At 38.7% G+C, this 288,358-nt stretch overlaps 18 protein-coding genes across 31 annotated transcripts in view; 13 read left to right on the forward strand and 5 right to left on the reverse strand.

Annotated features, from left to right (window-relative positions):
• The first annotated feature begins 455 nt into the window (after positions 1-455).
• Positions 456-24,136, forward strand: atp8b4 (ATPase phospholipid transporting 8B4). Its single transcript, XM_053641950.1, has 29 exons — positions 456-930; positions 2,209-2,290; positions 4,895-4,990; positions 5,551-5,609; positions 8,951-9,064; positions 10,571-10,669; positions 11,560-11,621; positions 11,756-11,828; positions 12,105-12,175; positions 12,316-12,398; positions 12,928-13,086; positions 13,311-13,399; positions 13,541-13,737; positions 15,604-15,812; positions 15,899-15,942; positions 16,048-16,213; positions 16,330-16,518; positions 17,828-17,943; positions 18,440-18,604; positions 19,258-19,369; positions 19,472-19,577; positions 19,936-20,083; positions 20,675-20,858; positions 21,227-21,450; positions 21,535-21,618; positions 21,710-21,955; positions 23,171-23,309; positions 23,446-23,576; positions 23,656-24,136. Exons 3-29 carry the CDS (start codon positions 4,915-4,917, stop codon positions 24,004-24,006), a joined length of 3,696 nt encoding a protein of 1,231 aa, XP_053497925.1. The 5' UTR covers positions 456-930; positions 2,209-2,290; positions 4,895-4,914; the 3' UTR covers positions 24,007-24,136.
• Positions 24,137-27,904: 3,768 nt separating this feature from the next.
• On the reverse strand, positions 27,905-36,489 carry galk2 (galactokinase 2). Of its 2 annotated transcripts, XM_053641676.1 has the most exons (11): positions 33,882-34,127; positions 33,541-33,773; positions 33,226-33,314; positions 33,015-33,138; positions 32,825-32,915; positions 32,581-32,727; positions 30,336-30,434; positions 29,971-30,123; positions 29,590-29,800; positions 29,278-29,479; positions 27,905-28,297 (listed from the first exon to the last, which is right to left on the reverse strand). In XM_053641676.1, the coding sequence occupies exons 2-11, from the start codon at positions 33,603-33,605 to the stop codon at positions 28,090-28,092; spliced, it is 1,389 nt and encodes a 462-aa protein (XP_053497651.1). In that variant the 5' UTR covers positions 33,606-33,773; positions 33,882-34,127; the 3' UTR covers positions 27,905-28,089. The 2 variants fall into 2 exon arrangements, with proteins under 2 accessions (XP_053497651.1, XP_053497652.1); XM_053641677.1 differs by lacking the exons at positions 33,541-33,773; positions 33,882-34,127 and adding an exon at positions 36,354-36,489.
• On the forward strand, positions 36,226-45,171 carry cops2 (COP9 signalosome subunit 2). 3 transcript variants are annotated; one of them, XR_008387687.1, is made up of 13 exons: positions 36,226-36,413; positions 38,736-38,849; positions 39,831-39,908; positions 40,018-40,143; positions 41,385-41,474; positions 41,646-41,723; positions 41,803-41,977; positions 42,477-42,655; positions 42,734-42,786; positions 43,510-43,607; positions 43,707-43,728; positions 43,871-43,929; positions 44,616-44,681. XR_008387687.1 is itself a non-coding variant. In XM_053641674.1 (13 exons), the coding sequence occupies exons 1-13, from the start codon at positions 36,303-36,305 to the stop codon at positions 44,758-44,760; spliced, it is 1,389 nt and encodes a 462-aa protein (XP_053497649.1). In that variant the 5' UTR covers positions 36,237-36,302; the 3' UTR covers positions 44,761-45,171. The 3 variants fall into 3 exon arrangements, 2 of the variants coding, with proteins under 2 accessions (XP_053497649.1, XP_053497650.1); XM_053641674.1 differs by having other exon boundaries at positions 36,237-36,413; positions 43,707-43,789; positions 44,616-45,171; XM_053641675.1 differs by lacking the exon at positions 36,226-36,413 and adding an exon at positions 36,650-36,789 and having other exon boundaries at positions 43,707-43,789; positions 44,616-45,171.
• A 1,258-nt stretch (positions 45,172-46,429) lies between these two features.
• cep152 (centrosomal protein 152) lies at positions 46,430-61,311 on the forward strand. 2 transcript variants are annotated; one of them, XM_053642248.1, is made up of 28 exons: positions 46,430-47,060; positions 50,260-50,366; positions 50,462-50,519; positions 50,761-51,066; positions 51,156-51,318; positions 51,452-51,592; positions 51,694-51,833; positions 51,931-52,131; positions 52,716-52,863; positions 53,298-53,389; positions 53,469-53,632; positions 53,786-53,990; positions 54,068-54,175; positions 54,705-54,835; positions 54,917-55,045; positions 55,203-55,314; positions 55,426-55,611; positions 55,729-56,001; positions 56,999-57,130; positions 57,483-57,880; positions 58,009-58,204; positions 58,874-58,949; positions 59,044-59,211; positions 59,374-59,461; positions 59,576-59,658; positions 59,777-59,933; positions 60,025-60,131; positions 60,276-61,311. In XM_053642248.1, the coding sequence occupies exons 1-28, from the start codon at positions 46,971-46,973 to the stop codon at positions 61,127-61,129; spliced, it is 5,013 nt and encodes a 1,670-aa protein (XP_053498223.1). In that variant the 5' UTR covers positions 46,430-46,970; the 3' UTR covers positions 61,130-61,311. The 2 variants fall into 2 exon arrangements, with proteins under 2 accessions (XP_053498223.1, XP_053498224.1); XM_053642249.1 differs by lacking the exon at positions 46,430-47,060 and adding an exon at positions 49,116-49,947.
• Positions 61,312-63,222: 1,911 nt separating this feature from the next.
• On the forward strand, positions 63,223-69,246 carry LOC128617690 (long-chain fatty acid transport protein 2). The gene is made up of 10 exons (XM_053640833.1): positions 63,223-63,759; positions 64,560-64,769; positions 65,212-65,370; positions 65,598-65,722; positions 67,469-67,663; positions 67,750-67,840; positions 67,930-68,128; positions 68,277-68,374; positions 68,576-68,706; positions 68,799-69,246. Exons 1-10 carry the CDS (start codon positions 63,276-63,278, stop codon positions 68,973-68,975), a joined length of 1,869 nt encoding a protein of 622 aa, XP_053496808.1. The 5' UTR covers positions 63,223-63,275; the 3' UTR covers positions 68,976-69,246.
• Positions 69,247-70,416: 1,170 nt separating this feature from the next.
• On the reverse strand, positions 70,417-142,251 carry tjp1b (tight junction protein 1b). 3 transcript variants are annotated; one of them, XM_053640830.1, is made up of 30 exons: positions 140,897-142,251; positions 133,665-133,706; positions 133,391-133,550; positions 92,525-92,581; positions 91,556-91,680; positions 89,269-89,371; positions 88,712-89,036; positions 88,404-88,510; positions 87,018-87,186; positions 86,746-86,890; positions 84,365-84,492; positions 83,888-83,993; positions 83,646-83,796; positions 82,981-83,089; positions 82,604-82,823; positions 82,216-82,400; positions 81,931-82,026; positions 81,672-81,754; positions 81,344-81,554; positions 81,058-81,158; positions 78,770-79,126; positions 77,700-77,930; positions 75,676-76,599; positions 75,415-75,506; positions 75,007-75,222; positions 74,549-74,688; positions 73,733-74,150; positions 73,410-73,627; positions 73,076-73,219; positions 70,417-71,333 (listed from the first exon to the last, which is right to left on the reverse strand). In XM_053640830.1, exons 1-30 carry the CDS (start codon positions 140,992-140,994, stop codon positions 71,239-71,241), a joined length of 5,556 nt encoding a protein of 1,851 aa, XP_053496805.1. In that variant the 5' UTR covers positions 140,995-142,251; the 3' UTR covers positions 70,417-71,238. The 3 variants fall into 3 exon arrangements, with proteins under 3 accessions (XP_053496805.1, XP_053496806.1, XP_053496807.1); XM_053640831.1 differs by lacking the exons at positions 133,391-133,550; positions 133,665-133,706; positions 140,897-142,251 and adding an exon at positions 116,253-116,712; XM_053640832.1 differs by lacking the exons at positions 133,391-133,550; positions 133,665-133,706; positions 140,897-142,251 and adding an exon at positions 104,745-106,135.
• Positions 142,252-162,483: 20,232 nt separating this feature from the next.
• On the reverse strand, positions 162,484-175,874 carry duox (dual oxidase). The gene is made up of 30 exons (XM_053641855.1): positions 173,969-175,874; positions 173,497-173,698; positions 172,655-172,821; positions 172,287-172,347; positions 171,742-171,838; positions 171,489-171,579; positions 171,271-171,373; positions 170,997-171,169; positions 170,695-170,870; positions 169,529-169,647; positions 169,297-169,437; positions 169,069-169,182; positions 168,784-168,986; positions 168,460-168,645; positions 167,964-168,189; positions 167,739-167,832; positions 167,393-167,568; positions 166,896-166,965; positions 166,630-166,707; positions 166,027-166,205; positions 165,588-165,818; positions 165,161-165,260; positions 165,005-165,054; positions 164,763-164,890; positions 164,502-164,655; positions 164,134-164,366; positions 163,833-163,991; positions 163,542-163,697; positions 163,236-163,364; positions 162,484-162,902 (listed from the first exon to the last, which is right to left on the reverse strand). Exons 1-30 carry the CDS (start codon positions 174,095-174,097, stop codon positions 162,780-162,782), a joined length of 4,248 nt encoding a protein of 1,415 aa, XP_053497830.1. The 5' UTR covers positions 174,098-175,874; the 3' UTR covers positions 162,484-162,779.
• Positions 175,875-176,041: 167 nt separating this feature from the next.
• On the forward strand, positions 176,042-180,129 carry duox2 (dual oxidase 2). Its single transcript, XM_053641856.1, has 8 exons — positions 176,042-176,171; positions 177,048-177,774; positions 178,144-178,316; positions 178,493-178,550; positions 178,776-178,910; positions 179,085-179,292; positions 179,403-179,617; positions 179,798-180,129. Exons 2-8 carry the CDS (start codon positions 177,642-177,644, stop codon positions 180,064-180,066), a joined length of 1,191 nt encoding a protein of 396 aa, XP_053497831.1. The 5' UTR covers positions 176,042-176,171; positions 177,048-177,641; the 3' UTR covers positions 180,067-180,129.
• A 1,918-nt stretch (positions 180,130-182,047) lies between these two features.
• Positions 182,048-194,101, reverse strand: apba2a (amyloid beta (A4) precursor protein-binding, family A, member 2a). The gene is made up of 12 exons (XM_053640899.1): positions 193,923-194,101; positions 188,320-189,888; positions 188,080-188,163; positions 187,923-187,962; positions 185,917-186,062; positions 185,627-185,713; positions 184,575-184,760; positions 183,971-184,150; positions 183,634-183,846; positions 182,593-182,712; positions 182,320-182,460; positions 182,048-182,226 (listed from the first exon to the last, which is right to left on the reverse strand). Exons 2-12 carry the CDS (start codon positions 189,844-189,846, stop codon positions 182,155-182,157), a joined length of 2,796 nt encoding a protein of 931 aa, XP_053496874.1. The 5' UTR covers positions 189,847-189,888; positions 193,923-194,101; the 3' UTR covers positions 182,048-182,154.
• Positions 194,102-196,625: 2,524 nt separating this feature from the next.
• On the forward strand, positions 196,626-204,922 carry eif3ja (eukaryotic translation initiation factor 3, subunit Ja). Its single transcript, XM_053642267.1, has 8 exons — positions 196,626-196,693; positions 196,815-196,903; positions 199,742-199,796; positions 199,871-199,968; positions 201,436-201,550; positions 201,685-201,849; positions 202,739-202,812; positions 203,193-204,922. The coding sequence occupies exons 1-8, from the start codon at positions 196,672-196,674 to the stop codon at positions 203,322-203,324; spliced, it is 750 nt and encodes a 249-aa protein (XP_053498242.1). The 5' UTR covers positions 196,626-196,671; the 3' UTR covers positions 203,325-204,922.
• Positions 204,923-205,568: 646 nt separating this feature from the next.
• On the forward strand, positions 205,569-208,227 carry si:ch73-330k17.3 (IGFBP domain-containing protein). Its single transcript, XM_053640900.1, has 4 exons — positions 205,569-205,857; positions 206,571-206,658; positions 207,094-207,289; positions 207,396-208,227. Exons 1-4 carry the CDS (start codon positions 205,569-205,571, stop codon positions 207,453-207,455), a joined length of 633 nt encoding a protein of 210 aa, XP_053496875.1. The 3' UTR covers positions 207,456-208,227.
• Positions 208,228-209,487: 1,260 nt separating this feature from the next.
• Positions 209,488-215,534, reverse strand: parp16 (poly (ADP-ribose) polymerase family, member 16). Of its 2 annotated transcripts, none has more exons than XM_053642290.1 (7): positions 215,042-215,534; positions 213,263-213,459; positions 212,903-213,040; positions 212,543-212,749; positions 210,877-211,048; positions 210,491-210,674; positions 209,488-209,944 (listed from the first exon to the last, which is right to left on the reverse strand). In XM_053642290.1, the coding sequence occupies exons 2-7, from the start codon at positions 213,449-213,451 to the stop codon at positions 209,809-209,811; spliced, it is 1,026 nt and encodes a 341-aa protein (XP_053498265.1). In that variant the 5' UTR covers positions 213,452-213,459; positions 215,042-215,534; the 3' UTR covers positions 209,488-209,808. The 2 variants fall into 2 exon arrangements, with proteins under 2 accessions (XP_053498265.1, XP_053498266.1); XM_053642291.1 differs by having other exon boundaries at positions 210,491-210,635; positions 215,042-215,522.
• A 3,994-nt stretch (positions 215,535-219,528) lies between these two features.
• On the forward strand, positions 219,529-224,879 carry scamp5a (secretory carrier membrane protein 5a). 3 transcript variants are annotated; one of them, XM_053642305.1, is made up of 7 exons: positions 219,529-220,170; positions 220,825-220,880; positions 221,045-221,164; positions 223,116-223,272; positions 223,988-224,089; positions 224,224-224,341; positions 224,691-224,879. In XM_053642305.1, exons 2-7 carry the CDS (start codon positions 220,874-220,876, stop codon positions 224,877-224,879), a joined length of 693 nt encoding a protein of 230 aa, XP_053498280.1. In that variant the 5' UTR covers positions 219,529-220,170; positions 220,825-220,873. The 3 variants fall into 3 exon arrangements, with proteins under 3 accessions (XP_053498280.1, XP_053498278.1, XP_053498279.1); XM_053642303.1 differs by having other exon boundaries at positions 219,529-219,861; XM_053642304.1 differs by lacking the exon at positions 219,529-220,170 and having other exon boundaries at positions 220,523-220,880.
• Positions 224,880-229,685: 4,806 nt separating this feature from the next.
• Positions 229,686-237,407, forward strand: LOC128618671 (inhibitory synaptic factor 1). Of its 2 annotated transcripts, XM_053642412.1 has the most exons (3): positions 229,686-230,523; positions 230,758-231,065; positions 233,557-237,407. In XM_053642412.1, the coding sequence occupies exons 2-3, from the start codon at positions 230,919-230,921 to the stop codon at positions 234,157-234,159; spliced, it is 750 nt and encodes a 249-aa protein (XP_053498387.1). In that variant the 5' UTR covers positions 229,686-230,523; positions 230,758-230,918; the 3' UTR covers positions 234,160-237,407. The 2 variants fall into 2 exon arrangements, with proteins under 2 accessions (XP_053498387.1, XP_053498386.1); XM_053642411.1 differs by having other exon boundaries at positions 229,686-231,065.
• An 8,453-nt stretch (positions 237,408-245,860) lies between these two features.
• On the forward strand, positions 245,861-251,577 carry ubl7a (ubiquitin-like 7a (bone marrow stromal cell-derived)). 2 transcript variants are annotated; one of them, XM_053642093.1, is made up of 10 exons: positions 245,861-246,044; positions 246,170-246,289; positions 246,975-247,020; positions 247,378-247,634; positions 247,865-247,922; positions 248,113-248,246; positions 248,830-248,879; positions 248,984-249,160; positions 249,847-249,957; positions 250,191-251,577. In XM_053642093.1, exons 1-10 carry the CDS (start codon positions 245,861-245,863, stop codon positions 250,326-250,328), a joined length of 1,275 nt encoding a protein of 424 aa, XP_053498068.1. In that variant the 3' UTR covers positions 250,329-251,577. The 2 variants fall into 2 exon arrangements, with proteins under 2 accessions (XP_053498068.1, XP_053498069.1); XM_053642094.1 differs by lacking the exon at positions 246,975-247,020 and having other exon boundaries at positions 247,378-247,460; positions 247,550-247,634.
• Positions 251,578-255,018: 3,441 nt separating this feature from the next.
• On the forward strand, positions 255,019-260,951 carry acot19 (acyl-CoA thioesterase 19). Its single transcript, XM_053642203.1, has 11 exons — positions 255,019-255,268; positions 255,343-255,541; positions 255,653-255,752; positions 255,862-256,052; positions 256,229-256,398; positions 256,565-256,684; positions 256,797-256,879; positions 258,641-258,734; positions 258,867-258,947; positions 259,343-259,484; positions 259,822-260,951. The coding sequence occupies exons 2-11, from the start codon at positions 255,346-255,348 to the stop codon at positions 259,932-259,934; spliced, it is 1,290 nt and encodes a 429-aa protein (XP_053498178.1). The 5' UTR covers positions 255,019-255,268; positions 255,343-255,345; the 3' UTR covers positions 259,935-260,951.
• A 1,466-nt stretch (positions 260,952-262,417) lies between these two features.
• lamb4 (laminin, beta 4) lies at positions 262,418-283,262 on the forward strand. Of its 3 annotated transcripts, none has more exons than XM_053641910.1 (35): positions 262,418-262,515; positions 263,805-263,868; positions 264,290-264,447; positions 265,582-265,717; positions 265,947-266,020; positions 266,109-266,297; positions 266,380-266,443; positions 266,738-266,952; positions 267,334-267,454; positions 267,834-268,022; positions 268,136-268,291; positions 268,886-268,995; positions 269,131-269,210; positions 269,309-269,465; positions 269,649-269,981; positions 270,071-270,256; positions 270,412-270,521; positions 270,862-270,973; positions 271,089-271,266; positions 271,584-271,727; positions 271,884-272,115; positions 272,242-272,399; positions 272,621-272,845; positions 276,001-276,218; positions 276,304-276,400; positions 276,516-276,885; positions 277,984-278,144; positions 278,228-278,427; positions 279,051-279,236; positions 279,433-279,577; positions 279,783-279,990; positions 280,113-280,248; positions 280,370-280,540; positions 282,371-282,518; positions 282,656-283,262. In XM_053641910.1, exons 2-35 carry the CDS (start codon positions 263,808-263,810, stop codon positions 282,793-282,795), a joined length of 5,568 nt encoding a protein of 1,855 aa, XP_053497885.1. In that variant the 5' UTR covers positions 262,418-262,515; positions 263,805-263,807; the 3' UTR covers positions 282,796-283,262. The 3 variants fall into 3 exon arrangements, with proteins under 3 accessions (XP_053497885.1, XP_053497888.1, XP_053497887.1); XM_053641912.1 differs by lacking the exon at positions 262,418-262,515 and adding an exon at positions 262,565-263,647; XM_053641913.1 differs by lacking the exons at positions 282,371-282,518; positions 282,656-283,262 and having other exon boundaries at positions 280,375-280,534.
• Positions 283,263-285,038: 1,776 nt separating this feature from the next.
• lamb1a (laminin, beta 1a) overlaps positions 285,039-288,358 on the forward strand; it is a 23,354-nt gene continuing 20,034 nt past the window's right edge. Inside the window, exons 1-4 of the mRNA XM_053641887.1 lie at positions 285,039-285,487; positions 285,798-285,970; positions 287,018-287,153; positions 288,229-288,302. Of these exons, the coding sequence (XP_053497862.1) occupies positions 285,460-285,487; positions 285,798-285,970; positions 287,018-287,153; positions 288,229-288,302 (411 nt within the window). The 5' untranslated portion in view covers positions 285,039-285,459. The remainder of the gene's footprint in view (positions 285,488-285,797; positions 285,971-287,017; positions 287,154-288,228; positions 288,303-288,358) is intronic.

Genomic DNA, 288,358 nt, shown 5'->3' on the forward strand with positions numbered 1-288,358 from the left:
ACAGGAAAATAATGAGTGAGAAAAAAAGGTTTTGCTCTTTTATTTTGAGGAGCTAATAGCAAAATATTATGATTGATTTTGTTACATTTTTTTCTTCTACTGAACTCCATTCTAACAGCACTAGCAATGTCCACGTGACATCAAAGCAGCAAACAACCCCTAAATTCTCACAATTCTCTCAATTCGTTTATATATAAATATAAATATGTTCAGTGTGTTTCAGGGTGGAGTTTTCCTTTAAAGTCATGGCATAGAAGACCAAAGAGTGAGAGTGAGTTATTTGTTATTGTAACTCATTTGTTATTAGTCATGGTCTATAGGGAAATTGTGCTGCTTCCTTTGACAGCAACAACATGGGCCATTGCAGGTAAGTGGTGTGTGTGTGTGTGTGTGCGTGTGTGTGTGAGAGGTTTTTTTTTTTTTTGGGGGGGGGGGGGGGGGGGGGGGGTGTAAAGCTTTTAATGGTAGCTGATGGTTTGTGATGGTATTTGTATTGGAAACCATTAGTATTTCTGTGATGGTTTCTATTGTTGTTGTTTTTTCCAGGTCCTTACAAGGACAGTAAGACAAACGTGTGTGTGTGTGTGTGTGTGTGTGAGAGAGAGAGAGAGAGAGAGAGAGAATATCTGGCTTGTATCCCACTTGTATGTGTGGATAAAGACTCAGGAGCAGCAGCTCTCTCTCTCTCTCTCACACACACACCAACAGCGTGTCTGCGCTTGAATGGAGCATGTTTTCGGTAAAAACTCCTTGCTTTCTCTTTCTGTTATTCTGTGTGGTGTAAATCTGTGTGTAAATTCATGGTTCCACAGTGGAAATGGGACTCGTAGGCGATATGCTCGGGTGATAAATTCAGAGTAGAGGAGGCTGTGCTGAGGAACTGCGTTATTCTCCTTATGTGTCTGATGCTGAAGAGGCTGAGTACAGCAGGTACATCTATATACATGTACATATACACACTCCTCCAAGCTAGTAAACGAAATAACTGAAAAGATTAAGAGCGGTTAAAGCTGCACAACTGCCTGCTATGGGTACCTCCACAAATTATGTACAGAGCTTCACCTGAATGGAGATGAATGTCATTTAAATTAACACCACGGCTTTGTTTATGTTCATGTGTTGTCGTTGAGGTGCCATGAAGAAAACGACAGATAGCTGATCATGACGCTGTTAGACTACCTAGCATGGTTACTAGATTAGCTTATATTGTCATCTTCTGAAATGGATGTGTCAATAAGAATGGCAAATGCAGTCTTGTAAAATAAGACATCATAACGTACAATTGCTTTGACATGTTTTTGAATAGCCATAGTCTATTATACCACTAGAGGGAATGATGAGAGATGCCCAATAAGCCTGGTTAGTTAACTCTGTGCTATTGTGATTCATATTACGCTCTGATTTATTAAAAAAAAAAGAAAAAAGAAGAAAAAAGGAATCCCTCTTTATACTGTATAATAAATTGTATGTGTGTATACAGTACCGCACAGTACAGCACACGCGCACACACACACACACACACACACACACACACACACACACACACCTATGTATTTATCAATTGCTCATCTATATGTCTACCTTTGCATCAAATCCCCAAACTTAGTAATGCAAAGTCACTGCATCACATGAAATGGCCGCCTTTAAATCCTTCCTGGACGTATGTGTTTACATCCCTGTTTACTCCCAGGTCTGCAGGGTTCCCTGTGGGACCGCTGCTCTTGGAGAGTCACTGGGTTTCCAGTGGCTGCAGTTCCACTGGGTTCTCATTAGGACGAGCTCTTCAGTGTAGTGTACATCTCTAAAGAACCATTATTCGGCATAATAATAATCAGCGTTTGATGTTAAATATCACACCCACTGTGGGTGCCCTCCAAATGGAGGGTATTTCCGAATGTCGAGAAATTGTGTGCAACCGTTGGCCTGGTTTTGTTAGATATGTTTCAGTCACTTAACCTCTTAAACTCCCAAACTCAGTGTGCCCAGACATACATTCTTCACTCTAGTAACTCATTACCTTTCTGTTAGTTTCACTGTGTGAATATTTCATGCTAATTACAGATTAATTAATAACTAAATTACAAGCAGAGACTTTCGATTGTTAATTATGTTCTCTAATGATTAAAATCCAGGTTTAGCACTTATTTTGATGACATGTTTTATGTTCATTTATATTTTTCTCCTGAGTTTTATCATCCAATGACAAAGATGTTATTTTATAGAGAAATCCTTGGGAACGGTTGGAGGTAGTCTGATGTTATGGCAATTTGGAAGAAGAACATTTGCATTGGTAAGAGCTACTATTAATAACTATGTTGATTTCACTGTAATGCATGCTTGTATTAGTGTAAATTGTTGTGGTTGAATAAGGTATAGTTAGTATGATTTTTCTCTTGGGCAGTTAATTCTCCTCAGACTTAAATGTTTAGAATGTATAACAAGGCCTGAGTGGAGATGACCTCAACTAAAACAGAGCGTTTAATACACACCGGACTACAACCCTGACAGCATATATATACATATACATACATATACATACCTATATGTATGTGTGTGTGTGTGTATGTATATATGTGTGTATATATGTATATATATATATATATATATATATATATATATATACATATATACATATATATATATATATATATATATATATATATATATATATATATGCATGTATGTGTGTGTGTGTGTGTGTGTGTATATATATATATATATACATATATACATACATACACGTATCCTCTCAGGTGGTGTTGAAACCTTGGTGCCATCCACTTTCTGAGGATGTTGCTCCTGGCTCTCTGATACACATTCAAATGCAAAATCTCATGATATACAGCCACATCCTTAATCAATCCTTATCAAACAGGGCACATGTAGAACGCATCTATGAATACTACTGACCAGCTATTCATTGCACGCTGTGCTGCTCTGCAGAGATAAGCTGGAGAGTCTTCTTGTGGGATATTTTTGTATGATCATAAGTGTTGTAAAAGAGTAAAGGCTGTGTGTGCTGTGTGGTGTGTGTGTGTGTGTGTCTGCATCTGTACATGCCCCGTGCATGCCCGCGCATTTCTTAATGGTGGGAGGGAATTAGTAGCAGGGACTCTCTAATGATGCAATGCTTTGTCTTTGTGACCTTGTGTTAACCAGAGATCATTAAGTTATTCGCTCTTCTTCACACTCTGGAACAAGTATGTATACGTGTGTTCGCTTTTACACGCATTACCTTGAGGCTACTTGGAAGTCTTTGTTGTGGATGTCTTGTGCCTTAGGACAGAAATGGACATAAAGGTCAAACCTGCAGGTAATAGTCTGGTTCTCTGCGTTTTGTTTTTGTTGGCTCGCTCACTGTGGGCTTGTACTTGGTGTGAACTGATACGACTTTGTTTCATGTTTGTTTATGGAATGCAAGGGGGGGGGATGTCAGTCAGCCTTTTGAAAATTATTATTGCTTGTTTTGCTTTTAAAGCTTAAATTAAGAGAGTTTTTTTTTGCTGTTATTAGACATTTACTTGTGGGGAAAATGTGTTGCTTACTGATATGTTCATCATATACAGTAGACATGTTCCATTTCCCTGTTTATTTATTATATAGAAATTGGTACAACATAGAAGCTTTATGTTATATTAGTCAAATGATACTAATTTAGGTGGGTTTTTTGGAAAGAAATGTGCAAAATTGATGCCACAATCCAGTCTGGATGTTGGTAATATGCATCAGATGCTGGCTATAAATTTATATTTCATGATCAGACTCTTATATTATAAATGGTTACCAGGACCTTGCAGTTGATTATGTCTGTACTATGGATTCAGTAACCAGTACTAACCAAAGGTGTAAACAGATCAGACAAGTCCAACTAAACCCTCTTTAATAATTAACACTTGCTGGCACCTGCTCTGAAAGAGTAATTCCATTTCCTATTGTACTGTGTTTGCTTGGGGTGAGCTGTAATTCAGAAATTATTCACCCACCTTTATAAACCTATATTTATATTTTAGACTATCAATAGGAACTGTAGAGTAGATATATGAACTTAAAATGATATTGTTCCCATTCTCCAGGGATAAATGTTGAGGAACCGGAGCATAGTGCCACAGTTTTGAGGTTGCAGTGTAATATGAGACTGTTTATATTTTAAGAACTCTCCAGCAGGATTCCTGTTAAGGGATTTTAGAGGGTAGGTCTTGGCATTGTGTGATAGTCAGCAGAAAATGTAAGTCAGATTTGCTAAATTCAAATCAATACAGAGTCATTGCTGTATCTCAATTGTATTCTTAAAAGTATTAAGTTATTTTACTTCACTTAAAATTCTACTGTGGCCTGCATGAGGATTTTTTATACCTATAGTTTTCTTTTTGTCACTTGGACATATTTTACATTAAGGCTTTATTTAAAAGTTTTACTTGGTTAAGCGTGGACAGTTTTTGTGTTTGACAGTATGTCTTGCATGTGCTTGTAGGATTAAAATTATTGAGTTAACATTGGATGTTTTCTTTATCTCTTTAATTGTAAAATGGTGCACTTATAATGCTAAACAGCCCAGCACCCTGCTGTTCACAGCTTCTCAATGATTAGACATAGTTTTATGGTAATTACTTTACGCCCCCTGGCTTCTGGTATAACACGTCTCTGTCTATTAGACATTCAGGCAAGTGCAGGCAATGTCCGTTACATTCCAATGTGAACACTGAAGCAATTTTAGTATTAGTGTAATTATCTGCCCAAGAGAAATGCTGATGCCACAAATGTGCGCAGATGATTGGTATGATTAGTGTGTAGTGATGCACCTAGATGGTATACAGTGGAAACTGGAGTGTTCTGATTAGGACAGCTTGAAATGGGTTTATTGGCTGATTGATGAACCTTGTTTGTGCTGTATAAGCATGACAGTGCAGGCAGACAATGGCGGAGAGATGGCTGTGGACGTTAGTGCCATGGAGAGGAGGCTGGAACCCGCGCTCCAAAGCGCCTGGACAAGGTAGTGCTGCATGGGTTCATGGGAGTGTAGAGGAGTATAAAGAGTACAAAGTGTACAAAGAGTATTAAAAGAGGACTGGTAAAAGATGAAACATTGTTTATTCCTATTTGTTTGTTTATGGGTTCTATAATAAAAGTACTACTTATAGGCATGCAAGCCCTTGGGAGTTTGTGACTGGGAGAAAACCTGAAGAAAAAAGCAAAGCCAAAACAAGTTTACAGCATGTTGTAATGGATGTTGGTTGTGTAGTGAACAGGTTTCATAGCAACTCCATCCCTTTTTATATAACCACTGCAGAGGACATTGACCAAGAATGTAAATTTCTTGGACATCTCCTTTGTAATCAGTTGACTGATGTAAAGTGCAGATTGTAACTGAGACTTACGGTAGGTTAGTACAACACAGAAACATACAAACCTATGAAACCTGTGAGAGATGGTTAAATGTGAGACAGTGGAAACAATGACAGAAGTTTTGCCCTAAATTGTATGTATGTTTGGTAGAAAATACCATCCTAATAATATAGTTTTTTTTTCTCTCAAACATTTTCTTTGTTTAAGAGGAGGAACGCCGTGTTAGAGCCAATGACCGTGACTACAATGAGAAGTTCAGTTACTCTGTAAGTTATTTTCCATCTGATGTTTAAGATCTGTCTTAAAAATGCAGTATGGCTAGTGAAAGCTCTAAAAAATGCATAATGGTATGTGGATAGATGTTCCTACAATCATTTCCATATCTCCATACTGTATGATTGTATAAAAGATATAGTACAACTCACAGACAAAAGTGAGTACACCGTGTGATGCAATTTCCTGTTAAAGGCTAAATGTGAAATATATAAGCCTTTGATGTGCTGTGTTTAATCTATTATGCCTCCACATGGCAAAAAATTGTCTGACAAATTAAGAAACCAGATAGTAAAGCTTCACAAAGATGGAAAACAGTACAATAATATTGGTAAACTACTAAATATAAGCACAGTTATTGTGGCTGTTACGACACAGGACGATATGCAGGAAGTAAGTGCAGGAGCAAGGTCTTTATTCACACACAAGCAGACAAAACACCGGGAGCGCGGTCTATACTGATCAAGGTTAACTAGTTTAAACATTAAACTAAAGTCTAGGCATTTTACGAGCACAGGGCATGGAAATAAGACCCCTTCTCGAATGTAACGTATTCGCTAGGAAAACACTCATTCAGCTACTGACGTGACCATATACGAATACTCGTTAAACATTACTAACGTAAACCAATAATACTGCGCGAAGTGCACAGCAACACAAGGCGTTTAAATAACAAACATGATTAAACTAAATCACAGACACCTGGAGTAAATCAACCAATGCCTGCACACATGGAGAATCAAAACAAACAAACAACAGTCTTTTATGCTTTGACGCCGCAGCGCCACCTGCCGGCGGGAGCGTAACAGAACCCCCCTCCAAGGGGGTGGCCTTCGCCAGGCAGCAGACAGGCGGAGCACCACCCCCAGCGTGACTGGAACGCTGGACGACGCCCCCAGCAGCCATGGAACGCTGGATGACGCCCCCAGCAGCAGTGGAACGCTGGACGATGTCCCCAGCAGCACTGGAGCGTGGAGGGACGTCCTCAGCGAGGCTGGAGCTCGGAGGGCCATCCTCAGTGGGGCTGGAGCTCGGAGCAGCGTCCTCAGCGTGTGGGAGTTCCGCAGCTGAGACCTCCCCATAGGTCTCAGACTGGAGCTCTGAGGTCACCATGTTGACCTCAGACGGGGGCCCAGAGGTTGCCATGTTAACCTTGGGCTGGAGCTCCACAGCTGAGACCTCCCCGTAGGTCTCACGCTGGAGCTCTGATGTTGCCGTTGCCCCCCCCCCCCCAAAAAAGTTCTAGGCCAGCCTTCGGTTCCGGACTGGGCAGCATGACTGGGTTTTCAGCAGAGCAGAAAGGTGGAGCGTTGTTCCGCGCTACGGGACGGGGCGAAGCGCTTCCTCCACGTTGCGGAGTAACTGATCTACTTTATCCTCCCACTGTTTCCACTGCAACTCCTCCTGCTGCCTCCTTAGCGCAGCCTGGTACTCCTCCTGCTGCTTCCCCTGCCACGCGTAGTACTCCTCCCGTGTCAGGAAGTCCAAGTAATACTGAAATTTCCCGACACGGTGGTCTCCTGCTACTTCCATAATTTTGGGCGCAGTATTATTGGTTTACGTCAGTAATGTTTAACGAGTATTCGTATATGGTCACGTCAGTAGCTGAATGAGTGTTTACCTGGCGAATACGTTATGTTTGCGAAGCGGTCTTATTTCCATGCCCTGTGCTCGTGCAATGCCTAGACTTTAGTTTAATGTTTAATCTAGTTAACCTTGATCAGTATAGACCGCGCTCCCGGTGTTTTGTCTGCTTGTGTGTCAATAACGACATTGCTCCTGCACTTACTTCCTGCGTATCGTCCTGTGTCGTAAAAGTGGCAGTTATTAAGAAGTATTAAAAGAGCCACAGCAAAGCCGCAACAACAGTGTGCATTCCACATTTACTCAATCTTACACTGAAAAACAGACCAAACAGAACCAGTATGTGCAGTTTAGCACAAGGTTTATCTTCAGAAATTGTCCTCAGAGTGAGTGCTCAGACAACGTACTGAACATTACATTACACGAGAAGAAAACCATTTCTAACAAATCAGCACTTCAAGACTAAGGTTTGCCAGACAACATGAGATGAATGATCGATTAATGACCGACGCTTTGTAGTGCCTACTCAGCGTGGCTCAAGGTCCCTTTCCAGAACCTTCACACTAACTGTTCCTCGGTGCTGGAATGAACTTCCAACCTCAATCCGGACCACAGAATCTGTCACTATCTTCAGAAAACAGCCAAAGACCCAACTCTTTCGTGAACACCTAACCAACCCCTAAAACAATAACCCAACATTATCCTTAAAAAAAAAACTTACTCTGGCACTTATACCTCTACTCTGCACACTTTGCTTTTCTAGAACTCAGTAAAAGATCTTGTATAGTAACACTACTTGTATAATTCTCTGCTTCATATATCACTTTGCTTGTATTTTTTCATTTGTAAGTCGCTTTGGATAAAAGCGTCTGCTAAATGAATAAATGTAATGTAAATGTAAAGAAGTATGAGTAATATTGGCAGCATATTGTCTGTTCTGATGAAACAAAGATAAACTTGTTTGGAGTGGCCCAGGCCAAAACTATCGCCATCGCTGTGTAGTGCCAACTCTGAAACATAGTGTTTTAATATGGGGCTGATACTGAATGTAAAGACTCAGCAGGAAATAAATGTTCTGACATGAAAACCATCACACTGCAAAAGCACACAAGAGGCTTTAAAGAAGTAAAAATAAAAATAAAAACATCACCTGGTCAGCTGAGCTGAATCCTATAAAGCACCTTTGAGAATCTTAAAGCCGAAAGTAGAGGAGTATAACCCCTCCAGCAAAGAAAAGCTGAAAAGAATCATCAGTGAAGAATGACAGAATATCTCTCCACAAATTTGTGCTACAATGGATTCGTGCACAATGCGGCAGTTTTAAGCAACAAAGGTGGACATACAAAATATTAGAAAAGTGAACAATTAAATCTAGTAACTGATGTACTGACTTTTGTTCCACTTGCTTTTAATGTTTGGACACTTTATTGCGATTGAAAAAGCCGCATATTTGTGTTTTCCCTTTTTTAGTTTAATTTGCTTTAACCATTCTTGTCTTTGATGAAATACAAATAAAGTGGAATTAACCTGAAATGCTTTGCAATTTTCTTACATTTTAATGATATTGAACAGGGATGTGTTCATTTTTGTTGTATACTGTATATGATTGATAAAGATTCAGATAGATATACTCCGGCATTCATATAATTAAGTACTTGATAAACAGCAATAAAAATGACTTTTATTATATTATGAAGTATCATATCAACAGTGACATTTTACGCTGTTATGATATTTTGTTCTTCTCCAGGACAATCACATCAAGACAGCGAAGTACACCTTCTATACCTTTCTACCTATTAACTTGTTTGAGCAGTTTCAGCGGTTTGCCAACGCATACTTCTTAGTTCTGCTTATTCTACAGGTAGATTTCCTTTGTTTTGTCCATTTTTACAACTTAAATAATTTTTATTGTACAACCCCAAAAAGTCATTTGAAAATTCAACTCACCCTGTACTATATTGAAAACACATTATTAACACATTATTTGATGTTTTACTTTGTGAATTTAATTTATTTTTGAAAATATATACTCACTTCAAATCTGATGACTGCAACACCCTCCAAAAAAGTTGGGACAGTTGACTGTTTACCACTGTGTAATGTCACCTTTTCTTTTAATAACACTTATTAAGCGTTTGGAAACTGAAGACACCAGTTGGTTAAGTTTAGCAAGCGGAATTTTCCCCCATTCATCCATTATGCATTTCTTCAGCTGTGCAACTGTACAGGGCCTTCGTTGCATTATTTTGCGCTTCATAATGCGCCACACATTCTCAATCAGAGACAGGTCAGGACTGCAGCAGGCCATGCTAGCACCCGCACTCTCTGCTTACGCAACCATGCACTTATAATCCGGGCAGAATATGGTTTGGCGTTGTCCTGCTCTGGATGGCAGCATATGTTGCTCCAAAATGTGTATATATCTTTCTGCATTAATGGTGCCATCACAGATGTGCAAGTTACCCATGCCATGGGCACTGACACACCCCCATACCATGACAGACGCTAGCTTTTGGACCTGACGCTGATAACAGCTTGGATGTTCCTTTTCCTCTTTGACCGGAGAACACAACGGCTGTTTTGTCCAAAAACTATTTGATTTGTTGATCCACAAAACACGATTCCACTGTGTTATTGTCCATCTCAGATGAGACCGAGCCCAGAGAAGTCAGTGGCACTTCTGGACGGTGTTGACATATGGCTTCTGCTTTGCATTGTAAAGCCTTAACTTGCATCTGTGGATGCAGTGGCGAATGGTGTCACCTGACAAAGGTTTACCAAAGTATTCCCGAACCCATGTCAGGATCTCCGTTACAGACCCATGATATTTTTAAATACAGTGACGTCTGAGGGATTGGAGATCACGCGCATTCAGAAGTGGTTTATTATATACTAATATACTAATATACTAAGTGGTTTAATATACTATGATTAGACGATTACCTCACCTGTTTCACATCACCTTCTTATTTCAACTTGTCACATCGTTATTACTCCTAAATTGCCCCTGTCCCATCTTTTTTGGAACGTGTTGCATGTATCAATTTCAAAATAAATTTTTTCAAAATTTGTTTACCTTCAAAAAACTATGCAGTTGATTAGGTAAAACATTAAATACTTTGTCTTTATACGTTTTTAGTTTAAATACAAGTCAAAGTACATTTATAAATCACTCCTCTTTGTTCATATTAGCATTTTCCTTACTGTCCCAACTTTTTTGGAATTGGGGTCGTAATTAAAACACGGAATCTCAACCCCTGGTCCTGAGAGAACCAGTTTAATCTGTTTTAAATTTTTGTATTTAATTAATTCGATAATTATTAAACTATTGCTGAACTAATGTGTCTGTTTGGTTCTGTGTTAAAAGCTAATCCCGGAGATCTCCTCTCTGTCCTGGTTCACCACTATTGTGCCTTTGGTGTTGGTACTGACTATCACCGCTGTAAAAGATGCTACTGATGACTATGTGAGCATCTGTTCTGTGTGCTGACATGCTGAGTTTTGTCATTTTGTGCTTTTCATTGATTGCTTATATATCAACACGTGTTGTTTACTCTGTATGAAAAGTGGTTGGATAGAGTGAAAAAAAAATCAAGAAAATGTGAACGATTAGATTATGCACTAGAATCCCATTTCACATTAGTCATAGGCAGCACTGTGACACAGAAGGTAGCATCGCCGCTCCACAGCCCCAGGGTCCTCAGTTCAATTCTGAGCTCGGGTTAATCTCTGTGTTAATCTTGCATGTTCTCCCTGTGTCCATATGGGTTTCCTCCAACCACCAAAAACAAGCTGCACTGGTGAATTGACTAAGTTAAATTGCCCCAAGGTATGAACATGTGGGTGTATTGTGTGTATGTGCATGGTGCCGTGTGATGGACTGGCTTCCCATCTGGGTGTGTTCCAGCCTTATGCCCAGTGTTTCTGTGATAGGCTCCGGATCCACCGCTAACGGTTACTGAAGATGAATGACTGAACGTTAGTCATACTTTGCTGGGCATATGATAAACAGTGTTTTCCACAGCATCCTATTATATTATATTGTAGTATATAACATATTGATTTTATCATTTTATTTCCCTGAGCACTGTAGAAAGGATCCCCCGGCATTTACAGACCACATTTTTATCTTAATACTTATCATTTAAACTTCCATTTAACCTACAAGTTACTGTAGATAAAACAAAGCCGTTGTTAACCAATTTCTCTACCGAACATTTTATAATACACTTCTATTGCACTGCTGTGTGCCTGGGAGAACTTAGCTTCATTATATTTTCATAACACTTCAGTCATCCACTTTAGTTCAGCTCCTTTATCTGCCTTGTGTGGTAATTGCTGCCTGTTGTGTTCCAGTTCCGCCATAAAAGTGATCAACAAGTCAACACACGCCAGTCTCAGGTACTCATCAAGGGAATGTAAGTCATCTTTTTTAATGCTCTTCATCCTGTTATCAACTAAGATACGTAATATACAAAAAGTGTGATGAGTCCTAAAGGAAATGTCCTAGTGTTGTGTCTTTTTTATTTATTTATTTATTTTTATTCTGCAGGCTACAAAATGAGAAATGGATGAATGTTAGAGTTGGAGACATTATAAAACTTGAGAACAACCAGTTTGTTGCTGTAAGTGTCTCTGTCTTTCGGAAATGTGCTCAAAAAAAAGAAAAGAAAATTCAGTGGATTTGAAATACCTTTCATTATGTTATTGAGCATTCCCGTCAAATATAAATGGAATCAGCTCCCGCCTGAGATATTACTATAGCATTGCAAATGGGCCACAAACGTTTATCATATGGGCTTATATGATAAGTGTCATCAGGAGTGCCACTGTGGAGGCCTTACTGGAGTGCTTGATTAATTTATCCACTCTTCTCTGTATTTTGTGTGTGGGATCAATAGGCGGATCTGCTCCTGCTCTCCAGCAGTGAGCCCTATGGGCTGTGCTATATTGAGACAGCAGAGTTAGACGGGTAAGAGTATGCTAGCGAGACACATTAATCATTGTTGAAGGATTTAGTGTCTAATGTCTTACAGCTTCTGTTTTATAGTTATTATACTCCCATCGTCTATGTAAAAAAAAAAGCTTCTCTATGGATTTTGGTTCTAACAGAGAGACAAACCTGAAGGTGCGCCAAGCTTTGACTGTAACCTCAGACCTCGGAGCAGACGTTGCCAAGCTTGCAGAGTTCGATGGTATTTCAGAACATGAGTAGCGCACTATCATTACAGATGTACTCTCAAGATGAGCTCACACGAAACATTGATTAGATTTAGTGTGTGCCTAGTACTTGCAATTGTATGCTTGAACTGCTGTGAAGGTGAATTACTTTAGTGCACTTTTGAATTTGATAAAGTTCTGCATGCCACTGTAAAGTACTGTAGACCCCTGAAACTTTTTAAGTCATGTGTCGTATATGTTGTATATGTCATATGTATGTAAATTAGCACCCATACACCTTAGTAAAAAGGTAATACATGAAGGAAAATCTCATATATGAAGGTATAATTAGCTTTCAGGGTATAAAAGCTTGTCAATTGGGTGGAACCCTGAAGGGATCTTTTGTATATAGAAAAGTGAATGTAATGTATGTTTATAGCTTAATTCAGGTGCATAATCAGGCTTTAAAGATCACAGTTATGTACATTTATATTGTTTGTATACAATACCTGACAGTTTACTGATTTAAAATTGTGTTTTTACCATTTTATTTCTGTTTGTCAGGAGAAGTTCTATGTGAGCCTCCTAATAATAAACTGGATAGATTCACTGGGACTCTGTACTGGAAAGACAATAAGTATTCACTGGACAATGAGAAAATGTTGCTGAGAGGGTGTATGCTCAGAAACACTGAGTGGTGCTTTGGCCTGGTCATCTTTGCTGGTATTTTCCTTTTTGTGATCATTTAAGTACTTCTGAATGGCTTTATCTCTACTCTCCTACACAACAACACTGTATTTGCAACTTTGGATTTATTTATTAATGTTTAATAAGTAATAATGGTTGGTGGTGTGTACCTAAAATGGAGTAACCATGTTCCTTTTAATTCCTCATGGTTAATTGTATTGCACAATTGTGGGTGTGTGTTTTTGTTGTTTTATCATAAGGGCTCCAAACCAAGCTAATGCAGAACTGTGGAAGGACGAAATTCAAAAGGACCAGCATTGACAAGTTGATGAACACTTTAGTACTGTGGGTGAGTACTTTACATCCTGGGTTTTGTCTGCATGTTGTATCTGAATTACTCATAGTTCTAGACATGAGCTCATTTTATGTCTACTGAGTCTTTTTAGTTTGTTAGTAAAGAAAGAGTTGATACAGTTTCTGTGGTTTATAGATCTTTGGATTCCTCATCTGCATGGGCATCATTCTGGCTATCGGGAACACCATCTGGGAGCAAAAAGTTGGGAAAAACTTCTGGGCATACCTGCTTTGGGATGAACTGCTAAGCAGTGCTGTCTTATCCGGATTCCTCACTTTCTGGTCTTACATCATCATCCTCAACACTGTTGTTCCCATCTCTCTTTATGTTAGGTAAGTGGTAGTGTGGCAGTTGTGTTTCATGGATTAAAGGCTCTGGGCTACTGATGTGAAGGTAGTGGGTTCAAATTCTGGTATCACACCCAGACAAGGGCATTAGCTTTCATCTGTTCAGCTCAGTAAGCTGCTTTGGAAAAAAGGCATCTGTAAAAATGTACTTAAGGAATGCTTACAGTAAAGTGGCTTTGTTGTGTTTTAGAGCAGCAGTTAGTGCAGCCTCCATGTGGCCTGTAGTGGTACAGTAAAAAGGTGGTCAGTATCCTCCCAGACTTTTGGATTATAAATAAATTACACTAGAACCTACCAAACAGAATAATGACTTCCCATGCAGCAAGGCAAGATGGGTTTCAATTCTTTTAAATCTGGGAGGTCTGTCCAGGGCTGAAAAGCCTCAGATATTCAATCTTGCTCCATCCAATTTCTTTCTGGACCCTTTAAAGTATATACTGCTGCACTCTTAATTTTCTCATGCTCTTTGGTAGTGTAAGACATTTTCAGCAATGGCAGAGCTAGAACTTTTGGTCAAACATCAGCTGTCTCTGTCACTGTGCCCTAAAGATAAATCAGTAACTACACTCCATACAACTCCACTCCACAATCTCCATCTCTTCTCCATCAGGCTAGCACTTTGTTTCCTGTTTAATTAATTCACCCTTATCTAGCTGTCTATGCACATACAAAATCATTGACAGGTAGAGAGAGACACTGCCTTACAGAGAAGTTTTATGATTGGTTACAGTTAGACTGGAATGTTGGAATACTTAGTTGCTGATTACAAACCCCAGGCCAGTCAGAGACATTTTTTTTTCAAAGTATCTATTTTAATAGCTCTTAGTATGGAAATGTTTTGTAGCCTTAAGCTAATTTGTCAACAACCCAGAATGTTCATTGACGTTTTCATCAAGATTTACTGTGGGAAAGGATCTGCCCTGCCCAGGTTACCAGATCTCTCACCTATCAAAGTCCTATGAGATTAACTTGACCACTTAGCACAGCCCACTATTCACTTATAATGGCTGGAATAACACTATAATACCTTCTGAAAGCATTACAGTCAAAGAAGCATGCCACAAATACACTCAGTGTCACTGACCACACCTGTACACCTGCACATTCATTCAACTATCCAATCAGCCAATCATGTGGCAGCAGCGCAATGCATAAAACCGTGCAGATACAGGTCAAGAGCTACAGTTAATGTTCATCAGATTCAGGAAAAATGTGATCTCAGTGTCTTTGATCGTGGCATGGATGTTAGTGGTTGGTTTGAGTATTTAGGAAATTGCTGATTTACAGGAATTTTAATGCACAACAGTCTATAGTGTTTACACAGAATGGATGAGAAAAAGAAAGAAAAAAAAAACAGGGGAGAAAAAAAGTAAGTGGCAGCTCTGTGGGGAGAATGCCTTGAACAGAGAGTTCAGAGGAGAATGGCCAGACTGATCTGAGCTGACAGGAAGGCTACAGTAAATCAAATAACCACTCTTTACAAATGTAGTGAGCAGAAAGGCATTCAGAATGCACATCACATAAATCCTTGAGGTAGATGGGCTACAACAGCGGAAGACAACATCAGGTTCCACTCCTGTCAGTCAAGAACAGAAATCTGAGGCTACAGTGGGCACAGGATCACCAAAACTGAACAGCTGAAAACGACCAGATGACATTTTTCCAATTTTCAACCATGCAGTTTTGGTGATGTATGATTATCTGCATGATTTTATGCATTGTGCCACTGTCATATGATTTGCAGATTGGATAATAGCATACATGAGCAGGGGTAGCTGTGTTACTATTAAAGTGGCCAGTGAGTGTAAATTCCTAGTTTTAATCGCAACTGTGTGCTTTTACTCTCTGCAGTGTTGAGGTGCTGCGTCTAGGCCACAGTTTTTTCATAAACTGGGACCGGAAGATGTACTACAGTTCTAAGGACACTCCGGCTGAGGCAAGAACCACCACCCTGAACGAGGAGCTGGGCCAAGTGGAGTTCATCTTCTCAGATAAAACAGGGACCCTCACTCAGAACATTATGGTCTTCAATAAATGCTCCATCAATGGCAAGACTTATGGTGAGTACGCGCTACACTCTCACACAAATAATACTACCTTAAACAGTCATGCTTTACTTTACTGACTGGTATTTATCCCTGTGTAGGTGATGTATATGATGAGTTTGGACACAAAGTGGATATCACAGAGGTACAATTTACAATGTAATATAATGTCTGATCAAAATCTATGACACAATTTAAAGCCACTGAAGGGATACTGAGTCACCCCCACTTTGTTACCCTCACTGTTTAGAAAACTCCATGTGTGGATTTCTCCTTCAACCTGCTAATGGACAGGAAGTTTCGTTTCTATGACAGCAGCCTGGTGGAAGCCATTAAACTGGAGGAGCCGTTGGTGCAGGAATTTTTCAGGTTGCTAGCTCTGTGCCATACAGTCATGCCTGAAGAGAGGAGCGAAGGTAAACTATAAGAAAAGGCTAGTATAAGTGTTCTTGTAGTCAATATTTTGAAACTTGTTGAAGGAGAGCTTAGCAGTCCTAAAGCCTTTTTCTATCTTTTCCTCTGAAATCTGTAGGGGAGCTGGTGTATCAGGCTCAGTCACCAGATGAAGGAGCCTTGGTTACTGCAGCTCGCAATTTTGGCTTTGTATTTCGAGCTAGAACACCAGAGACCATTACCCTGTATGAGATGGGTCAACCTGTCACCTACCAGCTTCTGGCTATACTGGATTTCAACAATGTCCGGAAGAGAATGAGTGTTATTGGTGAGCCCTGTTTCGTTTACCCATGTACACAGTAGCATTATTATTAATTAAAGATATTCAGGTATTTTGTTGCTGGACCACTGCTGAATCAATTTTGCTTGATATACAGTGCCCTCTAATAATTTTGGCACCCTTGGTAAATATGAGCAAAGAAGGCTGTGAAAAATTGTCTTTATTGTTTAACCTTTTGATCGTTTGTTAAAAAATAATCACAAAAATACTCTGCTCTCATGGATATCAAACAATTGCAAACAAAACACAGGTTTATCAAAAAAACCAAAACGTTATTAAATATAGGTACGCAACAATTATTGGCACTCTTAGTCAATACTTTGTGCTACCTCCCTTTACCAAGATAACAGCTCTGAGTCTTCTCCTATAATGCCTGATGAGGTTGGAGAATACATGGCAAGGGATCTGAGACCATTCCTCCATACAGAATCTCTCCAGATCCTTCAAATTTCGAGGTCCATGCTGGTGGACTCTCCTCTTCAGTTCACTCTACAGGTTTTCTTTGGGTTTCAAGTCAGGGGACTGGGATGGCCATGGCAGGACCTTGATTTTGTGGTCAGTAAACTATTTTTGTCTTGATTTTGATGTATGTTTTGGATCATTGTCCTGCTGGAAGATCCAACCACGGTCCATTTTAGGCTTTCTGGCAGAGGCAGTCAGGTTTTCATTTAATATCTGTTGATATTTGATAGAGTCCATGATGCCATGTAACAAACTGTCCAGGTCCTCTGGCAGAAAAACAGCCCCAAAACATTAAAGAGCCACCACCATATTTAACCATGGGCATGAGGTACTTTTCCATACTTCTCTATGTGCACCAAAACCACCTCTGGTGTTTATTACCAAAAAGCTCTATTTTGGTTTCATTTGAAAATAGAACCCAATCTCATTTGAAGTTCCAGTAGTTTCTGGCAAACTGAAGACTCTTCAGTTTGTTTTTGGATAAGAGTAGAGTACTTTTTTCTTGAAACCCTTCTAAACAACTTGTGGTGATGTAGGTGACTTCAGTTTGTAGTTTTGGAGACTTTCTGACCCCAAGATGCAACTAACTTCTGCAATTCTCCAGCTGTGATCCTTGGAGATTTTTTGGCCACTCGAACCTTCCTCTTCACAGTGAATTTTTTTCACAAAAGATCAAAAGGTTAAACAATAAAGATAAGTTTTCACAGCCTTCTTTGCTCCCACCTTTGCTTCCAAGGGTGCCAATATTAGTGGAGGGCACTGTATTGAGTTACTTTGTAGTATTGAATGTGACTATGTGAACACAATAACATGCTCAGCCCTTTCTTTTACACAGTGAGAAACCCAAAGGGGCAACTGAAGCTTTACTCTAAAGGAGCTGACACAATAATTTTTGACAGGTTAGACCCATCCAATGAGGACCTTAAGAGCACTACCTCAGAACACCTTAATGTGAGTTCACTCTAGTGACTCTTTCTTCTTTATCTACTCAAAACTATCCAACTAAACCTTATGAAATGTTCACAGCTAATTTATAATGTTTTGTTTTTATCTCAAAACAGCACCTTACTCTAAGCTCTCACAGTTTTCTTAAAAGTGCTTAGGTGAAGAAAAGATTTCAGACTTCTTTTTTTCTTTAACTGTGGTGTCTTTTACCACTGATTGTCACCCTGTCATCTGTCTGCGGTTTCTCAAAGAGCAATTAGCCTCCATTCACTTCAGAGTCGAATCTATATTTAATGCTGCACAAGCAGAAATGGATCACAATTATGCTCTAAAGTGCCATAAAACCAGGAAATAAAATATGTAAATGTTGTACATTGATGTATTGCTAGATACGTAGCACAGTAAAACCATGTCATTTTTTTCAAGCTATTTTTTGGATTGATTGTAAGATTTCTGTCATTTTACACAATTGATCTGGACATTAAATTTGTCTTGGGTGAAGGAGTTTGCTGGTGAGGGTTTGAGGACGTTAGCTCTGGCCTATAAGGATTTAGATGAGGACATGTTTGATGAGTGGATGAAGAAGCTGCTGTTTGCCAGCACATCACTTGACAACAGAGAAGAGAGACTCGGGGATCTCTACGAGGAGATAGAACAGGGTCTGATGGTAAGAGCAGATGCATGGACAGCTTGTGTGTGTGTGTGTGTGTGTGTGTGTGTGTGTTCGTGTTCTATAGGTGGTTGATTGTGTCTGTGTGACACGTATTTCTGATGTAGACCAATGTACAGTATAAAGTATACAGACAGATGATAAATTTCAGTAAACACCAACATGGTGTTGCAGTAACGTGGAGGTATATTCCCTCAGATGGTGTTTTGATGATGGTGGTGGAGAGCACTGTCTAACACATCAGTCTAAAATCTCCCATAGGTGTTTAACTGGGCTGAGATCTGTTGACTGTGGAGGTCATAGCATATGATTTACATCACGCTTATACTCATTAAACAATTCAGTGTGTCCTTGTGCCCTGCGGATTGGGACGCTGTCATCCTGGGAGAGACCACTCCCATCGGGATAGAAATGTTTCATCATAGGAAGGATATAAAGAAGAACGTTGCATTGATTTGCAGTGACTCTTCACTCTAAGAGAGAAAGTGGATTCAAAACATGATAGAAAAATGCCCCCATAGCATAACAGTGCCACTTTTTTCTCTAATTTCTTACCTATCTGCATATGTATTATGCGAATAAGATGAAAATATGTCTACTGAAATCTGTCTATTGAAACAATACATGCTGTGCCTCTTTTTCGCCATAAGCTTCTGGGAGCTACAGCCATAGAAGATAAATTGCAGGAAGGAGTGCCAGAAACTATTAGCTGTTTGAGCCTGGCCAATATTAAGATCTGGGTTCTTACTGGGGACAAACTAGGTGAGCAGCATCAGTGGATACATTGCTATAGATCCTTATGTAGCAGTGTTCTTGTCATACCCAATGTAGCATAACTGTTTCAACTTGTTTCTTTTGTTTTAGAGACAGCGATGAATATTGGCTACTCCTGTAACATGTTGAGAGATGACATGAATGAGGTGTTCGTAATCTCAGGTCACAGCACACTTGAGGTTCAGCAGGAGCTGAGGTAAGTTGCACTAGTTGTTTTTTCTTTTCTTTTTTTACCTTTTCGTATGTTACAAACTTGTTTTTACATACAGCATACCAGGGCAGTTTAGCTAATGGTTGTCTGATTGCTACATCCCTAAAAACGTAATACTACATCCTTAAATTTGTAGTTGTCTTCTCAGTGTCATTTTTCAACACTATGTTCAAACACATATTTCAGTTTCTCACCGCTGTATTGAAACACTTTACGCATTTAACACCATAGCATATGCACCTTGAGTAGAACATTTTAATCACTAATTTGCCTTGGGTAGTCAACATTTTATGAAATGCATTTCAATTCTTTATTCTGACTCTTCTTATTGTTCCATGCTCAGAAATGCCAAAGAGAGAATTATGGGTCCTAACAAAGAGAGGTTCACCAGTGGCCAAGATGTGACAAAGACTGATATGTATGCCAGTGACTCTGTATTTGAGGAAACCATTATTGCAGAATATGCACTTATCATTAATGGACATAGCTTGGTAAGGAATCTTATGTAGTGTTCTTGTGCTATAAATGCTTAACGATTTAAGAAATTGATCTGCATGACTCCCTGAGTTTGGACTGTTTTATTGGAAAATAGAAAGCATGCTTCTTCAGTCTTTGTTTTCTACTGTCTATGAGTATTTGTCTACAACATGTAAATGTCTACGACATTTCTACTGCCTATGAGTATTATAGATTAGCCTTCAGGTCCTTTACCTTTCTGTTTAACAACCAGCCATGTTGATTAATATAGTATAATTTATGTGGTGGTCTGAGAAAACCTCAGATGTCGCTCTGGCTGAATTCTGTGATATGTGCAAATAAGACACCAATTTCCATTCAGGAAAGCCTGTGGTTTTCAGAACTATCTATAGCAGAAAATGTTGAAATTTGACCATGTGAAGGGTTTTCCCAGGCGGCCACACATTTATAATCACAGACAAATATATACATGAGTGAAATCCCTGAAGCAACTTAATAGCTTTGTGGGTTAGCTAGCCATTACTGATACCATGCTGGGCATATTGAAGTTCATAATGGTGTTGAAACATGCTTGAATCCCAAGTCTTACAGCATTTGGTCTACAGGCGCATGCACTGGAGGCAGACCTGGAGCAGATCCTGTTGGAAGTGGCCTGCTTATGTAAGACTGTGATCTGCTGTAGAGTAACTCCTCTGCAGAAAGCTCAGGTGGTGGAGCTGGTCAAGAGGCATAAAAGAGCTGTTACCCTGGCCATTGGGGATGGAGCCAATGATGTCAGCATGATCAAGAGTAAGACTGCTAATGCAATCAGTTATGATACAAGAATTTAACACTAGCTGCATGGAAAATGTAGGATCTGATCATGCAGATATCTAAAATCAGACGATTATGACATTAACAGAAATGAAAGACGCATGAATGCTGCAATATTTGTCTTGTATTGTAACCTTTATTTATTTTTATTTTGTATCACTACATATCTCTGTGTTATAGTCTCTGTGTAGTATATCATAATACACTGATTGAATATAAACTCTGTAGTGTTAATAAGAGTATGATGGTTGCCACTGCATGTACACGTGTCAGTGTATTCAGATGTGTCATATTTGAAGCAGTGGTTACCTAGGTAATCTGTGGTGAACTTCTGTTCTCTCCAGCGGCCCACATTGGTGTGGGCATCAGTGGGCAGGAGGGCATGCAGGCTGTTCTGGCCTCAGATTACTCCTTTGCCCAGTTCCGCTATCTGCAGCGCCTCCTGCTGGTCCACGGCCGTTGGTCCTACCACCGCATGTGCAACTTCCTCTGCTACTTCTTCTACAAGAACTTTGCTTTCACGCTGGTGCATTTCTGGTTCGGGTTTCTGTGTGGCTTCTCTGCACAAGTAAGCCCATCATCTTCCCAGAAAATGCTAACTGCAGACATATCACAAAAATATGTATGACTGATTCTTTGCTTTATATCGTAGACTGTGTATGACCAGTGGTTCATCACCCTGTTCAATATAGTCTACACCTCTTTGCCTGTTCTTGCTATGGGCTTGTTTGACCAGGTCAGAAATCTACAGTCACCTTCGCAAATATTCCCTGAACTCCAGAATGGTGAGAACATTTTTTAAAACTGCTTTCTTTGCTTTCTGACAGGACGTGAATGAGCAGTACAGTCTGCGCTACCCTAACTTGTACCAACCTGGGCAGCTTAATCTCTTGTTCAACAAGCGGAAGTTCTTCATGTGCACCATCCAGGGTGTGTACGCTTCATTTGTCCTCTTCTTCATCCCCTATGGGGCTTTCCTGTGTGCTGTGCGAGATGACGGCACCTACATATCTGATCAGCAATCCTTCGCCGTTACTATAGCAACCTCCCTGGTCATCGTGGTTAGCGTCCAGGTGACAATATTTTTCTATTGATTGCATTAGAAGTATTATACACACAGTACTGGGCAAAAGTTTTAGGCACCCCTTTTTTTTAGTATAAACTTTGTTATAGATTTTTATTTTATGACTTCGACATTAAGTCAGTACAAAAAGCATTTTAGATTCCCAAATGTTAGTTTTCTACCACAAAATTAAATATTACAGAAAATGTTTGTATGTCATTAAAGAAAGCAGCATATTACATAAGACACTTTTCAGACAAAAAACACAATGAAGGCTGCTGGGTTTTGCTGCAAAAATAAGAAGCAATTATGAAAGTCAAAGTCTCCAGAAGAACTGTGGCTGATTCTGCAAGATGCTCAATAAAACTTACAGCTCATTTCCTTATAAAACTGCACACATTGTACCAGAGACTTTTATTTTATTTTTTTTTGTCACACCAAATATTGACTTTGTTTCATTTACTACTGTTTACTGCTCTTTATGGTTTTTTTTAAAATGTAGAAACATTTAATTTCATTATTTTTGATTGCATCTTTGCTCTACAGCATTTCTTTGCATGTGCCTAAAACCTCTGCACAGTACTGTATATATATGTATTCTGTTTATAGTAAGTGCTATAGTTTATGAACATCTTTTGTTTTGTGAAAAAAAAAACCAAGGGTCACAGATAGCTCATCTGTTCCTCCTTTTCTGATGAATCAGAATTGGTGATAGTTAATATCAGATCTGATCAAGTTAGTTTTGGGAAGCTGCCCCCCTACCTCACTGTCTCTTCTGCACTTCACACTTAATCCTACTTGCTGTTTTGCAGTCCTGGTTAGATGCTAAGTGCATTTTATTGGCTTTGTACTTGTTCTCTGCTCAATGACAATAAAGTTGAATCTAATCTAATGTCCAGACACTATATATGTCCCTGTATGCTTTGAAGGACACAGGGTGCTCTGATACCTCCAGACTAACTTCTCTCCCATGCTTGTCTGTGACAGTCTAACGTTGCAAGCAAAATGTAAACCAATTATGGCAATGATCCATTTTCCATTTCCAAACTGTCATATATATAGGGGACTGCATTACTGGTATAAAGCACATTCTAAGAAATCCACAAGTCCCCCATAGCTGTTACAGGTATTACAGGCTTTAGAAGGTAACTCTCAGATGGTTGCTGTGTTATGCTTTTTGTGTGCTGAGTTTCTCTTGTCTCTGAGTATGGAGTCTCTCTTTCAGATTGGTCTTGACACAAACTACTGGACTGCTGTGAACCACTTCTTTATAGTGGGTAGTCTGGCCATGTACTTCGCAATACTGTTTGCAATGAACAGTGATGGCATCTTCAGAATCTTTCCAAACCAGTTCCCATTTGTAGGTGAGTGTAACACAACACCACTCTTATTGCCTACCAGAGTAACTTAGTCTGTTGTTATGATTTCCATGTTTAGGTCTCTTGCGTGCCAGCTGAAGAACTCTGGCATCTGTCACATGATGTCTTTGTTTTATTCTAGGCACAGCACGTAACTCTTTAAATCAAAAAATTGTCTGGCTCGTCATTCTCCTTGTGACGGTGGTTTGTATAATGCCGGTTGTGGCCGTACGCTTTCTTAAGACAGACCTCCATCCTACACAAACTGACAAAGCAAGTATATGAAATTTCAAACCAAGTGGCGTGTTTTAGTTTGAACATGTAAAAGTAACTGCAGTCCTCTCCTCTACAGGTGCGCTTGCTTCAGCAGGCCAGCAGGAGGCAGGGGCCTCAGGAGCAGAATCTGAGACGAGTGCGCAGGACCAGTTCCCGCCGCTCCGCCTACGCCTTCGCCCACCAGCAGGGATACGGAGAGCTCATTACTTCTGGCAAGAACATGAAGGTCCCCACGTCCTCCAACTCAGCCTTCCCTGGCTCATCTCCACAGAGACTCAAAAGCAGTACCAGTTGGTTGGAGAACATAGCAAAAAAGGAAACAGACATGAACCATACAACAGCTGCTGAAGAGACAGTGTATTCTGGAGTTACAGAGAATCCCAGACATGGAAGCAAGCACAGCCTAGAGTCACAATACACAATCTGATCAACCGGCAGACAATACAAGATGTAGGACAAGCTGAAAAATCCCAGTTCAGTGAAGGTAAGGGGATTTCTCCGTAGTCATGCCCAACGGCAGGGAGCAGCACCAGGTGAACTTGTAGGGACTCTATGAAAAGGTTGTGCTAGATACATGACTATAATTTATGTGTATGTATATATATATATATATATATATATATATATATATATATATATATATATATATATATATATACACACACACACACACACACACACACAGTATCTCACAAAAGTGAGTACACCCCTCACATCTTTGTAAATATTTGATTATATCTTTTAATGTGACAACACTGAAGAAATGACACTTTGCTACAATGTAAAGTAGTGAGTGTACAGCTTGTATAACAGTGTAAATTTGCTGTCCCCTCAAAATAACTCAACACAAAGCCATTAATGTCTAAACCACTGAAGTGAGTACACCCCTAAGTGAAAATGTCCAAATTGGGCCCAACGTGTCAATATTTTGTGTGGCCACCATTATTTTCCAGCACTGCTTTAACCCTCTTGGGCATGGAGTTCACCAGAGCTTCACAGGTTGCCACTGGAGTCCTATTCCACTCCTCCATGACGACATCATGGAGCTGGTGGATGTTAGAGACCTTGTGCTCCTCCATCTTCCGTTTGAGGATGCCCCACAGATGCTCAATAGGATCTAGGTCTGGAGACATGCGTGGCCAATCCATCACCTTTACCCTCAGCTTCTTTAGCAAGGCAGTGGTTGTCTTGGAGTTGTGTTTGGGGTCGTTATCATGCTGGAATACTGCCCTGTGGCCCAGTCTCCGAAGGGAGGGGATCATGCTCTGCTTCAGTATGTCACAGTACATGTTGGCATTCATGGTTCCCTCAATGAACTGTAGCTCCCCAGTGCCGTCAGCACTCATGCAGCCCCAGACCATGACACTCCCACCACCATGCTTGACTGTAGGCAAGACACACTTGTCTTTGTACTTCTCACCTGGTTGCCGCCACACACGCTTGACACCATCTGAACCAAATAAGTTTATCTTGGTCTCATCAGACCACAGGACATGGTTCCAGAAATCCATGTCCTTAGTCTGCTTGTCTTCAGAAAACTGTTTGCGGGCTTTCTTGTGCATCATCTTTAGAAGAGGCTTCCTTCTGGGACGACAGCCATGCAGACCAATTTGATGCAGTGTGTAGCGTATGGTCTGAGCACTGACAGGCTGACCTCCCACCCCTTCAACCTCTGCAGCAATGCTGGCAGCACTCATACGTCTATTTCCCAAAGACAACCTCTGGATATGACACTGAGCACGTGCACCCAACTTCTTTGGTCGACCATGGTGAGGCCTGTTCTGAGTGGAACCTGTCCTGTTAAACCGCTGTATGGTCTTGGCCACCGCGCTGCAGCTTAGTGTCAGGGTCTTGGCAATCTTCTTATAGCCTAGGCCATCTTTATGTAGAGCAACAATTCTTTTTTTCAGATCCTCAGAGAGTTCTTTGCCATGAGGTGCCATGTTGAACTTCCAGTGACCAGTATGAGGGAGTGTGAGCGCGATGACACCAAATTTAACACACCTGCTCCCCATTCACACCTGAGACCTTGTAACACTAACAAGTCACATGACACCGGGGAGGGAAAATGGCTAATTGGGCCCAATTTGGACATTTTCACTTAGGGATGTACTCACTTTTGTTGCCAGCGGTTTAGACATTAATGGCTGTGTGTTGAGTTATTTTGAGGGGACAGCAAATTTACACTGTTACACAAGCTGTACACTCACTACTTTACATTGTAGCAAAGTGTCATTTCTTCAGTGTTGTCCATGAAAAGATATAATCAAATATTTACAAAAATGTGAGGGGTGTACTCACTTTTGTGAGCTACTGTATATATATATATATATATATATATATATATATATATATATATATATATATATATATATATATATATATATAAAATCTGAATTTTTCATATCATCCCAATGTGATATAAAGCACAGAACTCTCCAGGCCAGCTCAGTGCTGTACAGCTATATGCAGAGCAGTTCTGGGTGGTCAAACAGCAGAAGACATGCAAATGGGGTGGCCTAAAAGAAAAGCAGCATTGCACAGGAGAGACTCCAAAGAGCAAGCGTAATGAAGCACAGATACGACTCCATATCTTACTCAACTAATTTCCTTGTTCATGCAAATGCACTCTGTTCTCTTGGTGCAATTTCATGTAATTGTGAGCCACTGACTCGGAGAATGCACGAGAAAGTTTCCACTCTGTTTAGTTTTCATTTCATTTCCCCACCTGACTGAGGCAAGCATGCAAAATGCAGAAATGTTGCTTCAGACATTCACTTTTTGGGAGAATTCTACATAGCCCTTCATATACGTCCAGTATATCGCAGAGCGATCGACTCAACTGTGTACATCATTTCAATGCAATTATCCGAGGTACTGGTAAACTACAACAGTCCTCTCAGGATTGATATTTATAGTTATTTATAGTTAGTTTTAAAACTATGACCAACTTGTCTGTTTTACTAGACACTTACAGTCTCACAATTAGAAAGAACGCATTTGAAAGTAATATTATTTTATACAGGGTTGAAGGAGTTTACACTTATTGATACACTAATACCTCTACTTGAATAATTGTAATGCTTAATTGACAACTTGTTCAATTTTGATTCTTTTCTAACTTTGCTGAATTATTTAAATACACATCGTATATAGTAAAGGTTTGCACATGTAACTTATTTTGCTTAAAAGATCTTCAGAGCGGATCATCGAACATTAGTAAACAGAAATAACCTTACTGCCCTATGACCATACTAATGTTACATAATGTCGGTGATTTATAATAAACTGCACAATGTCAGTTTTAGACTAGCAATCTAGATTGCTTGTAAATTATTATTAGCATTGTTAGAGCACAGCATGGGCTGATGGTCTTGGTTCTGACATTAAGGAAATCAGCTTAGCCGCACCACCATTTTTTTTTTTTACATCCTAAACAATACTACATGTGCATACACTGTTTCTTTCTTATTATACCTCTCTAGTGTGCATATACCACGTTGCAGTCGGCGTCAGGTTTGCATGCAGACCACAGGATGATGAAAAGAGCAAAAGTGCAGAAGATTAAAGTTATAGTTCAGAGGCTACACAGCTGTGCCTTTCATCCCCTTCCACCGACAGCTAAAGCTTTTACTGTGTACAGTAACTACACTGTCTACAGAAAGGATAACAAATCGGGCATTCGTTTCACTGTCCTTATACAAAAGGAAATATTTGTGCCTTTTTGATTTGACTCTCAGTGAAAGAAGTATATTTTTGAGTTTTGTCCGGTATTTCAGTATCTCTCTGCCATCAAGGCCTTGTTTGTGTCCCCCCCCATGTTACAAACTCTGCAAATACCTGATGTACAGAAAAATGTTTAAATCAACATTTTATGTTACACGGATGTGTATGTTTTTTATTTATTTAAAACTGAAAATAATAGGGAGTTTTGTTTATATGGATGGACAATTTGCCTCATTTAACGTTCCATTATGTTAAGAATGTATGAGAATTTCCTGCTGTGAATTTTATCAATGAAGAACATGCAATTTGTTCATTGTTTTTATTTATATGCATGGATTTTATACAGTTCATTTGACTTTTTATATGACACATAAAATGTCCATTTTAAAATGGTTCCATCTCTGTGATCTGTTTACTTAGTGTTTAACTTTAGTGTGAGCATACAATGCATACACTGAATGCATTAATGTTGAGAGTGATATTTTGAGAGAGTGAGTTAGTTAGATACCATGGCAACCATCCAACAGCTTATGTTCCTCATTCTCGCAGATGACGTACTGCATAAATTATGCAGAAACTACACATCAGGAAACACGGCAATCTTCCACAATCTTTTTAATCAGTGCATAATTCAGGCAAATTATATAAAATTATTTTCAATCAGACCTACAATCTGAAGAAATATTTACTGCATTCCCTGTAAATGGTTGATTGGAAGCAATAAAAGTAATAGTTTGGTCATGATGGAAAAAACCCCTCAATATATATAAATCTCCCTCAGTTTTTATTCTTCTGTAAAAATAGCTGCTCCTCCCCCTGGCTTGGTTACAAAAAGGCTCTGCTTTACCAGAGCTGCTCGTCGAGCATGAGGCATGTAGTAACGCTCCTTCACTGTCCGGAGAAAAGAATCCGTCCTTTCAGTGGGTACCATGGAAACAGCACAGCCTCCCCATCCAGCTCCTGTTAACCTGGAACCCACTGCACCAGCCTCTCTGTGGAGAATACCATGTTACAGAGTGTATGCAGTCACCTACAGTACATTAAACTTATGTCAATATTACAGTTTTTTGTTTTCAACAAAAATTTGAAAAATACCAGGAATGTTTTTCATTTCAATTCTGAACATAGGTCCTGAGACAGAAAAGCGTTCAGCCTATTACTGGAGATTGCAGGTTCGCATCATGATGATACCAGATGTCTATGGCTGCGAGTCAAGGGAGCAAAATTGTCTGTGCGGGCGCTCTGGGTGAGAGGAGTGGCACACTCTCTCTCCCCTGTCAACGCTAGCTAATCACGGGCGTCTGTGAGCTCGTGTGTGGAAGATGACGGATACCGTGTTCCTCCAAGTGTGTTACACTGCCCTGTGATGCAGCATGAGAAGCAGTTTGAAGTGGTTGGCTGGCTTCATGTATCATGGAGGAAGCATGTGTTAACCTTCACCCTCAGTAGTTGTGTGTGTGTGTGTGTGTGTGTTGGTTGGGTAAACAAGGCAAAATGTTTTACAAATATATCCAAAAATGACTTGTCTTTGAAGACATGAATTGAAGGAGGGTCTATTTGTCCCAGTTACATTCCCACTGTCCTGCCATCAGGACCATATCCAAGAATGTAATGCGGATTTGACAAAGTATTATAAAATGTGCTATACAATTATAAAAGATGGTCTATTTCATCGGGACATGCATTGTTAAATGACGTGAACTAAATGGGAAATTGAAAAATACACAGTATTATTGGTTTCACATTGGATATCTGTTTCCTTACAGAGAACTGAATAATAACTGGATTTAGGTTCTAATATTTCCTATTATTTATGAACGTATGTTCCTGTTTCCTATTCCTTTTTGTATCAGTCATCAGTACATCATAAATGCAAAGTTGCATCACTCTTTGACCCCCACTTATTTGACATTGCCTAGTTAAACTCTTAACAGTCTTAAGACTTACTGTAAGAAGTTTTGATCTCACTCACCGACAAATGTCCACCAACTGGTCCAGCTCTGTGCAGCTACACTCATACAAGTCTCTGCAGCTAGCATGGCTTTGGTTCATTAGCTCACCAAGCTGCAGAACAGCATCAGCAGGTGCCGAATCACACACAGCCTTGAACTGAAGCACACGTGCCGCTTCGCTGTACACATGCCTGGCCCGCTGGTACAGACTGAAGTGGGTCACTGAAGTAACAAGAGAAACAGGAACTACTGTATTTAATCTAATTACATGTAAATGAAATGCTCAGATGGTCCAGATTCTTATATTCACTATAAGTCCTATATGCCCTTACCATGCTGTGTGTTAGCACTGAGGATATTATCACACAACTGCTGAGCAGTGATTCCCAGCATCTTGCAAATTTCTTCTCTGGTGTAGGGCTCAGGGTGAAGGACTTCCTCCACCAAATCCAGCATCTTGTCCAGACTCGAGCCTAGCTGTGTCTGTAGTTCTCCCAGCTTCTGCAGGCTATTCCACTCCAGGCCTCTGACCGTAGCCAGTATCTGTGAACAGAGCGAACAAGTTTGTCTCTTAATTAGACTTTTTAAGAATTTCTTCAAAAGTATGTACAGGTCATTTAGCTGATTCACTTTTAAAGGTACAGTAAGCTAATCGAAGCTTAATGAACAATAAAATGCAAATAAAATGCAGTGCAATATGATGAACTCCTCACCTTCGTAGCAATACGGCATTCCACCACTCTAATGTTGAAGTGTGACGTGGCTGCCTTGTTCATCTCCACACAACTGTTAGCAATTACAAAGACAGCACCATCTGGGAGCTTCACATCTGTGCTCCTCAGGGGATTGAAATCGATCAGCTTTGCCTTGAGTGATAACCATGTTGAGAAAACAGACAATTCGAAAAACAGACAATTAGAAAACCAACCTAGAAGAAGCAATCTAGAAAATAAAAAACAAACAGGTTTCAGATGCAGTACGATATCATCATATATAAATCATGGCTTTGAAGCTATAAGAGTTGTTAAGATGTAATTACACAAATTGTGTGTACAAGGATGAAAAATAAATACATTACAGTTCCCTCTTCAGCAAGGAAAGATATGGATTGATCCATCCCTCCTCCTTCAGTTCCAATATAGTGTTCACACTTGGCACATGTCTCAGCCAACAATACCTGTCAGGGGAAAAAAGGTAGGATTTTACTTGTGTGTGAACTTTATGCATTTAGCATGTGGTGGAAATAAAAAAAGATAACACTGTATATGGCTATAACAATTTATAGTACAGTGTAGACCACCTACAGCCAACAAACCATCTAAAGACTGTTAACAACCTGCCGAGTGACTCTACCAGTCTATCAACTAATCCGAAAATAAATATCCCAGTCTACTAAAATGTTGACATTTAATAGATCAACCAGTGATCCACTGAGAGCTATAACATGGCTTCCACTAATACACACTATACACCTGGGCTGAAAAAGAGTAAGTAATAGTGACAGAAAACTGCTACAATAAAAACCATATCATCTCCGATTAATGGAAAGACACAAATCTATCCACACACTATAGACTATCAGCTTTCTTCAATTTAGACCAGAGCTATTTTGAATGCGCCACTCTATTTGGTCAGAAGGTGTTAATTAATTAATTAATACACTCATTGTAAAACTGTAGCATTTCTGTAGACATGGAAACTTGCACATCTGATTTGTGGACATTCTACAACCTTAAATTACAGCATGTGATTCTTTAAAGAATAAAAAAAAATCATTATTGGCAAACTGCTGTGGTATAAGACAAATAAAACACTTCAGGGCATGCTGTTACTGGAAGATAATCAGCTTTGGGGCTACATTACACTACCCCATCGTTGAATTTTCTGTCATGTTTTATTCTTTATTTGGAGGACTCAATTTATGGTTGGTATAGTTTATCAAAAATCTACAGATTTGCAGCTTATTTTGGATAGTACCCTTTTGCTTTATTTGGATAGCTTTATTTCATAGCACTTGATGTTTAGTAGATCATTACAGACCATTAACTCTTTTGGTCGGTCTTTTCTAACTTTTATGGATCTTCAAAAAGTGACTCATGCTTTTATCTCTTCTTGTCAGGATTACAGCAACTCTCTCTACACTGGTATTACTCGGACATCTATGGCCTGATTACAATTAGTCCAGAATGCTTGTGCCAGACTCCTGACGTGATGGGTACACAGAAGTGCGAACACATTACCCCTACTCTTGCATCACTACACTGGCCACTGGTGCGCTACAGAACTGATTTCAAAACACTACTAGTTTAAAATTCTCTTAACAATCTAGCTCTGTTATACCTTATGGAGCTCCTATCCATAATAACCCATCTAAAACTGTCAGGTCATGTGATCAAGCGCTACGAACGGTTCCCAGATCTAGCTTGAAGCTTAGGGGTGTGTCACGGAATCCATGTAATGAAGGTTAGGATGGATGCAAGTGCAGATAAGAGCTTTTAATAAAGAGAGGAAGGCAGACAAATCCAAATCATGAGACAATAGCGTGGTCAAGAAACAGCCAATGGGCCAGGCGATCTGTAAATAGGTGTGAACTAGGCAAGGCAAGAATTGAGAACGAGGAACAAGAAGCAAGATCAAAGAACATGAAACAAAACGAGGAACAGGGTACAAACGCTTTGTACGGTGATAACACTCAATACTTCGCAAAGAGTGAATTATTCAAAAGTACTTTTAAACTGTGGTGTGATTTTGTGTGAGATTGGATGCAGGTGTGCATAGAATGAATGAGTGTTCTGGGAATTGCAGTTCGTGGCGGCCATGTTTGTAGGCCGCAGTGCAGGATGGGTCATTGGTTTGCTGTGATATGACAAGGTGATTGTGCTTTTGCTGTGGCTGGCTCTAAGCTTTGGAATAGCCTGCCTATACACATTAGAACTGCTCCTATTTGAACTATTTTTAAGTCAAAGTTAAAAACTTATTTATTTTTCTTGCCACTTGACCAGTCATAGAGATTGTTATGGAAAGACTGTTACAATATTAGGATTCCTTTTGATATTTCTATTTTAGCTTTTGTAACTATTGTTGTACAGCACTTTGGTCAACCTATGTTGTTTTTAAATGGTGCTATATACACATGAACTTGACATTGACATCAACTTATCCCTAATCCCATGTTTTGACATTTTGAGAAGCCCTTGTTAAACTGGTTAATGATTCAGTCTATAGATGGTTTTTATAGAAGCCACAGCAGACAGTGTTACCTAATAATGTAATAAACATAGGAAATTCAAGACTAAAAGAGTTGATAAGAGGTTCTGTTTTACTTTGGAGACAGACTTTTGGTTGGCTTCCATTGTGACCAGGCCAGCACAGCACACCAGAGCGCTGGAACTAGACAGGCCTGAACTAGCTGGAATCGTTCCATCTACAACACACCGAATCCCAGCCAGAGAAGACAAGTTCAGCTGTTCCTGAAATGTTGAAAATCGTGAAACACAAATCAATGGTTTTAAATGTTAGACTTGTAAATGCACTCTAATGATGAGCTATTTTATCTGCTTCTCTCACCTGAATACCTTTGACTCCACAAAGGAAGTAATAATGCCATTGAGGATTCTCTTGGTCTATGGTGATTTCACAGGCAGACACTGTGAAGTCCCTGTACAAAAAAATAAACCCATCAAAATTATTGAACAAAATTATTTAACAGTGCCTTAGTCAAATGAGCATGACTCTCCCCGGAACCAGGTACACTTACTTGTATTTGGGGTCAGTGTTGGACAGTTGGATTGTCTGAGAGTTGTTCACAGACACAGCTGCAAGGATATTCTGCTCGATAGCCATAGGGAGGACGGCATAACCGCAGTAGTCTATGTGTTCGCCTGTAATGGATTTAATCTAATATAATCAGTGCTATCCGTTACATTATGTATTGCTAGCATGTATATGAGAGACAAATTATAACCAACCTATTAAATTCACTCTGCCAGGAGCACATGCATAAAACAGAGGACTTTCTTCATATTTTCCAGTAAATGCAGTTTTGAGTTTCTGTAGTCTGTAATGGAGAAATATACAAATAAACTAAGTTTTTAAGTTAATCTTTTTTTTTAATTATAATTGCAGATGCATATATTTGCACAAGGTGACATGTTGAGTAAAATGCACATTTTGCAGTGGCAATAAATAAATAAAAAAAATAAAAATAAAGAAAACTCATTGAAGGTTTGTGTGACATCTTTTGGGGCCTGCGGCAGATACAAAATGGCAAGGAGCCAGTTTACTCTTTTCGCTTTCTTGCATCCTTGAGGTGTTCAAGAAGTGATGTGAAGCAGCAGAGTCCAAGCATGCAGCACTCATCATGATGCCCCTTCACCTTGCATCTGTGGCCCTACTGTACTTTTGCATAAGGGCCAAAGTGTTTAGCCATATACATATAACCCTACTAACATAACTGAGTATTAGGTCAAATCCCAGCATTGCCACCAAGCTACCACTGTTGGATGGTCAAATATACCTGTCTCAACAGACACATGAGCAAGTTAACACATCACAAGAACACATATTTTGGTTACATTTGTTTCTATAATGTCTGGAGGGAAACACGTACGAAGCTTCTACTTACTTTTCTTTTTTGTTGCTGGTTTACTAGTGTAGTGCACATTAGTAGTCTTACTGCCATCTACTGCTGATAATTGGTAGATACAAGGGCTGACAAAAGATTTCAAACAAATTTGTCCTGGGGTCTCTTTGTACTGTACATTTGTTATACTAAGCCGCTTTTCCACAGCAGGAACTTTCCCCAGGAACTAGGGACTTGGGAGGTACTCTGTGTGTTTCCACCGCAGGGACCAGGGTCTAAATTAAGTTCCGGGTAAAATATTTAGCCCTTGTAAAGTCCCTACTTGGGAGGTGGTACTTTTTCAAAAGCCAGGAACTTTGGGGGGGGTGGGACTTGGGGGGTGGGACTTGGGTGCTGAACATGCTGATTGGTTGAGTGCATGCAGCATTTTATTTCAACCACCATTTTTAAAAGTCTGTTGCAGTGCGAAGAGTAACAGTTGTTTATTGCGATTCGAAGCAACACAGATACTTTAGCCACTGGCTAAAGAATAAGCCATTCTTTTATCAAAAGGAATGGACAAAATCAAGAAAAAACAAACTGGTATTTTTGAGTATCCCTTGTCTTTTTTGTTGTATTGTAAGACAGTTGTATGCTGGTTAACAATGGACACTCGATTCTGTTGAGTTGTATTAACAGATTAATAAGGAGATTGTAAAACTAAAACCTGCATAATAGACTACCAGCAAATTGAGACTTTTTCTTTGCTTTGGGCTTTTCAGCGTATGACAGAGAAGAAAAACATTTAAAGTAGCACGGTGGTTCATGGTTCACTAGTCAACACCTGGCTGATTCCACAACTGTGGTGCTGATGGCATTGGATATTAAGGATTCTAATGATATACGTTTTTTTTTAAATATTGATTAATACATTTATTTTCAGTCTTTAATTTGGGCAACATATGTATACTTTCAAATTGGCTACATCATTCAATAGCACACCATCACTGAATATAAAAGAAAATGAATAAAAAAAACACAATTTCATGTTCTTCTTTCCATGATCTTCAGAAAATTCTGACTTGTGGAATATTCCAAATATTACATAGGGGTGAATTTTTCAAAACCTGTAATAATCATGGAAAAGGGTGTTTCAAGCATGGGATGTATTTTAATGATTATAAATTAAGATAAAGTGTCGTTTTAGTGGGCTGGTTTATGCAAAAGTGCTGCAGATAGATTTTTATTAACGTTTTAATATATTTTTCTGAAACATGCACTTAGGTGATTGTTAAAACACTGTATCTATATGTTTAAAACGCCTTTTACCTTTACATGCTTATTTGTAAACGTGATATCAGTGGGACACGAATACTATTTCGTATTTACTTTAACACACCTAAACGAGCAAATGGGGAAAAAAAGTGCAGAGCAGAAATACCTCAGGAAACTCTTACTGATATTATTACAAATAAAGATCAGAAACACTTTTTTCGTTTGATTTGAGCAAATTAACTTTTTTTTTGGGGGGGGGGGGGGGGGGGGGGTGAAACGGAAACGGTTTAACTGCTAGGGAAAATACTGCTAGTGCGTACATTTTAATGTCATGTGACAGGAATATCATCACGTGTATTGTACAGCAAAACACACCAGGGGGAAAACCTGAACTCGACAGTATATAGATTATACTGTATATAGACTGTTGTTTCTTAGTAGTTTGATGAAATGAATTGTTTGATTTATGCACCGTCGTCTTTGTGTATTGTGAGGATTAACTAACACCAATGACATGATTTATAGCTAGGAATCTGGATAATATGAGCCATGTCGTCTGTATATTCTCTCTCCACTTATATGAAAGACTAATATTTTAAAAAGGAAAAATGTATGCGAGAGTAGGTTTTGACGTAATTGTAATTGCGTATGTCTAAGTTGACAGAAACTTTAACACACAATTTCATTGCATTACTTACGGGAATAAAGTAGGCTTGACGTTGGACGTTCGATATTCGCGGATATGCGGAAATTAAGGGACCGTCTCTAAAGTTACATACGACATTGTTATACACGTTTCTAACTTCAATAGCATTTGAAGGGAATGATGTACAGTCACACAGCCAACTGGAAAGTGTTCAACTAGGTGTCAGGTATGACGCAAACCTTTTAGATTTTTGATATTTATCAAAATAAGCTATTAACTCATATGTAAATTAGACATGAATTTCACTGCAGAATGGGCCCATACACAAAATATACCATAATTTAAAGCTCAATTGCATTTGAAGGGAATGATGTACAGTCACAAAACCAACTGTATAGTTGGTTATATGACTGTAAGTCATTCCCTTCAAATGCTATTGAAGTTAGAAACGAGTTTAACAATGTCGTATGTAACTTTAGAGACGGTCCCTTAATTTCCGCATATCCGCGAATATCGAACGTCCAACGTCAAACCAACTTTATTCCAGTGCATTACTTTTGCATATGCACATTAAGTCAGTGGAGAGGAGTCGCTACTTGGGGAAGTTAACTTACCTGTCGTTGTCTCTGAGCAGGACCTTGATTTTTGGTGGATTTACTTCCATTAGGACACAGGTGATATATCGCAGATACTCTACAATCCGTCTTCTTAAAACTGGAGCAGTTTTATCAGGTGACGATCATATCCGGAACATACTTCCAGCTATACGGAAGAAGAGGACTTCATTCAAAAAGCGTTGGGTCGCTAGCAGAAGTTACACAGATCTGGGAGCAGTTTCATTCTCTCAAGTAGCGCACTGATTATGATAAGAGATAGCACACATCTGACCAGGGATCAGAGCAAATAGCAGGGCTTCTGCGCATGCGCCTTATACGGTGATTTATTTTTGAAGCGCGGAGGATTGTGGGAGTGTTTCGGCCCTATTCACCGGTCAAAATGTCTGACATGGAAGATGATTTCATGTGCGACGATGAAGAGGATTATGACCTGGTAAATGAGCTAACCTACATAGTTTTACACGCATGCTGCGTACTGTCGCTAATATTTTCTCTTTCTTACAGTTAGCGCGAGACAATAATGCTAACATGTTAGCGTGCTAGCAGGTATCCAGGTTATCTCTCTGACTGGACAGCCAGCTACCGCATACTGAGTCGCTAGCCTAGCTAGCTTAGTGTTGATCATGTTTTAGCTTGGATTGTGTTCAGTTAGCTGCTCAACCTGTTTATTTAGCAAAATTTGACTAAAAGAACTGTGGTTATATAGTCATGAAGTTTGTAATCTGTCTCGTTGAGCCGCTACATTGTGCAGTGTTACAGCAAGCTAAACGCTTGCTAGCTAGTTAGTTAGTTAGCCCCGTGCAGCCAGAGAGCTGTCACTGCCTCAATCCGCCATGTCTAAAGTGAAATAATAATCTAGTAAATAATTATTTTATATAGTATCGTGGCTACACTGATACTGGGAGTTAAACTGATGATGTACGGACATAATGCGATACATGGACAGTAAGACCATCCACTCCAGTGACGTTAACTATACGCTTTTATTATTATTATTATTATTATTATTATTATTATTATTATTATTATACACTTTATTTCTGCCCCACCATGCATATATTTAAAATGCACTTTTAAGTGCTTTTTGTTGTGATGTACAAAACAGGAATAAACAAGTGGCATTTTTAACCAGATATGAGTAGTAGTAGTAGTAGTAATAATAATAATAAAAATCATAATCTTCAGTAACCACTTTATCCTGGTCTGGGTTGCAGTGGATCCAAAACTTATTCCAGGAACACTGGGCCTGAGGTGCAAATACACCCTGGATGGGATGCCAGTCCATCTCGGGACACTGTACACACTCACACACTCACACACACACACACTCTTACACACAGGGCCAGTTTGGTGTAGCCAGTCTACCTACCGACATATTTTAGTGAGAAGGGAGGAAATCAGAGAACCTGGAGGAAACCAGAGGAAGCCCACACAGGCACGTGTAGAATATGTGAATCACCACACAGATGGTAGCGTGAGCTCAGGGTTCAGCCGGGAGCTGTGAGGTGGCTACGTTACCTGCTGTCTTGTTGCCATTAGTCAAAAATAAAAATGGTAAAATAGGCAAATAATAATAATGAAATTAATAATAATATTGAAAGAAAGAAGAAACTTTAAAAATATATACTAGGAAGTCTGCAGAAATAGAATAAAAGTGCAACAGTTAAAGTAATATAAAGTAATGTGCAAGAAAAAAGTAATGCGAGTGAATAAGTGTTCTTAGCAGCTCTTAACTGTGATCATTTTGAAGTCTGACGTTTAATGGTAATGTGTCGTGTCATTTTGTGAGTGGAAGTGAATTAGATTTACATTTTCCACATCTGAGCCGTAGGAATAAGTCTATACAATGCTATGAATGTGTGTTTATTTGCTAAAAATAAACACCACCTAAACCTAGTTTTAGTTATTATAGTTATAATCCTATTTTACTGTTCGCTTACATTAACTAGCTTTAATTCAAATATCTATTGTATTGAAATGTTTAGTAGCTGGATAATGTTTCTGAAATGTGCTGTATGCGTAAATGTTTTGTTTGCACTAAATTTAAGAAGCGTACTGTTTCCAGTAGTCTCGCGGATCACTGTGATGTTTGTTTTGCTATAAATCTTCATTGGGAATTGAGTGGAGTGAGGATGTTTGACTAGTGGCACCAAAATCCTGCCTCCTCTTTACAGATGCTCTACATTTTGACAAGACAGATTTGACTCGAATTGAATATTTTAGTTTGAATTGTTTGCAGGTTTTGCGTGCAGTGGATGTATCTGACATGCAGTGTGCTGGGACTTTACAAGCGAGCTGCTTCACACGGCAATGGGATGCTAAAACATGCTCGATGATAATCTTCATAGCTGATGTGTTTGTACTCTGTTTTAATTTCAGGAGTACTCCGAGGACAGCAACTCTGAGCCAAATGTTGATCTGGAGAATCAGTACTATAATTCTAAAGCCCTAAAGGAAGATGATCCCAAAGCTGCTTTGAGCAGCTTTCAGAAGGTAAAGCAGCACTCAGTTATTTATATGGCTTATTTATGCTTGAAAGATTCATAATATATACCCTAGGTTATCTTTATATGTAAGGGATAATCCATGGCTAGGTGTGCATTACATGATGTTTACGCGAGACGTGGAGGCAAAGAAACACCCGACGTGAAGCGGAGTGCATTAAAATGGTGTAAAGCACACACAGCCGTGGATTATCCTGCTTATACCATGGTCACTTGCCAGCATTGACATGTTAAAGCTGTTTGACGTGCAAAATTTGATTGAACGGATAAAAATGACGGTTCATTTTCGTTAGTTATTTTATTACAATTCTGCCCGCTCTAAATCATACATGGAGATAAACATGCATAGTGCGATAAGATGACATTTGTTTGATTTGAATTATGATAAATAGTTACTAGCGAGAGAGACGTAATGTGCGTATGTGAATTACCTGCGTCTGTGCTGCATCTCTCTACTAATAACGAAGTGCTGAATTGTTTATAGGCGGTGCATTAATTTAGAAAGGTGATTAAACTGACTGGAACTACCTGTGTGTTATACAGTTTGAATAGACACCTTCCAATCAGAGTGAAGTATAAATCTGTATATACATTGTGTATTATTCATGGATAATCTGGGTTCTTGTGTGTGTAATACAGTGTACATATCTCTTGCGTATATATTTATGACTAATACTTGCATATACTATTTATTATTTTTTTTTATAACTTATTATAGTTTGTGTATAATCTAGTGTAATTACCATTCATATTATTATTTGCTCAATAGCTACTGCACACATATACAGTAAATAAATAAACAAGGCTATGAGCAGTGAATGTGTATATAATATTCAACCTGAACATTGTTCGGTTGCATAATGCACTTCTGGTAGATGCTGAACTGCATTTCATTGCTGAGTACCTGTACTGTGCAATCACAATAAAGATGTCTCAATCGATAAAGTTTGCATTCTTATCTGAACTCTAGGTGCTGGAGCTGGAGGGTGAAAAAGGAGAATGGGGTTTCAAAGCATTAAAACAGATGATTAAAATAAATTTTAAGCTGGTAAGAAGGAAGGATAACAGACTTTACTTTGGAATTTTTTGAAAATGTTTTAATAATGGCTGATTTAAATATTTGATCCTTTTCCCTCCCAATTTTTATTTCCATTCAGACAAACTTCCCGGAAATGATGAACCGATACAAACAGCTCTTGACGTATATACGAAGTGCTGTCACAAGGAACTACTCTGAGAAATCCATCAACTCTATTCTTGATTACATTTCAACCTCCAAACAGGTATTGTCTCCATGGTAACGCTTTTGAATATCTTAAGCGTCAACATTAATACACCTTAAATAGCTTTAACAGTGTAACTAACACTTGCGTTGATCTTGATTACCAGCATAAATACATGTTCATGCCATGAATTATTTCATTTAAATCTAGCTCTTCCACGATCATTTAGTGTAGAAGCATGTTGTAATATTAGGTTGAGGTGTAAACATCTGATTAATCTCGTATGTGTATAGGATTCGTTTGGGTGAGTTAATTAACCCGCTAGTAAAGGGCTTCAGTTTAACGGTGTTCATTCACTGCTCAGCTTCAGCTCACACAGCTTAACCAGCTCAATACCTGACATTATTTACTACGACTGGATTATATGAAACACTAGAACTATTCTTTCTAGATTTTTCTTCTTGAAAAACTTTTAGTGCATTAATATCTTGAGTATAATTTTTTTTCAACAGTGTGTTTTAATTAAAACACACATCTTAAATTCGAGTGCACACGGTTGTTGCATTCTAATGTACATGTTTATCTGAAATTCGATGTCTATTCAAGGTTTAAATTTTAAGTTCACAGCCCTAGAGCTGACGGGAACAGAAGCAGTGTGAAGGGCTAAAATGTTGGTGACAGTCATTCTTCCAACAAATATGCATGAAAACACAATGGGAATATTGAAGGCAGCAACAATGATAGAGGTCATGTCCGTATATTGCAAATTATCGTGACAGGCCTATTTAAATCAATAATGACCAATATGAACCAGCACATTCAATAACATGTTTGAGGGTATTAACTGGCAAAATTCAGAAGTAAGGCTGAAAAATAAGTTCCAGTATTTCCACCCGCAGATCAGAGTTAATAAATTATCAGCATTACGATGCAAGCGGTTAATTAAATTTTCTTCCAGTAACTTATACTAACTAGTCGTGGATTGAATAAACGATTTAATGTATTTAATTAACATTTATACAAAAGTGCTTTTTAAAATTTTTTTATACAAATAACATTTTATACAACAATGAATAATTTAACGTTCTTTATCATTACGTACGTTTTTGTAAAGAAAAGTCCAACAATTTTTTATTTTTTATTTGAATGAATGCAGTAAATAATTAGTTAGTTGGTAACCTTGATGTGTAAAGTGTTACAGTTTCCTTAATTAATGTGTTTAAAATGAAATGCTGTGAATTCAGAGAAACTTGGTGGAAAAGAAACATGTTTGTGAATTTCTTGTTGCTTCCCCTTTACAGATGGACTTGCTTCAAGAATTTTACGAGACGACTCTAGAAGCATTAAAGGATGCCAAAAACGACAGGCTGTGGTTTAAAACTAATACAAAGGTATTTATGATGATTTCTTAAACACTTATCATGACCAGTAAAACCTAGACCACACAATTTAAAAGAACTACTTTTTACTTATCCATAAACATGAACGAATTGAATAATTCTGTTGCATTTCCAATGTATAAATTATAAAATGCTAAAAGCGTGTTCTTCTGCTCAATCCAGTTAGGCAAGTTGTACTTGGAGAGAGAAGAGTTTGGAAAACTTCAGAAAATTCTCAGGCAGCTGCACCAGTCATGTCAGGTAAAAGAGCACAGATGTGGAAACTGTAAGTTTAGATGAGGTGTCATTTGATTGTAATTGTTCCATTGTCTTTGTGAAGACTGATGATGGTGAAGATGATCTGAAGAAAGGCACACAGTTGCTGGAGATTTACGCTTTGGAAATTCAGATGTACACAGCTCAAAAAAACAACAAGAAGCTGAAAGCTCTGTATGAGCAGTCTTTACACATCAAGTCAGCAATCCCACATCCACTCATCATGGGAGTCATCCGAGGTAATTTCTCCTCTAATGTCTACAGGCTGTCCCAAAAGTCTCCATATATAGGGGGAAAATGTAACTTTATTTAAAAATATCCACTACATGGCTGCCATTTCTTTGTAAACACACACACAGAGTCGTCTCTCCTACTCATGATGAACTCATGTTAACGTGTCTGGTGTTATGCATGTAATTGCATGTCTGTTGCAACCTTTGTGACCGCTTCCTGAACCAGCCATGGGAATGATTTCAATACATTCTTTGTCAAAGGCATTTTCAAAGGCTATTTGAGGGAGGAAAAAAAAATCATATATTATAAGTATGAAACATTTTGCTAAAAAGTGTTAATTTTCCTTATGTATGGAGACTTTTGGGACACCATGTAACTCTTCTGTACTAAATCGATTACTCAAATACAGTTATAACAACAAAGAAATTATGTTCCCTCACTGTGACTACCTAAATTACAGTCTCCCATTTTCTGCTGTGTGTGTGTGCTCACACTCTGATCTAGAATGTGGTGGAAAAATGCACTTAAGGGAGGGAGAGTTCGAGAAGGCGCACACAGACTTTTTTGAAGCGTTCAAAAATTACGACGAATCCGGAAGCCCCAGACGAACTACGTGTTTAAAGTACTTGGTCTTGGCCAACATGCTGATGAAGTCAGGAATAAACCCATTTGATTCTCAAGAGGTAATGAACAATATAATATAGGGTCTTTGTGTAGCTAGTTTGTGGTGTGATTTTTCTAAAATGTTGTTTTGTGGCTAGGCAAAACCTTACAAGAACGATCCAGAAATTCTAGCAATGACGAACTTGGTAAGGTAAGGCAGCTTAAAGATAAAGAATTAATTACATAACACAAATTACATAAGCTTCCCAGACAAAAAAAAAATTCGTAACACTTGCTGTAATATCAGCACTAGGGTTACTCGTCAGAAGGTCGGGAGTTCAACCCTCAGCACAACCAAGCTGCCACTGTTGGGCCCTTGAGCAAGGCCCTTAATCCTATCTGCTCCAGGGGCGACGTATCATGGCTGACCCTGTGCACTGACCCCTGCTTCCTAACTGCTGTTCCACAACCTAATCCCATTTTTGCACAGAAGCATTCATTGTACAGGCTGTTGTGGCACGCCAGCAAATACGGTGACTTCTTTTGACTGGACGGATGTCTTCTCATTACACCAAATACTAGAATACCCTTTAGCCATTGTGTGATGTACTTCCCCCAATACTATCTCAGTATTCATGCGTTATATACGCCTCAGTGTTTGGACATCAACTGGAGATTCGGCTTTTATACCAAGTTACATTTGTCCAGATGCACAATATATTAACGTTGTACTATAAGGTGCTGTTGTAGGTGGATGTGACTTTTTTTTTTTTTTTTGTCCAGGGAGCTTATTACAGTTTGTGTTGCATATAATTTAATATCATGAAATAATTATATCAAAATGTCTTCATTCATTCTGAAAGCCAGTTGTCATTTCTGATGTATATCATAGTAGTGTTTTGTTAATTTTTTTTGTTTGTTTGTTTCATTACAGTGCCTACCAGAACAATGACATCACAGAGTTTGAGAAAATCTTGAAGACGAATCACAGTAACATAATGGATGACCCCTTCATCAGAGAACATATTGAAGGTGAGTCTGACTTGTAACTCTAAAGGAAATAAATACTTTGATCCCCCACTTAGTGAATGTGAATGAACATCCATCTTCTGTTTTTATTTTTCTCTCTAGAGCTGTTACGGAACATAAGAACGCAAGTGCTCATCAAATTAATTAAGCCTTACACTAGGATACACATACCTTTCATTTCAAAGGTAATGTGTTTTCTGTAGAATTTAATTCTGTTGTTGAAAGTTCAATTATTGTGTCTTGACCTGGTGGCTATTTTTCTGCAGGAACTAAACATTGATGTTGTGGATGTGGAAAGCTTGCTTGTGCAGTGTATATTAGACAAGTAAGTTGTCATGACATTTATATTTTATATACACTGCCAGTCAAAAGTTTGGAGACACTTGACTGAAATGTTTCTCATGATGTTAAAAAGCTTTTGATCTGAAGGTGTATGATTAAATGTTTGAAATCGGTCTTGTAGACAAAAATATAATTGTGCCAACATATTCATTTCTTTCATTAGAAAACTAACATTTTATTTACAAAAAATATATTTTTTAATGGATGACTTGGAGTGAAAAAAATATTCAGAAAAACAGCCAATAAGCATCCAGCATAGGTGGGAACTCCTTTTAGTACTGTTTAAAAAGCATCTCAGGGGAATTCCTCAAGAATTCGGTTGAGAAAATGCCAAGAATACATTTCTGGAAATTCTAGGCAAAAAGGGTGTCTACTTTGAAGATGCTAAAATACTAAATTATTTTTATTTATTTTGGATTTTTTATCATAACATAATTCGCATAGTTCCATTTGTGTTATTCCAGAGTTTTAATGACTTTATTATTATTATTATTATTATAAAATGTGGGGAAAAATGAAAGTTTCTAAACTTTTGACCGGAAGTGTATAAAAACAAAACAAATATTCCTATACATCGGAAAGGATATATTTGTGTAGAAATTGTGTGAAACATAAGATTGGTATATGCTTATTATTTACTGGTATGTTACGATTGATGTAATGTTTCAGCACAATCAATGGCCGCATTGACCAGGTCAACCAGCTGTTGGAGCTTGATCACCAGAAGAGAGGTGGTGCTCGATATACAGCCCTAGACAAATGGACCAATCAGCTGAATTCACTCAACCAGGCCATTGTCAGTAAACTGGCTTGAGTGACTACTCGAGACCCTGAAAAACAGTCTATTCACCAGACATCCAGATGGCTCAAAGGGCTGTCAGAGACACCAACTCCTTTCAGGTCTTAAATCCTCTGATCACTGAATGACATGAAGTGTGCGCTTAATCTGGCTAGTTTGTGTTTTGCAGCAGCTGATACTTAAAACCTAACAGCTTTTAAGCCCCAAACAACACCGAAATGCCCAAAGAAAATCTGCTGTTCTGAATCCTTCAAGTCTGTTCTTTAGACTGTATTGGAGTTATCTTGGAAGGTGTTATTTTAATCACATGTTTTGACATTTGGTTATAGCAAACATTTGAAAGGTATTCCTTTTTACCTTTTTACTTTTTTTAATGGAGGTATGGTCATGCTCTGTAATAAAAAGGAAGAATGTTTTTCTGTTGAACACTGTCAAAGCATGATTTGTTTTTGCTTAAAGATCCACTTTCCAAGGTTTAGGAAGATGAACTATGGCACCACTGAATAAAGTAATTGCTCAAGTTTCTGGTTTTAACAAATAAATAAGATTCGGGTGAGTTTAGAAAAAAGACTGAACCTCTAAGATGGTCGAGTCATAGCATGAGAATACATATTAATGAATCGCAGTTAAATTACTGCTACATTGAAGTTGAAACCTCACCCCTGGTCATAACTTGTGTTCTGTTGTTTCATATTTGAACAATAAATAAAGGGATGCATTTGTTGCTTCGGAAAATACCTGAAATGTATGTTGTATATGGGAGAAGGAGTGAAAATTTACATTTGTGAACTGTATGTTTTATGAAAATTTATGTTTGAAAATGTAAGAATGCATTGTTTTAATAGATTTATGGCACTGGTTCCAAAAGTGAGGCCTATGATTGATCGATATCCAAGAAGCATTTTGCCTGGTCACTGAATGGGCTGATAAATAATGTAGACTTGCCTCTAATGTGGACTGTTGCAGGAATAATATGACGTATGGTTCCATTAAGTAGGCAGAATATTATTTTACATATTTAAATAATGACCCTGGTAATCTTTACTGGGGGGCTGAGGAATTAATTTCACAGTAAAAGGTGGTCTTTGGCTATAAAGAAAGTTATAGAGATCCCCTGATTTATGGGCTATGATACTGTATTTATTTATTTATTTATTTTGCCAAGGGTTCATTCATAGCCAAACATAGTACAGTGCCAAAGCAAAATACCTGAGGAAAACAGAAATGAATGAAAACTGGTATACAAATCACTTACAACACCCCTCCTCTCAAAACAAATTAAAGAACAAAAACAAATATACAAAAACACCAGAATGTGAGCATACATTCTTACATCACGCATTTTAGTAGCTTTTTGTTAGCGGAAGCGGACAAATTTTAATATATATATATATATCCCAATATCTTTTTGAAAAAGGGGGAGATTCATTTTTTTAAATCACCTTACATTTATGGATAAAATACTTGTCAATTCAAGTAATTACGTTGCATAGAAAAATATTAATTTTCCTATTGCTTTTCGAAAGTGACAAACCCAAAATAAAGCTGCAAGTGCTTATAAATGAAATCCACAAACCATACGCACTCGAGACTGCGGTATACGTCATCATCCAACCAGCCAATGAGCTGCCAGGATTTTTTGCCGCTGTTCAGGGCGCCATGTTTGAAGAATGACGTCTTCGGTGTATTTTAGCATAGACACAGCAGTGTGGCTAGTTTCTAACCCAATAATGAGTATATTACCGACTTCTGTAACGTTGACGAGATAAAGTCGAGCACTCGAAGAGAAACTAGTATTTTTAGTTATTGAGGCGGTACAAGTTTAAAAGCTTAGCTAGCTGTCGTTGGTTTAGTTACTTGCTAAATGCATTGATTTGACTGCGACGTTAAAAGCTACCGTTCTGTAGATGAACTGCATCAGCGAGAGAGATGAACTTACAGGAAATTTAATTCTGGATATTTTACTCCTGTATTAGAGGTAAGCGATAGCTGTGTCTGCTATTTAACCGCCTGTAAAGCTAGCTGGAGAGTCGGGGGTGATGTTAATGCTAACCGGGGGATATGGTTAAATAGGAAAGCTCGGATTACTAACTGTGTAGGACTCTGATATGGCTATAAGAGCACGAATCTGCGTATAATAACTAGAACTTGATACAAGTTGAAGTTGTTAATGTTCTTCCAGGTTGTTATTCAGACTGCTTGTCTGTTTCAGACGCTAGTTAGCAATGTCCATCGATTTTGATAGCGCTGCCTTACAAACTCAGCATGAAGAGGAAGAGGAATATGATCAAGAGGACTTCGCAAGGGAGCAGGAGGTAAGTTAATATTCTCCCACCACAACATGTTGCCTGGCACCTTGCTAGACACAATTCTCATCCTGGCCGTTAATACACACACACACACACACGCCCCTTCAAAGAAGCCCAAACACACTCCTGTGCTGACACACACACACACACACACACACACACACACACACACACACTACAGCCTGTTGTTGTAACATGAAGCCTACAGCATGTTCATCCATTTTCTATACCTCTTATCTTTACTGGGTCATTGGGAACCTGGAGCCTATACCAGGGAGCATGGGGCACAAGTGGGGGACGCCCTGGATTGGGTGCTAATCCATCCCAGGGCATAATTACACACACATTCACACACTTTTGGACATGCTAGTCAGCCTCCAGCGCATGTCTTTGGACTGAGGGAGGAAACCAGAGTACCCGGAGGAAACCCCTGATGCACGGGGAGAAATGTGACGCATCTAGTGACTTTTTGGACAAACACATTCAGTGTGAGAAACAAAAGACCTTCTGTCACTTCAAACTTTCTCATTTACATTTTACATGTAAATATAACTGAAATCACAGCACATCCATTGTCTTTAACTTGTGTGTGTGTGTGTGTGTGTGTGTGTGTGGTGATTTTGTCAGATGACGTTATGGTTATAAATCAGGATTTTGTCAGTGCAGAGCAGCAGCTTTTAAAGTGACTGCTGGTTAACGTGTAGTCTTAATGGGCCACGTTTCACTTGCTCCGTTTCCTGACAACAGAAAAATGTGTAAATGAGAACAGCTTCATTGGGAATTCGAATGTATTAATTAATTAATGCAATGCAGTGCATTATTAATGTATTATAGTATGTGCGCATAGAGAGTAGGAGAGAAGCAAACAGAAACAAGTGACACCAGACAGAATGCAAATTTGATGTGATGTCATGTGCTAATTAGCATATTTGTATGTCATCCTCTAGCAAAAGTTTGCGGCTTTACATTAAAAGTTTTTGGCAACAGTGCTCCTGTGACTCACCTGGAGTATATTGAGGTTATGCTTGAAGACAAAGAAATGCCTGGGAAATGCAAATTTATTCCAGCATGGCTGAAAAAGGCACCATATAAAAGTAGTTGCAGCAGTATTAGCAGCAGTGGTATTATTTATTATTATTAATAGTAGTAGTAGCAGCAGTTTTTTTAAATTATTATTATTAGTAGTAGTATCAGCAGCAGTTTTATTATTATTATTATTATTAGTAATAATAATAATAATAATAATAATAATAATAATAGTAGTAATATGTATGTATGTATGTATGTATTTTTTATTTAAAAAAGAAGAAATAATGTTTGAAAGGCATCTCTTGTATAGTCCTTGAAAACAAAACAAAAATAGTCCTTGAACGTCCTGGAATTACGAAGCATCTGTATGAACCCTGCATAACACACATTGTATTGTTGTCCGTTCAGATAAAATGGCAGAGCTTTGGTAACAATCACATCGTGTAATCGGGAAACACCGATTTGAACGCATGAGCTCGATTAAACGGTAAATGCTTTCTAATGCTTGTTCCATGCTGTGTTTTAAACTTGAATGGACGACCTAATTTAAAAATGTAGTTACAGGTTAATCCGAGTTAATCTCTAAGCAGTGATTCTGTATAAACAGCTCTGCTTTCTTAAAAAGCACCTCCGGCTGACCAAATTTTTGATCTTTTGTAATGTCTGAGAAACCGAGATAAACGTCATTTTAATCTTCTATATGTTCTGTTCCTCAAGCCCCAACACCCCCCACTTAACAGTGCAAACAGCTTGATATTGCAGTCGTCAACCCACCTCAGATAGCCTACATTGCAGTCATTTTAATTAATTACGCAATAAAATAATTATTTAATGTTTTAACTATTTAATTATGCATGTAATTTGCATAGATAAATAATCACTATCTGAAAGCTAGAGGTCTGAATTGTACTGAATAAGTACTTGGAGATTTTGATATTTTGTCCAACACTATCTTGTATATGTTGTGGTGATAGTGATCTCTCTAATCTAAGCTTGTGGGCGATTGCATAGGGTGTTGTATGGAGTGTAATAGATATTTCAGGTTCATATTGATTACAAAAAAAATCTATGCACTGTATATAGAGTATAAAAATGAGCGGAAACCCTAATAATAATAATAACCGTGTCTGCTTTATGCACTTGATTATTTTCAGTTAGTAGAACCCCTGAGGTGTGTTTGTGTTTAAAGACCAAATTCTTCCAATCAGATGCATGTAGGCTCTGACTCATGCTTAATAAATTTGCTGAACGATGGACCTGAACCGTTATTGGCTGAAGTGAAGAGCTGTCAGGCGTGTCTGGTATGACTCTATTAGCATGTGCTTCCTTTCCCTGACTGACTTTTGTTCTAAAAGGAGAGCTGGAAGAAACAGAGCTGGAAGAAACAAAGCAATCATCTCAGCGTACAGGATTTGTTCTTTGTGCAGTGGACTGTACTGCTTAGGTCTGATGTTTTGACTGATCTAGGAACGGTTTTCCTAAGGGCTGATACAATGTCGAACTCTAGGTTCTTTGCATAGCAGGTTTTGTAAAATGTTTCTTTCTCCTCTGCAGGGGAGGAATGTTTCTGCACCAGTTAACCAGACTGTATGGCCAGAGCCTGACAATAGGCAAGCCTCAGGCCAAGACAGTGCACAAAATGTTCAGGGGTTTTTATTTATTTTTTTTATTTCCTCAAGTCAACTTAATCATATGACTGTGCAGCTAAACAACGGGAACTTGGAAGCACATGGTTTAGTCACAGCTAGTCACACTTCTGTTACTGCAGGGTCTCTGTTAAGCCTAAATGCGTGAGCATGAAAGTGTTTGTGTGTGTGAGGCGACTGTGGAAGACGTCAGGTTGATTCAGCACTCTTTATGGAGAGTAAGTCTGTCTGGTTTATCCTCTTTTCCTCCCTTTCTTTCAGAAATCCCAGTTGTATCATGTGTGTGAATGACTGATTACATCCTGTATGTTACCTTATGTTAACATATTATTTTCCTCATGTCAGTTTAATTCTCTAGTATGGTACATAATCTTCAGTAGTACCTCCATGTAGCTTAATGACAGGTTTGTGTGGAGAAACTGGGTTGGTGTTTTTGTGAACAGTTGCTATGGTTTCCTATGTGTTTAAGAGTTGCCATGTAATTTTGTGATTCATTGTCTCTTAAATTCTGAATAACTTGTGTCCTCTAGCTGCATAAGCTCTTGACTGACCTCCCAGATGATATGCTGGAGGATAGTCACGACTCTTCACCAGAGCTGGACTACTCAACTTGCAGTCCTCAAAAAGATCATAACCGGTACAAGAATGGGTTTACTCTCAATCAGCTAAACAACACTTTTTAACAGTATTTTTGTCGTTCAGAAATGTATAAATAGTTTTTATGTATTTTAGACCACAGCGTGCTTGGAATGGACAGTCTGATCAACCACAACCTCCTTCTGCTGAAACAGTGAGTTTATTACTTTTAATTCTGGTGTTAGTATGACTGTAGTGCGCATGTAGACACTCATGATAGATAAAGAACACGTTCAAATGAAATATTTGCTCATTTTTGTTTCTAGAAAATGTTCTACTCATGTCACCAAATAACGCTTGAGATTTATTGAAAATGAATACCTTTTTATGTTCATTTGGCTTAGGGTGCTTTCTATGGTAAGGAAAACCCTGCTAACTATTTGATCTTTTTAAAGAATCCTGGAGATACCTATGACCAGTCTGATCATCCGGGTTATCTGTATGGCCATGGTCATGTTCATCATGTTCATGGTAGGACAGAACATTTAACCCAGGACTGGGATACACATCAGGGCCAGAACCATCAGTATGAGTCTGGAGACTACGTCTACTCCTCTACTGGAACAGCAGAATCTAATGGTACCAACAACTTCTCTGTTGAAGAGGACTATGAACAGCAAGATTACCCACACACAGGTCATCACTCTGGAGCAGATGGCCAAGACTATGGAGAATATGATGATGTCAGAAACCACTTTCAGGTACATACATATTTGATACCTTTGCTGTTATATACCTACATATACATTATCTAATAATATTAAATGAAACTTTTCTGTAATATTTCCAGAAATTTGATAATGGAATAACTGACAGCCGAGATGTCGACTGTTACAAAGCCAGCTACCAGCCACATAAGCCAGCAAGACAACCAAATATGTTTAACATTCAGTCGTCTAATCAAAATGGCCACTTTGACCAGCTGCAAAGAGACTTTCTTGATTCATCTCCAAGTAAGTCATGGGGGTGACGTGACTACAGACCCAAATTTCTCTATAATTGCTTTCAAATATATTGTGATCACTGATAATTAAAACTGGAATGTGTAAGTGAGGAATTTTACACATCAAATGTTTCGTGTTTTAGCTACTGTTGATGCCCAGGAATATGCTCAGTTGAAGATTTTAAACAAGGCTCAATTGAGGCAGATTGAGGATCTGGAGCAGAAACTGGAAGATAGCAGGCGTAAGATGAGATATCTTGAGCATCAGTTTGCAATTGTAAAAGGTAAGCTAATGTCTGAAGGAAACCAATAAGAAATTTTCAGGGTTGTCAGGTTCTTGGGTCATTTTTAAAATGAATTGTATTTTTACTTTGCTTTTGCCCAGATGAAAAGGATGGGCTGACATTATCACTGAAGGAGTCCAGTCATCTCATAGAGGAGGCAAAAGAAAGGGAGTCTCGACTACAAGCGAAAGTCATGTCTTTGGAGCGACAGATTCAGACCCTTACAGAGAGAGAACAGGAGGTAAAAATACAGTTTTGTGAATCATGTCTTGCCTACAGCGTACACACACTGTGCACCTGTAGCTGAGCAAGAGCCTTGTTTTGATTTGTTTGTGTAGAACATGAAGAAGCAGTATGCTGCAGAGGCAGCAGTAGACAGTCTGCAGCAGCAGATGACTGAGCTGTGTCGCTCTGATATGCTTACACGATCACGGGAACAGCACGACAGAGACATGGCTGCCATAAAGGAACAGCATGAAGCTAGAGTGTTTGCCCTACAACAAAAATTAGACACACATGGTCAAAATCTGGAGGAGCAGGTTAGTTCATTTCTGAATCTTATTGAATGTTATTAGTAATTTTATCAGGTAAACTTACCAAATGGGTGCAGCGCCTGATCCATCTGCTGCTATGCACAATTTTCCACCCAGCACATAGGGGTGTTATGAGAGAGGTCCACCAACCAACTTGAATCTAATTGGCAGCAGTCTATAATCAGTAACCGTAAACCTATATGATGGCTCTACCTAATAAAGTAGCCAGTAGGTTTAGTTACACAGTAGGGATACCTAATAAAGTGACCATTATTTTGTATGCATTGTTTGCATGCTGAACAGCAACAAAACCCCTGGATTAAAGTTCTCCTCTTACTGTTCACTTTGTTTGCAATCTATTGTGGTTGTCTTAGAGAGCAGTAATCCCTTGTGTGATGTTTAACAATATATATGCTTATCTGATTTGTGTGATATTATGATAAAGTACTTTTGATTAATCACAAAAACAAATCACAAAACTAAAACTACTGAATGCTCTCACTTTTCAGTAGAGGGCACTACAAACCCTTGTGGACCTCAGGTTATAAGTTGCACATAAGAAAATGTGAGTGCGTGCCTGTACATAACAGGTGCAGGTGGCCCAGAGGCTGCGGGAGCAGGTGAGGCAGCTGGAGAGGCAGAGAGAGGAAGAGCAGGTGGACAGAGCTGCAGTCATCAATGCCCTCTCACAGCGTTTGGAGGAGAGCCAGCAGCAGTGTGCTAAGCTGCTTCAAACTGGTGTGTGTCTGTCTGTTAATGTAATTTTTCTGTGCAATGTTAATTCAGATGAAAACCAATCAGTTAATTCAGACCAAAATTTAAGTATCATGGATGCGTGTTTCTTTATATTACCCTTAAAAGGAGTGTAACTCGAAGGGTATTTTGTGTGCCATATGTGGTGGACTTATTTATTTATTTATTTATTTATTTTAAATAAATGAAGTCCCCTATGGAGTAGGGCTGCACAGTTAAGTGCGGTCACCGTTAGCCTTTGTAGAAGCTTGCAATATTTAAATGAGCACTCTAACAAACCAGTGTGTTTTGTGACCAACAGAGGTTTTGTGTAAGATTTCTGTAGGCATTTAGATAAACATCACTGGCATGGCTGAGAATTTCCACTGATACTGCTCTTTTTTTTCTTCTTCTTCTTTTTTTTTTTAATAAATAAAAAGGGTGTGTTCAAGAAATGAGCCAGATGCAGATAAAACTACAGCAGGCCCAGTGTAGTCGTAACATAAGTGAGAACATGAACAAAGCGCTGCAAGTAAGTGAACCAATCCTCCTTCGTCCAAAACTCAGTGACATTGACTACAGTTTTGCAGTTACTCCTCATTTCTCCATAGGAAGAGATGAATGAGTTGAAAGAACAGATCACCCTGTATGAGTCTGCTGTGAAGCTTGGAGCAGTTTGTTTCGATTCTAACCCAAACTGGGAAAACCCGCTCTCCGAGTCCTATGTAGATCTTGGCATTAAGAAAGTGAGCTGGAAAGATGGCAGAAATCACAGGTAAATTGTGTTGCATGATGTCTCAGAAAATCATATCATTTAATAACATGGATGAATTCAAAGGTTTCAAATGTGATTAGATGAACTTTTTTTTTTTTTTTAATTTTTTTTTTTTTTTTTAGCAAGGGTATGTTATTTCTCATTATTTTTCAGCACTCCTGTCCTGTCAGACTCAAGCCTGCCTAAGGAGGACTTGGTGAAAGAGCTGAAGACTGAGCTGCAGCGGTGTCTAGCGCAACTGAAAACAAAAAGGGAGAAGATCTCCCGCATACAGAAGGATCTCCAGACCTCACAGAATCATGTGGAACAGCTACAGACCCAGCTACAAGGAGCTGAGAGAACTGCTAAAGATGCTGTGGTGAGGACTGACTCTTATATGTATGTGCACAGTATTTGTTGTACATAAAAATATTATGTTATGTTATTATGTTGCAGGTGAGGGAAAGCAGCCTAGAAAAGCTTTTGGAGCAATCGAACATGACCCCTCACAAAGAGGTAGCAAGACTGGAAGAGGAACGACAGCAACTCCAGAAGCGAGTAGAGGTCCGTTGTTGTACTCTTTGGGAATATGTGGTTTCCTCAATAAAACATTCCTAACAAATCAGGCTTTAATCTTTAATGCTACAAATTTGGTCTTGCATTAAAAGGGACCTTCAAAAAAGATGTACAAGAGTCATGGCTCTGTACAGAGAGCTCATTTTCCAGGATTTATTTATTTTCTTCTTTCAGCAATAATAATGAGCGGTTTATTAGTCATCAAGACCTATTCCTTTGATGTATTTTAACAACAACCAAAAAGCCTAATTATGTAACCAGCCATTAATATTAATTGTGTATCATAATATATTTGAATGCCCTGACTCCATCTAGAGAATTCTCATTCTCATGCACAGGATTTTAAGAGAATATCTGAAAAGACCTGAGCAAAAGGTTTTCATGTTTATGGATGTTTTTAGAAATCATTCACAGTAATTTTTTTGGAAATGATTGTATGTGCAGGCTTTGGATTGTTCTACATGGATTTAAACAGAGATTTTGTGTTTAAATGAGGCCTGTGGTATTTCAATGGCAGGCACTCGAGTTGAGAAATAAGGAGCTGAAGCAGAGCGAGGAAAAGGTGAAAGCGGCTAATTTTGAGCTCTGTACCAAGATGAGGGAGATGATTCAGGAGCTGGACCAGGAGAAACAGGAGGCTGCTGAGAGGTAAGATGCTAGTGGCTCCTTTTTAAAAAAGGAAATGTGATGGATGATTTATTAGATTTACCGTTGGTGGTGTGTATTCAGGTATGAGAGAACCCAGCAGCAGTACAGAGATGATGTGGTTCAGCATGTTCGTGCAGAACTCACTCAGGAACACATGGCTCACATTGAGCAGCTTACTGCCCAGCATCAACAGCACATCCAGCAGCTGGAGTAAGTGAATTGTGCCTAAAAACATCTACCAAATAATCTTCATTTCATTCTTAATTAGTCTGCAGGTTTTCTATTGATCAGTGTTAAGTACTATATTAATTCTGCTTCTAATGGTTCAAGTTGTGTAAATGGACTTTCTTGTGCATCCTCTATACAGATCTAAATTATCTGACCTAAGTCAAGAAGTATTAGCTGTGCAGGAATGTTACATCTCTGTTTGCAAGGAAAAAGATAAACTTGAGGAAAACCTTCAGAGCAGAATTGATGAGGTGAGGTGATCTGTTTCATATGGTGCTGTGCCGTATAGCCGAGTTACACGTTTATTAATTTATATATCCCGAAATGGATAATAAACATTTCATTTATTTTCTGCTCCTCAGGTAAAGAGACGACAGGAGATCGAGGAGGCTCAGGAGAAGCAGAAGGCAGATTTTGCCTCCCAACACCAGGAGGCTGTTGCCCAGCTCAAGGCTCAGTGGACCAAAGACAAAGAGACGGAGATACAGTTGCAGGTCACTAAGCAGCTAGCCTCCGCCAAAAAGAGCTGGCAGGAAGTACAGCAAGAAGTAGGTGGCATATTTACTAAACCGAATGGATTTGGAAAAATGACAAACAATTTAGTAAGCACAGTGTTGGTTTGTGTGCTTGTGCTTCAGTATGTGTCCTTAATCTCACTCACTCAGTTGGAAAGGAAGTGGGAGCGAAAACTGGAAGAGGCCATGAAAGAAAAACAAAAAGCCAAATGTACAGAAACACAGGATGATTGCACTCAGACAGACACTGTGGATTCTGTGAGCCCGCTGCTCTCCCTGGAGCAGCTGGAGGAGAGACTAGGTGCCCAGAGGATGGCGCTGCAGCGAGAGTCAGACAGCAGGCTCACCAAAGCAGTGGAGGAGGCAGTGAGGGGCAAAGAGAGAGAACTGCAGCAGAAACATGTGCAGGATATAACATTGCAGGTCAGTTACACACAGAATTTCGATCGGTATTTAGGGCTGGTGTTGATCAGGCAAAAGAGTAAGTTGCTAGTGTAACACCGGATTATGTACCTCTTTCAACTCTTCCAACTATTTACAAAATATAGCTGATAAAATTGGTATATGTTCTAAATATGATGTAAATGACTCTGTTGTGCCTTCTGATTAAGTCAGACAGTTGATGCACATGGAACTTCTTCATATGATTAGTAGAAGCAACAGATCTTTAACAGAACTGATACCACCTTGACTGATTAGATGGTTAGAACATGTTTAATTTTCTATAACAGCACATTCTGGCTATATTTCATACCACTGGTTTATATTAATGTGCTTGTTACATACATTCTAGATACTGCACGTTGTTGTATCTATAGTAAATATTTTACAGGGATTTAAAGGGTTTGAAAGGAGTTCATTTGATTGGGCATCACATAACACCTCGTACTGCAGCCAAATTATCGCCTAGTGCAGTGGTTCTGAAACTTTTTCAGCTTGATGTCCCCGTAGAGTTGTCAAATTTTCACAATTTTTTGTTTTTTCACGCTAGGCTCTTCTGTATTAACGTTCTCCACTAAGAGACTACGTCCTTTATCTAAAACTTATCCGTTTTAAATAGTCTTAGGTTTTATCAGCATGTATATCAACGGATGTCTCTGTTGGTGTGTCTTAGTGTATAATTGATTTAATTTCTTAATATTTCTCATTTTTATGTACATCATAGTTCAAAGGTTGACAATCCCAACTTGCATACTTACAGGGAAAATAATTTTTTTAAAATATAATAATGTTATAGAATTTCTGTGCACCCCCTCTCCAGTTTGAGAACCACTGGCCTACACCAATGGTCATGAAATACAGAGTGCCTTGTTTTTGCACTTTTACCATGACGACAAAAACACATGTTATTGTGTAACATAATGTTTGTGTAAAATCTTGGAATATCACCGTGCTCGTTCCTCCTCTGTCCCCTTTGCAGGTTGAAAGGGCTGTGTCTAGAGCTCATAATCGCTGGCTCCAAGAGATGTCCTCCCTCCCAGAGTACAAAGCCAGTTTGGAGTCAGAGCGAGAACGGTGGGAAACGCTACAACAGCAACACATTCAAGAACAGGTAGGTTGCCGTTAATAAACTATATAAAAAAGCTGAAATTACATTCCAACAACAAAACGGCTAGAACTAAATTAAAAGAACGTGTCAGGATGTTGTTTAATTAAAGCTACAGGCTCCTATTATATTAACTATATTTTGTTGAATGTAGAATCTAATGAAAAGCAAATTAAGACCCACTAGGTGGTTGTACATGATTGGTGCAGTCTGTATTGTATGTTAAACGTGTTATCACCTTGAAGGAAAACCCCTTTAACGTTATAAATTAAGAGGTAGTATTAGTTAAAAATAAACTACTAAGCAGAAGACCTATTTATTAGGTGATATAAAGGCCCTTTATATCTGCATCATCCAGGTGTCTTCAGCAGTAAAAGCAGCTGAAGACAAATGGCAGGAGACAATGAGTAGAAAATGCAAGGAGCTAGAGGACTATGTGCACAGAAACCAGGAGCTTCAGGAGCAGGTGAACTGTCTGAACACGCAGCTGGAGCGTTCTGGTGAGGAGCAGAAGGCGCTTCTCAAAGGTGAGCTCTCTGCTGCCAGAGCTTTGTGGAACACCGAGAAGCAGGAAGAGATTTCATGCCTCAAGATGCAACTTCAGAGGGACCAAGAGAGCCTAAAAGAAACTCATCAGGCACAGCTGGAGAGAAGAATAAAAGAGACCTGGGAGGAGGCTCTCAGAAAGGGGCAAGCACATCTACAGGAAGCCATCCGGAGCAAGGAGCAGGAGTGGAGGAGTCAGCAACAGCTCAAGTAATGATCAAAGACCACTATGACTGATGAACATTGAACTAAGCATAGTGTTGCTATAATGTACAGATATACACACTGTTTGTTTGCTAAACTGCACCAGTACTCACAGAACAAACCTGTTTTTTGAGGTTGCGGGAAGAACGGCAGCAATCGATGGAGGAGGTGCTGGCTGAGTTAAAGGAGGTGCTGAAGGAGGTCCAGGAGCAGAGAGAAGTTGCTGAGGAGGCAGATGGCAAGGAAGGAGGTGTAAGAGGCAGACTGAGGAACCTGTGCAGGGAGGCACTGGCCAAAGCTGAAGCCAACACCAAGCAGAAGTCGCTGAAGGTTTGTCATGTCTGGTTCAGTGTTTTGTATCATAAAGATAAGCAATGAACAGATAACAGCAATGCTTTCTTCAGCCCAGCTTCTTTGAAAACATTAACCTAATCTAGATCTGCCACATCAGTAGCACATGAGTTACAATAAACAATCATTTCATCACGTTTCCCTGTACTGAAAAACGTGTTGTTTTGTAGAACGCTTTAATTAATTATTCAGTCAGACATCTTTGCATATTAAGCTTTATATTAGTATAATTTCATCCTTTCAGACATAGAACTACTTTTTCAGTAGGAACAAATTAGGTTATACTGTACATTACCAATGTAGTTGTGTGGGTCTGATTTATATATGGATACACCCAAACTTTAGGGGAAAGCCTAAGTAGCATTGAATTCACGTTATATATTCAAAACCTAATTCAGCAGTTTGCAAGGCAAGTTTCAGGTAAATGGATTTTCTGTATAGTAACGTATCGGGAGTTACAGTTCTTGTCTATTGTAATTGCATACGCACAGATGCATACGTAAATACTTTGAATAAAGGTAGGGTTTTAAAATGCAAATGTATTAACCTGTTCTGAGAATATTTTCTTCATGTGACATGTGTTGTATTATAGAATATATTATATGTGCAATATAGAAACTATACATGTCTATGTATATTATGCTACAGAGCAGTGAGGAGAAGTTGAGGCATGTGCTGAAGGAAACCCAAGAGCAACATGAAAAGGAACTCAATCATATACATAGTATGTGGCACTCATGCTACTAGATTTGCTCATATTCTATGAGATCATGAATTTGTTTTTAGATGAATGAACACTTGCATGTTGTACTTTGCAGGCTCATTGGCCCAAAGGAAAGAAAGTGTCTGTAGCAACAAGAGTTGTAATGATACCGTAGGCAGGCTCCAGAAAAAGAATCTGGAGTTTCAGAGGCATCTGGAGAAGGCCTGTCGTCAGCTCCAGCACACGGTCCGAGAGCACAAGAGCAATCTACACAAACTCAAAGGTCCTTAGTGCTCCGCTTTAGCTTTCACATGTCCAAAATATACACATAAATATCAAAATTCTCTCTTTGGCACATTCTCTTGTTTACGAATGTGGACATGTTGGTCAGTAATCTGCTATGATTTCATTTGTAATTCTTTCTTTAAAATTTTAACCATTTTAGAAGAGCATGAAGAAATCTTGCGAAAAGAGAAGGAAGCTCATGCGAAAGTGGTTGAGCAGGCCAAATTGTCTGCATGCGAGGAATCGGGGTTTGTGCTGTTTAAAAATGTTTTTGCCTGATTAAAATATAAAAAAAACAAACATTTGTCTGCATTTGGCCTTCCATAAAAGGTTGATTTTTTTAGGTTCATGATCTGTTACAGTTCTGCAGTCACTCAACAAAATCTTCATGCTGGCCTTGAAGAAATGAACGAACAATATATGAAAGCTGTGCAAAAAATAAGAGGTCTGTGTATTTCAGTCTTTTTAGTTTACTCTGCTATTCATGGAGTGCTGTTTTAAAGTTTTCTGTGACATTGTTGGCATTGTGTCTGTAGTTAACACTGATGTGCTGTGTTGTGCAGGTGACATGCTGCGCTACCTGCAGGAGAGCAAAGAGCGAGCAGCTGAGCTGATTAGAGCCGAGGTCCTGAGAGAGAGACAGGACACGGCTCGCAGGATGCGCAGGTACTACCTCACCTGCCTGCAGGAGCTCCTGGAGGAGGGGGGCCAGACCAACGGGTAAGAGTGGCAAGAGTTTCCTTTAGCCTCTGTGCTGCTTGGATGTTTTTTGCCTCATCAAATTTTGGTTATCTGCCTCTTTAAAACCCAGCGCTGAGAAGAAAATAATCAATGCTGCCAGTAAACTGGCTGCCATGGCCAAAGTGCTAGAAACACCTGTAGCCAAAAAGAAATTTCAAAGAAATCTGGATTCACAAGGTACAGATTGTTTACTATTATTATTATTATTATTATTATTATTATTATTATTATTATTATTATTATTTATATTTTTATCTGTAGGAGTAGTCATGATGTATTTAAAAAGAAACCTGATGTTTATTTTTGTAATATTTATCACAGAACCATCATCAAACTCTACAGAAAACTCTAAAGTTGACCATAAAGTGTTTTGTGCTGCATCAAGCCAAAGCCATTCTGCCATAACGGAGTCCCATAAGGTTTGCAGGAATGAGCAACGGCAGCAGATGAAGGTCCTCGCTGAGACCAGCTCTGTAGGCCAAACAGTCAAAATGAGAACTGCAGGCAAGGCCTCTCGGCCTGACTTCAAATCTGTGAAGACGAATGCCGCTAAAGGTACTGAAATAACTGAGCCCACCACCCCACGGTCACTCCACCATCATCCTCCCAAATCCTTCTGTGATTTTGCTTCATCTCATGTTCATTTTAATACTGTTGACTCTGTTAATGTGACCCTGAGGAAGCATAGCAGGGAGGAGTACCTGATGCGGACAGAAGCAGGAAAAGCCAGTGAAAGTTTTACTCCTCGGGTGGCTGTTGAGCCTTTCCTTATTGAAGAGGCGCCTGTGAGAGATGATGGCCAGAGTGACTGGAGTTTATCCAGTAACGGATCCACTTTTTCCAACAACATTCATCTAACCTCCTCCTACCCCAGCAAAACCCCACAGCCAGTCAGCTCATTCTCATTGACTGGCCCTGCTGTAGATGAGCTGGACTTTGGAAGCACCATAGGTGATAACTCTGATGTAACTGTTTACAAAGAGATTGCCAAAAAGCCATTCGGGGTGAAACCCAAGAAGTATGCATACAGTAAAATGACTAAGAGTAGGGATCCAATTCCAGGCTCGGAGGATGAGATGAGCCGTAAAACCTGTCCTAAGAGTTTACTCTCACAATTCAAAATGTCTCAACAGGACAGTGGGTTTGACAGTCCAGTGTCTCTGATTCAGAAATAAAATGATGTCTGTCTGAATAGAGGTGTGTGTGTGTGTGTGTGTGTGTGTGTGTGTGTGTGTGTGTGTGTGTGTGTGTGTGTTGTACTGTGATTTGACTGAATATTGATGTTATGTGATTGTCAGGATTTCTTAATTAACCTGTTTTTGTACTGCCTTTTGTGAATTAAAGTTTAAAACCCTCCATAAAATGTCTCGATTTTCCTAAAAACCTTAATGCTGGTCATATTACTTGAAAGCATGTGAGTTGCATTTAACATGCTATTTTAAATATATTTAAATATTATATAATTTAGACACGTTGTTAGTGTATATTTGATTTTATTTTTTACTCACATGATGCTAATTTGTGGTTTGACTGGATTTAAGGAGCTGTAATACTTTCATATCAGTATCAGCTGTGTAGCAACAGTTCGTTGAGACCATAGTACAGATATGTACATTCCATTACAAACTCCGCCCACTCCTAAGTCTAAGCTGAAGAATGTGGTTGCCATATTGCAGGAAAATCTGCTGACTGTCAAATCTGTGTAAATAACTGTTTTCTGAATGCTGTTTATGTAAAGACATTTCAGCGGATCATGTAGTTTTCTCTGTGCACAGCAAAGTGAGAGTTTATCCATGTGCAACAACTATAAAAAAAAAAATTAAAAAAAAATAGATGAAGAGCTGTAGAGTATTAATTCCTTCTATGCTGCATATCTCTGTGACCTCTGGTCTAGGCTGAAATAGAGTGAAACTAAGTAGACAAGACAAGAGAGCTTGAACAGCTAAATGTTGTCATTTAAAAGTGTTTTAATAATTATGACGTGCAAACATTGAGCAACAAGCTGGTGTGTGTCAGTGCTGCATGTTTCCTGTTGCTGGACCTGTGACTGTGCTGCACTTTAATTATACTGTATTTTATTTATCAGTAACATTAAATGATTAGGGTTTGTTTTTGTTTTTTTAAGAGGTAAAAACAATATTCTGTTTCTTCACTTTAGGAGATGTGGAGCTTTGCTGCTCTTCATGACTAATTCCTGGGTGATGTGCTGCAGTAACACATTAGTTACCTTAATGGTATTTAGAAATAATTAGATATAAATAGATAAGACTAGTTAAAAATGAATTGTGGTTATGATGATGTTTTGTCTCCTTAAATCAGTCCATGATGTAAAGAGAAGTATTTTTAAGCATACTAGAATTTTAGTGCAAGACATGACGTCGTTTCTGTCCTGTGTACTTGGAGTGTGCATGTTCTCCCCGTGCTTCGGGGGTTTTCTCCAGGTACTCCTGTTTCCTCCCCCAGCCCAAATACATGCGTTGTACGTTGACTGGAATTTCTGAATTGTCCGTGGTGTGTGAACGTGTGTGTGATCGTGTCCTGAGATGGGTTGGCACGCTGTCCAGTGTGTCCCCCACCCTAGCGCCCCAAGTTCCCTGGGATAGTCTTCAGGCTCGTTGTGACCCTGTGTAGTATAAGCGATATGGAAAATGATTGGATGGACAGACACATGTGAAGGTGGTTTTCTCTTACAGTATTTGAATGTGTAATATATTACCTAAGAATGCTATTAATTCCTTACATTAACTGATACAATTCTCAGCTATAGTCTTATTATTGCACCTTAGAACGTCTTGGTATTTTCTAGCATTGTTTTCTTAAAACAATTCTAAAAATGTGAAGGTTTTGTACCATTTTTATTTATTTATTTATTTATTAAATCTCTTGTACGTTTTAATTCTTCCTTTTTAGTATCACAACATTTTAGTTTAATTTCTTAACGTTTCAAGTTTTCTTAACATACATGATTTATGAATTTTATGAAATATTGAGATAATACAGCCAGTCACAGTTTTGTGGAAGTCAGCAGAAAAGCAGTAAACCCTTTCAGATACAGCAGATCTGCCAGGGGGAAAAGTGATTACACTTCAGTATAACTGATCCTCACTTGATCTGGATTCTCACTGCAGAGGAACTTTACACTTGTCCTACATTTGTGTAAAACACACATGCAAACTAAAACCCCTTTCAAGTGGATTTGACGTGTAATATGGCAACCCATTGAGCGAAATCTGGCTCATATCTGAGCGCTTGTACTTTCTGTACTTCAGTGCTGCACATTTGTTGTCTTGCGAGCTTTCTTTGTGCAGCAGCTCTGCTTGCATGGACATGTACGTGTGGTTGACTTTACTTGTGGCTGGGCTGTGTGTGCTGCCCTCCGTGCTCAGGACACTGTGTCCATACTTGATCCAGGACTGCGCATACATCTTGCATGCTGCGCGCTTTGGACTGCGCCTGGAGCTCTACAAGAGGAGAGCTCGCTTTTACAGCATTCTCGACGGCTTTCTGGATGGAGTGAGGAAACATCCACACAAACCCTTCATCCACTTCATGGGAGAGACGCATTCGTATGCGGACGTGGACAAGGAGAGTAATAAAGTGGCTCGTGCTTTGCAGAAGGTGGCTGGACTGAAGGAGGGTGACATTGTGGCCTTGTTCTTAGGCAATGAGCCTTGTTTTATCTGGGTCTGGCTCGGTCTGGTTAAACTCGGCTGTGCTACTGCTTTACTCAACTTTAACATCAGATCCAAATCCCTTCTGCACTGCTTCTCCTGCTGTGGTGCAAACGTGCTTATAGTAGACCAAGGTAAAAGTTTCATCCAGTGCAATCAATACTCAATGTGTCAATGCACAGTGTTTACAGCAGTGGTTCTCCAACTGGTTTCTGTTTGTGTGGGAAATCACAAGCAACATCATATTTCGTGTGAATTTCATGTCATCCCATTGTGACTGATAACATAATGAATTCTGATAACCGTCTTTGAATTCTAGGCTAAAATTTTAGATTCCTTTATCACAAAGTTCAGGCTTGGCCGTAGATAAGCTTTCAACAACAGTGAGCCAGACATACATCCAGATCATCACAAATATGATTCCAAGGACTAAAACAAATGATTTAGTCTGATATGAAAACCTTTTAAAAACCTGTGAGGTGAACTGAAGAGACAAGTCCATGCGCACCAATCAGAGAATATAAACAACCTGGTTCTGCATCCTCTACAAGTGTTTCCGACCTTGTTAGACATTGCAGGTGCTGTTATACATTTTAATTGTGTGGGGTGCTGATACTTTTGGAATCAGGGTTTTGCAGAAAATGTTTCACTCCTTAAGAAAGATATTTTTGTTGGAAAAAAAACAAAACAAAATAAAAACTATACAGTGCCCTTATGTTCAAGTTCAAAATAAGTGATTGCATGGGTTATTTGGGTTACATGCTCATTTTCATGAAAGGTGCCAATAATTCTGGAGTTGACCGTATAAACCTGTAACAGCGTTTCTGTAGTTAAACTGGCTCTGTTCTAGGGCTAGAGTCTATCTGATTATTCACCCTGGAGATTGACCTGTTTGAGGTAGAGTTGAACTGACCAGTTGTATGTTTTCCTGCAGAGCTCTGTGGTGCCGTTGGAGAAATTTTGCCTGCTTTGAAAGAGAAACGCATCAGCGTGTATGTGCTCTCTGATGCATGCAGCACAGATGGCATTAAGGGCATCTCTCAGGCCATCACACAGGCACCTGATGAAGCGCTGTCTCCATCACTTAGGGCTAATGTTAAATTCAACAGCACAGCGCTGTACATCTACACATCTGGAACCACCGGTAACAACACACACAGATGTTCCAGGCTTTCAGACAACACTAGATTTACTCTGAACACAAACAAACCTAATGGAACACTGAAGAAGCATTTTCTTATATTGTTAGCTCTTCTTTATATACTGTACAGACAGATGACAAAGGAAAGGAAAGTAAAGCTGGTGGCTATAAATCAATAGACTTACTTATACACTAACTTATACACTGACTTACTTATTGACGTTACTCCTTTATCTTTTGCTGAAACATTTTTATTATGACGTTAGTGGTCTCTTCCAGAAGGACAATTCCCCCACCACAGGGCACGAGGACTCACTGGATGGTTTCATGTGTATGAAAATCATGTGCTATGGCGTTCAGTCACCAGATCTCAATCTCAGAAAATGAAGCTAGAATGTTCATCTGTATTTATTCAACTGTTGAATTTGCCTTGCTTTGGGTTTAGGTCTGCCGAAAGCAGCCACAGTGACTCACGAGAGAGTTTGGGCTGCTTCATTCATCCAGGGTGTTTCTGGAGTCACCTCTGAAGACGTGTTTTACCTCAACCTGCCTCTGTACCACAGCGCTGGCTTCCTCATAGGATTCACAGGCTGTATTGAGAGAGGTACATTTTCTAAGTGCATGCTGACTCATGTTTTTTTTTGGGAGGGGGGGGAGGTTGTGGGTGGCACGGTGGCTTAGTGATTAGCATGCTTGCCTCACATCTCTGGAGTTAGGGGTTCAGATAAGGGTTCTAACCCTAATAGCATACCCATCATGTTTTCTTGCTAACTTAATGAAAGTATGAGCCTATATCTTGTGCGTTGTTTGCATTTCCTGTCCTGGTTTTAGGGAATTCTTTAGTTCTGCGGAGGAAATTTTCTGCCTCTCAGTTCTGGGACGACTGCAGGAAGTATAATGTTACAGTGATGCAGTACATTGGAGAAACAATGCGTTACCTCTGCAATACACCAAAGGTCAGCATTTTGTACCTATGTAATTGAATACACTATTTATGTACTGATATACGAGAGGAGTTTTCTCAGTTGAGCTGCTGCATGTATTCATGTTGAGGTTTCTTTTCAGCTAAACTATTGTGCTAGACTTGTATTATATTATATTACACACACACACACACACACACACCATTAAAACCACTGACATGTGAAGTGAATAGCATTGATTATCTTGTCACAGTGGCACTTGTGAAGGGGTGGGATATATTAGGCAGGAAGTGAACAGTCAGTTCTCCAGGTTGATGGTTTAGAAGCAGGAAAAATGGGCAAGCGTAAGGATCTGAGTGACTTTTACAAGGGCCAAATTGTGAAGACTAGACAACTGGGTCAGAGCATCTCCAAAATGACAGGTCTTGTGGGGTGTTCCCAGTATGCAGTGGTTAGGCCCAGAGGCGTTAGTTGAACTGTTAATCATCCAGGACCGAGCCCAGATTCTTCTCCATCAGAAAAACTTTTTAAAAACATATTTCTAAATAGACTGTTTCCGTGCATCTTTTCCTTGGCTAATTGCTTAAAAATGTGAAAATTGGACAAAAAGTTGGATTTATCATAAAACCTGCCTCGGGTGTTATCACTATTTGCAGGACTACCAGAACGATAAAATATAAAACTCTTTGGTTATCTAAAACGAGACTAGACTAGTTTGGTGTCACTAATCAAGGGGAGGCACAACTAAGCTATCAGTGTATGGGTTTAGCTGCTACAGTGCCATGCAGAGTACAGTATCTGTCCTTATACGTGAATATGATTTGAGCAGAGCATAAGTCATTTACACACCTTGTTTTCCTGCTCAGCATGAGAGGATGTTAGTGTTTCAGTTTCAACCCATTTACTAGTTACAAATTTTTTTTCTGAATATATCCATTTTACCTCACACTGACTGTGAGAATTGAGAGCTGTCAAGCAAGAAGACGAGTATTTCCTTGTGTTTTCCTGTAAACCCTGTCTGATTGGCATCTGTTCACTGAAGATATAACATTACAGGCTTTTAAAGAAGTTCAGTTACATAGTGACGAACCGCTCCAAGTGGAGAATTATTCGTGGCTAAAGAAAAAATCTTTGCCGCTGCAGCCCCCAATTCCCAGGCCAGGTTACACTCCAAGTTAGTACCAAAAGTGGTCTAAAGAAGGACGACCAGTGAACTGGCGACAGGGTCATGGGCACCCAAAGCTCACTGATACGCATGAGAAGTGAAGACCAACCCATCTGGTCTGATCTTACAGAAGAGCTACTGTAGAACAAATTGCTGAAAAAGTTCATACTGGCTATGATAGAAAGGTGTCAGAACACATAGTGCACACTGTGTGTGTGGTTCTGCGTGGCAGCAGACCGGTCAGAGTGCCCATGCTCACACATGTCCACTGCCATAAGCACCTATAATGAGCATCAGAACTGGACCATGGAGCAACGGAAGAAGGTGGCTTGATCTGATGAATCACATTAACTTTTACATCATGTGGACAGCTGGGTGCGTGGCACCAGATACCACAGGACACCTTCAGAGGGTTTTGTGGAGTCCATGTCTCGATGGGTCAGAGCTGTTTTGGCAGCACATGGGGTTCTTGCAGGATATTAGGCAGGTGGTTTTAATGTTATGGCTGATCAGTGTATAGTGCGCCACATACACTGAGGTAAGATTACAAACTCTAAAAGCTATCGAATATTTGATGTTTTGAAAATAATGTCTATTTGTGCTATTTCCCACAGAGAGACAATGACCGAGACCACAAAGTGAAGATTGCTATAGGTAACGGTGTACGAGCAGACGTATGGAACGAATTTTTGAATCGCTTCGGGAATATTTACGTCAGGGAACTCTATGCTGCCACAGAAGGAAACATCGGGTTTATTAACTACACCACAAAGGTTGGAGTGGTAGGCCGTGTTAACTTCCTCCACAAGGTAAGAGTATTTAACTCTGAGACCATTTAAAAGCAGCACAGTGAAGAACGTTGTGAATAAAGCTCATTTCAAATGGTGTCTGCTAGAAATTCTTCCCCTACGCCCTGATCAAGTTCGACATTGAGAAAGAGGAACCTGTGAGGAACGCAGACGGATTCTGTGTACCAGCAGCTCCGGGTCAGTCAATCCTGCTTGACTCATTAGCAAAGATTTCATACCCTGTACATATGAATCCATTCATATGAATGATATAAATGATCTTGCAGGGGAACCTGGACTGCTGATTGGGAAGATCACCGTTAAGTCTCCATTTGTTGGTTACGCTGGAAACAAGCAGCAGACGGAAAAGAAAAGACTCCGAGATGTATTTGTTAAAGGCGATCTCTATTTCAACAGCGGCGACTTGCTGAAAATCGACCATGAAAAATTTGTCTACTTTCAGGATCGGGTTGGAGACACGTTCAGGTAAAATAGCACCAGTTTGGATTATAAAGGAAAAACTACATTAGATCTTATAAATTGTCAGTGGCGTGCACTCTAAAAGACATCACTGCCAAAACGTGTAATAATCATATTAATCTGTCGAGTTGATTACGTTTGGTGTGATTCACAGATGGAAAGGTGAAAACGTAGCCACAACTGAAGTATCGGATATTCTCATTATGGTGGACTGCATTGAGGAAGCAAACGTCTATGGTGTCACAGTCCAAGGTAAAAGCTATAGTTGTGTAAACATGACTTATGCAAAATCGGGTGTCGTTTGCAGCGTTTCAGGTTCTGCAGTTGGAGTGGAAGGCTGGGAGCCAGACTTGTTGAAAGCCTGGAAACTTCAGCTGTTCAGCTCTAAGTGCATTTCACATTGTCATCAAAGTCAATTTGGATAAATGAATTATTGTTAAATTCTTTCTTAAGGGCATGAGGGGAGGATTGGAATGGCGGCTGTTGTGTTAAAAGAAGGGAAGGAGTTTGATGGCACCGACACATGTAGAGTCGTAGCCAACTACCTACCCGTTTATGCCAGACCCCGTTTCATTCGCATTCAGGTAGGTCATGTTTAGAACCCAGTACTGCTGAATGCATAGCTTTCAGTCTTTCTTTGCATCAAGCTTTTAATCGAAGCACATTTCTCTTTCAGAGTTCTTTGGAACTCACAGGAACTTTCAAGATGAAAAAGGTGAAGCTGGTGGAGGAGGGCTTTGATCCAGCGCTCATTCGTGACCCACTCTACTTCCTTGATCTAGTTGAAAAGAAATACATTGCCCTCACTCAGGAAATTTATAATTCAGTGATTTCAGGAGACACTAAACTATAAGTCTGGAAATGTAAAAAAAAATAGGAGTATACTTTTCAAATGAACGGTGGTTTTGTGTGGCCTTGCGAAAAACAATAGCTAATGCTAAACTAGTTGCAGACTAATCTCAGGGAGGTTCCTGGTTTCATCTGTCAAGTTTTTAATATTGAACTAATTTAGTAAACAAACTTTTATGCTATGACAATGATTAATACAATCTAGCATGTTTAATATGATTGTTTAAATAATGTATGTTGTGTTTCATAAGTAATACATGTACTGATCACTCAAACATGGTTTCAATTTCATTGTTTCATGAGTGTACGGCCTGAGAAGAAAAGTCCACAGCCTAAAGATTTTCCCCCCCAAGCTCACAACTGTACTAATGACGGAGCCAGTGTAAGTAGGGCAAAGGCCAACTTGGGGAATGAAGCCTCCAGCCTTTCTAATGCAGCTCTTATCAGCTTTACTGGAGCTTGTGCTCTTTTTATCCACTGCTGAGGGTCATTACCCCATGAGATAGCGTCAAGCCAAACTTTGTACCTTTTTCACAATGGCTATACACTAATTGTTCTACAGTTGATTACAGTGCTGACACTAGAAGCATGCAACATTACTTTAAAAATGAATTTATTTAATACAGTGGTATATTTAGAAATGTGCAGCAAAAAGAATATTCAAAAAAAAAGTCAGCCTCATAAAGAAAAGAAACTCAGATTGGGTAGAAGCTGTTTTATATCAAAAGAAAAGGAGTACTGATGTGCCTTATTAAATTGTTTACTAGTACAAAAATACATTTCAGGGCACACAATACAGCATCCAGTATCACAAAGTACAGGACCACTCACCACGACGGCCCCTGCTTAAGTACAGAGTCATTAAATTATTGAAACCGAGCACTTTCCTATTCTGTAAATAAGAATAAAAATGTTGTGTTCTTATTGTTAAAAATGCCATTGAGAAGAAATTTATGTATATGATGGTAGAAAAGTGGGTTTTTTTTTTTTTTTTTTAAATATTTTAAATTTTTCATTACTTCTAAGTTTAGTTCCAAGGCTCAGGGGTATTAGTGTAATACAAACATAACCAATGTAGTGTTTTTGTTTTTTTAAATAATCCCCCCCACCTTACTTTTTTATACAAAATAACAAAAATGTACAAAAGTTCATTTACAGCGAACCAAGGCCATGTGCTAGCAGTATATACAGCTATAATTTAAACATATCCTAGTGTTATGTATATCTTTTGACAGATGCATAGCAGTAAAATAAAGCATACCTGTTCATTAGCCTTGAGTACTGGTGTGCTAAATCCGATCCACGAACATAACGGGTTTGAATTTACGGTGAGAATTTAAATATCCTTCATCATGTCACTCAACAACTTAAACGTAACATTTGCATGTGGTTTTGTTAAATTAAATGTTAATATGCAGGTAAGGCATCACTGCTCGCAGTGTAAAGATGGGGGGGAGGTTGGTGTTCGGAACGTAGTAGCAGGCGTCTGGACCTGAGTCGTAGCACATGCATAGATCTCTAGACAGCAGGAGTCTTGCCAGTGTGTTCGTCTATGGTAAAACATCACTAGAAAAGGTCTGTTCAAAATGTAGAGCCCGTTTGAAGCCCGTGAAGGAAGTTGATCAGCAATGAGCGAAAAAGTTCTAATCCTTCAGAAACACATCTTCATAACATTTTAGTGTCCTTCATTCAAGTCCCCCAGAAAATAGGCTCAGAATGATGCAGATCCAAAGCAGTCCTCATGTACACCCACACCAGCAAAACACGCATGACCACAGACTTCACAAACAAAAAAGAGGGATGTGCATTAAACCTCTTTTTGTTTGTTTGTGAGCATAGATGCAGAACTGCAATATTTAAAACAAATTATTTATTTTATTCCTTCATTTAAATGGTGTCTTAAAAAAAAATTGAACAATTTAGACAGATGTCAAATGGGATTTTCAGTCTGTCTGTGGTACTAGTCATGCATTCTTTTCAGTTAATATGCTCTTATTCCATCCGTTTCATATTTGGCAAGCCTTCAAGCACCAAAATAAGAACAATAAGAATGAGTTTTGTGGGGATTCAGCACCGGGAGGAGGTGCTCTCCTTGTCCTCCAAGCAAATAAACTCTGTCTGGCAACGGTCCACAAAGCAAGAGAAAAGAATGACTCCATTGCAGAGAGGAGAGAAAGAGAGGAGGAGAGGAGGAAAGGGGGTGGGGGGCTTCATAAAGTTCTCCGATGACACTTTGCCTTTCAGTAACAGACCAGCTGTCGCCCTCTTCAGAAGTGGTCAATGAGTACAGACACACAGTTAGCGCCCACCAGGTAATTGGGGTCCCCTGGGAGAGATTTATTCTGCCAGCATTTGGGGTCACCTGCAGAGAAATCAGAAGGTAAACAAACAGAATACAAATGTGTAGAATCACTTTGTGTTTAATGTTTAAATCAGTGGTTCTCAAAGTCAGGTCTGGGGACCTTGTTTAAATGTCATTATGAAGTGAATGGGTTTAATCCAAATCTCAGTAACTCAGGGGAGGGGAGGGGGTAAGAAAAGAAAAAAAAAAGCTGGCCAATAAATGTCAACTTTTCCAGAACTTTCCAACCACAGAACACATTATATCAAAATACCTTACAGTTCTAATAAAATAATAATATAATATCTGAATAGCTGGAATCTGTGGAATTTATTTGAACAGATAAAGGGGTCCCTGACGACTAAATGTTTGAGGACTAATGGTTTAAATGACTGGAGTGTCTTCCAATATTCATATGTTCTAAATGGATAAGTGTGTGTTTTTGTTTTGTTTTATTTATTTATTGCTGGAAATTAATTTCAATGCCATCAGTGTTAGAATCTATTTGCAACAACAGTGTTTTTATGATGATACAGCTGAAACTTTTCTTTTGAGCTCTACAAGCATCATATAGAAGAGCAGCAGAGTTAAACTGGAATGGAAACAGAAATGGAATGATAGCCAAGTTGACAACCAAGCTGAATCAGTACCATATCCACCAGGGATGTATCAACCCTAATTGAGACACAATACTGATAAAAATGCACTGCGCATCAACTGATATAGTCTGCTATCTGAAAGTTTTTGTTACTATGCTGTGCAGAACACAAGCATGATGGCAGGCGGCGTGTTTGAATGTGCAGAAGCAGCGTTGAGTCAGTGATTCATCATCATTGAGTCAGTCAGCGTCACATGATTCACAACACTGAACAGGAGCGGTGACGGTAGTGGTCCTCCGAGCTGGTACGATATACATACTGTTCCATTCACGAATGTGGTTAACTACGCTGCTTATACAAACTCACAACTGACTTGTATACCGGATTCAAATCAATTCAATATTTTCATTTTAAAATAAACACTATAGTTAGTGTGTTAATATATAAGTTCGCTCGAATAGCAACAAGATGTCTTTGATTGGAGTACACCAGCGAAGCATGAATAAATATTAAGAGAAAGATGAGCTGCTTGACCATATGCAGCCGGAATTAAAACGTGTACCGGTGCACTTTGTGTACAGGTGAATATCCCAAAAACAACCAAGTTCTTATTTTAGTTTTTAATTTTCTATTCAACATGCAAGTCTCCTTATATTCACTCACTAAGCAAGTCTAATGTCTGTTCTCCATGTTGGTTTTTCCTCTCTTGCCTGCCAACGTGAGACCTGATTGGGAGGTAAAAAAGCATTTTACATCACTCTCTGCTTTTCTCTAAAGTTACAATTTTTTCAACTTTTTAAGTACCGCACTGTGCTGTGCTTATGGCAACAGCACCTTTCAGCCTCCTCGCAGTCACTTCCAATAGGAATACACGTGAAATGTAGTTTAAAGAAAGACGAGCGTGACTTTCTCTGTAGCGGCTGTCGCATCAAAAGGCTGTCATGGCTATAGTTAAACATTACCTACATAACCTAGATAGCAAGCTAGCTCAATACCGCAAACCAAAGAACTTCCATCAACAGACCAGACACCGTGTCTGACTGAATCTCGATCCCGCACTTTAGGTCAGCATCAGTTGGATATTGATACACGATTAGATTGATACATCCCTAATAAAATCACCAATAACAAGACCCAAAGAAACCCAGAGAAAGGACAGCGTACCCGACGAGGAGTCGGAGGATTTTAGAGCAAAAGACCAACCATCAGGGGTCATAGACGCACAGTGTGGCAGGCGCAGCTCCACCGGCTTCAGGAACTTCAGACCATGAGGCCCACACATGACCAGGGGGCTGAGCAGAGTTTCACCTGCATCAAGACAAGTGAGCAAGGCATGAAAATTTGATGTTTTCCAGATGCATTATAGCAGCAAAGTGCACCAGGATCGATTTGTTCTTCCATTTTAAACACATCAACATGAATTATTTAAGGATATTAACAATGACTAAAGTAGAATGAGATACAGTTTGTCATGTCTTCATTACACAAGGATACTAACCTTTCTCCTTGTCCAGTGGAGGCAGGATGCTGTTGTCTCTGCACACTTTAAAGTAGATCTCCTGCTCCACGTTTTCAGGAATGGCTCCCTGGGGGATGATAATACTTACACCTGTCTCAATTGAACTCAATACTCCGCCGTTACAATTAAAGATGCCCCGTGCTGTGGCAACCACAGTGTGTCCTTCATCATCGTCATCATCCTCCAGTGCATTGGGGCTGAAAGAGAAAGGCATCATTTACTCAATGCTGAAAGGGATAAAGAGGCAGACGCAGGGACGTAAGGCACAGTGGTCATGAGGAGCATATGGTGAGGCATTTTACCTGACAGGGATAGCTTTGGGGATAGCGTTGACATTGTTGTGCTGATATTTGGGCCTGTTGTCCATAGTGCGAGTGAATGTGTCCACTCCACTATCTGTGTCCAGAGGTTGGGGTGAGAGGTGAGGTTTCGGGTTGTTGTTTACCACGATTTGCTTGGCCTGGGTGTCATTGGGCAAAAGGTTGTGGTTGAATTTAGGACTCTCAAACTTGCGCTCAAAGGGCCGCGCAGTGCTTGTGTAAGGCTTTGGAACGTAGCGGTTGTAACTGGTGGGAGCAGGGACACTCAGAGTCTTGGGCGGGATGTCGGTGCCATTAACTGGAGACTTTTGAGGAAGATAGTTGCCTTGGACTGGTTCATCTCGGGTAGGAGGGCGGAGAGTAGACAAATCGGGTTTTCCTTTAGGGGAACTGTGGTGATCTGGGAGAGAGTTCATTGTGAATTACCAAAGAGAAAGAGGGAGAGAAACAACTGAATACAAACATGTAATCAAAACTTAACAGACAATATGTTCTAAACAGACACAAATATAGACACAAACAGAAGGTGCACATTTTAAAGTTGTTTTTTTTCTTGGTAACCATCTGATTGTAACCACAGGTGCACATTGAGATTGGGATTTAATTAGGCTACTTTTTATTTATATTTTGAGAAATAGAAGCAATTAATTATGTTAGAAAATACAATTGCAGATATTTGGCACACGAAACCGATAAAGATAGAGATAAAGTAAAAGATGCATAGGGATTGTGTAACACTTCTAGTGTGAACTCTGCACTGCTTAATAAAGATGTTCAGTGTGTGATTTAAACTCTTACCCTCTGCATTGCTGAGTTTGGGCAGAGACGTGGGCGGGACAGCAGGGCCTGTCTGGCCATACGGAGCTGGTGTAGGGTTAACCTGGGGGACCGGCTCATATCTCTTATCCACAGGGCTCACTTTCTCCACTGACTCCGTCCTGGGTAGCACGGTTGTTCAAACATATAATTAATACAGATGCATATTCAATTAATCGGATACTTCCCAATGAATTAATGAATGAATTTTACAGACTGTACAAAAAAAACAAACAAACAAACAAACAAAAAGTTTATGGTTCGTGTACGCCACCATAAGACTGTCATAAACTTGACAATATAAGAAATTAATCTGGAAATAGTTTTGCCTGAAAACCACAAGTCATCCTGTCACATAAGAACTGTATACTATTTCCTTATCCTGCTATACCATCATACCCCTACACTCAAATGTAATACACCTTTATTATGGTCTGTACCTGTTATAAGGGTATCCTAGCTGAGGCTGTGCAGGTTTAGCCAAATCATGGAAGCGATTGACTACAGGCTGAGTCACGGCCTTGTTGTCAAAGCTGCGGCGATCAAAGTAGGACAGCTGTTTCCTGAAGTACTCCTCATCCTCATCAGGGTCGTAGTGGTTGGCACGAACCACCTCATCTCCTAATCGAGACTGGGGTTTCTGTGGCTCTGGAGCCCTATGTAGAGAGGCAAGATGAGGGAGAATTAAAATGGACCAATAAAGAATTTTCTGGTGCCCTGCATCTCACATATTAACTAAAAGCTGAAACACATAAGCAGAGTGCATTGCATAAACCCCATGAAAAACACCTTTAAGAGGATAATCAGCATGACATATGTTTGTATACAAAGCAGCTTGCTTTGGTTACCTATATGCAGGTTTCTCCTGTTCTAGGTTGTTGAGAGAGTTGGCCTTGGACACTGGGCCAGGGGTAGTCACGGGTTTGGGGAAATCTGTGGGCTACATCAGAAAATGACACAGCTTTAACAAACACCCCATGAATAAATACACCAAAATTGGGAGACTTTTATATACAGTAGATCTAAATAGTAATACAACAATTTACAGTTTATAATAACTAAAACCCATTTTGTTTTATAAGTGATGGGGGGGATGGGGAAAGACATACCCTGATCCCTGGCACATCTCCAACCTCCTTGGCTCTGTCTACACTCACAGAGCGCTTGTTCTCAAACATCTTGACCCTGTTGAGAACAGACTGGGGTTTCATGGCAGGATCTTCCTCCTCTGGATCTTCTATGGGTGGAGGAGGCAATGGTTTAGGAGCTGCATTGTGTACTGGCTCTAGTGGGGACAGCACAACTTCAGGTTTAGGAGGAGGAACTGGAGGGTCTGAATTCAGAGGATCATGTTGCCCTGGTTTGTATCCACGGTTTGGTTGCCCCGGGTTATATGTGGGTCTCAGAGAAGTGTCTCCGTAATACTGCTTAGAAGGGTCGGGGGAGCGTGGGTTATTGATGGGGAAACCATGGGGCTCTGGTTCATAAGGAGAGCGGGCATCATAGATGGCCGGAGGAGGTGGAGGAGGAGGTTCCTCATAGCGAACAGGCCCTGGTTTTCCATGCCGTGGTGGCGGTCGGTTATCATAAGCAACAGGTGGCTCATCATAGCGAGGCTGAGGAGGGCTATATTCCCGCGTGGGTCCATCCTCATAGGGGGAGCGGGGCTCATAGCTCAGAGTGGGAGGCTGGTGGCCCTGAGGATAGCCTGACCCAGCTGGAGGTGGAGGAGGAGGAGGCTGGGCCGAGGACTGCTGGTCATACTGGGGCCACTGTTCGTCATAATGAGGCACACGGTTGTCATAGTGCAGGTGCGCGTTGTAGTTGTGAGGCTTTGGTTGTGCGTAGCCGCCACCATCATAGCCGTAAGGCGGGTGGTCGTACTCGCGATATGGCTGTTTGTCCTGGTACACAGGCTGGTGGCTGAAGGACAGAGAGGATGGGGGCGCTATAGATTGTGGCTGCTGGGGCTTCATCATGTGATTTACTCGCACAGGCTCATCCACACTGTACAGATCCTTCTTATACATCTGCTGAGAACAGAACAGCAAACACAGACAAAATGAGTACCCAAGAGATCTAATGCCTTTAAACTGATCTAGAACTAGAGCCAATATACAAGAAGAGAAAAAATCGTAAAACAAAACACCACAAGCTGTTCAAAATCAACAAAATGCTCTGTCAAAACAGATCAAATAATCAAACTCACACACATTCTTTTGCAGAACCCCCCCCCCCAGTTTATACACTTTGTGGTTATTATGCAATTAACAGGTAGATTATCTCAGTTTAACATATCTAGATCTACATGTCTATATAATTTGATAAGAAGCCTTTCAGTAATGACAGCCAAAAGAATATTATGTATCCAACTACAAGACTTCAACAGTTTGAATAACATTAGGGGAACATTAATTGCTTTATTCATGCCTGAAAAGCTACTTTCCAACTTTCTGTAGCCTGAAGACAGTAAAATTGTTTAAAAAAAAATGCTATAAATTATGCATTTAGAGTGAAACAGTATATGCATTTGCTACTTAATCTCTTTATTGACATTAAAAACATTTAAGATGTTATTATCTATAATAGAGGACATTATTTCCTTTTATACTGTCTGCAGGTTAGATTGACATGCAGCTACAGACAACCATTCTTGCAAATCAGATTATGGTCCATTTGCAATTCCTTGTTCTACTACAACATCTACAGTGTTTGGTGGTGCAGCTTCTACTTCTATGACAAAATGTGTACTACTTCTCTTAAATACTACTTCTACAGACAGATCAAGCTAAAAGAAATCTCAACAGTAGGAGCCATGCAAGAGGTAGGAGAGGTGAGAGTGAAGAGACTAATAGTGAGAGGCCTCTTTCCTAGGATCACACAGATGTGCCAGGCCCTCTTCCTTTTCCCCTCACACATCACGTGCATGTGTACCAGTCACCCATACTCTTGAGGTGGCAGAGGCACACACAGCACAGACATGGGTGGGCACAGTACACATGCAAACAGCAGAGTGGAAGGAAATAGCATTGTGCAAGAAACAGGCAGCTTGAAAAGAGTGAGCGAGCGGGGCGGAACCAGGCTGAAGCGGGCCGTGCCCGGGTCCAGCTTGTGGTGATGCTACTGGTGGTACCTTTGGATGTGGGCTGGGCGCGAGCGACTGGTGGGGGTCGTGTGTTGGGGCCTGAGCGAGCTCAGGATCGGGCTGGGACTCGGGTTCTGGGGCGGGAAGGTTAAGTGAGTCGGCCTGAGCAGTTGGCTCCTTGGATTTCGTACCCGCTAGTGGTGCGGCGGGATCAGCAGCAGGGGGCGCTGATGCCACTGCAGGGGGGAAGGTGGGCAGGGCCACAGCAGCCTCAGCCTGCTGTGGAGTACGGGGCACATAGGTTATAGACACACGCTACCAAAAGCACATTCCTATATGCACACAAACTGCTCTGTGGGTTTTTTTTTTTCATTTTTTACACTAGGTCTTTAATTAATGTGTGACACCTCCAGGCTGCTAAATCAACCATAATCAGTACTGCCCAGGAATCAGTATGATGGTTAGCATTATTGCACACAAGGTGGTCATAAACAATAGGAAATAAAGTCTTTAACCTTATGGAAAACGTTTAAGAAACAGGTTGATAAAAAAATAATTAAAAATAAAAACCAAAAACAGACATATCTATTCGGATGGTATTCGTTTGTAAGGGTATCTGCAACAAAATATTTTCTTTTTCCCTTTCATGATAAAACTGTTGCACTCTGAGGGCATTACTGTGCATTTAGAGACCCATAGCAACGGATCTATCAAAGTATCACTTGGTGATTGCCATAAGTGTTTAATAAAGCTCCAAATACAATCTAAAAGAGTCTAACTAAATGACTCATATTGGATAACAAACAAACAAATAAATAAATAAAAACTGAAATTGTTAAAAATAAAGTCAATTGTAAAGGGTGGCTTTACCAAAGTGTCCCTTGGAAAATTAATACCATCTGAATAGGGTCTGTAATATGTTACATAAAAATGTACACCACATCAACCTGCTGATTTCACATTCCGAGTGCATGTATTAGTTCAGAACTGAACTGAAGGTCTACCAATGAATGCTGAAAACTCATCGCAGGCAACAAAACAGCTTCATGTCTTAGAATTACACCTTCATAAACTGGAGCTTCACCATGGAGCGCACTGGCATGTCTTGTGTACTGTACCTGCTGGGGAGCAGGAATCTTAAATCCAGCAGGTTCGATGCGGTTCATGGGCTCAGGTTGGGGAGCTGTATGTTGTGGGTAACTGGGGTAAGCCGGCACGTCTTGGATGACCGGTGGATCCTCTCGCACAGGCTCTGAAGAGCGGGTGATTGCAGGCTCGCTGGGTAAGCCCACCTCATCGTTCAGGGTCTCATCCAGCTCCTGGTCTGTATAGGCACCTCCCTCAGTGTCCGTGTCCTCGTAGTCAGACGTGTGACGGCTGTCGGTGCTGTACATGCTGTACTCGCTGCCTGGAGCTGAGAGGTAAGACAAGCGGTCGTCATGGATGTCTAGATCATCCTCTGGAGCTCCGTCAGCCTGAAAATGATCATGTGGAGCAGAGCACATAACTATGACGCAGGTAGAAAATGAATAGAATAAGTCAGTAAAATTCAATTTCTGTGAAAATCACAGCTTTGATTTCTTTAAAAGAAAAGCATTATTTAAGCACCAGCTCAGGGTCTTAATACAATTGAACAGCCAGACTAATCTGTGCTCAGTTATTGAGGTAATTTCTGCTCCTGACTAACAACAGAGTGAGTGTTTTTCAACCCCAATTCCGAAAAAGTTGTGACAGTATGGAAAATGCAAAAAAAAAAAAAAAAAAAAAAAGTGTCATCTGAAAATTCAACTCACCCTGTTCTATATTGAAAATACATTATTAACACAATATCTGATGTTTTACTTTGTGAATTTAATTTATTTTTGAAAATATACACTCATTTCAAATCTGATCACTGCAACACTCCAAAAAATTTGGGACAGTTGACTGTTTACCACTGTGTAACATGAACTTTTCTTTTAATAACACTTATTAAGTGTTTGGGAACTGAAGACTCCAGCTGGTTAAGTTTAGCAGGCGGAATTTTCCCCCATTCATCCATTATGCATTTCTTCAGCTGTGCAACTGTACGGGGCCTTCATTGCCTTATTTTGCACTTCATAATGCACCACACATTCTCAATCAGAGACAGGTCAGGACTGCAGCAGGCCATGCTAGCACCTGCACTCTCTGCTTACGCAACCACGCACTTGTAATATGGCAGAATGTGGTTTGTTGTTGTCCTGCTCTGGATGGCAGCATATGTTGCTCCAAAATGTGTATATATCTTTCTGCATTAATGTTGCCCTCTCATATGTGCAAGTTACCCATGCCATGGGCACTGACACACCCCCATACCATGACAGACGCTGGCTTTTGGACCTGACACTGATAACAGCTTGGATGTTCCTTTTCCTCTTTGACCGGAGAACACAACGGCTGTTTTGTCCAAAAACTATTTGAAATGTTGACTCGTCGGACCACAAAACACGATTCCACTGTGCTATTGTCCATCTCAGATGAGACCGAGCCCAGAGAAGTCGGTGGTGCATATGGACAGTGTTGATGTATGGCTTCTGCTTTCCATAGTAAAGCCTTAACTTGCATCTGTGGATGCAGCGGCGAATGGTGTTGAATGACAAAGCTTTACAAAAGTATTCCCAAACCCACGTTAGGATATCCATTACAGACTCATGATATTTTTTAATACAGTGACGTCTGAGGGATCGGAGATCACGCGCATTCAGAAGTGGTTTTCAGCCTTGCCCTTTACGCACCGAGATTTGACCGGATTCCTTGAATCTTTTATTTATATTGTGCACTGTAGAAGGTGAAATGCCCAAAATCCTACTGATCTGTCTTTGGGGAATGTTGTTCTCAAAGTGTTATTGACACATCTGTTGGCAGATTGGTGACCTTCGACCCATCCTTGCTCTTGAAGGACTAGGCCTTTTTTGGAGGCTCATTATATACTACGATTAGACGATTGCCTCACCTGTTTCACATCAGCTTCTTATTTCAACTTGTCATCACTATTACTCATAAATTGCCCCTGTCCCAACTTTTTTGGAACATGCTGCACGCATCAATTTCAAAATAAACTTTATCTTCAAAAAACTATGCAGTTGATTAGGTAAAACATCAAATACCTTGTCTTCATACGTTTTTTGTTTAAATACAAGTCAAAGTTCATTTACAAATCACTCTGTCCCAACTTTTTCGGAATTGGGGTTGTACAAAAAAAACAAATGTTTAATGGAATTATTTAAAAAGTGTCTTCACTGAAAGAGTAAATAATAAATGTTCTCAAAGTATGCACCCCTTTTAATCAAGCCACTAAAATGAGGCTTCATTTTGACACTTCAGGGGGAAAAAATATATATATATTACAGCTATATTATAGCACTGAAGTAAAACATCTATTTACCTTGCCCTCAGAAACCCAGACCAGCTGGTTCTGCTGTTGCTGGATGGTCTCTTTCAGAGCTCCATACCACCCATCATTCATGTTGTTCAAATTAATGGTGGCTAATTAGAGAGAGGGCGAGAGACAAAGAGAAATCAACTGTGCCATCAATCTTAATTGGATCACTGCTAAAATAAATAATCATGTAGTAAAGCCAGCATCTAACACTTGCTGGAATCTTCTTTCAGAAGCTAAGGAGAAATGGAGTGGTTATTTAAGTGATAAATTCTGCAGTCTCAGCACATACTGGTGAAGAGATGGTGGTTGTTCTTTCTCAGTTTGAGGGCACGCTCGTACAGTTTCCTTGCACTCTTTCTGGACTCAGGACACAGCCTGGTCCTCATGTTCTTCACACCCTGTTTGCTGTCTGGGTTCAGAAATACCACGATGGGGTACCACTGGGCATAGTTCAGACGGTCCACAGCATTCGGGGTGATGTCCAACACTGCATGCTTATCCTGCCAGAGGATACATAGCCCAAGGGTGAAATTTAGTATAGGATCAGCAAAGAACCAGACTGCAGAGTTAATCTACAGCTAAGTGTTATATGCTGTGGTAAGCACTCAGATACTAACTCTATCAATAATCTGTTTAATGGTATGGAGACGGATGATTCCAGAACTTCGCTGGTCTGTGCCTGCATCTCTAGGCTCACTCTCTGAAGACAAGACACAGTGTTAGGCCATAAACGGTACGATTAATGAGATGTTTAAATCAACTGCGCTTACACTGTATATTTGATATACACTATATATGCATATCACTGACTGTTGTTCCAAGGGAATTATAATAACAACAACAACAACAACAACATAAAATGTAAACCATGCTCACTGGCAAGCTCAAAGACGTCTGGTTCCTCCCTTGAAAGTTTCTCTCGGGCAACATCAGCAATGGGACCAAACACTACTACAGGTCTCAGGAAACCAGCTAATCATGCAGGAATAAGAACAAAGAAGGTCAGTGCAAAAAAAAACCCAAAAAACATCACAATACAAATACAGACAAAATAAACAAAGACAGATACACTGCAAGATAAATCAATACTCTTGGAAAAAAAAAAAGAAAAAAAAAGTAAGCAATAAAGAGGCCAGACATAGCCGTAGAACAAGTCCTCACCTTCTCTGAGTACTACTCTCTCATAAGCGGGGAATTTTGTCTGGACAGGCTGAGCGGAGAGATCCTCTCTACTTTTCCTCAGGTTCCTCTTGGAGCTCCTCAGGCCACGGAACCTCCAGAAGTCTGCCCTGTCCCCTCCTGCTGTCTTAGGAAGCGTGTACTGCACACTGGAGAGCTGCTCCGCTCTGCAGGACAGAAAACAACACGAGGATCCATATTTGATTCGACTCAAACGTATGAAATAAAAAAACGTCCATCTAACACGCTACAAATCATCTCTGTGTGTTATTGTACATGTGATCTCTTCTACCTGAAACTACTGTCTGAATTTATAATATTACAAAGTCACAAAAATTACTACATGCTTTTACTCTAGATTACTCAGTACCTGTTCTTGTTGGGGATAATGCCCCTTTCCACCTCCTGGTGATTCTTGCCAATTCGAATGGCAAGCCAGGAACCCAGCTTGCCGTTGTAAAGGGTATCTACTACTCGGAACACCTCACCCTTATTAAAGCTCAGGCCGTACGGAGACTCTTTTTCATACTCAAAATGAGTCCGGATATAAAATGAGTCACCCACGTCTGACTCCACAATTCGTCTGTACACTAGAGAGCAAAGAGTATGTGTAAGTACAGAAGAGGAGAAAACGACGCTTTGTTATGTCCGTTTTTAATCTAGATAATGAAAAGATGAATAAGTACGTGATTTCTCATTTGATCACAGGAAATTGAATAAAACAGTGAATGATCTCAACATCCTCACCATCTTTCTTTTTCTGGGCCAGAATGGTGACATCATCCCCTTTGGGCAGATCCAGAAGAAACAGCACAGCCTCCTCTCGGATGATGTTTGCAAAGTCTACGTTATTGACCTAAGGAGAGAACGTCAGAAGGATTGTCCCTCGATCACTGATCTATCAACAAGAGTCTGAAAATACAGCAGCCACAGAAAACTCACAAAAACATGGAAAACACAAAGTGAGTGTGCCTTATAGAGAAAGTCACTGTTCATTGTTCTCTAAAAGGATTCAGAGTGTGGGAGACGTACACAGGAAGGCAATTTTGGCAGCCGGACAAGAGAACAGCCCATATCACTGGGGAAACCACCAAGAAAGTAAAAGCATTTTGGTACAGGCTAGGTTTAAGAGCATTTACACAGCAAGTAAGGCAGAGCTCGGGAACCGAGCCCCCATAAAACTAAGGCTGCCATCACACAACCCATAAAAGTAGGTATAAAACTTGAATACTAAAAAGAACTACTCATCATTCAACAGAGCTAAACTATCATTAAGATGTGTTAGGATACAGAAGAATAATTCTAGTGTACTGTAAAATGAAGCATATAATGAATGCTAATGTCTCTACAAATTCACAAAATGTTTCAGTTAAATGATTTGTATTGGGCACGAGACAGTCAGGAGGCCTCACCCTGAGTATCTGGTCTCCCTCCTCGAGGCCTTCTTTAGCAGCAGGACTGTCCTCCAGCACGCCAGCCACAAAAATGCCCACATCATTGCCTCCAGCCAGCCGCAGCCCCACGCTCTCACCCTTCTTAAACTTTACCAGCTTCATACTAGGTCTGGAGAAATAAAGTCCGGACATAAAAAATCCCTGCAAGTGACAAGTTGTTCCTCAAATCTCTGCATGATTATGAAGAGGAAAAAGGGTACCGTAGAATGCTGTCATCATGGGCTACACTGGGCACAGGGGCATCCGCTGGACTGACAGGCAAATCCACATCAGGCTGCCCAGGCTGAGCATACACAGGCTTTGGTTCTATGAAGACCAGTAAACATGTTAACACACACACACACACACACACACACACACACACACACACACACACATATATATAGACAAACCCACACAAAGTGGCTTCCCTGCTAAAAGAGGTCAAGCCACCACCCAGCAGGATGCTACAGGCAGGGAGTGTCAAAACTGATAAAAATCATACTGCACACATCACTACTGTGCACGCACACTCTTCAGTCTCATTTCTAAGCTAGAAACTTTTCAATGCTTCTCAGCAAATTCACCTGGTAAAACCATTTTTTAAATTTGCTTTTACATAAACAATTACATAAAAGTACTAATTGCAACAAGCATGCTGGTGACGGGTGGGTCAGGGTGTTAATCTGAACTCTGACCTGGCAGAGGGGGGAGCTGTTTCTCCTCTCTGGTCCCAGTCTGTTCCAGTGCTTTATGCGTCTCCTCCACCATTTTAGCAGGCAAGGGGAGTGGCTTTGAGATGCGATCCTCATCACGGCTCCTGTGACTGCAAGCACAAGGACGAGGTTTTGAGTTAAGACGCAGAGTGTTGCTTAGTTTTAGTAAATCAAAAATACCAAGCTACCATAAAAAGTACCATCCACAATACCGTGCTCCATAAAGACTTAAAAAGCATATACACTTAATGTACATCTGTACTAATAAGCTGTGTTGAATGAGCGGCAAAGAAATAGCAAGTATGACTTTTCCACTAAGCATATTTAAGGATGCCTTTTGGCCTGAAAGACAGACAACATAAAAAATAAAAACCACATGCCATTCCTTCACTATCAACGCAATGCACACACTTAATAAAACACAAACGAGAGAGATAGAGAGAGAGAGAGAGAGAAGGACAATGCATCTCTACAGCAGTTAGGTAGTCTTGAAGGTCACAGCTGTGCTTTGCTGCTCCTTTGCTGGGCTATATTTAGACCAGCCCATCTGATCTGGAGTGATAGAGGATGATAGGAGAGAGAGAGAGAGAGAGAGAGAGAGAGAGACATACACACACACACACACACACACACACACACACACACACACCCACCCACCCACCACTCCAGGTGCAGTGTGTGCACTGGTCCTGAGTGCTAAATGAGAAAATGGCCCTTGAAAAATCAGCACATGACCACAGAGAACCAGAGTGTGACCATTCAGTAACCTTTAATGTCATAGCGGGCACAGGGAGAGCGGTGTTTATAGACTGCAAAAATAAACCCCATCTCTCCTTTACTCCCCTTTCCTGTCTTATTGCAGGCAGACTCCACATGTGGCCTTGTTTAATTCATGATGCTGATGAATATTCGTCCCAGCAATTAGTATGGTTCAGTAAAAAAGGGCTGACATTGAGTGTAATGCTGTGTTCACATGGCAACTGTTTTAAACAAACAAACAAACAAATGCTGTCCTTTCTGTTGTTATGCTACACTACTGTTGCGTTTAGTGGAGTGATGACCACCATGGTCAGATCAAAATGATAAATGCGGTGTTATTTGCTATAATGGTTGAGTGGCCGAGAGCTTTTATTTGGAATACTACCAAATTGTGGAAGAGAAAACAAAAGTTCACTCACCATGTCTGAGTAATCGAAATCAATTGTGAATTTGTGCTTAATTTTGTTTCTTCCCCTTCCTGTACTAGGCTGTACTACAGCCTGTTCATAGAATTTGTGACTTTTGGTGGAAGTTTATTTGGAGACAGTTTTCCACTGCTGTTTCACTGAAGAACTGAATGTACAATTTCTGCCAACATTAACGATGCCCAAACATATATTTAAGTACATATAACGTTACAATTTTGTGGGGCTGTGTGTGGACCAATACCATTGGGAAATTTGTCTTGTTGTTGTTAATAATAATGATAATAATAATAATAATAATAATAATAATAATATCGTCAATCAATCAATCTATTATATTAAAGTTTTATTCCTCTCCATGTGTCTAAAATTGAAACTGTAGCTCAAGTAAGATTTCTAAAGGGCACCCACATAACCAGTGAGTTAAGCTGGGAAAATATCCTTCCTTGAGTGAAAGGGGAGAGAGCAAAAAGGAGAGGGACGGAGAGAGGGGAAGGAAGGAGGACAGAGACCGTCACAACACTTTAAAAACACACACTTCCGCCTCTGCTAACAAGCTTGTAAAATAGAACCAGGCTAAAAAGCAACCATGAATGAGCATGTGAGGAGAGAAATTCTTAATTAAAAACTTCCCAGGGCTACCCCACATGGCAACCTCACATTTAGGACCATATATGGATAAACCAAACTCAGAGATTAACCTCTTTACTTTGAAATTTACAACAAACAGAAATGGCCCATCAGTTAGGAGTTAGGGTAGTTTGATCAGTACAGTACTACACAATAGCCTCAGTGCTCAAAACAATGATGAAAAGGAAGTTCGATTAGTTGGTAGTGTTCAAGTCAAATCATCTATCCATTATCGTCTGTTGGGATGCTTTCAAACCACATTCGATTCACTTACACTGGCTGAACTCTGTGCCCCAAGAATCGTGTGGATCTGATTTGAAATATTAATAAATTAAAATGCACATGAAAACTTTTTTCAAAGATAAGCTTGAACAATTGCATTAAAACATTCAACCTCCTGCAATATGAAACAGCAGCAGGAAAGCTAGAAAATGAAGGGAAGAAAGAAAGAGAGAGAGAGAGAGAAAAAGAGAAAAAAAGAGAGAGAGAGAAAAAAAGAGAAAGAAAGCAAGAGAGAGATAGAAAAATAGAGAGAGAGCGAGCACAGACCTGCCATTGCTGATTTGTGGAGGGGAATGTCTGGAATGGTCTGAGGGCTCCGAGCGCCGGTCTGGCGAGCGAGAGCGACTGCTCTTCTTCTTGTCATGGGACCGGTTTGAGTGATCAGATGCTACTGAGTGGATATCTGAAATATCTGTCACCAATAACCGCAAAACATTAGCTTTCACAGAAAACGAATTACATACTAATACAAGTGAATACTCTTCAGATAAAACACTCATTCAAGACACACATTAAATGCTAAAATAGCATTTACTAACCATCTCTATCGGAAGCATTGGCTGAGGGGATGCTGTCATCCAGATCAGGGATGTTGAGCAGCGTGGCTCTCTCATCTCTCTGCACGACCATCTTCAACTTGCCCTTCGACCTTTCAATCAACTTCTTAGCATCTATCAGGGAGAGGTTCTCAGTCACTGTGCCATTTATCTAAGAGAAGAAGTTATAAAATCGTTAGGAGACTTTTTACACTGCACAAACTCAAAATCAAACAGGTGGCACACATTTATACTCAATAATCTGGATGAGGTTGGAGTTTGAGCTAGTTATTTTCAAAACTTCAAATGCAAACAGAGAGTAGCAGCACGCATTCTGGAACTGGTTTAAATTAATCTCAGTTCAAAACTGTGTGATAATATAGAGAGGTAATGATCATTTATATTGATGATATACCTGGAGGCCAGAAGAGATATTTGCACATTATATTCACTAAATCAGTGCAAAAAAAATTAAATAATAATAAAAAAAAAGCACAGAAATTATTGCACCACTTTCTGTGTACTGGACATACCCATGCCACATTTGTTGCAGAGCAGTTGTGGCATGCAGCACATGCTGCATCATTTCTGGTGCTTAATACCTGAATATTGACAACCACATAAAAACACCTTCTTGATGGCCACCATGATTTGGGTGTTTCTCCATTTTACAGAACTTAGAGTTTAGAACTCAGAGCAGACATTTACTGGAGCTGCCAGAATATGAGGAGAACTTCAAATGTTACACAACATGTTCTGAACTAAGAATAAACAATCCAGCATTCGAGTTTCTTAAAAGCTCATAACCAAGAGCCCTTGAGACTATAAATAATGGTGCTCTTGGCCACTATACAATAAAAAATGTGGCAAAAAAAATGGTTGAAATCCCAGTGAGAAAGAAAAGACATTGCGGACCAAGGTCCCTTTTTTATTCAACACCAAGTAAAGCTCAAAGCTATTGCTCTGGCCCATTTTAAAAACAGCTAACTATATGCACTTCTGAAACCTCTCAGATTTTCTTCAGTACACAAAAGCTTATAATCATCTAAAAACACACCCTTAACACAGTCACATATGCAATGTTCTAAAAATGTGTGCTCGCAAGTCAACTGTGTATTTTTTTGTATTTCGTTGTATACCATTGTATTTTACGTTTCTTAAATTTTTTTTCCCCCATTTGTAACCTTCACAAGACACTGTACAAATATTATGAGGCATACCAAGTTGGCACACGACATCTAATCGTTTTCGTATTGTTTATTTTAAGCAAAAGCACCAAAAAGTCTCTTTAATCTCATAATTAACGTCATGCTCTCTTCTTGGCCATCTCTATCCTTATCTAATCGTAGTTTACCAGACTGCTCATATCTAGCGGTCGTGCCCTCTCACCTTCAGCACCACATCACCTTCCTGGATGTTGCCGTCCCTGGCAGCCAGGCTCTCGGGAGAGATATCCTTCACAAAGATGTGGCTCGCCAGGCGAAGGCCATATTCTGCTTATGAGAGTGAAGAGCAGGAACACAAATGCGCGCCATGTTAGTATATTTATTTAGTAATATTCATTTGTCCTTTTTTGTTAGTCACTAATAACATACTTTATTTGTATTTATTTGTATTTGAACTAAAATTGAGTGGTTTTGTCTTCCAATGAAAGAATAAAGAGCAACTAATGGCCAGTCTGACGTTGTGAAACCAACCTTCATTCTTGCGAGACTTGACGAGTGTGACCTTGGCTGGACGGGAAGCCAGGTTGGAAGAGACAGAGTGGCGCTCCGAGCGTGGAGACAGACTCCTGTCTCTGGAGGCGCTTCGCTCTCTGTCCCGCTCCCTTCGTGTGCCCTGTCGCTCTCCTCTAGCACTACGTCGTCCAGAGGCCCCGCCCCCACCGTACCCGCTCCGCCCACTACGTACTTCATAGATCTCATCTTCATAGCTGTCATCATCTTCATCATGCTCAGACATGGTTTCTCGCTCTCCGTGACGCCCTGATGGGACCTGAACCTTCCTCTTTCGTCTGATGGTCTGAGAGGGAGAGAAAAAAGAGAGGAACAGTGCTCAATCAGTGACTGAAATCTAATCTCAATGTTCAACCAAATTAAACTTTTTTGTGTCAGGTATCATTAGTTTTGCTCCAAAAGTATTTCCTCTTGACATTTTCCATATTATGCATAATAATAATAATAATAATAATAATAAATTTAAACTGAAGCACAGCTGTACAGGAAAACAAACCTTGCAAACACTAAAAACTTACTATTTTTGCGTTCTTTCCACTTTTCCGCAGCTGCTGCACCGCATACGCGTGCTCTACATTGTCCATGGAGACGGAGTTAACCATCACAACTCGGTCATTCTCCCTGTGAGAACATTACAAAGCATTATCAATGTTTATGCTTGATTAAATAACAGGCAGCACTGCCTAATGCCAGCCATGCTCTACAGGAAAGGACATTTTATCCCTGATTTGCCCGCTTTCATATTATCGAAATCTCAAGTGAACGTCCAGCTTGGGAGCGTGAATAGAACTGATTACAGGTGCGACATACTGGTGTGAGAGGGAAAACAAATCAATTCTAAGCATTCTGAACTTGCTCAGACATTAAAATATTATAGATTTCTACTCTGAAAACGTATACAAGTCTTGTGCGAGATGATGAAGTAACTGAATACATATGCATATATATATATATATATATAATGATATAGAGCTAGGAATATAAAAACGCCCAAGAAACCACCACGTCCTTGTGAAACTCAGAGTAAAACCCAATCCCTCCTGGCATTTTTCAATACCATTACAGAAACATTGAGTATTCTGCCAACAGCAAAAGTACTCCAGTGTTTTGTCCAGTCCCACATTTGGGTGCTACCTAGGCTGAAAATGTTAACTAATGTAATAGAATAACATTTGGTGAGCTAGTCAGCTAGTTAAGAAAATTAATTCAGAATAATTCCTGGGGAGTGGAAAACTTTATGCAGTCATGGTCCATATTTTCTTCCAAAGAAGTTTCTGACATAGCACATCATGTCTGTGCCATCTATAAAATGTCAGCACATTGCTGGACAACGTTTCATCCATGAGGCATGTTTTGTCTTCAGAACCTGCCTTCATGTTCTGCCATGTAAGAGATATTATCTGAGTCTAGCTATTGCTGAAATTTTCCCTTGATATGTTTAGCTATTAAGTGACGGCACATTGTGCTAGCAGGAGATTTACGTCAGCTCCAGAATTATTGGCACCCGTGGTGCATATGGGTTTAAAAATGTTAAGGAGAAAGTCTCTGTGATCGGTTGGCTTAATCTTGCACTGAAACGAGAGAAAATTAAACCTTTAATTGATAAATTTATTTTAAAAATAAATAAATAAAACATCCTTATCAAAAATACATGCTTTATTTTTTTTTTTTACTTCTTACTGAATGGTGGAGGATCTGTGGTGTTTTTCTGACTGGAATGAACAGCACTCGCTATAGTTACAGTACTGAGGTGTATCAGACCAGTACATTACATTTTAACATACATGCCAAACGAAAAATTTTGCTTTGCAAAAGTCAGTAGGAAGTGTTTTCTTTTCCTCTGGTTGTTCGTCTGATATGAATAAAGATTGACAGCCTGGAAGCATAATCAGTTTGTTCTGGGTGGCCAGGTTAGCAATTTGTAAGATGGTAACTTGAGTGGCTTCTGTTATTATTGCATGACCTACTTCAATTCGCTTTATGTTACATTGTGCTACAAGCAAGTTTGTGATATTTCAGGCAAGATTTGTTACAGTATTGGATCAGATTAATTCTTTTTCCTCCCTCTAGTATCCAACACCTAGCATTTACCAGATACTGGATCACTGCCATCTCTAATGTCTAGCTGTTATATAATAATGGGATTTCTTTGTTGTTTTTATGCCTATAGTGACTGTCCGTTTGATACACCATGCTTGCCTAATAATTTTATGTGCCCAGAAAGAAAAAAGTCTGTCACGTAGTGTATGCAAACTATAAAGTATAGCGCAGGAGTTGAGCATAAAATTTTATTTTGCTTAGTTGACCAACTATATTTGGGCTTCAGTGTGTGTTATTTGAGAAATAATGTACACTATCAGTGAAAAGTCTGGGAACATGCTCACAAAAGGGATTTTCTACACTAGAAAAATAATGCAGACATTAACACTATGAATTAGCATATGAAATTATGCACTGAAAAGAAAAGACAACTCAAAACGATCAACAGTAATCACATTTCACACACTGTTCATCTTCTCAATCACTTTCATGAAAGACCTTCACTCAGGAGGCGTTTCTTAAAAACAACCTGAGCACTATATTTATGCTCTACTATGTATGCTCAAGCTATACTTCACTATATACTTTGGCCTTAAAAACATATTTCAACCATAAACCTTTATTCAAATTGGAAGAAAAAAAAATATATACAACGAAAAATTCCAGTTTAGTCTAGTATGTCCAAACTTTTGACTGGTAGTGCATGTTCACAAACGAAGAAGGTATGTGCCAGAAAACAGGAAATGGTGGTGCAGTGTGTCTTACTGCAAGAGGCCCTCTGCTGGCCCTCCCTTTAGCACATCAGAGATGACGATGGACGTCTCTCCACTCTGGAAGTGAGGGTTGTCCCGCCCGCCTGAGATGGCGATTCCAAACCCAAACCCTGGAGCCTGCAGAGAGAAGCCCAAATGGTTACCAGTAGGAAGGAAAACTTTCTCTAAAGCGATGCAATTCATTTTTCTGTACTCACAATCCTATTTTTAGCATTACTGCAGCATCAGTTTCCACAATGTAGACACGTGGCGAACTGTGATGAATGAAAAGCTTAAACGTAGGAAATAATAGTGCCACTCAAACTCGCTGTGCGAACATAGAGTCGAATCTCATGCTGTAGACTAGTCTGTGTGAGCAGAGTAGTTCTTTATTAAACTGCCAAAGTAAATATTATTAGCTATTAGGCTTTAAAAAAGATACATATTTCAAGGTCAAATACTGGGAAAACAAACTGCGAGAGTGGCAAGTGGCAGATGGCGAGTCTATCTGTAGATTTGTAATGAAAGGTCTAGGTCCCAAGTTTTGTTTTAATGACCTTAACCAAGTCATTATTCCTTTTTATACTGTATATTTTGTTTATACACACACACACACACACACACACACACACACACACACACACACAGTGATTTCTGAGGTCTGTGTGATTATGCTGCAAAACCATTTTCCCAACGGGGCCAAATAAAATAACTAACTATTGTGCTTGTAGAATTATTTTTAAACCACAGTTTAAGTAATATGTGAAGTGTAAAATGTACTTATGCACTGTAACATATGCCTCTGTTCTTCCATGACATTTTATTGACTATTTGACTATTCTCGCAATTAGAGTCATTAATGCTGCTTTATAATTTCCTTGACCATTTTATCCAATTAGCCAAATGATGGTTCAATGGAAGACAAGAGCTTGGATCTTTCAAAACATAATCGAGTAAAAAACAGACCAGCACCAATACCCACCCTGTGCAGAGTTACTGTGTGCTGTTCCCATATTACCGTCTCCTCCATTGCTGCACTCTGCATTAGGGAAAAGAGAGAAAAAAAAGAAGAAGAAGAAAAAAAGAGAGAACGAGCAATGCATAAGTTGTGAGATTTACATTCAAATTAACATCCTGCACACCCTGAGGGGATTACACTCCTTAAAATACAGTTAAATCTCAGTGGTAGCACAGCATCAAAATGTTTCTAAACTTGTGTTTATGGTTTCCTTGGGCTCCTATTAACCGGTGCACGACTGCATGATTTCCCCAAGAGCCTAAATGACCTTGATGTGCTGCACATTGATGGGAAGAAAGAATAATGTGGCAAAAAAAAACAACCCTTACATATACTGTCTATGTAATGAAATCAAAAGGCATAGCTTTTTTTTTTTTTTTTAGGTATTAAATTTACACGGTGTGTGAGCATTGATTTACTCATTTATTTTTGCACCCTTTCTGCAATGCTGCTAACACAACAGAATATGTAAAGGCTCACAATAACAGCACCATTACATTACAGATCATTAGGTTCAGGCAAACTTTAAAGGGTTAAAGAGAATTCCACTGTTATGGTTTAAAGAAAAGCGATAAACAGACTTTAGCATGAGATGATCTGCAAAGGGCAATACTAGATTCACCCAGTCAAAACCACCAAGAGACCACTAAGGCCAGTCAGAAAGGATGAGCTGGTGTAGTTTGTGCCAGGCCTGTAGGCTGCACCTGGCAGGATATCCACATATAAAGTGGTGCTTAACGTCCTTCTCTCTCTCTCTCTCACACACACACACAAACAGACATACACACACACAATCTATGAACAGTCATCCCTCATCTTCACACATGCTTCAAAGGGCTTTCCCCAACTACATTCAAGGTGACAACCAAAACCTTCATTTGCAAGACTCCAGTTAGACCAAGCACACAAGCAAACCACATACTCTCACACAAACTGCAAATAATGACCATATACTGGCAATTCAGAACGAGAGCACATGCAATAACCTTGCAATCTTCAGTTTGCTGTAAATTCACATGGGTGGGTTGATAATCAAAGAGGAAGTCTTTAGTAAACACTTCCTTAATGTCTTCCTTTGGCATTGTTTAAACAAGCTAGAAGTCTAAGGGGGAAGCGGGAGACTGCCGAGTGCAGCATACCACAGGACAATGGAATAGCTGTGGCTGAAACAAACAAAGCGAAAAGTATGCAGTTCTGTTAGAGAGCTTTAACTAAGAACCTCATCTGACAGGAACCCATGCATCTCTCTGATGGAGGAGTTCTCAGACCTTCATCTTAGCAGTGGGGATGGGAGGATTCAGTGGGCATTTCTGCCAGGCAGACATTACACACCGCAGTCCATTCCTCTGCCCCCTCCAACCCAAACACAATCACTTAACCAGGCTCTTTCTGCCATCTCTGCAAAACCGCGCCAATAAACCCCTGGCAGGAGAACAGGAGAAGACTGCATGGCTTTACTGTAATTTATCAGCCTCCAGTGGATGTGGGCGATGAAATTAGATGGATAAAAGTAAACGGGCCTTACTAGGTTAAACACAAATTTCTTTCCTTACACTTGTGGTGAACAGTGAATAGCATGCAGCTGTAGTTTTCTGGTGGACAGTGAGGGTGAAGGTTAACACAAGCTTCGTCTGAGAACGTTGAGGTCAACCACACTGCATCTGAATGTGCCAGCTATCCTATTCTGTATGCCAAAAGAGCTTACAGACTCCCACGACTAGCGAGTGGCACTCAGTGTCAGGGGAGAGAGGAATGCCAACCTTCCCACCTCCAGAGCTGGGCCAAGTATGCTCATTAGACTCCTGGCCATGGATGACTGTGACACAGTCAGGATACAAACCTCCCAGACATAAGGTTGAGTCACTCGAGAGCCCTTATTCTTATATTCAGTTTTATTCTACTTGCCCATCTTATGGTGCCTATAAAAGAAAGTGTCTGAGAAAGCATCCCTCCTAAATTATCCACGGGACTCTCCCTCTCAGTCAGCTTCTGGATCCTATGAGGTGAGCGCACTGGCCAAATGAGCTCATTCTGGGGACTATTAAAGCATAATGAAGCGTGAGAAATGGATTATTAATTAAAAACAAAACTCCGCTCTAATTTCTAATTCATCAGCTGGTGAAGAAGTGTGGGAAGCTAGAAGTGTGGGAATTGTACTGAATGTACTGCAAACTCAACCGCTTCACCTGTGTTCTATCCAATATGGGGATTTATTATTATTATTATTATTATTATTATTGATTTCACTGATATCTCCATCTGAATCAGCTTATTTTTTTGACTAGAGATGTAGGCAGAATGGCCCAAATTCATTTTTTTTGTGCGTTATACATCAAGTATATTCACAGGGCTGCTTTTCAAGCATGCTTAATGAGTGTTCAATTTGAATGCCAAGGTAAAAGGAAAACTGAAAGCCAAAAATTAAATTCTGTTTTGAATGAAAACAAATTCAGATTACCATGTATTTTCATAACAAGCAGCTCTATTTAAAAAAAAAAAAAAAAAAAAAAAAAACCCCACCACACTACATATGTTTTGTCAAACGTACGCGCATGTGTGATACAGATCGGACTGTGATGAAAACAGATGCTGCATCTCAAATTCTATGTTGAAGGTTTAAACTGATGTTGTCAACTGTTCAATGATGGAGTCTTCAGTGTAAATTGTTCGTAGCAAGCGCTTGTCAGGATTAAGGCCAATTCACACCGGAGACATTGCTGAAGCGTTTTTTAAATTTCCTTTTGCTTCATGCCATGAGCAGCACTTACATTTCATCCACACCAACCGTGACAGAGGTGCATGAAACTCAAGCCCATGGGTCACACTGCCATTTTTCCATTGGAATCACACTTTGTATACACTGTTAAATTAACTGTTACTATTAACACTGTTAAGATGTCATGACTGTGCAATCTGTAGCTTCATAGCAAAATGTCTGCACAGTAGTGTTACTCATAGATAACCAGCTCAAATATAAAGGCTGTTTATTCACTAAAGACTTATGTCACTGTGTCGTAACTACAACTGGCCCAACTTTGGATGTCTGCATCCGCCATGTTTCATTGATATAGTGGTACATTTTGGCATTAGTTTTCTTGATAAAAATCAAGCTTGGTGTTGTGCCAGTAGCACACGTGGAACGCATGTGGTTTGGATTAAATGAACAATTACATGTTGCTCCCTTGCCATAGCTGCAACACTAAGTACTAAACAGGATTCTTCTCAAGCAGGTGTGTTCAGCTATAGGTAATAGGATTTTAGTATGTTTTTATGTTTTATCTTACCTCTAGCAACATTTAAATTCTTTGATCATAGAATTTTTATTGAAAATTTACATTTTCAATAAAACACCCCACCCAACAACCCCAACAAACAACCACAGCCAAAACCAAAAGAAATGGGGAAACAAAAAACAAGCAAACAACCAGAGAAAAAAAAAACAAACACAAAAAAAACCCCAAAAACTAACAAACATAAAAACCCAAAACAACAACAACAACAACAAAAAAGGGGGTAAGATGATCTGGAATTACAATCTACCTCTCCTCAATCCACCACCAGGGTGCGTACATCATTGAAGTAGGTAATAAATTGTGCCCATTTTCCCCAAAATGAGTCACCCCTGCCTCTGATGATGTACTTGATTTTTTCAAGTTTTAAAAAGAAGATTAAATCTTTAAGCCAGACTGATATAGAGGTGGGTTGTGGAGAGGTCCAAGACAACAGTATTCTGCGCCGAGCAAGTAACGATGCAAAGGCCACAACACTAGCTTCTTTATGGTTCAGAGGTTGATGTTGAGATGGAACACCAAAGATGGCAACTAAAGGACAGACACCTAATTTGATTTTAAGAACGTCGGACATAGTTTTGAAGAAAGAGTTCCAAAAGTTCTGCAATTTGGGACAGAGTGCAAACATATGACTGAGGTTACAGGGCGAAAGTTTGCATGTTTCACACGTCAGAGACATTGGGTTATATTTTAGATAGTTTACTCCTAGAGAGGTGAGCTCTATGGACCACTTTAAATTGTATGAAACTAAGTCTAGCACAGGACATGGTGGTACGTATATTATCTAACGCTCTGCCCCAGTAATCATCCTCAAGCTCCAGGCCCAATTCCTCTTCCCAAGCACTAATGGTTTTGATATTGTAAGAATCGTCCTGTGACCAGATCGTTGCATATATCCGTGAGATAACACCACCCTTATGAGGATTCAGCTTGAACACCTCTTCCCATGCAGACTTTGTAGGTAAGGAGGGAAAACCAGCGAATAGGGAGGAGACACAATGCCTAACTTGAAAGAAACGGAATAGGTGAGACGGAGGCAGGCTGAATGACGAGGATAATTCAGAAAAGTTTTCAAACACATTATTAATGAAAAGATCCTCAAAGCGTTTCAGACGCAACATTTGAATTCTGGTACATATCCATGGCAACTTAATTCTAGGGACACCATTTTTAGGCACAGAGATGAAGCCTTGTGTCCTTTAACAGTGATGTGGTTCATGTAACACACCATGAATACCAGATGTCAGAGCATCTCTTTCCAGATATGCAAAGTCTGAAATAACGGTCTCCGTAACCTTCAGTAAGAAAAGTGTGTCTCATAGCGCCTACACCCACTGAGCACTTTATGAGGAACACTATACTAATTCTGAGTATTATTACCAGTATTACTTTGCTCTCAAAACAGCCTCAATTCTTCATGTCATGGATTCCACAATATGTTGGAAACATTCCTTTGAGATTCTGGTCCATGTTGACATGATTGCATCAGGTAATTCCTGCAGATTCTTCAGGTGCACCTTCATACCATGAATCTCCTGTTTTACCACGTCCCAAACGTGTTCTACTGGATTCCGATCCAATGACTGGGAAGGCCACTGAAGAACAATGAACTCATTGTCATGTTCATGAAACCAGTTTCAGACGAGTTTTGCTTTGTGACATGGTGCAGTATCATGCTGGAAGTATCCATTAGAAGATGGTAAATTGTGGCCATGAAGGAATGTACATGGTCAGTAACGATACTCAGGCTGTGGGAAACACGCAATGATTTATTGGTATTAACAGGCCCAAAGTGTGCCAAGAACACATTCCCCACATCAATACACTACCTCCACCAGCCTGGACTGTTGACCAAAGGTAGGTTGGGTTCTTGGATTCATGTTGTTTGTGCCAAATTCTGACTCTACAATCTGTGTACCTCAGCAGAAATCAAGATTTATCAGACCAGGGTATATTTTTCCAGTCTTCAGCTGTCCAGGTTTGGTGAGCCTGTGCCCACTGCAGCCTCAGCTCAGACTAAGTCTCCTGGAGGTAATGAAGACATTGCTTTACCATTTTTTTAATGATTTATACTGTGTTGATGTACATGTTCATATTCATACTGTGATGCGTGTATATACATATGTATGTGAGGTGAGTTTAGTGGTGCTATGCTTTGTATTAACAGATCCACCAGCTGTCTTTGATGATCCACTAATTACCAGTAGTTTAAGAAGACTTTTTCTGAACAATTGATATGTATCCTGAACAAGGCTTTGTAGTCAAAACGCATAGATCTACACTTTTAAATTGTTTTGAATGATTTAGCCCAGTTAATTAATTTTTTTTTACTTCACCATGTGAGTGCTTTGGAGTTTTTCATCTACAGAAAGTTGTTTTAAATTTATTTTTTATTTAATTATTTTACTTCCAATCCAATGTTTGATTTCTATCATTTTCAATGTGAGATTAAAAATTTACCACAAAACATGAACACCTTTACCATGGTAAATATTGATAAATAATAGGTATTCATTTATTAAATAAATAAATAAATAAATAAATAAATAAATCACTGCCTTGCCTAACTTTAGTCCATCCATCCATCCATCTTCTATACAACTTATCCTTCCTTCAGGGTCACGGGGAAACCCAGGGAGCATCGGGCACAAGGCAGGGTACACCCTGGACAGGGTGCCAATCCATCACAGGACACAATCACATACACACATACACACTCATTCAAACACTATGGACACTTTGGACACGCCAATCAGCCTACCATGCATGTCTTTGGACTGGGGGAGGAAACTGGAGTACCCGGATGAAATCCCCGCAGCACGGGGAGAACATGCAAACTCCGCACACAGGGCCATGGTGGGAATCGAACCCCCGACCCTGGAGGTGCTAACTTTACTAACTAACTCCACTGTGCACCCGCCTAACTTTAGTGATTAATTAAATAAAGTTAAAACTCATGGGTTTCTAAATATTATTGTGTTAAACGACACAAAATTGTTCCAAATATTTCAGAGATCTCTTGACCAAGAACAGAAATTAAAATACTCTGACAGAGTGATTTCATTGATAATGAGAGGCCTGTTTGCTGATGCGTGACTGACTTTATTCCCTGGACATGTATATGGAACCATAGGACTGAGGAATGCAAGAAATACAAATCTGTCAGCACAGAGGCACTGCTTTTACACAACAACAATAACATTACACTAAACGTTACACTATATGCATCTCATAATGATGTACGATAACGTGTCCATACTGCTCTGCAGGACCAGGCATTCAGAGAGTTCAGCAGCATGTTAAATTACCACCGATAATAGAAAATGGTAGTACTGCACAATTTCCCGTCATTCTGCCCAGTTCTGTTATACTGTGCAAGAGGTATTCATTTACTAGATGCACCTAGTTAATACCATCCAAGCACCAAAATGTTATTTTAAATGTGGGAAGTCCCAGATCATTATGCTCAAGCAAAAACACACTCAAATGTCCTGCTAACATTGCCTGACTAAGCATATTGCTCATTACATTTCAAAGAAAATAACAGACAATAGAACACACCCTCTTGCACTTTTGACTTTTCACATTTCCAGAAAACCAGAAGGCTTTAGTTACGCATTTAGTGAGGCCATTCAGTTTTCCCTGAAAACTTAAGCCAATCGAGATTTCCACAGTGTAGGAAGGAGCCTGGCACAAGTGTCAGCTGACAGCTCTCTCCACTAAGGGGGCTGCAGGCTGAGACTGAAGCAGAGCCATTTGGGCCCACACACACAGATGGATCAGACAGCTGAGTGCAGCTCTAACGAGAGGCTGGGGCCAAGAACTCCCAAAAAAAGGCAGCTGTCCAAATCAGCTCATCAATAAGAACAAAGCAGATGGGATGGGAGATAGAGTTATCACGTCAGCATTTTACTAGCTGTGCAATATTGCAATATATACATTCCCTGGCCAAGTTAATAGGAACACCTGTACACCTGCTCATTGATGCATTGAGGCAGTCAGCCAACCATGTGCGAGCAGTCAGTGGAGAACGGTCAGACTGGGTCATTCTGGCAGGAATGCTATGGTAACTCAAATAAGCACTCTTTACTACCATGCTGAGCAGAAAAGCATCTCAGAAGCTTGAGGTACAACAGAAGAAGACTAAATCGGGTTCCACCCCAGTCAGCCAAGAACAGGAGTCTGAGGCACAGGCTCACAAATACTGGCCAGTGCTAAACACACTGTCATGTCAATCAGGAAGTGATTGATAATTTGAACCATAACATTTTTAGAAGCATACAGGTGTGCTAATATCAACCAACATTAAACACATACCATTATTTAAATAAAAAATAAAACCACACACAACGGTTATGCATATAAAAAACCTTAAGCGCCCATGGTTTGAGGGCTGTGATTTGATTCTGTACGTTAACGTATTTTGAAACAGGAGGTCAGGAACAGAAAGCGTTGAAGGGCTTGACTGACTTCCACAAAAGCCAGTAGCATTCCAGATACTTTATGCATCCCTGTCAAACCCAAAGAATCTCAGCTGCGGCTAAGCCAACCGATTAAATAATATAGCCAAGGGTTTAAAGGATGTAGATTCCTCACTACCCGTTGTCCCACCACGATATGTTTAGTTATGTCCTGTATCCTAGAATGGTTTGGTTTCCAAGCACTGGGTCTGGGATTGGTACTGTCCCACAGCATGTTCTCCCCTCTCCCCTGCGGTAAGCCTAATGTGATAGCAAGAGTATTAGACTTCCCACAGGGAAAGACTGAGGTTTAGTCAGTTAAATAAGACTATATAAAAAGATACAAGACAACTGGTGAGCACACACACACGGCTGCAAATGATCACCCCTCTCCATGTCACACACAAACGCTATCTGTATTCTAACTGTGTTGTAGCACATACGCCATCACAGCCAGTGCAGTCTACAATGTTTCACGTACGAGGAGGTAATATGTGATCGAGATCTTTTCAACACACACATGAATTAAGTGCAGAAAGCTGAACAACCCTAAACAGACTAACGACCCATGTTTGCTGCAGAGCAGTGCCCTCTGTTTGTTCACGGGGATGGGACATGTGTGTTCTAGAAAGCATTTGATTGTTGTGAGGGAAATTACTCACTTTTACTTTGTAATAGTTTTATTTTTCTGTTCATTTGAGGATAACACCTAAAAAGGCCATGTCATGTCACTGAGATCAGTACAGAATGTTTATCTGCTATACAGAGACACAAACATGTTCTTCTGTTCAAGGTTCGTCTGCACATCTTCCAAGACCCTAAAACAAAGCCTGTTTGAACTGCCTCAAACCACTTCTTATCGATACACAGAATTATGTCATGCTCTGCGTTTCATATATATAGTAGTGGTTTAGCACAAGCGCTTCAGAGCGCTCTCATTATTCTATCCTGCTTTATTCTATCCTGTATTAACCATCTTTCTGTAATAAACCTTTTTACCTTCAGAGGACAAGTCTGAGAATGTTGTCTAATTTCCATGACCATTTGGCGTCCCTGGCTGGGCTGCGCGAGTCTTTTCAGCTTTTCTGGACAACAAGCAAACCGGCGGACAGTCGTGAAAAAGTTCACCCTGAAATCCTTGTTGACAGGACCTATGCAGCCTTACCACTGACTGGTAGGAATCAAGAATTTAGAATTTAGAATTAGAATTAGAAATTTATGTCATAGTATATTGCTGTCTGTATAGAAGGGAGTCAAAGATTTAGAATTAGAATTTTATTAAGTCATTGTGTATTGCTGTCTGTATGGAAGGGAGTCAGTGATATAATAAATACCGTATTACATTGAGAGAAGTATTACATGGAGCGATTTCTTATAAGAAGTTCCAGGAACTTCGCCTCTGCGACGGCAGAGATATTGGTGTTTCTTAGATCACAGCTTGAAAACTGAGATATATACCGACGGGTATATATATAGAGAGAGAGAGAGAGAGATAATACCTGTAAAAATAACGGAAAGAGTCCGGTTTGATCAATAAATAAGTAAAGAGAGTACTTAAGAAGTATTTTTGTGGCGGGTTATCATCAAGTGGCATGCCCCATTGACTCATTCCATCATATCAGCGTTACATGATACATTTGGCAAATTTAACACACAAGTACATTTTACTGAGATAAAAAAAATAATAAATTTTTTTTTTTGTTTTTTTAAAAAGAAGGGAAGAGAAAACTGCAAGTCCTACCAAATTGCTGTATGTGGACTCACCCTCACAGATAAACTCTTTTACATTCTTAAGGTTTGCTCTATTGAACCTATAAGTTATATGATTAATTGAATGTCTAAAGATTTGGCACACACTAGAACCTTTTCTGTCTGTGCATGAGAATCCATATTCACTTGATTTTCATAGCATGTTAAATTGATTAAAACTTTGAAAGTTATAGAAGGTGTAAAAAGAAAAAAAAAATTATGGGGAAAACATGTAGCAAAACACATCGTGTGACACATGCTATGGTATGTACAGGGTGCTCATATGTTGATCCTAATATCACGTTTATGCGAGTGAATTATAGGGAAGGATGTTTGAACCAATATGATGTATGGGTTAAAGAATGTGTTTTCCCTGAGAAAGGTAGTTTTAGCCTCAGACAGTTAAAACAACTGAAACTTAATTTAGAGAGAGAGAGAGCGCGAGAGAGAGAGAGAGAGAGAGAGAGACCCCTAAAACAAAGAGCAAAGTGCAGTTTCTGATAAAATGGGGGAAAATGGGGGAAATGTGAGGGAAATTATCCATTTTTACTTTGTAATAGTTTTATTTTTCTGTTCATCTGAGGATAACACCTAAGAAGGCCATGTCATGTCACTGAGATCAGTACAGAATGTTTATCTGCTAACAGAGACACAAACATGTTCTTCTGTTCAAGGTTCATCTACACATCTTCCAAGACCCTAAAACAAAGCCTGTTTGAACTGCCTCAAACCACTCCTTATTGGTGCACAGAAGTGTGTCATGCTCTGCGTTTCATATATATAGTAGTGGTTCAGCACAAGCTCTCATTATTCTATCCTGCTTTATTCTATCCTGTATTAACCATCTTTCTTTAATAAAACCTTTTACCTTCAGAGGATAAGTCTGCGAGTGTTGTCTAATTTCCATGACAATATATATACTTTGGATACTTTTGGAGTGGTAAACACAAATACCAATATATTGGGGGGGGGGGGGGATTTTGTGATTGGTACACGTGTGTTCACTACTCCAAGACGACTTTTTATTTCATGGGCATCTTAATGTCTGCACATCCTTACAGCTTACGCAACATGTAAATGGTTCTCTTTTGTAAATTAAATGCTCTTCAATTATCACAGTATATCCCCCATCATTACAATAACAATTGCACTTGCGTATGGATCTTGGCCACCTGCCAAAAAGTGATCTCAAGGCATGACTCAGGGTGATCACAGATGTACATTAGCATCATTTAGAGAGATGTTTTAGATAGTTTTCTGTGTGTTTGTGAGTGAGAACGCCTTTGATATGCACGAGTCACTATAGTGAGATTCAGTAGTTAATGTTCTGAGATAACGATGGGAAGATTGTGTGTATAATCCCCTTAGCTATCAGACCCTTAAGCTTTAACTGCTCAGATGTATGCGTGGACTGTAACTCGTCTCAAAATCACAAGTCGCTTTGGATAAACGCGCTCGGCAAATGAATAAACGTAAATGAGAGTCAAATCTTTGCAAAGCAGTTTAGTCAAGACCAAGTTACAAAGGGCTGTGACAGGATATCGTGTGTTGTCTAACATTATCCTTGTGTAACGAGAGACTAAAAGAAAGAGTCAGTCTAAAAATAACTTCCGTTGCTGCTGGTGGGTTTGGATGCTGAGCATCTTGGGACACTGAATTAGATGCACACAAAAGTTAAAAAAAAAAAAAAAAGAAAGAAAAAAGAAAGAACAAAAAAAAGTATAGTTAACCAAGCAGGTCAGATAATTTGTCTAAGCCAGCATTTACCTACACTGCTTACATTAACAGTCACAATCTAATGCTTTATAAGGTGCATTAGCATTTAAAGAACTGTGCGACAAGCCCTTCTACCTGCACTGCTTACGATGTCGAATTTTACCAATACATGTACAAAGGAGAATGAAGAAGTGCCCTACTTTTAACAGAGCCTAGCAGCAGAATGAGGTTTTACTGCCAACCTACAGGAGAATTAATGACTTCAGACACCAAATAACTGTGTCACCATGAGGCATCTTCACTCAAGCTTTCTATGGTCAGATGTTCTACTACAAAACCAAAGATATGCTGATATCAATCATAACACAGAAACAGCAACATCGATACCTGTACAATAAGAGGAGTAAAAAAAATAATTCAGCTGTCCTGCTGAATACAGTACAAACAAGTGCACATTAACACATTTTGTACAGTACTGCAGAAAGGTCTCTCTCACACACCCACACACCCTGAAAAGCATGCCATGACTGATGTTAGAAATGGGAGGAAGGAAAGGAAGGGAAGGGAAGGGGGGGGTCACTCTGCTGACGTTTGGTAAATGTCCACTAGCTAGGGAGCATACTGTGCCAGAAATCCTAACTGACAGAAGAGGTCATAGCATGATACAGGAAGAACGTCTTCACAGAGGATATTGTAACATTGTGTGCATTATGGCTAAAATGACAGTATGTTAACACTAAACAATAAAAGTAGCAGTCTGTAAAGACAGACAGACAGATGGATAATAAAAAGGCAGCATTGAGACAAAACACTGCAATATGAAACTGGACCACAGGTCTGCATGAGCATACAGCTCCCTCAAACTCCCTCACCCCACTGATTAAATGCAATCTAACTAAACAGATAGTTTGCTGATAAGACGGCAGTGAATGTAGTGAGCAACAGTGTTTTACTGAACTATCTACTTACAGCAGTTCGTGTCATTGCTGCAGAAGACTCGGCATCATCTCTACCTCCAAACTCCCACACACAATCCAGCTGAAGACAGCGCAAGTTTAACTGTCCACTGACACAATCTTCATCATGAAACTGCTCCCTCCATAGCAGACCAAGTACTCAAAACACTTCCAAACTGAGTCTTAAAGTTTGTTTTTATTTAATCCCACATTTGATTGTACCTCAAAATAGCTCAACTCTGTTCCTTCCTCTCCTTTGGCTGAAAACACAGGCGTGTCTACATTTTTTAAATCTATCCCCACATGCACCTCTGTCTCTTGTCTTGTTCAGTCTCTCTCTCTGTGTCTCTCTCTGTGTCTCTCTCTGTGTCTCTCTCTGTGTCTCTCTCTGTGTCTCTCTCTGTGTCTCTCTCACACACAAATAAATCCCAGTGGCCTGGCAGCATTCCAGAGTGTGCATAGAGGGAGGGGAGCTGCAGTTGTGCTACAGTGTACAGCTCCTCTGTTCAGTAGGAGCACAGATCCATCTGCAGTGTAAAGTGCTGTACTGGCTTTAACCCTTGCAGTGCTGTAGAAGACGGCGTTCCTGTTACACTCAGCAATAGTGACCATCATCCATAGCGGTGTTAAGCTCATTACAGAATTCCTCTGCATAAACATACTGGTAAAATTCTCCTCGTAATCCATCCCATCAGCACACTAAAGTGAACTCGGATCTGTCTGCGGGAGAATTTTACACGTGCCCCCACGTACAAGTGAAAATGATCTGACGTAAACTAAAGGACAACAGAACATAATAAAAATGTGCCAAAAATCACTGCTTCAGAAGCGGTGACATTTGCATATCACACCCAGCTGGGAACTCCACTAGCATACAAGTCCAATATGCTGCACAGTGAGCCTAACGCTGCATGGTTTCCTTAGAGTTTGTGCCAAGGTGGCTTTCAATCTTGCTTGGTCTCTCGTGCACAGACGCACAAACAGCGCGAGTCCTTTTAGATCTTTTACATACAGGTGAACCAGCTGGGATAAGTAGTCTGATAGCTGATGTAGATCATACAGGGATATCGTCAAGACACACACACACACACACACACACACACACACACACACACACACACACACACACTCACAGCTTGTCTACAAGCTTTCTGGCACACAGTCATACCCAGGCTGTGTATCAATACCCAGGCTGGGAGTGGTAACAGATTCCACGCATGTTTACTTTTCCTTCTCTCCCTATAGTGAAGTTACGCTGACACACAGCACACGTGAACATGACCTACAGCCAGAAAATAAGCAAACAAACCGCTTGAGAATGCGAACACTTCCCAGCCATGTAAAGACTGTCCTGTATATCTACATTTATCTGCAAACACGTTCTGGAGGAAAGCAAAAGTCAGCCTTTTCTCAGGACAGGGATAAGGCTTTGTAAATATCAATCCCTTTAGGAAGAAATACAGGGGAAATATGTCAAGCTCTGGTGAAGCTGCTCTTCTATAGATCGAAGGTCTATAAACAGCCCAAAGCTGCTGATGCTACGGTGTCCTAAGGAACAGATATACAATGCATAGTGCTAAGGTTTCGTGTGGAGAGGATGAGGAGAGAAGGCATGATGAGGCTCAAATCACATCAACATAGTATACATTGTGAAGGTCACTATGGTCAACGGTGATGACCAGAAATCAGGACCCTGTCACACTCTAGAAATCATGTCACATTATTGATCAAGTCTTCCCATTAGATTGGAGGACGGCTAACTTTAGATAGGTTAATGTAATGCAATACATTAACCTCGGCTCCCTGTTCAATGATAAAGGAAGTGAAAAAAACCTTTTAAAACCCAACAATAGGATGCAAGACTACAAGCTTTTTAAAACTGGACACGGAAAGTCATGATAACCATCAATATCCCTATGAAAATCATAGATGGAATAGGTCTGCTATTGAATATTGCTACTATGGAATAGTGCTTTTTTCCAAAGCGCTTTACACTGTGTCTCATTCACCCATTCACACACCAATGGTAGCAGAGCCGCCATGCAAGGCGCTAACTTTCCATCGGGAGCAACTTGGCGTTCAGCGTCTTGCCAAGGACATGTCGGCATGTGGAGTTTATGTGGGCTGGGAATCGAACCGCCAACCCTGCGATTAGTGGACAACCCGCTCTACCACCTGAGCCACAGCTGCCCCGCTAGCTATGCTTATCGATGCACTCCGTGATGCCCCTGTGAAAGAATCCAGTGGAACAAGAAGGACCACTTTAACCAGTGTAAAATCAGCCTCTATAGCTATAACTAGGCTTAGCATTACCACACACTTCTGTTCAAACCAGCTGTGTCTCACACACACCTGTAATGCCTTTGCTTTGTTCCAGCATGTTAGAAAACCTTACACACTGCAAGACACAAAACCAACCAAAATCAGAAAAGAAACTAGAGGCAGGTTTAGAGCCGAGCAGATCCCCAGTGACTATTATGAACAAGCGTGTGATTTATTTTGTAGGGCCTGTAAACACCCTGTTGAGTGAAGCCTCAAGGACATAATGATATAATGAGCCCCTTAACTCTCATGCACAGGGAGGAGGGTAAACGCCGCCTGTTAAAGCACAATCACAGTTAACTCCATTTCATTTATCATATTACGCTAATCAAGTAAAACATTAAGTCAGTTTTAGTTCAAATAAACGCTAACAGACTTAAAAACAGGAAGAAATAAAATAGAACCTTGGGAGGAGGGATATTTAAATAAATAAAGAAATCAGTCACCTGTATACTTCACAGCACGCAGTGGAGATGTGCTGATAAGCAACATTACATGCAAAATCTCTTTCCCCACACATACACACATTACTCTCAGTGATGTACGAGCTGACAAACGTATGAAAGGTATCTCCTCTGATATATAGACAGCAGGGATCTCATTCCAATAAGAGAGATTAACGAGAACATATGATCAATCTTCAGATTTCCTTTTCATCTCTGTATAGAGGAGGTGTGATGCAGAGACATGAATAAGGTTTCTCAACTTGTAGACGGACACTGAATGGAAACAGACTTAAATCAGAACACAAAAATTTAACTCACCGAACCATTCTCAAGCCCTCATCACCACATACATTCTACTGCTTTAGCTAGTGATGGGCACAAGTATTAGCCTAATCAATTCAGTTTTATGTGCCTGCCTAATAAATTATATATAAAACAACAACAACAACAACAACAACAACTGGATACTTCTCAAACTGATTTAAAAAACCATTAATAAATAAATAAAAACAGCCCTATAGCTTTTATCACATTAAAATGTAAGTCAATGACATGGAGCATGGCTCGGTCACTTGTTTACTAAATAAAGAACACAAGTGGGAACCAGTTAGATCGTCTGCACTGATGACAACACACTCGCAGACAATGTCAAGTATGGGGATTATTAATATTCATGGAGATAAAGACAACAGTGAGTGCAGGGTTTAATAATGGTAAAATACACTCTGCATCAACATTAACACACATGTGCTTGCAGTGTGAGTTTGAAACAGGACTACATGGCACTATGTAGGTGCTACAACACCGGTGTGCTACAGCGTGTGTAATGAGCACAGATGGTGAATAAGAAGCTATTTAGCATGTGGCCTAACCATACACTAGAGGTGCTTAATGAAAAAATATGCACTTCTATTTAATGTTTGTTTGCATAGATTTTACTGCATAGCCCTAAAGGTAAAAACATGATGAAAACCTGACAACCAGGTCCTCCGAAGAGAGCAGGTTAGGGTTAATATTGGGTCATCAATTACTGTTTTATGGTTCTAATACTAGACTACAAAATTACTCTATATACCCATCACTACCTTTAACTACTATTCATAATGCTTTTTTCATAATTCTGTCTATTAGTGGGGTCTAAATATAAAATAATATACATCAGTAAAGAAGCAGCTGTAAGTATTTCATTATTTTATTGTTTTTATTTTGCACTTTGAGCAACAGCAATAACAATATTGCCATCAGCAGCATCATCATACCATTTAGGGTAAATAGACAGGGATGCTGGTCAGTGTCACTGCGACCCTGACAGTTACTTAAACTGAAGAATTGAATGAATATTGCCACTATTGTTCTCCATAATTTTTTTTTGGGGGGGGGGGGGGGCTTGAAGCCTTGGAAATTGCAAAAACAATCATCATTTTCATCAAGTTTTATATTTTGTTCAGCATCCAGGCAGTGCCACATTAAACTTTTATATTATAGTCTTAATTTATTGCAACTCCATAGGGCGGCTGTGGCTCAGGTGGTAGAGTGGGTTGTCCACTAATCGTAGAGTTGGTGGTTTGATTCCTGGCCCACATGACTCCACATGCCGAAGTGTTCTTGGGCAAGACACTAAACCCCAAGTTGCTCCTGATGGCAAGTTTGCAGCTTGCATGTCAGCTCTGCTATCATAGGGGTGTGTGTGTGTGTGTGTGTGTGTGTGTGTGTGTGAGAATGAGACACAGTGTAAAGCTCTTTGGATAAAAGCGCTATATACGTGCAGACCATTTACCATAACACTTTCCACCAAGTGTAGTTCACAACTCATTGTTTGGTCCATCGATACACTTAACTACATTCAAATTAAGAGATGAAAAGTCAATTTCTAGTAAATATACAGGGTGTCCCAAAAATCTCCACACATAGGAGAAAGTATCACTTTTTTTATTTTATTTTTTTTTTATTACCAAAATGGAACTTTATTTACAAAATAGTGTCTACATGATTACAAAGAATCATGAATCCATGGCAAACACACACACACACACACACAGAGTCATCTCTCACAATCATGATGAACTATTGTTAACACATCTGGTGTTATGCATGCGATTTCACGTCCATCGCAACCTTGCGACAACTTCCCGATCCAGCCACGAGAACAATTTCAATACGTTCTTCTGAAAAAAAAGTATATACAATAATAAACCAAGTAGGAGAAATTTAACATTTAATTTCTCCTTTGTATGGAGACTTTTGGGACACCCTGTAGATTGAGCCATTTAATTGGTGTTACTGGGAAACGAAAAAGTAAAGAGCATTGCAAAAGGGGAAGTACTTCTATCACTCTTAGGAGAACTGAACAATAATGGGTTTTTTTTCTACAATATACAGGGGCATTAAAGCCAAAAAAAGTGAACTACAGGGAATTGTAAAATCAGATCAGTTCAGTGCAGGGGAGTGCTGCATAGATTACTAACAGCAAGTCTTTCTCTTGAGTGTCTTGGTCATCCAACAAACTCAGAAAAGAAACGATGGCAAGATGAGAGTTTTTATGTTCAAAACCTGATATTTAACGTAACTTGTAGTACTACAGTTGAAAGACAGAGACAAGGCTGTGTGTACGAGCGTGGATCCACGTGCACCATCTGTAAGATGAAACCATGTGTTCACACCATAAGGCCTATGTCCTGCTGACAACCAGCTCAGTAATACTACACCAGCCAGAAAGAAACACAGTCTCTATTAGCACCACGCGTCAAAGTTGACCTACGACCCATAAAACGTCATCAGCTTTAGGTGTTGGTGCACATGTGATTAACACACCTTGGGTGTAGCTGGTTAATATGCAACCTACATTTCATACTAGTACGGTCAGCGCAACTCCTTTCCTGTTTGCTTTCATGGAAAGGCTGATGTCAGAGTACAAATGGGAGTGTGTGAAACAAGGAGGAGTAATTACTTATTTTTTTTAAAGCATGACATCATATGCTAAGAATGTGGTATTAGCCCTCTGAAGAAGCGTAGTATCTATCTGACTCCATGTTACACGGGGCATGTATAACCCTCTCAGACATTTGCATACCTTTGTTTTACAGGTTTGTGTTTTGCATGTTGCCATCTTGACAGTAACATCAGGTCTCGCATTTCCCCACATTCAGCACATCTTACAACACGGTATAATAAAATCCATCCTGCTGACAGGACAGGAAAAAAACTACTGATTAAATCTTACATTTGACAGCCACATTCAACAACATTAGCACCACACTATCCGTATCCCCAAAATGTACACAACTTCACATCTCTAAACTCAATACATTGAGACAATCAGTCTTACCCTCATCATGTTCTCTAGAGTCCATATAAGTGTTTTACAAACCACTGCATGTGTTTTTGCTTCACTGGAGGCACTGAGCCCAGAGCAGCAGCAGCAGCAGCACTGAAATCACTCTATGGTGGCTCTATTTTGGGATCTCATGTCTCAGCACATCCATTTCATTGGATTTTCATTCCACTCAAACTCTGCACGGGCATCATACAATGCTTTGAGATTAGGCTGTCAAAATTAAGCACCCTGTGCACAGGCTGATAAATTCTTATAAAATCCCAACAGCCGAACTGGGAAACACTGAAAGAGAAATCAAGTGATTAATCTTTTTTTTTTGTTAGATATTATTTTGTTAATTTCTGCCTGAAACAAACAAGCAAACAAACAAACAAAAAAGTTAAAATAAAGATTTGTAAATACAAACTTAATAATGATACATCAGTATCATGATGCACGATTTATTTATCCGTAAGTATGTGCACATGCACGTTTCTCAGAAAAATACCTAAGCTGACATGAATTATAGTTAGGGCTGACCTGAACCCCAATAACTATTACTAATAAGATTGTCATTTACAAAGTTAATGAAAATATGGCTGCTAAAATCACTCCTTTGACAGAGCAAGTTATGTAACTGAAACAAAATGTACACTGGTCAGTAGAAAATAAACAGCAAACATTTGCCTTTTTTCCCTCCTGCCTACTACAACATTTTTCAGGAGATTATGCATAGTGGAGAACATTTCTATCCTCCCGCCCTCACTCTCACCACGTATAAAGGGGAGATTAACTCCGGCATCAGCTCAAACACATGAACAATTATGGCTGAATACTTATTTGGAGTAAACCTAACTTTTTAGGCAAAAATAAATAACTTTGATGGCATATGACAGGACAATTATACAGAACGTACTGTTCCCACATGGTTTTTTTTTTTTTACTCTGACACGAACATGTATGTTGTGTCTGAAGAGGGTTTACTCTCATGTTTACATTTTAAATTAGAAATAAAGAACAACTTGACTGGCTCTAAAAACTTACATACACAAGAAGTACAAGCATCTTCACTGTATATTAAATTTACGTTATAATTTAAAGTTACATTTCATCAAGGCTTTCAATGCCACCCCAAAAAATGGTAAATGGTATACGTTTTGTGGCTTTTACTATGAATATGTTAACTTTAAGGTTATATAAATGCTAGTGTGCTCTAAAACAATGACAAAAATTCACATTTAGAATAGGGATGCACCGAATGTTCGGCAACCGAAATTATGCGGCCAAAAATAGCAAAAAAAAGCATTTTCAGTGTTCGGCCGAATAAGTGAAAAGGCTGAATAAATTTGACCGAACAATGACGTGTTTGATGACGCGACCAAATAGCCTAGCAACCAGAGTGATACGCGCGAATGTCACGACCTCCACTTCCGGCAGTGCGCTCGGAGAGATGAGGGCGCGCGCGTATGCACGAGCTACGAGCACGAGTGCTCAGCGAGCACATGCTCTTCGGATGTTGACAACCGTGACATTGGTTACTGTGGACAAGTGCGTTTGTTTTGTTTCTGTTCCGGAGTATTCTGTCACATCGCGAGACGTAAGGGAGTAGAGTACGGAAGGTAAAGACGTATTTATTTAAGGGCAGGCAGACAAATCCAAATCGTAATCCAAAAAACGTAGTCAAGACAGGCAAAGGGTCGGGCGATCGGCAAACAGGCATAAACAGGGCAAAGCAGGAATCAAAGTCACGGTCACAGAAAACAGGGTCAAAACACAAAACAAGAAACATGAACTAATACTATGGACTGGGAGCGGGAAAAACCAGCGGGGACTAAATGAACTAATCTACAGTTTAAACTAACTAAATCAATCAAGGAACATAACATTAACAACGTATCTATCTATACTATATCTACTATAATACTCCACGAGGTGTACAGGGACGCGAGCGGTGTATACCCCCAATATAATCAGCCATATATAACCGAATAGAACCATTTTTTGCACTCTTGTTAATGCACTTTTTAGTCGTAGGCTTCAAAGTGTTACATTCTTTCAGCAGTCAGTTGTAGGCCTAACATCGGCTATACAAGGGGGGCTCAAACAGGACTACATAAAAAAATTTTTATTTTACTAATTTATTTATTTAAAGTTATATCGTGCCTTGTTGGTAGCCTATGCCTGCTGGAATGAAAAAAAATGTTCAGTGTTAAATAAATATTTTGAAATTGTAGTTTTTGTAATTGATTTTTTTTCTTTGAAAAGCAAGACAAAATAGTAAAAAGCACATTTTGACTATTTAATTTATGCAATGGTGAAAAAAATGGTAAAATAAATGGAAAAAACGCGTTCGGTATTCGGCCAAGTTTTTCATTATATTCGGCTTCGGCCAAGAATTTTCATTTCGGTGCATCCCTAATTTAGAAGGGATAAGCAGTCAAAATTTAAGGTCGCTATCTACCACCAATACGGATCAACAATTTCGATGACATCATTCTGCACTTCAACTTCTAATCAGACAAATGCTCTCTACATTGTAAAAATCTATGGTACTAATTGTCAAGTACAGCTTACGGGTAAGAAAGGCTATTGGCTATTTAAAAAAGGGGAGGAGCTACTCGATATCCCACCCTGACTTCCTGTTTCAGTGGACATTCTGTCAACAGATGGAATATAGCTGCACGTTTCAAGGCACTTTATGGGGACTTTAAGTGGTGATATCAAAGATAAAAGTATTCTTTAAAATACTTACCTGCAGTATAATGAAAGTTATATTTTTATTCTACTGCACAGAGGTGGATAAATCAGTAGTCCAGGTGCTCCATAAAAGCAGATTTCATGTCCCAGCTATTCATTTTTATTTGTCGTTGGTCACTAGACAACTGGGTTCAACTACGAGAAGAAAAAAAAACAATCCTACAACTCACTGACTTGCCAAAAAACATTTTAATTTGGTGTGTAGTTTAGCTGATTTAAACTTACTGCGTTCAATGGTTTTGCAACACAAGTTGATACTATAACCAGTCAGTCATTACTCGTTGTGAATCCGACGCCCTGCCGCACTACACACAGCAGACGAGGCATGAGCTTCTTGACGGTACAGCGATTTTTATTAGGTGGATTCATTTGCTTGTACAGATTACAAATCTTTTCAGAAATCAGGACAACACTGGAAACACTGACAAAACAAAGCAAAATAAATTCCTGTGCAAATCAGCCATATAATTCTCTTGCTTACCACACACACAATCGACTCACGATAATATATGGAGAGAGAACAAACGCACCACCCATGCTACATGAGGACAGAACCCCACATCTCATAGCCAGAACGCTGGCCAGTGACTTGCTGAGGGTTTGTCGAGGTCGCAAACACAGCAAGCTACACTAGAAACATTGTATTAATGCACTTAACTATAGCTTGTTATATACTGGCTACTTTAAAGCCTAGTCATTTACACTTCTGGTCAAAAGAAACAAGACTGGATAGCACTGGAGCTTTTCACTTGCATTGTGGGCTTACGCTTAGCAAAGACATAAATACAAATACAATATAAAGTATACACCAATTTCCATAGAAGTACCACAATCAAAAAGAGTCAAAGTTTTACAAGTTTTAACCAGCAAGAGCATTTTGGTTGAATTTATAATTCTTACATCAACATGGCTTTGTGTGTCTGCGCTAGTCCAAGTTTAATGTATGTCACTGCTGTGTCCCTATTTTATCCAGGGTCTGTGTGCGTGTAATATTTATATATTTATATATATATATATATATATATATATATATATATATATATATATATATATATATACATATATACACACACACACACATACACACACACACACACACACATATACACACATACATACATACATATATACACACACACACACACACACACACACACATATATTAAGAGTGTGTATTGCTTGTATCTTAAATTTTAAGCATGTAAATTCACATTTGCAGACAATTTTCATTCGAACCCGGACTGTTAAGTTTAGGAATGTCAAATTTCAAGTCAAGTGGTTTTTATTGTCCTTCCTCTATACAGCGTGTATACATAGGAACGAAACTGCCTCAGGACCATGGTGCAAATGCAAATACATCAAACAGCCGCAGAGTACACAGTACTACACGAAGTGCAAATACACAACAACGTGGGGGATTTTTCCCCAGACACTTTTAAGAGATCGTGCCGTTTCATCCTGCTACTTTGGCCAACAGTATCACGGGGATTACTTTTGTAGAAGTATTAAGGAATGGCTGCTCCACTTTAAATAATTACACAGGACACCTGAGAGTAAACACACACACACACACACACACACACACACACACACACACGTGCATGAGCAATACAAAATGAATGCATCTTCAGTTTCACAACCTGCAATCATGCAGATTAAATATAATACTCGGAAACTGTATGAGTCACTAAGCGAGACAGGAGTAAAGTGGTATTGATATATAGGCTATTGGAGGAGTAAAATAAATAGAAACTGGTGTGCAGGCTGCAGTGCATGACACATGATGGGTGACAGAGAGGAAGGACAGGTCAGACTTTCAGCTTTCCTGTACTTCAACTACACTTTCAACCGAAACAGAAACACGCCCATGTTAAATAATAATAATAATGCGACTCATAGCAAGAGATGCTGAACTTCAAAACACTTTCTATTGGCGTGTGGTTAAAACGTGTCCAGCAAAAAACCCCACAAATAACCAACAGTTATTTAAATAGAAAAACAACAATAACAACAACAACAACAACAACAAAATGGTTAGGCAGCTAGCTAGATATTTACCTAAAGTTGTGCTTTTATCTAAAATTGGTTAACTAGTTAGGGTTTAGTTGTGTGCCTCATAAAGCCAGACTGTGAATAATATATACACTATAGAGATTAATCTCTGTTATAAACAACTTTTAGTGCTCAACTTCACCAGAAACACACAAATATAGCTAAATATTAATGATAAATAATATTTATATATTAATAGTAAAATGTTACATTTGTAGTAAACCACCTCCAGCGTCAGAAATAACGTTAGCTAGCTAGTTTATCACTAACTAAGAATGATACCTGCTCAAAGCTACATTAACGTTAGCCAGTCTATTAATATATAAAATGTATGTAGTGTACGGTTATATTATATCTGCGCTTCCTCGCTAATCCTAGAATAGTGAGCTAACGCTAGTGCTAATGCTAGTTCTATACAGCACGCCGGCGTTTAGTAAACACATGACCTTAGCCGGAGGAGGAGGAGGATGAGGCAGCCGGCTAACTGCTGCTCATGAGATGCCGTTGATTTGATGTTTTATCTTGCGATATGTAGGAAGCTAATGTAACCTTAGCGCTAGTGGAACGTTTACGTTATAGAAAAGGTCGTTATGAAAAACCTGAAGAAGAAGAAGGAAAGAAGCAGCGTTACCTTATTAGAAGCAGCCCTGGCAGACATTTTGTTCTTCCTTCAGCTTCGCGAAGTTAAAAAAAACACGATGAGCTACGTTTACTTGCTTAGGAGGAAAAAAAAAACGTAAAACGAGCCGTTTGGTTTGCTCCGGCCAGGTGCCGCAGCGCCGGGCTAGAGTTTATAACTCAGCCGCCCTCTGTGGCCGGTGAGCAACATGTCAGCCGCGGTGTAACAGTCCAAAGTTCCCGGTGAGCTCTTCTGTAGAGGAGCGGGGCAAATACGCTATAGGCAGCGGCGTCCGCTGGTACGGTACGTAATCCTTCCCGGGCGGAGAAACAACGAGTCCAAGTCAACGTATTAAAATCTTCCGGACTGCAATATCTGTTCATAAATGCGAGGAGAAGCGCTTTACCATCCCCTCCTGACTCTTTACTGCTGTACTGCAATGGCAGACACACAGAACGGCTCTGCTTCTCTCACAGCGTCGACTCCGAGCAACAGCCGTGACATGTCTGTCTGGGAAAGTCCATTCCTTACTCCAGGGGTGGGAAGAAAAATCAAAAGAGCAAAGCACATCGCCTTACTGTAAAACCTATCTATGGGTGGTGACGTATTCCAATATTACCACAAACCGCAGAGCGAGGTTCAGTTCCCTGCCCACATGAACACGACTGAGTGAATAAAGAATAAAATGTAAAAATGCGACGCCGCTCTCCGAGCTGGAGAAATGATCCAATCCGAACAATGCACGGGCGCATTTCATGGAAGCTCTGTGTGTAAGTGTGAAGTGATGTTGCAAAGCCAACTTTACATGTGGTCGCGACCAAGTTACGCATCTAACCACACAGGAAACCCCAGCCTCTTTCACTTGCATGCCATTTCTGTGGTGGGAAATTAAGCGTTTTCCTGCCTTTGAGCCCAGTGTTCGTGGGATAGGCTGACTTATGAAGATGAATGAATGAAGTAAGGAGTTACAATGATAAGTTATGAAGAGAAAAGAGATGTATATTCTGAAATGTATTAGTAGTGCATCATCTACACTTGTAAACTATGCACATGTGTGTGTGTGTGTGTATCTGAACTTCTTTATGACACGTTTTAAAAGAAAATTTGAATAACTATACATTCTCATATGTATCTGTGCATAGGTTTTTAAAATGATTTTTAAGAAAGGTTCCTTTTCTGATCCAGTATACTGAGAACTGGTATTAGTTATCTGACATACTTTTGAGACAGTTCTCAGATGTGTTTTACGCCATGAACGTTCATGATGATACAGATCTTACATGCGGACAGAGAATACGATTTCGGTTACAGCATGCCACCATCATGACTCTGATGTTTTGCATAACTTAGTAAGAGAAGCTGTCAAGGAGTCTGAACAGTTACTAAAAGATGTCAGGATCGGTCTCGGGTATCAGACAATGCTTGGAGTTCTACTATTCATGTTGACAATTTCAAACAAAGTCTAGGAACTATACTTAAGTTAAAATTCCAAGCTTTATATTTTACTCATTCAACAGTACTTTGGGAATGGACTCACTATTACTCTGAATATGGCAGAGTAAATCAAACAGACTTGTGCTTTACTGCAGACAACTGCGCAGGTATATAATGGACCCATAAGCAAGATACACAGCTCCATAAGCAAGAAAGTGTTTAGCTTGCATCTAAACTGGCAGGCATAACTCAGTTTGATGCTCTATGGCGAAGCAAAAGCATTTTACAATTGTACACAACCAGATCAATGAAAGAATTAAGTAAAACACATGTCCAATTGTTGTATAGTTTTGTAAAGTGTGCATTATCCTTATAATTGTCAGTTCTATAACATCTCTCAGACTTAATAATTTATGCCATTCCTCTGGAAGCACTGTCAATGCCCTGGCCTGCTTGTCATAACGCAGGCTATTGTATAACAAGGCTAAATTGCTTCTGACACCAGGATCTCTGTAGCACTGGGGGTATTTCTCTAACATACAGAATCCTCTGTCCATCAACTTTAAAGTTTCCACAGCAGTCTTATGTAACAGATTTGATCACCAACAATAAAAATGAATATGGGAAGCATTCCCTGTCACAGGTGAACAAAAATAACACAAAGAGTTGATATTGTACTGCAGCATCTGGTGTTTTGTTGCATCAGAAGATGGTGATCAGGAACTTAGAGAGTGAATCATTGTCGTTAGCTGTATACAGCAGCGTAGCCTGTACCGAATGTCCTCTGTGTGTACCATCCATGTCCAGGCTCTCAGCAGAAACAGCGTGAAGCCATGGACTAGGCAAAGACCCATAAGGCACAGCAAGGAGAACTCAAAAGACACTGTGTTAATCAGGACAAGGGGGGCCAAAGTTATTTATGGTCCTATACTTTTACTGGTGGTTTACTGGTGGCTTTGTCATCTGGATCCATCTTTGGAAACCTTCACAAAGCACCATACTGACTAATGTTAGTGAAAACCAAGCATGCATTAGGAGGACAACAGACTAATCCACCAGCCAGAGAGGTTTTGGGCTAGAGATTAAGTTATCTCTTAGAAGAAAAAGGATTTTAGTCTAACTGGATATCTCTGCAATTATGGTAAAGCATGATAAATGATTTAATGAAAACATTTGCATTAGAGTAAGCACATTTCTGCAGCACAGGGCTGTTGTGCTCTTTGTATCTCCCCTGGCCACCACTGTCACCTCTTATCTCTAGCACTAATGAGCACAGGGGAGATTCTGGCTCCATGTGAGCCAAGCGGAGACAGGGGTCCTGCAACGTTGCTGATGTAAGGAGACCTCATGCTGTTTCCACCGGAGGATAGAGAGAGACAGAACAAAGAGAGGGAGAGCCAACAGAGTGTGATGACATTCACGCATTAAACAAATATAATGGTAATGAGATGTAGTTATGTAGTTACATGAAGGATGGTGAGTGTAGGTGTTGTCTCAATATCATCTACATTTTTGGGTATAACTGTTCAGTGCAAGTGCCATCCAACAAGTAACATTCTTACAACCATATAAAACCATACTTTTATACAGGTGGTAGGCAATTAAGCTCACAGTTACAATAATTTAGGGCACTAAAGAAACCTTTCTACTGACTCTGAAAAACACCAGAAGAAACATGCCTAGGGTTCCTGCTCACCTGCGTGAACATGCCATAGACCTGCTGCAGGGAGGTATGTGGACTGCAGATGTGGCCAGAGCAATGAACTGCAATGTCTGTAATGTAAGACACCTAAGACAGTGCTACAGGGAGACAGGAAGGACAGCTGATCGTCCTTGCAGTGGAAAATGACATGTAACCATGTGCCCCCCCAGACGTGATCGAGAACTTGCAAATACCTTGGTGGAAGAGCAAGAACAGACAAATCTGGTGCAGTCCATGAGGATAAGATGCACTGTAGTACTTAAAGCAGCTGGTGAACACACCACATACTGACTGTTACTTTTAATATTGATCCCCCTTTTTTCAGGGATTCATTATTCCATTTCTGTTAGTCAAATATCTGTGAAATCTGTTCAGTTGTTGAATCTTTTCATGTTAATAGAAATATTTACACATGTTAGGAAATTTGATGGAAATAAAAGCAGTTGAATGTGAGAGGATGTTGAGTATATATATATATATATATATATATATATATATATATATATATATATATATATATATATATATATATATGATATGCTAGTATCAGCAATACCTGTTTACTATATACTAACTCAGCTTGGGAGAGATAATTATAATATCAATTGCTCAGTGAGGCATAAGAGCAATGAAGCCCAATGTTGCTTATGGAGAACAGAATTGCAAATAACATTTACAGTGTTATCTTATTCTTTACTGTGCAGATTAGCATGTCCAGTTTAAAATACTGTTCAATTGTATTGTTTTGGTTTTTTTTAAATTCTGTAGCAATTAAAAGACAAAAAGTGTAGTGTCTAAAACTGAACACCACAATTAAACATTAATTAAATACATACTGTATCTCAGTCCTTATGTATGTTTGAAATATGTAATAACATCTAGTGAGCCCAACGTGGGTCCATAGCATAATGAACATTATATCACAAATTCTGTGGGACGTTCACCAAGCTCATTACAGCATTTGGCATTGGTAAGAATTAATAACTAGCCAGAACCAATAGTCCAGTAATCAAAAGTCTTGTGATGCATGTATGAGATTGTAAAACCCACAACTTCAATGTTCAGGCTTTGCCAACTGCTTAGCCAGCAACAGCACAACTTGTAAATATGGATTAACACCTTAATAAGACTCAGAACTTTACAACTGTACAAATGTCCTTTTGCTTGACCTTAAGCATCTGTCGGTCTGACCCACACAAAGCCATTATGGAATAACAGGGTATCACTCAACAAAGGGCAACAAACTGTAAATCCTCAAGCTTTTCTCTTCCAGGATAATGCCTGGTGCCAGATGTACTCATATGACATCACACTGGTATGCTCACTAATGCCTAACATAACAGAATCTAATACTAAGTGATTAAGTAGTGCAGTTATAGTGCATTCACTGTATAACAATATAGAGCTGGGATGCAACCAGATGATGTTGAACATGTTCTTAATCTTTTTTTTTTTTAAACAGTTTTACATGTGTTTTTATCTGCATCACATGCACAACAGTCTGAATTAAAGCACTTAATGCAATGTCAATAGTTTAGAGACATAACTGTATAAGGTCAAAGCACAGATGAAGTACTGAAATTTATGTAATAGATATTTCCCCTTTTTGATTTATGTTATCATGAGTGTAGAAACAGGTCCTACTCAACAGATGTTTGTCCTGTCAGCTGTTATATAGCAGCCTCACTGGAAAGCAATTAAGGGATTGATTTGGAAGCAGACTGATTTTGTGCCTACTGGTCTATCGATAGCTCTTAGGGGAATTATTAGTCTAATTTTATTTATTTTTAATCGTAACTCTACTTACAGCACTAAGCACAAATGCTCCTGTTTTCAACAAATTCTTCCTGGTTTTAAAATGCTATACAAGAAATACTTCTACCACCTTTGTCCGAAGTGTCATAAATCATTACACATACAACTAGATACAAAGAAATTCTAGAAATAAATAAATACAAGGAAATTTCCAGGACTAAATAAATGATACATTTGTTGACAGAATAGGTGAAAACAGTGTGTGTATGTATAATTTATATTCTTGCTGCACTGAGCACTGAGTTACATATTTATTTATTTATTTGTATCGATCATTTCTATTATTTCTAAGTTCTAAAAATGACATAAACATAGACTAAGGTTACTCATTCAATGTCTGTGTCTCTCTCAACAGCTCTTTCTTTCTCATCTATCATTAAGATAAATATCTAGAGCTGAGAACCCCTAGGGAGCAATGTCTTGGGAATTTGTTGTCAGAGACAGATAAGTGAGCAAACTCAGAATGATGTAGTAGAGGGCAGCACTGTAATTCAGATGACACAATTGTTTGATGAAACTGTCAGTTTGCCATCTTTAGAAACTTGCATAGCTAAATGTGAGAGTCTCAGTAGACAGAGGCTGAAGTTCAGTGGACAGAGGCTGAAGTTCAGTGGACAGAGGCTGAAGTATGGCAGGACAAATAACACATTATCATAAGTACAAGCATCAGGAAATACTGGAAATACAATAGTAGAGAAAAGTAGAGGTTTAGTCACCCTAAATCATTGCATTTTGGCCCTACCCTGCTCCTGGAGATCTCACACCCTGCACAGATTAATTCCAGCCCTGTTCTAACATATCTCATCCAGTTCATCAAGAACTTTAAATATCAAAACTCATGTGTTTTGGAAAAAGAAAACTCTGCTTGGTGATAGTTCTAGACAAAAGAAGGTAGGCATAAAAAGTCAGACGATGTAAAGAATGTTTTGTCCTATTTCATTTATTGTTCAGAATATTTAGGTGAGTATTTTGTTCATGCATTGAACATTGTTATGCAGATTCAGACTGCCAACTAAATTACAACTGTACAGTTCTACAGTTTTACATAAAAAAAACTGTAGCCATTCTTGAGTTAAAATCACATTGCTTCTGTGTAGCTTCTTGGGCCAATTAGTAGGCACAATTTTAACCATAACTACTGCTTTGCCTATGTAACTATAATATAATATAATATAATATAATATAAATATATTGTGGAGGCAGGGGCGTGTACGAGCACAGGTTTGTGAATGGAGGGCGGAGCCGGAGAAGGCCAGTGGTAAGGAAGGCACACCTGTGGGAAATTCTTTTAATGATTGTTCTCTGTTGCAGTGAGATGAGGCGAGGATAAGAGGAAGAGAGACACGCACCGAGAAAGAGAAAGAGAGAGAGAGAGAGAGAGAGAGCGAGCCACCAGCACACACAAGTGTGTGTGTATGTGCATGCGTGCGAGATAAAAAGAAGAATGCTGAAAAGCAGAAAAGAAAAGGAAAAATAAAGAATGCTAAGTGGATTCAATCCTGCCTCCGCCTTCCTTCTTGCCCACCTAATGAAGTGTTACAAATATAATATATCATAATATAGGCAATGAAAACAACTGCAAAAAAATTTAGGAAAACCAGCACAAAATCAGAAACAGCATCCCAAATAATAATAATAATAATAATAATAATAATAATAATAATAATAATAATAATAATGAATGAATAAATAAATAAATAAATAAATAAAAATTAAAAAAAATAAAATAAAAGTGGCCACACGAAGTATGTTGGCTGCACTGGAGCTGGATAGCAAGACATCTCCATGCGTCAATCCTACAGAAGTTCTCTGTGGCTTCTCTGAACTTCCTCACTATGAAGGAACATACTGTCAGTATTATACCTCATGCTGATTCTGGTTCCTGGGGAACACCAGTATCTGTTGAATAATTGGAGGCACTAGAAGTAGGTTTGGAGGAAGAATACATGAATGAGTTCTAAATGTATTTTTCCAAGGTAGAAACATTACAGGGTATTAATATCTTCCATACTTCACTGGAAGTGAACTGGCAAGGTGGTGTGAAAGGCTGTGGCAGTACAGGCATGGGAACTGTTGTGTTTTCCTCCAAGAATTGGAGGTCCATGATGAAATAATTATTCTACATACTCCAATTTATCACATACTCCAACATCCCAACTTGACAAACTATGCTATTATACAACATATGCAGAAATAACTGCCGGAGTGTGCAGGTTTTATCTTCTTGATTTTCTGAGGGAGCGGCTCTAAAGTTGGATTGGTCAGAACTACTTCAGGAGTAGGGCACATTAAAAACTTATCCCATGCACACCTCCACACTGGTTTACAGATTAGACTTACATGCACAAAATTCACCAAGGACGAATTTAAAGCAAAATCTGCATGCAAAATTCCATTGGTACTGGACACTAATCACATATGTGAGTCTTTACATTGCTTGCTAAATTTTGCTGTCAAACGCAAGTGTGTAAAGATCTATAAATAAAAAAGAAAGGTTCTTATTTTGGGGATTGGCCAAATAATCTTATCAGGTGGATTGCTTTTGGCTTGTGGGCCACTATATGCTGACCTCTGCTCTAGCTAGCAACACCACAGCTTGAGTGCCATCTTGACAGCCAATAATCCTGTGTTCTCAATGTCATAGTTTGTATCAACAGATGGCAATTTTCCTTGACATATAAACGCCTCAGAAGGGATAAATCTGGAGATTAACAGCTTTTTAGTTCCACAATTGCCTGTTCTGCAATTGTTGTTCAGCTGTGTCTATTCTTACCCCATCTGGACCCATGTGAGAAACCAGCACATTTGTGGCACATCTCTGCCTTTGCATATATCTTCTTGGGCTAAAGAGTATAACAACATATCAGCAATTCTGACAATTACAAATCAATGAATAGTGTCACAAAGAACTGTGTGTGAATTAGAGTTGGTGTTAATGGCCATCGCCCATTCATCACGTCCCGGAATCTGAATCAGCTGAAAAACATTGCATAGATCAAGTTAGATCTGTTTGGAAGTTCTCCTGAAATCCATTCTCATACACAAACAGGAGAACTTGATTGTTCATATCACATAATTCTGATACCAGTCGGATGCCCCAGGCTGGATGGTAAAAAAAAAACGAATAGCAGATAGAACCTCAGAATACTAAGGTCACACAGTGTGAAAGTACTACTAATTTATAATCTGTCCTACCATTGTGAGTTTTGTGGTGCAAATCATATTGAATGAAACAGTGAGAACAGTTCAGTTCCATCAGCAGTAGCAGTGTGTTTAAATGATAAACTTTAAACCTTACAAGCATGTGTTGGAATGTACTCCCCATTTTTGTTTTTATAACACACCTCATGACCTTTGATGGGAATCATTCCACTTACTCACAATTTCTCAATTTAAATAATTATTCCCTTTCTTATCTCATTATTGTAGTAGATAGCAATCGAACAAAATGTAACATTCATTAGTGGCTAATGTTTCTCCTGATTGATGCTTCTAGTGACAGTGAAAGGTGCGTGCTTGGTTGACAAGGGTAAGTCAATTAGCAAATATGTTGGCTGTGATTGGTCGCTCCTATCCTGGGATGAGGTAGCTGGGGGTAGGAGCAAGGAGGTGGTGGAAGAAAAATCATCCCTGGGGTAATCTACCGCACTGCGCAAAAAGCTTGACAACACAATAAATCTCTTCCACTTCACAATTCCTTAGGAAATCAATTCTATTCATTTCACCTGTGTTTCATACAGATGGTGAATGCACAAATCCAGGAGTCTTATGGAATCCAGAAGAGCAGTTATGAGGAGTGAAACAAGATAGGATTGATTGTAAAGGTGTGATGGTATGCTATGAGGGGGCAGTGGGAGAAGATGGGGAAAGAAGGTGGTTGGTGTGTATTAATCACTAGGGGGCAGTGGTAAGAGCAGAGTGAGTCATTCCCAAGGAGAGTGACAGCAGAGTGAATGTTTATAATATTTTGAATCGAGAGAAACTGTCACTTATACGTCTTTTCCCCACACATCCATACAGGGCTTCTAAATTAATTAAAGTCATGAACGGTACAGTGTTTGTTTTAGATATACTGTAGATATGAATTAAAGAACATATGATTTCCATGTACTAAAAGACAACTGATCATTTTTAATTCAGCACTACAGGACATCACATACTGATGACAAACCGAGCAATCCAACACGTCCTGTGATGAAGCTATCATTGTTTGACTTTATAAAACGCTTTCCTCAAGACTCCCTAGGACAAAATACAAGGCTATGTGACTTGCATGAGGAAAGTAAGGCACACAAGGTTCAGCATCCAAAACCACTCTGATCCCCCTCTACGAGAACACCGAAAGTGCTGACAATGGAGTGCCAGAGTAGTGAGGTCATTATTCTCCTTGCGCTTGCTATCTGTTATAACAGCGAAATTCTGCCCTCTGCAGGAGCTTGGCTGTCCCTTGGACTTACTGGCTCTGACTACTCTACTCCATGTACACACTGCCTGATTGTCTCTTTTGCAGCCACAGACAACACATAAGTTTTTTTTTAAGAGGAACAGGATGAATTACACTGTTACAGATGGATTACTGGAATTCATTATATGTATCGACTTCACTCATAGCTTATGTGTGCTGACAGTTTTAACAGAACATTATATAGCATAACTTTGATATAATTCCTATGTAATATTTATGTTGTAACATGCTGATCCAACAAAATCAGATTAATAACAAGCTGTAATTCCACAGTACCTATCATGCAACATCTAAATAAAGTTATACTTTTTTTTTTTTTTTTTTTTAAAGTGACCAGTTCCCGTATAGTTAATATGTAGGTGCAGTCTCAAAATGAAAAATATAATAATAATAATAATAATAATAATAATAATAATAAATTGCATTGTAAAAACTTGCAGATCATACAAATCCACTTAACCTCTCCCTGTAACACCTTATGGGCATGGTAAGCATGTGTACTTACACAAGCCAGAATCTGACACAAATATTTTTGCATTAGATATACAGTAGCTCTATAATCCATCTGCAGCTGTGCGTACATTTGCAGTAGTTATGTTATAGTTACCTGCATAGATAATTTATAACTATATCAGTATAAGGGACACATATAATATAAAGTGAACAAATACCCTTCACAAATGAGGAGGTATAGTATTGCATATTATATAAAAATATTTCTATTATACGATCAGCTACTGTGTTACAGTGAACATATTTTACTGATTTTGTCCAAATTCATAGTCAAGTAAATCTCTCTGACACATGGAAAATATAAATGTGTTTAAAAAAAAGTTAAATATTGAAAGGAAAAAATAATAATATTGAAAGGACTGCATTCCTTGGCTAAAACGAAAAAAGTTTTCTGTTCCCTTCTTAGTAGTGGACACGAAAATGTATATTTTTATCGCTGTCTTATAGAATGCAAAGGCTCTTGGCAGCATATGGTGTCTCATTAGGACATGCAGATCTACAACACACAACCACGCAGCACAAAAAAAAACCCTGTCCAATACACAGAGGGCTCTTACTATATCCTTGGGTACACAAACAAGCAGACTGATTGGGAAAAAGACTAAAAATGCAAGACATACAACAACTGAATATTACTGAAAAAGCCACAAATACACAGATAGAAAGTATGCACTTCTACGTGAAATGGCATTGTGTATGTAGATACTAGTGATCACTAGCAATTCCTAGCAATAATTTTTAGTAATAACACTTCTGATTCTTTATTCTTTATTATTTCAGTCAGGATGCACACAAATATACAATAATATGAGCACATAATTCATCAATTCATGCATTATATAGTATCTACCAGCAGCAATAATAGGATAACCAAACCAGTAACAACTGACATTGGAACAAAGACGTATTTGCTTCAAGTACCTCAACTCACCTTCATTGACTAGGCATGCTTGTGAGAAGGACAACTATGCTGTGGTGCATAATGCAGTTCGTTTTTGATACCACAGCATGGTTGTGATGATTGAATAAGACTTCACTGCAGTGTAATTGTAGTGGATCAAGATACCTTTGTGAAACTCCAGGAAGCTTCACAGCAGGGACTGGCAAATGACATGGACCAATACTTCTACACACACACACACACACACACACACACACACATACTCTGTATTCAATCATTTCCCTAAGCCTTTTGCTTTAAATCCACTGAGGAATCTAATAGTATTCAGCAGAAGCAGGCAGAATCTATCCCATTAGAGTAAATTAACAAGCTGAAGATGGCAGGGGGTAGGGCAGGAAGTCATTAGGAAATGTTGCTCTCAAAGTTCACAAGGAGCTGTTTACTAAAAGCAAACTGTACACCATAAGAGTGATCACACAACATGGTTCTAAGTGATAACAACAAAAAAAGGCTGCAAGACAGAAGACATTGGCAAGACTTGCAGATGAATTTAAGAAGAAATCACACATAATCAATTCCAATTATATTGTTGACATCTTCCATTAAAGATTGATAATAGTTTCTAGCTTTTTGTTGGCAGCTTGGCCAAGATACTGAGTTCAAGCCAAATCTTAGCAGGTATTGCTCTTAACCACCTGGCATTGTAGCTGATCTCTGACCCAGATTATCACAAATCATTCCATTAGCCAAAACAAAAAGAAGAGAAAACAAAGTGTGGATGCCAATATCCTGGGATCTCTCAGGGATCTATGGACAAATGCTTGTCTTGAATTATAGCCAGTGCATGTTGTGCACTCTGCATAGGTAACTAACAAGACATTCACTCATAATGACCGCATTAACACTGGTTTAACAAGAATCTTAACTGACACTAATTAAATGAATAAAGTCTTTAAGTAATATGCTTATACAGAGAACTGATTAGCTAGGAATGTATGTAATATTCATATAGATTGAAAGCAAGCAGTATAACTGTTTTTCTATTAAAGCTGATAAATGAAGCTGAGACTACAAGAAATATGATACTGTGTTTAGCAGGTAGCTTTGGAGGTAAACTTGAATCCTGCGATGGTGTCCATCTATACATATATACACACACAGAGTGTTTAGATGCTGAGCAAGTGTGTATTGACAGCAGCATCAATAAAGCTCTGTGTGGGATGACAATGGCTCATCTTGATTTGTGTCATTGGAAAGGTGCCCCCCCCCCCCCCCCGCAGCACTAGAGGTGAATAAGGTCATTATAGTATATATGCTTTACAGAAACCATCTGCTTCTGTAATAAGGTGTAATGAAATGGATACAGATTTGGGGAATCTTAGGATTTAACACAATTTTTATCACATTATGCACCTAATTTAAATGCTGTACTAAATACCAGTATGATGCTGGACTAAACTGTATTAGTGAACAGTGTTTGATGCATGTAGTAAGGCAAAGGAAATGCGTTTGCTGTTCCATATGTTAAGTTTGGAGGGGCACATACAGCCACATGGCCTGCTCACACTCCTTGATTTTATCAGCCCCATGGTATCAGTCTCACATCTGGCCTGCTCTCAATAAAGCCCCCTGTGGATGCAGACACAACCTGGTAAACATCAAACATTCTGTATATATGACCATATATCAGTTACCATAATGACATCATCAGATTATAGCAATGACATTACAGACCAAATGTTAAACCATATTATTTGTGTATAAACCCATGTATAAAAAGCCAAGTGTAACTTTTATTTCCTCTATTGCATATAATGTAGTACTGTGTTTTGTGCACATGCACACAGATTTCACCTTACTCTCAACCTTCACAGCATATGACACACATACACACACTTCCCCGGTACAGTGTAAGAACGTGGGAACAAAAGCATTTTTCTCCCACCATTCCCCACCTCTCATCTGGCCCATGAAACCAGCGGTACCTCCTCCCCTACAAGCTCCTGATGTTTAAACCCACTCAAGGTACATTCTCTCTTTTCCTTTTCCTTCGCTGTGTCTCTCCTTCCCTTTCCCCTTCCCCCCACAGCTCATTCCTCACTCAGGACAGCTCTCTCGCCTTTCCACCTCTACACAAGGCAAGCGACCCACACATTCTGTTCCTGTGTCACAAGAGAAGAATACACCACTACACCTCTTCGCTCCCCTCCCATCTCGTCTTCTTGTCTGTTCTCCTTTCTTCACCATTCCCCTCCTTCCTCCTCCTTCCATAATCACTGCACATCAGGATAGCCCCTTTAGTCCAACCTCCTCACGTGCTCTGGCACAAAGTCATTCCTCACTTTTTCTTCTTACAGAATCTCTCTCTCTCTCTCCCTCTCTCTCTCTTTCTCTCTCTCTCATCTCATGCAGTCTTTTGAATATGCAGATCAGTTAATTCAGCTGCAGTCTTGGTCCTGCAGCAAATGCAGCTGCAGCATTTTCCTAAGGTTGAGCCGGTCTATAGATGCTTACGCTGGGATTTTTACAGGGGAGATTAAGAGAAAGGGGAGGGACAAGCAGAGCATCCTTTTTCCAAACACAATATAGCATAGCACACCATAAAATCAAGAGGTAAGGTGAACCTAAAAGCAGAAATATATTTATATATACACACACATACACATTAAAAGTAATGTCAGTGCTCCTAGCGCATCACATGGCCCTCAATTAATATAAACCTACTTTAATCCAACTCACTAGCATCCATTATAGGGTATGCCAAAGGGGGATATTAGATTCCTCTGTGTCCAGCCTTTTATTTGAGAGAATTTGAAATTATGGGAGAAAAAAATGGCCAAAATGAATTCTTTATGGTAATGCCCAGAGATTCATGAATTTAGCACAATTATACCAATGCTAACTTTGCAAAAAGATCAAATTTCTAATAATAAACGAAAATGAAATGAAATTTACACAATCATGGTGTCATTTGTTCACATAAATTAGCCAAATACATTTAGGAACAAAATAAGTGAGATAATAAATCTTAGTTTGTGTCATCATATGATATAATAACACAAAAATCACATCATATGAACGACACGTCATTTCATAGTATATATTCGACATGGCGCTTCCCCTTCAAATTGGAACGAAAATGAAAACCCGGTGATGTGGAACGAAGGTGAAATGGAGTGCAAGGGTTTGATTAATGAGCCACTGGATTGTGTGATTGGGTGAGAATGAAGGTAAAGAACATCAAGAGAGAAGCAGAAAATGGACGGAGGGACAGTAACAAAGATGACAACACAGCAGGACAGGACTCCAGAGAGCCAGTCTGACATACAGGGATGTATCTAAAGAGAGAGAAAGAGGAAAAGAGAGAGAGAGAGACCTGATCAACTGCAGGCTTCTGTGATGCATTTGCCAGTGCTGCAGTTCTCTCTTGTCTCCTCCCTCTCCTGCCCTTCTGATGAGGCATGCAGCTTTCTGCAGCCCTTGCACTACCGACCACTTCAGCCTCACCATGTGTGAGAGCGCCGCTTGCCAACACAAGTGACAGCAGGAGTGGGCACGCTGCCAAAAAGCATGACCTTACTCCAAACAGAGAATTTTTTTTCACAACAGCAACAACAACGTCAACAACAACAACAACAACAACAATAAATTCATTAAAAAATGACCCGAATCATCAAGCAACTGCAACCAGAACGACACGCAATACACAGACGTTTATTATGCAATCATTTGCATTTCAGCTATGCACACATAACAACAATAATCCAAATGCAAACTGACTAACTACTCAGTTAAATTTTGTGATTCGTGGTTTATGTTTATGCTTAGCACTGGTTGTAAACTGAACAGGTCTCTGTACAAAGGGTGGTTTGTAATTCTCTCCTCCATGAAGCAGAGCCAGTGGCAGCACTCAAGCATTCGTTCACTCAGTGTATGCCGGACCATTACTCTCATCTGCTGTGTTGTGACCCTGTCAGCAAACTTCTGTATGTGTGTATGTGTGTGTGAGTGTGTGTGCGTGTGTGTGTGTGTGTGTGTGTGTGTGTAGCACTGACCAGGGTAGCTATACTGATATATGTGCATTCTAAATGCTTCACGGCTCCAATCTGTGGTACACCCTCATTTAATTGTGATCTTTTGTAAGTGCTTTTAAACCTGGACTAAGAATAAGATTTTAATGAGCACTAAAGAGAGGATACTTGTGCACTTACCTTTGTAAGGCAAGCAGGTGTTGTGGATAGAGTTAACGCTGCTTAATCTCAGCACCAGTTTAATGCTGAATCCTGGTATTAAATTAAGCCTATCATTAGACGATACAGGAATGACATGTTCCCCTCCACAACATAAATAACAGATTTAACAGAACATAACACTCAAAATCTTTTAATTGCCTGGTAGACCCATTCTAAATTTTAGTTTACGATATAACGGAGAGTCTTATTTTTATATCAAAATAATCTGATTAAAGCCTTTTCACTTTAAATTTCATCATAAATACGTGGACCTAATTTACATGCAACTGACATGAACATCTGTGGGATAGTTGACTTTGCCACATAATGTACACTAATATTTCATAGACGTATCATTTTGAAATATCAGCAATATTCCTTTGTATATATGTATACACCGATGTGCAAAATGTACCTAAATATTTCAGATCCAATTTCCCACTAGAAAAGAGTGGTTTATTCTTTAAATAATGCATTTCCAAGAAATGAAATCTTACGGAGAAACGTTTGTCATTAAAGAATGCAGAATATTAAATATGGTAGAAGTGAGATAAGAAGCATGTGATACAAGCTGCAAAGAATCTATGGCAAATTGTCCAAGATGCTTGAAATAACCTACCAATAGATTTCCTTATAAAACTGCAATAGTGTACATATCAGAATTAATGTAAGTTTGAAGCCAAAGGGTGGTCACACCCAATAAAAAATAAACAAAATCTGTTTGTTTTATGTCCCAGTTTTGCACAAAACTGTACACATTAACATATTTTAAAGCTAAAGGATAAGAAGTATAAGAAAAAATGATCACAATGAAAATATGTGAATATAGAATGTCTATTTATTTATTTATTTATTTTTACACCAAAAATTTTTTAAGTGATTGTCAAGAGTGACATGTATTAGACTGACAATTCCATTTGATCTGGATAATTGTCATTTAAATATATATTTTGCTTTTAAAATGGTTTAAATGTAGCGAACCTTTAGATCTCCTAACAAAGAAAGGTACCAAACCACAGCAGGCTTTCACAGTGCATGATTATGTAAGCCTGAAAATGAGAGGGTACTATGACTACAGATGCAGTTATGGCTACACACAGATGATACTTAAACACACAGTGTAACTCCCAGGGGTATTAAACGTGGTTACACAGCATTATTCGGTGTAGTTACGCCACATTCACATTGGCGTCTGTAAACTTAGAGGAAGCAGTAGTACCTTGGACTGCTGTCTAATCCCACTCTGATCACCACATGTATGAGAACGAGGCATTGCGGTCATGCATAGAGAATCTCGCGCACCTGCAACAGACTAACATTTTAAATTCCAACTGGCCGAAATGACAGATGGTTGACTCATAGCGGTCTAATAATGTCCCTGATAATAACGCCATCGAGTTTCCACAGAACACCTAAGGAAAGGACAGTGGTTTGTGTGTAATCATGATGCACATGATCGGAGTAGATTTCAATGAGCCACAGCACGATGAGTTAGACTTAATGTTAAGCAAGATTGCATAAGTAATCTATAAAGCATTTGAATTGTCTACACAAACAGCACATTCTGGCTGCATTAAGGATTTATAGTACATAATTGATGAAAGGTTTGAGCGTTAAGCATTGTTTTTATAAGAACCTGAGCTCATAAAAAAGTCATGTGGACGATGTGGGATGTGGTTGGATTGAGTCCAGTTTAAAACAAATTAAGTTGTAAATAAAGGTACAAATGCTTTCTTCACCCTTAAACCTAGCCTTAGCCTTTGTAACTTTCCATATAATTTGAGTCATAAAAAATTGTAAATGTTAGGCCATGTTGTTTTACAATAATAAAAGATCCTGAGAAACATTAATGTTAGGATAATTAATTTAAAGTGAATTAATTTAGCAAAAAAAAAAAAAGCCTTATGACATTAACTCTTAGTGCATGTTTATATCCATGTTTTGTGAATTTGTATATAGAAAGTGTGGTGAATACATCTTTAAATAAGCTCATTCAAAAAATATGCTCTATGAGGTGCAAAACACACACACACACACAGACACCCACACACACTCAAATTATTGCGCTCAGTGCAGTCTTTAACTCACGTTGGAGTCCAGTAGGTCGATACTGTCGAGGCTCTTGCTGCGGTGGATTCGGCCCTTGATTCTACGCAGCGATGGCTTGCCCTGCACTGAGCCTTCTGATTCAGCCAGTAGACAGAAACTATCTGGGGTGGGGATGTATCCGTGGATCCTAGGGTAGTACCTAGAAATAAGAGAAGCAAGCACAAGAATATATGTTTAGAACTTGTCCTGAATGTACTAATATGTAATCCAGTCAAAGAAGTCAGGTTTGAAGAAAAAAGACAAAGCAACTTACACAGCTGGCCCGTATTTATCTTTTTCGTGTTTGGGGAAAATCCTGGGATTTGAGCACAAAAAGGAAAAGAAAGAAAGAGATGTCAGATTTCAGAAGAATTCATATTGTTACAGAAGTCATATAAAGATGTACTGCTTTGAAACAAATGTGTTTGCTTGGAAAAATCTGGATGTTCCTTGTAGTCATTTCAAATGGAGCCCTTTTTTTTATTGAATCACGTTAAGTTCCACATAGTAAAAGCTATATTTGGAATTTAAGAATTTACATATAACAAATACATATTACATTTTACATACATATATTGTATATTAACCGCAAAATTTTTAATAACAATAAAAAAAATAATACAATTGGTTATGTCATGTCTGTTACTGATTGCTAATAAAAACTTTTTTTTAATATTTTGCCAGATTTTTATTTTAATCTTACTTTAAGCTCTCGCTCACTCTCTCTCTGACTCTCTCTCTCTTTCTCTCTCTCTCACACACACACACACACACACACACACACACACACACACACAGTATCGCTAATTTAATTTCAATAGGATTTATCTAGAGATTTCTCCAGTTACCTACTCTAAATATGTAACCGTTCTCATTAATGTTTATTTCATTATAATTTTTTTATCTCATTAAAGTTTATGACTAAAAAATTAATACCAAGAAGAAATGTCTATAAAATATTGTGGTTCTAAAGTCATTTTAGAGCTATGGTTAAAGTCATGGTTACAGCTATGCATATTAACAAACAAAAAACAAACAAAACACTGGGAACAAGGGAACAAGGGAACAATGAAATAAATAATGTGTCCTTCATCCACCCCTGAATGAAAAGTTCCAATACGCACAAAAATACATACAATAAAAAACGCCTAAGATTTCAAGGAGGCCAAAGCCTGGTGGCTGTTTTTCATGTTACTACTAAACTGCAGGACATTCACACACACACACACACACACACACACACACACACACACACAGTATTATCGTCCACATTAATAACAAACAGCCATTATATCAGAAATAGTGTAAGCACCACTGGCAAGATGAAATTACATAACGTCCTCCCAGGGGATGTCAGTTTACATATTGTGCCTCAGACACCCCCAGGAAAATCAAACAAACCTGTGGTGCTTGCTGTTCAAAGATACAGAACCAAAAAGAGGCAATTAGATGTTAAACTATTTTCTTTTCACATTAATACCACACACAGTCATATTAACTAGTTTATTAAATTATAATAATCAATAATTCATGTCATATCCGGTCTTTTTGGACCTCAAAACATCTCACATGCAAGGCCACTCATAAATTATTCAGCAGAATTCTTGGGAACACAGACTTAATCTGACAATAAGTGTTGTGAATCACCGGTTTCAGCCCTAAAATGTCCATTTCACCATCACAGAAACACAGACACCACAGAAATGTAGGATTCACTGGAAACATATATCAAAAATGGCCTTCTGGGTAGAGAATTAATAGATTCTATAGACAGTGATTAGTGTTAAATATACGGTGGTACTACTGCAAATCACAGTGAGAATTCATATAGAACAAAACAACTTGAGAGTTCATCTAGAACAATAAAAAAAGGATTGCATCTCATATACAGTATTTACAAGGTCTAAAAAAATACTTGTCTTTTTCACACCTTAAACTCCCAAGACCTGTCTAACTACACACCTCTCCTATGAGTCAATACAATAGTTATTGAATAAATCATAGCAGTTACTGAATAATATTGTTTAAGATAATATGCTGGGACTTTAATAAGGGGCTAATGCTGTTTATTTAGTGAAGGTGTGAATGCAATTGCTGCAAATAAGAGAAAGCAGAATTATGAGAAAGACTCAAGTACGCTTTATTACATAATTCCTAGGAATACTTTAAAGTGCAAAGCTAAATATGATCTATTCCCTCCTTGCATAATACAGTGGTGTCTTTTACCGTCACCCTAAAACACAAATCTGTTTTAGTATATTGGCAAAGAGGATCCATTTTAAATGGCAGATTAAGGGATCCCCTGGGATGCTCCTGTATTTCAGATTTCTAGCCAGAAATGAAGAAGGAATTTAAGTGCATATAAAAGCCTCAGCTGTAGTGTCATCTGGAGTGTAAAATAGTAAGAAATGGAGAAGGACCAAATAAGAAGGGGAAGAAGGAAATGAGGACAAAAAGTCTTTAAGTGGAAAAGAAAAGGTTAGGCCAAGGAAAACGGAGAACAGAGTGACCTTCAGTTCACCTTTATCAGGCATATGGGCTGAAGGCCTCTGGGAAAAGACTAGTGGGGAATCATGGAACAGCAGGCCACATTATATTCGGAATGAGGTGGTGACATTAATAACAGCATATAGAAAATGTGTTCTCCAGGCTAATCCTAGTGCACATACTGCAGTCAGGACAGTGACATATCTGTCCAATCCATGGTAAGCAAATTCCTAATGCAATAAAAGCACAAACAAAAGGCAAGAGGCTGTCAATGAGGAAGTGTAATAGATCATACAGTACATACAGCCATGCAACCTCTTCTCATATGCCTCACACAACTATCAGGTATAATTAGCCTAAGCAATAACGGGTGCTGCTTAAAGGGGTCATATCATGATTTTTACATGTTTTTAAATGTTCATTATTTCGTTTATGGGGTGTAATAGAATAGGTTAACATGATTTAATGTTCAAAAACTGCATTATTTGTTACATACAGTACATTATTGCACCTCTATTCCCAGGCTGCCTGAAATGCTCGATTTCTCCAAACCCCCTCCTTCCGAAAAGCCCAGAGTGCTCTGATTGGCCAGGTGACCCACTGCCTTGTGATTGGCCAAAAACCTCAAGCGTAACATCCCTTGGGTTAGCTTCAGCCTCCAAGGCTTCTAAAGCAATTCTAAGCTCCTAAGCAACATGTCGTCAGTTTTACCGTATCAGTAAAAGTGTGAGTCAAATTCAGAAAATGCGGATGATCAAGCAGAACCAACTTTGCAAACACGAATGTTACCTTTCAGATATGATGTAAATTCCATCAGCCCGCCGAACTATCCTATGTACACAGCTTCTGTGTGTACATAGGTACTCATGCGATATATCTTTGGAAAGCTAAGATTCTTGTGATTCGATTGAGATGAAACCCTTTCAAGATACAATCACAACAGCAGCTACAATCAACATCTCTGTCAGACCACCAACATACAAACTTTAGCTAGCACGTTAGCAGAGGTCTACAACTGAGCCCTGGGCCACAGCACAAAACTCCGCATTTGGACAGTCAATAGCAGATACTTCATAAAATAATCAAACATACGTACAGGTTCTGATTCAGAAGCACAAGATTGTCCGAGCAAAGTGAAAATCGCCCCACTTTTCAAAAGTAGCCTTCGAGTATAGCCTGCGTTATACTTGCCCAACTTCAGGAAGCTGTCTTCTGTAAAATATGCTGTGCACAAGTAAACGCTTGGGTTGTACTGATCAGGAACAGCGTTATAAATAAACGGTAACCGCTGATTCCTAATTTCGTCCGTTTTTGGAAGGCCAAACAAAGGGGTTTTGCTTTCGCACCGAAACACACAGTGTCTCCACGACATGGCGCCAAACAATTCACTGAAGCCTCGCCTTCTTTCTTTGTGGCTGCCTTTGGGCGGGATTATGGTAATATTTCACATAGTGACGTAGACGTTTGCGAAAGTAATATCTGGACTTTGATTGAGGAGTTTTGGGCAGGTCTGGAGCAGTGTTCTCTGTTAGATAGAATAAACCCCTTTGGGAGAGACTATGAGCTTTGTGACTTTGCAGATCTAATACATGCACAGACAGATACATTACACACTAAAAGCATGATATGACTCCTTTAAAGAGCAAGTCAGTATGTACTACACAGCCAAAGAGGAGGTTGATCATCACTCTCTCACACATGCACTGCCATCAGCACTACGTTTATTGGAATAATCACAAGAATTACTGTAACTCTAGCTACAGACAGATCAGTACAGCCCAGAGGGTAAATCTGGTTGAGAGGAGGACATTGTGAAGCAGTGCAGTCGTGTATTCTGCCCTCACAAGCTCTGCACAGGAAGGCAGGTCTGTTAGTATTCTATTCATCTACAGTTGACTTCAGGTTAATTACTCAGAGTTTAATGAAGTATACAACAGTTTCGAGTGAGAATAAAGGATGATTAAGTGCAAAGGATGAAAAGATGTCAATGTTTTGGATGATACACAACTGAGAAGGTGAGAAGGTGCTTTACACTATTTCTTCTTCTTATTATTACTTATGAAAGGATGTACCATAATGGAGAAATATGATATGTGGCTTTGGTTAGATATGTGATCACACAAACAAACACATGTAAATACACAATCACACACATATACACAATAGCACAAACATACTTTTATAAAAGAGTGTGTAACTTCATTACCCCAGGTTACAGCTAATCTCTGGGATCATTTTTATTTAGGACTATGGGGTGAAGGTACATCTGCTGTATTATTATATCTCTGGGCAAGGCTTCATTCTCACAATTCTGTCTCTTATTTCCATCCTCTACAGTGCTGAGGCTTTCAAAAAGCCATTTTCACTTAATGCACTGATCCAGAACAAACTGGACAGACATGGACAACACATTTTAAACAAACACAACATAGCACCAACTTAGCTATCACACAATAATTCCACATTATCATTAAATTCATCACTAAACAAGGATGGAAAAATACTCAATTTGTCAAGGATGGTACACATAATATCTCTTTTATGCTCATATTCTGAGAGCAATCCCTCTGTCTTTATATGGTTACTCTCTAAATTTGCTAATGATCTCTTCCCAATAAGCATCACTTCCTCCATCAGGAGACTCCTCCTGTGTGTACATCCTTTACCTCTTTTCCAGGTTGGACGTTCTGAAGTCCTCTGGTAGAAAGTGGACAGATATAAAACCCCAGGCAGGGAGGCTCACCTAGGAACAAACCGAATGTAGCAACTCAAAGTGGAGAAATTAAGTGCTCTCTGCTGGAGATTTAAAATAACTGAATAACTATGCTGAAATTGCTCAAAGGAATTTATTAGCACAGATGAGCTCAAATGAAGTGCCTAGCTTGTCTGGTAATAACCCCACGTAAACAGTTTCATTTTGAAGTCCAGCTGTTTTGACTGTTCTGTAGTTTAGCTACAGTACCTTTGTTTTATTTATTATGTATTTTAATAACTGTTCAACAGAAAATCAGCAACCGTTACGCAACCTTTGAATAATTAACAAACACGCAGAGTACCAGCATCTGAACATCTTGCTGGAAGGATTTCTCTGCTGGCTTTATGTGCTTCATCATCACTTCTGATTGATGTGAATTTGGCAGCTTTTTTTTTTTTTTTTAAAGCTTTTGGTGTTTGTCATGTTAGCAACCTCAGCTCGATTGGTTGATGTTAAGTGACTGATGTTTCAGCACATCTGGTGCCTATAGAAGACAATATGGTTTGCTGTTTGTTGCTTTCACACATTGGGGTTTAGTTATCCTGTTTTCACAAACTACCAAATAATTATAATTATAATTACATAATGCTATTAAAAGAATGCCTATTATAAAAAGTCAGACAATCTGTACTGTTTGCAGTGTTCTTGAAGGTGAATTCTGTGCCCTTGATCCTTTCGGCTCCATAAAGAGCATCTAAAATTCCCAAAATTCGAGAACTTTTGCTTCTATTATACATTAACTTTGATAATTCCTAAAGTCACCATACCCTAAATCACCCACTGCCGAACCCAAACCAGCACTATGCTTCAATGGTTTGTAATTGTAGTGATCTGGAAATGACGTTTTATTGCCTTGACCCTGATAAGCATCTTCTCCTTGAGGTGAAACATACTTCTGAACAGACTTTCAATTTGACTTTCAATGTGCAACTGTAAACTGAGAATTTCTTCACTATCCAGTCCGTACAGGATTTTTTTTTTGTGATTGTTACAGCCGGAATTGCTTGATTTTGATGCATGAATTTTTCAATACTATCTTTTGGAGATAACAGTGTCTAAACAGACATTAAAAAATACCAAACTACAGCACTGTAGAAAAAAATTCATAGTTAAATTTGTTAAATGTATTCCTGTATATAAATAGGTCATACATTTAATTTACTATTTCAGTTATTGTGTTGTAAAATATTAAATATACTTTTAATTTTGTGTATTTGGAAGATGACATCCATACTGCTTTCTAGTAAACATATTCGTCATCCATTTTGAAGGAGAGCCTACCCAAATCTTGGTGGCCTATACTGATGATTAATTAACAACTCTGTTATCTTTTAAACCAAAGTGTAATCCTGCTTGGATTATCTTCCTACCCACACAGGCAGAGGTCTCAGACCACTCAAGAGCCCTAATGAAAAATTACGTGCACAAATGCTAAAGCTAAGCAAATTAATCTTAAAGACACAGGTAGCATGAGACACAGACAAATGTGGTATGGTAACAAATAGATGAATACACAGTGGAGAAAAGAGGTTTGTTTTTGAATGAAAGGGTTGGAAACACTACATGGTGGTGAAGAAGTGACACAAAAAGCACATATTAATGCAATTGCAATTGTTTTTATTCGGAACATTGAGGAAATCCAACAGTGCACAGCGATGAAAGGGGTTGATTGATGGTCATTGGTCACAGGACAGTGGTTTATGAATGAAGCAAGAAGAAGACAGTTGAGTCACAAAAAGCTTGCACAAAAAAAGAACCTAAACAAAACATAAAGAGCATGACATCATACTAATACAATAATAGGTCCAGTGTGATTAATGTGATGCGGCATCAGGACCAGCTACATAAGCTACATGAGACAGAAGCATCATCCTGAGTGTTGGATCTCCTTCATGCTGGTCCAGCTAGACTAGTGTAAACACTAGGGGTTATAGTCAACACTGGATTTTTGTTGTTTAGACGCTAGTAACCCCCAACCAAACACACACACACACACACACACTCACAAAACCCACGCGTTCTACAAACTGTACCTGCTCGTTAAGCTGTACCGATTACAACCCAGTGAAAGTGGCCATATATCTGTGTTCGCCACTGAAACAGAGTCCCTGTCTGTGCTTCCGTGGAGAGGAGAAAGTAGCGCGTGTATGGCAGCCTAAAGCTCCATCCTTCCCTCTTCCCTCCCTCCTTCTCCTTCTGCTTTTTTTTTTTTTACCCACCAACCTATAGGGTACATGGCCACCCGCACTTAGCCTCATACTCACCACATATGCTTTCTCGGCGGCAGACTACGGTCTCGGTTGATGGCTGTCACACCTAAGGCCAGCTGCATAACAGTTATGTATTTCTGATAGTTCACCATGGTATTGCTCGCTGCTTTGCAAAAGTAAAAAAAAAAATAAATAATAAAATAAATCCGAACCAAAAACAAAAGCACAGGTACCGCTAGATCTGCGCTCTCCTTCCTATACTCTGGCGTCCGCTCCTGGCGCGTCTTCCTCGTTCAGCATCATCATCATCAGCATCATCATCATCTTCATCATCATCATCATCACCATCATCACAGCGCCATTTCGAGCGCGACTGAACTGACAGGACAAACACTCCCCGAGGAGGAGGCGATCGAGAGGAGCCATCAGACTCTCCACCGAATCTCCTCTCTCTCACACACACACCGCCGTACCGCTACGCGCGCATGCACACACACACACACACACCGTCACTGCACTCGGTATTAGCCCGGAAATGCACATTCTGCTCTCCTCCTCCTCCTACTCCTGCTCCTCCTCCTCCTCCTCCCCCGCCACGCGCGCCACTCAGCTTAACGCGTTCCGCCTCACACACGCGCCTGCTTTTCTCCGCAGCGTCCAAGCGTCCGTCCACGAGCCAGGGAACCCTGTGTGTGAGGGTGTGTGTGTGTGTAGTGGCAGGACATTGGTAATGGACAGGAAAAGACACTAATGAATAAAATCAGCACTACCTTATGTCTTGCTCGGGATTTGTAACGTCACTGCATTAAAGCTTAAAGGAAAATGATACTTTATAACTTTTTTCAATCTAAGCTCTGTCCTGTAGTATATTTGATTAGGGTAGTACCTGCACCTGTACTGGGAAAAAGAAACTCAAGGAAAACTTTGAATGGAAGTTGGGGCAGTCAATCAATACATCCATCCATTTTTCGCTTCTCCTATACAGGGTCGCGGGGAGCCTAGAGCCTATCCCAGGGAACTTGTGGCACAAGGTGGGGGACACCTTGGATGGGGTACGAACCCATCACAGGGCACAATTGTACGCACATTCACATAACCATTCACACACTACAGACAATTTGGAAATGCCAGTCAGCCTACAACACGTCTTTGGACTGGAGGAGGAAACTGGAACACCTGGAGGAAAGCACGGGGAGAACATGCAGACTTCACCCAAACACAGAGCAGAGGTGCGACTCCAACCCCCAACCCAGAAAGTGCAAGGCAAACGTGCTAACCACAAGTCTCTTTTGCTGTAGGAGGCATTTTGCTGGCATGGTTTGAGCCCATTGGTCTCTTTAAATGACAGAGTCACTGAATTACAGCACAAAGTTTTTCTAACTGATCAAATTCATCTTATGATGAAACATTTCTATTATGCTAGTTGTGGGCACTTTCAGTGTTTCAGTGTGTTTCACAAGGACACACTGAATGGTTTAATGAATATGAAAATATGTACATCATATGCTATGGCCTTCACTGTCACCAGACTGTCACTTAACCCAACTGAACACCTATGGGAGATTTTGGACTGATATATTAGACACACATCATCAAAGCACCAGCTGAGGGAATATAATTTGGAAGAATAGTGCATCCCTGTATTATGGTTTCAGCAGATATATGTGTAAGGATATACTCCAAGGTGCACCAAAGCTGTTTCGGCTCCTTATGGTGGCTCAACACCTTATTAAGACGCTTTATGTTATTTTTTTCTCTGAATTTGTCACATCTGTATGTCCAATATGTCCCAAGGTTACAAATGTAAAACCGATTCCACCTTCAGATTAAGTTGGACTGCTAACTGTTTAAAAAGTTAACTGTTCATTTCTAGTGGTCATTTGACAATTTACGCTGATTTTTTGCTTCAGTTTTTTCCCCTGTCTCTATGTCTCTATGAGAGAGCTACTTGGAACGTAACAGTCCTTCTTGGCATGGCATAGTGTTTGGAGGTGTTGGCAGCTTCTTTAATGTTCTTTAATGTTAGAAGCCTTCTCAGAGTTTTGTCCCTATACTAGGAGGCCACATGCCCCCAGTGACCCTATGGCACCACATTTTTCTCCACCCTGTAAAAGAAGGGTCTGTGGTGATTATCTCTCTCCAGTGGTAAAATGCTCTTAAGCAGACCCCTTTCATTAGGAATGCTGCGTCTCCCGCAAACTAGCACCTTGGCCACTCTTGCTAAGACAAGAACACACTTCTAGTTATTGCATTTGAAATCCAGACATAGCCTGATAACCCACTTCTGAAAATCCCGTAGCTTCAGAAGGCCTAGGGGAATTTCCACTGCGGCTGCTGTCATAACTTGACAGGTACTGTGCTCGGTGGCCTGGCTGAATCTGATAAGCAAGCATAATAATATCGGGCACACACTGGAGTAGCAAAGTAGTTTCAGTTCCACCCTCTCAAAGAATTAGATGAAAAACACAATCTTTCTTCTGAACAATGGAGTAGTTTGAATAGAACCTCTTGTTTGAACAGTGAGGTCTACCACTTTCATTGCACTACTGTTCAAGAGAGACCAGATTTCTTGGGTCGGAGTACTTTGATGGGGTCTGATATCGATGAGGTCTCAGGAAGGTTGATACCTTGATACCAGTGACTGTACTTTGTATCCCTGTGAAACTGTCTTTCAAGAGCCAGTGATCTGATGTAGTCACTACCTAATGAATTCTGCTCTAGAGCCTGTCCCATGGTTAAAGAGGATGCACTCTTGTTTGAAGAGCCTTCAAGATGTCTGACAATATATGACTGTCTTTGCCTAAGGTTTGTGGGAGGCAGGCAGGATCTTTACGGGCACTGACTACAGAACCAGGTTATGGTGACATAAAGGCATTGTACAGACAAAGCCCCTTTGACTTTGTGGGTCCGAATCCAGCACTCTCATAACCAGGGTTTCGTTGGAGACTGACCCAAACAGTGAGAATGGCACACAGGGCAGATTTCATAAGGTTAATTTACATACATCTATCATTCACCATTAACCAGAGTCCAGAGTCACCCCATAGCCTGGCCTTGGTGTTCAACTGCTAGTGAGGTCTTCTGCTTCTGTAGATTGGAGGGCCTGCTACAATGCTAGGAGTAAAATGACAAAATATTGCTAGTACGTGCCACACATGATCAATATCCCAAGTTCTCACTAGAGTGTCATCAGTGCATCTGTGTAAAACAATTGGACAATGCACATGTGGGTGTAGGGCTTTGTCTGGTGCCCACTAGAGACATGACACAGGCATCAATGGTAGGCATGTGGCCCAGACTGGTCTGAGATATTCTGGGCAATAAACCTGAGATATATTGGTTTTATTGGGCTATAAGGAGGGCTCTGTTGAAGGGTATAAGCATTTATAATCCCAGCTTCAGAATCGTCATTTCCAAATGAGCCATGAAAGCTGGCAGGTTGTTCATTCATTTAGAAAGTAATTCAAACCGGTCTACTTTGTTAAGCTCTTTAGCCATTGCCAGATTTGAGCATTTGGGATCCTCAGATCATTTCAACAAGTTTCTGTGCTAGATCTGATGCCTATACACGTTCTTTAAGAAATACTACCCGAAGCAACTGAACCGCTGTTAAAAATGATAAAATCTCCAATCAAGTTTGCATTTTTTGCTTGTATTATTTGGTTTTTTTTTTTAGACAGTTACAGAAACAACCTCTTTTCTGGCTCAGGTCTTACCATAAATGTTACTGGTGACCTCTTAATAAGTTCAAAGGTAAGGTTTGGTGTTCCACAAGACTCTTCTCTAGGGCTACTGCTTTCTTTACTTATGCTATCTCTGGGTAAAATTATTCATGAACATGCTATTAACTTCGCACACAGCTGTATGTTTTAGCCAAACCAGATATCAGTTTAATAATGTTGAGGATTGTGTAAAGGAAAATAGACACTGGATGATGAGTAACCTCAATTTACTTAATTATGAAGACTGAAGTACTTCCACAAGGGTCACGAGAAGCTATAAATACATTTTCTGATTATGTAGTAGCTCTTCAGTTGTATCAGGCCACCCTGGTGTGATTTTTGACCCCTTTCTCTTTTAATATCATTTTGATAACATTATTAGAATAGATGTTTTCCATTTCAAAAGCACTGAAAAGCAAATAAAGCTCCATAACATTCTACAAAAGAAGAAGATGGAAGTGAAAGAAGCTGTATGATGGCAGTAATTATTACAAATACTAAGTAAGTACTTACTTCACTACATGCATTTGTTGGAAGGTCCCAGCAGGCATACTCAAGAAAGTATCTGCCTCTGGGTTAAAATGAATGAAATAGAAATATTTGTTTATTAAAATGAAGTTACTCTTAATATTTCAGAATATTATGCTATCAGTCTGTGGTTATTGACATGGTTCCCTGATATAGCCCTACCGATTTGTAAATAATCAAGCATGTCTACCAATTTGTATAATCAAACTAAGTTGCAATCAAAGAAGAGTTATACATTTAAGAAGAATTTTTATGTAATACTGGTGTTCATTAAAAACCTATTTTCTGCATTGTGGGTTCTTTGCTTTCATAATTAATATGTTGATTTGACTGGTTATGAATTCATCATCATTCCAATAACCATTGGTGCCTGGTACTCAGAGAGCAAACTATTATAAACTATTAAAAAGTTAGTGCAATGATATGATGTTAATATATTCCTGTGAAGTACCCAGCCTCAAGTTTCTCTTTGTTGCCTGTATTGTAGCTGCCTTTGTCCTGCTGCTTAAAATATTCAGACTGGAAACAGTTATACAAAGATAGTTGATTCTTTAAAATAATGCTTGATCATTCTAATGACCGGAAAACACATGTTACAAATCGATAAAAACGAATGCTAAGAAATAAATCCTGCAGAGTGACCTTTATCTATATAAGAGGCTGATTGTCAGTCACTGGCTTGAGAGCTAAGGCTGGAGGTATTGGATGAGAACATTAAACAGAAATAGTTCATGCTGAATCTATTTCAAGGGTGAGTGTAATTAGGCTTGTGACGTCAAGCTATATCAGCCTACAAGCATATGGCCTAGTATTTTACTTCACCCAATCAAAAGAGAATTTGAAAAACCTTTTTGCCTGACAAATTAGATCATACAATAATTACTGCAGGCAGTAGAAGTAATCACTTCATAGGTGTCTGAGCAAAGGCTTAAAGCTATATGTCATTACTGTGTCATTAGTATGTCATTAATATGCAACTGTGTCGTTATTATATTAATACTATACTATTATACCACTTTATTCCTCCAATCTATTTATAAATTTGTGTTCAAAAAACAAATCAGATGCTCTGCAAATGAAACATTATCCTGTATACTCTTGGATGGTGTTTAAATGTTACATTTTAATCAGAGAAAATTTGAGATCTTTTTGCTTCAGAAGACTGTCACAGAAGCATGCATAATTATAGAGACATGGCATCCTATTCATACGATTTATGAGCTATATATGCTACATTACGATTCATAATTCGAGCCAAAAGCTACATAATTAATACACGAGTAGCCAACGCAGGCAACATCCTTAGTGTTGAATTTATTCTGTGTTCATTTGGCTCAAGCTAGATTAGTATTAAAACTGTCATAAAACTAGATTTCGTAATGAGTCCTTAACCATACTGTAACATATTAAGTGTATGGATTTGTGGGAAAATGGTGGGCTGCTGAAGCTTAGGTACAGAAACGGTCAGACTGTGGCACAGTGGGACTGTGTGTATATATCACCATGCTTAGACAGCACTAGGTCAGAAGCAATGTTCCTACTGCAGTCTGAGGCTCTAATGCATCCTCTCCTTCATGCACACTTTCTACTGCAGCAGCAGGTCTGGTCCTTACAGTACTTACCAAAGACACACACACATATGCACACACACACACACACACACACACACACACACATATGTATATATATGTGTGTGTATGTATATATATATATATATATATATATATATATATATATATATATATATATATATATGTATATATGTGTATATATATGTGTGTATGTATATATATATTTCCATCCATCCATTTTCTGTACTGCTTATCCGACACAGGGTCGCGGGAATCAGGGCACAACACTAGGTGTTCCATCACAGGGAACAATCGCACACACCATTGCACACACATTCACACACTATGGACAATTTGGAAATGGCAATCAGTCTTTACAAAGACCTATCATTCACTGAATCATTATTGTAGCTAAATAATGCTAACCAACTAGAAATCATTTGGCTCTTGTAATTTTGTTGGGATTTTGGTCCTCATACAGGCCTAAAACAAGCCAACAGACCCATAGATTCACAAAGGTACAAACACGGACATGAATATGTGTACATACCCAACATACTGTATGGCTACACAAGGCTAATCAAACCTCCCATATTGTTTTACTCTTGCTGTGAGCAGGACACGCTGTGCAGTTTATTGTATGCAGTGTGGTTGGTGTAGCCCTGAGTGGGTAAAGAAAAGGTCTTTCTTCAGTATCTTTATTGTGTGTTCATTGTATTTTTAGTTGCTTAATTATGGTATTATGTGTAAGTGGTAAGGTTTTACTTGTCTTTGGGTCACTGAAATGTGCTATATACGTTAACACTATTATTATTATTTTTATTATTATTATTATTATTATTTGTGCCATATATAAATTTTTGTCTGGTTCCCCAATGTCATGTAGAAATCATTTATAGTGTGTTAAATAGGACAAGTGCAAAATGCCCTCCTTCCCATGGCCTATCTCTGCTCCCTGTTTTTCTATGTGGAGGGAAAAAAAACAGCTCAGGAATCGTTTGTAGGGCTCAAAGCCGATTCCCTGAGGTGAAAGCTGGACCTGAGCCTTAAGCATCTTCTCCAGCTGGAACTGGGTGATTTATAGCTTTTTGTACCAAACAAAGGAGATGCCAGGAAGGTCCTCTCCACATGGGTACACTGCACCAGTAGAGAACACAATCAGGCTTGGCCACATGCTAAAATATCACATACATTCTAATACACACACTTCTATGCACACCACACATACACACACAGGCACACACAAGTCACACTTCATTGCTGTCGCAGTGCTCTCTTGCTCGCACTGTGCTGTGAGGTGAGTCATCAGAGTGGAGCAGAACCTCTCTCTCTCTCTCTCTCTCTCTCTCACTCTCTCCCTTTACATCCCTTTCATTTCTCTTCTTTTAACCTGACAGGCTGGGATTTCAGCCTAGTTATTTTTAACCAATAAGGACCTGAATTCTGAACGCAGACATTCACTGTGTATAAAGGACTTGGGCCCGTAAGCAAATATGCTAACTGCTTTTTGGCTTTGGCTCATGTTCTCTTCGTGTCAGCCGTGAAAACTGTGAAAGCACATACACCTGCTTTAATCAGGGAGGAAATTAAGTGAGCCTGTTTATAACTCACACAGTATTGTGGACATACAGAGTAAGCAAATGGGGAAAAAAAACTAAACAAAACAATAAACAGTTTATTTAATTTACTTAATATGATCCAAAATGGAAATCATTAATGTTTTTAGTGACAGTTGTGAGCTGAAGAATAAGGCCAGGCAGACAACGTCCTTGCAAGTAGCTTGCACCTGCTGAGTGAGGCCTGGGGCTATGATTTAGAAGAGCATGTTTGGTTGAAGTCAGCAAGAAAGTTAACAGCGCCGGACAGGCATGGACAGAGTGAAAAATCCAACAGATAAATATTGTAGCCTTCCCTGCAACGTTGGACCTGCCATAGCAATTCATGTCCTTTCTATTCAGCAAGAACATTTGTTTGTGTGTGCGTGTGTGTGTGGATCCTGGCTTTTATAATAACTTGTTTGAAATTATGGTTCACTGGGCTAAATCCTAACAAAAAGGAAGTGAAGGCTGTTAGCACCTGTCAGATTGCACCAGGGCTACAACAGCCTCATTGATGCATACACAAACACACAGTTACACATGCTTTGAGCACCACACATGCACAAATCAGCTAATATACACCAACTACACACACAGTTCACATCCAAATGTCAAGCAGAAGCAGAGCTTATGGCTGAATCTGCTCCATATCTACACGGAGAGATGCACAGAGAAATGGCAACATTCAATTTAAATGTTTCAAACACATTTGTAACTGCGAGAGACACATGGTTGTGGAGTGACTGTGATAAAAATGCATAAAACATAAAAGAACACGTTTTTTTTTTTCCATATCTTGCATGTCTTCATGTGAACAAATGCATTTTGAGAGACAAAATGGGATTTATAATAAGAAGATAAGACAACTTTCTGATAAACAGCACAGTGTATTGTGTATCAGCAGTGGAGCAGTTCTGAATTCATGACCCTGTTTATTAGAGTGCGTCACTGAATTTTAATGCAAGAAGCCAGATCAGAAATGCTGGTACTCACATGCTGGAGCACTGCATCCCTTTCTCAGTTCTACCCATAAGCATGTTTTTCTGCTGTCTGTGCTTTCTTGAATGTCTGATTCGTTCAGATTGCCCAGTCCTTTACTTTATGTCTATGTGTGTAGCTCTTTCCTAAATATGACCAAAAATAATTGTAAAATTGTTTTGTCCAGCAGTATTTTGATTCAGACTGTCATGCTGTGTATTAGTGTGTGTGTGCGCACACCAGAGCATTCCATCTCCAGGTCAGAGTTGAGAGTCTTGTCCTGAGCCTTTGTTACCTCCTATTTTCTCTCTAATTTGGTCACCTGCGAATTCCCACACACCGGCCCACATGGGTAGGTGGAAGGGTGAAGGCTAACATGTGCTTCCTCTGAGACACGTGAAGCCAGCCAACTAGATATTTTTGAATTGCTGCCCACACTACATCACAGGGCAGCGTAATGCACTCAGACGAATGCATTATCTATCCTCTTCCACATACAGTACATGAGCTCACAGAAACCCACGGTTGACTAGTGTCACTGTGACTGACCGGCAAGAGAGAGTGTGCCATCCTTCCTACAAAGAGAGCATGGGCAGTTTTCCTCCATTTGCTCCAGGCCATGGATGGCTGTTGCATCGTCAGTAGATAGTGAGTTCAAATTCCGATGGAAAGCAATTGTTTTTCTGTTACACCACTTGGGAGCAGCCTCTCCATACTTTCATTTTGCAGTCTCTATATTTTTTTATTTCACCCATATCCCAGTCCTGTCCTCCAGCCCCCTATAAAACTCAGCCTTATTATGAGGCCTATACAAATATGGACACACACACACACACACACACACACACAAATCCTCTTTCAAGCATCTGTGCATGTTACACCGCACATACAATACACAGACATATAAACACTCAAAGACTCAAATGTGCATGCAATGCCACTGTCAGTCACCACACATTCACCAAGATGAAAAGCAATCTGATGCTATGATATAAGAAAAATAGAGAATGTGCTCTATCTAGCTCCAGGGAATGAAAATGCAAAAGCAACCCACCAAACCCTATAAATCAAACCCAAAAAATAAAGTCATATCCACAAAGATGCATACGGTATTTTAAAGCAAAAATGAATGTCGAGGTAAGCAACCTTATAACAGTGATGTCAGCAAGTGTCCAGAGATAAGGACAAATTTTCAAATGACCTTGGTAACAGGATGACTCTGTGGTACATGGGACTAAAAGTAGAATTTAATCAAATCATAGATGTAATCAGTTAAACGAGGCCCATCTGCCATGCCACAAAGAGCCGCTGGGCTTACTTTGGAAACCGTAATTACTTTTGCATCACTCTCAGAGTCATTTCATTTAAAACTAGTTAATAACCCAGTAGGTGGTTAGTCCCTTGATACACTAAACTAACGGAAGAATGAAAATGCTCAAGGTGTCCAGTGTTTATTCTTTATTTAGTTACATACTTTATGTGGAAAATACCAGTAAAAGGGTCTATATAAAGCCCACAGAAAAGGGCAGACATTAAATAAGAAGTGGTAGAGGAAGAGTCAAACATATACGAGACGCTTAGCATGAATCTTGTTAAACTAAATCTGTTCATACAGAGTAACAAAAGGCTATTGCATCATCGTTACTGAACTAAAAAAAAAAAAAATCACACTACAGCCTCATGACTGAAAATGCAAGGCATGACTTGGCATAGTGTAAATGAAAGTAACCTTCTGTTGACAATTAAAGTCTATATAAGACTCTAGAGTTTACTCTAGAATGATGCAGTAAAGAAAAAACATCCAATGAGCAGCAGTTTTGCAGACTGAAATGCCTTGTTCATGAGAGAGGTCAACGGAGAATGGCCAGACTGGTTGGAGCTGACAGAAAGGCTACAGTAACTCAGATATCCACTCTGTACATTTGTGGTGAACAGAAAAGCATCTCATAATGCACAACACATCAAACCTTGAAGCGGATGGGCTATAGAAGAAAAGTGCATCTGAAAAATCAGCAGGAAGTGCATGATGCAATCAAGCCAGGATGGACCAGAATCTCAAAGGAATGTTTCCAACAGCTTGTGGAATCCTTGCCATGAAGAATTGAAGCTGTTTTGAGAGCAAAGTGAGGCCTTATCCAGTATTAGTATTAGTATTAGTGCTCAGTGAGGGTGTAACATATAACTATAACATGTATTTTTTTTTTATCAAGTATGTTATAATGTGTGTAAGGATTTTTTACAAAGTAAATCTTGGCCCATATCCATTGACCACACAATTGGTCATGGTAAGGATGTGTGCTTTACTAAGTTTCCTTTGAATTAGAATTGATTTTCTCAGGTTGGGATCTGTTACATGAACAACCATTTTGCCACACAAGGAGTAATGTCTTACCTTGTATCAAAAAGAGGATCCATATACAAAGGGGGATAGCAAACTGTACCCTCTTCTTTGAAAAAGACATCTTCCTGACTGTGAGAAGGCAGAATCTGTCCCTGCTTCTTATTATGTCTGCCTGAGCCATCTATGAAGGACAAATGATTGATTAGAAATCTATGGTTCTATACAAACCATATCAAAATGGAACATACATCATTAATTTATCACCATCTGCCATGGATCATGGGTAATATTTATACATTTACATTACAAATATAAATATTGGTATAAATCAAGTTGTGTGTGTGTTTAATGCAGCAAGTGAAAAATAACTGAATAACTTATAAGACTGCTGTACACAGGGACTATAAATTGTTTATTTTGTTTTCCTAAAATCATGAGTAAATATTCCTAAATTGTAACTGATTTCTGTGAATCATCATTGTTTATTTGTTCAAAAAGCATTGCATAGCCTTTATCCAAGTTCACAGTTCTATGTGTTGAACAGTGTTAAAGGTATTACAAAATATATTATTTGAAGATTTAAATAATTCCTAACATTAATCTGTTTCATATTTAACTCCCTAATTCAAAATCTTTAACCAAATATGAAGACTATTACTGGTAATCTGGATCCTAGACATTTGAGTTCAATAAGCTGCTGCTTGCTGTGTCTGGTCTCAATGGTTAGCTGGTAATCTGCTCAGTGGTGTGGATTTAGATGGCTATTTTCTGCCTTAGTGGCCTGTACAGCTTTAATGTGGTTTCCTCTGTATAGTAGTACATAATCAGTACAAATCTGTAGGTTTCTATAAGATGCCATGTTGTGCTAAGCAAACACTTGGTGTTTCCCATTGTTTAAAGCTTACTCTTTCTTTGTAGTTTGAGACCTTGGAATTATAAGGATCTGTCAGGATCTTTTGGCAGAAATATCTTGTTTCATATCCATAAAATATTCCTGCCACTAATGTAAAAATGAGAAGTTTTACAAAGACAAAAAGGGGTTAATTTTGTAAAATAATAAGTAAGTAAGTAAATAAATAAAATGAATATATTTGTGTAAAAAAAAAAATCTGTGTTTTAATGACTTTTATGACTATGTTTGCTTTGTCCTTTTTGTTTACAATCATTGAACATTTTTGTTGTAACTATTTATTATCTGGTAAAGTAGCACATATTTTTTTTTATCTGTATTGTTTTTTTTTTTTTTTGTTTTTTTTTTTACTTTAATGTTAATAATTCACAACAGCAACTCATGTATAAAAGTTACAAAAGGGCCCTATAACCTACGCCGTGAATATATCCTCTAAAATATATAGACTGGAAGTAAAATGACTGAAGAAGCCTAAAATGAGACAGACTAGTCATTCACCTCTTTCTGAATGAATCATTTACTGGTCAGAGCTAAACAGGAGTACCTTCATGTCCCAGCAGGAAGCATGTGAGTAGGTGAGGAGACACTTCCTCCAGCACAGAGCAGAAGGAGTAAAAAGCATCTGGGCCCTTATCCATTATCTGATCCAAGAAAAGCTCTGCCATCTTTCTGTTGGACTCCTGGCCCAGTATCTCTGTATATTCACTGAGAGAAAAGACCTTCTTGTACAACAGGTAAGAAAGCATCTTGTTCACATCTAGTTCATTCAGTAACAGCTCTCTGTGTTGCTTCAGAAGCCTGATAGCCCATTTTTTCTTCTTCCAGCATCCTGCTTTGTTTGCTCCCTTCTTCTGTTTCTTGGTCCTCTGCACATACCACTTCTTTGTGCCACTTCCAAACATCTTTGTTCTAAATCTTTCCACTAAGACTTCTTCACCAGTTCTGTCCATAATATTGCCAAAAAACTGAAAGCACATATTTTTACCATACAGGTGTTTCTTCCCCTTTAAGTAAGCTTTGTACACAGAAAATGTCTGGAGAAGGAGTACAATCTGGACAGTGCCAGAATGTAAGCCTGATGCTTACACACCATAAGAGGATTACCTTTGTGTTAAGTAGTGTCCCCTTTTTGCTCAAGTTAATTTGTAAAATGGTATTGAGAGGTTTCTTAATCCCTCTACTAAACATTATTGATAACATTATTTATGCCTTTTACAACATTAAATCATACTGACTCTACTTAATATTATGTTATAAAGACAATAAACATCATATATATATATATATATATATATATATATATATATATATATATATATATATATATATATATATATATATATATATAATGAAAAGAAATAAAAGAATCATGCACTGTACAGGTCTGTCTACATGTAAAGCATCAAAACTGTGATTCCTGTAGAAGCAAGACATTACTTAATCAATAGATTTACTGGATTGTAATCCCCTGCTCAGTTGACTCAGATTCAGATTCAGTTAGCTAACTGTACCAGTAGATGGCATACATTTCCACTTCATGTACACCTAATGCTTGTATTGAGCTGTGTAGTCCAAAGGTTCCCAGCCCTGGTCCTGGAATACCCCCTGTCCTGCACATTTGAATGTGCTACCTGGTCCCAACATACCTGATCCAAATAATCAGACTGATTAACCTCTCTTTCAATTCAGTTCAATTCAATTTTATTTGTATAGCGCTTTTTACAATAGACATTGTCTCAAAGCAGTTTTACAGAAATATTAACACGGTATACAGATATTAAAGGTGCGAATTTATACCAACTGAGCAAGCCACTGAGTGGCGATAGTGGCAAGGAAAAACTTCCTAAGATGTTAAGAGGAAGAAACCTTGAGAGGAACCAGACTCAGGAAGGAACCCATCCTCATCTGGGTAACAACAGATAGGGTGGAAAAGTTCATTATTGATTTATATGAAGTCTGTTTGGCCTTAGCAGCAGCCGTAGTCCCAGTAATCTGGAATTGGAGTAGATGAGGGCTCCATCCAGAGGCAGGACATCCGAAACGGATCAGGCAGGTCCGGAGAGCAGAAAGGATCAGGATCTCTAGTATCTCCATAAAATCGTGTGTGGCTCGGCAGAAGGAGAGAGGGAGAGAAAAGATTATTAAGACTGTGCTTAGCATAATAGAAAGTCTAGTCAGGGTAGGCTTGAGTAAACAAATACGTTTTAAGCCTAGACTTAAACACTGAGACTGTGTCTGAGTCCCGAACACTAATTGAAAGACTGTTCCATAACTGTGGGGCTCTATAAGCGAAAGCTCTCCCCCCTGCTGTAGCCTTCACTATTCGAGGTACCGTCAAATAGCCCGCATCTTTTGATCTAAGTAGGCGTGGCGAATCATAGAAAACCAAAAGGTCACTTACATACTGTGGTGCGAGACCGTTTAGTGCTTTATAAGTTAATAATAGTATTTTATAATCAATACGAGATTTCACTGGGAGCCAATGCAGTGTTGATAAGATTGGGGTGATGTGGTCGTATCTTCGTGTTCTGGTTAGGACTCTAGCAGCTGCATTCTGAACTAACTGGAGTTTGTTTATGTTCCTACTGGAACATCTAGACAGTAAGGCATTACAGTAGTCTAGTCTAGAGGTGACAAATGCATGAACTAATATTTCTGCATCATGTAGTGACAATATATTTCTTATCTTAGAAATATTTCTGAGATGAAAGAAGGCTATCCTAGTAATATAATCTACATGAGCTTCAAATGATAGGCTAGAGTCAATAATCACTCCAAGGTCTTTTACTGCTGCACATGATGAAACAGAAAGGCCATCCAGAGTAACTATGTGATCAGAAAGCTTACTTCTAGCTACACGTGATCCTAATAAAAGTATTTCTGTCTTATCAGAATTAAGTAAAAGGAAGTTAGTTAACATCCAACGTCTAATGTCCTTTACACATTCCTCAACTTTATTAAGCTGCTGTCTGTCCTCTGGCTTCGCTGAAACATACAACTGTGTATCATCAGCATAATAGTGGAAGCTAATTCCATGTTTATGAATAATTTGACCTAGAAGTAGCATATATAAAGTAAAAAGCAGTGGGCCTAAAACAGAACCTTGTGGTACTCCAAAGTTAACCTCGGTATGCGTGGAGAAGTCTCCATTTACATCTACGAACTGATAACGATCGGTTAGATAAGACCTGAGCCAGGAGAGGACTGTTCCCTTAATGCCAACAACATTTTCTAATCTATCAAGGAGAATAGTATGATCTATAGTATCAAAAGCGGCACTAAGGTCGAGTAACACAAGCAGCGAGACACAACCCTGATCAGAGGCCAGTAGTAGGTCATTTACTACTTTAACCAGCGCTGTCTCTGTGCTATGATGAGGTCTAAATCCTGACTGATACATTTCATGAATGTTATTCCTATGTAAGTACGAGCATAACTGCTTTGCTACAACCTTTTCTAAGATCTTAGAGATGAAGGGCAGATTTGATATTGGTCTATAGCTGGACAGTTGAGAGGGGTCAAGGTCAGGTTTTTTAAATCAGGGATTTAATTACTGCTAATTTAAGAGATTTAGGTACATAGCCAGTGCTAAGGGAAGAATTGATTGTATTTAAAAGTGGTTAAATTACTCCAGGACAAATCTGTTTAAAGAAACATGTAGGTACAGGATCTAGTATGCAAGTTGATGAATTTGCTGAAGAGATTAATGAAACTAGTTCGGTCTCTCTAAGGGGAGCAAAACACTCTAAACATTGATCTGATATTGCTACATTATCATCTAATGGGGTTGTTACAATACTGTCTGCTTTTAATTTAATAGCATGAATTTCACATCTAATATTTTCAATCTTACCAAGAAAAATTTCATGAAATCTTCACTGCTATGTAATGATTGAGTGATTCTCTCTGTAGTGGTTTTATTCCTAGTCAATTTTGCTACTGTGTTGAATAGAAATCTAGAATTGTTTTTGTTGTCTCCTATGGTGGAGAGATAGACATTCTAGCATCGCTTTTAGAGATTTTCTATAGTTCAGGAGGCTCTCCTTCCATGCTGTTTGAAATATTACCAATTTGGTTTGACGCCATTTACGTTCTAATGGTCGAGTGGTCCGTTTTAAGGTACGCGTTTTATCGTTATACCAGGGTGCTAGTTTTTTCTCTCTAATTAATTTTCTTTTGAGTGGAGCCACTCTATCTAGCGTGTAGCGGAGCGCTGACTCTAAGCTTTCAGTCGCCTGATCGAGTTCTATCGGATCAGATGGTGATCCAAATCTAATTCATGTTTCTGCGAGGTTATTTATGAAGCTCGGTGCAGTGGCTGATGTGAAAGTCTCTTCCTTGGTACTCCAAGGAACACCTAAAAATCGGATGGTCGGATACAAAAGTTTCTATGTTTTCTGTTTTTAAACACATCTAGATGTAAATATCAGGAAATAAAAGCTGAAATCCTAAACTGTTGTCTCATATCCATCTTTTAATCTCAAACACAAATGTCTTTGGTGTACAGCACAAAGAAATTAATTGGCCTTGCAATTTCAATAGTTTCAGAGGGACTGTAGAGGTCAGTTGCTTTAGTAGACTATTATTACACAGTTAAGATTCATGATTGATTAGATAGCTTCATTGTGCACACTCAATTTGAAATCACAAATGGATAATGATGAATGTGTACCCATTGTTAAGGTACATTCCCAGAACATGTTATACTACTTGTAGCAATCACTATTAAATGTTAAATAATAGTCTACATATAAGGATTGTTCAATTGCCTTGTTTACCTTCTTGGTTAATAAGTGCCATTGAGACATAGCGCTCAATAAATGTGTAAGTTCATGTCCTTAAACTGAAATCATACATAACCATCCACAGCTGTTCTCTGAAATTGTTCATTATTACTAGTTCAGCCTAGCAAACTGTAGTGAAATCAAATCTGCCAGCTTACTGTTCCTTAATAATTAATTAATATATAATAATTTATTTATTATAAAAAAAAATTATATAATAGGTGTATTATGTATTGTCTTGATAAAATGTGTTAATTTTGGTAAATGTGCTCAGGACCATATTAGCAATGAGAAAACTATGTGAAATAAGAAATGAAATAAAATTATCATGCTGAATTATTATTTGGTCTAGTTTAGGTTGCTTCATTTCTCCTATAGACACACTAAGAATGACAGTCCAACAGTGATTGTGGTCATTGCTTTGAATTTGGTACAACATGAGATTGAAAAGAAATACACTTTGCTTCTCTAGAACTCAATTTTATATCTTGCATGGTAGCACTACTTGTATTGTTCTCCGCTTGATATATCGCTTTGCTTGTATTTCCTCATTTGTAAGTCACTTTGGATAAAAGCATCTGCTAAATGAATAAATATAAATGTAAATACACCCATTGGGCAATGGGAGCTGAGAATGTGCAATAAGGAAGTTACTGGTACTTTGAAAAGATTACTTTACTGTGCAACTTTACTGTGTTGAGAAACCTTTCTTTGTTTTCTGTCATGTGATAGCAGGTTAATGACTGGGAGTGAGCTGAGTTCCTTTCGAGAAATTCTTGTGAGGAACATGATGGAGGGTTGATTATTGCATTGTTATCCTTGTAATTATTTCTTGTATATACACAGTCTTATCGATAGGGGAAGAAGAATCAGATACAAAGGTGAATACACAAATCTTTAGGTCACACACTCTTGGTAAAATCATGACAATAGTACAATCTAGAAGAACGGTCACAAAAAACATTACAAAATCAAACTAGGTACATTAGACATCTACAGTGCCCTCCACTAATATTGGCACCCTTAGTAAATATGATCAAAGAAGGCTGTGAAAAATTGTCTTCATTGTTTGACCTTTTATCTTTTGTTAAAAAAAATTGTTTAAAAAATTCACAAAAAAACACAACACAGGTTTACAAAAAATATCTTTGTTAAATATATATATTTTTGAGCAGCCAAACATTGCTGTCACCTATATGCTGGATAAAGAATTGAAATAGCTGATATATAGTCTGACTTACCAATGTCACTATATGGTAAACTGTAATAGTGTTCTATAATAATACTTTTTTTTTTAAAATATCCAATACATTATGCTTATTAAAAAAACATTTTATTTATTTATTATCAATTTGCAATTGTTAATATTATTATATAATGACTTCACAAAATTTAAGATACATTTGTTGACGTAAATCTCTCTTACATCAAAATTTAGTTCCCCAACTATTGGATGCTACATGTAATTTATTATAATTCACTGTCTTGCTGTTGCTTTGATTGCCACTGCAATGTATCATAGCAGCCCAAAGACCTGCCAAGTACATTATTCACCTGGACACACACCCCATGCTCTGCAGTAATAATTGATAGCCAGTGGTAGAAGATCATAAATTATGGCACATTAAATGGTCACCAGGTGTGTTTAGCTGCCATTAAATATTGCATTGTTGATTTTATTCAATCTTATCAAATTGCTTTGTTAATTGTACCATATTGTCCAGTTCATAGCTACAGTGATGGGATGGCCACCCAATCATTTAAGAGCCTCATACATACAGTTATTTTATTAAGTCTATGCACTGTTAGATGTTTTTATGGCCTTTTTAATTTTAACATTTTGTTGAGGGAATTGGTCATAATTTCCTTATGAAACAACCATAGTGATCATTTTTATTTTTGTATTTCAGACTGTCACGATCTCGCCGGCAGATGGCCCTGCGGTGGCGATGTGCACGGAGAGCCAGAGGGCACGTGCGTGCACGAACCAGAGCGAGCACATGCTTGCGAGTTACATTGGACCCATGGAGACTTTGTTTACAATGGACATGTGCGTTTGTTTCTGTTTTGTCTCCTCCTTGTTAAGTTATTGGTGGATGTGTGAGGGCGCGTCTCAATTGTTACCAGCTGTCAGCATTTAAGGTAAATGACATTAGTTATTTAAACCCCTCGCGTTGCTGCGCACTTTGCGCAGTATTAAAGGTTTAAATGAGTTAAATATGTAATGGTGCCATGCGGTAGTGTTTCCATGCCCTGCTCTGGTTTCATGCTTCATGCTTCATGCCTTAGTTCTAGTTATATGTTGATATGTGTAATGGTGCCATGCGGTATTGTTTCCCTGCCCTGCTCTAGTTTCATGTTTCACGCCTTGGTTCTAGTTTCATGTTTCATGCCTCAGTTCAAGTTTTATGTTTAGACTTTGTTTCCCGTTTTCTTGTACTTTGACTTTAGTTGTAAATAAAGACATTGATCTGCACTTGCTTCCTGTTCGAGTCCGTTTAGAGTCCGTTTCGTTAAAGAATACTGCGCCCTCACAATGGAAGCAGCAGGAGAGCGTCATGAGAAATACACGGATTACTGGCCGCGTTTCTTGTCAGTGCAGTTCCCTCAGAGGACCGCCACCGAACTCCCGCCGGAGACATCAGGATTGGGGAGCTACCCGATGGAGTTCCTCTGCCAATGCCAGGTGTATTTCTGCAGTCTGGAGAATCCCAAGCCTGATAAGAGACAGTGGCTTGGGCTCTTAGCGTCCCAGTTTTGCGGCCCAGTCCGGGACCGGGCGGCGCGACTGGTAAGTACTGGGTCCTCCGCCCTCCATGATGTCATCCAGTTCACGGAACTTTCTTGAGTTCTTCCAGCCAGGGCATCTTCGTGGCCTGGATCTACTGGGGTGGCGAGTCCATGGGATGCCCCAGGCTGACCTGCCATTCCACCTGTATTACGAGTGGGTGGACAGGCTAGAATCTGCAGCTTCGGCGCTCCAGCCCAAGCTCAACAAGGTGACCTCGGGGTCCCAGCCCAAGGAAGCTGTCCCGCTGTCCTGTCCCGCCGAGGAAGCTGTCCCGCTGTCCTGTCCCGCCGAGGAAGCTGTACCGCTGTCCTGTCCCACCGAGGAAGCTGTCCCACTGTCCTGTCCCACCGAGGAAGCTGTCCCACTGTCCTGTCCCGCCAAGGAAGCTGTCCCGCTGTCCTGTCCCACAGAGGACGTCTCTCCATGTCCCAGCCCCGCAGAGAACGTCTCTCCGAACTCCAGCCACGCAGAGGACATCTCTCCGAGCTCCAGCCCTGCTGAGGACGTCACCCTGAGCGCCAGCCGTCTGGGGGGGGGGGTACTCCGCCTGCCTGCTGCCCAGCAGAGGCCGCTCAGTTTCCTGGTGCAGCGAAGGACAGGTTACCCAGGGGACCAGGACCTCCATTGGAGGGGAGTGTTCTTTGGCGCCTTTGGAGGGGGGTTCTGTAATGATCTCGCTGGCAGATGGCGCTGAGGTGGCGATGTGCACAGAGAGCCGGATGGCACGTGCATGCACAAACCAGAGCGAGCACATGCTTGTGAATTACATAGAAACCATGGAGACTTTGTTTACAATGGACATGTGCGTTTGTTTCTGTTTTGTCTCCTCCTTGTTAAGTTATTGGTGGATATGTGAGGGCGCGTCTCAATTGTTACCAGCTGTCAGCATTTAAGGTAAATGACATTAGTTATTTAAACCCCTCGCGTTGCTGCGCACTTTGCACAGTATTAAAGGTTTAAATGAGTTAAATATGTAATGGTGCCATGTGGTAGTGTTTCCATGCCCTGCTCTGGTTTCATGTTTCACGCCTTGGTTCTAGTTTCATGTTTCATGCCTCGGTTCAAGTTTTATGTTTAGACCTTGTTTCCCGTTTTCTTGTACATTGACTTTAGTTGTAAATAAAGACTTTGATCTGCACTTGCTTCTGTTTATAGTCTCGTTACGTAACAGACTGAGTAAAATGTTCCATACTTACAACATATTAAACACACATATCATTCAAGTACTTCTGTCAATTAACCACTAAACTATCAATATTTAGAACGATCAAGGGCATGCATTAAGTCCACTATATTAGACAAATAATTGATTGTAGTTTGGCACCAATTCTATTATATTTATGTAAAAAGGTGAAAATAGAACTTATTGAAGCTTGACACAAAATATGTTTTTATAAATGAAAGGGGGCAATAGTATACTATGTATAGTATACTATGTTTTTATTTGATTATTATACTTTTTTCTACTTCAGTAAGTGTAAGTGATGAACAGGGATATATGATAAAAGCATGTTTTTTGTTTGTTTAACTTTATGTTGTGTGGTGATTTGATCATTTTTTAGTGATTTGGTAACTTCTTTAAATCCTATAAATGTTTTTATAATTCATGCACCAAAGAGCCTGTATGCTGCAGGCTCGCAAAATTTGTGTTATTTGTGATTTCTCTAATAAAGTATAGCTAGATCACTTATTTTAAAAACCAACAAACAAAAATTGGACAAACCCTTAAAATGCTTGTTAACATTGTGCTATAGCACATTTTCTTGGTGCTTCAAGTGTTCCAGTTCATTCTTGAAATTCATAAGTAATATTTCCATTTTTATGATAATACCAGCAGCAATACAAAACTATTGGTTTGCGCTTAATATATTATTAATGATTAATAAATAGAAAATATTTCATAACATTCAAATAATTGGTAAGAGTAATAATAATAATTATGTTTGTAAAGTATATTGTAAGGTTTATTGTATATTTTGTATATCAAGAGTGTAAGATATTAGATATAAGATATAAGTTATTAATAATTAGAATAATATTTAGTGTTATTATAGTATATGTATTCTTCTTCTTATTATTATTATGTAATTTGAGAACCTTTATTTACCTTCATAAAGTATATTGTAATATGTATTGTTTATCATGAATGTGTTTGTTTGGCTAATTGAGCAGGATGGGAGTAACTGGAGCCTTAAGCATTTAAGTACTTCTGTGAGTGCCGTATATCTGCAGCTTTGTTCAACAGTCTCTGAACCAGTTTTGTTTGCATTTGGGATTACACTAACCGCCGAAGAAAACAAGTTCTTATAGGTCTTTACACAAGAATATGATATAGACATTGAAATTTTATTTAGCTTTCAAGTATCATGTATTAAGTACAAATTGCCCTTATACCACAGTAAAGGTCAGAAAGCACATTTAATTTCACAAATCACATTTAAAAAATATATTAATAAGGAAAAAAAGAAGTAAAGTATCTATCCATCCATCCATCCATGGATGGATGGATGGAGAAGTAAAGTAGTTTAAAAAAGAAATTAATTAGTTGAAAATAAATCAGTAATAATCAATAACAGTACTGCACTATGGTATCAAGTAAAATCAATGCATCTCACAATATCAACACATTTATAGTTAGATCACTTCATTGTTAATTGTTAGAAACAGTAAATTTAACATGTTAATCAACAGTAAATTTAGAAGCAATAGTCAAGTTAGAAGTTCTCAAAATGATGAATGAAATGTGCTTGATCTCGTTTGTTTATCTGCTGGCAGGCTTTCTCTACATTCTTTGTCAGACCAGGTGGACCACAGCTGAAGACACCAATCTTCCCCACCTTAGGAAAAGAATGAAATAAAGGAGTTAGGGATTAGGAAACAAGATCACTTGGTTCAGATTCATTAATGGTCAATATATAATCACTTGTATCACCTTATTTATTGTCAACATTAAAATAAAATGGATGATTATTAGAAATAAAAGTAAATTATATATAAGTCTATATATTGTAAAAGCATATATGAGTTGAGCTGATCCTTCCTAATTATTAATGGGCTAGATTATTTATAGCAACCAGCCATAAAATAAGATGACAACCATGCACTCCACAGATGGCAAATTGTGACCAAATGATAATTATGGGAGAGGTATATCTTAGAATGTGAGTCACCTCAGGGTGAACTTCCTGTAGGGAGCTGAAGAAAGCCAAAAATGGTGGACGACCAAAGTGTGTGACAGAACGCAGGCCAGTAAACAGACTCCTGTTCGACACTTTCTGGAAATGGCGCTCGCATACATACTAAGGAAAGAGGAAAAACCAGAAAAGCTGTAAAGGTATAACTAAAACATTTACTTTTCCATTTTGCAGAATAAAGTTGGTAAATATAGTGTGAAATTAAGCAGTGTGAAATGATGAAGGGTAACATATTAGCTAGTTCTTTAGTTCAATGCCTGATCAATTTGAGAAGTTCCCTACAAGCATGGTGGTCCTCAGATCAAACTTTTCTGCCAGTTGAGTGATGTATATGTGTACAGACACCAGCTCCTGTGCATCCATCTCCTCAACTTCTCGTATGATATCCGACACCCACTCAAACTGACGCTGAGTCCGCGTAACCCAGATAAAATATACCTGGAGAGAAATTGGGCACATTTTACTTCTCCAATAATAAACCACATAAAGCATAAAGTCAAGTGCTGGAGCGTCATGTAAATTTTTAATATGTGTTGTGATGAAAGATAAAATCTATGAATGACCTTTTATTACCTTTTTGCATTGAACTTTGAGTTTCGCTGAAGACTTGAAAACTATATCCTTCAGTATAGAAGCAAATGGAGTTACTCCAATGCCTCCTCCCACTAGAACAGACACCTCAAAGTCTTTCCACTCCTGGTGGCCCTCCCCAAATGGTCCATCCAGATACAGCTGAGGAGATTAAAATGTTTCAGAAATGTCCACAAATCAGAACTATAGTAATTAAATCCAAAATCAAGCAAAAGAATATATTTGTTTTTATGCAGAGCTGAAAAAAATGTAGGAAAAAAAATGCAGAAAAACTGCCTCTTACTTTAGGATAAGTCCCTAGTTCCGTCAGTCTCTCTAGGTTGTAGATCTCTCGCAGCTTGCTGGTCCATGGTCCCACAGCACGGATGTGCAGGCTGAGGGTCTCCTCATGAGGTGCTGAGGTCAGTGTGAAGGGGTGGTACTCATCTGTGCCCAACTCCAGACAGGCCACACGTACCCACTGTCCTGAACGGTAGGTAAATCCTTGGGGGCGCTTAAATTCCAGATATGTCACTCCTGCCATGGAGAAGTTTCACAGCATGACTCACACCATGATGGAGAGTTCAGCCTGAAGTAGCTAAAGCAGACTAGGAAAAATAAATCCTTATCCATAAGCTGCTGCTTCTTAAGTATGTATATAATATTCGGTACCTGAGGGCAACAGCTCAGCATTCACTACAGGGATCTCAACCTTCTTCCTGCTGAGGCTGATGAGTTTATCCAGGAGGAAGAGGAGGGCAGGTGGGATCAGGTAGATGTAAAAGCGTGGCTGCTGGAGGAGGGCAAAGCTGCCATGGATCACTGTCTGCCAGGAAGAAAAGGCGAAGGAGTATTACATTATCTGATAGTCCTACCACAAACAGCAACTCACCCTACTGAAGGCTTATCAAATTATTCAAGCTTTATTCTCACCAGTATATAAATAAGCACATAAAAATAGTGAGTGATCCAAAACCCTCTGAAACTGATACGTCTGAAGTAATGCGAGGCAAAGACATACATAAAGGCTAAGACAAGGAGAAGAATGATCCCTGTCATGCCTGCAAGAGAAGGAAAGTAAGAGGGAGAATGAGAGTGAGAACAAGAAAACATAAAATATATGTACACACCCTTAAATCATTGCTTTTTACCCAATCAGTAAACAGTATTCCTACCTGGTACTGTACAAAAGAACCAGAAGGTCCATTTCGCTGGTAGCTCTGACCTATAAACAGTTTGCACATGTATCCTCAGACATGGTTCATTCCAGCAGTATAAGGTTAAGGTAATATTGCATAAGGACAATAGGAACAAAGATATTGATAATTTACCCGTTATTTGAAAACACTTTGGGAAACATGCAGGCGAGGATGCTGAGCTCACTGACAGAGAAGACGTAAAGATTGACTAAATGACCCAAGCTGTGCGTAACTGTAAGATGAGAAGGGATAAAAGTTAGACTAAGATCGACATGACCTTAAGAGTGAGAAATTAAAAAGTACACTCCAACACAGTGATTCAAACATAATGATACAGCAAACTCAACACACCAGCTTCTGCAGATGGAAAAGATTTTACTCTGAAACTTGCTGTGTAGATGCTAAGATCGGGTTACAGTTGCAATTTAAATAAATAAATTATTTTGTATTTCCCCTAAACAGGCAAAAAAATATGCCAAATTATCTCAAATTACTAATGTGCAATTGAAATGGAGACCATCACAATAAACTGCACCAAAATTTTGCCAAGAAGTTTTACCTGAAAGGATGATAGCCGTCATTGCCATGAGGCGATGGAGATCTATAGCAGAGTCAAAGGGAATGTAACTGTTTAGGAAGGTTTCCCTGCACATGGTTATGAGGTTGCGACACACTGTGAGCAGCATGTACGGGAACAAGAAAGAGATGCCAGCAGCAGAGCCTCGGGACACTATAATGCCAACCATGGAAGACTCTGTGACACCAGAGCTGCGATCCTGAAAACCGTAGTCTACACACAGAGACATTAGTTTGAATTAAATTTAAATTTGAATTAAAGTCATTTACATTTAGCAACTTAAATCAGTGCAAAAAAAAAAAAAAAAAAACACAACTAAAATACGCTTAATGTACTCATAATGTACTTTATGATTTGTCATTAAATATGTGACAATTATGGTTACATAATGAGGGAAATGAAAAGGTGAGCCTAGACTCACAATAGCATCTCTCCAGAGCAACCCCAGCAGTGATCCCATAGATGACACCAATGCACACAATATGGCGACGGTAGTTTTCCACAAAGCGTTTAAACTGCTGGATCTTCTGTTGGACACGACTCCTAATGTAGCGCTCTCTCTGAGGCTTCACATACAGCTTAGGGCTGTAGAGGCCTGATCTGGAAAAAAAAAAAGCGCAACGAGTACTCTATTAGGTGATCATAATCTCTTACTTCAAGTGATGCCACATGCCACCATTGAGGTATTCAGACCATATATGACTGGTTTAAAAGATGATTTAACTCATAGTGAAATTTTGCAGACATCATGTCACTGCATTACATCAAGCCCACAAACACAGCTGGTTTTAGGATGGTAATCTGAAAATAACAGGGATCACTGTAGCTTAGGTAAAGCCTAATGGATCATCCTGTAATCATATGTGGACATCTGGACATGCAACATGACAAATGGTAGAGCGCGTGTGTAAAACAATAAAGCAGCAATTTCCAGCATCTAACATCTTTTGATATCTTTGTACTCCTGGGTGACACGTAATAGATTAGAAAACCACAATTACAAACATGATGCTAAAGTCCTCACTTTTTTCGTTGGCGAAGTTCTGGGCCATCATCTACGGGGCAATTGTATACAAAGTCACCATCTTTTTTAAAAGAGGAGCTGAAAATAAAAGAAGACATTTGTTTGTAGAGTGAACAAATACATTTTGGCATCAGAATTAGGCCTTGAGATAAATTTGAACCGACATTTAAAAATAAATAAATAAATACATAGACGTATATATATATATATATATATATATATATATATATATATATATATATATATATATATATATATATTTTTACCTGTGTTTCTTTGTGATGATAAAGGACACCCGATGTTGGCTTAGTCTGTTCATGTCATGCATTTCAATTCCTGCAGTTATGTGAAAGATAGCACAAGAAAAGGCAAATTAAACTCTGGCTCAACAGAACCCACGAATAGACTGAATATTGGACAATTATCCACATTATCGCTTTTACAGAGAAATGATGGGCTGCCATCTGGCTATTTCTGTAGTATAGTTGTATGACAAAGTAGAATGCTTGCTATTACACTGAGTGCTCATAAGTGATGCTATCTAAAAATAAATTGAGCTCAGCAGGGGAGAAGGGGAGAGACCCACCACATTTAGAAACAACGTGGAAACAAGTTAAAAGCATAGGCAGATAGAGCAAATGAGCTTTAGTTGATAAATGTGGTTTGTACACACCTGGACATGTTTTCAACTGCATTTAAGAGACTTTGAGCACAATATGCTGTTGTGATTGTTGTAAGATAAAAGTACAGAGTGAGAAAACACCTTTGATGTTAAGTTGTGCAAACTGCAGGACATTCTCATGATCTTGCAGTAAGATGTGAAAGTCTTCCCAGGTGATGTGATCTTTGTTATCAAAGCCTGCAGCATGAAGCATGGCTGCTATAGCTTCCTCTGCCTGGTTCTTAGAAAGGACATTACTGGAGATCTCCAAAAAAGATCTAAGCAGATATATAAAAAGACAAAGAAGAATTTTATACGTACTATAATATGGAAGTTAATTGCATACTGCAGTGTAAATTAATGTTTTAAAATTTAAGTATGCATTGACACTATGCAGCTATTGTTATAGCTGACCAAATAAGTCAATACTTAATATTACAATATATACCTTAGTAAAGAACAAAAATCTTCCTTAGACAGGAAACCTTCTCCTTTAATGTCATGCATGGAGAACAAGAGCTTGGACTTCTCCTCTGGGGTTCCTGAAGAAGAGACCATTAATGAGGTAACAGAGGGTTAAATGGGTTTCAAAAATAAAAGGTATTGATTTAAGAACATCTTCTGGCTACATTGTCCTTATTTAAGTCGGAATTCTTTTTTTGAATAAGTTGACCTTTCATGAAGATGACCAGAACATCGAGAAACTCTTGAAAAGAGAGATATCCATTGCCATCCTTATCTGCCAGAGAAAACATGGACTCCACAAAAGGCGAGTCAGGCTTCAGCCCAAGCGCATGGGCAAACTCAGCTCCTGTGAGCTCACACTGAAGAGCCTCTTTGGTTCTCTTGGAGGACACAGCACTCAAATCTCCAGCATCATTTTTATCAATATCTAGAATCTGAGGCCCGAAAAGAGATTTAAGATGCTAAAATGTCAGACTTCATACTCAATTACAAACTCCATTGCAAGAAGCAGCACACTCAAGCTAACAGAACTGGTATTTGTTTATGGATATGCAACAAGGACTAATGTTTTATTTGTAACACACCCCTACCCCCAGCAAACACACACACACACACACACACACATACACACACCCACCCACCCACCCACACGCACACACGCACACACGCACAAATAATTACTGATTCAGGTGTCCAGTTCCTACCTTTGCAAATGCATGTCTGAAAAAAGTCTCCACAATCTGAGCTCGTTGCTCTTTGGTCACTGCCTCCTTCAGCAGTTCTTTCTCACTCATCTCGGTCACTATCAGATGAAGGGTCATTTCCTTCAGGTCAGACTGAAGCTGATCCAAAAACTCAGATCTCTGCACAATGTTCTCAAAAAGCAAAACCTGAAAACATTTTAAATAGATGTTAAGTACTGCATTTTGACAAAGAACACATTTCAACATATCAGATTTTCAACTTATTACATGCAGTTTGTGATTGGATTTGAATATGTGGTAATGTTAAACATAATTATTTCCTACCAGATCATATTCCTTGGGGATCTTCAAAAGTAGGGCACGGTGCTGGTGATCATTAGACAGAAACACCTCAAGGAGGTCCTGAGTACCAAGGTTATGAGTGCGCACAGGGGATCCATTTTCACCATAAATCTGGAGCCGTTTCTTCTCATCAATCTCCAGGCTGACGTACTGAGGAGAATCTGAATATCCTTGCCACTCACAAGCTATACAAATAGAGAGCACAGGATGTAACACTTCTCTGATAACACAGGATCATCCAGTAACAATATTGACTACACAAACTACCTCTGATTCCATGAGGGGTGGTTTTGTCTTTAGTGGGGCCTTGGGTCCTTTTCAGAAACCTTTTGTACTTGGTTGCCCGGATGTAGGCCACTACGTAAGCCACGAGGAAACTCACTGTTTAAGTTTGAAAGAGAAAGAAGAAATAAGTCTAATTTTGGAACCTCTGATAAAAGTTAAAGATCTCAGTCTTGTATCTAAATTAATACACACATCTGTAGTCCTACTGACCTACAGGGAAGAAGAAAAGGGCAATGACAAAAATGCCAAAGCCTGCTTTGCTGCCACTGTCGAAGTAACTCATAGAAGTAGCATTAGTGCAAGGGTAAAGCATGGAGGCTGTGATTGTCTGAGGCTGAGGGCAGGGATCACCTGTAAGTGACAGAGAATCATTGGTTGAAATATCTGAGAACATATGGCAAAAGTAATAATAGGTGATGTGTAAGTTTTGAATGAATTGTACCATTTAGCCAGAAAAACACATTCTCTTGTATGTCTCCACTCTCTGCACTAGTGGTCCTGAGAAGTACATCATGATATGTGGTGCTTCGTATAGCTTGGATCTCCTCCTCCGTAAACAAGCTATGAAGAGAGAACAAAAAGTCAAATTTTAGCCAATAAAAGAGGAAACGATCATACAAACCAACAATCAATCAATAAAAAACAATTCTATATCAAAGCTACAGATCATAGGATTTTTTTTTTTTAAGTCAGTATTGTGTTAGGGGTCTTGGGTTGGAATTTGTACACATGCATCAAGCATCAGCTAAAATACGTCAAATGTTATCACACGCCAAATTTAGACGTGACAGAAATCTGTTTCTCTTGCTGAAAAAGGAATGTATTTATTCTCAAATTTCGTGGAAAGCTGATGAATGATATTTAGCTGATTTATTCTAGGTGTGGAATTTGTACTGTTAGACAGTCGAGAGGTTGTTAAGCTCATTTAGTCAGCAATGGATTAACAGTGGTTGTTTGTATGTACAGTTGAAATCAAAATGATTCAACCCCCATTGTAAATCAGGTTTTTTGTCAAAATTTACAGACTTGCAGCTGTCTGCAATGAACAAATCAAACAAAAGCAATTGAAATAGTTGAACACAAGAAATGCTTCAAGTGGTTTCCCCACAATTTTGACTGCAACTGTATTTCAAACTCGGTTGTATCAGGCTAGAGTGAGTCAGTCGAGGTGTTTACTCACCTTGTTGTGTGCATTTATTACTCTGAGTTTTAGCTAGCATGTTTACACTATTTAGCTTACAGTATAGTGAAAACAGCATTTGCTCTTTCACTTGGGTCCACATGTTTGGGTCCCAGTACCAACCTACCAGTCCCAGTACCAAACTACACACTGGTCAGTACACCATTGGTGTCATTACTAGTTTTTTGTGATTCTCTAGGAATGTGTATTACTTTGCACACACAGCCACGAGGTCAATCGGTGCAATGTAGAACAATACATCATGATCCTTTTTACCAAACATTCTTCTGCGAGTGGCTTGCAATAACATTTTTCTACCAGAGGAGACGAATTTCCAAATCTTACATCCAACAGCTTTAAAGTTCTGAAATAGTTAACAGAAAACAGTGAGGAAATATGACATGTTTTTCATGTAATTAATATCCTACCCATTTTGTTGGTTTTCAAACCAGAATCGGTCTGCATTTCTGATGCGTTCAAACTGGTCCAGGACAATGGAGGAAACTACCGGACCTGGTCCATTGTTTATCTCAAGCAGAACTCCTACAGACAGCTCCAACCTGTTGATATCGTTTTCATATAGCTTGGACAGCTCCAAAAATAACTAAAACAAAACCAGATATTGAAAATCGACCATTAGGGGAAAGCAATACAGATGTCGTTACTAAATATTACATTTCATGAATTAATGTATTACAGCCGATATCCCTACATAGTCTACTGTATATACCTCTGGATTAGTCTTGTTCAGGTTGGGATTAATCTCTCCCCAGGTCTTGACAGGTGGAAGGTTGAGGGCCTCTCTGACTTGGTTATAGCTGGCCAGCCCAAAGTCTCTGCCTCTCTGAATGGCTATGGCCAAGGCATCAGTACGTGAGAGCTGCAAGGATCCATACATGTAGTCTGTACAGGAAAAGTAAAAGAGAGGATATGAGTTCATCACTTGCTGAGCATTTCAAAAAGAAGAGCTATAGGAGAAGAAAGCAACAAAAATAAAGCGTAACCTTGCAAATCCTCAACAATTATGTTGTCCTCTCTCTCAGCTGTCTGCGAAGCCATACCCATTATCAGATCGTCCACATCTTGACCAGAGTTTAAATTTGGGTTCTGCAGCAAAGAACCACATTTTAAAAAGCTGCTTCATAATTAAATTTGAAAAAGTTTTAAACTTTATCTAGAATGATTTGAATTTTGAACACATTTTTTAAAATTCTTGACTCACATGTCTGTTCCAAAAACTGTTGCATAAGCGGAGTGCTGGAGAAGTACTCCCATCCAAGTTCACAACTTTTCTGTAGTGACAAGTCCTGTTTCTATTAAAACAAACAAACAAACAAACAAAAAGAAAAAATGGTGAACACTGTTCATTTTTAAACAATTACACTACCAATATAATTCAAAGAATGCACATTATCGAAGAGAAGTTTATTTAGTAATAAATAAGTCTCATTTGATGTGTATTTGCATGTATTTACCTCATATAGACACCAGAGGGAACCAGAGTTAAATCAAAGCATGTTGTTACAATCTGAAACTCGGGAGAAATTCCTGGATCAACAGATTTCTGATAGCCTGGAAGTGTTTTAGAAAAAAAACTCATCAACGCATTCAAGAAATATTGTATCCAGTGTTACCTGATTTTCAGAATAAAATTGTCACCGCATACACTAGCCTATATTTTATGGACTGTTATGTCAAGCACAACGTCTGATTTTGGACAGGGAAAAAAAGCAGTTCCATGAAACATCTGAATTCTAACTAAAACTCAGTTGAAATGTTTGATACAACCTTTAAGACTATTCATGTTCTGTTTCTGCAGGAAGGATAATCCAACAAAAATAGCTTCCTCAGCAGAAATGATAACCCTGGCTTCACTGACGTAGCTAGAGCCCACTGTGCCCATTAAACAGATCCTCAAGTAGTAACTCACTAAACCACAGGTAAGTAGAGCATGTCAGCTCACCACAACTAACATACACACACGTACACACACACACACACCTTCCCTGTAACCTCTCACCTGGGTATGAAGGCACTGAGACTCCTAGATATTTAGGCAACCATTCATAGAATGCAATGTTCTGGTGAAAGAAGAAAAGATTATAACACTTCTTATGGAGAGATAAACCATGCAAGCATATCAAATAATAATCAGTATCAGGTATGAGTCTTGCTTAATAGTTTTCTTCACCTTTCTGTATCATGTACTGACTCATGACTTGGGCAACTATTTATTTTGCACATGGAGTAGCCTGTAGTTCAAACAAAAGTGTCTTAAGCCCTGTTGCAGAAAGTGCGTGAGGCAACCATACAAGCGGACAGACTACCAAATTAGCACTTCCATCTACACCTTGTGGTTTCTAAATAATAGATGACTTTTCTCTTTACCTGAAATGTGGCAATAACCATCTTCCTGGCACTTTGAAAAAGCTCCTCATCTGACCATGATGGGTGTTCCTTGTGTAGTTGAGTAGCAAGATAATTATGGTAACGAAACCAAATAATCGCCTCAGCTACCATGAAGATATTCTCATTGGCCCAGGCATTCCCAAATTCTGTGGAGACATAATAATGAGTAAACGCAACGAAAGATTAAGAAACCTCAAACCTGTACTGTTTATTTTGTGTTTGTGTCTGTTTTTGACATCAAAGATGTCTTCTATTTACGTAACCTGCATAGTGAGCTCTGGCAGCTGAAAGACATCCCAACAATAGCACATCTGACAATTGGCTAAATGTGTTTCTTAAAGCAGACAAGCTCCCTTGGATAGCATTTTTCTATCTAGACATTGCTCAAAGACTTACGTTCATTGAGACATGCATTACAACAGATTATGTGGCAGAAATAAAGAACAGCACCATAAAAAGGCAACAACACAAACAACAACAATACAGTCACCATAGGATTTAATGAGGTTTAGCAAAAATGTAGGACCAGGTGGACAACATAAAAAAGACAACAGTGAAGATTGAGTTTGTTTTGTGGAATGAATGAGGTCATTCTAAACTGTTCAGAAAACATTACACTGTTTAGTAGTCTGAAGAAGCATAGAAAACATACACCTCAGTACTGGTGTCACATCACATGTTAAAGATCCACCATCCTAAATACAGCTGAGTGAAACTACCCACAAATATTCTTGAATTAAATCCTTAATTTCAGTATATGCAACAGCACTTTTTTTTCAACTGATTCTTTTTGAAGAACATAAAATCTCTAATGATTTTACCATAGAGCCCCTCTGGACCGGTCTGTCCGTTGCAGGGGTTTGGAGCACTCCACATGAAATTGTTACTGGCAGTCTGCTTTGGCATGTCAGAAGAAGAGCCTGAGGACAGGAGCCCTCCATGGAAACTCCTCAGGGCATCACACCAAGAGCTGGAGGAACCATAGATTGAGCTGCCATCAATCCAAGCTGTCACATGGTTCACCTGTAAGGAAATGAACCATCAGCTTTTATTCAGTTATTCACTTAAAGCATATTTAATTTGCTCATTAAACTGCTCATTTAATTTCTACACCAGAAAAGTTTCTATGAATACCAGTCATAAAAATATATTTTGTTATGTTACTTCATTTATTGGCTTTAAATGTTGGTACTCATAGAGTACATATCTTATATCGGTTCTGCCCGGTCTTTATGGGTGTAGTTCTTGTCTTTAATCTAAATTCACTACACTCATCTCTACAGGAAGTGTTACCTGTTTTCTTGGGTTGTTTGGACTCTGTCCACTACTACGGTCCCATTGTACACGTTGGAACTGGAGCAGGACTTCTTCTTTGGAGTTACGCCCAAAGACAGGGTCATCCTTTGGGACTGGGACGTTCATGAACTCAGAAGGGCAACCAGGTCTTCGGGATTCCACAATCTCATACACTACATGAAAACCTATTGGCCACCAGTAAATTTATAGTTGTCTTGTCAGAATGAAACAGTGTATAATGGTTCAGTCAAAAAATCAAGGAGGATTGTTAGCATAAACAGTCTGACAGACTTTCTGCTATGGTAAATTTACACACACACACACACACACACACACACATCTTTATTGAAGGTGTCACTCACCAAAAAACAATGAGAGAACCGTTCGGTTCTGGACTGACAGTTGGCCAGAGGGGCCACGTGACACTGTGTTACTGATGCACCGTGAGTTGGGTAGATGCAGTCCTTTGATTTGAAAAACTCCGTCTGAGTAGTGAGCGGACAGGAGGCGCATGAGAGGTGCACCTGTTCAACAAACATTCACAGTGCTGGGATCAGGTTCCTTAGATGCAGACTATGGCTACATACCATTTTGTTTTACAACTTGTTTTTTTTTTTTTTTTACAACTTCCTTGGTAATATTTATAATACTAAATATTACATGAATATAATTTGTTGCCAGGCACCAGTACCTTTCACATATTTGTACTGCAAAAATTGGGTCTTTAACCATTTTTGTTGGTGCCACAATACACTGAAAAACAATTCCCTCCATAAAAAACCATAAAGATACAAATATTTAATATATAAAATGATTGTTTGGTTCACTGTGAAGCCAACAAAAAAACCTTAAAGAATCATCCATCAGAGATAGTTCTCAATGCTGTAAAGAAGGTAATTTAATTCATACGCCTGTATGGTACAGTTTTGTCTGGGATGTACATCCATCCATCCATCTTCTATACCGCTTATCCTTTTCAGGGTCACGGGGAACCTGGAGCCTATCTTCTGGGATCTACACACTCTTTGTAAAAATGACTGCATCTAGCACCCTAAAGGTTCTTTGGTTTGTTGCTACAACGAAGGTTTCCATTTCAGAATAGATTCCAAGTAGAGCCCTTTTACCAAGCTTAAACCCCTAACTATCCAAGGACCAATGAGAAACCTATGTATCTAACATTGCAGCATAGTTTACACTACTGATAGGTATATATCAGGCTGTTACCTGCTGTCCCCCGACGATGATAGGCCAAGTTATTATACCAGCCATCATATCTCTGAACTTCCCAAGTGATGCCGGATTCTGAGTGACAAAAAAGACAACTACAATTGTGGTGTGAATAACATAGTGTGTGGACCTCCCTAATTAAGCAATGACCCTACATACAGTATCAGAAACACATGGTCCCAATTGTCCTCTGATTTGGAGGTAAAAGTTAAAAACACTAGCTGCGTTTACATGGACAACAATAATCTACTCTTAATCCGATTAAGACCATACTCTAATTAAGAAACTACCGTGTAAACAGCAATTTTTACTTACCTTAATCTAATTAAGGTCATAATCGAAGTAAGCAATAATCTAATTAAGACAGGTGGAGTACTCCTGTTTTAGTCGCATTATGGACGTGTAGTAGAGATATGTAAACACCTTAATCACATTATGAACGTCGTGTGGGAGTTTTCACCGCATTTTGTGACAGGACACGATCACACACGGCAGTTTTACGGCGAACAAGAGAGTTCGACTGTGTCCCAAATCGCATACTTTCCTACTATAGGCCTGTAGTGGGGAAAAATACATGTATCTCGGCTACTATATAGACGGTAACTACGCGATTTGGGACACACCCACCGCTTCAAGCAGTTGTCTATTAGGACGTATAGCATGACAAATAATTAACTGCACTTAAAGGGTTCGTAAAAATAAATAAATAATAAAAACACCCAAAACTGTATACGGTACCATAACGAAGACGAACTGTATGTTGATACGTGAAATTCTGGAGGGACGTCGGCCGGCGTGGCGCGGTGACGTAATGACGCGGGCTGTTAATCTAATTATGTTCTGAAACATGTAAAACGGGAACATGACAGGAGTATTCTAAAAGCGACTCATGTAAACACCTTAATCACATTATTATCTTACTCAGATTAAGGTCAATAATTAGATTACTGCTGTCCATGTAAACGTAGTCACTGTAAGTAGAAAGCAAATTTTTTTTTTTTACATTGGCCTATTATAGGTACCAACTTATACAGGCCTATATACAGTATACTATGTGTCCAAATGTTTGTGGACACATGGCCATCACACCCATGTGTTCCTTCCCCAAACTGTTGACACAAAGTTGAAAGCACCAACATGTTCCAGCATGACAATGCCCCTGTGCACAAAGTGAGCTCCATGAAGACATGGTTTGCCAAGGTTGGAGTGGAAAAACTGGAGTGGACTGCACAGAGCCCTTACCTCAGGGATGACCTGGAACGCTCACTGTGCCCCAGGCCTTCTTTCCCAACGTCAGTGTCTGACTACATTAATGCTCTTGTGCCTGAAGAGGAATATCCCCACAGCCACATTCCAAGCTTTCCCATATAACTGGAGGTTATTATACTAGCAAAGGGGGACTAAATATGGAATGGGATCTTCACATATGGGTGTAATGATCAGGTGTCCAAAAACAATTGGCCATAGAGTGTATATCATGATCCTTCTTTATGTGCAAACTCGCTTATAGTTAATACATTTCAGTAATGACCAATTGGTGACTACTAATCATAATATATCATGTTGTCATTTCTGAAAAGAAGGACGCAAAAGCTACAAAAAAAAAGTGTTGTTATGTTCTTGTTACGTTGTAAGACCCAAATGTTTGTTTTGATGACATATTAACACATATATTAAAACGTGCAGCTCACTCCTCCAGTTCTCACACAGCGTCACTAAAATGTTATGGTTGAGATCCCTTATAATACCTGTGCAATTAGCCTTAGGTCTATATGACAGCATTCAACATTATTGTATTACACGAAGAGCTTTACATGCTGTTACATGCTGTTGTGTCTATATATTCCAGGAGCTTTTCCCTCCCTGTCCACCTGCTGGATCACCTCTCCCTTGGCACACCATGATTTACAAAGTAGCACTGTATTACTTGGGATAATAAATATAGTTAATAGACAAGAACATTTAGAACAGCTTTGTAATCATATTAGAAGCCCAGTGGTTTTGCTTACCTGCTGCACAGAGTGTCAGAGACAGCGAGACTAGCGTCCACCATGCGCTCATGTGCAAATCCATTCTGGAGAAAGTGGAGCACTTCAGGAGCCAAGACACCTGGAGAACCGTGGAGTGGAGAAGTCACAGCCAGAACTCACTCAGAGGCAGGAGACACTGAACGTAACAGTAGTGCGAAAGAAAACCAAGAAGCAGATCGGTTTCCAGTTAGCACACTGCACACTGTAGGCAGGAGTGAAGCATGGGACTGGCAGCGCCTGAGCAGTGTTATCTGAGCGCAACCCAAAAAAAAAGCCAAAAAAAAAAAAAAACCCAAAGCGCAGGGAGTGTGTGGACACAACTAGAGAGTATGTGCCGCTGAAACCCAGTGCCAGGCTTATCAGAGAAGGGATGGTCGTTCAGGTTGACACCTCCATTCCTCAACATACTATCTATGCAAATTAAAGCGAACCCCAGGAGGTGTGAGGATATAAAAGATGCTCAACGCCGTGGAAAGACAATTCCCTCTGGACTGCGACTATCCTGCACGTTTTTTGCACACTTTGCGTTGTTTCTTGTACTTACAGGTAAGCCGCAACGATTACATAAAATAGCACTTTTCTCTTGTTTTTTTTTTTTGTTTTGTTTTTTTAAATGTGCATCACATGAACGAAAAGTCGAGGAGAAACCAGATCAAATCATAGAATTAGGCCTACATCATTAATTAGCATAATAATGGGACTGATTTTGCATATTTTTTTCCCCTGAATAATATACTATATAATAGTAATTTAAAAAAAAAACCCCGCACAAATAGGCTATACAAGAAGCTTCAGAGGATATGTGTGTAATGAAGGCAGTATTAAATCAGAGATGCTCCAGTTAAAGCAGGCTCTTATCTGAGTATCTACCGGTAACTGAGCTCCTGTCCTCACTGTGGCGCGGTGTGCTTTCAGCTTTAGCGCACGGATTTGGAGGGAAGATGACTTTCTACGATGACATTTACCCATTCTACCCGCTACAAAGAACCTCGTTCATATTCAGCGGCAGCCTGCTCGCTGTCATCCTGGTTTTCCTGACGCTGCTCGTCACCTTGCTCCTCATTGTGCCTGGGATACGTGGCCGATCGGTAAGGGCACTCAAATACAAGAGCCCATGAACAAAGAACACCTCACTGACTGAGAGGATACTTGTGCTTTTAGTAGACCACCGTATTTTTCTTGTCAATAATAAATGATTTAAAAAATTGTATATATCATATATATAATTAATTGCATGTTAACGTTAAAACTCTTTTTTTTCCAGCGGATACTTTGGACATTCAGGATCATCATTAGTTTATTCATAGGAGTGGTTATAGTTGGTGAGTACTTTATAACCTAACTGTTAAAACACACCCTTAACAACTATTCAGTTACTATCTTGTTCACCTTAGCACTAAGGAAACTGACTTGATCAAGTCCTATGATTAACTTTACTGTCATATGATATAACCTGGAAACTAGTGACTACATCCCAATGTTAAACACATTCATTATGCATTAAGATGGAAATGATATGCTTCTGACATCATAACTTTATATAACAGCTCTAAACTTCACCTGTGACTGGGCTGAAGGAAGGTTGAAGGCCAACACGACTTACAAATCCTTCAGTAATTTTGTGGTGAATGCTGAGGTGGGTCTACATGTAGGCCTGTATGGAATTAACATCACGCTCAGAGGTCAGTCAACCAGAAACTACAGCTTTTGCTTTTTTCGTAAATATATTGTGATAAATGAAATTAGATGTGTAGTAAAGAAGAATCATGTACATATTAAGCTTAAGCAAATGATTCAAGTTAGCTCAGGTCAGAAGAGGCTGCATATATATTTGATGTTTATTTCTGTCTCTGTAGGAGATCCTGTAGTACAGTTCAACGAGACCATAGACTACAATGAAATGTTCACATGGACTGGTGTCACAGAGGATGATTATTCTGATGCCCTGGAAAAAGGTCTTCCTAACCCCATCCTGTACATTGCTGAGAAGTTCACCCTCGACAGCCCCTGCAGTCTCATCTATCAGTACCAATACTCAGGCAGATACGCCTCGGCCACCTTGTGGTAAGTCTCAATGATCACTGACACCGTCTTTAGAGTGAAGAAACAAGGCCTATTCAACAAATGCAAACAGGTACAGTAAAGATTGGTGTCTCTCTCACTCTTTCCCACAGGACGGCTTTTTGCTGCTGGATGGTGGCCAACATCCTCTTCTCAATGCCCGTCATCCTGTACGCCGGCTTCATGATGCTTGCTACGGCGGCTTTTATCTTCTTCTCCTTGGCCTCCTTTTCCACAATATACAACATCCCACAGTGCAGCTTCTCTATAGGCACAGAATCCTTTGAACCTGAATATAGCCATTCCTTCTGGTTAGCTATAGCTACTGGTACGTATACTTATACTTACACGTATACATATATGCATAGTGATTTAACACTTTAACATGTCTCTCTGGTATATCGAGTGTTGTAGACTATACATGAAACATTAATGACACAAAAGATATTGTAAATCACAACTGAGAAAAGCAGATCTCTTGTGAATAACACACTATTCTGGTTTACAGGTTTATTGTCAGCAGTGATTGGTATTGTAGTTATTCTGCTGGACTGCCTGATCCCAGAGAAGATGAGGGAAGCTTTCAGTGTCGGGGTGGATGTGGATGATGATAACGACATGCACTCAATATCAGAGGGCTACATCAACACCAGCTTCCTAGAAGGAGTAAGTTTAGAAGGCGTGACTGTAAAAACAATGAACCAAGAACCACAGCAGATCTCCACTTTAACTGTAAGTCTCAATACCCTTATCGAACAAGCATTGCAACTTATATAAACCTTCAGATGATTCCTGACATTAATAAAACTCAACATCTTAATAGTAATTAATAAAATGATGCACTTTACATGTTTCCGCAGAAGCTTTGAGAAACCAACTGAAGTCAACATGGCCATCATTTCCTATACTTGAAAATCCTACAGAATTAAGCTTTTTTTGTGCTGTGGGCTGCTGTAAATACAAATGTAAACATTTTTTTTTCTGTTGTACCTTCACGTACGTACATGTGTAAATATGTATATACATATGTTTGAGTTGAGAAAAATAAAGATATATGAAAAACATTGTTTACAGAGCAATCAAATTAATAATGCATAAAACCAATGTACTCTTATGTTGTATGATAATGCCAGTTCCCCATATTCCCAAATGCCAGTTCCCATACATACCTACTTGTATGTTTTCTAGTACAGTCATCTGGCATAGGTTGCTGGCATAGGCAACTCCAGGGAGTAAAACTATCTTATATATGCACTGTATTCTTTAGATGTAGTTCATAGAATAATATATATTTTTTTACACAAGTGGTGAGATAATTCACTCTGCAATGTGCATCACTGTCACCAGTGAACATCTTTATTTGTTTGGTATTGGTGTCACAGGATGATGTCTGTTTTCAAATAGTTACTTGTTTCCTCCATATTAAAACTCTCGCATTCACATAGATATAGGGTTTTTTTTAATACTACTTATTGCATTATTGGTGAATGAATTCATTTATATATAGAAAACTACCATCCTTGTGTTGTTAGATATGAAAACAAATTAAGGCGTTTTACCATTTATTCTGCTCAAGTCAATCAGCCTGCAGAATTGCACATTTCCCCACTTTCTATCTAATGGCCTCCCAATGGAGACAAAATGCTTTAACTAAAATTTACAGGCCCTTCCAAGGCCAATTAAACACAGCATGTAGCAGTAGTTAAATTCTTCTCTCTCTCTTTTTGCATGATAAAATTAACCAACCAGCATCATGGTAGCCAAAAACTACAGGTATTTTGGGCTTTTGAGGTGGAGGGTCAAAGGCACAGATTCAAATACAGTATACTATAATGCAATTTAAATCAGCCCACTGTGTTATATCATGGGTGTTACAATATATTCTAATCAGAATGTGAAATATTTCTATTTTTGGAAGTCAGGCAATCGTCCCCAAATGACTGAAGTCTTATGAAATGAATGAAACATTAATGGATAAATATGAGCAAGAATAGCATTATGCCCAGTTTAGCTGATGAATCTGCATAGATATCTAGTCTTAGTAAGTACAAGTCAGCTGATAAACAAGTCTACTATGTACAGCAATAAAAATAAATCCCAATATTAATACATATAAAAAAATCATGCAAGGCAGACAAGCAGGGGAACTACAACTGTCAGGGTAGATTTCATATGACCAGAGCTGTATTTGTACTAGTTATAACAGAGGTGAGTTGACATTCTATAAGCTACAGCTCACCTGCATGGAACAAAATCGTGCATTGTATTTCCCCAAGTTAAAAACAAGAGGAGGAGAGTATCATTCAGAAGATTCATTCAACTACCTTGGACCTGTTGAGGCCTGGAAACCAAATTTAATCTGAGAGTCTTGTACTTTATGTCAGTGTTAGGCTTAAACACCTTCTCGAACACTCCAACAAAGACCTTGTCCCCAACATGAGAATCAAAAATAGCTTGCTCTTACTTCTCTTTTTATGACAAAGCATACACAGTGTAATTGCGCTGAAGAGCATGATCAAATAAGGATTAGGCCTGATGTCAGTTTCATTATTGTATGTACTGATGTAGAATTAGTAAACTAATATATTACAACAAGAGTGCACAACAAGGATGCTGTGTTCACAGAAGGGATTAAAACTATACTTATAAGGGGAAAAAAGGTTATTGGGAGATTTTTTTTTGTTTTCTATTTAGAAGGGTAGGGAACCGCTCTGTTGTAGGGTTCTACGTAAAATCTTTAGAAGTTCCTCCACAGGAACAAGCCAAAGAAATCCTTATTCCAGATTTTTTGTAAGTGTATGGAAAATTTTGAGTTACATAGGCAGGGCAGAGCATCACAGAGCTTCCGGAGCACAAGCATTGCCATTAGATGTACATTGGGGTTTCCTGTCCAGTTAGCAGTCTGAACATCACGGCTGGCATAGTTTTCATATGAATCTGTCAATAAGAGATAAAGCATTCTGAGTCTCAATTAACGCAACATCATAAAAAAAATACAGCTTCAGTTTAAATCATAAAGAACATACTGACCTCTCCGACAGACACCGAAAGGGCATGGACAATTTTCTCATGTGCCATGGCAACTACACTCTGTCCATTAATCTCAATTATTCTATGACCCACACGCACTCCTCCACGTTCTGCTATTCCACCTCGCATCAGGCTACAGATCTGGAAAGACAGTTCATTCATACCAGTAAATATAACAGAATGTACTTCTGGTAATCTTAGTCAACATAGTTGTGCATGCAACGCACCATGCTCTTCTCAATCTCTTATATCCCCCAATTAAAGTGCACTCACTATGCCATTCTGTACACTGAAGCCTAAAGGGTACTGCAGATCTGGTCTCTTTATTAGCACCGTGGTCACAGGAGGACAGCTTACTACACTCAGCTTTACCTGTAACTGATTCTTCAAGCCCTGGAATAAACATAAATATAAATATAAACACACACACACACACAAACAGGTTATCAGAACTGTAAGCACCGTCATAAACAGTGGAAAATATACAGAAATATTATAATAAGTACAGAAATAATATGCTTAAGTGAACCAAAATACTGTATCAACATACTGCTCAGTTGTGGAAGTGGAAGTAGCTAAACAGAACTATAAATTGAGAAATTAAAAGGAGAAATGGTGGCTCTGTTATGCTGTGGAGGGCATTTTACTGGTATAGTTTGTGTCCCTTAGAGTTAAGGTTCACTGCAAATCAGTACAAACTTATTCTGCCTGATCATCTTTATCCAGTGGTGTATCATTTCTATCCTGATGGGAGTGTTCTCTTCCTGAATGACTCAGCCCCCATCCACAGTGCATTGATGAGCATGCAAAAAAAACTTTTGCAGTCGACGGATCTCAACTTAACTTGTAATGTTGTGTAACCCTTCACTATATAAATTTATGAGTTCAGGTTTTTTTTATTTATTATTAAAGTACACAAACTTTTCTGAATTAAGAGCAAGTGAGATTAATATGCAAATTGGCTTTGACTTGATACAGCAAATGAAGAAATTTAAAATGCACGATTTACAAATCGGATGCAAATCGGCTTTGACTTGATACAGCAAATAAAGAAATTTAAAATACACGATTTACAAATCGGATGCAAATCGGCTTTGACTTGATACAGCAAATAAAGAAATTTAAAATACATGATTTACAAATCGGATGCAAATCGGCTTTGACTTGATACAGCAAATAAAGAAATTTAAAATACACGATTTACAGAACTTGTAATAGGGGAAGTATGTTTTATACCAAGTTCTTTGAGGACCTAAATACAAATTTAAGGAGCACAACTGAGAACAACATGAATTTATAAAAATGCATAAAAACCTTGATGATGCCCTGGCAGGTGGCTAAGGGCAAGCCCACCAGACTTGTGTCATTGACAGCCATGATCTGATCACCCACGTTGAGCTTCCCTGAACGAGCAGCTGGCCCACTGTTCAACATGCAAGCCAGGATAACTGTGGGCAGGATAGACCCCCAGCCAGATTCTACTATCACAACCCCAAGAATCTCCCCTTTCTGCTTCTCCAGGTGCAGCTACCAAAAGAAAAAGGACAGGTCAGGGCCAACAGGGAGAGGAGGGAACAAAATACTCCACACTAACTGTTATTTAGTACAGAATGCTGTCTGAGTAGCTTTGATACTCCAAGACTCCCCATACCTCTTTACAGTTCTCAGAGTTTGAAAAGTGGATGAGATCATCGTTGTACATCTCTTGTGAATTAAGGATATCACTGTAGTCTTTCTGGCTGAGGTCCTTAGGGTTGATCCCGTTTGCTCTCAGAAATTCTTGGTAAGCCATGCTAAACGCCTGACCAATGGACTGTGCAATGAGCTGGGCCTGAAGATGGACAGGGGAGAGTAAAGGCTCAGAAGAGAGGAGAACACTTGAGTGAGATGGCCTGCAAAGTCAAGTCAAATCAGGGAATGAAAGTGAAGTCGTGAGCAATTACATAATCATACACTTTTCAGGGCATTGCCCCTGCTTCATTGAGACAGTCTACAATCAGGCACATGGAAATTACATGGTCTAGAATTGACGTTTTTAACCTGATTTGTGACCAGATAGCATGAGGCCATTCATCTGCCCTTAGAAAATATACTATAATGTTTACTGCTTGTGTTTAGGCAGTAGACCTAGATAAGCATAAATTATAATTAAGCATCTATTCCAGGAAAAAAAAAAACTGAAACTATTTGTACCTTATCTCTTATACAAGCAATATGATAGTATCAGTTGCAATCAGGGTACAGTCTTGACTTACATCCTCAGACTCAAAGACGTAACAGATCATTCGGTACTGCTTCCTGCTCTCTGCAGAGTTCAGGCTGGTTTCATTACAGTCGAGTGCAGCAGACTGAGACACTCGTCTGCGAGCCATCAAGACTACCACGCTCCCAATGTCTGCAATATAGGAGATGGTCCGAAGAGCATTGTCTATCATTGTCTCCTGAATCAGAAGAGATACAATATCAGCCAACATGCTTTAAAAAAAACAACACACACACACACACACACACACACACACACACACACACACACACACACACAAAAACTGCTAAAGAATATAGGAATTCATTTTATGTATTGCTTCACTACCTTGGTTGTATGTATATGGTGGTCTAGGAAAGTCTATCAGGTGTCGATGTGGCTGAATTTTGGCAAACATCCAAAACTACTTTTAAATCCTGCCTAGGCTATCTTCCTTTAAATTCCATCTTGGGTAAGGAGCCAATTTAACAAATGTGGCTGCAAAAACAGTCAGTCTTTCTAAAGATATCTAAAACCTTGCTAGCTAAGTGCGCGTTCTTCATGTAATGAATGTCACACTTTGATACCATTTTTGGATAGTTACATGCCATAACAAAATAAACACAAGCTTAATCTGTTTGTAATCTGATCTTAATCTGATCAGATACAAGCTGGCAACATGTCAGCGTTGCTCCTGTCTCTGCAGTCAGGATAGGATTTTTAAATGGAATGTTCCCGCTTTTGATTTTTTGGGATAACCAGTCTTTAAAATGCTAGAACTTTACTTGTGATTGAGATCCATGCAAAAAGAGAAACACAATTCAGCATAGGATAGTTTCTTACAGTCAGAGCTATCTATAGTTGAAAATGTCCAAATTTCACCATGTGAAAGGTTTCCCCATTCTGCCACACATATACTGAAGAGTTAAGCATTGAAATTCATATCTTCACTTTGTTTAGAGTCTGGTTGACTGTTATTGCCTTAATGAAAATGGAAACAATTATTCTTAATAATATATTATAAATAATATAAATAATATAAATGTAAATTAGAACCTTGCCAACCTGTGTGTCAGCATTGAGCACTTTTATATCCTTTGTTGAAATGAAGAGGTCAACCTCAATTGGGCCCTGGCTCTCGCTTTCCACACACTAAAACACACAGCAGAAGAGTTATGGCTACATCTTGTGGCCAGAGTATATATTTTTCATAGCCATCATTTTTGACAACATCCAACCTAACAGCCGTAAGTGGATTGTGATATATAATGTTTATTTTCAAGCTTAACGGAAAAAAGTCACCAGATATGGATCTAAAGATTCTAAAGCTTTATTAAAATACATTATGTCTCTACCTTTACTCTGTCCACAGCTTCCTGAGCTTGCATCATACGCACACTCTTGGATGGGTTTCTGTCTGAGAGAAGTTGAGTGGACCCGAGGTAGTTGGCAGCGAAGATGATCCCGTCGATGAGGTCCTCTGGTTCACATGGGCCTGGGACTGCATAAGAGACATAAATACCTCAGTAATAGTTTTTGCCATAAGAAAAAAATATATGAATGGACATTTAAAAGCTAATTCCAAACTTACAAAAACATTTTGTTTTCTTGAAATTCTTTGTAATTAAAAATTAGATATTGACCCAAATTTCCCCTTGGAGATCAATTAAGTAAATCTAAAACCCCCTATTAAACTATTCGAGCAGCAAGGCCAATTCATTTGTTTTTGCTGTAGACTGATGACACTTGGGTTTGAGATCAAAAGATGAATATGAGAAGAGAGTTTAGAATTTCAGTTTTTATTTCCTGGTATTTATATGTAGATGTGTTAAACAACATAAAACATAACAGATTTTGTACCAGACCACCCAATCTGTAGGCAGGCAAAAAGAATGGAATATGTGACTGACAGGTGTTTCTTGTTACACAGGTGTGTCCTGTTAGACTGATTGTTCAAACTATAAACAACTCTGAACATCTACTCTTGGTTTTAGCCCTCAGTTTCACCTGTGAAGGATAAGCCAACATGAAGATCAAAGCGCTGTCTATGGGAGAAAAACAAGCCATTTTGAAGCTATGAAAAGAGAGAAAATCAATCAGAGCACTGTACAAACAATAGGCATAGCCAATACAACAATTTGGAATGTCCTGGAAAATAAAGAAACCACTGGTGTACTGCGCAACAGACGGGTCGGCCAATTAAAACAACAACAGTTGATGACAGAAACACTGTGAGAGCTGTGATGAAAAACCCAAAAACAACAGTTAGTGACATCAATAAACTTCACAGCGCAGGGGTGAAGGTATCACAATCCACAGTTCGAAGAAGACTTTGAGAGCAGAAACATAGAGGCCATACCACAAGATGCAAACCACTCATCAGCAGTAAGAATCAGAATGTCAGATTGGTATTCGCAAAGAAATACAGAGATGAGCCACAAAAGTTCTGGAACCAAGATTAAAAAAGGCCAAAGTGTGGAGAAAGAAAGGATCTACTCATGATCCAACACATACAAGCTCATCAGTGAAACATGGTGGAGGAGGTGTCATGTCTTGGGCTTGCATGGCTGCTTCTGGAACGGGCTAACTAATCTTTATTGATGATGTACAGTAGCTCATGATGTAGCTCAGAATGAATTCATAAGTTTACAGTAACATTTTGTCTGCCAATTTATAAAGAAATGCATCCAAATTAATTAGGAGGAAATTTATCATGCAGCAAGACAATGATCCAAAACACACTGCCAACTCAACAAAGGACACGGGGGAAAGTGGAAAGCCTTAGACTGGCCAAGTCAATCACCAGACCTTAACCTAGTTGATCATGGACTGAAGGAAGAAACCCCCTGGAACAAACAACATCTGAAAGAGGCTGTGGTAAAAGCCTGGGAAAGCATCACAAAAGAAGAAACCAACAATTTGGTGATGTCAGTGAGTCACAGGCTTGATGCAGTTATTGCAAGCAAGGGATATGCAACCAAATATTAAGTGTTATTTATTTTAATTTACTTGGAGACTTATCTGTTCCAATACTTTTGCTCACCTAAAAATAAGGTGGTCTGATACATAAGGTTCTATGTTTTCTGTTGTTGAACACATCTAGATGTACAAAAGTTTCTATGACAATAAAATCTGAAATCCTAAACACTCGTCTCATATCCATGTTTTGATCTCAAACACAAATGTCTTTGGTGTGTAGTACAAACAAATGAATTGGCCTTGCCGTTCCAATAGTTTCGGAGGGGACTTTATTCTATCTATCTATTATTTAATTTACATAATCACAATACATGACTTAGTTACTTAATATGTTTTGGACATATAGCACTTCAGCTTTCATCGAAGAGTGAAAGATGCTTACCATCCACAAAGCTTGGGAAAGAGTGATTTCTCTTTCCTTGCTGTAAAGCAAAGGAAATCTGTTAGGCTGCAGTTTCACACAGGTTCCCAATTTTTCAGCATGGAGCCATTTCTGAAACAGCTGCAAAGGAAGCCCCTGTGTGTTGTTAGTTTCTTACCTGAGGGAGGTTATGGTTGCTAGCAGCTGTGTCAGTTTCAGACTGTGGATTTACTGTGCAGTGCTGTGGGCTGCTGTGAGTTACCTAAGGATTGTGTAAAACTTTAAATTATGCCTTTTAAATCTCTAGCAGTCTTCTGAACATAAACTTAAATTAAATAAGGTGCTCTACACTCCAAATATATTTGAATACCCTGTGCAACCATGCATGCAAGTGTTATTAACTGAATTGAACTGTTACCTGGGCCTGATTGGATTTCAGGCAGTCTTCTTGAGTAGGTCTGGCCAGGTCTTTCTGGACAGGGTTGCGAGGCTGCTTGGGTGTGTTGGGGGCACTGGATCTGCTTTCATCCCTGTGTGGTCTAAGCACTGATACTTGTGAACTTTCTGGAAACCTTCTCTCATCACATGACTTCTCAGATATACCCCTGTCTGTCCCAGTGCTCTGAGGTCCTACTTTCTTTTTTGTTCTAACTTCATTTACAATCTGATCCACACCCTCGCCTGTGTCCACTGATTGTTCCCTATCCCTCTCGGTCTTTGCTCTATAGCTATGAGGACACCCCTGTCCCCTGCCTATACTGCCTTCAGGACTGTCATTCCCCACATGTAAACACCTGTCTTCTCTTTTTTCTCTTCCATGATCTCTGTATGAATGTCTCTTTTTAAAATCTACTCTATTCTCAGGTCCTTCAGGTTTGGTTATACCATTAAGTCTGCAGTTTCTACTGCCTCTGTCCTCCTTACAAATTGGCTGCCCTCTGAATATAGACCCTTGCTTTGGGTTTTTATCTGCCATGCCCACTTCACAGTTTCCTGAATAATCAGCTTTAACTTCAGCATTGCTCTTTTTACTGCCTTCTCTGTGACCAATAAATGATTTCTGGGCATCACCCTTGCACTTCTCTGGGATACTTTTATCCACTCCGTAATCTTTACTTAAATCCACTTCTCCTCTAATCATTCCTTTACTGTAATTTGATCCCTGATGAGGGTTTTTACTGCCCTCTGGTAAATCACATTGCCCTTTGCAGATAATTCCATCCTGACTTCCTCCTGCCTTCCCTCGTTCGTAAGCAAAATATGTTTCATCTTCCTCCACAGCATCATCATCATTATCATCATCATCAACATCATCATCTTCTTCTACTTCCTCTGCATCTTCTTCATCATCTTCATCCTCAGCCATGGGAGCCTGAATGAAAGTAGACTCAGTAATAGGCTCAGGACATTTGTGGACCAGCTCCTCTGTACCTTGCTGGAGTACTTCATAAAACCCCTCAGAGAATTCCCAGGCATCTTTACGATTTCCACCAGCATCTGGTTCTCTGGAGGTACCTGGTTTATAAATGCTTTCAGCACCCTCATGACAGTCCATTCCTTCCAAATAGCTCTCATCTTCAGGGCAACAGTGAACATAGTAAGTCATCCCATCTGCATCGGTATGCAGTTCCTCATCATCCTCATAGTCCTGTTCTTCTTCCTCCTCTGATCTCACATTATCATATTCAGACAGTGAGTCTTCTTCCATGCTGTCAGGATGACTAGGGCTATCTCCACGGTCAAAATCCTCCCCTGAGACAGAGCCATCAGTGGGACAGAAGCTGGCTGGAATAGGTTTGCTTGACTGGCTTTCTGTGTTACTGCTATGAGGTTCTTCAGGATCCACTCTGTCTCTGGAGTGTTTAGCGGTCTGCTCTGGTAAAGACGAGATGCATTGTGGATGATCAGGCACTGCCCTGGAAACATGGCTTTGTCTGAGAGCCATAACTGGCTTCAGTAAGCCCACACAAGTGGGATTCCTATGGTGCTGTAAAACAGAGCATAAAACAGTACAGTAATGGACACCCAGTAACTGACATGCCACTGTAGAATAGTTAAATCATTCATTCATTCATTCATTTTCCTTCCACTTTTCTTGGTGTGGGTCATGGCAGCAGGCTGAAAAGGTTAGTTTAGATTTTTAACCCCCAGTCACAGAATCCAGCTCATCCTGGGGGATTCCCACATGTTCCCAAGCCAACTGCAAGATATAATGTCTCCAGTTGGTCTTGGGTCATGTGGTTGAAAAAGCTCTACTGGTGGCTGACCAGGGGAACTAGAAACATTCTACTGTTATCCACTACTGATTACTTATTTTCTTAATTAAGTTGAGTCTTTTTCCTAAATGGTTTACTATCAATAGAAGGACAGTTCTTCATTCATTTATCATCTGTTAACCACTTTCTCCTGGTCAGAGTCGCAGTGAATCCAGAGCATCCTGGATGTAATGTCACTGAAGCGAATCATGCACGCACACATTCACACTGTCATTCAAACCTAGCACCAATTTATAGTCACCAATCTAACTATTGGCATGTTTTTGGGAGTTGGGAGGAAACCAGAGAACGTGAAGGAAACCTAAGTGAGGAGAACATGTGAAAATCCTATACAGTATAGAGAGTAACTGGAGCTCAGGATTAATCTGGGGAACCTGTAGCTGTGAAACAGCAACAATATCCGCTGCACAATCTTTATCCAAACTAAAATCGAACCCACACAGCTTCAGGAGGAAGGTCATCATAATTAAGCACCATGTCTCAGTGTGAATGTTTAGGCTACATGCTGATATAGACTGCAGTAATTCCTATTTTCTCGTGAGAGACATTATTTTCCCACATGGGTCAAAAAAGTGTCATTGCAGAAAGCTTTACATGGCTACAAGTATGTGGACACCTAACCAATCACATACATATGTGCTTTTTGAACGTTCCATTCCAGATTTAGTCCCATTGTACTGTTATAATCTCCACTCTTCTGGGAAAGCTTTCCATGAGATTTTGGAGTGTGGCTTTGTGGATTTTTACTTATTCAGCCACAAAATTATTAGAAAGGTTGGGCACTGATTTCGTGAGATTAGCGTTCCAGTTCATCCTAAATGTGTTCAGTGGAGTTGCCGCCAGTGCTCTATTCAGGACGCTTAAGTTCTTCCACAACAGCCTTTGCAAACCATGTCTTCATGGAGCTTACTTTGTGCACAGGGGCACTGTCATGCTGGAAGAGATTTGGGCCTCTTAGTTCCAGTGAAGGGAGAATGTAATGCTATAGCATACAAAGACACCCTATACAATTGTGTGCTTCAAACTTTGTGGCAACAGTTTGGGGAAGAACCACATATGGGTGTGATGCTCAGGTGTCCAAAAGGTAATTTACACCATTACCACCTGACACCATTTAACAAAAGGTGTACTTTTGGTAAATGGTCTGCACTTATAAAGCACCTTTTTAAAACCTTTTTTTAACCTTCAAGAAAGCACTTTACACTGGTTCTCATTCATCCATTCACACACACACACACACACACACACACACACACACACACACACACACACAAACACCAATGGTAGCAGAGCTGCCATGCAAGGCTCTAGCTTGACATCGGCATAATTCCTTTAGCTTGCCATCAGGTTCAGTGTCTTGCCCAAGGACACTTCCCATGTGGAGCCATGTGGGCCAGGAATCAAACTGCCAACCCTACGATTAGTGGACAACCCGCATTACCCCCTGAGCCACAGCCGCCCTTTTGGCCATGTAGTGTAGTTTTTAGTTTGTTAGAGGTACACATCCTCTTCACCTACATGCTGCATGGCATAATTCCTTTAGAGCAGGAAACAGTACTATTAAGAGGACAACAAATATAAATAGGGTAAAGTAAAAACAGAAAGTGAATATTAAAGAAGATGCACTTTATTAAATCAGTGAAACCAAAGGGATTTTAAAAAAAAAGTTACCACAATATTAGGCTACTTGGAATTTCATAAATATCTTGAAATTATTTATAAGAATAACTGAGACATACAGTATAAAGGGTGGGCTTGTTTGCCCAGATTGAAAGTCCTAAAACAACAGCCATTTCTTCTTTTCAGTCTTTGCTAGCACTGGCTGTTTCATACAAAATCCCTTCATACTGTAAGTTTAAAGATATTCATTGTGATAGTAATAAAAGCTCTCCTTCACACAGCAAAAAAAGTCTTCTATATCAGAGGTAAGAGTACTAGACCACAGCTCAATTAGGAGTTGCTGTCTCATCGAAATGTCATTGCTGTGCATCTTTTGCAGGACAGTTTGACTGTGTTTTTGATGAGTCATATGAATGAAATAAAACCAGATCTTAAGTGTACTGTCTGGTTCGGGCCAGACAGTAGCAGCAGTGGGAGATTAAAACACACACACACACACACACACACACACACACACACACACACACACACACACACAGAGAGAGAGAGAGAGAGAGAGAGAGAGAGAGAGAGAGAGAGAGAGAGTGAGTGAGAGAGCGATAGAGATAGATATATAGAGAGTGAGAGAAAGAGAGACATAGAGATAGATAGATCAAGAGAGAGTGAGAGAGACTGTGAGAGAAAGAAAGAGACAGACATAGATAGATAGAAAGAGAGAGAGATTGAGAGAGAGAGAGCAATAGAGAGATAGATATATAGAGTGAGAGAAAGAGAGACAGAGATAGATAGATAGAGAGAGATTGTGAGAGAAAGAGACAGACATAGATAGAAAGAGAGAGAGAGAGTCATATAGATAGATAGAGAGAGATAGTGAGAGAGAGACAGAGATAGATAGATAGAAAGAGAGTGAGAGAGACAGTGAGAGAGAGAAAGAGAAACAGATAGATAGATAGAGAGAGAGATTGTATGAGAGAGAAAGAGACATAGATAGATAGATAGATAGATAGATAGATAGAAAGAGAGTGAGAGAAAGAGAGACATAGAGATAGATAGATAGATACAGAGAGTGAGAGAGAGAAAGAGACAGAGAGAGATGGGTAGAGAGAGAGTGAGAGAGAGAGTGAGAGAAAGAGACAGAGATAGATAGATACATATAGATAGATAGATAGATAGAGAGCGAGAGAGAGAGAGAGAGAGAGAGAGAGAGAGAGAGAGAGAGAGAGAAGCATTGCATTCAGAATTGCACTTTGCAGGTTTGAAGATGGGCAGACAGGCAGTGTAAGATGCATATTTAGATATTTACTTAACCATTTGCTGTAATCAGCATTTCATATGCCACAGTCAGAGAGAAATGTAAGATGTAAGATAGAGAGTGAGACTAAGAGAGACATAGAGATAGATAGATCAAGAGAGAGTGAGAGAGACAGTGAGAGAGAGAAAGAGAAACAGAGATAGATAGATAGTTAGATAGAGAGAGCGAGAGAGATTGTGTGAGAGAGAAAGAGAGACAGAGAGAGTGTGTGAGAGAGAAAGAGACATAGATAGATAGAAAGAGAGTGAGAGAAAGAGAGACAGATAGATAGATAGATAGATAGATAGATAGATAGATAGATACAGAGAGTGTGAGAGAGAAAGAGACAGAGAGAGATGGGTAGAGAGAGAGTGAGAGAGAGTGAGAGAAAGAGACAGAGAGATAGATAGATAGGTCCACAGATAGATAGATAGATAGAGAGCGAGAGAGAGAGAGAGAGAGAAGCATTGCACTTTGCAGGTTTGAAGATGGGCAGACAGGCAGTGTAAGATGCATATTTAGATATTCACTTAACCATTTGCTGTAATCAGCATTTCATATGCCACAGTCAGAGAGAAATGTAAGATTACACTCACAGGCTGTCATTTCTATCCACGCGCCCACAAACCTTCGAGATGCGTCATTACAGACATCAAGCACAGACATAATATCCCACACTGCAGACATAATACACTTCTGTTTTGGTGCAGTTGTCTTGTCTCCCCACGTAATTGTGTCCAAGGTTTGCAGCCACTCACAGAAAACATGACTAATGAAAACACCACAGATATACATTGTACGCATTTTCACACACACTTTTCACACAGAGCTTACCAGAGGATTCAGGTGAACAGGCTTGGGCGCTGGGAGGTTATTGTTTTATACATCTACAAGCTTAAAGCGTGGATGAGGGGAAAGGTATAAGATACAGGAACGTGGATGTCACACTCACACACACACACACACACACACACTCTCAGCATCCCGGGACAGAGCATTAGAGTCTTAAAGATACAGAGACAAAAAAAAAACACAAAAACGGATGCCGTTACACATGCAAACCAACTTATTGTTGTTGTTTTATGTGGTGGTTCAAAACGTGCATTAAATTCAATTAAAATCATGTTGCGTTCACTTTACCTTTTATTGCATAAAATAAGCAGAATTCCTGTAGCCATCCCGTTTCAATGGTAACCGCAGCAATTGTCAGAAAACTGGACAAAGCCAGCAGCATTTAAACCACGAGCAGTACTGAAAGGTATTATAGATCAAAATAAAAGTCATCTTACCGCCCTAATCACTTATGCATTGTGCAATCTCTTTAGCAAAAATTATAGCACTTATATATTATATATACTGTATAAGGATATCCCGCTTATCCTACTTAGGGTTTATCCCAGGGAAGTTGGGGTACAAAGTGGGGGACACCCTGGATGGCGTGCCAACCTATCGCAGGGCACAATCACACACACACACACACACACACACACACACACACTACAGACAATTCGGAAATGCCAATCAGCCTACAGTGCATGTCTTTGGACTGGGGAAGGAAACCGGAGTACCCGGAGGAAACCCCCGAAGCACAGGGAGAACATGCAAACTCCACGCACATAGAGCGGAGGAGGGATACAAAGCCCCAACCCTGGAGGTGAGACTTAAACATGCTAACCAATAAACCACCCTGCCCCCCTGTATAAGAATATAATAACTTATATCTTATACAAGAGTGGGTATAAGTGCTGGCCGGCTGACAAGTTCTTGGTATTAATGGGGACCTGCAGAACACTAAGCTATATGAAGTACCTTACTGTCAGTGTAAATGTATCTGAGTGGGTGAGCATAACAGTTAATTTAAGTGATCAGAAGAACAAACTTGTTTCGTGGAAGTCCTCCAACATTAAATGTAACTATAAAAGGTCAAAACGTTTAACTTGATCTTGAATAAATAAATTAAAATTGTTAGTGCTGGCAAATTGCTGTGGTATAAGAGGAATAAAACATTTTGGAACACACTGTTTAAAGGAAAATAATCAACTTTGAGGTTTTAACACTATCCCTGCTTCACAACAGGCCACATCGCACCACAGTACATGAGTAAACAGCACAAGTGAAAACAAAATGATTATTTAATGTTTTCTTGCACTGTGACAGTGATACTGGGTCTATTGGTTTGATCTTTAACTAATTCTCTGTAAGAAATTCTCATCATTTACAGAAAAACACAATAGTCATCTTTGTGGTCGTAAGTCTTTATTCTAGCCAAATTCTAGCCACAGTTAATAACTGTTTGAAGTCCAAGATGAATTGTTTAAATAAGTGGAAATCAGCCGTGGCTCCTGCTTGGCTAAATGAAAACCTGCAAAGAGCTTGTGCACAAGATTGAAAATCTCTGATATAACAGTGTAGATTAAATTTTCACTGCATTTAAAAAAAATTCAGGTATTAAAAAAACTCTCTAATATCCAGATAATATTATTGCATTTTTAACACTTACTTTTCCAGCCTTTTGTTGCCCTGTACCAACTTGTTTGGGATGTGTTGCGGCCATCAAATTCAAAATTACCGTATTTTTTTCCTTAAAATTTCCTCAGTTGAAACATTTGATATGTTTTCTATGTTTTATTGTGAATAACATATGGGTTTATGAGATTTTCAAATCAATGAATTATTTACAGTTGTTTACATTTTACACAGCTTCCCAACTTTTTTGGAATTGGGGTTGTAGTAGTAGTAAATGGTAAATTTACTATAATAGTAGTAATATTAGCAGTAGTGGTGGTATTATTATTATTATTATTATTATTATTATTATTAGTAGTAGTAGTAGTAGTAGTAGTAGTAGTAATATTAGCAGTAGTGGTGGTATTATTATTATTATTATTAGTAGTAGTAGTAGTAGTAGTAGTAGTAGTAGTAGCAGCAGCAGCAGCAGCAGTAATATTAGCAGTAGTGGTGGTATTATTCTTCTTCTTATTATTGTTATTAGTAGTAGTAGTAGTAGTAGTAGTAGCAGCAGTAGTAATATTAGCAATAGTGGTGGTATTAATATTATTATTATTATTAGTAGTAGTAGTAGTAGTAGTAGCAGTAGTAATATTAGCAATAGTGGTGGTATTATTATTATTATTAGTAGTAGTAGTAGTAGTAGTAGTAGTAGCAGTAATATTAGCAGTAGTGGTGGTATTATTCTTATTATTATTATTGTTATTAGTAGTAGTAGTAGTAGTAGTAGTAGCAGCAGTAGTAATATTAGCAATAGTGGTGGTATTAATATTATTATTATTAGTAGTAGTAGTAGTAGTAGTAGTAGCAGTAGTAATATTAGCAATAGTGGTGGTATTATTATTATTATTATTATTATTATTAGTAGTAGTAGTAGTAGCAGTAATATTAGCAGTAGTGGTGGTATTATTATTATTATTAGTAGTAGTAGTAGTAGTAGTAGTAGTAGTAATAATATTAGCAGCAGTGACGGTAACAGTATGAACTTTTCTTTTGAAATATGTCTCCAGTTCCCCGGAGGAAATAGCTCTGTTGTGGGCTATTCACTACACTGCACATCAGTGGTCCTTCCGAAATGGCGGACGCCGATTCTTGGGGTGAGAAATATACAGCGCGTTTGCTGTTTATTCACACACTCGCTTTTCAGAAGAAATGTGCAGTCTGTGTAACAGCGTGTCGCTGTCTCTTCTAATGAAACGCTTTCTCCTTCCGCCCCAGATGCCGAGAGTTTTGAGCCAGAAGAGCCCATCAAGAAGGCGCCAGGGCATGACAAGTGGGAGGGCGAGGATGAGGATGAAGATGTCAAAGTTAGTAACTTAGCCTTCTGAATGCCTGCTGATCTTTTCTGCACACATTGCCGGTTTTCTTTGCCTTTATCGAGTCTGACAGTTCCTAAAGCAACCTTAACGTGTCGATCGGGTCTTCAGACCAGCTAGCAAGCCGGAGTAGCCGATTAGGCGCTTTGTTTTCCCCATCGTTAGCAGTGCTAGCTAATGTAAATGATGTTGGCGAGGAGGGATGCTGGGAGAAGCGTGTAGTAGTGACTCACTGGGACAGGGATCAGAGCAGCACGACTGAATGAGAAAGCATACATGTACTCTTAATCATATTATTCACTGTAACATGAACAGAACAGTACATCATAGTATAAGGGTCTTGAAATGTATGAGCCTGCTTTCTGGCATAAGTCATCAAACATACACTATATGGCCAAAAGTATGTGGACATCTGACCATCACACTCATATTTTGGTTCTAACCCCAAAAGTTGAAAGCACACAATTGTCTAGAATGTCTTTGTATGCTGTAGCATTAAGATTTCTCTTCACTGGGGCTAAAGGACCCAAACACATTCTAGCATAACAGTGCACCTGTGCACAAAGCGATGTCCATTGGTTAACTAGGTTAGTCTGGAAGAACTTGATTGTCCTGAACAGAGCTCTGACCTCAACCCCACTGAACACCTTCAGGATGATCTGATTGTGCACCCCAGGCATCCTCGCTGTACATTTCACCTCACTAATGCTGTTGTAGTTGAATGAACACAAATCCCCACAGCCACACTCCAAAATCCAGTAGAAAGCCTTCTCAGAAAAGTGGAGGTGATTATGGTTATGATGGTCAGGTATCCACAAACCTTTGGCCATAGAGTATATTTCCAGAAGTGCTAAAAATGTCTTCATTGACCCATAGCTCCATTTATTTGTTAAAAAAAACAAAACATGACAGACCCTGGAGTTGAATGTACATAAGTGATTTAATCTACTGTTGTTAGTGTCTCATGTAAGTTAATCCCCCCAAAAATCTGATCCAGAAACTTTTCTTGATGTGTAATGAAGTGTTAAGCAAGCAGTGTTGCTGCAGTCATTTACAGAAATAGCGTTAATGTAATTGAGAATGGAAAAAGAGGGGGAGGAAGGGGTGACTTTATTTTAATCCTGCAGTTTGTTACTGTGAGCAATAATGTAGCTGGTCAGTGTTGTAGAAGTACTGTCAATAGCCCAAAAGGTTTATATTAATGCACTCATTCTAACACATGATCAGTACAATTGTAACAACTTACACAGGGACTTGTATGGCGGATGCTTCAGATAAGCAGATTTAAAATCTGTGTGTAATTGTTGATACGGTTTCGTTTTCTTTTATGGAAAGAGCCGCCAGTGTCAGCACTTTCTAACAACTTTCTAATGCTGGTCCTTTATGCTTTCTGACATGGGAGAGTCATCAGGACATGGAGCTTTCTTGTTTCTCAGTAGCATGACAAACTACTTTTTGCCTTATTAACTTTGAAATAGATTTTAAAAAACGAGAGGCTATATCGTAAGTTATAACAGGAAATAACTTGTTTTGCAGAAGTTCAAACAATAAGTGTAACTAAAAAAGGACAAAAGGCCCAAGAGAGCAAAATTGGCCATGCTCTCAGGGAAGGAGGGGTGGCATACGTGCTATCCTGTGAGTCCCAGTGACACTAGCCAATCATGCGCATCTGTGAGCTCATGCATGGAAGTACTTACATAAGCACGAGAATTAAAAAAATAAATTTGTGTTGTCTATTCAAGTTCAAGTGGCTTTATTGTTATTTCAAACATATACAGCTGGTACCGTGCATAGTGACACGAAACAACGTTCCTCCAGGACCATGGTGCTACATAAAACAACACACTAACCACATGAGATGACACAGCACTAAATAAGATCTACACATTTTTACATAAAGTGCAAGTGCAGACGTGTGCTAACAACACAAGACAGATTCAGTAACTACTAAAACAGGACAATAGGCACAGTAAGTGACAGTGTAGCTCTGACCAGTACACAGTTTTAGTGTGGAAGTGTTTGATATAAAAGATAGTGCGAAAGAGTAACAATATAATTTATAAATGGTATAAATGTAAATATAACATGCTTAGTATTCGACAGATTAACTTATACCAAACATGGACATAGCAGTTATAGCAGTAGCAGCCAGGTAAAGTGTCTAATAGTTACATGAAATTAAAATATGATATTTACCTATATACATCTGTGTGCATTTCTTACTATATTACGTCCTCGACAGAGTTTTTTGACTGATGGTATTCTTAGTCCATGACCTAGTGAACTAGTATCAGGATGTATTTATTGATAGAGACGTCAAAGGACTTCTGTAAAACGCTCTGGTTAAGGGCCAGATGCCTTAAAAGTAAATGCATGTGTATGTGGGTTGATAGCATTTTCCTTGGAGAGTGTTACGCTGCCCCGACGTTGCATAAGCAGCAGTTTGAAAAGATGTGGTCGGCTGGCTTCACCTGCCTCAGAGGAAGCATGGGAAAGCCTCCCTGGTTGGCAGCTATCGTGTGATAGGGGAGAGCTGCCTGATGAGTGAGAATTGTCCATGTCTAAACTAGGAAGAAAATCTTGGGGGAGAAAACAAAACTTGATGTGGTCTAGAATAAATAAATAATGGTAATGTTGGCAAATTGCTGTGGTAGAAGCAAAATAAAACACTTTCAGGAGTTACTGTTCAAAGGAAAAAGGTATATTCTCCACATCACATCGCCCTGTCATGGTTTATTTCCCTATAACAGCACGTCCCGTGATATTTTATTCTTTACATCCCATACTGCCCTCATATAGATATATTTGCTTGTCTGTTTTCTCATTCAGGATAACTGGGATGATGAAGAGGAGGAAGAAGAAAAGGTGACCGAGACTAAAACAGGTGAATTAAAGTGCAATTTGACATCCTTTGAGCAATCCAGTGTTTGCTTCAGCTCACACATTTTTATCTCGTAGTTGCAGTGACAAAGCCATCAGAGAAGAAAAAACTTAGTGATAAAATCAAAGAGAAGGAGAGTTTACAAAAGAAAAAACAAGAAGAGTTTCGAAAGCAGGTGAGGAATTCATGTCATGGTGCATCTTTTCGTTCTTAAATATCTGTGTTTACTGTATTGCACCTGCATGTACTACTGGTCAGGAGCTACCATGGTCTTAATAATAACTAATGGTGCTGTAGTGTACATGTGAATACAGTAGAGAAGGAGAATGCCCAGTGATTTGTTTGTAGTGTTGTGATTTAACTTTCTGCTGTGTTGTTGGTGATGCTCATGGCATGAGGGAGTGCAGTTTTATCCCAACGCAGACACGTTTTATCTTTAGACACCGTTTTATCCTATTACTCAAACACAAATTGGAAGTAGTCTTTATTGAACAGACCACAAAACTGTCTGAGCTAGAAGGGTGTGAACGCAGTGTTCATGTTCACGTATTAGGCTCCCAGTGTAGAGACAGATAAGCCTGTGAGAACAGTATTTAGTCAGTGACTATATAAAAGCAGGAACTAGTTGAAATTGTGGATTGACTTGAGTGCAACAGCATTTGGTGTTAGAAAAACAAACAACAACATTCTGTCAATCAGGACCCCTTTTATTACAAATAAAAACAACAAATTTCTCAGCACAGTTTCATTTATGAACATATTTAGGAACATATTCAAACTGTTCACATTTTAGGATCATATATTTTTTGTGTAGACAAAATCTTGGGCTATTTATTGGAATCTGAGTGCTTTTTATTTCTAAACGTTTGATTCATATAAACATTTTTATTACAAATTTGTCAAGATTCAAGTTGATATGTTTGGTTTGGATTAAACCCATTCAAGTCACAGACTGATGACTCAATAATAAACATAATAACTTTGATTATTGTGGTATGTTTTCCAGCACTGTAGTAAATGTTTCTAAATCACAGACCCTACTTTGAAAATCATGGCTCTAAGAGATGTAAATAATTTCCCCGGTGTTGTACTCCATGTGTTAACTTCCAAATTTGATACCAGTTATTTCTTAAAAGATCAATATAATCTATTGTACGAATAAGCATTAGGTAAATATTTGTCCTTGTATCAAACCATGTAGACATTAGTTTTATAAATTGGTAATTTTACTCATTGAAAAGGGATTAGTGTATAACATTTGTTTTGTTTTTGTTTTTTTGGGGGGGGGGGTGGTTGTGTGATTGACTTCTGATGTCTGTGTTTGTGTCTGGGCTCAAATTCATTAATACAGATCATCAAAGTTCAGTCTGTCGTGTCCCAACCCGAGGGAACATAAGAAAAAAGAGTTGCTCCTAGATAAGAGTTGCTCCTAGTCTTAGGTATGCATGTATGAAGCATTTGGGTAGTCATGATCTAAAATGAGGCCCTTATAATAGAATTCATTATGGCATTAAAAGCAATGAGTGATGCTAGATGTATGGTCTTGTTCTGAGAAATGAACTCCCTAGTAATAAATATGGAACACTAAATGGAGCACTAGTAAATTGTTGTTGTTAATTGATGAGATCTATGTCTGTGGCAGATAGAGGAATCTAAAGACAGCATAGAATACACACCTGAGGAGGAGTTAGCAGAAAAACTTCGACTGAAGAAACTTCAGGAGGATTCAGATTTGGAACTAGCCAAAGATGCTTTTGGTGAGTGCTGTCTTTATTTCTCCACAGTATATTAAATGCACGCTTTATCTGTTATTATGTTAAAGATGTCGAGACATGCTCATCCACGCTTAACATACTTTTGAGGTTGTGATTTTTGTGTTTTCCCCCTTAAGGCATTGTATCGAATAACGTAACAGGAATAGATGCCATGAGCCCCTCCTCCAAAGAAGACTTTACAGAGTTTGAGCGGTTGCTGAAAGAGAAAATAAGTCTCTACGAGAAGTCAATACACTATTCCAGCTTTTTAGAGTCACTGTTCAGAGACCTATGTCTTTCATGTGAGTTTGGCTTTCATACAATGTCAGTATCTGTTTTGTGATACAGTCAGTCCTGGGGCCTGTACCATGAAGCTAGTTGAACAAACTCAGAGTGATGGGATTAGTTTCAAGTTGACAAAACCAAACCAATCCAATCATGCTTTATTGGCACTCTGACGCTGGTTATCAACATACTCTGTCAACTCAGGCTTTGATCCTTAAGCTATGATTAGTCCACAATGGCGCGTGTGCATAAACGTGTGACGTCGGCACCGAACAGCCAATAGCGTTCAAAGCAGGTGTGCATACTTCCGGCTGAAAAGCAAGAAATTATTTTGCGGATATATGAGGAATTTAAACCTACACTAACCGCAAAAAAAAGCAACACAGATGCGGCTGCCAAAGCTCTGGGACATCTGACAATTCTGATTGTGTAAATGCATAAGTTTACTTTTATAGGCTCACGATGAGAATAAACGGATTGAAAGCTTATAACCCCAACATGTTTCATGTCATTTCATTTAATATAAATGTAAATTGATTTAATTAAAAGTTTCTCTGCAAAGTGCTCTTACAGTTTGCGCTGTGGAGTTGAATTAGTTGCATCACTTATGTCACTTTGCTCACAGCTGATTGGTCCAAGTTGGGTTTGAGTTCTCTTACCCAGAACATAACCTGCCATGGAGCAGGTTAGCCATGGAGCGTGAGTTACTATTGCGGTAAACACTGGTAAAAGCTGAGCCACTTTCATGGTACCTAAAACCCAGGGATGGCACAAACTCAACTGAAACTTACCTGGCTAGCCACTTAAACCAGCTTCATGGTACAAGCCCCTGGTCAAATGTGTTTGTTTACAATTAGTCTCAGTGTCCTTACACATGTTTCAGCTGTAACGTGTAATTTGTTATAGTGGAAGTTGAAGACTTGAAAAAAATTAACAACTCACTCACAGTGTTACTCAGTGAGAAGCAGAAGCAAGAAAAGGTACGGTGTCTGGTTTATTGTGCAGTACATAAATAATCATTATATTATATCATCAATTATATGTAAGACTACTTATTTATCTGTACATTTAATGGCTGTGCAAGGGCAAATAATAAATTTATATATATATATATATATATATATATATATATATATATATATATATATATATAAAACGTATATGTGTATGTGAATCAGTATAATATGTATGCTAGCATAGCATTTCGTTCTGTAACGGATGATGTCAAATCTACAGCCAGAACGTCTTCTACTGTCACACCATCTTGATCAAAATATTTAAGATTTAAATTGTTTTGGCCCCAGGATATTTATAGTTTGCTGCCTAATTCTGTGGTGTTTTTCTCCCCCTCTTTGAACAGCAAAATAAAGGAAAGAAGAAAAAGAAAGGTGGTTTACCAGGAGGTGGTTTAAAAGCCAAGATGAAAGATGACTTTGCTGACTATGGCGAGTTTGATGGAGGTTATGTACAAGACTTTGAAGATTTTATGTGACCTCCGCTTCGTAACCCATCATATTCTTTGAGTGATGAAACATATGAAACTCTACAGCGCATGGCCTCTCCCTACAGTCAGACCCACGTCCAGAATCAAGCTAGAAAACTTGAACCACATCCCATGTAACACACTAGCCTAAGCTTAAGTGGTTTACTCTGAGAAAGACTTGAGTGAAGCATATTTCTCTGGTTTATATTGACTGTAGGACATTCTAGTGTTTGCTGTGGAAAAAAGGTCATAGTCAGGTAATGTCCTTTTGGTCAAAAATTGAAAGTTACAAAAAAAAAAATTAAATGAAAACTGACCGATGTGAAACAGAAGCTTCACAGGAAAGTGTATAAAAGAGTTGACAGTATTACTGTTTAAAAGAGCTACTTTACATTAAAATAAATTTGACATTCTATGCAAATTTCAGAAGAAATGTCTGTTATGTATTTTGATTACATTTCTGCTGTCCTTGCATTGAGACAACTATAGACATTACTGGTCACTGCTTTTGCTGAATAAGACAACACATAAAGTGATTGCCATTAAAAGCGGTATTGCTTTACGTTACGCTTTCCTTAACTGACATTTAGTTTACATGAACAGCAGCATTAATACATAACATTAACAAAATAACATACACTTGTATTATTATTATTATTATTATTATTATTATTTATTTGAATAATGATCTAACCAAACAAGCTAAATAATCAACACCTACAATAACCAGTGTTTATCCCATCAGTGAGTAAAATTAAGTCCAGAATGAATCAAAATTATTTGCGGCTGTTAACTGACAAAATTCAGAAATAAGCAACATAGTGAAAATTAATTATTGTTAATTTATGCGTGTGTATTTTTAGTCATAGATACAATAAACATCAGACAGTGCAAAATTGCAGTGCAGTATTTATTTAACAATCCAACATTAGTTAGTAACTGTATTTACATATTGTTTAGGAATGTTAAAGTTTATGGTTTGGTGATATTAATGAATACATTAATTAATTAATTATGTTAGTTAAGAGAAACATAATGTAAAGCATTACCTTAGAAGCAGTCACATGCCTATGGAAGTTGTGTAAAGAGTTTCACTTTTCTACTTCTAGGTGATCATGTATAAATCTTTCTTTAGATGCATTGAGCCTAACGTGTTGAGTATAGTGTACCAAATCTGATAAGAGCTTATTTCTACATGCAGAGATAGAGCAGTTAATGGTTGCATTCCGTTTGAATCAGAAATATGGAGCTATATTCAGTCACGTATTTAAAATATTGTGTTTTATCGTGTGTTGCAATTTTTTCTCTCACTTTTTTGCAGTGCTAATTTTGTGAACATCATGTTATGTTTGGGGTTTAACATGTTCCTTTATGCACAGTGTCACTAAACCATACAGGTGGGTATTATTACAAGAGATTTTAAGAATATTACTATTGTTACTTTGCAAATGAAGTGCATATAAGATGACATCTCATGGAACTTAGGAGTTTCCATTTTTAAAGTCTTGCGTTATGAACATTTCATGTCAGCAAAGCAAACGATAGCATTCTGCCGTGTTTTATAGAGATCTAATTTAATAAAAGTCTTCAAGAAGTAAATCCGTGTGCTCTCTTTAATGCATTTTGCAGTCAAATAATTTGGGAATTGTTGGTTCTAAAAAAAAATTGTGAATTAATTTTACTTACATTTTATTTCATGAAGTGCCATTTGGATAACATTTTACAATAGTCTATCTTATGAAACACAATGCATCGAAGATAAACACGTAACAGTGGTCAAGGTGTTGAGGTCTGCAGTGGAGTTTTATTACGACCATACTGACTCTCCTCAGATAACCTGCCAATGTCCTAATCTCGTCTTTGTTAGAAGAGGGTGATTATCTTGATCGTTCACAGAATTGCCGCTCTCTATTGACTACTTGACAAAGGGGCTAGTCTTTTCCCTATGAACCAACTTATCTCAAGTTGCTTAAAAGGTAGAAATGTTTTTTTGTTTTTTTTTAAGAAAAAAAAGCAAAGAGACTATAAAGATAAGACTTGGGGTAATTAACAGTAAAAAAGTTTCTTTAATACACCATCATCCATTGGCTGTTGTGGGGGTGGAGGTTTTGTAAGTGTATGACTAGAGCATAAGATCTTACATGTAGGGATCTTTATAGAAAAAAGGGGAGTTGGTGGTTCAGGCCACTTCATGTCACCATGGATTACAGAGCATTACATTTTTTGAGTGTGGTTTGTGCTGCAACAACTGTGATGTCCAGTTTAAAGAGCACTAGATCCGGGTCGCAGATTCTCCATGCCTTGCACTGTCCACCCTGTGAGCGCATCCACTGTTCACCTCGCAGAGCGCTGAGGCTCCAGTGTAAGGGGGGTGTTACTACAGGCGTCTGTGGCTGCTGCCCTGCATGTGCAAAACAAGCCGGGGAGAGCTGCGGAGGAATGTGGGACTACCTGGGGAAATGTGATGAAGGCTTGGTGTGTGTTTACCAGGAACCTACTGAGAGCAAGCCAGAAGCAGAGCACAAGGGGATCTGCAAGTCGGGTAACAAAGTTTCTCAATCCAGTCCTCAGGGACTCTTGGCCAGCTGGTATACAGTATGTTCTCTTAGCCAGGTAAACAGGTTCCGGAGAGTGCTTAATTACAAGATGTAGGTGCATTTCAAGTTGGTATAATAATAATCTAGTGTTATCTGTGCCCCATCAACACTAAATCTGAGCATGCCTGCTAATATTACATTTCCAATACTGTGGCAGTGGAGACATTGTAGAATAGGCAGATATAATTTATAGTTATTTACACAAGCTATCCAGTGCTGAAAAGTTTCTGGTTGGTCTCTTTAATTTTTTAGGTTGTTAAAAGATGTGCTAACATGAGGATCAATTCTTGATAAATTCATGAATTATGAACAGATAAAACATTTGAAAAAAATCCTTTCATAAAGAAACTGTACCATATAGTGATGAAATCCGGCACTGGGGCAAATACAATATCTACAGTAAGTTACAGATACAAAATGACAGATAAACTATGTAATTTGACAACACGTAATGAGACTAATGATAACTCGAGTGCCCCATAGTGCTTCATCTGTTTTTATGTTTCTGCTCTTTTTTATGGATCACATTTGTTCAGTATGTATTATTCTATTTTCAGTCATTTTATCCAGTATTAATAATCTGAGTTTGTTTCATTCATTTTGTGTGTGTGTGTGTGTGTGTGTGTGTGTGTGTGTGTGTGTGTGTGTGTCAATTCAGTACTTGAAGTCCTTGAGAGAGACGCTTGTCGTCCAGATTGTACATGGGAACTGTGTCAGGCAAACCCCAATGAAATCTGCTCAGCCAGGTGACTCCTAGTCAAACATACTATCATTAATCTTCACCAACTACTTAGGTCTGTGACAATTATTATAAAATTGTTTTAAAACCCCCACAAATATTCATTTTTATTTATAGCCGGTTTTCATTTAGCAGTTTTCACTGCCTAAAAGGCAGTCAGAAGTATACACTACCTAATTTACCTACACAATACTATTATGTAACTTATAAGTCATAAAACAAACAGAAAACACATTGTTAATCATAATGATTTGTACAACAGCTAATCATCAGCCAAAATTTCACAATTGTGACAGGTCTAAAAATAAATAAAAAATAAATAAAAATAGAGAATGATTTCATATATTGTATGCATGGAAATGTAGTCCTAACTCAACTATCTTAATTCTAAATAGTAAAATATCTGTAAAATGGTGTCAGTGTAGCCTGTTTGTCATTGCAGGTCTGTGTCAGTGGAAAAGCGTGAGTGTGGGGGTTTCTGTCAACACACCACCTGCTCCAGCTGTTTGGTTCTCAGGCGTCCAGCGTGTTCTCAGGCCTGTGCTCACACAGACCATGTCTGTCTGCATCGTTTTGGGAGGTGTGTGCACAGCCATCTGGAGGCACACAGAGAAACAGTGTGCCACCAAAACCTGCAGGTGAATACAATTAAACTGCACTTAAAGCACTTCCTTTGGCATTAACATTAAAATGTTGCATTTGTTGATGCCATGTTAAAGTTTTTAAATGTTTTTGTCCCAGCAGAGCAACAATGAGGGCTACTTCATGTGTTTGGCTCCTGCTTGTCCAAATGCAGCAGAATGAATAATTATGCATTTGTGGAGGAACTGCTCCAAAGTGATCTAGGTTTAAAATGTAGAATATTAAGGCAGCTATTTTTGATATGATTTTTTTTGTAACCTTTGTGACTACAGATGACACGTGAAAGAATAATGATGTGAATATGTTTTATGTAACACTTTTTTTTCTTCAGTTAATTCAATTTGATTTAATTCCTGTACATTTGTATTTATAATGTCCAGAACATTAGCTATATGATCAGATGTTTACATTCATACAATGCCACAATTATGACAAGTATTAAATAAAATGGATTTTTGTTCATAAATAAATGAAAGGAAATTCTAGTCATCTGTTTTCATTGTTCATATTTGACTCTTCTTTTCTTTTCGGTCCTTTCTAAGTAGGACTGATAAGATCAGATAGTAAAGTGTTAAGACACAATGTGACCTCTGAGGAAAAGATGCCCACCTGGAACAATCTCTCACACCTGGTGGGCTGTTACTGAATAACAGGTGATTTATGGAGCCGTAATAAGACGCTGATCAGCAGGGCAGGAAAAATGTCTAGACATACAATAGCAGTCTGTTCCTTTTGATGTCTGGTTTATATCACAATTCACAAGGAAATGAAATAGTTAATTCTGATAAACATGCCTGAGAAATGCAGATTTATGGGTTTATGAGGTGCAAAACAGTTGGACTGCTACTCATGATGGTGAACACAGGAAGTTCTCTGTGATCTTAGTCAATAAGCATTAAAACATTAAAGTATTGAAATCTGCTCATTTTCTGCTCAGTGTGGGTGAAAATATTTTTGGACAAAAACAAAAAAAGAATTTTTATTTTTTCTGTCATTTAGCACATGCATTAACACATATGAAGTTTTAGAAATAGTGGTGCTGAAAATTTTTTTCTGAGGTTTTCTTTCTTTCTCTTACTATAAAAACATGATGTACTGTACAACAGCATTACTGTAACACGCCCCAGCTTGCGCTCATTGTTCTCGAGATTGGCTCCGACTCGGCCCTGGCCAGGATAAAGCGGTTACTGAAGATGAATGAATGAATTATTGTAACAGTAAGAGCAACCTTTAAGTGCAGCTGAACAAAGCTGCATTATCAAAGATCAAAGCTTCATACACATTTTTATCAGCTACTATCGTCACTATCGTGATAGGAGGATTGCTGCTGTTTTTGACTGATAACAGTGGATGAAAACAAAAGCTTTAGGGTGTCTGGTACAATAAAACAGTACAACAAAGACACTAATATTAGTTCTGTTACTAATTAATATTAGTAATGTAATATTAGTTACATGTACTATTAAGAAACATGACAAAATCCTGGAAAGATATGTGTTTATTAACCCAAGTGTAAACTATTTTAGAGATTTATTCACAGAATAATAGGTCAATGGTCATGGACACATACTGCATTTTTTTTTTTTTAACATTAAACACACACACACCCCAAACCACACACAACTGGTCCTAGTTTACTGTTCGCCTGTTAGTCATATTTAGCGAACTAAACAATGAAGAATTTAAACAGTTCCCAAATCATTATATTGACAATGTATCATTCAACCTTTTCTAAACAAAAACTTTCATAAAGAGAAAACTCCCAACAGTCTCACAGTATTTTTTATATATATATATATATATATATATATATATATATATATATATATATATATATATATATATATATATATATATATATATATATATATAGAGAGAGTACAAAAATGCAGTATCAGAAATCATTTTGTGAGATGGCTCAAACAGTGGAACATAAGGGATACATTCAATTAATCTCTCGGTCCTATAAACAGTAAAATTATCATTGTGGTCAACTACTGGTTCCCTATAATTAATTTACATTTAGGCAAGCAGGTGCTGACCTTGGCCAAGCACATTCCTGTAAAGACAGGTCGCAATAGGACAGCACTTCGTCCCTCATAATTTGGTTGTACTGCTAATGTAATCCTACAATTAATTATATTATATTATATATATATATATATATATATATATATATATATATATATATATATAAATTCTTATGACAAGCTACATGCCACAGTGTTTAAAAAAAGACTCCCACAGCCTAGACAGGCAGGCGTCTCTCCCCACACTGTTTCTCAGATGTAAATGTTACATTGTGTTGACTTAAAAAGTTAATAAATGCATATTAATCTTTGATTAAATTACGTGTGCCTGCAGTACAACTTGCACACACTAACTGATGGATAAAATGTTCAGAGTTTCCTGAGCATTAAGTTCATTGCAAGTCTTGAACTAAATTCTTAAGTGATCTTTGTGAACCAAAGAAAAAGGCACTTTGGAAACGAGGCAAATGTGATGAAAAGTTGGATCACCGGAATATTCTATGCCAAAATGACTGAAAACTAGTAGAATTGAAGGCACCAATAAATATGAGAAGCAGAAGGTAGAGACCCATCATAATGGCAAAATGGTGTCTGACCAGCCATGATGTCCTTTGAGCATGTCTGAAAAAATAATCAGAGAACAGAAATAAAAAAATCCATCAAACAACAATCAAAATATTTATGAACTCAAAATGGACTTTTTATACAGTGTTTTTATTTAAATCTAGATACATTAAATAAATACATGGATAGAGGTATAAAGTACATAAAATATAAGTATAAAAAGAATAAAATCAAAGCGTGTATAATAATGCTTTAAAGAAAATAGAGTAAAGTTTATTTGCATAAACATTTACATAAAAATAACTTTATAAATTTACATACATTTGCAGGATCACAGACTCATGAAACAAGTTAATTCATTTACCTCTAAAAATATACACCTCTTTATTTTCACTTTCCTCCTTTGTTTCCAGCGTTTCTAAAAAATACTGTGTTGCCGCCCTCACCAAAGTTGGTAAAGTGCAAATCTGCCATCCTCTCAACTGCAATTCTGACTGTGCTTTCAATCATGTTATAAAATTCAGAATCCTGTGGCACATGTATTATTACAAATTATACAACCCCCAACCAACTGCAATCAGAATGTACAAGAAAATGTCTCACCTGGTTCTAGAACGTTTCTGAGAGTATACCAGCAAGTACTTTACTCTCAGCAGCTCATTATTGGTGACCACAAAGTACTTCTCTGGCACGTCCCCACCCTCGCTGTTCCTTGCCCTCAAACGCTTGCGGTCAAGGTTCTCAGAGTCTAAAATATTTGAGCAGATCTTAACCCAAATTCTCTTGTCTTTAAAAAAAAAAAAAATTATCCATCAAACTGTTGTAACGACAAGAACTAGATGTTTACAAATAGCATTCACAGGCCAAAGTGTAGTATAAAAATGAATTCTGCATTAGGAAGAAAAAAGTGAGGTTGTTAACATGGTAAATAACATTTCTGAACAGTTGAATAACAGACGGCACATTATTCTTGATCTGTGGTACATTACCTTTCTTCTTTACCTGACACTTTACATCTGGATGATCAATGATCTCACACAAGGCAATACAGCTTAGTACTGGCCCAAGGACACTGTCACACCATCCATTTCCATGGGGGCTATAGAGAAAAGCCATACTAAGGTCACTGGTCAGGTAAGTGCCTTCTCCAAACAGTGATGTCTGAAAGGAAAAGGACAGAATTACTAGAGATTTGCATGGGTATTCCAATACCCGGTTAGGTAACTGAGGTGCCAGTATTCAAATGCTGAAACCATTATCCGGGTATTTGTTATGCCCTACGTCCTCATGAAGTGAGAAAATATGCTGCTGAAAATGAAAAGCCATGTCTGGTAATATTTTTTTTAATGCAGAGAGCAAAAAAGAGAGATAAGGAGAAGAGAAGAGTAGAGTTAAAAGTTATATCCATTAATGAAGTATTATCGATGTTCAAATATTGCTGTTGCAACCACATGCAATACAATTAAGATAATTACATGTCTAGTACACTCAAAAAGACCTTCCTATCATTAAATTATAAAGGTTCAAATAAAATATTACCTCATGGTATGCTAAACTACATACACACGGAATAACACATTCTGTCAATTCCAACACCCCATTAAAAAAATAACAGTAACAGAAATGCTGGTCTGCCTGAATATACTACAGTCGCATGAAGTATTATTACTTGTTTTAATGTACTATGAAAAAAATGAGTGAAGGTGGTGGGTGTATCTAATAAACTGGCAACTCAGTAAACAACATATATTAGATACATCTTTATTGTATTAGATACACCTACCATATACACACTGTGTAGGTATATAATTACTGGCTGTTACCTTTTCCCTTCAATTAGTTTTACCATCTCCATCAGTTGAAATGAACAAATAAACCACCACTGAACATCATCTGATTGCAGACAGTAATTGTATACCTATAAAGTCCACCTATTTGGTAGGTATGTCTGGAAAAATAGTGAGATCAAGGTTTCCCTAATAAACTGGAAACTCAGTGTATAAGATCTAACTACAGACTGATAAGACACAAATTGACTACCAATGTGAGAAAGAGCTCCACAAAAAGTGCTAATTTTGTACTGATTGGATGAGTCTGTCTTAGAACCGAACAGTCTATAATTTTTTTGTATGAGGAAATGCAAAATTCTTCTAATGGTAGACTAGATGTAATCAAACTTATTTCCTATGAGGCCCACTTCCCAGTCTTTTGAGAACTTGGATCATTTTTCAGTTAATTTCAAGGCTTCTCCATTTACCTTGACAGAAAGTGGTTGGATGCCGCATCAGTGCATCTTTCAAACACTGCGAGCACGGTCCAAAACATTACTAATGTGAACTAGCGGGAAAAGGGCTGTGGCTCTCAAAGAGTGTCAGTTAATATCAGAGAGTTGTTGCAAATGTTATTCGGCTCATCTGTTGCTCCTATTACGGAAAAAAGACAGCACTATCAGTGTATTTTGGAGTAGCTAATAAATGGCGCTCCTACACAAAATGCATAAAGACTGGCAGGAAGAATACAGTCTTATTACATTCCTATTTTTTGTATTTTCCAACACACCCCTCACCTGCACCCCTCATGCGATGCCCTACAGTTTGAATACCTCTGGGTTAGACCAAGAGAAAGCTGAATTTCACATATATTACAGACACTGACCTTATTCAGATGGCAGTGTAGACCATTGTGAATAATGGAATGAAAGTTCTCCAGTCGGCTGCCATGGAATGCATAGATAACGTCCCGTCCTGCCCGTGTCTTCTCAAACTTCGAATTCATTTGTTCACAGTATTCCAATTCAAAAAGGAAGTCTGGCACAGGAGAGGAGACCCCTGCATTTTGTGTCATCTGGCTGAGTCTGGTCCACTTAAATTGTTAAAGAAACAAAATGTAAAAAGAAAGTAGAGAATCACTGTTTTAAATTAAACACAATTATTTCAAACACTGTAAAATGATGACAGACCGTATGCCATTTTCAGCGAATATCTACAATCAACAATATTCAAACTTTAGAAGCACCTCTTCTTTCTGGATGGTCTTTATATCAAAACTCTTGGAGGAGAGCACCCAGTGTACTAGTGCCAGATGATGATCTCCATCTCCTGATTCCAGTCGGACCAGGTCTCTTATGCTTGGCAAGGAGCTCACATCTTTCTGCTGTAAGAATCACAAGATGTTTTCCCCATACAGTTCAATATCTTTGGCTGGCTTGTGCTGAATCTTTGAGCTGAGTGATGTGATGCTACAGTAATTCGTTCTGTAGGATCGATGCTGCATACTTCACCTTGTTTCAAGGAACTCAAATCCCAGATACAGAAGACTATTCATAACGTGGTATTGTAAATCACAATCAAAGAACAACAAAATGCAATCTCTTACCAACTCTTCAAAATCCTTTATCTCTCCTCGTAGATATCGAGGTGGGAACGGTCTCAGGACAGAGTCACGCTTGTAGTTCTGCACGGCAGCCACAAAAAGACTGCAGCGCAAATCTGCAGCAACAGGGTTAAGATGGAGATGGGAGCGCACCAGCTCTCTGACCGTGGCTGGTGCTAGAGGTGGCTGCATTCCCAACACTGGAAAACAAGCAAGGGATTACAACAAACCTCTGTGCAGCAATAAGGTGAAAGATGTAAGCACAACCACTTCATTATATGCATTTTAATCCATCCATCCATTCATCTTCTATACCACTTATCCTTCCTTCAGGGTCACGGGGAAACCTGGAGCCTCTCCCAGGGGAACATCGGGCACAAGGCGGGGTACACCCTGGACAGGGTGCCAATCCATCGCAGGGCACACACCTACACACTCACACACCCATTCATACACTACGGACACTTTGGACATGCCAATCTGCCTACCATGCATGTCTTTGGACTGGGGGAGGAAACTGGACTACCCGGATGAAACCCCCGCAGCACGGGGAGAACATGCAAACTCCACACACACAGGGAATCAAACCCCCGACCCTGGAGGTGTGAGGCGAACGTGCTAACCACTAAGCCACTGTGCGCCCTTATGCATTTTCAGTACGTTTAAAAAAAATCTATTATATGCGTTCATCCTGACACCCTGCTGAAAAAAACAACAGAAACAATCATAGAACTTGTAATCGTTTTAATGTTTATAATGGGAATTGTATTGGTTTTAATGGAAACCATAATGATCCCTGTGGGTCTCTACTGGTAATTTGTTGCCTTCTGTTGGTGGCACGTTATGTCTAGTGGATACCATTAAGGACCAATAATGGTAATGGTTTTAATGGTTAGCTGATGGTTTGTGTAGTGGAAACCATTAGAATTTCTCTGATGGTGTCTATTGTTTTTTACAGCAGGTCAGAACAAGGGCTTTGTGTTATTTCTGCCTTAATATTTGTTAAGCAAATAATCTCAGCTATGAGTTGTACATTTTTCCAGGCACTCCTGTCACTGCAGCACAGAAAGTTTCATTTCCACTTTAATTTGTACGTGTATTGATTAACTACCTTAGCAGGGAACTCCATCAGCCATCGGCTGTCACACCTGCAGTTGGTTCAAACAGGCATTTCTAAATCCAGTTTTAACACTTGTTTATTCTCCCAGGGTTTAGAGTCTTCCTAAGGTGTAGTACAGGTGTCTGTTTTGACTACTGTCTAACCAGTTTAATGTTTTTAGGAGATGGTTAGACCTTTTATTGATACATTTTCATGAGCTGGCCTTTCGAGGTATATTTTCATACAAACAGACCCTAGTTTTTGATTCGCGGCCTGGTTTTAACGTGGTGACTGCACGGTTGTGGCACATATGTTAGCACTTAAAGACAAAGCTTACAGAAGCTAGCTAGCTAACCAACAAGGTGGTGAGTTTAATAAGTTAGCATCAAGCTAAATAACGTAACGTCGATAGAGCCGACCTTATAACCTCTAACTTTTATTTAGCTATTTTGTCTGTTAGTTTTGACTCTTGTTATGGAACGACGAGGTAACAGAGATATTAGCTATTATTGCTATTAAGCTAGTTTGTTTACCTAATTCCACGAAGTTATGGACAGAGATAACTAGCCGTACCGTACATTAGTTACTAGCTTGTAACAATATTGCTAGCCGTTTGCTGACAAATGTTACAAATATTCAGCAACACCTCTGGCTAGTTAAGTACCCAAGCTAATCTTACTCACCTCGCTAAAGAGTTACAACTCAGCCGACACAGTCATCAGAGTATGTGTCCTGTAGCGCTTCCGGTGCTAATTCTCCGGACTATTTAACGCTACTTCATCCCGTAAAAGCAGTGTCTACTCCCAAAGATACCACAGCTACTGTATTTAGGATTTAGTATCAGTTTTTCAACCTAGGCGTGGATAGAAAATGGAGACCGTGACCCAGCCCCTGTCGCCTGTGTAGTGTACAGTGTTCAGGCCAGGCTAGTGTTAGTTGATGCTTAATGTGACTGCGTGTGTTTGAGTAACTGATACCTCCCTGTGTAATACAGAGCTGTACATATGTATAATTTGTAACATATTTATCACTTGGAAACCCCCATCCATGTAATATTAGTCTAACATCTTTCATTGACCATGCGTGAGCTTTTGCTTGAAATGTTCATGCATCTTTGATGTGCTGCTATGAAGGACCATCTCTTTGCGTGCACTACACTCCATCATGCTTTGAGTGACACTACCAGTGTTAATATTTTAGTTTTTGCTTTCTTTTGACTCGTTATCTCCATCATTCAGTGTTCTGTTTGCAACATGCAGTGTCTTCAGTGGTTTTGCTGAAAATCCAGCTTAGTGTGATCAGGTATGTGGACACCTAACCACCACACCCATATGTGGTGAAACCACTGGTTTAATGACAACTAGATATCGAGCAGGTTGGCCAAGGAAACAACAGCAGTTGATGACAAACATTATGAGAGCTGTGAAGAAAACCCCGGAAACAACAGTCAGTGACATCACCAACAACCCCCTACAGGGCAGGGGTGAAGGTATCACAATCCACCATTTGAAGAAGACTTTGAGAGAAGAAATATAGATGCAAACCACTCATACGCAGTATGAATCAGAAGGCCAGATTGGAAATTCAAAAAGAAATAAAGAGATGATCCACAAACGTTCTGGAACCAAGATAAACCTCTACCAAAGTGATGGAGAAAGAAAGGATCTGCTCAAGATCCAAAAACATACAAGCTCATCAGTCAAGCATGGTGGAGGAGGTGTCATGGCTTGGGCTTTCATGGCTGCTTCTGGAACGGGCTTACTAATCTTTATCGATGATGTAAATTATGATGGTAGCATTCAGAAGTTTACAGAAACATTGTGTCTGCCAATTTACAGAGAAATGCATCCAGTGTAATTGGGGGTAATTTCATCATGCACAAAACAATGACCAGCAACACCAAAGGACTTTATTCGGGGGGGAGTGGAAGGTTTTTTTTGCCATGTCATTCACCAGACCTTAACTCAATTGAGCGTGCATTTCACCTCCTGAAGAGGAGACTGAAGGGAGAAACCCCCCAAAACAAACAACAACTGAAAGAAGTTAGGGTACAAGCCTGGAAAAGCATCACAAAAGAAGAAAGCAACAGTATGGTGATGTTAGTGGGTCGACAGTTTGAAGCAGTTATTGCAAGGAAGGTATATGCAACCAAATATTAAATGTTATTTACTTTCATTTACTTTAAGACGCTTTCTATATCTGTTCCAATAATTTTGCTCACAGACAAATTGAGTGGTCTGCCACTAAAGGTGCCATGTTCTATGTTGTTTAACATATCTCGATGTAAATATCAGGACATAAAATCTGAAATTTTGATCTATTGTCTCATATTCGTCTTTTGATCTGAATCCCAAATGTCTTCAGTGTATAGCGAAAACAAAATAATTGGCCTTGCTGTTCCAGTACTTTTGGAAGTGACTGTGTATTAGATTCAAGTTTCAAAATTAAGTGTTAAATACACATGAAATGCAATTGAAGCTGTTAGGAATGGAAGAAGCCCATTCTATGACTGAAAAAAAAACCATTGTGTTAATATTTTACAATGCCTCCATATTCAGTATTTCAGCTCAAAATATCACTTATTACATGTGCTATTCTTTACACAACTTCTAATAACTGTTTCATAAAGGACTGTAAAGATGACTGTATATTAAGGTTGTTATACGGTATGTTAAATTTGCATGTGAAATGTGTGTCACTAACTCAGAGGTAGTCAGATGTAAGTGTGTGTCCAATCTTTAATGAGAAACCAAAGCAGCAGGTAGAAGCATGGTCAAAATAATCATAATAATCACAGGCAAGGGTCAAACAATCTAGTCAATAGAATGAACAGGCCAAACCAGGAACACAAAGAGAAAAGAAAAATGCTCATTCGTTCATCTTCAGTAACCACTTTAACCTGGTCAGGGTTGCAGTGGATATGGAGCCTATCCCTGGAACACTGGGTGCAAAGCAGGCGAATTCACCCCAGATGGGATGCCAGTCTATCAAAGAGCACCATGCACACACATTATCACACTCATTCACACCCAGGGGGAAATTAAGCATAGCCAGTCCACCTGTCTGCATGTTTTTACACTGGGAGGAAACCAGAGAACCTTGAGGAAACCCATCCAAACACGGAGAGAACATGCACAGAAACTCCATACAGAACGTAACCTGAGGTCAGGATTGAACATGGGATCCTGAAGCTGTGAGGCAGTAAGGCAATGTGCTGCCATGCTATCAGAATTTAAAAGAATGTTATTGTCCGGACTGGTATTAAAACATTAGTCTTGAATATAGGCCAGTGGTCTGAATATAAATTGTTGGACTGCTATTACTTGAAAAAAGCTTCACTGTGGTCTTAGTGTAGTTAAGGAATCACCAAAACTTACCTGTGACAATATAACTGCAGTTTTTCCAATGTAATACTTAATACAATAACCCAAGATAGAGATTAATTAGAATTTTGTTTGTTTAAGAGCCTTTTGTGAATTATGTGTTTGGTGTTTGGTGACTTTTTAAACTCACTTTAAACAAATTGTAGCTGGGATTTTCCCCCTTTGTACTTTGCTGATGCACTTACTGAACTTTCTCTAAAATGACGCTATTATAGTGTGCATTCTGTTCTCCGAAGTGCATTCTGACATGTGTCAGGAATAATAAACACTGGGGTGTGCTGTTATGAGATAATATCTTACGTAAAGCAGATGGATTATTTTAGATTCTTTCCCTATAAAAGCAAGTCCTGAAGTATTTTCTTCCTCTTATAACATGTGCCAATGGCTAAAAATTTTAATTATTAATGCAGGACACTTCACTTTTTAACAATGTATGTTACATTGAACGTTCTGGAAGGTCTGTGAAAGAAGCTAACTCCTGTTATATTTTAATTTGTAGCAGCTACTGTATAAACAGATGGTCTTTCACCAGCCTGTCCTTTTTCCTCTCTGTTGAAGTTAGTAAGATGTATCTTGTCAATGTTACCATGAAACCAGAAAGCTCATAATCCTCCGTCTCAAATACTGGATCGTTGCAAAAACTTATTGTTACAAAGCGCTGACAGCCACGATTCATTCCAGAAAAATTTAAACAAATGTCACCTTGCAGAAAGCTTCATGATATCAGTGATTATACATCTTTCTTTGTTGCATAATTCTTTTTAAAAACCCATTTATTATTAGGCTAAATTACGTAAGTCCCTGTGAAGGAGTTATTATTTATAGAACCGGTAACACATTAGAAGAGCACATGAATATAAACATATGAGTTAAAATACAGCTGGAACTACTGCCAGGGCTATCCGAGAAAATTGATCAACACCTTCTGATCCGAGACTTCAAAGGTGCTGTGATCAAATCTACACACTTACGTGACAATTAGCATACCTAATAATCTGTCCCCGCCCCCTCCTCTCAGTTGAGCTACACATGCTACACCTGACATACTCATGATCCTGCCTGATCCATCCTGATGACCTACTTCTGGTTGGAGTTCTCATCACCTGAAAACCACTCGTTGCTACTGAGGATGGCCCCACATGGACAGCCTAAATATACATGAGATTACTGTGGATGGTACGACTTAAAAACCATGAAGATGGCTTAGGACTGCAGTTGCTACTAACGGTTTTGCTACCATGGCTTAGTATTGCAACTGCTATGATAGCCTTAGGACTGCATTTGCTATGAACAGTTTTGCACTCAAGTCTCCACCATTGAACAGTTCAACAAAAATAGACTTCATGTTAAACCGTTAATGAATTCAGAAATAACTCTGATGCTTACATTGATAAGTTGCTTATGAGCTCATAAGTTCTTTTTTACACAATTACATTTTTTGACCACATAGTACACAGTTAGTGAAAGGAAATTATTTACAATCACACTATACGGTGTAACAGGTTCCCTTTCGCGTCTGGTTCCTCTCTAGGTTTTTTCCTCATATTGTCTCATGGAGTTTTCCCTTGCCACCATTTATAATTTATATTTATATATTTCTGTAAAGCTGCTTTGCAACAATGAGCTGTTAAAAGCGTTACACAACTAAAATTGAATTGAATCTAAATAAAATTTAAACAGATGGGTATGTCTAGGTAGACCTATATTATATTATATTGTATTCTATTCTATTATATTATATTAGGCTATATACAATTTGCTTCAGCACTACTTCAGGAGAGCGACTAGTAAGCACACTGAAAACGGAAGAGACGGTACAGGAATGAAATATCGCGATTACTGAGCAGCTCTGCTCGTTGGTCGAATCTCTATAGCATCATCATCAGCATCATCATCTTCAGCATCATCACCATCCCTACATCTGAGTCCAAGCTCGGCAGCACACGGCGTGTAGGAGGATCGTGACGTGATTGTATTTACTCTTAAATCCACAATCGGATGAAATGAAACCAGACATTTGGCGAAAAGAGGCTCGGCTGTGAATGTAAAGTCACCTTGAATGGAAAGTTGTTTATCGGACTCGACGGATCAGCGTTCTTGGTTATAGCCTAAGGACCGAGGTAAGGCGATGTTTCTCAACCTGATGTTCTGCCCAACCTTTACAGATGATCAATTCTTATACTGGATGTGCGTGAGTTAGATATTTCGGGTAAAGATCTGAGACGATGTGCAAACAGTGATGTGTGAATATAGCTGGTGGAGCATCGTATCCTCTGCTGAAGGGCGCGCTCTCCGACCTCCACACCAGAGAAACACTCAGTCTGAGCATTTCAGCGTAATCGGACCACACTACTCTACTTTGTAGCTGATGGTCTTTATACACTTCGCAGAAGTAGGGTGGCCTACCGGATTCCGATTTCCAATACCAGGTAGAACATCAGGCTATTTTCATCATTCTGCGGCATGTCCTTCATTAGTATTACATGTTCATGCTGCTAGGAAAGTGACGGGATATCTGGTAAATCGTGTTAGGAAATTTGTAGGCTATTTGTCAGTTCGTTTCTCCGCTTCTCTTTATTGTCCTTTTCCTGGTTCTCAGATGCCAGCCCTCTGCCCAGGACAGCTATAGGCTCTATAGGCTACATCATCTAAAGAAGAACATGGCGCTTATTTTGTCTTTGGCAACACGCAGAATCCTGTAACATTTGGTATAATAATATCGGGTGGTGATATAGACAAAGATGTAATCTATTACGGATGCTACAGTGTTTAAAATCTTGTAGGAGGCCTTTTGAATATCTTTATTCCAGCCACTATGGGGCGCGGTATTGCCAACTTGCGCGAGCGCCTCCTAGAGGAAATGGATGGAAGCTACCTGTGAAAACGCATAGACCTGCCAGTGTACATACACTGAACAGTATGTCAAAATAGTAGTCCACCATGCACGTCTAGCGTACTACCTAGTACAGTAATAAACCGTTTGGGACGAAGCCGGTTCTGGAGACTCTTTCCAAAGTATCCATTGGAAATGATCTCACGACCATTTTAGTAAACTATGTACTCACGGACAGTATTTCATTTAGGTTACAGAATATTGACATCTGACGCCAGGAATCTCAATAAAGTATCTTCATGGCAGGTAAGAGTTTATTTATTTGGATAGGATACATTTTAAGAATGTATTATAAACACAACAGCTATGTCTTTCATCCAAATTTGGTGGAGATATCATTTTGTTAGTTTAAGAATAAAGAGTTACTGTGATACAATGGCTGACCTGTAATATATACTTTACACCCGCAGAAAACAATTTCCCACCTCTCCCCCGTTTCATTCCCCTGAAGCCATGCTTTTACCAAGACTTCAACGAGATCCCAGAACAGTTCCGCACTATGTGCAAGCGCTTGTACTATCTCTGGATTTGTAAGTATTTAAAAAAATCTATTAATATTTATGGTTTTATCATCATTGTAATTTTATACTTATTTCTATATTTAGTTTCTGTATTTCATTCTATATATATTATGTATTTCTGAGTGAGCTGTGTATTGTTGGCCTAAAAGTGCTGGCTGTGTTTTCACTCATAACACTGCAGAAGTGAAAGCATTGTTTTGCAGACTGTTTACAAAACTGGTTGTTTCATTTATATAGCGCTTTGCATTGTATGTGCCTCAACTACCACTAGTGGTGCGCTAGCACCCACCTGGATGATGTGACAGCAGTCATAGTGCGTCAGAACGGCCACCACACACCAGTTATTGGTGGAGTGGAGAGAGTGATGTAGCCAATTCAGAGATGGGGATTATTAGAGAATGATAGGGAAGGGGGAATTTCTTCAGGACACCAGGGTTATACCTCTACCCTTTTACCTTAAGTGTCCTGGGATTTTTAACGACCACAGAGTTTAACGTCTCAACAAAAAACCAGGTGCTGTTTTCACAGTATAGTGTCCCCATCACTATACCAGGGCATTAGACTTCATACAGACCACAGGGTGAGCACCCCCTCATAGCCTCCCTAATACCACTTCCAGCACAACCTTAGTTTTCCCCCAGGAGGTTTCCCATCCAGGTATTGGCAACACTCAACCCTGCTTAGCTTCAGGGGGAAACCAGGCGAGAACTGCAGGGAGATAGGGCTCTGGTTATAAGCATATCACAGGACATTAAAGTCTCTTGCTTTGCTTTGTAACCAAAATCTAACACACGTGATGTAGCTGACCAAGAACTTCTTAAGGCAATGATTAGATGGTCAGGTGGGCATGATTATGGTTGGAGCTAAAGTTTTCAGGAAGGTAGATCTCCAGGAACACGGTTTGTCAGCCCTGCTGTACAGTACTTAACCACTTACACATGTACAGTAAGACTTTGATGCACTGTAGAATAGACTGACATTAATCTATGGACATATTAATTAACTTGTATGGGCTGTTTAAATTTAGCTGATTGTTGTGTGTCACATGCATTATAACATAAAATAAGCATTATAATTCATAATCATTACTTAACAAGATAAATAATAATTCATAATAGTTACTTAATAAGATGAATACATTAATCTTAAGTAACTACTATGAATTATTATTTATCTTATTAATTCTAATTTAAGGGGTTAAGTAAGGAATAAAGGATAACAGGGTGTGCTGTTATAAGAAAATGATCAACAGTGGGGTTCAATGCTAGTGTGCCAATGTGTCTAATGTTATACATTTTATCTGTTAATAGTTACAGTTATTCTCGTGGAACCTCAGCAACATGTTAGCTCCTGTTGTCACTTACACTATAACATCTAGAAACAGTTGTTTACTCACCAGCCTCTCTTTTTTTCTTTCACTTGAATTTAATAGGGGGAAAAAATGTAGCTTGTCATGTTACTGAGAAACCGAAATGCCCAGAGATGCCCTGAAGGCTTTCCGTGTCATAAAACATTAAGGAAAAGTTTCACCTCTGACTGTTATAGAGTGCTGACAGTGGAGACTCTTTCCAAAAATGTAAAATAAATAACAGAAAACTTCAGCAAACACACATTTTCTTTTATTTTCCATTTATGTGGCATTCAGCCATAGAAATCCCTGTTTAAGTTGATACTATAGACACAACAGTGTATTAGAATGAGTGCATTAATATTAATCCTGTAATTTGTTTTGCAGTCAGCACTACTGCTGAAGCTGCTGTTATAAAAACCAATGTGACCAATCAGAATCGAGACTTTAGCAGTGCAGTTGCTTAAGACTATGTAAACGATAGAAAGTAGACATTAGCTCCTGATTTATTTTGTATGTGTAATCATCCAATTACTAAAAAAAAATTGTGCAGTTTTTGCAGACTACTACATGAAGTTCAGTATTTAAATTTGTTTATTCTCTCTCACTCAGTGAACAGTGCTACATTGGCGACGAATCTGATTGGCTGTCTTGCATGGATGTGCGGTGGGGGCGGGGCCACTAACTTTGGAATGGCTATATTGTGGCTTATTCTATTCACCCCTTGCTCTTATGTATGCTGGTTCCGGCCCATCTACAAAGCTTTTAAGTGAGTTCAGGCAAACAACCATGTGTATCTTATTAAATATACCTTCTACATTTTGCACATTATTAACTTTCAGAAGAATATTTTTTCAGAATATTTTAATTTCCGACCCCATTTACACTCGAATGGGTTGTTTCATGCATCTACAGTATCAGGATTATATCTCAATGTAGAATAGCCACATAAAATGAATGTGTAAATGCTCCCAAGGCATTTGATCACTCACACCACTGCAGGAGATCTAAGATGCATTTTAGCTGCATGTTGCCGTAAATGTAAATGCATCTGTTTCTCCAAGATAACAATTTTTATTCATAAAACAACTACAACGGAAGAACAACACTAGAATTTGGTGTTTGAATGTAATAATATGACTTGCATATTAACATGTAACAGAGGTATCAGATTTAAGTCTGCCCAATGTATTTGACTACAAGTGAAAATGTATGTGGTTAAAGTCTTATTAGGATACAATCCAGACACAGGACATATGAAGTAGTTATAAATAGAGTTTCTGGAGAAAACAATTATGAATGATAGATCCTTTTGGCTGTTTACTATTTCCTGTCAATATTTGTGAAAAAATAGATTCCTCTTCATTTGTCTCAGACAAGAGTGTATCATGGCAACAATGTATCATGTAAATCCCATGCTGTTTGAAACGATACCAGTTATTATTAATATATGGTCATAACTCTTTGCCTTTCTCTTTTTTCAGGAGCGACAGCTCTTTCAACTTTATGGCATTTTTCTTTGTATTCATGGCTCAGGTTGTGATCAGTATTATCCAGGCAGTGGGCATCCCAGGCTGGGGAGTCTGGTAAGGGCTTTGGATGTGGGGTTTGCTGAAAAGTTATAATTGTGGTAACTGTGTTTATTTAGATATTTGTTGTTACAGCTAGTCGCAACAGTAAGGTAATTATTCTAATGTGTTCATGTCTCTCTCCACTACAGTGGGTGGCTGGCAACCATCACATTCTTCAGCACTAATATCGGCTCTGCTGTGGTCATGCTGGTTCCCACTATTATGTTCACAGCTGTCGCTGTGCTGTCTTTCATCGCCCTCACCAAGGTACGTCATTCCCTTTCTGATACTGAAAACAGTTTCTTTGTCCATCACTTCCTTATTTGCAGTAAACGTGCACAATGATAAAAACTTTGAGCTACTGATCAGATGGTTGTGAGTTCAAATCCCAACACTGCCAAGCTACAACTGTTGGGTCCTTGATCAAAGCCCATAAGCAACTGCTCAACTGTATGCTGTATCATTAGAAAGGTGCTTTGGATAGAAGCCAAATGAGTAAATGTATTTGTAATGATGTTTATTATAAGGTGGTATCAAATAAAACTATTTCATTGATTGTATATAGAAACAGCAACGGTACTTAGAAAATATTGTTTTCATACCTTTCTGTGTGCAGGTCCATAACTTCTACCGTGGCAGTGGTGGGAGCATGAGCAAGGCCCAGGAGGAATGGACAACAGGTGCTTGGAAAAACCCACATGTACAACAAGCAGCCCAGCAGGCAGCTATGGGTGCAGCCCAGGGGGCAATGCAGGGCCAACAGTACTCGCCCCCTCCCACCTACAACTATAATGACCCTATGTAATGTGTATTTATTAGGAAACAGTTAGGAGAGTTAGGCCCGTTTTATACTTGACACGTGACTATGCCTGTGTGTGCGGACTCAACCGCAATGTGAGTGAACAAACAATATCCACGTCACGTCACATGGCACGTCAGTGCCAAAACATCCCTGTCCAACAGGTTTCCATGTTGTATGCAAAACAGACATTTCTTTTTCCTGTACTAGGGAACTTGATTAGTGTTAATGCACAAAAACTGTTTAGAATAGTGTGTAATTTGAGACACAACTCTAGTTTGTTCAGTCTGTGGCAGATATTGTGTCTATACTGCCTGCACTATTTAGGTTGGGCACTGAACACTTGCCTGCATCAACAAACACTGCAGCACATGCACACAAACATGCACTATCAACACGCCAAATAAATACAGGATATGGGTATATCTTCCATACGCATGTGCATAGTAAAAGCAAGTATAAACCTGGCCTTACAAGGGTATTAGGGAGGGGGGACGTGTGTGTGTGTGTGTGGGGGGTGGGGGGTGGTTAACAAAAGGATTTAGAGCAAATAACTGACCGATTTCATTTTAAACAATAATACAATAATGCATATAATATTGCCTCAGTTGTGTGCATGGTAGAGTATTGTTTTTGTTCTTAAGGCTAGGGTTTCTCAACTCTTACCACAGAGACCCACTGCCCTGCAGTTTCATGGTCCTTTCTCCTAGCACACCTGACTCAGCTCAGATACTAATCGTCAAGCCTCCTACAGGTTGAATAAAAATGTTTGGGAGAGGGAAAGCTTGATAGTGGGACACTGGGCCTCCGGGACAGGAGCTGTGATATGCTACTCTAGACCCTACCAGTAATAGATTATGTCTTTGTGATATCAAGACATTTGTAATGGCTGTATTCTATTCCCCCCTAAAGTATGACTCAATTGAGGAAACATTCCATCATGTTTATGTATTATTATAGCCCTTGATGAGCCATCTGTATCTTTGTATTTCTATATGGTTATTTGACATTAAGTCAGCTAAAGGCTAACATGTAATAATTGTAAATCAGTTGCAGTGGTTTATGTGAAATAACTTAGTAATAAATACAGCAAGTGACACAGTTCCTTTTGCATTTCAGTTGTCGAGCCAGTCTTTATCCAGCATCATAATTCGCTGAGTCTTAACAATTTGTCTTGCTTTTTAATTACCTCATTCTAGTTTGCATTGTAGGACACAAATAGCCATATACTTATACACTTACTTTTGATTGATTGGTTTTGTAATTGTCTAGAGTGCAGAATTGTGGTTTAATATTTTCTGATTTCTTTAATCAAATTTTACAGTTTGGCTGTGTTGATATTTCTTTGTACCTCAAATAGGATTCAAATAGTTCTATTTTACTAGTGAAAGGTCAGTCTGAGAAAACCTATGATAAACTTATGACTTATGATATAAGTCCATAACTGCATTTAAAAAACAAAAAACAAAAACATGATGGCTCTAAAATGTTCATTAGATTATGACTTAGAAGAACTGAAGTGTATCCTAAAACCTTAACATAAACTGGACTTCAGTGCCAGCAGCAAGAATCACTGAGCCATGAAATGCTGATTTGTTATAAATCACTTTCGGCCTAATCTGCTTTAATGTTGTCTTTGCCATTATTGCACTGAAATATTGTTCTACTTCAGCTGTATTATATAATAATTAATTCCAAATTTGTGAGTAAAGGTTTCTGTCCGTTTTGGTGAAGACATACAGTACATTGACATATTTTGTTGAGATGTTTATTGAGGAAAAGCAGGAGTTAAATGCCTGCAGGAAAAGCACACTAGTCTCCGTTTGAATTATTACCAGTGTGAATCCAATAAAACTCTGAATTTTGTCACTTACCTAATAGGAATATGGATTTTACCATAATACTCAATTTTGTGTAAATATTTGCTGTGATACAGTGACTAGTACTTGTTGTGAAACATTCGCATATTACATGGTTTTGAATATATGTAAATCCTTGAATCCTTGTCAACTGATAAGGCTGTTATATTTCAATACATGTAATTTGTGTCATTCATACAGGACGGGCTACTGTTACAGATTTATGTTTATAGTGACATTTAAACTAATCCATAGTCTGAGTGAGTTAGTGGGATGTGGTTAGATTTTAATCGACAGAACTAAACAGTCCTTATATACTCTTAAGTATGCTTAAATGAAACCGATATAAGAAAATGAATAAGTAAATAGAGTGAGATTACAATATACATGTACAGTTTATGAACTATGTAATCAATATGTCTTAAAAAAAGGCTTGTAAAATAGCACCTCATCCCAAGAACTGTGAAATGGTCCATGTGCTTAGAGTATGTGTCATGTGTATACTAATGTGTATGTTTGCAGTTCTATAATTTGACTTCTGTAAAGACTTTTGTTTTAAATTAGTATTATCTTTCAGCAAGTGTGTGAGGCTTTAATGCTCAGTGTATCATAGCTGTTTCACATGTATTGTCAAGGGCCTTTGTTAACAAGGACCATCAAGTTTAGGGCTTTAGGCATAATGTTGGTAGAAGCTGCCAGTTTTCTTGACAGCTCATGAAACTGGTACTGGATCAGCATAAAACTTCGTTGAGCGATTTAATTCCCTGCTGTTGTCTACAACTTTCTACTGCCCTAGAAATGCTGAATTCCTATTTGAATTCCCATTTGGAGATTCTAGAGCAGAGTTTACCTAGATAAAAATATCTGGATAAAAATAATCCAAAAGTGTAAAGAGTAATGTGATGAAATTATATTGACATCAAGTTTTATGTCAGATGCACCAGCAGCAGCAAAGTCCAGTGTCTATTGCCAACACCTACTCCAATCTAAATGCATATATAGTAACACTACTGAAAGTAGATAAATCCTTGTTTATAGTGTATGCGTGGCAATTGATAATAGAACTAAAAAGGTACTTGTCTATGTATGGTGTGTCATGTGGTGCTTGGTAAATCTGTGAAACTAATCAAACCTTGTGCCAAGTGTAGATAGATGTTATTAGTGTGTTGATTTTGATGTTACTGCTGTCCACCCCAATATGGAATGTATTGTTGACTTCAGGGAAAGAACTACATATAAAGTCCACATTAACGGTTTTCTTTTTCACTTTTTCTTTTTGTGCTTTTTGTTGGTATAATAAACATTCCTTTCTGATATAAATGCTGGGTTAGTAATGAGTTAATTGATGAAAAGTTATCTTAAATATTTTGTAAAGAACCAAGCAGCCAAATTATGCTTTTTAAAGGTCAGTGAAGATTGAAAAAAAAAATCACTCTGTATTAGTTTTGTAATATTTTGTGTTTCCTTCATGGCTATGGTTAGGGTCATTTCATAGACTTATTATGACGTTTCTCCAGCAGAGGGCAGAAAGGCTCTTGGTATAGGAGATATGTTTATACACATTCTTTCCCAGAATCAGAGAAGGTTTTTAGCTGTGCTTGAAATGTGTGAAGGACCACACATGATAAATTATGCATTATTTTCTCCTAAAATTGTTTCATGATCTAAAATTGATTTTTACCACATTAGAACAGCTGATGGCCACGGTGTGATGTCACTTCCTAGGTAGGCTCTATGGTCAGCAAGCTGGTTAAGCACAATTTGCTTCACATGGATGATAAAAAACCCTGAATGCATTATCATCTTAGAACACTGAATCATTTCCTCATTTCTACACACAGGGTAACCAGAGAAAAAGAAGTGGGACAGCTATCAGCCTACCAGTTACTTTTTGGAGCAATGTAAATGAATATATCTAACTTGTCTTAATTTTGAAGGCTATTTTGGGGAAATGGTATAATTTTAATACTCATGTGTAGCCTAAGTCTGCAAATGTAACTTGATTTACCATATCATGGCTGACCCTGCGCTCTGACCCCAACTTCCTAATGAGCTGGGATAGTCAAAGAAAAGACTTTCACAGTACTGTAATGTACATTATGTAACGCCGAATAAAATCTTTTTCTTCTTCATCATCATCGTCATCATCATCAACAACCTTTTGGTTTGAATAGCTTATGAAGAACAGATGGAGGGTTCCTAACAATCTAACACACACACACACACACACACACACACACACACACACACACACATATATATATCTGTGTGTGTGTAAGATGTTAATAAAGTGTTCAGAGGGTATCTATCTATCTCTCTATTCCTTATGTTAGTCACCTGCCATGCTCAGACCCTCCAGAATACAGCATTCATAAGAAATAAGAATGAAGCCTTTCAAAAACTGAATCAGATTTATTAGAGCAGATGAAACATGACTCTGAAATGCTAAAAATGTAGTGTGGTCCTCCAAAACCACAAAACAAAAGTGTAGAACAGTGGCACACTTCATCTGTCATCCTGGCTAAAATCATGAGTGGAAACAGCATTTATAGACATGAACAACTTTTCATGGCACCATATCTTCAACATCAACTCTAGTACTTTGGTTACAGATATTGATATCTATTTATTTCTACATATCCTGCTGTTAATAAATGGGTTGATGAATCTCACAAAGTATGAAGTAAATTGTGTAATGCCTGCCTGGGGAGTGTACTGAAAATAGCTCTGTGCAGGAGATTGTATTTTGTAGACTTGATAAGATCTTCTGTCAGTCACTCTTCATAGAGTGCTTCATGATCTTTTGAGGAGGGACCACATCCTATATAATTACAGCAGCACCAGGAACTGGGGCAGGAGTGGTTTCCTGTTGCCATGCTTTTCATTAATGAATGAAATAATCTGCCCAGCTTCCACTGCCGCAACAGCGCATTCATCTCCTGCACTGCAACACTAAGTTGAATTAATTTTCTTCCACATTTGAGGTGGCAAGCTCTGTGAGAGATTGAAATTGAAACGGAAGGATGTGTGTGTCTGAAGTGTGGAGGAAGTACACAGACACACTGATTACAGAGGTGAAAAAAACATAGTTTGTGTATGGGAGTGAATAGGAAAAAAGACAATACCTCTATGAGAGGAAGAGCATGTGAGGAAAAGATAGGAAAGAAATGTTTAAGGCTGCATGAAAGAGAAGATGAGAGAGCAGGCATGAGTAAGTGAGAGAGAGAGAGAGAGAGAGAGAGAGAGAAACAGAGAGAAGGGAAAAGGTAGGGGGGCTAGAAGCAATGAACTATAGCAAGCTTCAAACTGTTTCAGCTCAAGCTGATGAAGAGGAGAGGTGCAGTACATGGCAAAGAAGCAGCAGAGCAGCACACAACCTCATAGCAGTCTCTAATGGACACTTTCAAACACCAATGCTTTGATTTCGATAGCTTCAAAGCTATTGAATACCAAACCCAGACCACTGCGGCTATAAAACAAACTGCCGAGGATGGCTACTGAAGTGGTGTTTAATGAAAGTGCAACATGTCTGGAAATGAACTGGCCAGCTATTTCATTTGCTCTCTCACTCACTCAGGGGTGATGGTTTCCCCAGAGAAGCTGTGGTGTTTTGTCCTACTCTGTTTCCTCCTGGGGATCGTGTTGGACATGCTCAACCTCTCAAAGGCTTTCTCTGTTGGATTTCATTTAATTTCTCCTTGAAGAAGCATGACTGGATATATACAATCGTGATTGCACTATTGGATTTCTCAGCTTCCAGACATGGAAAATATATTCACTGGTACAAGTCTGTGAGTACAAATCATATAGAACATGTTGAATCAATCATCACTTTCGCAGAAGGTGATTTTAGACAACCGTGATACCATATATTTCGTAGAATAGCAACAATTATGTAAATCTTTTTAATTTTTTAATTTTTTTTTAAATAAGTGTATATATCTAACTTGTAATACTGAAAAGATATCATTAAATACATTAACTCCATACCTGAAGTTAAACAAAATATCCAAATCTCTTCACAGTCATGCAAAGCTTTGTGAGGTGTCTCACAATCAAGGTAACAGGCTTGATTGTGAGACACAATCAAGGCTTTCAATGGAAAAACCGTCATGCCTTTAGGGGGCTCCAGACATGAAGCCCAGGATCCTCTGCCTTTTTGGCTACTTGTGTATCCATGTGAAGAATGTTCCACAGTGCGCTTTTAGGATCTCGGGCAATAACAGAGAGTTCGGATCGGAGGAAGTGCATCCGTGATCACATAATGATGGTAATGGAACAGCTGGAAAAAGTCCTCAATGAGCTGAAGGATGTGTCTAGAGAGCTTAGAGAGGTAAACACACACACACACACACACACACACACCAAATCCACAAAACTACATATGGCATTAAGAAGGGTTGACATTTGCATTACTGTACCTCTGCATATATAATACACACTATTAACTACACTTGAAAGGTCAGTTTGGGCAAATTAAAGGAAAAAACTACCTAAAGTGTCTTATTAAGATCCAGCAGAACAGTTTCAATTCACGTTGGATCCTACACGTCTCTGGAAATGTATTGATGGGATAAACAACATTCTTGCAAAAGAATTGTTCCAAGAGAACATGCTTACTTCAGTTGATGTTTTGATGATGGTAGTGGAGATACTGTCTAATAAGTCAGTCCAAAATCTCCCATAGGTGTTTATTTGGGATGAGATCTGGTGATGCAGCACTATAGATTGGGACACTGTCATGCTGAAAGAGAGCTTTTCCATCAGGATCGGATAAAAGGGGTCAGTCAGTATAGCAGTGTTGTTCATTTTAGCATTACCTTAAAAAAACTCAGTGTTTTCCTGCTAGCTATCTCATTTTATAGGTACATACAGTACTGTGCAAAAGTCTTAGGCACATGCAAAGAAATGCGGTAGAGCAAATATGCATTCAAAAATAATGAAATTAAATGTTTCTACATAAATAAAAAAATACTATAAAGAGCAGTAAACAGTAATAAATGAAACAAAAAAAACAGTCAATATTTGTTGTGATGACCCTTTGCTTAAAATTAAAATAAAAGTCTCCAGTACAATTAGTGCAATTTTATAAGGAAATGAGCTCTAAGTTTTATTGAGCATGTTGCAGAATTGGCCACAGTTCTTATGGAGACTTTGACTGTCGCAGTTGCTTCTGACTTTTGCAGCAAAACCCAGCAGCCTTCATTGTGTTTTTTTTTTGTCTGAAAAGTGTCTCTTATGTAATATGCTGCTTTCTTTACTGACATACAAACATTTTCTGCAACATTTAATTTTGTACAGGAAAACTAATGTTTGGAAATCTAATGTTTCTTGTACTGACTTCATAATGTAGAAGTCATAAAATATAAATCTATAACAAAGTTTCTACTAAAAAACTAAAATACTGTATATAACTATATTTACAGTATATGGTATTTCTGGCTGTTGGATTTTCCATCATCTCAGTCTGCCTCAATTCTGATTGTTCTGAGAAATAAGATCAGCCATAAATGAAACCACCATTTATATAAGAATGATTTGTCATGTTTGCTCAATCATATTGTTATGTCTCACTTCTCCAGCATAAGTTTTTCATAAACATCATCAGAGGCATGTATGAACTATTGCATCATCTTTTGAAAGAGTTGTTTTTATTTGTATTTATTTTCTCCTGTGCTTCTGCTTAAGTATTTAGCAATCCTCAAGCCCCCTTAACTATTATTCAAGTATCATTGTGATATGCACTGAGAGCGAAACTTAAACTCATTTATAACACAGAGTAGTGTTCCATCTTACAAGAGATTGAAGTAAACAGCAAAATACAGCCTATTATCTGATATACTGATACATACTTTAGTTGTGCCTTTATTATTTAGACAACGTACAGTTTCCAACATGGCCTCATACGTTCAAATGTAGAACTCAGTTCATTTGAAATAACAACAACAACAACAACAACAATTCAGATCATATGAAAATATATGAAGGTTAAGGTTAGGATTAGGGGCAGCATTAATGCATTAATTATTGTACCATTTCTTACATGTTAATTTGTATAAAATAAAACAAAACCCATCCACATTTACTCATTAGTTTCTATTTATGCAAATTTCTTAGAAATCAGTTTGTGAATATATGTGCAGGGCCGTTCCACAAATTTCATCTCTTGAAGATTGCCTCAATCTCTGGGCTCTAGGTTGTCATCAGCCTCACATTGATGCCCCTGTGTGTTTGTTTGTGTGCCGCAGATGCACAGCAGGTGCCAGTTTGCACCCTTAAGTTCTTGTCATTTGTTTTATTGCTGCATAAATTGGAATTTTTCGGGCCTTAAATCAATAACCTCACTTGCATGCTGGACCAATTGCCAGGATTTAACACTTAAATTGTAGCACCAATTGAATGTTAACTCACTGGGATTAAAGCACTTACACAAATACAGGAACAAGCAAAACTAGTGATGTGAATATTTGAATTAAAATACAATATATTTTAGCTTTATATATGATGATCATCATAAGATAATTGACCTTATGAATGCAGTTAAGAAGTGTCATACTGCATTTTTGAACTCTTAAAGAAAAACTAGTAATGAGTCTTTTTAATAACTGTATTTTGATTACATGTATTTATGTGTGCCACCCTTGCCTTGTGCACAAAAAGCAAACAAACAAACAAACAAACAACAAAAAAACAGAACTTACTTAATTGAGAGTATATGAGTGAGCATGTGTTAAGAGAAGAGAAAAATATTCATAGGATATACAAAGCATACACACAAATATTGGGACAGATTTTGAAAGTGCAACTTTCCTGTATTTTTACAGGTACTGGCTCAAATTGACAAGTTGACAGCATACATTGATTTGGACCCTGAAGAGAACACAGAGGATGACAAGACCCTGACTTGCAATAGAAACAGCAGTGAGAGAGCACTGGAGAACCTTTCCAACGTTGAGGCTTATTCTAATAGCAATGGACTAACCCACTTATTACACAACTCTCTCTGCGACTCTGCTAAAATAGCACCAGCCCTGTACCGACGGAGTTGTGGAGACTTACCGGCCCTAAATGGACCCACATGGCCAAATGCTTCTTGGCTCTTCGGCAGAAGGGAGGAAATACACTCATGTGACAGTGTAGAGCTTCATGCTCTATGCTGTGATGATGATGAGTTCGATGAAGAAAATGGTGGCAGGAGATCATCTAGATTCTCTTCCAGTGACTCTGTGTTTTCATCCTCTCCTCTGCAGCCTGTGAGGTTAGGGGCCTTGACACCCAGATCAGTCCGCAAATATCACCTGAGTCCAGGTTTGAAGAAAAAAACACTACGGAGCTGCAGCACTCAAACAGTTTCCGATAAGAGCACACAAACTGCACTGACCCACAGTCCTGCCAGGCAACGATCTGCATCTGAACATAAGCACTAAAAACTTTAAACTAAAAACTCTATTGCCAGCTGCTCATATGAAATAAACTGTTATATGCATGCTTACACAAAAATATTGATGTTACATAGCATATCATAAATAACTGCACATTAACTTGAGGCTAATAAAACTATGGACTTTATTTTGTATTTATGATTTTTTTTTCTTCGTATTTATGAATTATGATTTTTTTTTGTTTACAGCACAATATTTTAAATCCTAAACCATACAGCCATCCTGAAAATTAACATAATTCCTTATCTTAATTAACATCACATATGAATAAACTAATTGAGCTAATTTAAGTAGGGGCGAGCTTCTAAAGCATAAAAAGAGAATAAACAGCACACATTGTTATGAACTCTTATGAACCTCAATCTGTACCCCAAATTACACAACCTCAGTGAAAATATTAAGACCAAACAGACAAAATATTTAGTCTCAAAACATTCATACATGTTCAGTAACAGCCTTATATTGATCATGTTCATGGTGGATCCAATCCAACTCAGGGAGGTGGGGAATACAGCCTGGATGGGACACCAGTCCATCGCAGGATACCATGCACACACACACACACACACACACACACACACACACACACACACACACACACACACACACACACACACACACACACATACACACAGACAGACAATCACACTCCCTTTCACACCTAGGGGCAATTTAAAGTAGATAATTCCCATACCGGCATGTTTTTGGGAGGTGGGAGGAAACAGGAAACACTCCACACAGACAGTAAAGCAAGTAACCCGAGCTCAAGATCAAATGGAAAGCTGTGATGTAGCAACGGTACTTTCTGCGCTACTGTGCCAAAACAACTACCAGGATCGGTTCTTGTGTATTACAAGCATACCTAGTTTGTTGCAAGCAAAATGGTAGAAAATACAGAAGTTGAAGGAGATGCCTTGTTTTCCCTTCATGTCAGAACATGCACAAAACACACAAAATGTCATGTGTGTCATTTCATTAGTTTCTCAGTCGTAATGCTTTTTCTCAGAAGCAGAAATCTCATGCAGTGATTAAAAAAAAGCCATTTTAAATGTTCTGAAAGCAAATTTTAGAGACAATACTGGTCCCTCAAGCAAAGCCTTTAAACCTCAGTTGCTCAGCTGTTCCTGTTGTACATTTCCTCAGATATATAAAGTATTTTATTGTCTTGGAATAAATCATCTGCCAAATAAATGGTTCAAACATATGATTTTATGAGAGATTATAAACTAGTAGAAGTCAATGCCAACATGCCTCGACCACCAACAAGTCTAGTCCTTCTTGCCTGAAATACCCTTGAATATGCTTCAGGTTTAAACTGAGGGGGATGTCAGAAAATGTTACTCTATATAGCAACCTTTGATAAATTATGTTAAAACTGTGTACTGAACCTTAATCTTAAAAATACTGGCCTATTTCATAAAAGCAGAAATGTTAACTGTATGACATCTTTTTTTCCCCCTCGGATATGTGTAGTGGTCCAAACTGGCTATCAGATTATATATAACTCCCAACAGTTTTTGTATAAACAAGGATCTATATTATATACAGTATATGGAAGTACATTGTATATTGCCTCTCCACTAAAGGAACACCACAATATGAGTGGGATCTCAAATCTGCTCATCCAGTACTGTACTCATATACAGTATGTACAAACACAATCAACAGTGTAACTCAATTATGTGGTACTTTATAACATCCTGTTCTGACAAAAGTGGCACATAATAAGTTATCATAATTAATTAAATAATGTTACATTAAATCCCTTAGAAATACTTTGGACAATTAGGGGTTTTTAGCTTCCTAAAAAGGTTTCAAATGGAGTCCTCTCTGATAGTCAAACAGTAAAGAATTCTACACAGAGGGTTCTCCAGAGCAATCATTCTGGTCTATTGCTTCAGGATGAGATATTCACTGTCTGCTACCTTTAGCAATGGTATTGTTTCATACATTGCTTTAGTGGCTTTGGTTGAAGTGGCATTGGATGGCCCTGTTCCTGTTTTCTGAGTGAGAAATGTGTGGGCTGTTACCATTTCAAGGCTAGTATGTCCAGGTTTCCCCAGGCACTGTGAATGCTGCTCCAGAGAGTGTACTGTGTGCACTGTGGCAAGTGGCACTCACTGAAAAGCACATCCAACCAAGCAACCATCTGTTATTGTGGATAACAGCATGATAACATAAACACAGGTCTTCCTGACAAAATATGCCAATGGTGAGGGCAGATTTTTTAGGAGAACATAGCTTCTGAAACTGCTAGAGAGTTACCTTGCTATCAATCCACTACGTGCATATCAGACTTTTTGAAAATGAATGTATGTGAACGAGACCAAGCTAGATTAACTGCCAGAAAACACTCGTCTGAGGAAGTCAAGGCAGTACCAGCTTTCCACAACCAATGGAAATAACGGGTACCAGCATTTGGCCAGATATTACTGGAGTTTTTCCCTCATTTCTTCTCTGTTGTTTTCAGACATAACCAAGATACTATGAAGGACCCGTCCTATCCTGCTGAAAGATGCTCTCACTAAGAGTCAAAGCTCATCAGTTCTTCCAGACCTTAACCAGCCATTCATACTTCAAAACAAAAAAAAGGATTACATATCAGTATATCTCATAGAGCTTTTAACAGTAACTTACTGCCAAATGTCATGTATAACCAAAAAGGGAGTGGACTGTAACATTAAATTGTTCCAGTAATGGGCCAGCATTGGGGAGAGTGTTTTCTGCACATTCCTGAAATGATAACTGTTGGCTAACTGCAAAATGCTTCTCTATTGTTAGAAAGTAAAAACAGCTGACCTGAAAAGAGACCAAACACAAATCAGCAACAATATTCCACAGGGTGTCAAGTGAACATACCTCAGAAATAAAACCACAACTATGCAGCTATCTGGTCAGGGTCACTGGCTGTATGGGAAAATGCACTCTGCTAACCTAAACCTACTGGTGTAAACAGGCATAGGTGAAGGGTAACTGCACATGTTAATTTTATGTAAATATGTGACTTTAATTTATGATTTCAGAGTAACAGGATGACCTGACTCTGAGGTACAAGGGTGATGTAACTGATTCCAAAAAATAGTTAAAATGTTGGGAAAATAGGTTAAAATGTTTGAAAGATATTCTCGCTCTCAGTGTTCAGTTCAGTTAGTACCCAACGTTATATAACTCTAATACACTCCCACTATTACAAGTTACGCCCAACAACAAATACGCAGAACATCCGTCAGGATTACAAACCACGCCCATTATTACAAGTTACGCTACATAGAACATGTGTCAGGATTACAAACCACGCCCACTAAAACAAGTTACGTCCAACAACAAATACGAACATCCGTCAGGATTACAAACCACGCCATCTATTACAAGTTACGCCCACAAAAAATACGTTTAGGGAAAATTGATGGAATTCCCGTGTTTGTCATGGAGGGGACGTGGGAATGTTGTGTAGTGCGATTTGCTAGTGGGCGTTCCTTGTAATGGGCGTGGTTTGTAGTCTTGCAGGATAGACAGACCCTTCTTCGGTTGCAACTCTAAAACTGTACCAGCGGCGTTCCCTGATATATAGTATGTATGTCCAATAATACAGTTGTTTTCAATATGGGGGCCGCCCAGGGGGCCTCAACAATTTGGTGTGAAAAATAAATAAATACATGATTTGAAAATATATATATATATATATATTATTATTATATTATATATTATTATATATATATATGCGCATTACTATAACATGTTATTTGTAACAATACATATTAAAATCACATTTGCTATACCTAACTCCCTTTTGCAGCAACTTACTTGTGTGAGTCTGGCTTTTCCACTTTAAAAATACTTAAAACAAAACACAGAGCACGTCTACATGTGGACAATGACATGCGTATGGCACTGACAGACATAAAGCCCAGGCTTGACAAACTGTGTTGGAGCCACCAAGCCCATCCCTCCCACTAGTATGTTTTCTTTTTCACTCTCAGACAACCACACACACCCACACACCCACACACACACACAATCGATTCCTAATGTAATGTAATGTAAAGATGCAAGATGTAATTATTAATAAAAAGGGGGATATATTCAGAAGCTGTATTTTTAATGTGTTTTAAAGACAGCTTACAAAAGGGGGGCCTCGGTCAAATGTTAATGCCATTTGGGGGCCTTGCCCTGGAAAAGTTTGGGAACCCCTGCAATAATACACTTTGAGAAATGAAAAAAATAAGTTCTCGAGAAAACAACGTTTGGAGAAAAGAGAAAGAAATAATGCATGCCTTTGTGGATTTCTGTAGTAATATTAAGCGGGTCTGTAAGGGCGGAGACTAGTAGAAACTGAGGTTGGACTGTACTCTTTAAATCTGAAGTTCATTGTAAATGCTTGCATGGTGAGTTACTGGGTGACCTCGCCATCCAAGTGTAACGTATGCTACGTCTGAACTTCATAAATACACTCGAGTTTGTAGGTTAACTTGTTTTCCAGTCGCAGGAAATGATCAAACAGTTTCTGCGCCCGTTGCTTTCGGTTCGTCCGCTTCGCTGTATGGTGGATGAAAAGTTCGACGTGCGCGTGCAAGTTTTACTGCCCGGTGTTGGAGTCACGCTGCACGCGCTGATTCAGTCAGAGGACGGAGATTTTGGGGAAGGTTTTGGTCACTATGTTAGTGATGAGTCATGAACTGTCACAGGTGCATGTGAATTATTGTCATGAACGTTAATGTCTGTGTGGCTCGTATACAGTAGTTATCACACCTTGTGTGCAGCAGGTAAGCACTAATACACAGTTTACCATGTTTCAGTATCTAAAGATGCCAGTCTCGGTGGATCATATGACGGAGTTGAATCCATGGGTCTGCTGTGGAGCATGAAACCTATTCCTGGAAGCAGGACAGGCCTCAGGTTAAAAATATCCCAAACAGTAAAATGACATTGATGCGAATTTGAATGTACATCACTGAAATAACATTGATATCAGGCATTGTTTAAACATTTAGAGTAGTCTATGATTTAGGTCTGATATTCATTCAATGTTGAAAAGGCTACCATGGAAAACATAACACCAGCTATTTCTATATTTCAATGTGCTTCTAAATGCAGCATTACTGATTTCTAGTTTAATTTAAGCTGATTTAACATTGAGTAATCCATCTTGCTCACAGCAACCTATTTTAGGCCTGTTATAGGGTGGCAAAAATTCTGGAATATCCTTGATTGCCTTCATTCAGCAGGTACCCTTAGCAAGAGTGACTTACATTTATCTCATTTATACAACTGAGCAGTTGAGGGGTAGGGTGACCTTGCTCAAGGGCCCACATTGGCAGCTTGGCAGTACTGGTATTTGAACTCACAGCCTTCTCACAAGGTTAACCCTTTCATGCATAGTGCTCACTACAGTGCACAGCTATTCAAAAGCCATTTTCTGGCTATTGCAAGGATTTCAGAGCGGACACTAATTCTTCGTTTGAATGCATGTAGTCCAATGGAGTGGACACTTGAACAACTTTTTGATAAAGTAAAATGAAGGTAAAATAATTTTTTATGTCCACAAATCCTTGGGATGAAAAGTCGCAAGGAGTAAATCCACAGATCTACTGGGTTTTCATTTAAGATGAATATTGTACAGTAGGTACTATGCATGATGGGTACATTGCTTCATGTCTTAACCCTATGGGTGCATTGCTTCATTCCTAACCCTAACCCTTCCCTTCTTACCCTGATGCACCCATTGCTTTGGAATAGGGTAAATCTGGACTCATCAGACCACATGACCTTTTTCCATTGTTCCACAGTCCAATCTTTATGCTCCCTAACAAACTGAAGTAGTTTTTTTTCTGTTTAGCCTCACACTGATTAGGTGTTTGGTCCTAATCCTGTAAGTTCTCGTTGTATTATGCATGTAGAAATGCCCCTACTTTCACTACTAAACATAGCCAAGAGTCCATCTGTGGATTTTTTTGCAATGTGACTTCACCAAGTGTTTTAAAGATCTCCGATCACGAACATTCAAGATTTTGAACATTAAGTTTTCAAACCACATTTCTTCCTCAAAGTTGATAGTAGTGTAATAATCAATTTTGTGACAACAATAAACCTGTCAAATGCATGCATTAATCTGATTGGCTGATATTTTTCCAATAACTAAGTCATCCTTAAGCTTTCACTCACATTTTACAGCTTGCATGTAGGTTGTTTGGGTATGTGGGTGAAAAACATGCATGTAGGGCAATTGGGTATGCTAAATTGCATACATTGCATGTGAGTGTGAATATGTGCCTGGTGCCCTGCAATGGACTGGCATCCAACCCTGGGTGTATTCCTGCCTCGAGCCCAGTGCACTTGGCATTTGTCCTTAAAATGTCATTAAATAAACACACAGACTTTGTGCTCACACAACATAACTAACTTAGATAATATTGGAAAAGCAAAACTTTATTGGTCAGTATCTGTCAAAAGGTTTGGCCAGCCAACTTTCCTTGAAGTACTTTTTGTCATCTTAGTCTGCAGATTCACAGCAAATTCCATAAGAATTGTATGAATCATCTAATAAAATCGAGTGGGCGGATCTAAATGTTTATGTGGCATTAATGCAGTGTGTGACTTAAGTGACTCATCTCGTCATTGGCCTGAGTAGTGAATTCCTAAAAATTTGGTCTTATACTTTTTGCTCCTTAGTGTGCTTGACTGTCTTTTTTTATGTCACCTTTCCTCACAACCATTTTTGCAATATGGAGAGACTTGTATGTTGTTGTTGTATTGTATGTTGAAAAAATAGAGTTCATTTACAGATTGACTGCAGACCTAAAACAAATTATTTATTATTAATTGGCTCTATGGCAGGAGCGGCTCATGACCATATATTTTGTTGGGACAAGATGACATTAAAAATGACCTGTACAAATGACCGGTCTATATATATCTATGTATTTCCACTTTTGAAAGATTAAGAAAGCAGGATGTCTAGGCACAGACTGACGTACACATATCTGTGTACAAGGATCACTTAACACATGGCTTCCAGAAACCTCCTATAGCATCGGTTGTGGCACAGCGGTGGTGCATGGCCCCTGGAGTCCAGAGAATTGATGTTACGGAGAAAGGATTAAAGGGTACTCTTTTTATCCCACCAGGTATACCCCTTATGTAATAGGAGGTTAGATGGATCAGATCAACTTGCCATATTTGAATACCTGATCATAGCAACAGGATTTTGTATTTCATTATGAATTTATAGAAAAACAGTATGTGATTGTGTACTGCAGAGCATTTATTTTTCTCTAGGTCCTGGTCCTTTTCCAGCTGTGCTGGACCTCTAGGGTGGAGGAGGGGGTCTAGTGGAGTATTGTTCTGCTCTACTAGCATCCAGAGGCTATGTCTCATTATCTTTAGAGTATAGTGACAAAATGGATGTGGGTGAAAAGCCACGGCACTTAGGGATTGACTATTTTGAGGTGTTTAGACTCTTATATTACAATATATGGGTAGTGAAATTGTGCATTTATAATTTATATCATTTATAATGAGGCTAAGACCATATTTAAGAGAAGTCACTGGTACAACATGGCATCCCCTGTAATATCTTAGACAGCCGTCACTGTGCTGAGGCAGCATCCACAGGTGTGCCCTGAAAGAATCGCCATTATGGGCTTGTCATATGGTGCTCTTTTGTCCATGTACATGGCGGCATATTCTTCAGTGATAAAGGTATACCAGGCCAAAATATTTAATATTTGTCTTCATTACAACAGTACATTTGATTTAAAAAGCATTTGCTTTATTAAGAGAATCATGTGTATGTGCTTATTTAGATCTTGTATGAAGCTTGCATATATCACTGTAGATATGTTGGTGTCTTTCCATTAATCTGAGATGATATTGGTGTTTTTATTGCAGCACTTTTGTGACTTACTCACTATTACTTACTCTTTTTTCAGCCCAGGTGTATAGTGTGTATTAGTGGAAGCCATATTAATCTTCTCAGTGGATCACTGGTTGATATGTCAGGACTGGTCAACAAGTAAGTCATAGATTATGGACATTCTATGTAAGCTTAATGTTTAATATTTTTCAAGCTTATGAAAAGAGATGCAATTTTGTACCCTTGCCATATGGTTGCAATGTACGTTACTAATGTCTATGAGCATTTAATGAGTATATGTGTATAAGTTGATTTTTTTTACTCTGTGTGTTAATTCCCTATTCTATATTCCAAAAGGCTTGCATAGTTTAGGAAGTACAGCTAAATTACCTAACTCTTTTTTTTTTTTTTTCACATGTTGCAAGGCATCTGCTTCTTTTCAGCATTTTTATTGCCTCTTGATCATAATGATGAATGTGAATTCTTCCCTGAATTACTGACATCCAAGCACTTGCTTATCCATACAGTTCTCGCAGAAATTAAAGCAAAATCAAGCAAACTCTTCAATATTCAGAGGAGCTTGCCATCTTTCTAAATTACTGCAGATTTGGGCCAAGACACGTCATGTGACATCATCACAACGCGCATTCAACCAAAGTCCTCTTTGATTCACGTGGGTCAAACATGAGTACAGCTAATAGGTCTCATTTACCAACAAACCTCACTGCAAACCGCAGACTGTGTGTGCAGTTGTGAAAAACTGAGATTTAATATCTTTAGTCATGGTGAATGGTCATTTTTGGCCTCAACTATATCTGTGTGCAAAACTATTTGCTTCTACAGCCTGGGGATGTCCACGTAATTTAAAAAAAACCTTGCAATAACAGTTGTCTTGAAGTGTACCTATTTTCTTTGTTTGTATTTTTTTTCTTCTTATTGACAGTTTCAGTTAAAACAAATGTCTTATATTCTTAAGAATGACCAAGAAAGTCCACTATGATAAGGAACAGAGACAAATTTGGTGAGAATCTCTGCTACCAATACCAGATGACCCGTTCAACAAAGTTGAAGTAAGGGTTCATGAAAGAGTATACATTTATTGTTTTGATTTTTTGCTGATTGTTTGAGCAACTGTGTTTGTTTTGACCAGGTGGATCGTATCAAATGTCCCATTTTATTGATTGTTGGGGAGATGATCAAAATTGCCCAGCATTTGAGTCAGCAGATGATGTGAGTAGAGGCACTAGTATAGTTTCCTGATCAATATTTTGTTGATCAAGATGTTTACTTTATAATCTGTTCTTATAAAGCCTTAAGCCGTTTTAAATCCAAGTAGGAATGCCAGTCCCAAATTTGTCCCACATCACTGCACAATTTTAACATTTTTCCATTTTTTTTTTCCTTATTCAGGCTTTGACCAAAAGCTGGGAAGTTTACTTTGATCTTTTAAAGTAAAGAAATAACAGCAGAGTTGTGGGGTTCCAGATCACACCGTTAACACAGAGATTATAGATGTAATTTAAAGCCAGTGTTCATCCCATCTCTTTCTCCTTTCCCCATTTCTTCTTCCAGATGAAGCAGATGATGGAGCGAGGTGGTAATAGTCACCTGTTGACTGTTCTATCCTACCCTGGAGCCGGCCACCTCATCGAGCCTCCTTACACTCCACATTGCCAAAACAGCAGTTTCATGTTGGCATAGACAAGGACTAAAGGTTTTGACTGAAGTTTAATGTTTAATCAAACAAACTGTGCTCCAGTTTAGACCAGTGTGAATAAGCGAACTGACTGATCAAACTATATGATGACATTCTGGAGTTGAGCATTTTTGCAGGGTTTAATTTGACCTCATCATCCTTGTTAATTAAATGTATGTTCACAACAGATTCTTTTCTCAGAGGCTCTTTAGTAGGTTTGCTAATATTGAGCTGATCACTGCACATGAATGCTAAGTAATAATTGAAACATCGTTACCAAGAGTAGAGCAGATTGCATTTTGATGGCCATCATGGTTTTCCTTGCAGTGATGGTGCTGTGGGGTGGACAGACGGAGGCTCACAGTCATGCTCAGGAAGATTCCTGGCACAAAACCCTGGCCTTTTTGGAACAGCACCTCTACAGCAACATAAGCAATTAAGGCCAATGTAAATCACATTTATTTTCAGAATGTAGCTCACTGGTGAAAAGAGAAAGCAAGAGAATTCTTAAGATTACTTATCATTTCATATTATGTAGTGCCTTATATCAGATATTGAAGAACAATAATTGGATCATAAATCTGTGGGTAAAATTTCATTTAAAAATGGGAGGTAACATACAGTCCCCTCCTAAAATATTGGCCAATTCTATTTTCAGCAGGGCCAATTCTATTTTCTTTTCGCTATACATTGAAGACATTTGGGTTTGAGAACAAAAGATGAATATGAGATGAGAGATCAGAATTTCAGCTTTCATTTCCTTATATTTACATCTACAGTAGATGTGTTAAACAACTTAGAATATGGCACCTTTTGTTTGAATCCATCCATTTTTATCAACTGATCAAAATATTACAATATGTGACTGTTAGGTGTTTCTTGCTGCCCAGGTATGCCCTGTTAGATTGATTGCTTAGAAAATTAATAGCTCACTTTGACTCCGATGAACTCGAAGTTCATGTACTTTCTCACTGCCATGCTGCAATAAAGTTATCCTTCTGTGAGATCTTCGACATCCTCGTCATTTTTATAATACTTTTCTTGCCCCGTCCCAACTTTTTTGAGACGTGTTGTGGCCATGAAATTAAAAATGACCTTATCTTTTTCTTAAAATGGTACATTTCCTCAGTTTAAACATCTGATATGTTTTCTATGTTCTAATGTGAATAACATATGGGTTTATGAGATTTGCAAATCATTTGCATTCTGTTTTTATTTACATTTATTTAAATTTCACACCGCGGGACACTGTGCAACTTTTTTGGAATTGGGGTTGTAGTTTCAGAGCTCAAATTGTTAAATTAACTCATCTTGATTTCATATAATCCTTGGACTGGAGAATCTTGGATTTGGTGAATATCAAATGTTGCTTTTCCTTGAGCAGATTGCAGTTTCCCCGAGTCTGTTAACCCTGCTCCAGTGTGTAGTGTAGCATTGACACTCACTGAAAAGCACATCCAACCATGCAACCATCTGTTACTGTGGATAAAAACACGACAGCAGAAAAACACAGGCCTGTCTTGAAAAATATTCCAACGGTGAGTCCAGAACAGAAATAGTCCTGCTAATGATGATCATAATTAAACAATTAAGCAAATTGTAAATTGTAAGATTTAAATTTAAATGCGCACATGAAAATAATTTATAACTAACATTTTAAAAAAAAGTGAAGTAAAATGTTAGTTTTTCCCCCCAGACGATCTTATTTTATTTATTTATGGATTTACTGTATTCTCATCATTCCTTCTTCCTACTGGCTTTGACCCATTTGTTGCTTGTAAACAACAGCGACCCCATCCGTCCATAGGTGTGTAATTGTAAGTTAGAAACTACAAGAGAGATGACGCATTTCAAATTATTTTGACTACAAATCCCATAAGCACCGTTCATGTCTCTGCTCTACGTCATTCCGCGCAAACGAAAACAAGGATGATTTAGCTAGTATACAACTTCATTACTGTAACTAGATATATCTTATAAGAAGTTAAAAGAATACGTTCTTTTTAGCATTGTTGCCTATTATCTTTTTAAATCTTAAACCCGCTGACACTCCTTAAAAAGAATAAAACATTAGCTATAATTCCTGTTCGTGCTGGTGTGAAATATTACTCACTGGTTTGCCTTTGGCAGCGTGAAATATGGCCGTTTCCGAGTGGCGTTTGTCGCTGAAGTTAATGGATCAGCCTTCCCTTCCCAAGTCGGTGCTTCAGTTTCCAGAGGCAGAGCCCGGTGATGTCCCACCTGGCCAGTACCGCGTGGCGACTCTCAAACAGCTCGTTTCAGTGCAGTTACCGGACGCAATTCCAGATCCTGAACTTATAGGTGGGTTAATCAATCAATCACGACTGTAAACTTCAGTTTCTTTTGAACCAATACATTTGAACACATGTCCTGTGAGTTGCTTAGTGAAACGCAATTAACGCATGACCACGATGTGTGCATTACAGAGTTGGTGTACTGTGGCAGAAAGCTGAGGGATGAACTCACTTTAGACTCTTACGGGATCCAATCTGGGTCAACAGTGCACATCCTGAGAAAGTCATGGCCAGAACCTGACATCCAGCCAGGTAGGCCTCTGTGCGGACACTGACTTACAGTAATTGGGACTTAAGTACTCTTTCATGGGGGGCATGGTGACTGAGTAGTTGGTAGCGCGTTTGCATCGCACCTCAGGGGCTGGGGGTTTGAATCCCACCTCTGCTCTGAGGAAACCTTGGGGGTTTCCTCTGGGTACTCTGGTTTCCTCCCCCAGTCCAAAGACATGTGCATTTCCAAATTGTCTTTAGTGTGTGATTCTGTGATGGGTTGGCACCCTATCCAGAGTGTCCCCTGCCTTGTACCCTGAGTTCCATTAATTACTCAATCCTGGGGACAGTGGGCATACACCCTGAATACAATGTCATAAACACACTCATTCACACCTCAGGGCAATTCCTGTAGCCAATCCACCTACATTCACATTTTCGGGAGGTGGGATAAGACATGCTGTCGGGTAGATTGGCTATACTCAATTTTAGGTGTAAATGACTGTGCGCATGGTGTCCTGAATGAATTCTTCTGCATGTCAACTGTTCTAGGTCCCCACCTGCCCCCATCTTGGAGGCAAAATTTAAGCAGCCCCGCCATTACAATAGGGACAACTGGGATCAGTTGTCCCTATTGTAATGGCGGGGCTGCTTAAATTTTTTTTTATTCAGTTTGATAGCATAAGCTCCATCCATCCATCCATTTTCTATACCGTTTATCCTACAGGGTGGCGGAGAACCTGGAGCCTATCCCAGGGAGCATGGGGCACAAGGTGGGGTACACCCTGGACGGGGTGCCAATACATCGCAAAGCACATACACGTTCACACACCCATTCATACACATTAATTGGACATGCCAATCAGTCTAACATACATGTCTTTGGAGTGGGGGAAGAAACCGGAGTACCCAAAGGAAACCCCCGCAGCACGGGGAGAACATGCAAACTCCGCACACACGAGGTCATGGCAGGAATGATAGCAGGAGCTGTGGATGTGTATGTTTTTGGGTTTAGAGCTTAGTAGGTTTGTTTTCATGGTTGTAAGTCCAGTTTGTATAGGTCTTCAGTCAGTACTGTTTTTTTTTTTTTTTTTTTTTTTTAAATGTGCCTCCTTCTTGTATTATTTTAGAGCCAGTGGACAGGATGACAGCCGCAAGAGAATTTCGTGTCCTGCAGGCAGCTCTTCACACCAGCACAGCCTACAGAGACTCTGTATGATCATCTGTTGTACCAGTCAAGCATTCTGTCTGGAGGAATTGATATGTTTTAGTAAAGACTGTGGATTCTTGTCTTTTATTCAGGTTTTTAAGATGCTGAACAACAAGGAGTCTTTGGATCAAATCATTGTGGCGACACCTGGCTTGAGTAGTGATGCAATGGCCCTAGGTAGATTACCTGTTCAGTTATAGCTTTGAGGACTTGCATTAATTATATTTTTTCACAAGTGCACAAAGATTTTTTTTCTTGAAGTTGAAATACAATTTACACAATATAAACAACAGTACAAATACAATACAATTTAAATGATAGACAATTATATACAGATTTACAGTAACTGATTATAGTGTTGGCATGCTCACTGAAGCTCTGGTTTTATGTGAAATGTTGTCTTTTAGGTGTGCTTCAAGACAAGGACCTCTTTGTGCAATTCACAGATCCAAACATGCTTGACATGTGAGTAAACAAGGGGATACTTTTAAAAAAGAAAAAAAAAAACTGTGTCGGTTTAATTTCTTTTCTGGCTGTATGCACTTGCAAAGGCCATCCTCCATGCTCAGTCCATCTGAATTACACAGTTCTTAAAATGATACAAATAGTAAATTAAAACTAGGTTTATTTCCCCATCTTTTTGTTCCTCCACTAGGTTGATTAGCTCTCACCCATCATTGGTTAATGCCATTATTCTGGTGCTGCATTCTGTAGCTGGCAGTGTTCCCACTCAGCAGAGTGCAAACTCCTCTAGAAATGCATCCTCCAGCTCCTACAGTGACATGCCAGGTAAAACACGGTTTTAAATTAGGATTCAAGATCATTTATATTTAGCTTAAGTTTTCTACTACCAGGGCTGGACTGCCATGGTGTTCTGAAAACGTGTTTATAAAAGTGAATACTGTACATTCCAATGGGGGAATTTCGTCAGGACACCAGGGTTATACCCCTACTCTTTTACCATAAGTCTCTGGATTTTTAATGACCACAGAGAGTCAGGACCTTGGTTTAACGTCTCATCTGAAAGCTGGTGCTGTTTTTATAGTATAGTGTCCCCGTCACTATACTGGGGTAATAGGCCCCACACAGACCCCAGGGTGAGCACCCCCTACTGGCCTCACTAATACCACTTCCATTAATACCACTTCCAGCAGCAACCTTAGTTTTCCCCAAGAGGTCTCCTATCCAGGTACTGGCCAGGCTCAACCCTGCTTAGTTTCAGTGGGAAACCAGGCGAGAACTGTAGGGAGATATGGCTCTAGATTTTAACAGCCTAAAGATCTCCTAGACACTGTTTGAAACTCTAATGAATATAATCCTGGACCATGATACTTTAAAGCACCTGCTACTAAAATTCCTATTTCATCTGCAGGTGGTTTTCTCTTTGAAGGCGTGTCAGACGATGAGGAAGAATTCCAGTCTGTAGGCCGTAACATAAGTTGTTCATTTTAAGACATATTTATCATACAGTATATGCATTTGCATTGTGTTCTTTTCACGCAGTTAACTGTTCTGTTCTGTAACAGGGGAATCGCAGTGGGCCATCCTCAAGTTCTGCAGGTTCTTCCGGCTTGAGGCCTGCTACATTAGGTTACAGTGGAGCAATAGGGCCCAGGCCAATCACACAGAGTGAACTCGCTACAGCTCTGGCATTAGCCAGCACTCCAGAAAGCAGTGCTGTTACACCTACCATAGGAAACCAGGTACATTATTTAGCCAAACTGAAGTACTTTTGAGTGAATGTTAATACTAATTGCAAATACTTTATGAAAGATACAGGATAGTATATAGGGTAAAATATTCATCCAATTATGTAGCAGCTTAATTTATACACAGAGAATAATTTTAACTGTACACTTTTACTGTTTGTGTTTGTTGGATAAACTGGGGTAATGAAGTAAAATATACCTAATAGTCTATACTACAAAGGGGGATTATACTTTAACCCTCCTATTATGTTATGGGTCAATTTGACCCATTTCAACATTGGAGATGTCTGAAATACTGGTTAATCTCTCTTTGAATTTTTGTTACTTTCTTCATTTAGGGTCATGATCTTGTATGCAAATATTTCTTCTTAAATAAAAAAGGTTTACTGTTTTAAGCTGTTCTTTGCTGTTTTTGTGTGTATTTGATCTGTGGTCATTTTGACCCATAACATAATGGATGTAACTTTTTTCCCCAACATATTAGGAGGGTTAAATAAACTTTAGGAATTATGTAACCCTTTTTAAAAATGTTTTTTGACACAAACACCACCTTTAGTTGCAACACATTTAATTCATAGGGTGGTTAATATCTATTGATGGTGGCAGAGCCAGGTTTTTGTGTGGTTATATTTTACTTAGGAATTTGCACATTCTGATTTGTATTTCAACTCCCTCACTAGGGAGCTTCTTCAGGGGTTTCCCCTATCCCTGCAGGAACTCCGATAACAAATGACCTTTTTAACCAGGCCCTGCAGCAAGCCTTACAAGTGTCTAGCATATCGTCTCTGCAAGTGAGTACTCACAAATGTTATCATTTTCATAATCATTTTCACAAGATGTTTAGCCTGAGAAAACTGTAATTATTGCTTTATTTCCAAAGTACCGCCTCTTAAAAACGTTTAAATGCAGCTATGATAGGGTTTACTATTACTGATAAACATTACTTAAGTGCAAGGGCTAATAGGAAGAATTGGGATGGTTTTTAAATATGACACTGGGTGAATGTGGATGTGTGTTTGTTTAGAGTCAGTGGCAATCTCAGCTCCAGCAACTGCGCGATATGGGAATCCAGGACGAGGAGCTGATTCTGCGAGCCCTACAGGCCACTGGAGGAGACATCCAAGCTGCCCTAGAGCTCATTTTTGCTGGGGGAGCTCCATGAGATCCTGCATACTCAAAGAACATATTCTGCAATATTTGTGAAGTTATAGTTGTACAAATAATTAGTAAATATTTTAAATAGAAAAGCTGTTCACACTTTTTCCCCTGACATGCTAACATACATATTTGTATTTATTTTAAGGTCACTGATTATGTGAATATACAGTCCCCTCCAGAATTAGTGGCACCCTGGCTCCCGAGTGGCACGACAGAAAAGCATTCTCTCTGTTGTCTTGAGCTGGCCATAGCCACCCATGGCCAGGAGTCCAAAAGAGCAAAATTGGTAGTGCTCTATGGATGGGAGGGGTGATACACTGTCAATTACAGAAAAACTAGCCAATCATTGGTGTCTGTGAGCTCATGCATGCAGAAGAGGGCAGATAGCACTTTCCTCCGAGTGTGTTATGCTGTCCTGTGATGCAGCAGTTCGAAAAGATTGGCTTCACGTTGGCTGGCTTCACATGTCTGAGAGGAAGCATGAGTTAGCCTTCACCCTCTGTGATTGGAAGCACAAAAACAGCAAACATTTTTTAAAAATTATATATATATATAGATTGTAGAAGTTATTAGTAAAATTACAGTCAGTATTTTGGGTAGGCACTATTTTGATACCTAACCTCATTTCTTGTCTAACAACACATAGTCTATTCTTATAGCGCTATAGAGATCTTGGTCTACTATGCAGAACATTTTAAGCTCCTTTATATTCTTAGGTTGTGAATGTGGACTGTAATTCAGGCCGCAAGAGACAGATGGTCATTGCAAAACATTTTGTGTGTGTGTTATGTTAAACCATGTCTAGGTTGATTTGGAAGTATGTTGCCTGTATCAATGAACAGATCTGAACTTCCTGGCAGAGGCAGTTGGGTTTTGGGCTGAAATATCCTGGTACTTCACAGGAGCCCCTGGACCACCATGTTGTGAAATGATCTAAGGAAGAACTATTTTCTTGTAATGCTTCCAGTTTTTTTTGTTGTTGTTGTTGTTTTTTTAAAGTGATGTTCAATGGTTGAGATCAAAAGATAATCAACTAACTGTAAGAATCAATTCTAAAACTTTGATGTAACAGGGAATAGGTTCCTGGGGACCTTTACTTTATATATACTTTTACTATATCAAATAGATATACACTCACTGTGCACTTTAATAGGAACACATGTAAACCTGCTCATTTATGCAATTATCCAATCTTGTGGCAGCAGCACAATGCAGAAAATCATGCAGATACAGGTCAAGCGCTTCAGTTAATGTTCACATCAAACATCAGAGTGAAGAAAAAGTGTGATCTCAGTGACTTTAACCATGGCATGGTTGTTTGTGCCAGATGGGCTGGTTTGAGTATTTCAGAAACTGCTGATCTCCTGGTAATTTCACACAACAGTTTACACAGAACGATGTGAAATTCCCAGGAGAGCAGCGTTTTCTGAAATACTCAAACCAGCCCATCTGGCACAAACAACCATGCCATGGTTAAAGTCACTGAGATCACACTTTTTCTTCACTCTGATGTTTGATGTGAACATTAACTGAAGCGCTTGACCTGTATCTGATGATTTTATGCATTTTGCTTCTTTCATGTGATTGGCTGATAAGATAACTGCATGAATGAGCATGTATACAGGTGTTCCTATTAAAGTGAATGGTGTGTATAATAATAATAATAATAATAATAATAATAATAATAATAACAACAAAAGCTAGTCAAGAATGACAATATTTATTTATTTAAATTATTCTTTAGGGTTGTCAATAATCTTGGCACATATATTTTTGAGAGAAAATATTCAGGAAGGGTACCAATTATTCTGGAGTGCACTGTATTATATCCTGCTAAATATGGCATTGCTAATATTTGTTATCATATTTTGTGGAAATTGATTCTGTTCGAAAAATTAAACCTCATTAACAGAGTTATGTATTGATTCGGAATGTGTACTATTTGGGGGTCTGTCTACTACTTCAAAAATGAATGACATATAATTACACATTTTTATACAGTAACTGGAACATTATAAACCACTAAGAAGAAACACACACACACATTAGTGCATTTCAAAAACATACATCCTGTTGATGTTACATACACAAGAATTTTATCAACATTAATCAGACTCGATTAAATCAATCAAGATGAGATCAGCAAAGTGCTACTTTATTGAGATTAAGGCAATAAAAATAAACACAATTTTGAATATTTCTATATTTCATTGCAGTAGGGTAACTAACGCCATGATGTCTTGTAGACTGCTATCTAGATATTGTTGCCACCCATTGGGGCAGTGTACACTGTTGTCATATTCTATAAGAAACAGTGTACTAACCAAGAAAATCAATTCATTTGGCTCTGAACGGGCCCAGTTATTATAGAGTATATCGATTTAGCATTATTATTATTATTATTATTATTATTATTATTATTATTATTAAAGCATCAGCCTATTATTTTGAATAACATGATGTTTACATTAATTCCTAGATAGATGGCAGAAGTGTTTCTTAAAGTGCAAAAATGTTGTTACAGATGGCTGGACTCACCAGAAGTGTTTACAATGAACTATATGATAAACCAGTTTTTAAAAGGTTAATACATTTCTACCATTCATTTGCCAGCCTTCGAAAAAGCACTGAAAAAAGCACCACTTGCACTAACAACAATACATATTGATGGCAGTAGGCAATACTGGGACAGGTTGCTATATTATCATCTACAGGGTTAGTTATAAAACTGTCTGGTTTTAATTTAATAGCCTGAATTTCACATCTAATATTTTCAACTTTACCAATGAAAAAAATTAATGAAATCTTCACTGCTATGTAATGATTGTGTGCTTCTTTCTGTAGTGGTTTTATTCCTAGTTAATTTTGCTACCGTGTTGAATAGAAATCTCGAATTGTTTTTGTTATTTTCTATTAAGGTGGAGAGATAGACTTTTCTAGCATCACTCAGAGATTGTCTATAGTTGAGGAGGCTCTCCTTAAATGCTGTTTGAAATATTACCAATTTGGTTTGGTGCCATTTACATTCTAATGGTCGAGTGGTCTGTTTTAAGGTACGCGTTTGATCGTTATACCAGGGTGCTAGCTTTTTCTCTCTAATTATTTTTATTTTAAGTGGAGCTACGTTATCTAGCGTGTAGAGGAGCGTTGCCTCTAAGCATTCAGTCGCCTGATCGAGTTCCCTGGGATCCGACGGTGATCCAAATCTAATTGATGTCTCTGGTAGGTTATTGATGAAGCTCGGAGCAGAAGCTGACATGAATGTACGTTTTACGCGGTAGCGAAGCGAGGTGCAGATATTATGATCAATACGTATTTTGAACGAGATAAGATAATGATCTGAGACCATTACAATATTTTCTATATTTAATCCGTATGTTAGTATCAGGTCAAGAGTGTGACCACCATTATGAGTAGGTCCTATTACATTCTGATTGACCACTACTGAATCTAAAATGGACACAACCGCTGTTCTCAGAGGATCTTCCGGTTTATAAAAATGAATATTAAAATCACCAACGATTAATGCTTTATCTACAGAAACAACCAGGTTTGAGATAAAATCTTCAAATTCACCAAGGAATTCAGTATATGGCCCTGGGGGTCTGTAAATAATAATTATAATAATAATGTCATAAAAATATTATACATGAATATTTTTTCTACTTTCACTGACATCGATTTTTTATTTATTTATTTATTTATTTTTACCAGCATCAGTTCTGATCATAATGACCAAACATTCATTCATTTTCAGAACTGTAACCCTTTAAATGCTGGTTTGTTTACATTATGCAAAAATCTTCAAAGCTCAGTAACCTTCTTTGACTCATATACATGGGGTGGGATTTATGATTTCCAATACAATATAATTTCTTTCTTTCAAACTGTTCACACACATAAAATTTTCAGTACACACAAACCAAAACTCTGATATCCATACAAACACACACACCCACACAGTTATAGCTGCATCATTTATTCAGTTGGTCTGCAGTGCTCTGTAATACAGCAGAGTCAGAAAAAAGGAAACACATGTATTTAAATACTGTGTGTGTGTGTGTGTGTGTGTGTATGTGTGTGTATGTGTGTGTGTGTATATATATATACATATATATATATATATATATATATATATATATATATATATATATATATATATATATATATACATACATAATTTATTTATTTATTTATTTATTATATAGCTGGTCTGCAGTGCTCTATAAAAAAAGGAAAAGCATGTCTTTTCCCCAGAGCCTAAACCTGAGAAAATACTACACATTTCAGATTTTTTTACGAATTCAATATTTTGAAACCTTGTCAACAAAATAAAAGCCTATTAACACAGAATGCATGATTTTATGCGTAAACATCACGGGGACTAAATATTGCAGTTTCAAAGAGTGTCAAAGGTCGTGAGTGTAAATATTTTGTGTACCTAGTTTAAAACAGATTAATGAAAGCAAATGAGGGTGAAATATTAAAAGTCCAATAAAAATACACACCTTTTGCAAAAAATTATGCTGTTTGCATAAAAAACAGACAAAATGATTAAAAAGACAAAAACGTCCATAAGGACGCACAAGGGTTAATATAATACGATTTATATTCTGGCGGACAGAAAGAAGGGATCTGTAAAGACGAATCTGGCAACCCACAAAACGGCTCTCGATGTAAACAATCAAAGCCGTGTAATATTGTGCATTGTCCAAGGACTGGATGTGTTACTGTAGTCGAAATTACACCGCGTACAATGTCAACTAGTGGCGTCATTATCCACTATCTTAGGTTATATAGGTTATGTAGGTAATAAGGTTTATTCATTAACTAAACCATTCCGATAAGGATTTCTTCTCTAGAGTAGAACTCCTGACCTTTGTTTAGTGATTCCCGCACTGCTGAACTGCTTAAACACACCGAGTCCACGCACTCAGCGTAAATGTAAGTCCTAATGTTATTCGGTCGAATTTTGTAACTCCTGTTATTGTTTATACACTGTTGTTTTTCACCCGCAGAAAATGGCCAGGTCGCTTCCCTGTCCGTTGCTTTCGGTTCGTCCGCTTCGCTGTATGGTGGATGAAAAGTTCGACGTGCGCGTGCAGGGTTTACTGCCCGGTGTTGGAGTCACGCTGCACGCGCTGATTCAGTCAGAGGACGGAGATTTTTGGGAAGGTTTTGGTCACTATGTTAGTGATGAGTCAGGAACTGTCACAGGTGCATGTGAATTATTGTCATGAACGTTAATGTCTGTGTGGCTCGTATACAGTAGTTATCACACCTTGTGTGCAGCAGGTAAGCACTAATACACAGTTTACCATGTTTCAGTATCTAAAGATGCCAGTCTTGGTGGATCATATGACGGAGTTGAATCCATGGGTCTGCTGTGGAGCATGAAACCTATTCCTGGAAGCAGGACAGGCCTCAGGTTAAACCAAACCAGCCTTTAGGGATCTTTGTACTGCTAAATCAGTCATCACTCTCTTAATTAGATCTTTTTCTTCTTCTTCTTCTTCTTTTTTTTTTTTTTTTTAAAGATTTCGCAAGAAGGATACCTACACGCCACTTGATGTCTACATATCTGTGTATGAAGACCACCTGAATGAGGGATTCCGGGAGAAACCTCCCATAGCGTCAGTTGTGGCACAGCGGTGGTACACTACTCCAGGAATCCAGAGGGTTAATGTTACAGAAAAAGGGTTGAAGGCGATTCTTTACATCCCACCAGGTATCACTGACAAAGGGTTAAATAATGGCTATTATAGTTTTAGGATGATTATTAGTGTCTTAGAGTCTTAATATCGCAAATGTTTTTACTTCAAAATAAGTGACTTTTGCGTGTGATAAGTTACATATGCTACAGAAAGAAACAGTGTGTCCTTTATTACATATATTCTTCTCTAGGTACTGGTCCTTTTCCTGCTGTGCTGGACCTCTGGGGTGGAGGTGGGGGTCTAGTGGAGTATCGCACTGCTCTACTAGCATCCCGAGGGTATGTCGCATTAACATTGGAGTATATTGGACGAGTAGGTGCTGATGGAAAGCCATACCAAGTGGACAATGCCTACTTTGAGGTATTTGCCTCTAACGTTATGACATTTGCATAGTGGAATTGTGCTCAAATGAATATTAAGGAATACAGCTAAGAGTGGAGAAACTAATGATCGATTCCTTAATCTGAATATTGCAATAAAGAAACAAACAAACACTTAAATATAAATGCTTCTCGTAATCTCTTAGGCAGCCTTCACTGTGCTGAAGCAACATCCTCAGGTGTGTCCTGAAAGAATCGCCGTTCTGGGTTTGTCTTTTGGTGTCTCTGTGACCTTGGGCATGGCAGCATACTCCTCAGTGATAAAGGTAGGCCAGGCTTAACATTTATAACATTTGTTATAAATGTATAAATGTCTTCATTATACATTGACAGCAGTCTCTAAGACAAATAAGTTGTGTCACTCAATCTTCCTTTCAGCCCAAATGTGTAGTGTGTGTTAGTGGAAGCCACATCATGCCCGTCAACGGATCACTGGCTGATGTGTTTGCTGAAATCAAAAAGTGAGCAACAGATCATGAATGTTTAGTGCAGGCTTGGTGATTCATATCAAGCTTGTGAAAAATACAGTATGTGGCTATTTTATTATGTACACTTACAGTGGGATTGTGCTTAGTTAGCTGCATTGACAATTTGACAGTGCTGGAGAGTTGCACTACACTGGCATTTCTGTAGAAATACTTAGCAGTTAGGCCAAGGCTCTTAAATAGTCTGTCTGGTTCTACTGACATGGTAGGCATTTGTTAGACATTTTACATATTCCATAATATTTGCATCATTTACAAACTACTTGGATTGCTTGCTTGTATACACAAGCACATTATAAATGTGTTAATGTTACATTTTCTTATCACATTTACTGCATAACATTTTTTTTCTAGTTTTTTAGATTTTATCATGATATTGTATTAAAAAGTATGGAATATATATTCCTGCATGCATACAGTCTTATTGGGCAGACAGTTAACTGAAAACGAACCTTTGCATGTGATTAATCTGTAGTAAATCTTAAAAAATAGATATTATTTTATCAGCATATGCAACACAAATTTGTTCTTATTGTTCTCTTCATTTTTATTTTATCCCTCATGTAATTTCAGTGATGAGAATTCTTCGCTAATGCTCTTGTTCCTCCTACCTTGTTCACATAGTCAGGCAATATTACTACTATTTCACAGGTTGAGGCAACAGTAACCTCCAGATAATAATTTCTAATGGTTCCTCCCTGCTTACTCTGTCTGACTAATCAACCTAATTGCAAAGTTGATCCACTGAATGGCACAGTCACACTAGGCAACAGGCAACATGTTAAAGTATAGTATAGGGATTTCACTGGCAACTTGATGTATATGATAAATAGATGGAATCCATCAGAGCTTTAAAAAGCATTGTCAGTTAACACGATCCTTATCCTATTTTGGTACATTAACAATAATGTCTCATCCTGTGACATAACCTGCACTTGCGTAGCAAGAAAAGAAAAAATAGGAGTTATTACTGGTGCAGGAAGTACACTATATGGCCAAAAAATATGTGTATGCCTGACCATAACCCCCATATGAGGGCCTTCCTCAAACATTTGACACAAAGTTGAAAACACATGATTGTTTAGAATGTCTTTGTATGCTGAAACATTATGATTTCCCTTCACTGCAACTAAGAGGCCCAATCAAGTAGCTGGCACAGAGCCCTGACCTGGATGAATTAGACCACCGACTGCACCCCAGGTCTCATCGCTCGACATCAGTGCCAACCTCACTAATGCTCTTGTGGCTGGATGAGCACAAATCTACAAGCATGGAGCGTCTCCAACACCTTCCCAGAAGAGTGGAGGCTGTTGGACTCTGTATTATTGCCGTGCCTTTGGAATAGGATGTTCAATAAGCACATACTTTTGGCCATATTGTTTATCATCAGTGGCCTCAATCCAGCTGTGGATGATAAAACAATTTGTCCTGGAAGTACACTGCCAGCTAGTTAAGGGTCATTGTACCAGCAGTCATGCACTTCTAGTCACGCCTATAACGCTTGCTAGAGTGAAAAGCTTGTAACAATCTGGGCATGACAGTTAAATATTGAAGTATATCGTATGATTAGTATCACATGTCCAAAACAGCTATGCACAAACAAGTTCCTTTAATGGAAGGGAGGGTTACCTAATAAAATAGCCACTCAGCATACAGAGCATACAAATATATTTTCTTTCTGTTTTTCCCCCCATATTTGGCCTGTTTCAGTGACAAACCTTTCCTTTTAATTTTAAGAAATGTCAAAAACACCCGCTATGATGAAGAACAGAGAATCATTTGGCGAGATCTCTTGCTGCCAATACCAGATGACCCTTCAAAGAAAGTTGAAGTAAGGATCCATCAGAGAAGCCTGCGGGATTTGATCATTTGATCATTGTTACATGCATTTGCTTGTGTTTTGTGTTTGTCTATGTTTATGCTCTCTCCTGGGACTTTCTTTAACTGTATAAATGTTGAACAGATGGGTCGTATCAAGTGTCCCATTTTATTGATTGTTGGGGAGGATGATCAGAATTGGCCAGCAGCAGAGTCTGCAGAAGATGTGAGTAGAGGCACTAGAATCAATATTTTATTCATTCATATTCATATATCTAAAATAATAATAATAATAATAATAATAATAATAATGTTTCATTTATTTAGTGCAAAAAAAAAAATAAAATAAATAATAATAATTATAATTATAATAATAATAATAATACATCATTACATTGTGGCCTACTTAAGCTCCCAGGAATATAGTACATGTTTTTTCTGTTCATGCATATTTTGGAACAAGTTCATTATTAACTTTAATAGCAGTCATGACTTTAGGTTTCCTGGGGCTTATATAAAGTCATTTAATATTTCTCCTGGCAGTAGAAAAAAATCCCTATTAAACTGCATAGCCATGGGGTTCCAGATGACACCTATAACAGTGCCTTTCCCTTTCTTCAGATGAAGCAGATGATGGAACGAGCTGGTAATAGTCACCTGTTGACTATTCTGTCTTACCCCGGAGCCGGCCACCTCATCGAGCCTCCATATAGTCCACACTGCCGAGCAGGTAACTTCATGCTGGCGGAGACAAGGACTAAAGGTAAGCCAACAAAGTGTGTATTAAAATTTGAGAAAACTACAGAAGACACATTTGTCATGAAAATAAGTAAGTATTTGCTCAACGGTAAATCTCAGATAATTGCACTGATCAGATTATTTTGGTGTTATGACAAAAACATCATATTATGGTTCTTTTTCAACATTAAGACAGTTCTATGATATAAGATATGTATTACAATATATAGGTTTCCAGAGTACTATTTTTTTTAAACTTACTGAAAAACTGAGTTCAATCATACTTTTATTTAATCTCTAAAAAAGTAATTATTTAACACTGCCATTTCAGTTTGTGATGGCTATCATGGTTTTTGTTGCAGTGGTGGTGCTGTGGGGTGGACAAACAGAGCCTCACAGTCGAGCTCAGGAGGACTCCTGGCACAAAACCCTGGCCTTTCTGGAGCAGCACCTCTACAGCAACATGAGTCATTAATGTCAAATATCAGTCACATTATCAGAATACAGTTTACCGGAGAAAAGGGAAAACAATACAAGTTCAGATTTCATATCACACATTTTATGTGTCGTAATAACTTTTGTGTCTTGCATCATTGATTACCCAGTTGTAAATATAATTAGGTAATAACTGTCCTTCAACAATAATGTGAGGTAATGAGAATTGTAGCATGGGGAATTCCTTTTCACCAGTAGAAGCAAAATACACATATATAAATGCACAACAATATATTTTACATGTAACGTATATTTTTCCATGTGGGTTTTTAAATCCTTTGTAATTTTAATGAAAATCACAAGAAACATTTTCTTTTTAACCAATTTTCAAACGAATGCATAATTTGCTATTCATGAAACACTAAATAAAATATCAGAAACACTAAATAAAAAGGTTTTGCTGGTTAATGAGAACATGTTAGTGGACATCTATGCATAGAAGACTATTGATTTATATATGTTTTAAATTTGTCTGCAAAATTTGGAAGAAACTTTTTTTTTAACTGGACTGGATTAGCACTAGACTTATTTTATAGTACTTACAGACTCTGTAGTCTATGATGATAAGTTAATAGTATTTACATCATAAGGGTTAAAAAGTTGTTAAAAATTTTTGTAACATACAGCTTTTTGGATAAGATTTAGGGCATCACTTGGCTGTAGAAAGTGCACAGATGCTCTGGGCTTAAAATGCTACCCTTGAGAGCTTTTACTGATTAACAATTTTCATGCCTGTAAGAGAACCTGACCAAAGGAAACCATCTACTTTTATGAGTCTAATACAGAGACAGTCTATTTAGTGTGGTAGCATGAAATGTTAAAAGCAGCCTTAAAGAGCTATTTATAAAATGTAGCATGCACCTGGAGAACACCAGATGTCAGTTATGCAATTCTGTGTATTGTGCTGCTGTATTACTGTATGTGTTGCACCATAGTCCTGAATGAAATGTATATGAGTTATGTAAAGGACTGACAATAAAACCTACTTGATATGACAGATATTAGAAATAACAAAGATGATTTTTAATTACAGTCATACTGTCTCGCTTTTATGACCTTCATCAGCTCCACTTCAATGACGTCTCTTGCCTCACACCCCCGGCAAACCAGCTTTTTGTAACTAGCATTGCTAGCCTTATTAGCTATCACTCACTGTTATTAACTGGATTTCCATTAATAAGCAACTCTGTGGGTGGAATCAGTTTTTCCTCCACACAACGGACCCCTCATTCTCTTTTGTTCTATTTCATTTGTGCAGATAAACCCTACATACTCTGACCTGTGTGCCAAGGTCATCTTTGGGTCTGCCATAAAAAGAAGCCACAGACAGGAAAATGCTGGTTTCAGAAGCACAAAACTAGCATGGCTAAACTGAACGTCCACAAAGTATTTTCAGGTTGAAAAATGTATATATCATACAATATTATCTTATTTAGAGTGTCATAAAGCAGCCTATTAACTGATTCTCAATGTGAGATCTATAAAGAAAGAAAATGTATCAATAAAGACCACATGAACTGAATTTGAAATTGTTGTAGGACTAGGAATGAATTTATAGTCTACAGCCATAAACTATTTTTGTTTAGAAATTGATTAGCTGGCTGATGACAGTCCCTGAGAGGTTGTTAAAGTCTATAGATGCTTGTTAACTGTTTGTAGAGTGTCTGCAATGGACTATCCATATAAGATGTTACAAAAAAAAGTAACCAGAGGTTTCAGACTCCACCCCTAGTTCATTTATGAAAAAAAGCTATTGCTGTGCAAGGCTCTAATATATCATACTTCTCATGTTACAAAGTCACATACATGTATGAAGAATTATTAGAAACTACGCGATCAGGTTACTCTTTCGGGGTCATGTGAGGAGTGGAGGTGGGTGTTTTCTTCAGTAAGTGGTAACATTTAACTAGTTGATTTGACATAATGTGACAGTCCTAAGTCTTTCATGCCCATTTTTATGCTGCTTGGATGGAAAAGAATTGGAAAGTTTTGTTTAAATTTATAATCGATGTGATTTATTATAACTAAGCAATACTGTTTTTAATATACAACACAAACCATTTTATGTGTAACTACTCTAACAGAATGCAACTAAAATGCAACTTTACCAGGATGACAGACATTTTGGTTATTCACGCTGGTGATCCAATGCATGTTACATCATCTGTGAAACACAGAAGTGATGCCAACCATAGCCATGAATATAACAGCCATTTATAGCGTTATTATACACTATGTATTGTCAATTTGGTATTATCATTGATTGTCTCCCATAGCTAATACTACATGTATCCTTACTCCCTGGTTTGACAAGCATAAATCAGGTCTCAGTGCAATATAATCCCTTTTTTACCACAGAGCCCTGCAGCTCCTTTTTCTGCTTACACACTCTCACCCTTCTACGTTCTCAGGTGTTCAGGTGTGTCTTTACATGCTTCAACCTTTACAGTGATTGCTTCACAATCCATTACTGCCTGCTGCAAGGACATGGAGGAAAAAATTCACTGAATTGCTTGAAAGGACATCTTTATTACATTTCTGCACAGGATTTGTTCTAATATGTAAGTGCCTTTGCTTTAATTAGCTTTATATTGCAGTTACCTCACAGGTAATACTGCACATAACACTTTTGCCATATAATATCCCCGCTGTTGTACTTTTTTGTGTGAGTGGTGGCCATTTCTTAAATGTCTGAGACATGTTGCTAAAGACATGATGGTTCATTAGTAAACTCTTAGAGGAATAGCTTCTCAGTTCACTCCTGTTGCAAGCTGTGTAGCATCACATCCCCTGGAAATTTACGCATGTTAAATCTCCGTTTAGACTGGGTGCTGTACTATACAAATCTGTTTTGTTTTTGTACAATTACGGAATAAGGCTAATGGAGCATGAGTTAAAATGTCTAAATCGATAAGCAAGTGCTTAATCAATTTTACTCTGTAGGTTTTGTAATAATGTGGTCTGTACAAGTTATTTAGGTTACATGTAAAGGCAGTATCTTTCTTTAGAGACTTCCATACCTTATACCTAAGTCTACAAAGTACTCTTTTTTCAGACCATTAAATATTATAGCTAGCACTGTATTTGCAGTTTACTGTACCACCACTATCATCAAGTAATGTCAAAGCCTGAGGCTATTAATATGAAATAGATATAGCATATTTTATGGCATAATGTTTAGGTTGTAATGTCTGGAAGTATACACTAGAAGCAAGTTTTTCTAGGAGAATTTTTTTTTTATTACCAGTTGTCTTACAGTGCTACAGTAATGTCAGCTTGGATGGTGGAGTGCTGGGAAAGGGACTGCACTGATGTGGGTTTTTTTGTATAAGAGAACATGCAGTGATGCCCACACATGTTGTGGAATTTCACAGTCAAATAGGCAGAAAATATCTATTTTGATTCTTTCAATTTCTGTACTTACAGGATTTCCAGAAGTTCTGAAATATATTGACCCATTCATTGAAATAATTTAAATTCCAGGCATGTCGGTATATGTAAAAAAAAAAAAAAAAAAAAAGTATTATCCCTTTGAGGTGAAGGCTGCTGCAGCTTCTTTTCTGAGGAACTCCTAGGACTGTACATGTTGGGATTGAATGGCTTGAGGCGCTGCAGACAGTCAGAGCTTAATGAACCGCATCTGCAGGAATTTTTGTCAATGCTTATAAGCTGAAAGTGTTGAAGAATTTTAAGGTATCGGTAATGATTTCAGGTTTTAGCAAAAGGCTAAAGTTTAGCTGTTAGTTAAATCGAAATCAAAGGTTGCACCCCATACAAATACTGTGGTGTGGATTCTAAATTAATAAATTATTTATTAACACAGAGTTGTATTTTTTGTTTCTATATTCAGCCCATGATTTTTACAGCCAAAGCAACAATGGGCCGAAGGTGGATGTCTGCAGTGCTGCTCCTTTGTAAGTATTTGTTCTAACATTGCAGGAATTTAACAGAAAAATCATTTCAGTATGCCTCATAAGTACAAACATGTGATCACTTGCTGGGCTAGGATGGCTATTTTTTGTATGCTATTTTCTTGCAGGCACTTGCCTTCTTGAGTTGTTGTTTGTTTTATAAGATTTGTTTTATAATCATTGCTTGGCTGGGTGGATTTTGCTTTAACCTAACCATTACCAAATTAACTATCGTCTTTTTCACAAATAGTTGTTTTTTGCTCAAATGCATCTGTTTGAGATGATTGGTTGAGCTACTAACAAGCTTATCTCCTACATAATGCAGAGCATGGTGTTGAGAGAGATGTGAGGGCACAGCGCAGAGAGGTGTTGTCTCATGTCACCAACACAACAGCTCAAATATTTGTTCTTTTTTTATTTATAGTTCTGGTGGTGCCAGCTCACTTACAGGAAGAATGTGAGGGCAGCTCGTGCCACCCCACCCTAGGTGATCTTATGGTGGGCCGTGCTGCTCAACTCTCTGCCTCATCTACCTGTGGCCTAAATGGACCCCAGAACTATTGCATTGTGGGATACCTGGAGGTCTGTCCTAAACCACATTTTTCCATAATATTAACTAGATTTTGGGGTGTGTTATGTTTTACACACTGAATTGTATTTGCACAATTAGACTAGAGGTAGAGCTGCTCACTGAAGTACTCAAGTTGAATTGAACTGTTTAACTGAACTGAATGCACATTTCATCGACTCCTGCAATTATACTTTCCCTAATTTTACCAAAAAAAAAAAAAAAAAAAACCCACTTCAAAATGATTTATTGGAATTCTTTAAATGGCAGTGTTGTGCCCTCAGGAAATACTCCATATTGTAGTGTAGCACAGTCAGTATTTCCCAGCTCTGGGCCAGGCCTTTTGCTATACATAGCAGGCAATGATTATAGTAAATAAATGCCTGCCATGACATACATTTTCTAGAGCAAAGATCCATCCCAAATCTGGCTGTCAGCATCTTATCAAGCAGCATACAGTTTAACTTCTTTTAGACTGAAAGCAGTGCAACCAACCCTGTGTATGCACGCTACAGGCATGTTCAGATCTGCCAGTGTGATATGTCTCTCCTCTCCCTAGAGACGAATTTATGCCTCCTTCACTTTGCACCCCATCCTTCTTTATGCTAAAGGCATGGTGTTTCACATAGAATGTATTTTGTTCTCTGTTTTTGTTGGCATGAAGAATCAACTCCAGAAACAGTTGCTCCAATAACAATCAGTTGTAGTGATATGAGTATGAATTCGTCTATGTTTATATACCAGGAATGTACAAAGAATAGTTCTTGTTCATACATGCCAACTAATGTTAATGAAAATATGAAAATATGTGCTATGTATGCATTTGTACCATTGTGCTAATTCCAAAACTGCCATGCAGCACTGATTTATCCTGTATGAAGCCTGTTTTAGAGAGAGAAACATGTGAGTCCTGTGCATTTAGTATACTCAGCAATTAAATAAAACTGTTGAGTGTAGGTCCTAAGATCAATCCTGAGCTTCGGTTATTGTCTGTATGAAGTTTGTGTTCTTCACAGGTGAATTGGCTACAATAGATCTTATTTACACACAAAACTGAGTAGCATTGGAAGACTATAATCCTAAAGTTGCCAATCTTTTGACACAATGAGGATTTTTTTTTACTACATCAAATGCCATGTTTTCTTTAGGATGAACAGAAATGTTTCACCTGTGACTCAAGGAGCCCCTACAATCGTTACAACAACCCTAATAGCCATCATATCGAAAATATCATTACCACCTTTGAGCAAGAGCGTAAGATGAAATGGTGGCAATCTGAGAATGGTGAGTCTCCCAAAATTTACCCACTGTGTGAGTCAACAACAACAACACAAAAGAATAGCCCTCTTTGAGCTATTTGGACCTAATAATTTATAATAATTTTATAATAATATCTACCAAAATTCCATTTCAAGTCCACAAGCATTATAAGTATGAAACATTATAAATAGCTGATCAATCCATCTGCTACTTTTTGACAATTAAATCTGTATCTCTGTATCTTATACTTCAGGTGTGCATCAAGTCAGCATTCAACTAGACTTGGAGACTGTGTTTCAGTTTAGCCATTTAGTCATGACATTCAAGGTACCGTTATTTATTTATTCATTGGGGGTTTGGGGTGGAATTGGTATGGTTTTTGACTAACATAATGCACTTGACCATCACTGTGCAGAGTTTCAGACCTGCTGCAATGCTAGTGGAGAGGTCAAAGGATTTTGGTCGTACCTGGAAGGTGTTTCAATACTTCTCGGCAGACTGTGCTACCGACTTCCCCAGAATCTCAGCAGGCCCGGCAGAAGCTATAGACGACCTCATCTGTGACAGCCGCTACTCTGGAGCTGAGCCTTCTACTGATGGCGAAGTACATCCTCTTTCAACATCTGTCGTTTTCATCAAATATTCATAGTATAATGTGTATTCTAAATACTGTAAATCCCTTACAGGTGGTGTTAAAGGCTTTGGACCCCCACTTTCATATTGAAAATCCATTTGACCCTACCATTCAAGGTTTGCATGTTAAGAAAATAACTTAATATTCAAGTAGTTTTGTATCTGAGGGCATACCCTAGCTATGATTTAATGCTATATATTTCTAGCTTGGGTAAAATTTAATTCAACTACAACACTGTGCAAATATTTATGTGATACAAATGCATTAAGTACAAATGCATTTCAACTTATTCGATCAGCTAAATGAACTGAATAAATGTGTAATACAAACATTTCTGTAAAATAGATGTGCTATATAATAAGATAAATTCCATAACGAAGATAAGTATCATAATTTTTCTTTGCTGTTAGAGCTCATCACCATGACTAACCTACGAGTGAACTTTACACGTTTACTCACACTGGGTGATGACTTGTTGGGGAGGAAGAGAAGGAACCCACAGGAGAAATATTACTATGCTCTCTATGAGATGGTGGTCAGAGGGAGCTGCTTCTGCAATGGCCATGCCAGCCAGTGTATGCCTGTTTATAACTTGCGTGGAGATACATTGAATGAACCAGGCATGGTGAGCATGGGCCCAATTTATGAATTTCTATAGATAAGAGAGCATTGGCTTTGGCAAACAGTATTATTGACCCAAAAAGTTATGAATAATTGTTTTGTGAATGCTGAATGCTAATTACAAATGCAAATATGCAACTATGCAGTACTTCAGTACTTATGTATTTAAATATATACTGACTTGCCCTGTTAGAGATATGCAAGAAAATGAGACCTTGGTCTCAAATGCTTTTTAGGCACTGAAAATAAGTGTGGAAGATAAAAACAAAAAGTAGCTATTAATATTATTGTGGGAAAACTCATAATGCCTTACTGTATTGTTTTGACACACTGTTTAGTATGGTAGTATGTAGTATCAGATGTGACAGGGGCTTTTTGTTCCCAGGTTCACGGGCGATGTGTGTGTCAACATAACACCATGGGGAACAACTGTGAGAAGTGTCAGGATTTTTACAATGATGCCCCCTGGAGGCCAGCTGGAAGCAATGACCCAAATGTTTGCAGAAGTAAACTCAATTCTCAGACAACAACAACAATAACAACAACAACAACAATAACAACAACAACAACAAAATTAATAATACTACTACTAATAATAGCAGTACTTGCTAGCACTGTAAGAAATAGGAAGACCTAAATGATTCAGGGACCCTATGGATAGTCGGTGCGCAAATCATATGACTTATAGGCAAACACTGTTTTGGTAGGTTCAGGGACCAGTATAAGCTGTTTTTCAGGCCACTCAGAATTTCACTCTTGGCATCTGGGCAGTAGTATTACTTTAGTTGTATAGCACCTTGCATAGCAGCTTATATTAGACTACAAGTACAAGTACTTATAAAATAGAAGGAAACAATGGCTGCACTTTCACACATTTTCTTACAGGGTGCAACTGCAATGGCCACTCTGAGCGATGCCATTTTGACCTACAGCGCTACATAACCACTGGACAGGTCAGTGGTGGTGTGTGTGAGGACTGCAGAAACAATCGCATGGGCGCTCAGTGTGAGCTGTGCAAGCCACACTACTACCAGGACCCTCTGCGTTCTCTAAATGATCCTTATGCCTGTATACGTGAGTGTATTTAAAAAGACAGAAGGCATCAACAATTTAACATCAGTTAACAGTTAGGTGTATTAGCAGATTAATTTTTATATCTTACTAAGCTTTATTCTATTTCTCTACAGCTTGCGCCTGCCACTCTGCAGGGTCTGTGGATGGTGGGTTGTGTGATCCAGTGAGTGGTCAGTGTGTGTGTAAGCAGAATGTAGAGGGTGAGCTCTGTGACCGGTGCAAGACTGGATTCTATAGACTCAGCCAGGAAGACTCCAGTGGCTGTCAGAGTAAGAGATCCTCTTCTCCTTCTTCCTGCACTACAACAAAAACACATTTCAGCAAGTGAAAATATCTTAAATATAGTCAAATGTATCTAGTATTTCCTATGATAAGATTACAATTAAAACTTATTAAAACAATTTCTTACTATTTTTACTGCTTTATAATCTTCTCAGAAGCATGAATAAGCTTCTATTTGCAGATAATTAAGCATTTATTTCTACAAGGATCAAAATGATTTTGAAATATGTAAAAGCATCTAAATTGCTATTAACTGCTGAATTATTTTAGATTTGATTTATAATAATTTCCTAATAAAAAATAGGAGATAAATCTGCACATATTCAAGATATTTTCACTTGCTTTGATATCATTTTTTGTAATGTAAATATCAGATACAAATGACAGTAAGTCACTCCTATATGTATAGACAAGGTTTTTTTTTTTTAGGAAGAATTATTAAAGCTTAAGTGTTTTCATATGTTTGGATCCATAAATCATTTAAATTGCAAACTGAAGAACATCCAGGAAGAAATTTTGTCTTTCTCTATGATTTTTTTAGTAGATAACTCTCTTTGGGTTTTTTTTGTGGACATGATCAGGGTGTATGTGTAACTTCTTGGGCACTATAAGCACCTCTCCATGTGACCAGAACACAGGCCAGTGTATCTGTGACCACTTTGCCCATGGACCAGAGTGTGACCAGTGTGTAGTGAGTCCCACAAATCCATTATTCCTTCCTACAAACTGCATAATGTCTACATTCCTACAAAAGTATATGTCTGATAAAGATTACTTTCATAGAAAGTTTAACTAATTAATTAATTAATTAATTAATTTTTTTTAGCCAGGATACTGGGGACTTGGAAATACAGTCTATGGTTGTCTACTTTGTGACTGTGACATAGGAGGAGCCTTCACTTCTCTGTAAGTTAGCAGACAACTGAACACTTTTCACAATTCTTTTATCCTCTGGGAAACCGCAGCACAAGTATGCATGTTTGTATTTATGCGTGTATACTTAGGTGCGCCTCGGAGAGTGGCCAGTGTCAGTGCAGAGCCAATATGGTGGGACTTCACTGTAGTGAACCGGCTCCTGGTTACTTCCTGGCCCCTCTTGATTTCTATCTGTATGAAGCTGAAAATGCTGCTCCTCTGGACACCAAATGCTCCTCTGACCTGGTGGGTGATCACAATGGAAACTGTCTATACTTTTACTGTTGTGAATTGCTTATTTTCTCACACTGACCACAGCCTCTAATTTTTTGGCTTAGGTTTAATATGTAGGGCTCAGACAAAGCATATAGCAGGCTTTCATACTTTATGATTGGGAAGAATAACAAGAATTATACTTATGTTTCCTAGGTTAGACCTGATGCTACCCCTGTACCTCCCTTGTATCCTACTACATCTCGTCCAGTTTCCTACTGTCCCCCAGGAACCATAGCTCGTGAGCCTACACCACCGGCTTATTACAAACCTGAGCCTACAGTGCAGCAGCCTTATGACCCCTACCCCTCTGAACCTTCTACATATGAGAATTCATGGCCTCCTGTAGCATATCACACTTTACATCCTGCTGTCACTCTGCCTAGCTGTGTGAGCTACTTCAGAAGCAGAGGCTATGATGTTGAGTTCAGGGATGGGAGATTTGTGGTGGTTAAGCGTGAGAGCCGCCGAAAACGTAGACAAGGCCAGGTATAGTCAGACTAATATACCATTTTGACAAATCTGGCATGTTGTTTAAACTTTAGATCCCTGTATGAAATTATTGTTTGGTCCTTCAGAGCACCATTCCCCTGCAGCCAGGATACCTCCATCAGGTCATCCTACGACCACATACCCCAGATGAACCTATTTCTTGGACTGGACCGGGAGTTGTGCGGGTTCAAGATGGAGCAGGACTCCGATTCATTGTCACCAACATCCCGTTAACTCTTAACTATCATCTTGTTGTTCGCTATGAGCCACAGGTTTGTATACTGTATATACAGTACGTGTCTTCTACAACTCCTAAACTGAAATTGTTATTGTGGCATTGTTAGAATTGTGTAGTATACTGTATATGATTAATAAATGGGTGTGTTATTTCACTAATTAGAATGTGTTTTTTACTCTATGTGTGTAGTCCACAGAGGATTGGACAGCCAGTGTAAAAATTGTGCCATTAGACTCTGTTGATGATAATTGTCCATTTGATCCATCAGAGAAAACGTTTACACTTCCTAGCACTAGCAGGTGAGTTCATCCTTGTGCTGGTTGTGCCATGGAACAATGTAAAATATTTTGCATGAAACATTAGAGATTAATTTGCTTTCCATTTTATCTCTGGGTGTCCACTCTTATCCATACAGGGTCAGTGTGGATGCAGGTTTTCATTCCATTCATTCATTCAGAATTTGAAGGCCAAACATGAATAGATTAAACAGATGGGTTTGAATAAAAACCTACAGCCACACTTCTGAGTTAATCAGTACACCTTTAACTGCTGTTCAACTAATGTTTCTTAAAGGAGGTCGCTGTTGCTGTGGCTCTTATAAATTTTCTCTGATATTCTCTGATGTTTCATTACATGTAGGGCAGCCATGTTGGATTATTCTGTATGTCTCAGCTCTGGTGTGAGGTACTATGTGGATATCACATTTGAAAATCCTGACCCTTACTGCAGCTCACATATTCTAATTGATTCTGTAAGCTGTTTTTTCTTTTCTTCGTATTTCCACCCCCATTGATCAATCATTCATGAAATGAAAAGAAACTAGGCTACAAACCCTAATTATTATTATTTTTAAAAATAATACTCAGATGGGACTTATTCCAAAGATGGAGTCTCTGCCAAATTTCTGTTCTGATGCAGCCCTGGCCCAATACCAGCAGTATCGCTGTGTGGAGTTGGGTACGCAGGCAGGAGAACATACCCTACCTGAGGTGTGTGAAAAACTGGTTGCTAGCATGTCAGCATACATCCATAATGGTGCAATTCGTGAGTATCCTACCAATATATGTCATAGAAACATAGCAACATAGACATAATGATATCCATATAAAGACAATAAACTTACTGAGCATGATTGAACTGATATAAGAAGTGTTATGATCAACTTGATATGAATATGTAACCATGTTGTGGCCAAATGACTAGCACATCATCAAGCCTAGCAAAAAGTATAAACTGATCCACATAACAGCAAAGCTTACTCAGCCTTTCATACCACTTGGTACCCTATTCAAGAGAGGGCGCTTTTGGGTCACATTCCACAATCCACAGACCATTAATAATCACCTGTGTGTCTCCTCCAGCTTGTAGATGTAATCTTGAGGGGTCGTTCAGCTCATCCTGCAGTAAATTTAGAGGACAATGTGACTGCAAACCCAATGTGATTGGTCGCTGCTGCGACACCTGTGCCCCTTTGACCTATGGGTTTGGACAAAATGGCTGCTCACGTAAGTAATACACACTTAGGTAGACAAATTAGACGTACAGGCAAGTGTAGATGCATAACTGTTGTTTATACAGGAATTTTAATAACATGGATGCTTTAAAATCAACTACCATAAGTGGTTGGTCAGTATGACCCATGACTTCTCCTTCTTCCCCAGCATGTAACTGTGAGCCATTGGGTTCCAAAGCTGAGTTCTGTGACCATAAAACCGGACAGTGCCAATGCCATAATGGGGTCACAGGCCGACGATGTGATAGGTGTCTACCTGGATACTATGGTTTTCCTAACTGTAGACGTTGCCAGTGTAACGGGTTGGCTGAACTGTGTGACCAGATTACTGGAGTCTGTCTAAACTGCAGGGGGCATTCAACTGGGCCCAACTGTGAAAGGTATGAGTTCTGATAAAATAACAGAATACAATTTTAAAAATGTAAGAAAAAACAAAATTCATGACAGTTGTTTGAAGCTGAAGTGATCTTTAATCTTTTGGATGTGTGTTCTTTGTTGTATGGCAGGTGTGTTGAAGGTTTCTTTGGTGATCCTGTAGAAAGGGAACCCTGCAAGCCGTGCCTCTGTCCAGACGTGAAAGGCAGCGGCCGTTTCTTTGCCAACTCCTGCAGAAAGGACCCGAATTCTATAACCTTGACCTGTCAGTGCAAGACAGGGCATCAAGGTCTGAACTGTCACATATTTACACACACTGCTTTAATGAAGCAGTGCATGATGTCTCACTTACATTAGTTCACGAGTTACATTATATCTTATTACATTATAGTTACATTATAACAGTGTAACCAAATCTAATAAATAAAGCTGCAGCTTGATTTGTCATAGACAAATGTATTCACATGCAATAAACCTACAGTGCTGAGTCCTCTCCTTCTTCTTTCACAGGCTTACACTGTGATAAGTGTGCACCTGGTTACTACGGTAACCTGCTTTTGCCAGGCACTAGCTGCAAAGAGTGTCGCTGCAACAACAACATTGATCCCAATGATGGCGAGGCATGTGATGCTTTAACTGGCAAGTGTCTACGCTGCTTGCATAACACTTTTGGGCCTCAGTGCCAGAAGTGTAAACCAGGATACTACGGCAACGCACTGCTCCAGGACTGCAGAGGTACAGAGTGCATTTTCTGAGAATACACCTTTCATTTGTGTTACATTTATTAATTAGAATTTGTTATTACATTTATTAATTAGAATTATATGGAAATATGAGTGCAATGCTGTTGAATGTCTAAAGCAATGTTTAAAGAAAATCCTTTTACATGTAAGAAAAATGATGATGATTAACTATTGCTTCAAGTTAAAATCTTTAAAATAATAAATGCTAAAATCCCTGCATGTCCAAGCTGCCACTGTTGGGCTCTTCAGTAGTAATAATAATAATAATAATAATAATAATAATAATAGCATTTGGTTTATAAGTATTTCTATATATACAAGGACACTTTACATATAGAACAAAGCATATAAAAGTATGTGACAATAGTAATAATAATACAAACTAATCAATGATATACAGTCATGTGAAAAAATAAGTACACCATGTAAATTGTTGGCTTTTTTTGACATATTTGGACAAGCAAACATTTGTTCATCTATGAAACAGTGCCTATTAATAAAGTTGATATACTTTAACAAAATCACAAGGAAAATTAGCTTTTTAAATCATTTATTCAACAGAAATATCAATAGATTTGATATTCTTATGTGAAAAAGTAAGTACACCCTTGGCCTCAGAACTAGTATTGCCCCCTTTAGCAGAAATAACTTCTTGTAGGCATTTTGCATAATTGTCCACCAGGCTTACTGGAATTTCTAACCACTCTTCCATGCAATATTCTTTCAGTTGCAAGATGTTTGAGGGTTTTCTTGCATGTACTGCCCGTTCCAAATCCCCCCACAACATTTCAATGGGATGGATGTCCGGGCTTTGACTAGACCATTCTATAACCATCCATTTCTTCTTTGGTTTGCTAGTGTGCTTAGGATCATTATGCTGTTGAAAAGTCCACGTTCGGTTCAACTTCAACTTTCGGATAGATGCTTCTCCTGAAAAGCTGTCTTTGGTCTGCACCAAACATGTCTGCTGTTACAGTGGTCAATCCACTCTATCTTTGATTCGTCTGTCCAGAGCACATTATTCCAAAAGGCCTCGTCTTTGCCTATATGCTCATTGGCAAACTGTAGTCTTGCAAAGGCTTTTTCCTGGCTCGCCTCCCATGCAGAGTGTATGAATTTTATTAATAGGCATTGTTTCAAAGAGGATCAAATGTTTGCTTGTCAAAAAAGTCAACAATTTCCATGGGGTGTACTTACCTTTTCACCTGACTGTATTTAAAAAATACATTGATGGTGAGACTGAGTAAAAATATAATAAACAGACAAAATGAAAGAATAATAGAAAGAAAACAAATCGATTTATATTGGTCATTAGGTGAGTGGAAAAGAAAGGTGGAAAAAATGAGTTTTTGTCATTGACAAAAGGGAATGGAGGTGTAAGCATTGAGATACCGAGGAAGAGTGTCTCACTGTTTTAAGGCAGCCACAATAAAATCTCCTAAAGGACAAGCAGCAGACTATGCAGTCATGTAAAAACCAGACAAAGTATTTTGTACTGTATTAAAAAAATTTCAACAGGGAGCCAGTCCAACCTTTTACTCATGGTGATGATGTGTTTCCATGTTCTGGTGCGGGTAAGAACCCTAGCATGTAAGTGAAATGATAACTTCAAGGCTTCTAACCTGAGCTGAGGTGTGTTTAATAAAGTCAGGGACAATCAGTGAGTGGTATGTTATTTTCTTTTGATTGGCTGTATGGTCTTATATTTGTTATTGTTGAGAGATTGCACTTATCTAGGCCTTTAGGTCAGTCAGGCAGGGTAGTGTGTATATGAATCTGCATATCCTCAGTGTGTATATTCTGTAAATATGTGTATCATCAGACAGTGAAACTGCAGACCATGCCATTTGTTATATTATGAGGGGCGAACATGTATAAAATTAACAACAGCAGCCAAGACAGAGGTTAAAATCATCTGACCTAAACCTACCAATTAGGACAAATTGTTGAAGGCCAAGCATTTAAAAAAAAAATGGTGGTCTGCTGGAATAGCAGCCCATGGTAGCTGCAGCCAACAAGTCATTTGTAATCCAGGCAAGTACAGTTTCAGTACTATGGTTTGTGCTAAACCCACACTAAAACTCCTCATACAGGTCCTCAGAGGCTAAGCTGATTTTTCCACATGCTAGAGTAGTTTGCCAAGAAAAGGCTAGTTGGCAATAGGTTGGTGGTTACGAAACTCCTCAGGGTCAACTACTGGCTTTTTTTTTTGAAGAACTGATGTGATTGCAAGCCAGTTCACACTGGGGTGAACAGAGCCAGAAATAAGACAGCCTATGTTATGAGTGAGCATAATAAAGGAATCATAGGATCATAGGAGAGAAGGCAGGTTCCAAGTGACATGTGGTAGCTCTGGATGCCTTGATCAGCTTCACAACAGAAATATGAAACAGAAAACTCCAGAGGTTTAAAAGTAGAGAAATGTCCATTAACATAGGAGGCATGGAAGATTTCTGAACCTGCAAATAGATATTTTCTATTTTTTATTGAGAAATGTCAGAAATTTACAGCAGGGTCCTGGTGAAGGAGTTAGAAGAAAAAACATTAGCAAGTTGTGGCAGTGCATTAAAGAAAAAAGAGCTCTGGGCTTTCCCTGGCTATTGCTAATGAAAGTGGTGTAATAGTCAGTCTTGGATTTCTTAAATTCCTCCTTGTACTGTAGAACATGCAGGCAAGCGTGTGCACTGTCAGGCATGGCTTTCTACTGAGACGTTCTAATTGGTGACCAGTAGTTTTCATAGTGACGAGCTCTTTCTGAGAGGAGCGAGGTAATTAATGGTAGGAAAGAGAATATTGTGATAGGGGCTGCCTCTGTGGATGTCAATGTAGTCTTAGGGATGGCTGGGATGTTTTTTTATGTTTCTGAAAGTGATATTACGGTGTGTTCGAAGTCTGTGAGTGAGAAGTAATAAACCAATCAAACAGAAGAGCCTTATGATCAGAGATACCAAAATCTATGTCACAGGGGTTAACAGGTAAAGTACCTGGTGATTACACAGTTAAAATGCATTTTACATAAATATTAAAATCTCCTAGGAGCAGTACAGCAGGGTATATAGAAACAATTCTCTATACTGTGCACATGTGAATATGTGGCGTTAAGGGCTGTATTTCTTTGCTTTTATTTCCATGTTTGTGTGTTTAAAGAATGCTCGTGTGAGCGTCAGGGCACAGATGTGACTAAATGCCCACTGGGCAGCCCCTGCATATGTGATAAGATGACTGGGCAGTGCCCATGTCGTCGTGGTGTGGAAGGCATTCGGTGTGATCGTTGTGAGGATGGATACTGGAATCTGAGTGGTAATTCTGGGTGTCAGCCCTGTAACTGCCACACAGGCCACTCTGTCAGCAATCTGTGTGACAAGGTGATCCTCTTTATACATATGCAAACTGTTGTTCGAATACACACAGATGTATAAAGACATTTTCACCTTCTTTCTCTGTATCCAGATTACTGGCCAGTGTCCTTGTGAAACAGGATATGGTGGTAAACAGTGCAAGGAGTGTGCAGCCAATCATTTTGGAAACCCTGACATTCAATGCATATGTATGTGGCTTAACACTCGACACACCATGTTAGAGTCATTTTAATTTAATGTCTGTTTTTATCCATTGAATTTATTGATTTCTGTATTTCATCTTTCTCCAACTCACTTCTCTAGCCTGCGACTGTGACATGCAGGGCTCTGTCTACCCAGGCTGTGATCCTGACACTGGTGAGTGTCTGTGTCTGCCTGGAGTAAGTGGCAATTTCTGTGAAAAGTGTGCCCCAGGGTATGATCCGGTTTTCCCTGCCTGTGAACCCTGCCATCCTTGTTATCATCTATGGGGAGAAAATGCCACAGACATCTCAGAGGCTATGGAAAACATGCAGTCCTTGCTCTCTAAACATGGAGGAAATCTGTTACTCAGTGAAATGCGACACCGGGAAAAGATACAAAATTTGAATGAGAAGCTTAAGAGCCTGATTAGCATGCTAAGCTATGACCAGGATGATCTGGGAAGCATAGAAGATTTCCTGAATCAAATTAGGTGCAGTTTAAAAATAATTTTCTAATAACTCTGCTGCAGAGGTGGGTAGAGTAGCCAAACATTTTTACTCAAGTACAAGTAAAACTAATAATGTTAATAATTACTTCTCATCTCCAATGATTAATTATTGTTAATAATTACTTCTCACCTCCAATGAGAAGACTACTCAAGTAACAAGTTACTAGTTACTTCAGATCTGATTAAAATGAAGGGAAAATCCTGAATCTCGGACTACATGGAGAACTGTAATTGTCCTTGAAAGGCTGTCTGTTCTGTTTATATGATATAAAACCTGGGTTCAAGATGAAGCAGCATATCCCAGTCCTGTGATGGGTACAATAACAGAGAACCTTCCGTTTTTTCAACACAAAATCTCACACACACCCCAAAAAACAAACATTTTCCCAACAGTTTACTGTCTTAACATGCTAATAACACACACTTGTCTGCATCTGCATTCAAACAAGACAACAGAGGACAACAGAACACACTATGGAACAGAACAGAAGCGAAAGTGTGTGGAGAGAGAGAGAGAGAGAAAGAGAGAGAGAGAGAGAGAGAGTGTGTATGGGTATGAACATTTGGGTGGGTGGATGGGTGTGTGTGGGTGTGTGTGTGAGCACGTGGGTGTGGGTGTACTGCCTCCGTCGACACGCTCGCTTCTTCCCCCTCTTCGGCCATTATCTTCCAGGACTGAGCTGTTAAAAAAGTGATCGGTTGTTGAGGACGCATTCAGACCACTGCAGCGAGACTCACAACCTTGTTATATGTGATTTAAACTAAACTAAATATATTCATTGATATTTAACAGTAACGGAGTAACGCCACCGAATATAGCAAAGTAAAAGAACATTTATGTGATTACAAATGGACTGGAGTAAGCGTATAAGTATGGTCAGTTAAATCTACTTTTAAAAGCATTTTTAGTTACTCAGTTAAATGTAACGAAGTAAATGTAGCGCGTTACTACCCACCTCTGCTCCACTATTCAGTCATGTAATTTATACGAGAGTTATTTGGTCACCCTTTTACTTGAATATCTAAATCTACCTATATAAATTTGAAATGTTGTTCTAATGTTTCTCATTTATATATCAGGAACTTAACAGAAACCACAGATCCAAACACAATCATTATTGATCCATCTAAGCTGCTGGACACTGAAATTGAAAACATTGATCATGAGCTCAGGAGGTTACTGGATGATCTGCAAAAGAAAATTAAAGACACCCAAAAAATTGATCTAAAACATTTACATGGTAAGTGTGCTTAAAAATGATCTCATTCCTCAAAGATCCTGTGAAAGGCATTGAAGTATATGGTGTGATCATTGTTGTTACAGAGATTCTGGAGAAGATCCGTAAGCTCCATAGTGATTTCCTGAAAGATGAAGAACGGGCGAAGAAGGCAAGAAATATGATAGACACTTCCAGACAGACCAGACATGACACAAAAAAAGAACTGGCCAAATGCCAGCTGAGGCCCTTGGATGTACTGGAGAAGAAGGTCAAAGGGCTGAGTGTGGCCAAACTTAATGAGGAGGTGAGACAATGGAACTCTTACTGACTCAGTTAATATTTATGAAAGCCTTTTCTTAGGTTTGCTACTTACCAACAGATCTCACCAGAAATATTGATTGCAAAATTGCTTTAAAAGTAGCCTACAGGGTGATCAAATGAAAACCTTAACCTTTTTTTATTTATTATTTTGCATTGTTTTTTGCAAATAGGTGTCACAAAAGTGTATCATTTTTCTACATAATCTCCATTTAACATCAATATTTAACTTTTCAGCATACGTTATTTAACATTAATAATTACAAATATATATAATTTGCATTTTTAGGGGGTCCTTGGCTTCTGGGGGCCCAATGCGGGTGCCTAACTTTGCCTGGTGCTAAGTATGCCCAAGGGTGTGATTGAGTGTGTGTGTGTGCATGGTGCTTTGGACTGACTGGTGTCCCATGCAGAGTGCATCCCTGCTTTGCTCCCAGTGGATAGGCTCCGGATCCACCACAACCCTGACTGAAGATGAATGAATGAATGAATGAATGAATGAATGATATATAGAACTAATCCCAGATTTCTTATATTAACAGATAAAAAATAATAAACATTCTGTATTCTACATTCCTCAGTCCTGACATGTTTGTTAATGTGTGATAGATTTGTGGAGCACCAGGTGATGCAAAGTGTGAAAAGGCTGTGTGTGGCGGTGCTCTGTGCGGGAAGTGTGGTGGACCATCTTGTACAGGTAGTCTACCTGTCGCCCTCAACGCCACAGACACAGCAAAGAAGATCAAAGCAGGCATTCAAAGTCTCCTTCAAAATCTCACAGAGGCAGACACAAAGGTACGATAAATCACACCACACATTTGTTATATTTCAAAATATTTGGTCAGCTGTGACTTGATTATGCTCTTTTACATATTTACAACTGTTACTAAGTGTGATATAGTGACTGAAATACTGAGGGAAGAGTGCTTTTTTATCTTCTGTCTTATTTTATGGTATTATAATCAATTATTTGAATTATTTCTGTTTTTAGATCAAAGACATAAAAAATATAAATAAAGATGTGAAAAGCAAGGCACAGAACATGATGAATAAAATCATCAAGAGCAAGAACAAGTTTGAAAAGGCCAAGAATGACACAAAGAAACTTATAGAGAGTGTCAGGGAATACCTCAGAGGTAAGTAAGGTTCTTTCTTATGGCCCTGTTTTCTAAACTTAATTGGCATTCATTTGGTTTATTCACAAACATCGTTACAGTCTTGAAATACAAGAGATATTTTTTGCACCTTGTTAAGACTTAAAAGTAGACATATAAACTATACATTTAGTATAATATACATACATAAACTTATTTCTATACTGCTTTACCACTCTTGCTGTAGCAGAGACAATGGAACCGGAAGACATCGACAAGGTAGCCTCTGCCGTGTTGGCTATTAAGCTTCCTAGTTCTCCAGATGAGATCAAGGGGATGATCCAGGATATTCAGAAAACAATGGAAAACTTCACACACATTACTGAAGACCTGAAGAACTTGGAGGACCAGGCTAAATTAGCTAAAGACTTGAAAAATAAGGCCAATGAAATCCTGTATGTGCATCCTCATCATCATGCATTGATCCAACTACAGCAAATATCATTGAGTGGTCTTTAAAAATCCTCCAAAACATTCTATCCTGTAGCTCATTACTCCTGCTCTTGTTATATTTCAGAAACAGAACTAAGGACATTGATGTCAGTGACATTGAGAAAACCCTGAATGACACTGCCCAACTCCACAACAAGATAAAGCAGAAGCTAAATGAGAGCAAAGACAACATATACGTTACTGCTAAATTATCTGACCAGGTAAATATTTTACATAAAGTCGTCTCCTTAAATGAAAGGCTTAGGTTTGTTGTATTAGGTGTCTGTTGTATTAAGTGTACTTTTACTACAGTCTCATAAGTATCACTGTCATTCCCAACAGAGCAGCAGAAAACTAAAGAATGCTGAAGATAATTTAAACATGTCTCAGACCAAAATGCTCCAAGAGGAAATTGAGGCTCTGAAGAACAAAACGGAAATGAATCGAGCTCAGACTTTGGAGGCAAAAACTATAGCTGATGCAGCATTAGTCAATGTTACAGATGCTAACAAGGTCAGTGTATCGGTTAATAATATAATATAACCTAGACAGAGGTGGTACATGTACCAAATTTCTTTACGCTTTACTAAAAGTGCAGTGCTCCTCTTTAAATAAATACTTTGGTAAATGTTAAAGAAACATGTAAAACTTAAAATTCTTCATTCAATTTTTAAAAGTACACTCCTCGGCAAAATATGATGCTTTTATTGGTCTTAACAACAAATCATTGGTCAGAAAACGAGCCAGAATTAGGCCCTGTTTACACTAGTGCGTTTTCGTTTTAAAACGCATAACTGTTGCTATGGTTACGCCTGTCGTGTACACTACTCCGGCGTTTTCGACCCTTGAAAACTGAGACTTTTGGAAACACCGAAGACCCCGTTTCAGTTTGAAAACTCCGGGCTCGCGTTTCAGTGTAAACAGACCCAAACGAAGACTTTTGTAAAAGAAGGCGTGGCTTCGCCCACATTCGCTCTCTGATTGGGTCTTCTGGATTATTGCGTTCCTTCCCTGATTGGTCAAGCCCCTACCATATGACTATTACGCTACCTTGATCATATACACAACACGGAGACTGAACCTCAAGCTTTGCTGGCTTTGTTGTCATTCTTAGCAGCCATTGTGCAGTTAAATTCTGTATTTTATAATACTGCAGCTGCCTACATGCGCAAGAGGCAAGTTATGATTTGATCAATCGGCAACAAATCTCATTTCAACCGGCGTAAGCCCTACATGGAAGGCCGGTTTCTTGTGCCTGCCGGTGACTAGCAACCAACTTCTTGTTTACACCTGTATGCGCATGCCCAGTGTGCATATTCAGTCGTGTGGTGTGAACGGAGATTATTTCTGAAACACAGTGGAAACGCAAGTGTGAACGAGGGTCATTTTAACTTTAAAAACCCTTTTTATAACGCAAACACTAGTGTAAACAGGGCCTAAAACAAATGCACTACGGAGACCTCTTGTGCCACCATTTGCTCGTTTACTTTTGCTGCAGTGAACTGTTTGGGGAAGAGCTAGAAACATCAAATAAAAATAAAATAAAAAGTTTGCAAGTTTACCCACAAGGCTTAAACATTTAAAGAAATCAAAAGGAAAATCTCTCTCATACAAAGTTACTTTATCTATTTGTTTAATTCTTGCCAATTTCCTGACCAATTATTTGTTGTTAAGACCATTAAAAACTTAATATTTTGCCATTTTGGGCTTGGCCCTTTTTTTTTTGCCCAGGAGTGTTCTTAAATTTGATTAAAAAATATAACAGTAAAAGTACAAAAGAATTACCTCCCAAAATATATCTGCCTGAAATCACAAATTTTAATTACGGTAAATTAGTGCTCCTTTCACCAAGGAACCGTGAAACCTGGGAAAACTTAATTCAGCTGTAACGGCTTTATTCCTAATTTCTGAAATGTTTGCTAGCATGACCATAACTCTTTTACAAACTAGTTGAATGCTAATAGCTAGTTGACAAAACACAAACTGCCATGATAAGTTTAGATTTGTTAGGAATTTAGATCATTAATCATTCAAGCTGTGTGATTCTAAACTCAGCATATGACTTTACAAATATATAATTATAGAGAAATGTAGTGATGTAGTGTTTGAAAATGAACACTTGTGAGTAGAAAGTGGAGCTTTTTCTTTTGAAATACAAAAAGTACAAGTCAACAATTTACTCAAAATCCACACTTCACTACAGTACCCCTAATTGTACTTTGGAACTTCCCAACTCTACTGCACTAAAATTACATACAAACTGTTGTATATTAGTGTATAAAATGGTAATAAGATGTTACGTCTTTCTGTTATTCTATTCTATTTTTCTGTTTACCTTTTCAGGATCTTGAGGAAGTAGAGGAAAAGTTAGAAAAACTGAAAAACAACACCCAGGGTCTAAATGATACAATAACTGAGCACCTGAAGAACATAACAATGGAGGCTGAAAATATGGCAAAAGATGTTGAAACTAAAATGAAGCAAATTGAAGGTATGATAATGTTTTAAATAATAACTATTCCATAACAATCAGACTGGATATTAAATGACTTTTCTGTGACTGAAGATTATTTCTTTCTTATCTTGTGTTTAAAATATCTAAACATTTAATTCTCCAATTGGTTTCAGTCTTGGAGAAAAGGATTCAAAATGCAGTAGAATATAAAATGAATAAAATGAAAGAGCTGGAAGTTCTGTTGGCGGAGGCGAAGAGCTTGCAGGAATTTATTGTTGAAAAAGTGGACAATTATTCGCAGTGTGGCTCCTAAGCCTGCAGATGTCTCCATCTTCACTCGCAACCAGGTGCAATGCTACGTGTGCATCCTTGATGACTTTAGCTCTTATCAATTCTTATCTTGGTCTTGCTATAAAAAAAAACAACAAATCGCCAGAAACCAGAGATTCTTCATTGGTGGTACTTGATTAAAATTTAAATGACATTGAAATGTATGTGCTATTTTAACCCCAAAAATTTTGAATCAGTTCCAAAGACTGTATAGAAGAGAGCAAAACCAATTATATTATTATGCAGATTTGACTGTGGAACATTTCAGGAACTATCTTTATAGTGATCTGTATAGTAAATTTTCTTTGTTACCTTTATTTTGTGATAAATAACCACAACCATCTTAATAAATTAAGGTCTATTGCTTAATCAGTGTACTAGGCTTTTATATGATAGCATCTGTAGTTTTTTTTTTTAGAACTTCATGAATAAAAAGTCTTTGTTATTGGAGCATGGCAATTGTCCAGCTTTGCATTCTTATTTTTTGCAATCAATTAGTCAATTGTAAAAGTTAAATGTAATATAGTAAATGTCTGTAGCTGAAGGGCCCAACTATCTCTACCCTTTGCTCTGGGGTGTGAACAACCAGGTGACGACCATTTCTATTCAACTGCAAAATTAAAGACATCCTTTACCCTAGTTCATCACATTTCATCATTGGTACTTTTAAGTTACCTTAGCTCACCTTTGCAGTTATTCTTATGACAATTCCCAGTTTGTGAGAAATAATAAATAAAGTTAAAACAATGTGTTAATTACAACATTAGTGTTCTCCACAAAGTCTTATGAAAATTAAATCGAGCTTTTAGAGCAAATTCTCAGGGCCTCAAAATGATTGAATTTTAGTCTTTATCACAGGGAGTGAAATTCTGAAGACATGTTAAGACTGCCTTTAACAATGCTGTGTAAATTGGTTCTAAGGACACTTATTCTTTTGGTTAAATCACATTTTGCCTAAATTATTATTTTAAACTAGATATTTGTGTTTACAGATTGTCTTTACCACCCACTGAGGATATAGCTTAGCTCCAGAGCAAATGGACAGTTTAAAGCATTTAGAACTTTGTGTTGACACAGATTTGTGCAGTAATTTTAGCTTTTTATCATGTAAGCAATAGAAAACTCTAAGAAACATATCTGAATTTGTACTGTAAGTGACTGACAATTCACTCTTACAATTTACACATTTATAACAGTATAAATGTGTAATATTGCTACAAACAATTTGTCAAACACATTTCGCTAACACCTTACCCCCAATTACTCTGTAATACAACAGGAGAAAAATAGGCCTGTACATGCTGTTAGAACTTACTAATATCATGTCTCACCAGTGAAAAGCTCTGTCACTTCATGTCTCAGTCATGATTTTTTTGAGTGTTGGAGTGGAGGCAGTGCTTTAATGATAAAAAGTACACTCTTGGAAAATTTCAAACTCTTAAGAGTTCTTTGGATGTTCCTCTGGATGAAAGTAGAATACATTTAGGAGGCTAAGGACCCTTAATTATCCAATTAACCAATTTTTCTTTGTAAGAGTGTGTTATGAAAGAATTTGTCCTTGAAGTTTATTTACCTATGCTAGCCACACCTATACAATCACAACAATCACAATGCTGCTGTAATAATTGGCAGTATTATACACCTTTTGGCTATGTACAGGAATAGTCTTGTTTCCTACATCAGAGGTCTCTTTGTGAGATTATTACAAGTAAGATTATTTTAGCTGTTTTTGCTAAGGGCAAGGCATCCTCTTACTTTGTCCAGTAAAACACTGTGGTTAAGCTAGCCACCCTTCACCACCCTGCTTAAAAAACCCAATAGAAACCATCATAGAATTTGTAATGGCTTTAATGGTTATAATGGGAATTGTATTGGTTTTAATGGAAATTGGTCCCTGTGAGTCTCTACTGGTAATTTGTTGCCATCTATTGGTGGCATGTCATGTCTCATGACCAATATATCTAGGACCAATAATGTTAATGGTTTTAATAGTTAGCTGATAGTATGTAGTGGTATTTTTAGTGGAAACCATTAGAATTTCTGTGATGTTTCTATGAGATTTTTTAGTTTTTGTTTTTTTCAGTATTGCAAACTATAGTTTGCATCTAATCCCATGTAAATATTTAGACACTTGTGCAGTGCCGGACATTTAAACAACAACAACAACAACAACAACAACAACAAATTCTTCAAATTCAAAGACAATTTAACGTTATACAAAAATCTCAGAGTAGCCTGTATACAGAGAAAAAAATGAAGAGGTTTTTCAGTAGCACTTTCAAATTAATGGACAATCACTCAAATGACTCCATGAAAGCCTGACCTCAAACAAATAAATGCATAATACAGTAGTATATTCTATTTGTACATGCAGACCTCACACTTTAGTAGGCTTAGCTAAAATGTTGGTTCTCTTCTAGTTTAACGGCTGACTGGTTCAGTCACATTAGATCACACCTGGGGGAGGGAAGACAGCCCTGTGCGCATGAGCTAACGGAAGAGAGAGAGAGAGAGAGAGAGAGAGAGAGAGAACTGTCGCCCAACTTCAGTGGAGCTGGACCGGAGCCGAAAGCAGGACTGGGAACTGGCGAGAGGTTCGACGCGGTGTCTGTGAACGCGACAAGCACTCACCAAGAACACCAAAATCATGATAATACATCTCGCAGTCCTTTTGTGTAAGTTTATTCACTTTAATTTGAATGCTTTAATGTCTCGTTTTACTTTCAGAGAGTTTTCAGGAAGGTTTCATACATTTAGTCACGTGAACACATGCACGTTTCCAGATGTTCAGCTGCTGGCTTTTGTTAAAAGACCGAATTCTCTGTAGGCGAGTTCATACTCCGACTGAATCTTTTAACCATTTACAGGTCGGAATCCCTGTCCACATCCTGTCGTTCATGGTTTCATTTTAAACAATAGAACATGAAAAATTAATCATGAAAGACGTGTTCACACAAATAACCTGAGTGGACTTTCTTGACACAGGTTTAGGGGCACGGTCGTTGGCCGAGCTGCCTGAGCTTGGAGATGTGTGCACGGAGGGAAGCTGTTACCCAGCCACTGGAGACCTGCTTATTGGCAGAGCCCATCAGCTCTCAGCCACCTCCACCTGTGGCCTGGAGAAAACCGAACCTTTCTGCATCGTCAGTCACCTTCAGGTAGAGTGAGTGTTTGTCTTTATGAGCCTGAGTTTCTGAGTTGCTTTTATCCACTGGTCCCTCTGCATGTAAAGAATTCTGGACCCACTAGCTGTTTACTTTTTTCTGAGAGAGATAACATCTGGCTATGGATAAAAAGATAATAAGGAGAAAGGTCCATAATATGCACGTCATTCCAATAATGCATTCAACTTTAATAAGTCATGTGAATGCTGTATATGTAAGTATTTTGGGACTTTCCCTGCATAGTTTATGTATTAATTAATGCTATAACAACTTAGGAAAACCTTTCTCCTTGTTAAACATTTTGTATCTCTTTATGTTTAGTCTTGGTCTTCAGGGGGTTGTTCGGTGACTTGAGATTATCAGAGACCTGATCTTATCAAAGAGAGTGCTTTACATACAAGTCCTTCTGGGCTTTAATCTTGTTTGTACCAGTTATTACTTCATGTGGATGCTCTTGGGACATACCCTTCCTTGCATGAGAGTTGACTTATTTATTTATTTATTTATTTATTTATTTATTTATTTATTTATACAATTTGATTCCAGTTTAGATTTTGGTATGTCTAGACTCCATCCCCACAACAAAATAAAGCAAATCACAATATTAAAACTCATCATAAAAATCTGTTTAAATTATGTTGGAGTAAAACAGGAAAGCCCACAAGAAGCTTAATTCAGGCTAAAAAAAAACAAAAAACAACAGCTATACTGCTACCGTTATCTTTGTAGACATATCAGTACTGTGGTATTTGGTTTTAGTTGGAGAAGCTGAGAGATTGAGGTTCCATTGACAGTTGTGTGTGCATATCTGTGAATATCAGTTGAATATCTGGAGGCTACTGTTGTCTCCAGATCAATGAGACTAGACATAAGCCATTTATTTTCAGACTCTGAGACAGTGGAGTTTAGTTTAATTATAGACATTCCATGATAAAGCAATGAATAGGGCCTTAGAGTTGTTTCTCTCATAAGGTTTGCTAAATGGGGTGTGTGTGCAAAAGCCATTGACATTTTCTATCCTTTCCCCCTCACCAAATGTAGGAAGAGAAGAAATGCTTTTTGTGCGACTCGAGGGAGTCCTTCAATGAGACCGCACATACAACCAGCCACAGAATCGAAAATGTGGTGACCACGTTTGCACCTAATCGACTTAAGACTTGGTGGCAGTCAGAAAATGGTGAGTTTATAGGACCAGTTATTGACCAAAACCTTCTTTTCTTCCTTCCCTATTCACTTTCTTTTGGAATAAATAGGCATATATTTTGCTTCTACAAAACATTTCAGGTTTTTGAACTTTCTGATGGTTGCTATAGTTTCCAATATGTTCTTGCTTCTAAGTAAGCAGGAAAGGCCTTTCATTCTCGTGGGAAAAAGAACACTGCAAAAGAGGGCTTGTTAATGGGAACACCTCTCAGGATAGCCCCCTGTAATCATACCATTGGTGGGAGTTACAACTTTAAAGCACCTAATAGCTGACTAGTTAAAATGATGACCTCCGTTTTAAATCTGGAATGGCAACTTTTTTTCCCACAGGAATTATCACTCGCAAGCCTTAGAAAGCAGTCGATTATTATTGTCTGTGTTCAATATATAATGAAATACACAATTAAATGAGCTGGATTGTGGGGTTGCATTTCCTGTTTGCTTTGGTACATTTCCCCCGGCGATACTTCGTTATCAAAACGCTTGGGGGGGGGGGGTTGCCTGATTCATGGGAAAGACAATGTTAAATGTAGAGAAAAAGGAAGTAAGGGACATGACTGCAACCAGAGAGGCCAGTGAATATAAGGCTGAGTTCCAAGATAGGAGAGCTTAAGGCAGGATAATGTAGGGGAGAGAGGAAAGAGTTATTCACCACAGCTGGACACATCTGTCTGGGAATCATAGAAAGACACAGAGACAGAGCTTAATGATACATTCTCTATCCTTCCAAGATCCATGTGGCACATTTTCAATGAAAGCAGATGTTTACAGCTGTAACTGTATGAACTGTACTGTGACTGTATATGGACTTTTTCCATAATGTACAAGCTGCAGATGTTACCCTGACATGGTTTTTATGCTCTCTCGCACTTCCGTACTTAAGTCAAAGTTGTGCTTTGTAATGTAATGCGAAAATAATTTTATATTAGTTCCTCATGTATTTTGGGTTTTATTCCCTTTGTCATTTGTCTTTTGTTCAGATTTAATGTGAAGCATTAAAATTTTTAAACTGTTTATTTCTTATTTGACATGCTAATCTCTGTTCTCAGGCATGGAGAATGTGACCCTCCAACTGAACCTGGAAGCAGAGTTCCACTTCACCCATCTCATCATGACCTTCAAGGTAATTGTGATTATAGGTTGAGGGACATGGTCTGGTGATGACAGGTGTGTGTGTGT

Source organism: Ictalurus furcatus, chromosome 14 (assembly GCF_023375685.1).
Source record: "Ictalurus furcatus strain D&B chromosome 14, Billie_1.0, whole genome shotgun sequence".
NCBI lineage: Eukaryota > Metazoa > Chordata > Actinopteri > Siluriformes > Ictaluridae > Ictalurus > Ictalurus furcatus.

Coding starts and splice junctions, on each gene's coding strand:
- si:ch73-330k17.3 (XM_053640900.1), top strand. CDS start 205,569: ATGTCCAGTTTAAAGAGCACTAGATCCGGGTCGCAGATTCTCCATGCC. Junction 205,858..206,570: donor CAAGGGGATCTGCAAGTCGG/GTAACAAAGTTT, acceptor GTGTCAATTCAG/TACTTGAAGTCCTTGAGAGA. Junction 207,290..207,395: donor TGTGCCACCAAAACCTGCAG/GTGAATACAATT, acceptor TTGTCCCAGCAG/AGCAACAATGAGGGCTACTT.
- ubl7a (XM_053642093.1), top strand. CDS start 245,861: ATGGCCGTTTCCGAGTGGCGTTTGTCGCTGAAGTTAATGGATCAGCCT. Junction 246,045..246,169: donor TCCAGATCCTGAACTTATAG/GTGGGTTAATCA, acceptor TGTGCATTACAG/AGTTGGTGTACTGTGGCAGA. Junction 247,021..247,377: donor CAGGGAGCATGGGGCACAAG/GTGGGGTACACC, acceptor GTATTATTTTAG/AGCCAGTGGACAGGATGACA.
- duox2 (XM_053641856.1), top strand. CDS start 177,642: ATGCAAATTAAAGCGAACCCCAGGAGGTGTGAGGATATAAAAGATGCT. Junction 178,317..178,492: donor CTGGGATACGTGGCCGATCG/GTAAGGGCACTC, acceptor TTTTTTTTCCAG/CGGATACTTTGGACATTCAG. Junction 178,551..178,775: donor CATAGGAGTGGTTATAGTTG/GTGAGTACTTTA, acceptor TTTATATAACAG/CTCTAAACTTCACCTGTGAC.
- duox (XM_053641855.1), bottom strand. CDS start 174,097: ATGAACGTCCCAGTCCCAAAGGATGACCCTGTCTTTGGGCGTAACTCC. Junction 171,170..171,270: donor AATTGTTGAGGATTTGCAAG/GTTACGCTTTAT, acceptor TTTCCTGTACAG/ACTACATGTATGGATCCTTG. Junction 169,438..169,528: donor TGTGTTTTTCTGGCTAAATG/GTACAATTCATT, acceptor TGTCACTTACAG/GTGATCCCTGCCCTCAGCCT.
- apba2a (XM_053640899.1), bottom strand. CDS start 189,846: ATGGCTCTCAGACAAAGCCATGTTTCCAGGGCAGTGCCTGATCATCCA. Junction 186,063..187,922: donor TTTCCCAAGCTTTGTGGATG/GTAAGCATCTTT, acceptor TCTCTTATGCAG/TCCCAGGCCCATGTGAACCA. Junction 182,227..182,319: donor TTTCGGTGTCTGTCGGAGAG/GTCAGTATGTTC, acceptor TCTTATTGACAG/ATTCATATGAAAACTATGCC.
- scamp5a (XM_053642305.1), top strand. Junction 224,090..224,223: donor ATCCCAGGCTGGGGAGTCTG/GTAAGGGCTTTG, acceptor TCTCCACTACAG/TGGGTGGCTGGCAACCATCA. Junction 224,342..224,690: donor CTTTCATCGCCCTCACCAAG/GTACGTCATTCC, acceptor TTCTGTGTGCAG/GTCCATAACTTCTACCGTGG.
- eif3ja (XM_053642267.1), top strand. CDS start 196,672: ATGGCGGACGCCGATTCTTGGG. Junction 196,904..199,741: donor ATGAGGATGAAGATGTCAAA/GTTAGTAACTTA, acceptor TTTCTCATTCAG/GATAACTGGGATGATGAAGA. Junction 199,797..199,870: donor GGTGACCGAGACTAAAACAG/GTGAATTAAAGT, acceptor TTTATCTCGTAG/TTGCAGTGACAAAGCCATCA.
- LOC128618671 (XM_053642411.1), top strand. CDS start 230,919: ATGTTCCACAGTGCGCTTTTAGGATCTCGGGCAATAACAGAGAGTTCG. Junction 231,066..233,556: donor TGTCTAGAGAGCTTAGAGAG/GTAAACACACAC, acceptor GTATTTTTACAG/GTACTGGCTCAAATTGACAA.
- lamb4 (XM_053641910.1), top strand. CDS start 263,808: ATGATTTTTACAGCCAAAGCAACAATGGGCCGAAGGTGGATGTCTGCA. Junction 269,211..269,308: donor GGAGGAGCCTTCACTTCTCT/GTAAGTTAGCAG, acceptor GTGTATACTTAG/GTGCGCCTCGGAGAGTGGCC. Junction 272,116..272,241: donor ACTGGGCCCAACTGTGAAAG/GTATGAGTTCTG, acceptor GTTGTATGGCAG/GTGTGTTGAAGGTTTCTTTG.
- parp16 (XM_053642290.1), bottom strand. CDS start 213,451: ATGCAGCCACCTCTAGCACCAGCCACGGTCAGAGAGCTGGTGCGCTCC. Junction 212,750..212,902: donor AGACCATCCAGAAAGAAGAG/GTGCTTCTAAAG, acceptor TAACAATTTAAG/TGGACCAGACTCAGCCAGAT. Junction 210,675..210,876: donor GTGTCAGGTAAAGAAGAAAG/GTAATGTACCAC, acceptor TTTTTTTTAAAG/ACAAGAGAATTTGGGTTAAG.
- tjp1b (XM_053640830.1), bottom strand. CDS start 140,994: ATGGTGAACTATCAGAAATACATAACTGTTATGCAGCTGGCCTTAGGT. Junction 89,372..91,555: donor CCAGCAGAGGGCCTCTTGCA/GTAAGACACACT, acceptor ATGTTCTCACAG/GGAGAATGACCGAGTTGTGA. Junction 74,689..75,006: donor CTAGGATACCCTTATAACAG/GTACAGACCATA, acceptor CGTGCTACCCAG/GACGGAGTCAGTGGAGAAAG.
- atp8b4 (XM_053641950.1), top strand. CDS start 4,915: ATGGCGGAGAGATGGCTGTGGACGTTAGTGCCATGGAGAGGAGGCTGG. Junction 19,578..19,935: donor GAGGTTCAGCAGGAGCTGAG/GTAAGTTGCACT, acceptor TTCCATGCTCAG/AAATGCCAAAGAGAGAATTA. Junction 20,084..20,674: donor TCATTAATGGACATAGCTTG/GTAAGGAATCTT, acceptor TTTGGTCTACAG/GCGCATGCACTGGAGGCAGA.
- LOC128617690 (XM_053640833.1), top strand. CDS start 63,276: ATGGACATGTACGTGTGGTTGACTTTACTTGTGGCTGGGCTGTGTGTG. Junction 63,760..64,559: donor CGTGCTTATAGTAGACCAAG/GTAAAAGTTTCA, acceptor GTTTTCCTGCAG/AGCTCTGTGGTGCCGTTGGA. Junction 68,129..68,276: donor CGGGTTGGAGACACGTTCAG/GTAAAATAGCAC, acceptor TGTGATTCACAG/ATGGAAAGGTGAAAACGTAG.
- cops2 (XM_053641674.1), top strand. CDS start 36,303: ATGCACATTAAGTCAGTGGAGAGGAGTCGCTACTTGGGGAAGTTAACT. Junction 38,850..39,830: donor CTTTGAGCAGCTTTCAGAAG/GTAAAGCAGCAC, acceptor TCTGAACTCTAG/GTGCTGGAGCTGGAGGGTGA. Junction 43,930..44,615: donor GTGCAGTGTATATTAGACAA/GTAAGTTGTCAT, acceptor GTAATGTTTCAG/CACAATCAATGGCCGCATTG.
- galk2 (XM_053641676.1), bottom strand. CDS start 33,605: ATGCTTGGACTCTGCTGCTTCACATCACTTCTTGAACACCTCAAGGAT. Junction 29,801..29,970: donor AATGCCGTATTGCTACGAAG/GTGAGGAGTTCA, acceptor CTCTGTTCACAG/ATACTGGCTACGGTCAGAGG. Junction 28,298..29,277: donor CAGTTGGTGGACATTTGTCG/GTGAGTGAGATC, acceptor TATTCTCCACAG/AGAGGCTGGTGCAGTGGGTT.
- acot19 (XM_053642203.1), top strand. CDS start 255,346: ATGGCCAGGTCGCTTCCCTGTCCGTTGCTTTCGGTTCGTCCGCTTCGC. Junction 256,685..256,796: donor CATACTCCTCAGTGATAAAG/GTAGGCCAGGCT, acceptor TCTTCCTTTCAG/CCCAAATGTGTAGTGTGTGT. Junction 258,948..259,342: donor CAGCAGAGTCTGCAGAAGAT/GTGAGTAGAGGC, acceptor CCCTTTCTTCAG/ATGAAGCAGATGATGGAACG.
- cep152 (XM_053642248.1), top strand. CDS start 46,971: ATGTCCATCGATTTTGATAGCGCTGCCTTACAAACTCAGCATGAAGAG. Junction 47,061..50,259: donor ACTTCGCAAGGGAGCAGGAG/GTAAGTTAATAT, acceptor TGTGTCCTCTAG/CTGCATAAGCTCTTGACTGA. Junction 52,864..53,297: donor TGCTAAGCTGCTTCAAACTG/GTGTGTGTCTGT, acceptor ATAAATAAAAAG/GGTGTGTTCAAGAAATGAGC.